Consider the following 288358-nt stretch of genomic DNA (forward strand, 5'->3'; position numbering starts at 1 on the left):
ATGGTCCACCTATAACAAGTGTTTATTTTCTGACTATTTTAGTCCAAAGGACCTGGGTGACTCGTCCATAGAGAGAAGTAGTGCCGGTTACAATGTTCTTCCGCAAGACACATGCAGTTGTTTATTAACTGCTAGAGCGTGAAACAAAAACAGCAGGGCGACAAATAAACTGTGTACCTGTGTAGTGTGTACGTGTGTCTCTGTTGTTAAAGTTTATCGTTAATATGATACTCATTTAACAATCGGGAGTCATGTAAACATGACGTCACGTGCGTCTTTTCTGGTCAGTCGTCATGGAAACATGAAGCCCTGTGCCAGGTTGCATAAAGCACCTTAAGTTTTTCTCTTAAGTATGATACTTAAGGGGCGATTTCCCCGTACCTAAGAGAATAACTTAAGGGTGTTGCATATACTCGTGTTGCATATAATCGCTTAAACGGTTCTCTTAGGTAAGTGTTACGTTCACCTAAATCAAGGTGAAGCAACATAAAACTGGGGAGACCACACATGGAACTCAATTTAACAATTAACATTTAATTGACAAAACATACACAAGACAGTAACCATAAATCAAAAATAAAGAAAAATAATTCAATCTGGAACTTAAGAGGAAAGAGCCAATGTCCCAGTCCAACTCCGTCAGTCCTTTTGTAATCGCCATCTCCTGACAAAACGCAATCAGCCAGTAATCCAGCACACCTGATCACCGGAGATTCACCACACCTGTTCCTGACGCTCCTCCAGAACATAGAACACCACCTGGTGGAGAAAATACTAAAGACCATAACAGTAAGGGAAACATTTAAGTGTTTCACGACAGCGATCCTGGATTCACCTTATAAAAGTCTGTTGTTGCCATAGATACGCAAAACACTAACACTAGCAATTTCGCAGTTTCATCAAATAAAGTAGGCTAGGATATCGGAATGGATAAAGAAAACAAAAAAAGAAAGCCTAATTGGACAGAGGAGGAGAAATGCATTATTCTTGACGAATATGATGAAAGAAAAACAATTTTCAAAAGTAAACTAAATCCCAATGTAACTGCTGCTGCAAAAAAAACAGAAACAGTGGGAAGAAATAACGGAAAAACAATGCAAGGAATCTTGATGTGAAGAGGACGGTTCAGGAAGTCCTTTAAAAATACGAAAACATCTCTGTGGTCGCAAAAGTGAGCTGAGCGCTTAAAAGAAAGAAGCCAACAAAACTGGTAAGATTAAGCAAGACTACGCTTTTAAGATTCACTTTATTGCTGTACATTGCGTGTCGATCAAATCGGTATTCTTGCAGCAATTTTTCATCGCTAAGATGGTCCAAAGGGTTCTCCCTATCCCTAAAAATTCTTCTTTGCACATAATGATCTTCAGTTGGTTCCATAAATTCAGCAATGTCGTCTTATTTTTGTCCGCGTTACTCTTAAGGTTACGATTTCCAAACCTTAAGTTATACTTAGGGAAATGACTGTTAAGGGGTTTTATGCAGCACTTAATGCTTTTTAAGGGATTACTTCAGTGAAAAAACAGCATTTAAGGGAAATTCTAAGTGTTTATGGCGTTTCACTTAAAGAAACCCTTAAGTAACACTTAAGTTTTGTTTTTTTCTGCAAAACCCTTAGGTTTAAGGGAAACATAAGGGCGAACTTAAGAGAGAATTACACTTAAGGTGCTTTATGCAACCGGGCACTGGCGTTTGGACCAGAGTGAAAACAAACGACATATCTGTAACTTTATACCACCAGTATGTGTGAAAACACTCACTGTGGCTTTTTAAATGAATTGTTATTCATTCCTAGATTTATATCTGTTATTTTTCAGTTGTGGCTGACTAAAAAATTGAACACCAAAGGGTCATTGACAGGTTTGCCACCCTCAAAGTGCGGCGACATAGATTAACTCTTCCAAAGTTGAGCCAAATGGGGATTCAGGGGAAGTACTTCAAAGATTTCCCTCTCTTTCTTTTTTTATATCTTTACTTTCTAAGTATTTTCAAGACCTCTGTAAATAATCTGGATATTTTGGACTTTTTGGTTTTACCTTCTTTTTTTTCTTTTTTTCTTTATTTGCTTGTTTTATTATTATTTATTGATGACTTATATTGGTTTATGAAAGGTCAGACAGGCGTGCAACCAGATATGTTAGAGATGGCCATTTGTAAATAATTTACAGAAGATGAATTACATTTTGTTGTCAAAGTACCTGTTACTTTGTTCAATGACAATAAAGTTGAATCTAATCTAACCAATCGGATGACTGTTGATACAAAAGGAGGCACATGGAGTTAATGGTCAGGAAAACCAGCTGAGTGAAGAAGGTTTTGTGTTTGTTACAGGGGGCTGTCTGTGTGAACTCTCACAATTAAGCTGGTGTTCTGAAAAGGTCAAAAAAAAAAGAAAGAAAAATATCTGTATTTTGGAGTTAGTTGAACCAATGTTAAAATGATAAAGGTATTTTTCAATAGCCATATTTTTTGATTTTGTGTGAAAAGAGGGTGGGTGGTGGCAGTCGGGCTCATTGGATGCTCAGCACCCCTAAAGCTCTGACCCTAGAATCGCCCCTGTTGGACCTGCACCTTGACCCATCCACAACGCATCCCTGAAGTGCCAGCCTCATCAGCCCTGTGAAGGCCTCATGGACACCTCAACAAACTCGTATCCATACCAGCGTGATGACTCCGACTTCCAACCAGATGGAACTGGATAAATATTTTGAATGTTCTGATCCAATCTGTCTTCTGACCTGTAATGCTGCCTGAATCATGATCATACACTGTTCGTTCGTTGGCTAGACGAGAACTGGCCCCCGACTGAGCCTGGGTTCTCCCAAGTTTTTTTTTCCTCCATTCTGTCACCCTGATGGAGTTTTGGTTCCTTGCCACTGTTGCCTTGGCTTTTGGCTTGCTTAGGGACATTTAATATTCAACAATATTATTGATCTGCCTTAAGGTGTCACGGTTCATGGATTCATTGACTCTCTCTCGCTATGTGTATGTGTGTTGAGTGAATGGGCGCGGCTCATCAGCTGGCTCGTTTTCCACTGATGAGCCGATCAGCGCCAGCTGTTCTGAATGAGGATGTCCTATATATTGTTTGCTCACTCGTCTTGTCTCTGTCAGATGGTTGTGGAGGTTCTCCTGGGTCTGTGCCTTGTTCCCGGTTCCAGTCCTGCTTCTTCGACATTTTCCCGAGGTTCTTCTTCTCTACACTGATCGGCATTCCGTCCACTGAGTCCCTGCGTTGCCAAGCCTGCCTGAGGATTATCTGCCACTTCTACACTGAGTACTGTGAACTGTCTACTATTATTCATTGAGCGATCCCTGTGGATGCTGCCGGTCTATTGAGTTTCTGTCCTTCTCTTCATCTAATAAATACCTTTTCACTCGCATCTGAATCCTTGACTATTTTCCAGCGCCGCGTGACATAAGGTGGACGATGATGCAATTTTCTTCTAGAAACAAACTTTGTTGTATTATTTTCATGTTATCACTGTGAAGCTGCTTTGATACAATCTGTATTGTAAAAAGCGCTTTATAAATAAAGGTGACTTGGCTTGACTAATGGATTATGAGCATGCACGATGAAAAAGCAAATGCATGACTTATAAGTAATTGTAAATAATAATATAAATATAATTATAACTTTTCTTATAATGCAGTATAGGTCTTAATGAGTCTATAAATATATTTATAGAATAGTAATACTTATAAATGAGTATAAATGGGGCTATAATTCATTATAAGCATGGGCTTCATAGAAAGTGTTACCCCAACCCATCCCCCCCACCCCTCACCCCTGTGCTATACCTTTAATACAAATAGCCCTTGATCACTGGAGCAAAGAACATACTCTATGAAGCTGACCATTTTACTATTGTGGCATTTATCAGAAATTCCGGCTCAAATCTTCAGGGAAAAACTAGTATTTATGAAGAATATTGTTCATTGATTTAGAAATCAATGCTTGTATGATTGACCTACTGTAGACACAAGAACCCACATGAAGTATGAAACAGCCCTTTAACGTGCATCTGTAGCAGACGGTCTGTTCTGTGCTTCCTGCTTCTGTTCTGGCTGCTCGTTGATCAGACTTTCGGAGCCTTAGACCATTCATCTTTGTGTTCTGGGCTATTGTTCAGTGTCCCAACACCCCAGCAAATTATTAATACCTGTCAACCTGATTATTACAGCATGCACAAACCATCTTATTTGCAAAATACCCTGCTGAAACCCTAAGAAATAAGTTTTTTTTTTTTCGCTGTGCTGCATTTTTGAGAGTGGTAACAGACTTATGTAATCTAATTTTCCCTCTGTCGATCAATTCAAATAGCAAGCTCAGTAACTTATAAGCAAATTTAGCTATTGATTTGTCTTTAAAAAAATCTTTAAATTAAAAACTTACACTAGCTTTTGACACATATTAAATCTTATGTACTGTATATATGGAGAGAGAGTGTCTACTGCAGCTACTCCCAAAATTAGGTAACCAACTGGTCCTTATTTACACGCTACTGCTCCACTGATCATACGCTGGTTACTCGACTGCACACCTCAGATCACTTCTTCTTCACTCTTAACCACAACCTGGCTCCTGACACAACACACACTCCACTCCACAGGTCACCTTTCGGGTGTAACATGCTCATGCTCACCCTCCCTCCTATCCTCTATGGATTCATCCACACTTCCTCCCCCTAATCAGTTCTCATCACTAGATACTAACAATGCTACTGATGATCTTTGCTTCAGTCTAAAATATTCATTAGACAACTTCTGCCCCCTTTCATCCAGGCCATCCCGCACAACCTCCTCTGCCCCCTGGCTATCTGATGTTCTCCACAAGCATCATTCTAAATTCAGGGTGGCAGATTGGAAGTGGTGCAAATTGAAAGATCCAACTGACCTTAGTTTGTATCAGTCACTCTTCTTTTCCTTCTCTGCAAATGTCTCCACTGCTCAAATGACATACTACCACAACAAAATTAACAATTATTCTGTCTCTCACATGCTTTTCCTCCATTCTTTGTCCTCCCCCTGAAGACTTTAACACATTCTTTATAAATAAAACAACAACCTTCACACCATAAACTGACAAACGCATCTTAACAGCAAACACACACACACTCCCCTCTTTATCTCAGCTCTGAGGCAGAATTCTCCAAACTCATCCTTTTCAATCACTCTGCTATCTGTCTCCATCCTTTCCCCACTCATCTCCTTCAAGCCATTTCTTCTTCAGTTATACTTGCACTCACTTACATCGTCAACACCACTCTTCACTCTTTTACCTTTCCCACAGCATTTAAAGAAGGCTTGCATAACCCCATAGAAACCCACTCTAAATCCAGCACTTTTAGAAAACTACAGACCAGTATCCCTTCTTTTATTCATTGCTAAGACACTTGAGCGAGTCAACAATTCTCTACCTTTCTCACACAGAACAACCAACTGGACAACAACCAGTCTGGCTTCAAAAGTGGCCACGAGACTGGCAAGTCTCATCAATCTCATTTTGCTGGATCTTTCTGCTGCTTTTGACATGGTTAACCACCAGATTCTCCTGTCAAACCTCATGACAATGGGCATCTCAAGAACTGCACTCCAGTGGTTCAAGTCTTACCTCTCAGGTAGGTCCTTCAGGGTGTTGTAGAGGGGTGAGGTGTCTAAGTCGCAACATCTAACTGCTGGAAGGACTCAGGGCTCAGTGCTTGGACCACTTCTCTTCTCCATCTACATGACATAACTAGGATATTTCATTCAGAAACATGGATTTTCCTATTACAAATTAACCTCTAACCCAGATGATCCAATAATAGCTGCTTGCATCTCAGCCTGCCTGACAGACATTTTGGACTGAATAAAGGACCAGCACCTTTAACTCAATATTGCGAAGACAGAACAGCTTGTGATCTCTGCCAATACAACAATTCACCACAATTTCTCTATTCAGCTAGGTTCATCATTCATAACTCCTTCCAGGACAGCCAGGAACCTCAGATACCCCTTTTCCACCAAAGCGTTTTGAGAGCCGGTTCGGAGCCGGTGCCTGCGCGCGAACCAGTTCTTTGTGTTTCGACAGCCAAAGAACCGGTTCTCGGCCAGGAAAACTGGTTCCAAAGCGGCACCAACTCTTTGCTGGACTAGAACCAGAGAACCGTTCTTTTACCACGTCAGGCTTACGTCGGGGGCTGGGGGCGGGTTTAGATGTGTCCTAAACATCTTTTCTGACCGCAAAGCCAGGAGAAACATTTGCAGAAACACGATGTAGTCCGCCATTGTAATTGTTATGCTTGAAGTTGGCGCAAGCGTTTCTAGCTTTTTAAAAAAAAAATTATTGAAAACATTATGTAAGCAAAGAAGAAAACAGTCACAAAATAGAACAAATAAACGGAGAGAAAAAAAAGACAAGACAGCTAGGTGTACATAACTAATCAGAAAAGATTACATATCAAAGGAAAAGATTAAAAGACTTACATATTTCAATTGTTTTTAAAGCCTTCTTGGTTCACGAGTTAGAGATAATCCCAAAGTAATGTTGTACTTGCAAGCGTTTCTAGCTGAGACGTAAAGCGACGTACACAGTGACGTAACGACGTCGTTCGCTGGGCGCTCTAGAAGTGGAAAAACAAACAGGTTCTGAGGAGGTTCGCAAGTTGAACCAACTCCGAACCAACTTTGAACCAGCACCAGTTCCGAACCCGTTCTTTTTTGGTGGAAAAGGGGTAAGAGTTGGGATTTGATGAGCAGTTAAACTTCACAGACCACATTGCTAGAATGGCAGATTTGCCATGCACAGCATTAGGAAAATCAGGCCCTTCCTACATGAGCATGCTACACAACTCCTTGTCCAAGCTCTTGTTCTATCCAAACCGGACTATTTTAATGCTCTCCTGGCAGGCCTTCCAGCAAGTACTGCAAAACCACTGCAACTGATCCAGAATGCTTCAGCGAGATTGGTCTTTAATGACCTGAAGTGAGTGCATATCACACCTTTCTTCACCAATTTACACTGGCTGCCAATAGCCACTCGCACCAAATTCAAGTCACTGATGTTTGCCTACGTAATGACCACTGGTTCTGCTCCCTTATTCCTAAACTCACTACTTATGAAGCTTGCGTTCTGCAAGTGAACAGCGCCTTGTGGTGCCCGGGGGCAGAATTTGCTTGGCCACACCTTTGGCCACTCTGCTCACAATTGCTGTTTCTGTGTTGTTTTCGGGTTTTTTTCTTGACAAGAATTGTGTTTATTTAGTCAGCGTCAATAGTGCGCCTACATATATTGCTGTTGTGCTTCGGGCGACCCGAGTTTTGAGTCTCTCTCCCCCACCTATCCTATCATTATAAAGGCAAAAATAGCAAAAATAAATACATCTTTAAGAATTGCGTTTATTTTGAGTAGAACTGTCTCTTTACGACCAAAACACACAGTAATATGATATGTTTCAGGTATGTACAGCAATTTCTCCCTAGTACCAGGTGCATGTCAAACGGGCACAGAAAAGATACAGGTACTGAGTGAACTTCAGCAGTTCAACAGTGACCGGCGAATAGTAGATATACGAGACAGTGGAACAGTTAATGCAACATGATTAAATGTGGAAAATAAATCTCATTTAAATGTCCATAAAATAATTAATTTTACATTCTGGCATTGATTGCCTTGCTTCCACCTAATTTATTTTGACAACTAATAGAATATCAAACATTCAATTGTAAGGTTTTGAAACAGATCATACAATCAAACTGAGAATTATTGAAGAATTCATTGATTATATCAAATTCAATTAATGTTGACTAATCTTTTAACTATATAGTAATCCATCAAAAGGAATTGTATGCGCTCAAATAAGAAAAGCTAATCAGTTCGTAGAACAAAATAAGACCAAAAAAAAAGCAATCAGACCAAAAAAGGTCTATCAAAAATGTATCTTTAATTGTACTTGCATGTGAAAAAAAATGCAAAGTGTATTAAAAACAGATGTTTCAGCCCATAGCTTTCTAAAGTGCTCATAGAACAAACAGCAACATTACTCTTTTGTAAGCACAATTACAAATTGTCACCAGCTGAGGTTAAACAATGAAGGGGAATTACCAAAACCAATTCCAAAAATTAAAAGAATATGTGTAACTAAACAAAACAAACATAGCACACACACACACACACACACACACACACACACACACACACACACACACACACACACACACACACACACACACACACACACACACACACACACACACAAAAGATAATTTTATCCCCTAAAACTCATCTTTGATCACCAAAATTACATATTTAAAACTTTTTTTTATTGTTTTTTTTTAAAACAATTATTCATGCCTTAAAATAGCTTGAATGTAACTCTGCAGCCTTGCCTCATTTAGTACAGGTCCTTCTCCAAAAATTTGCATATTGTGATAAAGTTCATTATTTTCCATAATGTAATGATAAAAATTAAACTTTCATATATTTTAGATTCATTGCACATCAACTGAAATATTTCAGGTCTTTTATTGTTTTAATACTGATGATTTTGGCATACAGCTCATGAAAACCCAAAATTCTGAGTCCGGAGTAGAAACATCCAGAGCCACCGTGCACAGGCGTGTGCAGGAAATGGGCTACAGGTGCCGCATTCCCCAGGTCAAGCCACTTTTGAACCAGAAACAGCGGCAGAAGCGCCTGACCTGGGCTACAGAGAAGCAGCACTGGACTGTTGCTCAGTGGTCCAAAGTACTTTTTTCGGATGGAAGCAAATTTTGCATGTCATTCGGAAATCAAGGTGCCAGAGTCTGGAGGAAGACTGGGGAGAAGGAAATGCCAAAATGCCTGAAGTCCAGTGTCAAGTACCCACAGTCAGTGATGGTCTGGGGTGCCATATCAGCTGCTGGTGTTGGTCCACCGTGTTTTATCAAGGGCAGGGTCAATGCAGCTAGCTATCAGGAGATTTTGGAGCACTTCATGCTTCCATCTGCTGAAAAGCTTTATGGAGATGAAGATTTCATTTTTCAGCACGACCTGGCACCTGCTCACAGTGCCAAAACCACTGGTTAATGGTTTACTGACCAAGGTATTACTGTGCTCAATTGGCCTGCAAACTCTCCTGACCTGAACCCCATAGAGAATCTGTGGGATATTGTGAAGAGAAAGTTGAGAGACGCAAGACCCAACACTCTGGATGAGCTTAAGGCCGCTATCGAAGCATCCTGGGCCTCCATAACACCTCAGCAGTGCCACAGGCTGATTGCCTCCATGCCACGCCGCATTGAAGCAGTCATTTCTGCAAAAGAATTCCCGACCAAGTATTGAGTGCATAACTGAACATAATCATTTGAAGGTTGACTTTTTTTGTATTAAAAACACTTCTTTTATTGGTCGGATGAAATATGCTAATTTTTTGAGATAGGAATTTTGGGTTTTCATGTATGCCAAAATCATCAGTATTAAAACAATAAAAGACCTGACATATTTCAGTTGGTGTGCAATGAATCTAAAAAATATGAAAGTTAAATTTTTATCATAACATTATGGAAAATAATGAACTTTATCACAATATGCTAATTTTTTGAGAAGGACCTGTGTATGTGATTCTATGAATATGCAAATTAGCCCCGCCTCTACTTATTCACACCAGCTCAGAGATCCACTCGTTGATGATCACGTTGACGTGATTGGTAACAAGGTAGTTTCTGACTTCAGAAACACCAGCAATGTGTTTTTGAGACTGTCTTTGGTATACTGCAGTTTTAAGGAGAAAATACTCAGCCATTGTGTTGACTTATGTATTTGTACATGGTTTGTCTTAAACCATATTAACAACACCACATAGTCATATAAACAACAATAAAAGCTGGATTTTCTCCACAGGGGGACTTTAAAGAAAACATGCAAGACTCATCTTTTCATTTATTCCAATGACTTTATTATAAAGAGAGGCTTTTTGGATTTTTGAGATGTTTCTATATGACGGTTAACCTCTCCTATGGGACAGAACCCACTCAATGCCCAGGAACTTAAAATCAGAAAGATAATGTTTTGCAAACTTAAAAATGGCGAGAAACTGGAGAAGTGTAATATTGTCTCCTAATGGTACTCATGTGTGTTTGGATTCCTGTAGTACTAAAGTAGACACAGAGAGGTGGATCAATAAACAAACCTGACAATTCACAGTCTCTTTGTAAGATATGCCAGTTGTTGTTGATCACCTTTTGAATTTCTGAACTCAAAGGACTGAACAAGGCCTCTTTAGATCTCATTTTCTTAGTTGTTGAATATACACAGAAATAATTAAAGAAGAAAAAAAAAGAAATTACTGAAACCAGAGCTTCAATTGTTTCCTCTTACAGTGGAGCGGACTTAAAACAACAATTAAACCTTCTTAATTCACCTATGTTCTGGTAAGAGGAGGAACATCACAAGTCAGAAGAGGGGTGTTGGCCAAAGGACAACTTGATTTTTAATCTCACTGGCTTAGTACTCCACCCCCATGAAGTAAGTCTCTTGAACAAAGGGTTGAGTTCCTACAGATCCATTTGTTATAAAGATGTCACCTTTTATTTATATAGTACTTTTTACAATACAGATTGTATTTTAAAGCACCTTTACAGAGATAATAGGAAAATAATGTTGTAATAATATTGTTAAATATAAAATTAAATGTCCCCAACTAAGCAAGCCAAAAGCCAATGGCGAAGAAAGGCGAAAAAGACGACAGTGGCAAGGAATCAAAACTCCATCAGTGACAGAATGGAGAAAAAAACCTTGGGAGAACCCAGGCTCAGTCGGGGGCCAGTTCTCCTCTGGCCAACGAACAAACAGTGTATGATCATGATTCAGGTAGCATTACAGGTCAGAAGTCAGACTGGATTAGAACTTTCACAATATTTATCCAGTTCCATCTGGTTGGGAGTCGGAGTCATCACGCCGGTATGGAGATGAGTTTGTTGAGGTGTCCATGAGGCCTTCACAGGGCTGATGAGGCTGGCACTTCAGGGATGCGTTGTCGTCGTGTCCATGCGATGGTCCTTCATCAGATCTGGATATGGCCTTGATCTGGCGGACTGCGGTAAACCTCGGGATAAACAAAGACACTAAAATTAGCGTAGATGCCATCCTTCTTATGATTTACCAAGTACATCATGATTATGGGAAGTGTTCTTGGTTCCGGCTGATCTAAACTATGCAGCCGAACATTGAATTATAGAAGTCTATACTGTGTTGTGTATGCTAAGTCTAGATTTGAACTGACAGACTGTGTCTGCTTCCCGGACAATGTTAGGAAGATTGTTCCAAAGTTTTGGTGCTAAATAGGAAAAGGATCTACCGCCAGCGGTCGATTTTGATATTCTAGGTATTATCAACTGGCCGGAATTTTGAGATCGCAATAGACGGGATGGACTATAATGCGTTAAGAGCTCGCTCAAGTACTGGGGAGCTAAACCATTTAGTGTTTTGTAAGTAATCAGCAATATTTTAAAATTTATACGATGTTTAATAGGGAGCCAATGCAGTGTTGACAGAACCGGGCTAATATTGTCATATTTCCTGGTTCTAGAAAGAACTCGAGCTGCTGCATTTTGAACTAGCTGTAGTTTGTTTATTAAGCGTGCAGGGCAACCACCCAGTAGAGCATTACAATTATCTAGCCTTGATGTCATGAACGCATGAACTAGTTGTTCTGCATTTGTCAATGAGAGCATATGACGTAATTTAGATATATTTTTAAGATGGAAAAATGCGGTTTTACAGACACTAGACACGTGACTTTCAAATGAAAGATTGGTATCAAAGAGCACACCCAGGTTCCTTACTGACGACGAAGACTTAACAGAGCAGCCATCAAGTGTTAGACAGTATTCTAGGTTATTACGTGTGGAAGTTTTTTGTCCAATAATTAAAATCTCTGTTTTTTCAGAATTTAGTAGTAGGAAATTACTATTCATCAATTTTTTTTATATCAACAATGCATTCCGATAATTTTGTGAATTGATAAGTTTTGTTCGATTTTGAAAAAATATAGAGCTGAGTATCATCAGCATAACAGTGAAAGCTAATTTCATGTTTGCTAATGATATCTCCTAAAGGTAGCATGTACAGAGTGAACAGCAGCGGTCCTAGAACTGAGCCTTGTGGTACGCCATACTGAACTTGTGATAGATAAGACATCTCTTCATTTACTGCTACAAACTGGGCGGTCAGATAAATATGATTTAAACCATTCTAATGCAATTCCACTAATGCCAACATTGTTTTCTAGTCTATGTAAGAGAATGTTGTGGTCAATGGTGTCAAATGCAGCACTAAGATCAAGTAACACTAATAGAGAGATACAACCACGATCGGATGATATGAGCATATCATTTGTGACTCTAATGAGAGCTGTCTCAGTGCTATGGTGCGCTCTAAATCCTGATTGAAAATCCTCGCAGATATAATTTCTTTCAAGAAAGGAACACAGTTGTGAGGATACTGCTTTTTCTAATATCTTTTATATTAGGCTTCTTATATTGATATTAGTAGCGATAACGATGGATGGCTGGACGTCATGCTCAAATCAAGGGTATGTGACAATTACCTCTCATCACATTGATCTGCAGTGGAAAATGGAGACCTTTGTTCTGCAAACCAGAGTTTTAAATGAAGCCCATACTGGTAAAAAATATTGGTGCGTTAATGCGTGAAGCCTGCATGGAGTGGAAAATCTCTGACAAGAATCCTGCCATCGTCACAGATAACGCCAGGAACATGATTGTGGCCGGTGCAGAAGCCCAGTTCAGTCCACACATTACCTGCTTCGCACATACACTCAACCTTGCATCACAGAAGGGTTTGGGGGTGGACCGTGCTACCAGGTTGTTGGGGAAAGTGCGAAAAATTGTTGGATATTTTCAACGCAGCCCGATCGCATGTCACGCCCTAAAGGAAAAACAAACTCTGATGGATTTACCAAAACATAAACTGATCCAAGACATAATCACCAGATGGAACAGTTGAACTTTTTTCGGAACAACAGCCAGCTATAATGGCAACTCTGATGTCCAAGGATCTACGAAAATGGGTCACAGTTGTAGGCACACTGAGTGAGAGTGATATTGCCAACATGGATGACATTGTTCAGTTGATGGGTCCTGTCAAAATGGCAACCACTGTGATGTGTGAAGAAGACCAGCCAACTCTCTCTGTAATTGCTCCTCTTCAAGCAAAACTGCTGAAACACCTACAACCATGCGAAGACGACTCAACCCTGGTTGCAGAGATTAAGAGGGTGATGGCCAATGACCTATCCACACGCTACAGAGACACCTAAGATGCTCTCAACATAGGTAATTAATTTGGAGTCTTAATTAAAATCAACTTGGTTAATATTTTAGGCTATTAGACTGTATTAATTTGTAAAATGCCACACCTTTGCGTTTTCAGGTTTGAATTTCAGTTGAGTTTGTTTCATATGGAAAAGTAAACAAGATATCTGCAATACAATTCTTAGTTCATGGTGGCATCACTGTGCTACATTTCTTTTAAACATACTAAAGTTTAATCTTCTGATTATTTTTTGTATGAGGAGGTGGTTATCACTTGCAATGTCAGGTCAACTTAATTTAATAATGCAATGAATCCAATATTCTTGTTCTTTAAACAGCATCAGCGTTGGACCTGCGATTTAAAGAACTGCCCTACCTGGAAAAAGAGGACAGAGAACAGGTCTACACAAAACTGGTTTTTGAGGCAAAGTGTCACACCAGGTAACTCTTCTCTCCTCTTTCCCCTCTCCTCCCCTCCTCTTTCCTCTGCTCTTTTCTCTTCTCCCTTTCATTTGTCCTCTCTCAAATCTCATCTGTTCTTTATCTTCCTCTAAATTTCTGGGTGCAGTCTTACAGAGCAGAACAGTTCACACATTTTTACATCAATGGATGCAAGCAATGGGAAATCAGGAGGAAGACGAGGGAAGCTCAAGCACACAGCTGTCAGGATTCAATGAAGAGACCACAGGTGTGTTTCATGTGATACCAACAAAAGATTGTTGTTGTCGTTTTGTATTAAACATGACTATATTTTGAAATACATTTCTTATATTGTAGCTCCAAATGAGTCCCCTCCTTGTAAAAAGAAAGCCTTAGATGCCCCTTTTGGCGATTCCTTCACCCAAAGAGAAAGAAAATCCACAAGCGAGACAGCCAGAGCAGAGGTGATGAGGTGTATACATGTTACATGAAGTGCAAGTGACAATAAGAGGAGAAGATGACATGACTCACCGTGTTTGTTTGACTGACTGATACTCACCACAGTTGTTTGATGGATTTATAAAGGCACAAGCAAAATAAATAAATAAATAGGTAAAGAGCGCACTGATGGCACGTTAACAGGCTAGCGAATTACTAGCGTGTTGTGCTAGCAACGATTTAGATTGAAGCTAGCGATGTAAGGTTAATGTGATGTTGAGTAAGATATATTTAGCAGTATAAACAACAGGAAGTGATAGTAAATAATGATTCAAAACAGAAAGATATACGAAGCTTACAGACGCGAACCAACTCAGCAGCAGCAGCAGGCAGACAGGAGCAATCGAGCCAGGAGTAATGCAATCGAGCGATGCAGCAGAGCCTGAGATTTAAACTACTCTAACATACACATACATACATGCATACAGTTTACCAAGGGAAAGAGAGCTGAAACAGAATACAGGAAAGCAAGAAGTTATAGCATTGTTTGAAATTCAGCAGATCAACAGCCTTGAGCAAACCATCAGTTTCATTTGAATTAAACTGTCCTGAGGCAATTTGTTGAGGCTCCAGTTGATCTTTGCTGACGTGGTCTTGATGAGAGAGAACCAGTGGAAGTCAGAGGATCTTTGGTGAATGGAAAGACAAGGCCGCAGCCTGGCACAAGTTTGGGCTCCTTAGAAAACTTCCAGTTCAGCATCATCTTCACATCAGGACTTCTCAGGAAGGACTAAGAGGCTAAGAGGTGAGATCTTGTGATCAGTGATTTTTAAAGCATGAAGATGTCACACCCTCTGGAGGTGTGTGAGCCAATAAAATGTTTCATTCCTAAGAGTGGGCTTTAAAGCTTATTTGTTAAATGTAACAAATAGTTATGTGTCTGATTGTCTCAGTCGTTACAACCAATACATCTGTAATTCTAATCCTTTTATTGAAATTTTGGTTTTGTTTAAAAGATACATTTATGCTTGTTTTGTGACTTATAAAGGCTCTGTTAGTGATTTTGAAAATTTTGCCTGATACTGTATATGAATTTCCTTAGATTATCCATCAAGTTGACTTATCATGTGGGTACAACAGATATACATTTTTAGATACAAACATTTCTGCCATTAATGGTCAGCTTGTGTCTTCTTTGTATGGAAAAGAAACGGCGAAAAATAGTATTTTACATGCCAAGAGTGTATCCTATGTCTTTGAAACGTCGCTTACCTTACAGTCAGTTCATGAGCCTTTATCGTATCTGCTCTAATTAGGACGATTTTAAAGTTAAAGCCCAGACCTTTTACAGTGACTTTAGATCATGGGGAAATTCAACCAAGTGGTTAGACACTGCACTAGATAAAGTTTGTTCTTTGCCAGGTAACACCAATTTGATCTCCAAAAATAAGTTGTTCTCTTGTGTTTTTAAATCTACATTCAGTCCTTTGAGTTAAAAGGTGATCAATAACCACTGGCATATCATTCAAATTGACTGAATTGTCAGGTTTGTTTACTGATCCACCTCTCTGTTTCTAGTTTAGTACTCCAGGAATCCAAACTAAAGGTATATATTGGTGCAGGCAGATACCTTCATCCCCACTTCCAGGACCCTCACAGATGCCCAGGGAAATTTTCTGTGCAAAGATTGTACTTCCTGTTTTTATTATCTAAAATGTTAATGTAAATCTTTTTCACATCCACTTTCTGGCAAAACCTTCAAAATTAAACAATTGATTACTTGTAAAACTACACATGTGCTATACATAATTATGCATAAATGTGTTTATGCAAAACACTGATTGCATTTTTTCAGTGTGCGGGCAACTTCAGCTACAACTATGTAGTTAACTGCATGCCTCAACCATGAGGATGCAATGATGGAGAACAAGCTTTTGGGGGTTTTAAGAACCAGAATCAAGCTGTCTGAGCAAATCAAACTTTAACTGCAGTGTGAGCTTGCTTATTTTCTCTTATTATGCCTGGAGAACAGTTTTATTTTATTTAGTTGTGTTGTAGGCACTAAAACAGCCCAGCACTTTTTAGTCAAACAAATTTTTACATAGAAAAAAATGAAACACATCAATGCCACCCTAGACTGGTTGCTGCCCCTTGCCTGGCCACCCCTATGAAAATATCCTGCCTCCACCACTGTATGGTGCCATCCCAAAGAAGCACAAATTCACTTGACTGACCTTTACCCACTGTTCCGTACGGCTTTCAAGAAACTCCTAAAGACCCATTTTTTAAATATTATGTTCTCATGGCTATTGTCATAATATCTTAGTAGCATCCCATCAAATGACCACATCTTATATCTTTTCAGATTCCAAAAAAATCAGATAAGCTTAGCCTTCATAGTCATTCTAGCTCACTTATTTGAAGGTACGCTTTTCTCATCCTACTTACACACTTTCAGTTTGCTACTTTCATTTTATTTCTTAATCATTTCTTCAAGCTATTTGGCCTATCAATAGTGAGTGATTACCGGGTAGTGGCAAGTTTGAACGCAGAGTATGTTACTTTGGAAAGGTCATTTAAAAACAACTGGTTTCTCATTACACCTGACAGAAAGATGGCTAGATTAATAGCTGCCACAACAACAGCAGTCAGTTCACCCCAATGTCAATTCTGTTTATTTTTCTTTATTTCCATTTACACGTACTCCTTAATTCAGTTATCTGTATATATGGTTTGACGTTACTTTTTCTTTTGCTCTTTATTATCTTCTCAGTATCAGTATGTAAAGGTAACCAGGTTTTTAAGTTATGGTTTGATATTCAAGAAAATGAGCCTTGTTACCTTGAAGATGTCCTCTCAGAGTCTCGTCCATGAATAATTCTGTTGTATTTACTGCTCCTGTTGTGCAATGCTCGAAGCTCATCAATTGTTGGTGTTGGTAATGCAGTATTCCTGAGAGCTCAGGTGCAGTGCTTGCTGTGTTTGCTGTCTTAAGGGGGAATGTTTCGTGCCTCATCTCCAACTGTGCATCAGCTCATCAGCTCTGTTCAGTGTGTGTGTGTGTGTGTGTGTGTGTGTGTGTGTGTGTGTGTGTGTGTGTGTGTGTGTGTGTGTGTGTGTGTGTATGTGTATGCTTGGGAACCTTTTGCTTTCTCTTCTTTTGCTTTGCTTTTTATTTTTTTATTTTATTTTTTTACTTAAAGTGAACCCTTTCAGGAGCAGCCACACGAGACACTTAATGGGTTGCAAACCATCAAACTTAAATATGAGTGGATTTCAATTCATTAGGCTTGGATTCAAAGGTTATTTTTGAGGCCTCGACTCATTCCGAGGATTCGGCTCAATTGTATGTCATCGGTTCAGTCTTTCAATTTTGATTTTAATTTTGTGATTTTTGCAATGAGTGATATAAAAACTTCACTAGTACCTTTCTAGAGCAGCATATAGATTATCGTGAAATGTCATGTGCTATATCTTATGTCGTAAATATATCTTCATAAAATACTGTATTGTTACGAATATAAAAAGTTTTTTTTTTTTTCTTGGAAATTCATCTGATAAAAAGGGGTGATCTTATATTCAGGGTCTAGACTTTTACATGTCAATAATACACCCGCAACAACAGGGAGTGACAAATACGTGTAAAACTAGTGTTTATATCAGGACTGATGCCACCCAGGGCCACTGCTGGACAAATCACTGTAAATGAGCTGCAGCATAGAGTTTGTGTGCTGGAAGTGTGGTGTGCATTTTATCTCCTCAGTTCTTACTAACTGCTCAAATACTACCCCTTTGTTCAGTGCATCAATAACCTAACCTTATTGACCTTATTTTGCACTGCGGGAGTAATCTATTTTCTGTGAATGTGAGAGACTTCCATTACATTAACTACTGTAGGTAAATAACTAGAACAATAACAAACTGCAAAATGTCAAAAAGCAATAGAGAACTATTAGAATTATCAATGCCTCATTCCTAATATATCAAAACTTTGTATTATACATATTACTTTTATCTGCAATAAGCCTGTATTAAAGTATGTATTGATTTTTCACAAGTGCATTCCCTGAGAGAGAATGGATATCACTATAGTCTCATAAAGAATGGGCAACATTGTTTTTGCAAGACACCACACACACATCTTCTATGCTGTAAGTGCACACTGATCCTGAAAGATGTGAGACCAACAGTCTGCATACATAACTTTCATAAAGAAATTCAGAGCATGTTTCCTTGTGCACCAGATGTTTTTTGTCACATAGACAAGCTGATTGATTGCTGCTTAATCAAATCTACCGTCAGCTACCGTTTCCTGTTTTCGGTCTTTCAACCCTAAATTCAAAAGGTAAACATGTTTTACATATTACACAACAGACATGGGACACTTTGATGCAAAAATAATGTTATTCTGAATCTTATTATCAAATATTAAAGATAAGAAGTGTTGATGTCCTCCCAAACCACCTCTTCCAACACTTCCCTTTTTTTTCTGAAGCTCCCAAGTGAACCGTGTTCAGTGTTAGCTGTCTTTTTTTTCACTGGAAATGTGACTTCCTATTATTAAAAACATCAGAAGTCCAGTCTGCATTACACAACTGATCCTGTATAGCCACAGGCTCTGTCTACATGCGCACATCTATCCCCAAAGCCTCACACCGCGTCGGGTGCCAATCCCCTTAGCACAGCTTTTCTCTTGTTGTGTCGACGTATGAATATTATCTGCCAAAGAGAATGTGCTTTTTAATCAGAGTTTACTCAACAAGCCTGTTCATCTGGCTGGAGGTACAAAATGAAATGTATTGATCGCAGGATAAATCAGATTAAAACGCATACATGTTTAGGGTAATTTTATTGCTTGGCAGGATAAAAGCTGAAAGCATTTAAACCATAATTCAGTTTGCCAGATTTATCACCTGTTCACACATTCAGGTTTGTACATCTGTGTGTCAGACCCTCCCAGCACTACCAGAGTGGATTACCATGGATCTTCTCTTAAGGGGCTATGGGTACATCAGCTTGAATCAGCCTGTTTTCTGATTCATGGCCTTTGCATTTAGATAATTCTGAAATGTCACACAAAGCCTCAATATGGCACATATGCATGATAAGTAATTCACTCGCCACACATGGACTGTATCTTTAAGCACATTTTCTTTGCCACTGCTTCCCCTTTCCCAAGCTATGTAATTGAATCCAAACTTGAATAATTTTCTGTGCATTTGCATTTGCTGTTAAACTGAAAACCTTTCGAAAGCCTTTCTTTAAGAAAAATATGCTTAGTTAGTAGTAAGTGCATTACTTTACATATGTAACCCTGATCACAAAACCAGTCACAAGTCACACGGGTATATTTGTGGCAAAAGCCAACAATACATTGTATGGGTCAAAATTATAGATTTTTCTTTTGTGCGAAAAATCATTAGGATATTAAGTATAGATCAATCTTCCATAAAGATATTTTGTAAATTTCCTACCATAAATATATAAAACATTTATTTTTGTCAGTGAATGCAGCACAATCGCAAACATAAATGGACAACTTTAAAGGCGATTTTTCTCAATGTTACGATTTTTTGTACCCTCAGATTCCAGATTTTCAAATAGTTGTATCTTGGCCAAATATTTTCCTATCATAACAAACAATACATCAATTGAAAGCTTATTCATTCAGCTTCATGATGTATAAATCTCAATTTCAAATAATTGACCCATGTGACTGTCACGTATACACCTAACGACACACCCCACCAGCATCAACTCAGCACACCTGGTCACGCTCATCATCCCCTGAATACTGATTACTCACCACCTGCACTGCATCACGAACTTACCACGCTGCACACAGGATTTAAGCTTCAGTCTCTCCATTGTTCTCTGTCCAGTCTCGTCTAGTGACGCGTGTGGCTCACCCGGTGTCACGGTGTGGGTTTTGTGTTTTGTTCCTTGTTCTTGTCGGACATGTGTTTCCCTGTCTTTTCATGTTCAGCTGTTCCCCGTTTTGTTGATTAGTCTCCCCATGTGGTTCTGATTAGCCACGCCCCCTTATTATCTTGTTTAACTTGTTTGCCTGTGTATTTATACCCATGTTCTTCAGTTGATGTTGGTCGGTCGTTGTTTGCTGTTGCGTTGTTTCCGGTTCCTTGTTCCGTGTTGTTCTGAGTTTACCCTGGATTACCTGTTTGTTGGATTATTAAAGCGCTTGCGATTGGATTCACTCTCTGCTTCGTCCTTGCTGCCCTGTAACACCTGGTTCCTCATGCTTCTCTGGTTCCAGGATTCCCTTGTGCTCGCAGCAAGTATACTCAAGTTTATCACTAACCACTCTCCTGTGTGTATTTCCAAGCAGCCATTGTGTGCTGTGGAGCTTCAGGATTCTCCAGTCTGATTCTCCGAGTTCTTCTGTGCATCAATGGACCTCGTATCTCTTCTCTGCATTCAAGTTGGAAGTTTATTCTAGTCCGCTCTCAGTTCATGTGTCTTCGGATCGGTATTTCCATTCAAGTGTCTACGTATCTGCATTCAAGTTCTAAGTACTTTCGTGTCTGCCTTCAAGCCCTGATTTACCACCAAGTCTACTTCTGAGTTAGAGTATTCAAGAGACTATTTCTGTTCCAGTTATTCCCTGTTTCCTGTTTTCAATTCTGTGGGGATCTTGAAGCCTTCTATGAGATCGGATATTGCAACAGGTGTATAAATCAAGTCTGTTAACCGTATTCCTTGTGTCCTCATCCTTCTAGTAGTGTACTTATTCTTCTAGTACCAATAATCATTGGTAGACGGCAGTCCATAATGTCAGTGTGAGTATAAAAGGATGCCCGAGTTACACATCAGCTTTTTTGTTTTCAGAAGCCGTTTGTTTCTATTCGTGTGTAAGATAAGAGTCTGTTTGAGTGCATTTGACTCTCAAGGAAGCTGGATCCCTGACTTTCTCCGGAGGGATAAAAATGTAGCGTTTGCACATAGCGTGTTCGGCTCTTGAGGGAATTTAAGACAATCATGTCGATGGATTTGCAGTAAAAGGCTATCCTATTGCTTGATTCTCTATAGAGGGATATGAATCTAGCGTTTGTACAGAGCATGTTCGGTTCTTGAGACAGCTGAATGCATTCATTGTGTTGTGTTTGGTGTGGGAAGCTCCACCCATGCTTGACCCTCTCTTGAGGGATGAGAATTGAGGGAGTTTTTCCATTTTTGGGCTCCTGTTCTCTCTGTTGCTTTCATGAAAGTTCAGTAAGCCGCTCTGTGGCCGCTTCCGACTTGACATTGATGTGACGAGTCTAATTCTGAGGAATTAGGTGCAGAGAGAGTTGAAACAGGTGTTATTAAAAATCAACCTCCTCCCGCTGTCCCACATATAAGTTTGTAAGCCCTTTATTCCTTCTATATCTCCACATAATGGAGGGATTTGTATTCGGCTCATAGTCTCTCCCATGTAGTCAAACTATTCATATGTAAAGAGACTGTGAGAGCAGCAATATGTGACAATGCCCCAGTTGAAAAGCAACTTGCGAGCTATCTCTCACCTGGGGCTGCATCCCTCTTTAATGCTCCTGCGTTGCTAATGGAGCGAGCTAATGGAGGGTTGAAAGTCTGGTGTTTGCACCTTACGGTTTGGGCCCCATGTCTGTTGGATGATTTCACATTCTGACCTCTTCTTTCTGCCGACGAGGCAATCATAGAGAAGTTTACAGAGCTGGGGTCTCAGTCAGCAGGATTCAGGAGGTATATCCAAGGCAAGTTTATTTATATAGCACATTTCATACACCGTGGTAATTCAAAGTGTTTTACATAGAAGAAATTAAAATAAGCTAAATAAATCAGAGAAATTAAAACAGATTTGAATAAAAAATAAAATACAGTACAAACAGTCGGACGAACAGTTGCACAGTGCTCATTCAGTAAATGCACAGCTAAACAGAAGTGTTTTGAGTCTGGATTTTAATGTGACTACTGTAGGAGCACATCTGATCTCTTTTGGAAGCTGGTTCCAGCTGCGGCTGGCATTGAGCTAAAAGCGGACTTGCCATGCTTAGAGTGAACCCTTGGTATTTCAAGCTGATGTGATCCTTATGATCAGAGTGATCTGTTGGATTTATATTCAGTGAGCATCTCTGCAATGTACTGAGGTCATTTAGTGATTTATATACCAGTAATAATACTTTAAAATCAATCCTAAATGTAACTGGCAGCCAGTGTAAAGACCTGAGGACTGGTGTGATGTGTTAATATTTTCTGGTTCTGCTCAGAATCCTAGCAGCAGTGTTCTGTATGAGCTGCAACTGTCTTTTTGGGAAGGCCAGGGAGGAGCCCATTACAATAATCCACCCTGCTGGTGATGAAAGAATGCAAAAGTTTCTCTTAGTCTTGACTGGAAACAAAGCATCTAATTCTTGCAATATTTTTTTTAGGTGATAGTATTCTGATTTAGTTATTGCTTTGACATGACTACTGAAACAAAGGTCTGACTCTAGAGACACACCAAGATTCCTGACTTGATTTTTAGTTGTTTGACCCGTAGAGTGAAGGTATCCATTCACCTTGAGAGCTTCATCTTTGTTTCCAAATGCAACGACTTCAGTTTTGTCTTTGTTTAACTGAAGAAAGTTTTGACACATCCTACTGTTTACTTCATCAATGCATTAGCTCATGGAGTCAATGGGGCTGTAATCTTTAGGCGATAGGGCTAAGTAGAGCTGTGTGTCGTCTGCATAGGTATGGTATGCGATTTGGTTCTGTCTCATTATTTGGCTCATTGGGATCATGTACAGGTTGAATAGGAGTGGCGCAAAAATTGAGCCTTGAGGGACTACGCATGTCATGGATGTCCATTCAGACTTATGGTCTCCTATACTCACATAATAACCTCTCCCTTCTAAGTATGACCTGAACCATTTTAGGACTATCTCGGAAAGCCCGACCCAGTTTTCCAGCCTGTTAAGAAGTATGTTGTGATTGACAGTGTCAAATGCAGCACTGAGGTCGAGTAGTACCAGTACTGATAATTTGCCTGTATCAGTATTTAAGCGAATATCGTTTATTATCTTTATGAGCACTGACTCTGTGCTGTGATGCGATCGGAAACCAGATTGAAAATTGTCAAAGTATCCATTTAGCTTAAGAATTTGTTCAGCTGATTGAAGACAACTTTTTCAATGATCTTGCCTATGAAAGAAAGATTCACGATCGGTCTATAGTTGTTTAATATGGTTTTAACCAGGTTGCTCTTTTTTAGGAGGGCTTGACAACTGCAGTTTTCAGGGAGTTTGGAAAACTCCCAGAGAGAACTGAGGCATTTATCACTTCTAGAAGATCTGCTTCTAAACAGTTTAACACACTTTTGAAGCAAGATGTGGGAATTGCGTCAAGAGCGCAGGTTGATGTTTTAAGGTGCTGTACAGTATCTTCCAAAATTTTGCCATCAATTTCTTCAAAATCAGACATAGTAACTACTTTCTCAGGTTGTGGGTCTGTCTGACCCCAGTGCAACTCAAGGATGTGCTGATCACCTTTCTGATATTATTGATTTTCTCAGAGAAGGAAGCAAACTCACTGCACTTGCTCTCTGAGAGCATTTCACTGGGAATCTGGCTTGGGGGGTTTGTCAGTCTCTCTACAGTATCAAAAAGAATGCGTGTGTTGTTTAAGTTGCTGTTTATAATATTTGAGAAGAAAATCTGTCTAGCTTTGCCTAGTTCCATATTGAAAGCATGGATGCTGTCTTTGTTGATGTTATAATGGACTACAAGTTTTGTCTTCCGCCACATGCGCTCTGCTTTTCTGCTTTGTCTTTTCATATTTTGCACTGCTGTTGAGTTTCTCCAAGGTGCTTTTTGTCTGCCACTCTTCTTCCTGACTTTCACAGGAGCAATATCATCAATTACACTTTTAAGTTTTGAGTTAAAAGAATCAAGGAGAAAATCAACAGAGTCAGCAGATATGCTTGGTGTTAAAGATATAGCCTTCATAAATAGTGCACTAGTGTTCTCATTTAAGCATCTCTTCTTGACAGACACATATCTAGCTTCAATGGGAGGAGAGATCAATATCAAAGAAAATGCAGAAATAATCAGACAGTGCTACATCCTTAATAACAATCGATTAAATGTTTAGACCCTTACTGACAAGTAAATCTAGAGTGTGTCCACGATTATGTGTGGGTCCATGTACATGCTGAGTCAGATCAAAGGTTTTTAAAACCGTTTTGATTTCTTTTGCCCTATTGGTTTCTGCATTATCTATGTGAATGTTAAAATCTCCAGCAATGGCAAAACAGTCAAACTCAGAGGAAATTGTTGATAACAGTTCTGTAAAGTCCTAAGCAAAGGCTGGAGAGTATTTTGGAAGCCTGTAAATAATGATACGTAAAATTCGTGGAGCACCTTTAAGCAACATAAAATCCATGTTGTATGTGGTTAAGTCATTGACTAGAAGTGATTTATTTTTAAGTGAGTGGATGTTTAAAAGTGCTAACTTAACAGTCTTACTTTTTGTCCCCACAGCAATCTTTGTTTGGCGTGTAATAGGCACCAGATTAGATGGGTTTGCTGTATGGCCTTAGACTTTCTATCATGTAATCGAGCAGCAATAGAGAAAAATACAGGCACACTGGGTTCCCGCTTGTTCAGTAAACATTTGAGAAAGTTACTGTTATCATAGCGGGGACCCGACACATATCACTGAGAGCTGGTATCAGTTGTTTGTGGTTCACCTCGAGCCGCTGGAGGAGGGTGTGTGCCCTGACATTGTGGCAGAGGCCGAAGAGCTCTCACATGAGGAGGGGGAGGCCGAGCTGGCCCCCGCAGGCTTTGGTGGTTGCGGGGCCTGCTGTTTTTTGGTTGATATCTGGGGGCTTGCAAAAGAGTGGGATAGTTTGGTTCCAGCATACACCAGTTGTTCCATTTTCTCTGAGAAGCACAGAAGTGGAGATGTTGGAGAGAGGGATAACGTGTCTGGTGAGAGGCGCTGTTGCTCTGGTGTTATCGGAGGCTGTAATCTGCTGTACTGGTTTCCCTGGCTGTTTTCCAGAAAGTCGTCCTTGGGTGCTGAATCTTGGAGCAGTTCTAGTAAGTCATAGTCTGTCTGTGGTGAGCTCTGTGGGCAGGGCTCAGCTGAGATTGTGTCCGTGAGCAGAAGTTGTTGTGGCTGAGTGGTGTTATAATTGTCCTTGTGTGGTGTCAACCGCATGTCGATTCACGTGCTGAAGTGAAGTCCTGTGGTCATTCATACTGTGTCCAGGAAGTGTGTGCCATTCAGGTAGAGTGGATTGGCACACACTGCAGAAGGATGATGGATGGAGAAGTAGATATTGTCCTTTAGCACTCTTGGACCAAGTTTGTTTGGGTGGTGGCCATCCTGTTGAAACAGTTGCCTCTGACTCCAGAAAAGATTGAAGTTGTCAATGCAGTTCACTCCTTTTATATTGCAACCGTGAAAACAGTGTTTGTTCCTCTTGCTGGGCGTGGTCCACTGATGAATGTTTGGACTTTCAGTCTTTTAAGTGTTTCAAAAAGTTCATTGAAATGCTTCTTAAAGAGTTCTGACTGCTCTTTATGTATATCATTCTTCCCAATATGAATGATGAGTCGATTTACAGTCTGATGTTTCATCAGAATGTTCTGAAGTTCCCTGTTTACATCAGACGTTGCTGCTTGTGGAAGGCAGCACGTAGTTGTATCCCTGCTACTAATGTTTCTGATTATGGAGTCACCCACTATCAGAGTCCTGGGCCCGGCTGCACTCTCAGCTCAGTGCCGCTGTCTGCTCGCCCTTGAGCGTCAGTTAGCATCAGTGTTAGCTATTGGCTTATTCAGTCTGTGTTCAATCACATTCGTCAAATTTGGGGATTCCTCATTCATTAATACTTCAAATCTGTTCTCAAGATGTATAGGCGGTGGTAGGAGACCAGTGTTTGCAATCCTTGTCAGAGCCGTATCTGGGGTAGAGGATGCTACTGCGGCAATATGTGATGCTCCTGACAATCTGATGTCCCGAGTGCCTTTGGGTCTCGCTCCCTGTTTGTGCCATCGATTTGTAAGCCGATCAGCTTGTTTCTCTACACTTAGTATATCCTGTCGAGGAGCACTAGATTCGTGCGACTCACCGGCTGTATGCTGAGGGCGTCCATGACGAAGCTCTGTCGTCTGGTTTGGTGGTCCCATAATTAACTTTGTTTCAAGAACTGCAATCCTTTGTAAAAGTCTGTGGCAGTTAGAGCAACACGTAGATTCCAGAAGAGACATTTTCTTATCCTTATGAATGTAGGCAGTTGTGTTTTCTCTTCCCCGGAATGTAAGCTTTCAGTGGGAGGCAGGTCGAAATATTTGTGTAGTAAATATTTACAGCTCTTTTGTTCTAGTCTGGTTATCTAAGGCAGAAGAGTCATGGTGATCCTAACCAGAAAACCCCTGCACAGTGCTGTGTCAATGACTGTGTATTTCTCTCCTTTCAGGTGTGCATCTCTCACTCTAAGATTCATCATTGAGCAATTTATGTTATGTTATTTATCATTTCTGGATTGGCTTTTAAATGTGAAATTAGCATGATACATTTTTACCTGTGAATACAATGTCATATTGGATTTATTCTGTATTCTTCTGAGATCATTATGACAGTACATTGAGTGGAGTCTGGTGTTTCTGCAAATCTGCATCCAGGATAGGTCAAACTAAAGGTACAATGAAAGGATCATCATGTGGGGCCTTTTGAGTTCTGTCTATCTCTGACTTAGCAAGTTTCAAGTTACGTGACTAAAGCCCCTTTCACACAGAGATTCCGGAAAATACACGGATAATGTGTCCTGTCACTAACATCCCATAAAGATCCCGTAAAGACACGTACATCAGGATGTGACGTGTAATGTACGCGTCGAACGATCTCCGCTTCAGCGCGGATAGTAAGGAGCTCCCTGGTCTCTGCTTCATTCCAGTTTGCAGACATTTTTTCGTTTCTTTCTTTGTTGATGACGAACACAAACTGTCTTCTAAGAGCAACAGAGTTGCACGATAACTACGTAATTGCGATGGCACATGCGTCATCACTACGACACACCCCTTACGCCATTGGTTCTGGCTTTTGTTCACACAGGGCGCTTTCCGGGACTGATCCCGGCAATATTACTAGGTCCCCATCCCAGTATTGATCCCAGCATCAATCCCGAGACGTGTTTGCGTTAACACAGAAGGCACTCTAGCAATTTTACTGCTATTTCCAGGATCAATGTGCAACAGGATCAACGTGTGAAAGGGGCTTAAGAAAACTACTCTTTTTGTAAGAGCAAGCATGTAGCCGCCAACTAAAAGGTTTTAGTTAACCCTGTACACTCTGACTAAGATCAGAGCTGAGGAGTTGAGAGTGTCCCGGCTGATGTAAGACTCTATGCGACATAGGGTCCCTAATGAACAAATAACTTAAAGTATGGGATAGCCAGAATAATCAAATATCCAAATGAATTGCAAAACTAACATAACAATAATAACAATAATAATAATAATAATAATAATAATAATAATAATAATCTCAATCTAAATCTTAGAGTCATTTGAAATTGGAGTCAGATTAAACACTGAGGTGATTTTACTGGACTGCTTTAGATCTGCCCTCTACAGTTTTGCAATGCAGTCTGAGTTCTTTAATGGATTCCTGTGAGTCCATGTATGTCTTTTACACATCTGATTGGCACGGAGTAGACGAACACTGCAGGGAAAGCACACAATGACAAATCTCTACTCATTCCAGTCTGAAGTTCCTCTCTTATCTATTTGGTTGTATAAACTATCAACCCACCCTAGAGAGGGTGAACTGGTTTTCCAGTTTTTTGAGCCTAATTTTTCATGCTGGTCTGACACATCTAATCCATGGCCGTGAAGTTGGGATTAGGTGTCAGCATGTCCACGGAGAGACTGAATTAATCATTGTGGCCTATATGAGAGAGATCATCTGGGATGCCACTTTTCTTTAAAGCCCCCTCTGTATGTGACTGAGAGTGGTTATGGCACCTTATCGACAAACCCATCTTCCTCTCGATCCGGTGAAAATTAGGTTGGAGCTCCACAGGACCTCCTGTAATAGAGACAGTGATAATAATTACTTGTAATATTACCTTGATAGCCTAGTCATCATCTTATGTCTGGAAAGGGATATTGTGGAAAGTATTTCAAGGATGTTGTAGCAGATAATCGTTATATACATGCCTTTAATGTGAGCGAACGTATGGTCTAAAATAAATTATGATTGTGAAATCATGCTGGAAAACAAGGATATTTTGCATTTTGATGTCTTTAAAGAAAAACAAAAATGTTTCACTCAAATTTATTAATGATAATGAAAATTAGACAAGAATGCAAATACGCATTTTTTTTATTAAAAATAAATAACACTGTATTAATCCTCTTTTTATTTTCACATTTATTTTGTAAATAACTATTCCTTATGAGTAAACTAAGAAATCTGTCAACGGAAAATCAGAAGAATGTGTAGAAGCTGGAAGTATTCAATATAATAATAATAAAAAATAAATAAAAAACAGTGAGGTCACTCATCATTGATTGTTGGTAGAATATGTACGGTACACAACATGTTTAACGTTGCATGCTGGGCTGGTATTAAAAGGATCCATTTACTCTTTTACATTGGAAATCGCTTCTCTAGCATTGGGACATACATTTGATTATTGGATCACACAACAATCAAGAAGAAGAGGATAAACCAATACTAAATCACTCTTGAATAAATCAATTCTACAAATAAAGTTCCCTGAGTCTTTCTATCGTGGAAGACATAAAAAACATGCTTTCTTCCACTCCATCGGATGTCAACGGGCTGTTGAAATCAATAGTGTTAGTTACTTCACCTAAAGCCACTTTGTTTAGCTGTCTCTCTGCACACCTACAGTATGTGTGAGCCTTCAGTATATTATGCACTTAAAATGGAGTGTTAAATCCTTTAAGTCTCTTTCTCTCTCACTTGCACACTTTTTTTTACTTTCTCCTCTGCACTCCAGGTCTCCTCTATTCAGATAAACAGATCAATTCACCACTTAATAATGCACTGACTGATGATGGTCAACAGAGGTACAGGATAATACCAGGAGGAAAGTCCCACAGCCACAAAATCTTTCTAAATTACCACTTGAGCTTTGCAAAGACATAAATCTAATTATTTTTTTTAATTATTGGAAAAAGGAAGGGGTAGAGGAGCGCTTCCTGGACTCAAAAGTTTGGTTAAGATAGAGGTGCTCTTTGGATGGGAAACTAAATACCAAAAATCAAAATAAGAACTCCAAGGCACTCTCAATTCAAAAAGTGCATTTGACCTAGCCATAATAAAGGCTTTTTAATTTTTTCAATTGAGAGTACCTTGGATTTCTTCTTTTTTTTGATTTTTGGTATTTTTTATTATTATTGGAAATAGAGTAGAACAAATCAAATAAATTGTTAAAATTATTTATATACGTTTTAAATAAACATTTTACTGTTACCTTCTATTTTTTAATATTCATTTACATTTATTCATTTAGCTGACCCTTTTATCCGAAGCGACTTACAATTGCTATATTTCAGAGGTCGCACGCCTCTGGAGCAACTAGGGGTTAAGTGTCTTACTCAGTGACACATTGGTGTCTCGCAGTGGATTCGAACCTCAGTCTCTCACACCAAAGGCATGTGTCTTATCCTTTGCTTTACTAGTATTACATGGCAGTTAAAAAGTCATAGTGTATTCAAGATAAATCATCCTTTTTATTGTCATTTTTTCTAGAAATATCTTGCAATGATTTCTTATTTCACTTTCCCATGTAGAAGCACATAGGTAATAATAAAAAAAATACAATATTTTTTCTTGCTTTGACATACTAAAATGGTCTTCATTTTATTTTTATATTTTGCCAATATTTGTCAATATTTTTCCTAAATTGCTGAAATGGTGAATAAAATAATTAATATAATAACTTAGTGTTGTTTGTCATAATATTACAAATTTGAATAATTTAAATATGTCTCTGGTCAGGCCTAGTTAATATGCCAATAGAAGGTTTATTGTTTGTTTATTTCACAGGTTTATTGTTAGACATATAAACACACAGTTCAAATGACATAGTACTAGTATGTTACTGTCACATTCTGTTAGTGCACCTATGTTCCAGGACACTTATTTGGAAGTTTATTACGTTCTGTTATTTCTGTTTTCATATTTCCCAAGTTAAGTTCCCGTTTTTCTGAGTTTCTTTAGTGATTCTATAGTGATTGTTTGAATGGTATTTGATTATGTTCTTCACCTATGCCATGTTTGATTACTCATCATCTTTTCCTGGTATATTTAGCCCTTTGTTTCTATCTTTAGTTTGTCCAGTATTGTCTTGGCATTGTGTTAAACTGTTGTGTTTATACTTAACTGTCAGATTATCTTAGTTTGATGATCTTCTTTGTTTTTGTTAAAAAATTTTACTGCTGCAATTAGATCCTCTGCTACTCTTCCCTTGCCTGCACCGTGAAAGAATACTGGACCATTTGATGGATCTACCAGCCGAATGAATTCTCCTCCTTGAGCAGGGGAGCCACACCCTCGAGGACAATATCCCAATTGGTGCCTTTTCACCTTTTACTATGTAGGGCAAAGACACGTGTGCCTGAGGATGGTCCTCTAGGGACATTCTGCGAGTTTGTAGAGTGGGAACTCTACCATTGTGGTTCCCCTTTCACAGTAGGTGAGGAAGAGGATTCAACTTCTGAGCACTCTATGTAAATTCTAGAGCAGGCGCTCAATGACCAGCGCTCATTCCCACCCCTGAACCCACCCCACAATGACTTTCTTGTTCTACGCTGTTCTCATCCGGCCTGCTAGATTCCTTGGTTCCATCCACCTCCTTGGCCATTCCCTACCACTTGTTCCATCCAGTTTCCTGGTTTTTTCTCCTGCACTGGCTCTGCCCAATCCCCTAGCCTTGCCTCCTTCATTGCCTCCATCCAGTTCCTTGGCTCCACCTCCTCCAATTGCCTCACCTAGTTTCCTAGCTCCGCCACATCCTCCTAATCTATTGGCTCTCCTCAGCCCTCCAGCCCCACTCATGGCCAGCCCATTCCACTGTGGTCGAAGGACTCTTGGCCACAGCCCAAGGCTTACATTCCTCTGGCTCCATTAGTCTTCAGAGCCCATGGCTCCATCTCAGCTCTTCAACCCCTCAGCTCCACTGTGGTTCATTATCCCACTGGTTGCAATCCCTTCAGCTCCACCTTAGTCTGTTGACCCCCCTGGCTCCACCATGGACTTCAGGAATTTTGGCTGCGCCTGGGCCTTTGGCTTCACCAGGGTCCCTCCTTCCATATGGCTCCTCATTGGTCCTCGCTCCCACTGCTCCGCCGCAGTCTTCTGAGCCCTCAGCTCTGCCTTAGTAATCCTCTGGCTCCACCTTGGTCCACTGAGCCTGCAACAGCCCTGGTTCTCCATCCCTCCCATCGCCTTGGTCTCCAGCATCCTTGATTCAACCTCAGTATTCACCCTCCCAGCTCTGCTCTGATCTACACTGCCTAAGGCTCCGCTGTAGGTCTCCATCGTTCTGGCTCAATCAGGGCATTTCACGCCGGCAGCTATGTCTTGGTTTTCTTCTCTGTGTGCTCTTACTTGCCGGCTTGGTGGTAGACTTTGAGTAGGGATACATGATGAAAGGTGGGGTGAATGCGGAGGAGGTAGTTGCAGCTTATATGTCACTGAATTGTCCTGTTCCAGAATGGTGAAGGGACCAATGTATCTGGGACTGAGTTTTTTTTACAGGGCAGGTGCATCCTGACGTCCTGGGTTGGAAGACTGGGGTTGTGTAACTCATTGTAGGCCTTCTGATGGCGTACTGCCTGCTGCAGAGGGTGATGAGCAGCATTCCCAGATCCTCTCCCTCTAACGGAACCAATATTTGACAGACGAAACTTCTGAAGAATCCCCAGTCCAGTGGAACAGAGTTTTCTGGAAGCCTAGTATGCCCTGGAATGGAGTTAACCCTGTGTTCGGCTGGCAGAGAGTTCTAGTTCTAGGAGGTCTAGTGACGGTGGTGGCAGAAGGTTTGTAGGAACCAGCCAAGTTCCCGGATCTTCTTCTCCATCTGCCCATTTGTCTGAGGATGGTAACCCAATGAGAGGCTGATGGTCACACCTAGGAGAGAGAAGAATGCTTTCCACACTCTAGAGATGAAATGGGGCCCTCTATACAATACTATATCCTCTGGAATGCCAAGGTTTCTGAAAACATGTTTGAACAGGAGCTCAGCGGTGCCCTGGCCATGGCTAGGCCCTTGAAGAGGGATCAGTCGGCAGGCTTTGGAAAATCTAAATCATAAAATCTACCCCTAGGTGTGATCATACACGTCTGGGAACGGGCAGCGGGAGGAGCTTTCTGGCCGGAAGGTGATGAGGTGACTTGGTCATTCTGCATTACTTACATCATTGAATAAACCTTCTGATGCCCTCAGCACAGATTATATAGCCTAGGAATTGGGTGCAGGCTTGGTTGAATGAGCACTTTTCAGCTTTGAAATAAAGATGGTATTCTCTCAGCTTGGCCAGTACGAACTTGACGTGGTGGCGATGTTCAACAGGAAAATAGCAATGTTAAAGGCCCCCTGAAATCAAAAGTAAGTTTTTTTAGCTTTTAGTATGAATATTTTAGCCTTAGATTATGAAAAAGCTGGTGTGATCCAAAACAATTACAAAATTCGCATTTAGGAGATACAAGCATTCAAAACTTACAGTTCCCCACTTCCGCAAAAATGGATCATTGATTTTTATGACATCACCACGGACTACAGCTTTTCATCACATCTTCAGTCCAATCAAATGCTCTCTAGAATCTAAAGTGTCCTGCCCCCTATGCTATAAATACCACTTGGCGAAAACGACCGTTGACGTATCATGGAGCAATATGGGTTTTTGCCAGGGTCGATATTGTCCCGACCACTTTTTGAAACAGCGCGGGCGCAACATGGATGTACCTAATACAAATAAATAAAACATCTCCAGTTAACTAGCAGGGCATTTATTTCATTCGTTTGTTAAATAAGAGGTGTTCTAGCGCTGACATTTGTTTTGTTTTCTAAATCAAGCTGTTGAGTGCTCATTGCCGCTGCTATCAGTTGCATGAATACAGTGTTCTCTTGTGGCTCGCGCACAGTCTTCACTCGGATGCAGGTGCGGAAACTCTTTATTCATTCCGGTGAAATCACAATACAAAAAAGAAGAAAAAAAAACGATACGAGTGCAGATTAGAACCCAGAACCTTCTACCACAAGACCATTAAAGTAGACATTTCAAAATTGCAGATCTATTTATTTATTCACGTGAAATTCTTGGCACTCACAATATATATATATATATATATATATATATTAGTAGATCTGATTAAATGATAAGTTAAACCCAATGTACTATTGAAATTGATTTCTGGACATCGTAATGTTATTTTTCCGAAAATTGTTATTGTACATATATCTGATTTAGCATTGTCAGACACACCCCATACACCACACACCACACACCTGTCACACCCACTTTTTAAAACAAAATTACGCCACTGGTTGGAGATGTGTGTTGCTAGAGTTGTATTCCATTTTCCAACTGTACCTTGGTTAAGAAAGAAATGGCTAGAATTTATTCACACCTCTATTATTGAATCCAACATATCAACAGCACTCGGATTTGCTTCCATGATGCTGTCAAGTACGACTTGCAGTCTGGGAGGTAAACTAAATGCTTTTATTGGCTATTTGAAAAGAGGGAGGAGGCATTCAATATATCCTGCCTTAGCTTCCTGTTTCAGTGGAAATTACGTCAACACATCATACAAAGCTGTGTGTTCCAAGGTACTTCAGTGGGCCTTTACTGCCAATTTTAGCCTTACAACAAGGGTTAGGGTCTTCTAAGGGTCATCCTCCCTCCCCCGCCCCAATTAATATAACTGAAGAACAGTGGTGTTGAAAAGGCTCTCCAATCTGTATTAGATGTATAAAAGAGACACTAATGCCCCCTTGTGGCTAAATGAATTTTAGGTTAAGAGATTGAAGACGTGCATTAACGGAGCAGTTTAGTCATTGGGGCGTGGTCTATAGCGCATACAACGAGAAAGTTTGATGGAGTTATGCTGCTTGTTTTGATCGGTTTGACAGAGTGCGTTCATATACCAGTGAGTAATCTTTGTTGAGTTATTGATTACCTCTTGCGAGTTGTATTTCAAGTATTACTATTTTGATGTTAAACCGGTAATTTGATATCTTTTGATGTTACGACGCATGCATTTGTTTATTGCATCGCGGAGATTATCTGAGGTAAATGTTATGTTTTCCACTGACATAACATCTATAAAACACTTGTGGCAAACCACGTTCAAATAACACAGCCAACATTCAGGGATACTTTACTTCTTCTGAATTTATTATATAGGAACACAACTAATACAAGTGGCAGTGTCACCTACAGGCACAATGGGGGAATAGCAGTATTACATACATAACATTTCCTCCCCTCTTAATCAAGAACAAAGAAAACAATGCATTCTCAGTTACACAAAAATTATGCATTTATTTATTTTTTTCTAGAGGTAGAGGGTAGACTGCCTCTTGCCTCGAGCCAGTTCGGGGATTATTCTGTCCCATGTCAGAAAAGGCCCACTAACATAACTAATTACAGTTCAGCCCAGCAGGGGTGTCTCATGGCTCTATAATGTCAGACGGTTGGGCGGTTTAATCACTCTGGCTGGATAACGTCTGACCTGCACTGATGGAATGTTGAGTTTGCCATGGTTTATCTGAGGCTCTACTGATGTGTCACTGTTAACATCTTGTTCCCTTGTTGGTGGTACTGAAGAAGTGTCATCAACAGAGGTCTGTACAGGAACAGACACATCACTGATGTCAGGTTGTTGTGTCACCTGAGTTTCAGCTGTTTGCTTCGGAATGGACAAGAGTTGATCAGCATGGCGTCGCCATTCCTCAGAAGCTCCTACATCCACAGTATAAGATACTGGCCCACTTTGAGCCGTCACCACACCTGATGTCCATCTCTCTCTCCCTCTGTAATCACGAGCCAGCACATCATCACCGACTCCAAACTGTCTGGGCTTCGAACGGCCAACTCTGCGGAGGACCTGGGAGGTCTGTGAGAGTTGCACGGCAGCTGTCACACTGGGTTTCAAGGCATCCAAACGTGTGCGCAGTTGTCGTCCCAAAAACAACAAGGAAGGGGACTCTCTTGTCGTCGGGTGTGGTGTGTTGCGGTACGTCAGCAAGAATGTTTCCAGCCGTCTCTGAAGAGTAGAAGAGCCCTTAGACGTCTTCAGTACTTGTTTTAGTGACTGAACAAACCTTTCAGCCTGCCCATTGGTTGCTGGATGATATGGGGCGGAACGGATATGTTTCACATGGTTGGCCTTCATGAAAGTCACAAACTCCTGAGAGACAAATTGTGGTCCATTATCACTCACCAGGACTTCAGGCAGAGCATAATGGCTGAAGAGATCCCGCAAAACTTCAATTGTTCTTTCTGCAGTTGTTGATGTCATCAACTGCACCTCAGGCCACTTCGAATGTGTGTCAACCACGACTAGGTACATGTGACCTTCACATGGCCCAGCAAAATCTACATGTATGCGCTCCCATGGTTTGCTTGGCCACTCCCATGGGTGGAGGGGTGCTTGGGATGGCATTTTCTGTATTTGTTGACATGACTGACACATTTTTACACACTGTTCAATGTCAACATCAATCCCAGGCCACCACACATAACTGCGAGCAATGGCTTTCATCCGGACAATTCCTGGATGACCAGTGTGCAGTTCCTCCAGTACTCTTTTCCGCAGCTTAAGGGGAACAACAACTCTCATGCCTCGCATTAAGCACCCGTGTTGGACGGACAGCTCATTGCGTCTGGAGATAAAAGGTGAGACTTCATTATAACCAGTCAGGTTGACAGCTTGAGTCCCTTTTATGACCATTTCGACGACTGTAGACAAGGCCGGATCACTCATAATCTCACGTCGGATATCAGTGGCACTGACAGGGAGTTTCTCCATCTGTCCGAGGTAAAACAGCTCTACGGCATCCTTTTTCTCACTGTGCTCTACTTGTAATGGCAGACGGGAAAGACCATCAGCATTTGCATGATGCTCAGCTCTTTTGTACTCAATTGTATAGTTGTGCGCAGACAAAAGTAATGCCCACCTTTGCATCCGCGCTGCCGCCATAGACGGAATTCCTTTTTGCAGCCCAAAGATCGTAGTAAGGGGGCGGTGATCTGTGAAAAGCGTGAATTTCCGTCCGTAGAGATACTGGTGGAATTTTCTGACCCCAAACACTATGGCCAGAGCCTTGCGCTCAATCTGTGCATAATTCTGTTCTGCCTTGCTAAGTGTGCGCGATGCGAAGGCTATTGGTTTTTCTTCACCGCTGGGTAGCATGTGGGAAATGACGGCACCAATGCCATAAGGTGATGCGTCGCATGCAAGCCGAATGGCGTTCTGAGGGTCATAGTGTGTCAAGACATTTTGTGACACCAGTTGTTCTTTTGCCTTTTTGAATGCAGCATCACACTCTGCAGACCACTGCCAACGTTTCCCTTTAAACAGCAGGGCATTCAGAGGATTCGCTATGTTTGCCAGATTGGGTATGAATCTCCCGTAATAGTTTAACAGGCCGAGAAATGATCTCAGCTGTGTGATGTTAGATGGAATTGGCGCATTGACAATTGCACTTACTTTTTTAGGTGACTTGTGCAAACCTTCCGCATCAATTATGTGACCCAGGTATTCCAGTGAGTCCTTGAAGAAGTCACATTTCCCTTTTTCAGCATGCAAGCCAAACTGCTCCAGTCGTCCAAGGACTGCATCCAGGTTTTCCAGGTGCTCAGCTTCAGTCCGCCCGGTAACCAGAATGTCATCCAGGTAACAATGGACATTAGGCAGACCTTGTAATATTTGGTCCATAGCTCTCTGGAATATGTCTGGCGCCGAAGCGATCCCGAACGGAAGGCGATTGTACTGGAATAGCCCTTTCTGTGTGGAAATTGTGAGGAACTTCCTGGACTCCTCCTCGACCCACATTTGAAGGTAAGCATGTGACAAGTCCAATTTGCTGAAACATTGTCCTCCCGCTAATGAAGCAAACAGGTCCTCAATGCGCGGTAATGGATAGTGTTCAATGTGTAAGACAGGGTTTACCGTCACCTTAAAGTCACCACAGATGCGCACATCTCCGTTTCTCTTTACAACAGGGACTATTGGAGTGGCCCATTCGCTGTACTGTACCGGTGTCAATACTCCAATTTCAGTGAGACGGTTCAGCTCCGCTTCGACTTTCGGACGAAGAGCATACGGAACGACTCTGGGCTGGCAAAACTTGGGTTTGTATCCAGGTTTCAATGTTATTTTAGCTTTGATGTTCTTCATTTCTCCCAACTGTTTAGAGAAAATAGCTGCATGTTTCTGCAGCACAGCTTCTAGTGTCTTCAATTTGACTGTTTTTATTTCTTTCCAGTTCAGTTTGATCTGACGCAACCACTCTCTGCCATAGAGTGCTGGATAGTCCCCCTGCACGACATACAATGGAAGAACAGCTGTCTGCTTGCCCATTTTCACATGCACATCAATTACACCTTCAGGACGCAAAGCTTGCCCAGTGTATGTCCAAAGAACAATGTCCGTTGAGCATAGGGGCAGGTGTTTCAATATTCGATCATAAGTCTCTGTTGAAATCAATGACACTGCTGCGCCCGTGTCCAGTTCCATTTCCAGTGGCATACCTTCAATTTCTGGTTTCACAGTGATACTGGACTTTTCTCCTGGCTGTGACAGTTTATACAGAGCTAAATCAGAGTCTGTGTCATCATCATTGGACACTGCATCAGCATCAAGGGGATGTACATTTCCTTTTTTTATAAAGCCTTTCTGCTTAAATGCTTTCATTGGCCGTGCAGCTTTTGCTGTGTTTCCACTCTTTGTTTTTCTTTCATCATTAACGTTACTTGTCCTGCAAACGCGACTGATATGGCCCTTTTTTCCACAAGCATTACAGTTTTTGTCTTTAAACCAACAGTCATCTTCACTATGGTTAGTCTTTCCACATCGTTTGCATTTGTTTGCAGTCTTACTCTTTGATAAAGACAGTGCATTTACCGTCAGTGATCCGCTGAGTTGGTGTGCTTCACGTGACGCCGTTTCCATGGAGACCGCCAACTCTACCGCTCTCTGAAACGTCAGCGCAGACTCAGTCAACAAGCGCTTTTGAGTAGCCTCACTCTTCAAGCCACACACAAATCTATCGCGAAGTGCATCATCCAAATGTCCCCCAAATTCACAGTGTTCTGACAACCCTCTAAGCACTGCAACATACTGTGTCACCGACTCGCTCTCCTGATTCCGCCGGTGGAAACGAAAACGCTCCGCGATGACCAGGGGCTTCGGAGAGAAGTGCTGTTGTAGCGTGTCTGTGATGCGCTTGAAGCTTTTCTCTCCCGGTTTGTCCGGCGCGATAAGACTTCGGAGTAGTCCATATATTTTTCCTCCGATCACACTGAGTAGCACAGGCACTTTCTTGTCTGCCTCAATACTGTTGGCTTCTATGAAGTGTTCAAATCTTTCAATGTAAGTGGTCCACGGTTCGACGCTTTCATCAAAACCTTCCATGTGACCAATGGTAGCAGCCATCCTAGCTAACCTAGATCACTTTAGCTACGCAGAGAAAACAATATAAAAGTTGTAGTAACGTTACGCCTAACTACTCACGATTCACTGAAGTAGCTTCGTGGTAATTTTAATCCACCTCGTCGCCAAATATGTTATGTTTTCCACTGACATAACATCTATAAAACACTTGTGGCAAACCACGTTCAAATAACACAGCCAACATTCAGGGATACTTTACTTCTTCTGAATTTATTATATAGGAACACAACTAATACAAGTGGCAGTGCCACCTACAGGCACAATGGGGGAATAGCAGTATTACATACATAACAGTAAATACATGTAAAAGAGAGTTAAATATCTAATTGTGAGCATATAATCTCAAGTTCTAAGTAAAGTTGAGTATGTAGCCTATATAGGATTATTTATGATAGAATAGGGATATATGATGATTATATCATCTCTGTACGATTGCTTCTATTGAGATCACGTTTCAGAGAACGTGACACCATTTATCTGTGTTATTTGACTCGGTCCTGTGCATACCTGTGAGATATTAAGTCATTGCATACATAATATCACTAATATCACTCTAGATGCTACAATGTATGGATAACTTAGTACTGCAATGCTTACTTATGTTCTTCTGTGCATATAACCATATGAACAATTTTATCTTGAATATGTTATCATTTGAATATTGTTATTTCTATTTCATTTAGAACCACTACTGTTTAACTGAGGCTGCAAATTACCACCCATTAAAGAGATATACGTCTCTGACCGGACGTCTTGCGACTGCTCATTTTCCACCAGAATATTAGATAGTCTTCATTATAAGTGGTCCTTCGAGCCGGATTAGGAGCTGTCACAAGTAATATGCATCAGAGTGATCCTGATACCAGACCTAGATCTACTGAGCCCACTGTCAGACCCCAGAGATCAGTGCGTCTACCTAGTTACCTATCAGACTTTGAGGTCACCAGATATCACCCAAGGCTACAATCATGGGACAGAGCAGACACTTCTTCTCCTGAACTGAGTGAAGATTATGAGCCACCAGGAGCAGCCTCACTCAACATAGCTGCCACCTGCCATGAACACAGACCGAGTCCTCAGCCTTGGCAGCCAATAGAATGGAGCTCTATCTGGGAAGATGAACAGCAGCATAACATCTCCTCTCCTGAGTTGTCATCAGTAGTTTTAGCAGAGTTCCAGCAGCTTAAAAAAGAGAATGAGGAACTGCGGCATTATACAAATGCACAAATGAGACCGTTAGAAAAAAGGAATGAGGCTCTAGAATCACAGATGAAACGGCTAGTGGGAAGCAACCAGCCCAGTCATCATTTAACAGGTATGTCCTCACCAATCCCACAGCCTCGTCTTCATCCTCCACAAAGTGCCAAAGAAGCTAAGCCTGTACCCTTACCCCGATCAAAGCTGCCTAAAAAAGTGAATGATGCTGCAGATGATCGGGTCAGACATGACTTCATGACTTGGGCAAGAAGGGTTATGTTGAATTGGAGTGCGGATCCCACGTGTCAAGGTTATTGTGTAAGCTACCACATGATCTGCAGACAAGCTTCAGAATGTTTATCTATCCCCACCGAGTATCTATCCCTACATTACTGGATTTCTCAGCCTGGCTAGAGTTCGAGCTGCAGGTTCAAGAAGATCATTCCAGGTTCTCTCTTTCCACGAGTAAGCCAGTAGCCATGAGCAGAAAGGGACAAATTAAGGATTCAAAACGTCCAACCAACCCAACAAGTATATTCCTTGGTACTGAGAAATGCACTGTCTTAAGATCCATGCCAGTGAAGGATACTGAGTCTAAGTCCAGAGAGAAAAATATCTTATGTCCATATTGTGATGGACATGATCACTACTTGAATGGCTGTACTAGTTTCAGTCAGTTGAACAGAGATAAGAAAGTGAAATGGATTCAAACAAACAATCGCTGTTGGCGTTGTGGGCGAGGGCACCAAGCTGCAAAATGTAATCTCAGAACTCTTTGCAAGATCTGTAACTGCAGACACTTGTTGGTCCTCCATGAGGTTAATATTCGACCCACCACAAAGACAAATGATTCCCCTGATCATGGACCCTCTGAGAGCTGCCCAGTGAACACCACCACAGAGAACATGCCCATACTGCAAGCCCCAAAGGATAGTACCCTGCCTTGTCTCCGAGGAATAGAAAGGAGGTTAGCCAAAGATCCAACTCAAGCAGCATCTTACAGGGCAGAGATGAAGAGGTTGGAGGAGGAAGGATATGCTTCAGTGATAGGTAGAACAGGTAGAACAGACAACTGAATCATGGTATATCCCCCACCATATGACTCAGCACAACGGAAAGAACAGAGTCGTTTTCAAGTGTTCCTTTCAGCACGGAGGGAAGAACCTGAACCAACTCTTACTTTCCGGTCCTACATTAGGCCCTACCCTGATGTCTGTTCTGCTGAGGTTCCGTGAGCAAAACGTGGCTTTAAGCAGTGACATCAGGGGAATGTTTCATCAGGTGCGTCTACTGCCAGAGGATCGCCCTCTGTTACGCTTCCTGTGGAGAGATCTCAAGAGAGAAGAGCTTCCCCAAGTCTATGAGTGGCAAGTCCTTCCCTTTGGGACGACATGCAGTCCATGTTGTGCAATATTTGCATTACAGAAACACATCATGGATCATAGTCAACCAGGAGAAGATGTCCTTGAAAGCATTGAGAAATCCTTCTATGTGGACAACTTCCTCCAAAGTTTCAGTTCTGAGGAAGAAGCAGAGTCACTGGTGATACAGTTGCGAAACCTCTTTGCTACAGGTGGGTTTGATTTAAGACAATAGGCTAGTAACTTCCCTAATGTTCTGAGCCATGTCCCATCTCATGCAAGGTCCACCAGTATTGAATTGTGGCTGACACAAGGTCAACCAGATGCTCAAGAATCCACACTTGGACTACACTGGCACTGCATATCGGACACACTGTCGTACAAGTACCGTCCCATTGACTACTCAGTCCCCACAATCTGCAACATTTATAAGGTCTTGGCTAGCCAATATGACCCATTGGGTTACATTGTCCCTTACACTACCAGAGCTAAAATATTAGTACAGCGACTGTGGGACAAGAAGAGGGAATGGGATGATCCCCAACTACCAAGTGAGTTACTCCACGCCTGGCAGGCATGGGAATTGGAGTTGCCAGACCTCCAACTCATCTCTCTCCCCAGGTGTTATATTACTGCAGAGTTAGACAACACCCAATGTCTAAGAGAGATAAATATCTTTTGCGATGCCTCAGAGCAAGCCTACGGCTCCGTAGCCTATCTACGGACACAGAGTTCCCAGGGAGACATAGAAGTAGCTTTCCTGACTGCCCGTTCAAGAGTTTCCCCAAAAAAGCAGCAGTCAATCCCTCGTTTGGAGCTGTGTGCTGCCTTAACTGGAGCTCAGCTGTCTAAACTTCTGAGGTCAGAGCTCAGCATTCCAATCCAGCATGTCACACTCTGGTCTGATTCAACTACTGTGCTAACCTGGATCCAAGCTGACTTATGTAGATTTAAGGTTTTTGTTGCAACGAGAGTTGCAGAGATACAGGAATTAACTGACCCAGGGGCTTGGCATTATGTAGATTCCAAAACAAATCTAGCCGATGACATCACACGTGGCAAAACTTTGGCTGAGTTGTCCAATCCAAGCCGGTGGAACCAGGGTCCACCTTTTCTCCTTCTGCAATCAGATCAGTGGCCTCAGAGTCCACTTCTCAATCTACAGAGGGAGGATGGGGAGGTGAAACGAGCTACTTTTTGCGGGCTTACTGTTCCAGCCATAAATCCAGCGTTGCCTGATTGTGCTCAGTTCCAGTCCTATGACAATTTGCTCAAAACTACTGCCCGGGTATTGCATGGGGCGGCTGAGGATAATGATGTTCTGACTGCAGATGAATATCAAGAAGCAGAACTAGCTCTCCTCCGCCTGGCACAGAGCCAAAGTTTCCCTGTTGAAGTCAGACATCTTAAGTCAGGTAAACCTTTACCCACGAGTAGCCGTCTCCGGTGCCTTGCTCCGGAATATGATAGTGATATGCAGCTCCTTAGGGTTGGTGGTCGCCTCAGAAGGACAGAACAATTAGAGGAATGTGCAATTCACCCTATCGTTCTTTCCTCTAGACATCCCCTGAGCAAGTTGATCATTCAAGATTTTGATGCAAAATTGCACCATCCAGGAGCAGAACGTGTATTCGCAGAAGTGTGACGTAAATACTGGATCTTAAAGGGCAGGGAAGTTATTCGGCAACATCAAAGATCTTGTTTAGGCTGTAAAACGTTGAGAGGTAAGCCAAGCACTCAGGAGATGGCTGACCTTCCCCCATCACGACTGCGCTTATTGCAACCTGCCTTCTACTCAACGGGAGTAGATTGCTTTGGACCCTAACTCGTTAAAATTGGACGGAGGAATGAGAAACGATGGGGGCTTATATTTAAGTGTCTAACAACACAAGCTGTGTATTTAGACATCCTCAGCAACATAGACACTGACTCATTCTTAATGGCCTTCAGATGATTAATCTCCCGTAGGGGGAAGCCATTTGAGATCATCTCAGATCATGGGACGAATTTTCGGGGTGGTGATCGAGAGTTACAAGAAGCTTTCTCTGCACTTCACCCAACATTAAAAGAGCAGTTAGCTAGCCAACAGATTCGATTCAAGTTCAACCCCCCTGGTGCTCCACACTTTGGAGGCTGTTGGGAAAGGGAAATTCGATCCCTTAAAACTGCCCTCTGTGCTACTATAGGAGATCAGATTGTAACCGAGGAAGTCCTACGAACTGTACTTGTTGAGATTGAGGGCATTCTCAATTCTAAACCTCTCGGTTATACCTCGTCTGATGTAGCTGACTTGGACCCAATCACTCCTAATATGTTGCTTATGGGGCGGCTGGACTCATCCTTACCCCAAGTGGTGTATCCACAATCAGAGATTTTGAGTAGAAGACGGTGGAGGCATAGTCAGATTATGGCAGACCACTTCTGGAAACATTTCATCCGCAATTACCTACCAGGACTTCAGTCACGCCAAAAATGGCACAGAGAGTCAGGAAACTTAACACCTGGAACTATTGTCATGATAGTTGACCAGCAGCTCCCTCGGGCTCTGTGGCCAGTTGGACAAGTTACTAAAGTTTTCCCTGGAGAAGATGGTAGAGTCAGGGTGGCCGAGGTTGACGTAAAGAACAAAATCTACCTTCGCCCAATTTCCCGTTTTATCAGCCTCCCTAATCTGCCAGACTGATTACCCTTACTATTGTTCCCAAATTGTGCCTTTTTTAAGGTACACACTTACAGAGCAAATGTGGGGGCGGCTGTTGAAAAGGCTCTCCAATCTGTACTAGATGTATAAAAGAGACACTAATGCCCCCTTGTGGCTAAATTAATATTAGGTTAAGAGATTGAAGACGTGCATTAACGGAGCAGTTTAGTCATTGGGGCGTGGTCTATAGCGCATACAACGAGAAAGTTTGATGGAGTTATGCTGCTTGTTTAGATCGGTTTGACAGAGTGCGTTCATATACCAGTGAGTAATCTTTGTTCAGTTATTGATTAACTCTTGCGAGTTGTATTTCAAGTATTACTATTTTGATGTTAAACCCGTAATTTGATATCTTTTGATGTTACGACGCATGCATTTGTTTATTGCATCGCAGAGATTATCTGAGGTAAATACATGTAAAAGAGAGTTAAATATCTATCTGTGAGCATATAATCTCAAGTTCTTAGTAAAGTTGAGTATGTAGCCTATATAGGATTATTTATGATAGAATAGGGATATATGATGATTATATCATCTCTGTACAATTGCTTCTATTGAGATCACGTGTCAGAGAACGTGACACCATTTATCTGTGTTATTTGACTCGGTCCTTATGTTAAGTGATTTATATTTGCATACCTGTGAGATATTAAGTCATTGCATACATAATATCACTAATAGTAGTATTTAGTGGGTACTATTAGTCAAATTTGTTGACTCTAGATGTTACAATGTATGGATAACTTAGTACTGCAATGCTAACTTATGTTCTTCTGTGCATATAACCATATGAACAATGTTATCTTGAATATGTTATCATTTGAATATTGTTATTTCTATTTCATTTAGAACCACTACTGTTTAACTGAGGCTGCAAATTACCACCCATTAAAGAGATATACGTCTCTGACCGGACGTCTTGCGACTGCTCATTTTCCACCAGAATATTAGATAGTCTTCATTATAAGTGGAGATATGTCACATATACACCATATTAAGCATCCCAAAACCATGTATTTACAATACTATACTTGGAGTGATGTGATTGCAAAGTGAATCTTGTTGCCAAAATCGAACTGTATGCCATTCAGATAAATTTAGCAGACTGTGCTCAGTGTCAGTGTCTGCCTTCGACTGATGTCTGGAACACTGATTGCACACGTTCTCTTCACATGAGTGCCTGAGCACTAATGCATCCTAATCGAGCATTTGTGGACTTGATTACTAGAAATTATGCAAAAAATATGCTAAATATGTTTCATACATATAACGAAGTAGTTCTGTTATATATAGAACATGACAACTGGTTATTAAGTTATCATGCGAAACATAATAACAGTTAAAATGTTTGACTGCGTGTGTATAAATAAAAAACTACAGTAGGCCTATATGCTAAACAATTCAGCATAAACAAAAAGAATAAACTACATTTTAATACCATCATGTGGCTTGGGAAACATGTACAGTAGCTAAAAATAAATGAATAAATAAAGATAGAAAGAAAGAAATAATAAACCGATGAATTACAGTAATTTTACTGCATTGTGCGCATACCAGTAAATCAGGGTTTACTTACCCTCATGCCATTCTAAACTTCTTTCTTTCTTCTGCTGAACACAAATTAAGATATTTGAAGAATGTCTCAGGTGTTTTTGTACATACAATGAAATGCAATGGAGTGTGATACTTTACCGTTATGCCCTTTTTGGAGCTTGAAAGATATGGACCCCATTGACTTTCCCTGAAATACATATATTATTTTATGCTCTATTGGAGAAAGAAAATTATACAAGTGAAGGCGAGTAAATGACAGAATTTCACTATTCCTTTAATACACACCTTTGTAATCCATGTCTCTTTAAGAGAATGTTGACATTTTGATGAATGTATATCACGAACCATTCAGGTTCACTGCTGCAAGTTCAAAAAAGGCAGGCCAATGTTGAGTGTTCATGTTTTATGGGGACTTTCCTGACATAATGATTTTTATGCTGTATATTCTACCCCCTAACCCCCTAGCCTTAAACCTACCAAACACAGAAAGCTCTCTGCATTTTTACATTTTCAAAAAACATAATCTCCTATAATTTATTAGCTGTTTTCCTCATAGTAAAAAAAAAAAAAAAGGCCCCACAAGGTAAAAGATTTCTGGTATGCGCGCACGCGCGCGCGCACGCACGCACACACACACCTTTTTGCTGACATTCCCTGAACTGTTGGTTTCTGCTGTATGAGAGTTTTGTTTTGCCATTGCTATAGGCCTGCTTGTGTGTACATTTAAAATGGTCTCATAATTCATTGTCTTGCACCCAAATCATCACTGGTATCATGAGGAAAAAATATGTCTTGTGAATACTGATAGACAAATTAAGCCAAGGTCAACTATAAAAAAAGAACAGCTTGAATTATGTGCCTTCAATTTCCTTCAATTTAAATCACATTGCACTGCTGCTTGGATAATGTGCACAGGTGTCTTTGGAGGGTTGTGTATTATTAATGGGATTGGGATTGAAATCACAGGCTTCATGCATCCATGAGCCTATATCCCTTTTCCCCTTCACTTGAAATACAGCATCCTACCAATGTCACGGCTGGTAGAATCTATAGTTGATGGGCAACACTATTCCTATGAGAATTTAATGTCAACATGATCTGTATGCCTTTAATGCTCAGATTGCATGCTTCCATCATCCACAGTAACCTCAATGTAAAGGGGAGTGAAAACAACCTAATGTATAAATAACCAAATTAACATTTTTTTTTTTTATTCCTAGAGAGTTGAAAATTGTCTCCAGGAAAAGTTCAGAGAGGCACATTGTAATTATGTGACCAGATGTTGCCGTGATTGAAGAACAAGTACCTCTCACCCATGAAATACAGGGAATTGTGAAATCACTCATTACCTCCTCAGCGATTCAGAGTCTGCTCAGCTTCTGCGTCGCTGAGCAGGCAAGGACAAAATGTATTTAATCGGGACGCTGATGTCATTTTTTCAGTGTTAGCGAGCAATGTCTCTATCTGGACTTGTTGTTAATTTACATGACTAAGCAGAATTGTAAGTTGAATTGTTACATTTTGATTTAAGGGGGAAGAATTCAAATGAAAAGAAATTAATTGAACTGCTGTTGATTTTTAATAAAACATTTCATTTCCAGTATTTATTACTAATAAACATATTGTTATATGCTCTATATAGGGGTACTTCCAGAAATAGTAGATTGTCAATGTTTGAAATGCCACCTATAGAAATGTGTATTTGAACATGGATGGTTAGAACACTTGTGTGGTTATTGCTCATTATACAGTTTTATACAATCAAATTGATATAAATTTTGTTGCAGTATTTTCTTTTTATAAAGTTTTATAATCTGAAATCATTGTGGTGGACACTTTGTGGTGGTGTTTCACAAATCTTTTGATGGATGTTAATTGTTTTCATAGTAGCCTGCTAAACAAAGATTAGAGAAATATGTCTGATAATGTAAATAATGAAACAAATGGGGAATAAATAGGCATGATTAGTCAATCTACTGTAAAGGAATTATTGATGTTTTGTCACAAAAGTCAGCCATGGAAGATGGCATTACTACTAACCAAGTCTCTGTTTAATTATTATTATTAATAATAATAATAAGGATAACCGTAATACTCAAGAAGAATACCCAAATGGTAAAAGGAAAAAAGAATATGTCAAACATAATGGGGTTGTTCAAGGTGATGTGTCTGGGTGATGAGGGCAGTCAGTTTGCATAGGAAAAGCTCTTCTCTCAGAAGGTGGTGAATGTCATCACCCCTCTCAGGAATATGTCACTCTCTAACGTAGATGCCACCTTACATTTGAGAGAGGAAGGTCATCTATAAATATTTCAGTCCCCCCTTTGTCATTATGTCTCTTTTGACATCCCTGATTTTTTTTTTTTTTTACATTCTGAACCCAATTAAATTACTTGGTGTATATATTTTCATGCAGCTGTTACAAAAATTATGTCTATATACAATTTTAATTGTCTTATTTGAATCCTAACAAAAAGTGTACAAATGTCACAAACACAGGAGGAGACAGACAGGTTTAGGTGCACACAGTGTTTATTAAAAGCAGAGTGGCGGTGGAACAACGGGAACCAGATGATGGTGAGAGGATGGTGACCAGTAGAATAATGATGGTGACTTAGCTGGCAATGAGTGGATTCTCTGTGCAGGTGACGAGTGAACACGAAGACAGGTGATCTGGATCAGGATGATGGACAGGAGACTGAATACAGAACGATATGCTCTCAGGTGAGTAGATTAGCCAGGAGTTTCACACAAAGCAGTATATACTGCAACGGGAACAGACAAGGAGTGAAAGTTGAACGGGGCATATAAAGGGTGTGTTGATGAGGGAGTGCAGGTGCAGAGAGTCAGTACTCTGGTGATTGTGAACGAGTGGGCGGGTCCTGGTGATTTAGTGACGACTGGGGCTGTTATGTGTGCCTGACTCTGTGACAAGTGGCATATTGAAAACATTTTATTTCAGTTTGTGAATGAATTGAATAGCTTGATCTAACTTGATCTAAAATTGAAACAATTATGGAAAAAGCTGATAAAATATCCATATGTATCTGTGTAAAAAAAATTATATGTACCTTTAAGAACTCCCCATCCTTTGGTTTTGACTCAAGTTGATATAAGCCTTAATTAGACAAAATTCCCACCCATGTCAATATAACATAATTGAGGCTCTCAACTCCAGGTAATTTGAGATAAATAACAAAATGCATTGAAAAAGAAAAACAGCATTAAACAATTGCACGCGGCAACATAAGCTTCCAACGACATTGAATGCACTCAAAACAAGAGGCATTTGAACTGTTTGAGGTTATGTGAGGAAAGATGAAATAGAAATTTCAGGTAATTCATTGCTCTCCCTGTCCTTAGCCCTTTGTGGCAGTCAATTTGATTCAATTCTCGCTTACCACAGTGGCGGAGAGCATGAAACAATGAGGAGCCCTGTGCAGGGGAGAAAATGGCCTCTTAGGGAGATGATATGGATCTCATTTTGTATTTACAGTGTGGCTGTTTCAATGTGGAACACATCCAAATAAGCATGGCAGTGTTGTCAGCATCTTTGCCCAGGGACAGCGATTCAGCTATGTCAGTCCAAATGTAGCACTTCTATATGTATGAAACTTGAAGATAAAAAAGCATATAACAACACAGAACTTTCTATGTGTGGCCATGTTGCTGTAATAGCTAGCCTGATCTGTTTCTATTTCCTTTGTAAATGACTTTTATTTTGTTAGTTCCATTTCCCTGTATCTTAGTTCCGGTTTCCTTAGTTTTTGTTTCGAGTTTGTTTCTATGGTCTTGTTTAGTTTATCAGTATCATGTGTGTATTTAAGTCCTTAGTTTGTTTAGGTTCATAATCCTGTGTTTTTTTTTCACCTATGTGTGTAAGCTGTTGCGTTTGTTTCTTCTGTGGAAAATCTTCTTAGTTTTATTTGTTGTTAATAAAGTGTAAAGAGCTGCATTTAGATCCCCCTCTCGTCCTTTGCATCGCCATGCCTGACCAGCCATGACAGAACACAGGACCAAGACGGGACTTATGTCATTGGTTGCCCTGGAAAGAGAACACTCTGATGGATTGTTTTTGGAGCGGGCTCGAGGACCACCTCCTTTAGTTGATGCCAATGGGGAACTCCAACTGGTGGCGTTGTGGCTGGTTGGTTCCCCCTGACAGTGGGGATGGTCGGGGAGGACATTGCCCCCTCCACTCTCCGTGTTCATGGGCTAGAGGATGTCACAAACCAAGCCCCCATGCCTGCCACGGAGCCAGATCCTGAGCCAAAGCCCACCACAGACCCAGTGCCAGAGCCCACACCCACCTCGCTCGTCGACCCATCAGCTCCACCATGGCCAATTGCTCCCTTGACTCCTCCATGGTCTTTCGGGCTTTAGGCTCTGCCAGGGTACTTCATCCCTCCGGCTCCATCTTGGTCAGACATCACTCTGGTTTCGTCTCAGCCCTTCACCCATAAGATGAGCAATCTCTCCATCTTCGCTCTAGTCTTTGATCCACCTGACTATTACTCGGTCTGCAGTTCCCCTGGCTCAGCCCTGATCAACACCATGGAGGGCTCCGCCATGGACCTTCAGCCCTCAAGTGTTGTCAGGACAGGGTGAATTTTCCGATTCTCTGTGGCCTCCTCTGCCAGCCCCTCAGTGGTTCCTTCCTCTGTTTGCACCTCTTTAGTGTTTCCCTTTGGTGTTACCGGTGCCTTCCTGGATTCTTTCTCCCAGTATTTTGTTTACAAGAGGTAAAGTTTAAGCTCAATATTGCCTAAATCTCATTATAATTGCATTAAGAGGGTGCATGTAAATGTATACGTTATCAAAATGAACCAGCTCTAAAGAGTGATTTGATTGGGAATAAGACATCTCTAACTCTGATTCTACACAACAGAGAAAATGCTACACACACCTTTTGTTGACACTACTTCACTACTTATTTTTTATATTTTTTAGGCTTTTTTGTCACCCAGGTTCATTAGAAAAGCATGCTTGTGGCTACATATCTGCAAAATTATATTATGTTGCTTTTTGTTTTGGGACACTTTGAAAGTGAAATTTCAAGTGAGTTTGCGCTAAAAGCATGTTCAGCTTGATCGAAAACAGATAAACGTCACTCTGGCCATGTTTTGTGATGTTGGTTGTTGTATGCATCGTGGCAGTTTCAAAATGAAATGTCCAGTGTGACACTAAAATGATGTATGTGAGATGATAATACATTTGCTGATGCAAACATGCCAGTTTTGCTTGCATCTAAGTGTTTTGCTGAATTTGGAACTGCATACTAGCATACCACTGTTAGTATTTCTTCCATAATATGTTATGGTACAACAGTAAAAGTAGTACTGTATACTATGGTTCCAATTTAAGCATTTGAGCTCTTTCATTGTGACTTGTGTTTCATGGGACTCACGCCATATTGTAAGTGCAATGCTGTACCAGGTGAGATACTGAACAAGTTTACTAAGTCGGAAAAGTCATACAGTACTCACAGAGCTGGTTGTGTGATGCAAATGGGAAAATGTATTAGTTTACAAATCATGCACATTGGTAAAAATAAAACAAAATCATTGGCAAGAAATTGACAAGAAATCTGCCATTGTAATCATAATTGGTATGAACAGGAACAAGGTTGGTGTTTTTTTGCCACTAGTGGCCATTTCAGCTTAAAACTGCAGTAAATGGTATGCACATGTTTTCTAATGATCCTAGGTTGGTTTTATGCCTTTATTAGTTTAGATCAATAAAATAGCTTCACTACCTAGAGTAGGGGTGTAACCCCGGCATCCTGGCCAAATTTGTCCATTGGCCTCTGTCCATCATGGCCTCCTAATCATCACCATATATATATATATATATATATATATATATATATATATATATATATAAAATATTCTTTTGACTATAAAGCCCCTTTCACAGAGCCCGTGTGTGTGATTTCACACAGCCCGTGTGATCCCGGGAAATTGCCATAACATTCCTAGAGTGCCTTCTGTTTGAATGCAAACACGTCCCGGGATTGATGCCGGGATCAATGCTGGGATGGGGACCTAGTAACATTGTCGGGATCAGTCCAGGGAGCTCCTTACTATATGCGTGCTGAAGCTGAGATCGTTCGCCAGCTTTGCAGAACGTTACGCGATGCGTTAGTGTACATGTTTTCGACGTGTATGTTACACGTCACATCCTGACGTCACGTTGCTTAACGGGATCTTTACGGGATGTGTGTAAATGCACTCACAGATTACGGAAAATCACTGGCAGTGTGAATTAACCAAAATCAATATTTACAGTGTGTAATATCTCCTAACTCTTTATTTTGATGGTCCTCCACCAGACACTACTGACTGTAAGTAACTTTGCTAGTACATGCCAACTTATTCTAACCCACCAGTCTACTCTACTAACACTCTAATGAGAGTTAGTAGACATGTAGGTGCAACGTTACTTATAGTCAACAGAATGCGTTAAAGGGACCTTCAAAATAAAGTGAAACCATGTGTAGCAGGGTATGTATAACCCTTGCTGTTATTGGTTGGTGTCATGCTAACCCTGTGAGCCTATCAGTGCCGAATGTAGCAGGGTGATGTATAGCCCTTGCTGTGATTGGTTGGTGTCATGCCAACTCTGTGAGCCTATCAGTGCCCAATTTGGGGAGTATAAAAATGGGAGTGGTTTGTTGGCCAGGTATGCGTCACTATGGGTCCTGCCCATTGTAAACTTCATGTTGTGAGTAATGGTAGGTGTAGTAGCATTGGGTTTGAACCTCAAACTTTGAACTTGATTGAGATGTTTACATCAGTATATTTGTGGCTTGCAGGAGAGTTTGATGCATCCTCTGGTTTTGCTCTCTGGTGTGCACTGGCTCTTGCAATAGCTGCTAGGTAAGTTTATGTATGTTAAAAAGTGTTCTTTGTTAATGGGAGACTGAATTGCTTGCATGTTTTTAGTGTGTTGTCTCGTAAGCGGCGGCATTCTCATAAGGCGAGTGACGATGTGTAGTACAGTGCTGCAAACCTCCTGTGGTATGTATAATTTTAAGTTAATTTAGGTTGTTTTTAAATCTAAGTAATTGTTTCTTATCTTTGGCAGGTGCGACAATGTCCAAGGGTTCCTGTGATTTATTTGAGGGGGGATTTAAACCTTCTAATGTGACTGCACTGCTGCTTTGCCTGGGTCTCAATTGAATGCTCTTGTTGGCGAAGCTTGCTTTATTTTTATTGTTTTGAGTTTTGTCTAAACTTGAGTTAATTTTGTTTCTGAGTAAATATATTTGTTATCTTGGTTTATGAATGTGTACTTTTGTTTTAGAATTATAGAATCTTTTGTACGTCAGTAGTTTGTGTATTTTCTTTCCATTGTTTCATTGGATCGCTGACTGGGAGGGGTTGGCTGTGGTTATAATTTGATTTTGTGTATTTGCACATAGTGCGTTTAATACTTTATCACTGTGTGTGTTGGATATTGAGTGTGGGGTGGAAATCCAAAGTGTCTCCTCTGGCTATCTTCCTCTTTGTGTCTTTAGTAAATGTTATTAGGTACGGTTTACTAGTGAGACTGTGGCATTAGGTATTGTATGTCTTCATTCTTGTTCTTTTGTATTTTAATAAAGTGACTTGTTGTTTGTGTATTTTAGTCCACCCATCCTTGCTCACCCCTGCATTTGGCAATGAACCTGTTTGCCCTAGTATAGGGCTTATTTTCCTGGTGTATTCCAGGTGGTGTAGTCTAGCATTGATTATAGGATCTTTGGTCCCCTTGCGGGTATTATATATTTATTTTCGAATGTCCTCCGCTTCGCCACACATGCATTCTTTTGTGAAGTAAGTAGACAGGACTACGGGTACTGTAGGAGACCACAATGAATGAGGATTTATGACAGCATAATGTGAACATGATTGTTGTCTCTCTATTCAGGGCAATTTAACATTTAAATCAAACCCACAGTACTTAAACCTGACGTTCTGGCACTCTGACAGTTTGACAATCTGTATTTCTCAGTTTAACCATCACCTGCTATGTCTTTGACTGACTGAACTCAGGGAGGAGGTCTTTAATCTCTGACGTTCCATAGGGACCTCTTGTCTTGTGATTAACAGCCTTGGTTGTGACTGCAAAAAAGCCATCCATCTGTCCTCATACACTCCATCCCGCTTTGCAAGCCCAGCCCAGTGCCAGTGTGAATCATCACTCAGTGGCTTTGATGAGTTGCTGTCTCTTGCACTGAGGGCAGAGGCAAATGTGATGTTTAGCTGATCGATATATTTCCACCCAGTTATCAGTGAAGTGCATTTGAAAATGTTTGAAGTGTTTGCAGCTAACCTGCTGGCAGTGGTTGCTCTTGGAAGTATTGTAGAAAATAAATTACATCGCAGAATCTTGATTTTTTTTTTGAGGCTGCATTAAAGGTGCAATAGGTGATTTCTGAGAAAAACTGTTGATATTTGAAATCAACCCCAAACAAACACGCCCCCCCCCCCCCCCCCTTCATTGCTCCGCCCCCAAAATGCACAAAACACGCTGTGCAAGAGTGGATGTCTCTTTATTATAGCAAAATAATGCTTCATGTAAAATAAAGCAAAGATAACAAGCAAGGAAGAACATTAAATTTGCATACAGTACACAAAAGTATATTCAAGCAAGAGTTGGTTGTTACTATCACTATAGCTAACTTTTTAACATTATAGCATATGTTGGTTCTGTGAAACAGTAAACTTAATGTTACACACATCCTCTGTGTCTGTGCTTACTGCACCTTTAAGGACTGCAACTGTCAAAACCAATTTTGTATGCTAAACATTAAATATCTGCAATTTTTTTAAACATAGTTAGATAGCAACAGCCTTTATATAAATAAACTATTCATTATTGTGTTCAGAAAAAAAGGTTAATGTTACCCATTTGATGAATGACTGTTCATAGAATTGAAAATACATATATTATTTCATCAGGATATACTATTGGATCTATGAATGGTGAATGCTGTCCCTCTCCCTTCAATATAGGTATGGATGAATTCCTAACCCAGCTGATTCATAAGTAATGCCATTTAAATTTAATTGTACACTATTGAAAAGCAGTGATTCAAGCAGTGTCTTCTTGTTTAGATTTTCTGGAGTAAATTAAAAGGGTATAAATACAGTATAATACTAATACAGCTTCTGTATAAACGCATTTTGTTTCAATTTCAACAACACTTTTTGGATTATATATCTATAAACCATAAGTAAAGCTTCTTCAAATTATTTATTTTTTCAACCCAGTAGCTCATTTTAACCCAACTAAACTTCATCTCCCCTATTCTGTATTACTAATTCACCTTTCCAAGTACATTTAACAAAAAGTTCAAAAGGGAACGGGCTAATGTTATTATCATCCGTCTGTGTAATTCGAACAAAAAACAAACATATCATAATGCAGAACATTTGACATATTTCATTTCTGAAACATGAATTTCTGAATTGCAATAAACAATACTGCATTTTGTTTATGAATCCCATTTACCTGTCCATGAAATAGAAAACTATAGTTTATGGTTCTAGATTCATGGAATGATTTTATGGATCTGCAGTGGCTTGATTTAAGAGAATTCTTTTAAATCCCCTCGAGACAAAAACAACCAGGTCCAGATGAACAAGATATATAGAACCAGAGGGTTAATCATCATGCCGCACTCCCTGGATGATTGCTTTCGCACGCAGCATAAAAACTTCCATCAACATCCAATCGCAATTGATTGCGGAAATGCAATATGAAAACACAACTTTGCGTATTGATTCGCTAAAAAGTGTCAGACACAATGATTAGCTCTGTGTGCCTAGAGGCTAATGGATTATGATGTATACGTTGCTTGCCCTGACACACTATCAGAGTTTACCTTCAATTTATCATGAGGATGTGTGCAGGGATGACAGTGGGCAGATAATTTTTTCTCAATTTTTTGTAAAGCATCAGACTTTTTCAGCATGAACAATTTGGCACTCAGAATACAGATACCATGCTGTTCCCTGCTGCGCTTTTGCATTTACATAAGCAGAGGTTTGATGAATGACTGTGCGGTGGCCTGATGACCCAGTCGCATATGCTTCCCTATTATATTTAAAGGAGAGTACTACATGTCTAGCTTTACATTCCCAGGAGATGAGGTACCCACAGTGCTGGGAAATGACTGAAAATCAAAACTTAACCAATGAGATAATGTAGAAAGTGCCCTATTTTCTTTCATCCTTTTAAGCTCCCCCTCTTCATTATGTTGTCCTATTCAGGTTATCTGGATAAGTGGCCGCATTCATAAGTGGTTCCATTTCTTAGAATCATCTTTCTCGTTTTTAGTTAAGCTGCATGCCTTTGCATATAGTGGCACATGGTGTGTGTGCATCTCTGGCACTCAGCTTGTGTTCGACTTGTGGCATTACCTCCAGATCATGAAGGTTATAGTGAAAAAAGGTTACCGGTAGCTGACAGAAACTGTACTTAACATGCTGGAGCCATACAGTAAAAGCACCCTAAGCCTCCCTGACAAGCAAAAGACAAGCTAACCATATCCTTCCTATCTCCTCCACACCTGCCCACAACCCCGAGCTTCAACACATTCTTATTCATATTCCACACACTTGTGAACACTCATGGGCACACACTCACAATAGTTGTCTAGGGCTGCATTTTCCCATGAAAATTCATGCAGTGGCTCTAGTGGGCCTGTGATCATTCCGGTCGGTCTGGGAGATGTCATCCGACAGATGCCTTTTTTATCATATGAGAGGAACCACCTGTTAAACATTTATAGCTGGAGCTCCGTGCCTGGAATTCTGGCCCATTAGAAGGGACAAAAAAATGCATGGCTGAATCTCCATTCAGTGAAAATTAGAAAATAAAATTGACATGCCTGCTACCCATGAGTGACAACAATGTACAATTTGACATTAAATTCAGTTATGTGGAGCATTTTAGACTGGTTATGCTTAAAGATGAAGTCATTAATCATTTAGGTGGTCCAGACAGTTTACTGGTTGATGCCAATTAGCTTGTCTTTTTAATCTGTCCTTTGCAAAACATGGGTTCTTTTGTAGGGATAATTGTGTGAGAAAGACCACTGTCTGTTTTGTTTTCTATCTGTCACAAGCATGTGAAGTTTAACAATGAGTAATGAATTGGATGGAGGAGCATTGGGAGGACTGTCAAGTCAAGTCATCTTTATTTATATAGAGCTTTTTACAATACAGATATTTTCAAAGCAGCTTTACAGTGATAACAGGAAAATAATGCAAAAAGTTTGTTTTTTTGCTGTAAAGCAGCTCTAGAAGAAAATAGAGTCATAGTAAAGCTAAATTAAGTTAAGTGATGGTTAATTTTTGCTGTAAAGTAAGTTATTAATTTAGATTATATATATATATATATATATATATATATATATATATATATATATATATATATATATATATATATATATAAAAAATTTATAGCCGCTCTGGAGAAAACCGGGATATCATCGTCCAGCTCAGTTCAGTTCTCATATAATGGTGTCAAAGCAGGCAAGATCATTAATATTGTTGAATATTAAGTGTTCCCAACTAATTAAGTCAAAAGCCAAAGATGACAAAGGTGACAGTGGCAAGGAGCCAAAACTCCATCAGGTGACAGAATGGAGAACAAAAACCTTGGGAGAAACCAGGCTTAGTCGGGGGCCAGATCTCCTCTGGCCAACGAACAAACAGTCAAGTAAAGTCAAGTCACTTTCATTTATATAGCGCTATTAACAATATGGACTGTTTCAAAGCAGCTTTACAGTGATAATAGGCAATCAAAGTAACAGAGATGGTTTTGGCTTTACAGCAGCTCTAGAATAAAGTTATTGTCCAGCTAAAGTTGGTTTTGATTGATTCACTTCCGTCGCAACGATCATTAGTCAGTATGTCGGCTGTGTCCGAAAGAAACAGTTCTCGGTTCTGTACTGGTGATTGAGAACGGCTGTACCTGTACGTTCGGTAGTATGCGTATGCTCAGTATCAGCTGCTCGTGCTCATTACTTCTCTCAGCACATGTCTCAGTTCAGTGAACTGTTGGGAGTTACTGGAGTAAAATATACTCCAGGATATTGGTTTATTTCGAGTCAGAGGTGTCTGAAAGTGAGTAGCCTAGTTGTGGATGCGCTGACGCAAGACGCAAACTGTTTCGCACGATTCAGTCCGATTTGGTGTACTGGTTCACTAAAAATAACTGGTTCAAAATAACGATTCGTTCCAGAACCGGACATCACTAGTATATAATGAAGTTGTGTGCTCAGTAGATTTCTAATTGTGCTCAGCTTAACAGTTTTTCTTTTTAAATTAAAACTGTTTTAATAAAGTTTTAATGTTTTAACTGTACTGTATTACTTCTTTTTTGCTAACTGCACCGTTTTACATTTAAGTGTGTACATTTAAGTACACGTCCATGACCTATATTTAAAACTATGTAAGAAATTTATGAAAGCATGTTTTTCACATTTGTTTAGTTTACACCATACATTAATGCAAAACATTTTGCAATTAATATACATAATATAAGAACATAACATATTCAAAATATGTGAACACAATGTTTATATATATATATATATATATATATATATATATATATAGTTTTAAATATATAATATATATTAAGACAATATAAAAACATATTAGGGACATATATATGTTACATGTATGTAAGCAATATGCTATGCATATATGTGTAGTTTGTATATTGAACATTTATACAAATAAATATATGTCATGTATATTGATAATTATATGGATGGAGAAGCATAGGTTACTGTAAAGCTACGTCTTAGTTGGTGCTTATCTTGGCGAAAGCCGGGTACAAATCAGCATGAAGTTTTAACATCTACTCTCGTGTAATGGAAATCATGAAGATCTGGACACGTCCAGTGACTGTGGTGAATAGTGCTGCTGGCAACAAGGGAAAGACCTTGCGACAGCCTGGAGAGACAGCTGACAGGAGGAAAGAGACCACAATGGGCCTGGTAAGGGTTAGTTACCCTTGTCGGCAGTATCCAGCTCTGTGTTTAAAGGATGCTGGAGACACCTGCCCAAGGCTTCTGAGAAATTAAAGAGGAAAATACCCCTAGAGTCTATAGAGCGGAAGATGACTCAATGTTGGACAACATGGTTAACGACTTTGGAATGGAAACGGATATGAGTATGGAGAGTAATTCACAAAAGACTAGTTCAGGTTCTGCAGTTAGCATAGTTATTGAACTCCAAGCTTGTGTCTGTGGCTGGAGCAAGGCAACAACGGTCAGGGGTTTGAAGATACATCAAGGGAAAATTAAATGCTTTAGAGAGAAGGGACAAGGGCCTTGCATTGATCAGTACTTCTTACGAAGTCAGTCAAGTCAGTCGAATGAAATCCAGCGACAGGAAGCAAACCACAGTTCGCAGGATATCATCACCCCTGTCATAGAGGAGAGGAGGGTTTGCACAGTTAGTGATGAACACATTGATACTTGTGAACCCGGTCAGATTAACCAGCAAAAGAGAGAAAATAACCTCAACGGGCATAGGCCTCGAGTTAGATGGCCAAGAGCTTGTGAGAAAACAGCATGGGACATGGTAAACACAGATCTATGCTTTGCATTGGAAAGAATAACTGGTACATTTGAAAAGAAGCTGGATAAATTTGGGGACATCATTTATGCATATGGAAGTGAGAGGTTTGGTGTGGAAAGAAGGAAGGAAAAAGTACAAACTACTCCTGGAATGTCTAGACGGCAGCAGAAAACTGAAGGGTTAGTTAGAGAAAGGAGGCAGCTGAGGAAGCAATGGAAAAGAGCAGAACAAGGTCAGAAGGCATGTGTCTTATCCACTGCGCCATCACCACCCCAAAGACCCATTCAAATTCGTAATGAAGTTATTCACCAGTGAGAAGAATTGCACTTTAAAAGCATCTAGGGTTGAGCTAGAGAGATATTTGGAGGAAACACATACAGATGCCAAAAGGCATGAGCCTATGTCAATTCCGTCAGACATCCCACCTATCAATCCACCAGAATACCAAATGGAGGTCTGTGCACCTAAGTGGAAAGAGATAGAGCAGGCTGAGAGAAAGGCAAGGGCTTCATCATCTCCAGGGCCTAATGGAGTTCCGTACAGAGTGTACAAGAGTGCTTCAGGAGTTCTAAGAATTCTGTGGAAATTGATAAAAGTGGCATGGGAAAAGCAGGTTGTACCTAGAGCATGGTGCCGAGCAGGTGGAGTCTTTATACCTAAGGAAAAGATGCTACAGCATCAGTCAGTTTCGTCCTATTTCACTATTAAACGTTGAAGGTAAGATTTTCTTCAGCATTATTGCTCAGAGATTGTCAACCTACCTATTAAAGAATGGCTTCATTGACACTTCAGTTCAAAAAGCGGGCATTCCAGGATTCTCAGGATGCTTAGAACACATCAATGTTATTTGGCAACGAATTCAATCAGCTAAAAAGGAGAGGAAGGAGCTCCATGTGACATTCCTGGATTTGGCTAATGCATATGGTTCAGTGCCACATGAGCTTCTTTGGGCAGCATTTGATTTTTTCAGGGTACCGATGTCGATAACAAATTTAGTGATAGCCTATTTTGGAGATTTGCAATTTAGTTTCTCAACTCCAGAATTCAGCACTACATGGCAATGCTTAGAGGTTGGAATAATGGCAGGATGGACAATTTCTCCACTGGCTTTTACCATGGAAATGGAAGTAATCATTAGGGCATCAAAATGGGTAGTAGGAGGAGAGCGCTTGGCTTCTGGGATGCGACTACCACCAATCAGAGCATACATGGATGACATGACAACCATGACTACAACAGTAGCCTGCACTAATCGGTTATTGGGTAAGTTAACCGATAACATTGAATGGGCACGAATGCAATTTAAGCCCTCTAAATCAACGAGCATCTCGATAATTAAAGGCAAGGTGGTAGATAAAACATTCTTCATTAATGGTGAGGCAATACCAACAGTTTCTGAGAAGCCAGTGAAGAGTCCTGGGAGATGGTACGATTGGAAGGGTTGAAGAGCATAAACAGCTGCCCTCTACCAGGGAAACTAAAACTCTGGTGCTTTCAGTTTGGTCTACTGCCGAGGTTGCTGTGGCCACTGACTGTGTACGAGGTTTCTTTGACAACAGTGGATAAGATGGAAGCTTTAATAAGTTCATATTTCAGGAAATGGTTGGGAGTTCCACGCTGCCTCAGCAGAGTGGGACTTTATAATAAAGGAATATTGCAGCTGCCAGTCTCTGCTTTAACCGAGGAGTTTAAGTGCGCCAAGGTCAGACTGGAAATTACCTTAGTAGAGTAACGCGACAAATATGTAAGGGAGGCCCATGAGTTCGCTCTAGAACCCGCTGCTGTCCCAGAGCTCAGTCCTGTGTTGGTTCCAGTCCGTGAGCTCCCTGTCTGCCCTGATACGACCACGAAGGTCGTCCTTGAACTTCCTGTCTTCCCAGATACGACCATGGAGGTCATCCCTCAACAGCCTGTCTGTCTTGTGGTGACCACGGAGGCTATATTAAATTACCTTCCTGTTTCATTCCAGCCAGAGAGGCCGTTCCTGTGTTTCAGCCGAGCAGACCGTGATGAAAGGTTCTGCCTGCCTTGCCAGACCTGTTATGGCCACGGAGGCTATAATGGACTATTTTGACACAGCTTCTGAGGGCAACCCTAACCTCTCTGTGCTCTGTGTTCCAGTTTCGCCTGATCAGCCGTTGTGGTCACCAGCTCCTCATGCTCTGCCGTGGCCATTTCCCAGGCAGGGAGAGTGGATGAGATGTGAGAGTGTGGAACAACGCAAGATGGGCTGGAAAGACCTTTGGTCAATGGAAGAGAGTAGGATTAGTTTCCTTATCAGGTCAACTTATGATGTTCTCCCATCACCACAGAACCTAAACCTCTGGGTAGGAGCGGATCCCTCTTGTCCTTTGTGTTCATCACCTGCCACATTAAGGCACATTTTGACAGGATGTAAGGTGGCTCTTAGCCAAGGTCGGTTTACTTGGCGCCACGACCAAGTACTCCGATGTTTGGCTTTAGCTTTGGAAGACAAGTGTAACATGACCAATAAGTTGCCACCTGTTCTAGCAAAAAATTACACACAGAAGACAATATTCCTCCGCCCAGGAGAGCAACCACCAAGAAAAGGTGTTAAAACCAATTCTCGCTCAGGACAACTGGAAGCTGCTAGGGACTGGAAAATGCTGGCTGATCTTAATCAACGGCTTATTTTTCCACCTGAGATTGCCACCACTAACCTCCGACCAGATATTATTTTGTGGTCTGGATCAGCACGCATTGTTCAACTGATAGAGTTAACAGTGCCATGGGAGGATGCTGTAGATGAGGCATATGAGAGGAAGAAACTACGGTATGCTCAGCTGGCCATTGAAGCAGAACAGCGAGGATGGAGAGTCCGGGTTTATCCAGTGGAAGGGGGTTGTCGAGGATTTGTGGCACACTCCACAACCCGGTTCCTCAGAGACGTCGGATTCAGTGGCCAAGAGTTGCGTCGCACAGTAAAGAACTTATCTGAAGCAGCAGAGAGGAGCAGCAACTGGCTGTGGTTGAGACGGATAGAGTCTGGCTGGCTGTGTACAGGCCGCCATTCTACGGTTTTGAAAAATTCTTGAAAATTGATGAGTCTGTTGGTTAATTTGTATAGTTTGCATAGTAATTACAGTTATTACGTTCCTGTGTATTTTGCGTGAATGAGGATTGGTGTTTGGACAGATATTGTGTTTTGCGGTAGTATGCCATACGGAACAGTTGCCACTGACCGCTTTAACGTCCGCAGTGGGGCTTGACAGCCTTAGTTAAACGGGTTGGACCGTATGGTCGGGTTGTGGAGAGGTTGTGAGAGATTGTGGTTAGGTCAAAGGAGCAGCCTCAGCAGCAGGAGGGATGTAAAGGTCAGTAAGCTGGGCTGAGTTGAGTGGGGGACGGAGGGGGGTGACTCTGGGACGCCAGAGTCACTGTCGAGCCCTATTGAGGTGTCGTGGGCTAGTCGACGAAACACTGAGGACGGAAGGTGCCCACTTAAAGACCCTAGAGATGTCCCCTACTATTAATAATAATAATGTTTTATTTATGTAGCGCCTTTCCAGAGCTCAAGGATGCTTTACAATAGACAAGCAACAGTAAAGTCAGTGGATAAAGACAGCAGACAAAACAACAGGGTAGGTAGATGACAGTGGTACAAAAAAAAATACCTACAACTTAGGAGTTATGATATTCAGAAAATAAGTGAGTTTTGAGCATGGATTTGAATTCAGAAATAGTGTTAATAGAACAGAGTGATCGTGGGAGAGAGTTCCACATTTTGGGCGCTACAACACTGAATGATCTGCCCCCCATCGAAACAAGGCGATGCCGAGGGACGACGAGAAGGCTAGAGTCAGAGGATCGTAGAGAGCGGGTCGGGGTGTAGGGGTGAAGCAGATTACAGAGATAGGGGGGAGCCAAGCCGTGCAGAGATTTAAAAGTGAGAAGGAGAATTTTGAATTTAATACGGTAAGCCACAGGAAGCCAGTGAAGATCATGCAAAATTGGAGTGATATGTGCAGAACGCTTGGTGTGGGTGAGTATTCTGGCAGCAGAGTTCAATCTACTCTGCTCAATCCAGACGGTTGTCATGAGGGGACCGCACTGTGGTTCGAGCCGTTGTGTGTGCAAATACACTGCAGCTATTAACACTAGACAGAAGGAGATTCACATCACCATTTGGAAAGAAGCGTAAATGGATGGAGAAGCATAGGTTACTGTAAAGCTACGTCTTAGTTGGTGCTTATCTTGGCGAAAGCCGAGTACAAATCAAGTTCTAATAGGTTTTATATATGGGCAGATATATATGTACATATATGTTTTCACTTTCTATGTGGATATATTTAATACAATATATTTCATATGTGTACATATATTACATTTCCGTATGTTTGTGCCTTGGCTTCAAAATAAGAGGTTGGCTCAACACCACTGTGTATTGACTTCCCATTCACTCTTCCTGATCTGCTTTCACAAGCAATACCTTTGATTATCAAGGCCTTAATGATTTGTTACCTTGACACTAATTCCCTTGATGACAAGTATGCACAACATAGCATATTTCTCCAGATCAGGTGGTCAGGGTTTTTTTTTTAAGCAAAGGATGGACTCAAATTCTGGCATTGATCCTCCCATGCTATGATTCTTTTCTATTAACAACGTGCCACGCCTAGGATTTTATTATCACTGAATTTCTGATGTGGCTTACTAATTTGCATAAAAAAAGTTCTGGCCATCTGTTATGTAGACAAACATAAACTATAAATAAAAAACGGACACATCTGAGTTACGTTTAATGCACAGATGGGTTGTCCATTGGTAGAGAAACTCAAAATATATGCAGCTGGAGGCAGTTGGTTTGTGTACTCTACTAGTAGCATATTAAATTCAGTCAGAAGGGTGAACAACTCAAGGTCGTTGTCTGAAAGTAAGGCAAATGCTGGTTCCCTGTGGTGAGAGAGGTTAGTGAGACACAGCATGAGAGTGTTAATGTTGTGTGCTCCACGTCCATTTATGAAGTATATACTGCCAGTTTTGTCTTGAAAATTTTCCAAAGCATCCTGCGACACCAGGTCCAGGATCAGATCTCATAGGCTACCTGGAGCCATTTATAAAAGTGACAAATCTGTCTCAAATTAGAATTTTGGTTTTAACTACACTGTGAAAAGTGACCAGTTAACTTGAGGTAAGTGAGGAAACCCGTTGCCTAAAAGGAGTAGTTCACTTCAGAATTAAAATGTCCTGATAATTTACTCGAAATATATACTTGAAATATAAATTCTCAGAAAATGCATTTAATACCAATATATTGAAACGTCTGTTTATCCATAGGATACCCCCCTTAAAAGAGTCCAGACATTAGAAAAATATCAGTCTACACATGCGTTTTATATTTAATATGAGGGAATACACACGCATTCATAAGTGACAAAAAAATATTTAACTTTTAGGAGGCAAAATATTTTTTTTATAAAATTCTGTGAATTACACTGCGCAAATCAAAAGTAATACTACCCACCGGATGAAGAAGGGTTGGCTCTCCACAGAACACAAAATATTCATTTTATTTTATTTTTCGTGTTCGCATTTATGAGGAAAAAACAATGTACGTGACAATTCTCCGTTACGGACGCGACCGCTCTGAAACGGCACTAAAAGACTTTTAAAACTTTCACAGAGACCTCAAACAGAAGACACAAAGCCTTTCTTTAAAGTGAATTTCGATTTGTACTAATTGTATCTTAATTTTAATCAGTGTTTCATCAACCAATTTCCTGGATTTAATAAATAAGAAGTAAATATAGCAGACAATAGATAATCACGACACGGAGGCGCCTGCGCGTGAACTGTAGCGAGTCTCATAAATTAACCGAAACTCAGCGTAGGCTATAAGGTAGCCTAGCCTACTTCACAGACCTGAAAAAAAAAAAAACTATATATATATATATATATTGAAATGTCTACCGTTAAACAGAACAATTCAAAACGAAAGAAAACGGACTGCTCTCTGCTTATCTGTATGAAATGTGCATTTCTCTCTGGCGCATTCACTACTGCGAAGATCGCGAGTCAGCAATATCAACTTCATCTTTATTAATAAACAATTAAAATGTCTCCTTGCTATATTTGACATATTCATAATCATTTTTGCCGGTTCTCTATGACAGCTTTTAGTTGCTTTCCTTACATCATGTTACGTGAACGCGTCACCAACGCATCAAAAACATGACTGTGTGATGAAAACAAGAAAAATACCACCTAAACATAGCCTAACTGTTTAGAAAGAAAACACAGAACAAATGGAGTAGCCTAATGTGTATATGTCCATCTCGCGAATGTACAGTCTTCTTCTTCACCCATTATCCGCTTTTCCACTGGCTCGAAATCATGCCTCGGCACTCCTGTAAAAAATAAATCGCTATAAAAAATATATCAGACACTGCCATTTAGTCTTTATTTACAAACTTGGATACCACACGCGGCTATTGACTGACCACGAACAGGTAACTTAGCCTACTTGCATTTTTCATTTGTTAATGTCTCGCGGTCTTGGCGTTTTTTTGTTGTTGTTTTTTTACAATTAAAACTAAAAGTGTGTTGTAACGCAAGCGTAACTGAACATGTAATATAGTAAAATATTACTGAAAATTGATTAGTAATGCCTTACACTACTGCGTTACAGCAAAAAGTAATATGTTACTGTAATGCATTACTTTTGTTACGCGTTACTCCCAACACTATACATAATCACGTTGGAAAGGTCAAGCGGTAAACTGACGTAGGCGGAAAATGTAGGGCCGGGTGAAAAACTAATTTTCTCCGCCAACTTGAAAATCATCCGACATCGTTGTTTTACCTTTTATTATTATTATTTTTAAAGGGCATTTGACTTAGTTTTGCACGTTCACTTTGTAAACACTAGGTCAGTACTTCCGCCTACGTCACGCGTGACCTTCATCACAGCTATAGTGCAAGATGACCATTTGTGGTTAAAAAAGTATATAAATGTTTATTTATTTTAGAAAATGACTGATCGTTTTGCTAGATAAGACACTTATTCCTTGGCTGGGATAGCGTAGCCGTAGAGCCCTTTGAAGCTGCACTGAAACTGCAAATTGGACCTTCAACACGTTGGTTCCTGTTGAAGTCCACTATATGGAGAAAAATCCTGGAATGCTTTCCTCAAAAACCTTAATTTCTTTTCGACTGAAGAAAGAAATACATGAATGTGGTTAGCAGGAGACTGCCGAGGGCTGTGAGAGAATGGCGTAAGGCCAGTGGCGTGATTACTAATGAGCGGCACCTGAACGCACTGGTCTCGTGTCTCTCACGGAGGAGCGGAAGCATAAAAGGAGACGACAGTGGAGATCGAGAGAGGCCAGGCCTAGATTTTATTTGATGTTTTGTTTTATGTGTGGCGACCGTTTTATCGACCGTGAGGGACTGCTGTCTTTAAGTTCGTTTTTGTTTTTGTTTTATTTTGTTATTAAATTCTTTGATTGTTCGCCGGTTCATGCCGCCTTCTTCCCATAACTTCTAACCTTTTTACAATGAATATCTTGGATCACGTGGGGGTGAGTAAATTATCAGGAAATTTTAATTCTGAAGTGAACTAATCCTTTAAGATTAAGTATAAATAAACGTCATGCGTAATTGAAAAAATTAAGTTATGTGGAATTGGCAAGTTTATGCGTTGGAATTTATACCTTTATAATTTTAAGGCAATGGGTTTGTCAACTGATCATATTTTACAGTGTAAAATGGTTCTTATGGAAGCAATGGCCCTATCCCTAATGACGTCATAAACACTTGTGGTATTCCTAGTCTGCACTTTCATGATGTAACACCATTTAGACTGTCGGGAAATAGTCTGCTGCGAAGCTTGCTTCAGTGCGAGCTCTGCAAAAGTGCACATCGAGGGCACATATCACCACAAAGGGGGTGCTCGTGAATGACAAAAATGACAAATGGGACACCTTACGTTCAGGCAGTTCAGCACCAACCGGATACGTTCCTCTGTGAGTCCAGCTCCAAAACCGAGAAAGAGATCCTCTGCACGGGGGCAAGTTTGCTATTCTCCCAGTTGACCTGAAGGCCCAACTGGCTGACATGCCGAAGCAGTAAATCCCTGTGTTCGCACAACTGCTGACTCTACTAGTATCAGCCAGTTGTCGAGATAGTTGAGGATACGAACCCCACGCTCTCTCATGGGAGCGATGGCTGCCTCCGCGACCTTCGTAAAGATGCAGGGCAATGACCTGTCTCCTAGCAGGATGGAGACATGAAAGTACGCGTCCTTCAGGTCGATCGCTGCAAACCAAAATCTTGGAGACGGATGCATTGGAGAATGCGTCTCTGTGTTAGCATCCTGCACGGAAGATTGTGAAGGGCACCGTTCAGGGTACGCACGCAGGTCCAAGATTGGCCGTAACCCACCACCTTTCTTGGGCACAATGAAGTATGGGCTGTAAAAGCCGGTCTTCATATCGGCTACTGTCACTGGCTCTACGACCTACGTGCAAAACTCTCACCAGTGCCGGAGCACACAGGGGAATAACCTCGGCAATACTGATACAGGGCTGGTGCAGCCTGTATCAATGAAGCACTCATTTTCTCCGCCCTCAACCCACCGTCAGACAAACAACACAAACAGAAATTTGGGTGCTGTGAAAACAGCAGTTGATAGCTCGAAAACTCCAAAACAAGACTGAAACGCCAAACATGACTGTATTTGGTGCGGCACTCGGATGGATTGTTAATTTAGAGATAGATTCGGAGAGCAGTATAAACCCTGGCAGTACGGTGTCAACAGTGTGGGCTAATTCTAGCCACTGGCTGCTGCGAGAATGCAAAACGTCATATTATTAAGGCATATTATTAAAGATTTTATTCCTTGTTGTAGATGATGAGGCTGTTCCCTGGCCTGGGTGTCACCTGTCGGACCAGCAAATTCCTCGCAAAAATAGGAAACAAATGCTGTGGCGGAGTGTGTGATGGGACCATCCCGCTCCCATATGTGATATCCCATTGAAGTATTTAAATGGTATTTAAATACTGTGTCTAAAAACGCTGAGGCTGCGTCTTGACTGTAAGGGAGCATTGTAATAGATAAGCATCAGTAGATCAGGGGTGTGCAGAGGTGTTCTGAAAAAAATAAATAATTATAAAATCTAATGTAAATGCTTGTTCCAGTTACCCTTAATGTTGTCAAATATTTCTGGTTTAATAAACATTTACATTACAATAAAAAGGAGACCAGATACAATTCAATTATTGAAAACATTAACACTTAAATAAAACATATGGGAGCGTGGGATAAAACACTTTTTATTAAAAACAGTATAACCAAGTATAAATCGGCTGTAGTAGACAATGAGGCTAGAGTTAGGTGTTAAGGTTTGGGTAGGTAGAATAAGTTGACATGTACTTGAAAAGTTACTTATAGTCTGTAGAATGTCTTTTGGGAGCATCAAAATAAAGTCTTAGCAGATATTAAGCATACAGTCTACTAATACTCTATTGAGAGTTAGTTGACATGTAGTTGCAAAATTGCTTATAGTTAAAACAAAGTCTTTAGATGTATTTCAGTTTCCAACACTTGCCAATATAGCAAAGAGATTTTTTGATGCAATATGATTTTTCAGACTGCCTTACTGCCTATACCAGAAATCCTGAATGTGCTCAGAATGGCAGTGTAAGGTCTCAAGTTGATGAATGAACTTCTTGCTAGCCTTCTTGCAACAGGGTACTTCCACTGTTAGGCATTTTGCTTACTGTATGTGTAACTCTTGTATTGTTCATTTGCTAACATCAAGTAAAACATCTTCTAAGTTTATTGCTTGGCACATTGCTCCCCACAGCAAGCTCTTTGCATGACTGTCCACTTTCCATGCAGCTCACTCAATGTGATTCGCTCTATATCCGTCTCATTCTCCAGACATGATTCTTGTAAGTGGAGAGATATATTGCTTACTTCAAGGTAAACAAATTGCCTTAAGTAGAGACTAGAATGCAAGATTGAAAGCAATATTTCTTTCATGATGATCAGTGAGGACCCTCATGCTTCTTCTGATAAGCAAAAAAGCACACAAATTTGATCTCAGATCAACTCAAAATGTTGAGCATGCAAAAGCCTTTGAAATTCTAGATATATTTTACGATCAGTGCATTTATTCTGTATGTTCAATAAATGGATTAATTCATTGACTCATGCAGGGTATCAGCCTTGTAATAAAAACACATTTTATTTATAATATTAATTACAATATTGAAAATTATGTAATTTCAAAGTTGGTGGCGTCACTCCAATGGACCCCCCTCCAGGGACTTTAATTCCTCCACTATCATACTATCCGGCTTTGATTTATCACTTTGTAAAAATGTGGTCATTTATCTTTTTACTGGTCTGAAAAAGTATATTTGCCATACTTTACTTGTATGTAATATACTTAGCAATTTGCATTTTGCATGCTCTGCAAGTTATACACTAGATTAATGCTCTCAGATGCAGCTCCTGCAATCGCCTGAGACATAATCCGTAAAAACTTCCTTGTTCATTTTTGGCTACAGCATTATTCATTCAGTGACCATATCCACACTTTTAGAGTAGAAATTGAACTTCACCCTGAGTAAAACAGAACATTGGTCCAATTTAGCTATAGTATAGAACATTGTGCTGTTGTTTTCTGTCATGTGCTTCTTATTTTCTATCCAATTGAACCAGAAGAAAATTACAGTAGGAAAAGGTTTTAACAAGCTGTACAACAAACCACTTTTGCCTCATGATGTGCAAGGCAGCAAAAAAACATCTTTATAGCACTACAACATTTTCAATTGCCCTGCGTATTGACTGGAAATCTCTTTAACTAGCATTTTATGAGGTGTGTATTGAGACTTGATTATTCTCTAAGGGACTATAACAGCAGGTGTTGGTGTTTTTCTCTTTGCTTTGGGTAGCAGACAGTGCAGAAGAACTAATTGGATCTCACAAAAAAGAAAAACTATATTCACTGCCAAAGAAATACGAAGCACTTCTAGACCTTACTAAAAGGTTTATGCAGTGATCGGTGTGATTTACATTCAGAATCCCATTCTTTGAAAAACTTTGACTAGCCCAGTAAGTGTTCTCCTAAGTAGCTGGTGAGGATCATTAATTCAATTAATGAAAAATAAAACATATATTATGTTTCACTCAATAAATACCTTATTCTCCCTGTTCCTCTGTGATACTTTCACCACCACAAATAACATTTACAGCCCATGTCTACTTACTGATGAATGTTCCTTTGTAAAACACTCAACTTTTAAAATCAGAAATGGCAGTGTCCTCAAGCTTTTTTACAAGCTTTCTTTGCTTTCTCCTGCATCCGTCTGAAAACAAACAAAGCCCTCAGCAGCCTACAAGGGTGTATTAAAACTATCTCTTCTCCCAAGGTCAATACAGAGGGTTGGTTGTTTATTCCCCTTAGTCTGTGTTGTGGACATGCATCTGTTTTAGTCAGGCTAGATTTACAGCAATTCATAAATTTCCCTGAGATCCAAATTGAGGAACAATCAGAATCACAAGCAACCAAGAAAATCAGAGGGGCTGGACAAAGGTGTTGAGATGGAAAGTGATGGGGTTATGTGAACTTTGCCTTATACACAATAAGTTCAACACGTATAATGAATATTCAACACCAACTAGCACTTTTCATGAGCTATTCAAGTTGACCACTCAATTGAATTATTTTGGCTGCAAGCTTCTTTATCATTTCATAAATTTACATAATTATTTAATATTGTCCTGGACAATAAGGGACTGGGAAAGATCCTATGTTTCTATGCCCTGATTCAGGGGGTTTCAGGCCCAAACCCTCTTAATCAGGGCATATTATTAGGAATTATGTGTGGTTTAAGGTCTGATCGACCAAAGGAAGAAAAAATGAATTATTTTGGAGGTATATATATTTCAACAGGGCTTACATCAACATTTCAGTAACTGCAGCATTTTGTTTGCCTCTAACAATACGCTGGCGAACAAAAATCGCGTTTGACTGACCAGGGCAACAGTTCAGTGTCCGTTATAGGATCGGTATCGGCACACAAGTACTGTCATGATCAGTTTATTAAATGTAGGCTACACATTACAAATACATCACTTTTGTTTCATTCAATGCTATGATCGGGAAGCCAATAATTCACACATTGCCTAGAATAAACATTTAGCACCATGGACAGCGGTCAAACAGTGGTTTTGGAAATTCAAATAAAGAAAGGGAACTTTCCCCAGTCTTACTCTGAGCATTCCTCACGAGATAAACGTTTCGCCAATATGTCGTGTGACAAAGAAGATACAGAACAGCTGAGCTGCAGATGTTTTTGTCCTTGTGACCTGGATGTGGCGTCCAGTAAACCTCAGAGCAGACTCAGACGTCATCTGAGAAGGAGGTACTAACATCAACACAGTACAGTTCCAACCGCATATGAGGATTGTAATCATCACCACACGGTGGAGCAAAGGGACGCCAAACTTTATTCCCACTTCTGAACCGAGTAACAAAGTTCAGCAATAGCAAAAAAAAAAAAAAAAAAAAAAAAAAAAAAACGTCGTGCATCTCTTCTAACACTTAAACTCTTCAGTAAATAATTATCCTCTCTCTATGGATTGTATTCTGTTGTCAAAACGCAAGAGCACTATAAATGTTGCGCTTTCCCCCAGGAAACAAGGCAGTGACTTTTTGTACAATGTGCACCCAGAACGGATTGCGATGATTGTGTCCAATTTAAGTGTGATCAGCTGCAGGAGGGCGAACAGCGCGCTGTGCCTCAGTGCAGTGGAGGGACATTTGGAGGCGTCCTCCCCCTATAGCACTCTCAGTCCCACCGGCCACCTGCTCGTGGCGATGAGCTTGGGCTTCATCGGCACTTTCGGATTCCTCAACAACCTCCTGGTTCTCGTGCTCTTCTGTCGCTACAAGGTGCTGCGGTCCCCCATAAACTTTCTGCTGGTGAATATTTGCTTGAGTGATCTCCTGGTGTGCGTGTTGGGCACGCCGTTCAGCTTCGCGGCGAGCACTCAGGGGCGATGGCTCATCGGCCACAGTGGATGTGTGTGGTACGGCTTTGCCAACTCGTTGTTAGGTGAGTGTTTTTGTGGAATCTATCTACACGTAGTCTATTGTATCATAACATTCTGTTATGGTTTTGCATGCATGGAAGTTTGATTTATCTGGATTTGATTTAATCTGGCATAAATCATTAAAATTATAAAAAAACTGTTAATCATAAATACCCAAAGTGTCAAGCTGTCTCCGTTTGAAAGTTTAGTTTTATGAATAGGGATAACAAAACTTATATGACTCTTCGTGTTGCTGACATCTAAGTTCTTAGAAATGTTATCTTTGTATTCATGTTTCGTACATTTTCGCACTACATTTTTACTATTTAAAAACATAGTCTACCATTTTCTACAAATATCTTGATTGAATGACTTTAAAATACAAATGGTGTAAGCATAAGTGATGAATAAATACTTTGCGAATACGTACTTGGAAAACACGCGAATGTGCAGTAACTTAATCGCCGTTTCTAAGGCTATACAGCCTTATCAGACAGCTACCCCAATTAAGCTAGTAAAAACGTGCCTTTTATACAAATGTCAAAATATGCGATTTTTTTTCATTGGTTTTCATGACGTGACAACCAAATGAATATCTGCATGTTTGCTAGATCACGCTGAATCTTAATTTGTGGATATTTTAATATTTTAAATCAAAACTGTGTAACAGCTTTTTTTAAAAAAACAAATAATTAAAGAGTAGCCTACGCCAGCGCCTATAAACATTACATTTTCCAAGTTGGGTTTCTAATGTTTTATGGGGACATTCAATAGACAATGATTTTTTTATACTGTACAAACTGTATATTCTATCCCTTTACACCAACCCGACCCCTAAACCCTTCACAGAAAACTTTCGGTGTATTTACATTTCAAAACAAAACCAAAAAAAAACCCCACTTAGTATGATTTATGGGGACCAAAAAATGTCTCCACAAGGACACACACACACACACACACACACACACACACACACACGCGCGCGCGCGCGCGCACACACACACACACACACACACACACACACACACACACACACACACACACACACACACACACACACACACACACACACACACCAGTTTCAACACAGGCAGAGGTGTAGTTTATAGCTGCAAATGCATCTGAAGGTGATGACATTGGTTCTTTCTCAAGGCAGTAAACTGTATGTCAGAGTAAATGCAGTATTTCAGACTGATAAATGACCGGTTAAACATTTTTCAAGAATATTTGTGTCCACCTTTATCACAAATTAACTTAAATTAGGCATAAAGTGTTTAATGTTTATCATTTTGAAGATTGCATGTTATTGCTTTCACCATGTTTAACTGGCGTAATTTGACTAGCATGCTTACATTAGTTGTATTGTCTGAAAACTTGTAGAAGAGTGAAGGGACATGTGATAAAGTTAGAGAAGGATCCATGGAATAAAGAGTCTCAGAAGAGAGAAAGAGAGATGCCAGTGAAAGACAGAGCTTGGCAGGTAAAGAAAAAGGCTAGAGTCCAAGAGCAGAGACCAGGGAAAGGACAGCATGAGCACACACCACAGCATCTTTGAGTTTAATCACTTTCTGCACCTCTGTGAGCTTTGGAATGCAAAATTATATTTTTTGGTGGTCAGAAAGTGGGGTTGTAATAAAGAAATATATTTCTTTGTTAATTTTCAAAACTGCGTGACAAAATCACGGCATTCATCACTGTGTTCTCAGGACTCGGATGGCTGTGAAGATAATAACATTGATGCTGATATTAATACAGATATTGTCATCTGTCGTTCCATCAGGAACACTATATGGTCTGAGCTGTCGACACGACAGATCTCGTCACAGTTGTTGTTGTTGGTGCGTCCGATGTGAATAGAGGCCGATCCTTGACGCACATGGCCGGCCACAGGCGTTGCACACAAACTGGCCAGATGTTGTTATAGACGTTGTTAAGGCATTGTACTTTCTGCATCTTCGTTTGTCTACTGCTGTAGTGATGTGGCTGAACTCAAAGCAGTATATGGCAGTAGGTCTATGGTCATTTGGGTCCATGTCGCATAGTTTCAAATTGGTTTGAGGCCGTCCTTGTAGCGTTTTAGTTGCTCTTGAGAGCGCATGCTGCTCTGGAGCTGGCCATAAAAAAACTGCTTTGGCAGGCGTGAATCTGCCATGCGTAGATGTTCTACGCGTGTTCAGACCAGCCAAACTGCACAGCAAGCAGGAAGGCCTCAATACCAGTGATGCCACAGGTCTGAAGTACCTCAGTATTTGGTGCTTTATCCTGCCATTTGACTTGTGCAATACGACAGAGACAGCACATATGGAACTGCCCAAGTTTGGTAATCTGCCGGCGATAAATGGTCCAGGACTCAGATCCATACAACAGCACTGTGAGGATGACTGCCTTATATACTGCCACCTTTGTGTCCAGCCGAATGCTGTGCTCATCCCATATTCTCTTGGACAGTCGACCGAAGCCAAAACTAGCTTTTGCGATGCAGGCACTGATGTCGGAGTCCGCTATCGTATCAGCTGCGAGAATGCTACCGTGGAAGCAGAATTTGTCAACGGCCGTCAGCACTGTCTCACCTGCAGTAATTACCGGTGGATTGGAGTTGAAATTGTTCACCCCTTGAAGCATGACTTCTGTCTTCTTTAGACTGACAGTGAGCCCAAATTTAGAATCTGCAGTTCGAAAAAAATCTAATAGTGACTGTGCTTCGGTGAGGGTGTGCGCCATCAGTGCGCAATCATCAGCATTTAGGAGGTCACGCAGAATTGAGGAATGTGTCTTTGTATGAGCCTGAAGCCTGCGTAGATTGAACACACAGCCATCTGTATGGAATTGGATTGGAATGCCTATGTCGCAGTCCTTAAAAGCCACGGACAGCATCATCGAAAAGAAGATGCTGAATAACAGTGGGGCGAGCACACAGCCCTGTTTGGTACCATTGGAGATGCCAAATGGGCCAGACAGCTCGCCATCATCCAGCACCTGACCAAGCATGCCATCATGCAATGACCGGACGATGTTAATGAATTTCTCTGGGCATCCAATCGTATGCAGAATGAGCCAGAGCCTGGTGCGGGAAACTGTGTCAAAGGCTTTCGTGAGGTCAATAAAGATCACATAAAGATCAAGGTGTTGTTCTCGGCACTTCTCCTGAATCTGTCTAGCAGTAAACACCATGTCCATTGTACCGCGGCCTGCAGGAAATCCACACTGACTTTCCGGGATAATGTCACTGTCATAAATGTGACCGGTCACGGAAACTAGGGACACAAGTCGGTTCTGGGGCATTTTGAGTTATTCATAGATTTTGAAAGTGTAGTCTCCAAGCTTTCCAACGATGTGTAACATGTGGAAATCTGATAATATTTGGAGAAGTTGTGGCCATTTGAAAATAGGCACTTAAAAAAGCTCAAAGATGAGAAAACGACCTCTAAAGATTGTGCAGTTCTCACCTGTCTCTGCTGCTGGGAGTGACAATGGGGCTCATTTACATCTCATTTAGATAAGCCATACCCCCTGTAAAGCTCCCCCCTGTGCTTTACAGCTTTTTTGCACTTCGAATGAGTGCACTTCTGCCGCACTAGGCGAAAAACAATTGTGCTGCCCCTCTATTTGCAACGTACCAGCAACAACACACAAAGACCAATATGCCATATAGCCTGCATATAACGCAAAACCAGCAACAACACACAAAGACCAATATGCCATATACATATAACGCAAAACCAGCAACAACAAACAAAGACCAATAAGCCATAGGCCTACATACTGTATAACGCAAATAGCGCGTGTGCCCAAAATGTCAACAATATTAAAGTTTATGCAGGAGGCAAATGCCTGCTGGCATTTTTCTTTAAGCAGTCATGACAGGAATTTTCCAAATAATCACATTTCACCTCCTGAAATTATTGTTGCAAATCACTTTACACCACTTTCTTATGTGCGTATACACACACAAATGAAATGTCCGCAAGCACATTATATCATCAGCAAGTTCAGCATCTTAAATAATGACTAAAGAGCAAATGAAGCTTAACTTACATTTCAGAAACGCGCACGGCAGGCCTTCATCGCAGCAAAGGTCTTAACTGCATCCTCTATTTCGATTCTCTGTGCCAGTTCATGTTCTATGGAGATTGTTGCCAGTCCATTAACTCTGTTCCCTGTTCACAAAACGTTCCCCATTCAATGCAATCGGGACGTCACATATGAAACAGCCAGCCACCGCTGTCAGCGAGCCGAGCCGCCGTATTCAAGCACTGAATATAATAAATACTAAGTGCCGCGCCAATACCTCCGGTTCAGTTTCCCGAGCCCACGAAGTGCGGCGAAAACATTTTCGGTGTAACTGCCACGGTTCAGCTCGTCTGCGACAATCTTTGCGGCATCCATCTTCATTGAATTTTGATATCAGATAGAGCCGGCCAGAGCACAGCATAATAAGTAGCCATGCGGTTCACTTGGAGGCAGGGGGCAAAAGCGCCGGGTTATTCAGTATGGAAATACACACAGACAATGACACGCCACGCCCCTACTGCATGCTAGAATCTCCGAAAACAAGCCGATTTCAACCTCAAAATGTAAGCTTTTAAATATACCAATACTGCTATCTCAAACATGGAGAGGCTTCTTCGTGATTTCAATTAACAGATTCTGCAAAAAATTGAAATTCACCAATTTTGAAAAAAAACTCTTCTTTCTCATTTTCCTCGAAAGTTGTGCTGTCGACTTGTGTCCCTGGTTTCTGTGACGGGTCACAAATGTGTTTTTGGAGGTTCAGCAGGAATTTGTGCCAAAACTTTGTCTGCAATGGAAAGATGCCACGATGATTGTCACAGCAGGCTCTGTCTCCTTTGCGCTTATAAATGTGAACAATCAATGCGTCTTTAAAATCTTGAGGCACAGCACCACATTTTACTGAATAATGCATTGAGTGCGGCGAGAAGAGATAGTCCACCTTCCTTTAGCACCTCACTTGGAATGCCATCAGAACCCGGGGCTTTAGCAGAGGGCATCTGCTTAATGGAAAATGCGACTTCTTTCCGGGATGGGATATCGTCCAGGTCTGAGGCCGTTGGCCACTGCATTATGTCGCCATGCACTGAGTCATCAAAAGCAGCTGTCTGGTTCAATACAAATTGAAAATGGTTGACATTGAAAATGTCAGAAAGTAGGGTTCAATCAATGGCACATACAGGTGTAGAACCAGCTCTCAAGGGCCTATAGACTGCCTTAAGACCATGATAGAATGCCTTTATATAATATCGGTCTGCAGCAGACTGAAGTTCCTCAGCTTTTGACTGCCACCATCTGTTTCATGCAGGCGGGTCTGTGCTGCATTTCTTGCTCGAGTATATGCTGACTTCTTCACAGTGCTTTATTTATAACTGACCCACGCCAAGTGAGCTGTGTGCATGGTGTTTAACAGGGTTTGTGCTTCAACATCCTGATTGCCAAACCAGTCCTTATGTTTGGATGTGGTGAAGCCGAGGACTTCAGCAGCTGTGTTGTATGTGATATCCCTGATTTTGGACCATGTCTCCTCAACGTTAATGAAAGTTTGATTGTCAAAGGTGTTGAGCCTGTCTGAAATAGTCTGACAGAAGTTAATATGGCAAGAGTCAAGAGCTTAGAAACATCCAGTCGCTTCTGCCTTTTGGCTTTATGTCGACAAGATGGAGCTAGGTCCAGAGACATCACACTACGCAGCAGTTGGTGGGCAGACCAACAGATTGTGCCTCGCATGGCTCGAGTTATATGGACCTCCCTGAGATGTTCCTGCCGGATGATGATGTAATCCAACATGTGCCAGTGCTTTGATTGAGGATGTTGCCACGTGGCCTTGTACTTGTTCGCCTGCTGATAGGAGTTTGTGATCGCCAGCTCATGTTCCAAACATATCTTCAGCAGCAGCGTGCCGTTTGTGTTCTCGTTTCCCACTAAGTGTTGCCCCGAGACTTTCGTCCATGCAATAACATCATGTCCCACACGCGCATTAAAGTCTCCGATAAGGAAGAGCCAGAGTTTATGAGGCACTGAACTTAAGGCAGTTTTAAGGTGTTCATAGAAAGACTCCTTCTGGTCATCATTGGCAGTCATGGTGGGTACATAGGCACTGATCAAGACAGCACTGTTGCCATTCTTGAGCATCAGCTGCAGGGTCATCAGCCTTGGCGACAAGCTGCGAGGTTGCCCTTCTCTGAGTGGTAGCAATGATGTCTTCACTGCACACCCAACTCTAGCCTGCCTTGGCTGACCTTTGGGCTGCCCAATGCAGAAGAATGTATAGCCGGCGTTGACTTCTGTGAGTTTGGTTTCTCCAGAAATTCTTGTTTCACTGACAGCAGCAGTGTCTAGTTCTCCGTTCGTGACGATCAGCAGAATCCAAAAGTGTGCGCACATTCCAAAAGGTTAGACGCAGTTTAGTCTTTATCATTTGTACTTTTTGTTGACCGCAGAATTGGATACTCAGCTGGTCGCGGTGAACCAGCAGAGTGAGTGGAACGAGCGATGTTTAAGGAACCTTTTCTATCCCATTCTTCCGTGGAAGAGAGCAGCGCTGCCCCTAAAAAGGGCCGCTCTGTCACCTGGGCAGGATACGGATGGTACTGTCTTTCCAGGTCAGCATCAAACGACCATCACACCCAGGCCGCTTATGTGCAGGTTCATGACTAAGTGCTCCCAGTGGTATCCTCCACCTGCACCCTTCGCCACTTGCCCATCACCGCAGGACTTGGCGTCTGTGACATACCATCACGATTAATTGGTTATAGTGGGAAAAGCTTGTGTGAATGATCTCACTCTCTCTTCCAACAGTGACTGTTCCCAGCCAGCTCAGAACCTGAGAAGTGCAGGCTGGTGACTGCTGGCGCAGCAAGCTGGCCGGAAGTGATCCCAAGATGGGAACCCTACCGCCCTCCAGAGTGGCTTGTGACTGCTCCGCTGCGGTGCTGTCTTCACCAATGTTGTGACGTGTCGAATTGTAGCTAGAAGACACCGTGGCAGTCTTTGCCGGAGCTCACTTGGCCAGTCATTTTCAGGGTTCCTGCAAGGCCTTTCCACCTCGCGTAATGCCCTAGGTGATACTTCGGTGCGAGCACCTTCATCACTGATGGCATAGCCCGAGTAGGCAGTCCCCTACTTAACTGTTCAACCACCTTACCACGTTGAGGTGTGGGTCGGACTCAGACAGGGGAATTGAAAAAGTTTGTTATACTATTTAAGATTTTTCTTTTGCAGCCTTTGCACATCATATGGTAAAGTGGTTTATTGTACAGCTTGTTAAAACCCTTTCATACTGTAATTTTCTTCTGGTTCAATTGGATGGAAAATAAGAAGCACATGACAGAAAACAACAGCACAATGTTCTATACTATAGCTAAATTGGACCAATGTTATATAGTAGTAATAGTAGTGTCATCATGCAGTTGTGCAGGAAGGTAATATAGGATATAGCTTATGATAGATATTAATGCTAAACACCAGATAAACTAAAGCATTACAATGTTGGAGGGACATTCTTTGCTTCGCATCCTCTGGGATGTATAAATCATATTTGTTCTTCTTTTTTTTTACCATGTTAGAACCTCAGACTACACTTTACCTTGTTTTACAGTATCTGATGTCTAGTCAACTCAAGTCACATTTATTTATATAGTGCTTTATGCAATACACATAGTTTATAAGCATCTTCACAGAAATAAACAATAAAATAACAGTATTAATGTTCTTCAGTTATGAAATGAATACATCTATGTAAGCACTATGTAATTATTCAGCTCAGTTTTAATTCAGTGTTGATTCAGTTTAGTTTAGTAACAGTATGAATGTAAAGTAGTTAGGACACAAACTCTGTTCAACCATGAAGCAGTTAATAGCATGATTATTCAGCTATGAGAAGTCAGTCAGTGTTAATTCAGTTTAGATCAATAATAGTGTATCAAATTATGAAACAAGCGTACAGTAATTCAATTATAATCAGCTCTACAGAAGTTTAATAGTGTCATTATTCAGCACAAGTCAGTTCAGTGTTGATTAAATTCAGTTCAATAACAGTGTCGATGTTGCGGAGCTAATCAATTATGAAACAAATTCAAAATTGACATCCAACTATTTTCAGATCAAGTTTTGTTCTCATCCAATAGTGTCAGTGCAGTAACATTTACAGTATTGCTGAATATTAAAGGTCTTTTTAACCCCCAACTGAGAAAGCTAAAGTCAAGGAAACAATACTCCATAAGGTGAAAGTAGTGGAGAAAAAAAAAAAAAACCTTGGGAGACACCAGGTTCAGTCAGTGGGCCTGTTCTCCTCTGGCCAAATGAAAGAACACAGTGTGATTCAGCTTCTGCTTGAGGATCAGGATACGCCACAGCAGAATTAGGTAAAAAAATGAAAAAGTCTAAAGAAGAAACCATTGTTATAAATCTCTTTTGAGCAGAGCATGTTTTTTGGCATCAGAAAGCTGCCAGTGAATGCAACAAAGCAAGACAAATCACATTTGATTGCTTTGTTTGTGGGAAAATCATCTCTTGGCAGCTTACAATAGCCAGAATATTAGATTTTGAATCCAGTTCTCTATTGCTTGAGATCTTATGCAATTTTTCAAAAGAGACTTCATCAGATTCATCTCCTCTGAGATGTTATGTGGACAAATTATCATTAAAATAAGCTATAAAAAAAAAGAAAAAGAAGAGGCCTCATGTCTCATAAAATGTTTATGACTCAAAGGTTTTATTTGGATTAAATTCTGTTAGGAATATTATTGTCAAAGATGTTTGACAAGTTGCATACAGTTTGAATTGTCGGTATGGTTTTGTTCTGGGCTAGAACTCCCTGCCCATCCATGCAGCCTAGCATGGTTAAGAGCACGGAGTGCAGCGATAACCCCCTTAGGGTAAACAGAACAGAACCAACATAAATGTATTGCAGATATCATTAATGTTCTTAATGGCAATAATTTAATGTAATAACAACATAAATAAAGATAAATGACAGTCTGATCGAAGAGTAATATCAGAAGGCCACGTCCTGACTGGACGAGAGGAGGAGCTGGGGATGGAGGAGGGTAATTGGCTCCTGAGCAACACGATACATCTGCTGATAATACTGAATGGACCTTATATAGGGATGCTGTGATAGGTAGAGTCAGCTGATCCAAACTTGATGTGACCGGCCAGAACTTAAGCACTAGTCCTAGAGGAACACATTAAACATCTTAACTGTTCAAGGTAACTGTGGAGAAATTAAATACACAATTTTTTTTTCACACAGCTATTAGGTAGCACTGTTGTTACTGATCATGATGAATAATATAATAATAACAAGATTTTTGTTTGTTTGTTTTAAATGGGTCTAAATCTTATATGATTGGAATTAAGGGTTATTTGACAACATTAATGAACAGAATTTTCTAATTAACCCATTTTAAACTAGAATGTCATATCTGTCAATTTCTGTGACATACTGTATGTGCAATGGTGGAAAGAGTAATAAAATATTCTACTCAAGTAAAAGTACCACTACTTCAATGAAATTTTACTTAAGTACAAGTAAAATTACCGGTCTAAAAATCTACTCAAGTAAAAGTAAAAAAGTAGCTAATTTAAAATTTACTCAAGTACAAGTTACTGAGTTACTTTTTAACAGTGGGGGTGGGTGAAAAGTGTGTGGGGTGGGGTGGGGGGACTCTACCGTGTAGGGTTGTAATGGTATGATAATAATCATTGTAAAAATCCAGTATGATAACGTCTCAGAAAATATCACGGTTTACAGTATTAATCAATTATTAAATAAATGGTATTATTAAATTATGGTTATTATTATTATCATCAGTTAAAATGACAGTTCAATTAAAGAAAACTGTTTTTTGGGGGTTGAACAAATGCTTTTATTATAACAAACTTGAAACCATTTGTTTGTTTTGTTTATTAAAATTTCAATAGAACATGTCTAATCAATTAAATTCAATGATTGATAATGAATTAGATTAACAACTCATTTTTAACATTAATAATTTATTAATTTTTTTAAGAATAATATAGTCCTATGAAATGTATTTTATTCATAAAATTAATGTTTCTTTTTATGATGTACTCCAAATATATTATCAAAGACGGTGGCAATCAAATGAAAATTTAAACTTGTGTCCTTTTATTTTTTGGGGAAGAGCTGCAAAAACAGATTTACTGAATTAAACCATGGACAAAAAACATATGCCTTAATTAAAGTTTAAATAAATTGTATTATTATTGTTATTATTATTTTGAGAAGTACATTCTATTGTATACCTACAATAGTAATATATTTCTGTCATAATTTCTCCTAGTTAAACCAAACTTTTATTTTGACGGGTTGTAGTGAAGACCTGTTTCAAAGTGTAAGCCTATTTGACAATGGTTTTTCTCAAAATGAAAATGCTCATTAGGCGTTCTCTCAGAGCAGCTCTGGAAATGTTCATGTATTAATTATGTATTCAAATTGTTTGTGAGACGCTGAAAACCCCACGCGTACTTGAGTATGTAGTAGACAAAGTGGAGCAGCTGATTCACACCGATTCACAGAAACGCAGAACACGCAGGTTATATATTTACATAGCTATATTTTTGCGCTTAAATATTCACAGACCATGTCGCGATTGGATTTATTGCACAGTTCTACTTTCCATGTATTCATCCAACCATCATTTTGCGTGTTTAACGTACCATCTTCTGCGTTATGTAAATTCCATTTTCATGACTGGATTCCGGGATTCCCTCTGCATCACGTAAATCATTCGGCCTTAAGTTATAATCGGGACATACCTTTATCTGCTGGAGGGATGGTGTCCTATGTATCCTCCTTTTGCAGCCACTTTGTGTCCACGTTTTTTGCAAATTGTTTATCTATCCTCGAGGACAACCACACTTTTTTTCTACATCCAAAGTGTTTCCATACTGGCCATAATTCGCTTCATAAAAAAATTCAAGGGCGCTTCGCTTTCAGCTTCAGCTGGGTCTGCGTCACCTTTTTTGCGCCTTTGTTCTCCCGCCCTTCAATCAATGCCGGAGTGTGATTTTTTTTTTCTCCCTTGTATTATTTTTACTCAGTAACGGATATGATTTCAAATGTAGCGGACCAATACTTAAAACAAAACGTACTTAAGTAAAAGTAAAATTACAGATTTTAAAAACTACTTAAAAAAGTAGAAGTACAAAAAAAAACCCGACTCAATTACGTAACTCGAGTAAATGTAATTCGTTACTTTTCACCTCTGCATATGTGAAGTTGAGTTTATATATGTAAATTATGGAAGAATAAATACAAATTCCCAGTTCAATTTATTCTTCCATAATTTTGTGACTTCTATGACAATTTCCAGTATTTGCTCCTTTCATCCTTTGATTTCTGCTCCAAGAAACTGGCAGCATCCAATAATTTGCATTTGAATGGCATTCTGCCCTTTTCTTCTAGTGACGATTCTTCTAAAGGCACACTTCCACTTTATGAATGCTGAAATCTCACTATATTATTGGTCTAGATAGCTTTGTTTTTCTGTTAGGTAGTATCACTTGTCTTGTGCGACATTATATATTGCTTCTGAAACAAATATCAAATAGTATCAAGTTGAGTTGTTTGCTCACAAAGCTCCCTCTCGCTCTGTCCCTCTCTCCAATATATATGTACAGTATACAAAGATTTGGATTGTTCTAGAAAAACAGTTCTAAAATTTTTTAGAAAGTTCTAAACAGTTCTACAAAGTGCTAAGGAAGTGCTACTTATAAGCAATAACATTTGTTATATGGTTTTCCAATTTTTTCTCTCGGGTGACCTTGTTTTTTTTAATACTTTTTCATTGCTTTTAATCAAAAGTTCATTGATTTATGATACAGGAAATCTTTAACAAGAAAGTCATACAAGTTTGAAAAGGCTAAGTAAATTAGGACACAATTGTTTTTGTTTTTTGGGTGAACTTATTTTAAGGTGTCACATAACCATAGTAGTCAGACCAATGCATCTTGAGACACCAAGATGTTTTCCCTATAGATTCTCAGAGATGGACTATTTGGTATATGGCATGATCTAGTGGTTTAGTTAATGGATCAGCAATCCGGATGTAGAAGGATTAGATTTCGGGTGAGCTCCACTGAGGTCATGACCTTGAGTTTATGTATTGTGCCGTATCACACCATCACACAGTGAGGTGAGCTCAATATCTACAGCAGGTCTTCACCCTCCCTTAACACTCACATTAAGTGATAGTGGTATTGTGAGGGACTTACATAAAAATAATAATAATTAAAAGAAAAATAATGAACAAACCTTTCAAAACCCTCAAAAATTGAATTGTTTTACAGATTCTCTGGTCTGCATTTAATGACCTGGAAATCAAAGTGTTTCACTTTAACAGTTGCACTAGGGTATTTGATTACTTTATTAATTATAGCGTCTTTAAAAAATGAAACACATACGTGACTGTGCATTGCTCCAAATCAGATTAAACTAACTTTAACTACCTTAACCTGACCAACGTAATCAGGTTCATCCAATTACATGTTTTTAAAAATTTGAATAAAGAATTAATTTAATCATTTAATCACCTCATGTCTCTCCAAACCCATAAGACATTCATTCCTCTCAGACCACAAACAAATTATATTTCTAATATATTTTTAATCTCTCTTTATTTTGTCCCATCCTGTTACACTTATTCAGATGCGTTCGTTCTTATTTCGTTTTCATGGACTTTTAATTTGTTTCCATTAGTCTCATGTGATCCTTTGTTTGAGTTTCCCACCACTCATCAGTTGACACTAATCATCATCACAGCTGTTCGTCATTTAGGTTATTACCATGTGTATTTCAGTTCCTTACCTTCACTAAGGCCCAGTCCCAATTCGCCTACTTATACTACGACCTAAAAGTATGTTCTCTTTTTGTGAAGAAAAAGTACATACTTTTGAGTGTGTAGCAACAGAGTAGGCAAGCTTTGGGGCATACTATCATGTCATCTTTAACCATCATATAGATTAGACATCATATAGATAGACACCCTATCGACCGCTACTGCCTATTGGCGCGGACGAGCCGTGGGGCCACCATCTTAAACCGGTCACCCGCTCCGCTCAGTTTTGGCCTGTTTAGCAGTTGCAATGAGCTGCCAGCACATTTAATTTATCATATCTCACTGAATACCGAACTGATTTTCACGCGGGGTTTTTTTGCTGCAAAGGTCATACACGTAGCTACGATACAGGACACATTGAATATTTTGTTCACAAAATACAAACAATAGTACGGTAATGTTAAATGTTAAATCTTACTTGTGAAAAGTAATGCCCGAGTGATGGCGATTTGAGCAGGAAATTCTGCACAGTGCTCTGGCATCTACTGCTGCTATGCAACGCAAATAGGAGTATGACCGGTTTAAGATGGCGGCCGCATTTCTTGCTCCACAGCGGCCAATAGGGCATCTAGTCTCTATATGATATCTATGTCTTTAACGGCCAGATCTGTTGCGTGCATCCTGTCACCGTAAACTGCCCTGTCAATCATCTTGTCACAGTTAAAATCGTCCATTCAATCTAATTTGATTTCCTACCGTTTCGAAGAGCACGTTCATCTGCCAGTCATGGGTTTTTCATGCGGAGACTCTCCTCATGAGTTTGCAATTTGAATATAATGATGCATTTAAAAGGTAATGGCTAAACATATCTACAATATAATGTAGACAACGTTGAGTAAATACATTTTCGTCAGGTTAGATACTGATAATTAATCACTCAAATTACCCTTTATCTAAACCTCTCTACATAACCGCCGGACTCGCGCGTCCTCCATGTCTGTAGTTTTTTCTTAACACTCTCCACCCGTGTTTGTAGTTCTAATGCCGCCTTCACACTGGCAGTTGTAATCAGCTCTCTGGTAATACGCAATACGCCCCCAGCGGACGTCATACTACACCGTTGAAAAGCGCCGTAAGCGAGTAGAACAAAAATGGCGGAGAGATTAGAAAGGTTGATTCTGTCAGTGTCAGAATGTACAATTCTGTATGATCTCTCTGATGAGGGTTATAGAGACATAAATAGAATTATACATAAAAGAATTATACAATTATATTATTACTTACATTTAATTATAGCCTACATTTTAATTGTATTACCTGCCCTAATAACGTTAGAAAATCATGAAAATAAAAAAAACTGACATGACAACTTACTGTTATAAAATCCTTAATTATTTTATTAAAAGTTAAGAATTCAGGTTTGTTGATCATCACCATAGCACCGCTAACTTCCGCGGGAATTGTCGGATAGGAACCGTCCGTAGCCTTTCGCAAGAGTTACATTTTTTGAACGCATCCGGATGACCAACTGACACAATTATCTTCGCACTCGTTCGGACCCGATCGCATACAGTCTGAGAATCTCTATAGTAAATTAATGACTTCCGGTCGTTTCGGAGCCGTATCGGAGCTGATTTCAACTGCCAGTGTGAAGGCAGTGTAACAAAATCCTTGTCCAACACATGTTTGTGGGCAATATTAGCCGTTAGAGTTTGCATCGATCTGCACTTCGGATTCTGACCGGAAATAGTAGGCCATCCGGGTATCTTTGGAACACTAATTTCAACATAATACGATTTGGGACGTACTAATTCTATTTTCGAATACTATTTAGGACGGATAGTATGCGAATTGGGACTGGGTCTAAGTGTTTGTCTGGTCTCATTTGCATATGTATTACCTGTTGGACTATTATTAACCGCTGCATTTGAACTTTATTCCTGATCACCATCTGTCTGTCTGCACCTGGCTAACACATCCATTGAAAGTCCACTCAAACAACATTTTCAAGCTTAAAAAAATACATAAAGACACTGTAAAAACAATTTAATCCGAGTCTTCTGAAGAGATATGAAGAAATAAGGTAAGCAAAAGCTCAAACATCTAATGAACAATAGCTTGAATCTTTAAATAATAATAATCTGATTTCAGAACAAAACGCATTAGTTACGTGCATTTTCATTAATCTGGTTAATGGGGGAAAATGGTCAAATTGGTGCAGTTAATCCCAAGACTTTTGTCAGGCCAGTTACAGGCGTCATAGTTAAAATCAGCATGGTTAAAACTGTCATACAGTTTTGTATTTCATAAAGTGGCACAAAAATTCCACACTTCAGCTTTAACGGGCTTGTGGATCGCTGTCACCAAAAATTGTACAACAAACTATAAAGAACCAAAGCCTTACTTGTCAGGCAACTCAACTGAACTCTGCCAAAATACTTTTTGAGCTGCTGTTTATCAGTCAGCGCCGGTCTTGAATTAATAGTAAGACATGAGTTCTGCTCTTCTGAATGTCTTATATGCCTGCTGAAAAATACTCAAAATTGAACTTAATGTGCAGCAGTCTGTTGGTAATGGAATGTCACATTTGACTATTTAAACCTAAATCAGATTATAACATTATTGAAATATCTTTATATTTTTTTCTGCAGGCATTGTGTCGCTTATCTCCCTGGCCGTGCTATCATATGAACGCTACTGCACAATGATGGGCTCCACAGAAGCTGATGCCACCAACTACAGGAAGGTGGCCTGTGGGGTGGTGATGTCCTGGGTTTACTCTTTAATCTGGACTCTGCCCCCTCTATTTGGTTGGAGCCGCTATGGCCCAGAAGGCCCTGGAACCACCTGCTCTGTAGACTGGACAACCAAGACCGCCAATAACATTTCTTACATCATCTGCCTCTTTATTTTTTGCCTGATAATCCCCTTCCTGGTCATTATTTTCTGCTATGGTAAGCTGCTGCATGCCATCAAACAGGTGAGTGAGACTTTCCACTGTCATTTGGTTTTTTAAAAATCTGTTTTTCTGCTAAACCTTTTTTCATTTGTCCTTAGCATTTCAGTATTTGATTAAGGTTAGATTGTTTGTCATTTAGCAGCTGCTTATAGTCCACCTGGGGTTATGTTCCTTGTGCAAGGGCACAATGCTGGTAGGGGATCTCTATAACTTTCAAGTTCTGGATGCCAGCCAAGGTCCCTAAAGGAAAAGTTCATCCCAAAATCGTATTTTTCAACATTTGCATCATCGAAGCTATCAAAAACACACCACCATAACGATAACACCATACAAGCACCATAAAAGTGGTCCATATGACATATCTCAGTGGCTGAATAGCTTTGGATTCTTTCTTGCATCAGTACTCAACAATGTCTCCAAGATAGATTAAAAAAATGGTGCAAATGGCTTTAGTTGTTGAATGTCTCTTAACCAGTTTTGTAAAAGTTGGCCAGTTTGAAATGCCAAATGAAAACATTTTGAGAGATGCAGCAGATGGGACTGTTATATATCTTTCTGTTCTTCATACAAAGTTTTTTCATGGTTTCAGTTTACTTGGAATATTGTTGCCCAATCTAAATTTATACTATACTATACTAACCTATAACTACTTTCTGCCATATACAAACATATGCGTATATATTACGCATATATGCATCATCTCATTTGGTTGCATTTATTTATGATTTCACTGGAATGAAAACCGCTCATAAGAGAAATGAGAAATGATATGCAAATTGTGTGCGTACCGACCACTGGCCCACAGAGGGAAGGATAATAATGTGACAGATGGATTTTAACTGCTTGTAAAAGTAGTAAAACAACTTATTATAAATTAATGCAGTCACCTACTTCAGCAAACATGAAGCGTGGATTTAGAGTGCATTAAGGGAACTGAGCTATGGCATTTTTCAGACCTGGGACAGTCTTGCGCATTGCGCATGATGCTTGAATGCGCTCTCAAGTGGCCAAGACGACAAGTGTGGGTATTGAGACAGGACCTATTAGAAGCTTCTAGACAGGTGTGTTGGAGAAGGTGGAAGTTGAACTCTACAGGAAGCTTGTCTTCCAACAGCAGGAATGGACCCTGATTTAGATGATCATAAAACGAATGTCACAGTGAAATCATAGACACCCAAGTGGAAATCCCAGATCAGAATGCTTCACTTTACAATAAACCAGTAGTTCTCAACTCCACTCTTAATATTTTGCATGTCTTTATTTAACACATCTGATTTGGACCATCAGCTCGTTAGAAATTAGCAGAATGGTGGAATTAGCAGAGTTGAGAACCTCTGCAATAAACCAATAAGTGCAGAAACATTTGATTGTGTTTGTCTTATAAGTTTAAAAGTAAAAAGACTTTTTTACTTAAACTGTACTGTTTTTCAACAACATTACAGCCATCACAATTTCGACATCTTGAAGATAAGACGACTGTATGGGAGGAAAGTATGAGAAGATATTTGGAATAAGTTGCCTGCTAGGAAAAAATTCATTTTCAATGAGACGGTTGGGTGGAGTTTAGAGCAAGATAACTTATGAATGTGAACTTGTGAAAAAAAAGTTGAGTGTGTGTCCAAGAACATTGGGTCAGCCTGAACGTGACAGAATTGTTGTATCTTTTATGTTCTGGTGTATTTATTTACTTTGGATATAAATTTGTTTTCAAGCCATCCCACAAGTTTACTTATCCAACTGGAAAAATTGAAGGAAAACTCACAATATCTTTTGTTCAGTCTCTCTGTCCTTCTCTGGCTCTTTTTCTGCACTCAATAGTTTTTAGTCACTTTGTAGAATCTTTTAAGTGGCCTGTCCAGTTTAGTGAACGCTTCTCTTTCTACTGTATTAGCATTCACTTTACCATTGCATCATAATCGCTAGTGTCGTTCTTTCACAGACGAAGACAGTTTGACTTCACAAAGCGCATGTATGAATAACAACTCAAGATTCCTGCAGCTACAGGCAAAAATAGCACTCCTAGGGTATTTTATCTATTTATTTTGGTAATTTACATACATCTGGACTCTCTAGACAAATACTGCAGTGTCCTCCCTTGTTGCAGAGAGCACATTAATAAATCAAACTAGCTAATGGTGTTGAATTCCCGATTTAATAAAGCAAACTTCTTTTGACTGTATGATGCAGTGAGAGTAAAATCAATTAATCTGCTTTAAATTAGATGACTAGTCCTGTCTATGGCTTTTCACAGATACATAATTCATTATGGAAGAAGTTGGAAGTGGAAGTCCTGAAGATATGTTATAAGCTCAGGACTGCTTTTACCTTTGGGAATAAGATGCTCTGAATGACATAGTTCATAGTCACAAAATTAGACTATTTGCCAAACCCAGGGAATATCTTGTCATTAGTTATTTGGAGTTGGTTGACTATTATATCTAAGTTTGCATGCAACTTGTTTTGCTTGTATGTGCTAGCTGTTTATGTTAAGTTCACAGGAATTGTTGAATGCACTCAGAACGCTGTGTTAGATGTTTGAGAGATATGTGAAAATAAATTACGTACTTTGATTAGAGAGAAAACACAGGGGTTTCACAAAGAGTGTGAGAAAACACAGGGCTTATATACATAGACATCATATAGAGACTAGATGCCCTATTGGCCGCTGTGGCGCAAGAAATGCGGCCGCCATCTTAAACCAATCATACTCCTATTTGCGTTGCATAGTAGCAGTAGATGCCAGAGCACTGTGCAGCATATTCCTGCTCAAATCGGCGGACCATCACTCGGGCATTACTTTTCTCAGGTAAGATTTAACATTTAACATTACCGTACTATTGGTTGTATTTTGTGAACAAAATTTTCAATGTTTCCTGTATCGTAGCTACATGTATGACCTTTGCAGCAAAAAAACCTGCATGAAAATCAGTTCGGTATTCAGTGAGATATGATTAATTAAATGCGCTGACAGCTCATTGCACCTGCCAAACAGATTACACTGAGCGGAGCGGGTGACCGGTTAAAGATGGTAGCCCCACGGCTTGTCCACGCCAATAGGCAGTAGCGGTCGAAAGGGCGTCTATCTATATGATGTCTATGCTTATATACACAGACATTAACAAGCTAATGACACACAGGTGGATGTAATTACATGATAATGAGTCCAGGCAAAGGTTTATGGCAAATGTAGTTCATGATGGAATGGCAAAAGACCAGGGAGGAATGCCCTCTGGTTGCTATCATTGTTCCCTTTCCTCTGTACAGATAAAACGTTGTCAAAATAGTTACGGCTCACATGCCTACTCGGAAGCGATGAATACTTCTGTATTAATTTTTTTTATGGCCAGATAAGTAATTTGTTTAGGTCAATATGTAAAGAAAGACTACACGCCTGTATGTGTGACTATATATATATATATATATATATATATATGCATTGAGAGATGATCCTATGGAAAGTGCATCATGCCAATCTCTAGGTATGGTGAAGGGAATGTGATGATGTGGGGATATTTTAATTCCAAATAACTGGCCTTTAAAAATAAAAGTCTGCCTGCCTATATGGGAATTTAACATAGTGGTGTCCTGACTTATGCAACCTGTATTTTAAGGAAGAACATTTATTTATTTACGATACATTATTCATTCACAAAGAAAATTTGGTGTCCTTAAAGGTTGGATTTTTCCTCATTTATTAAATTAAGGCATTAAGATCAATTTCCAAAAGATGTTTTTTTTATTACTCTTTTTAGTCAACTTTAGCATGTGTGTGTTCACTTATGCTAGGCACTGTATATATAGTAGTATATATATAGTATATATATATATATAGTATATATATATATATATATATATATATATATATATATATATATATATATAGTATATATATATATATATATATATATATATATATATATATATATAATTATTCTTTTTTTCTTTCTTTTTTTCTTTTTTTTCTTCAAGACTTGCACCTTGGAACCTATTTCAAGGTTTGCGTTCTCGTGTTAAGGGTTTTCTGTTGGAACGGTGTCGTGTTAGCGGCCCTAAGTTTATAACTAATGATCTTTACAACGGAAGTGAATCGATCAAAACTAACTTTGGCTGGACAATAACTTTATTCTTGAGCTGCTGTAAAGCCAAAACAATATCTGTTACTTTAATCTCCTATTATCACTGTAAAGCTGCTTTGAAACAATCTATATTGTTAAAAGCGCTATTTAAATGAAGGTGACTTCAAATAATATTTTTAGACTATTTAAACTACAAAATATATCTGTCCAGTCCTGATTTTTATTTCTGTTAAGACTTCTGTTAAGACTGCAGTTGCTTTTGCTTGTATGTACCCATTGATTGTCATGATTATATGACAAGCTTACAGTACTTATGTTCACCATGCTTGAAACATTTGCAGTGGATATTTCGCCATTGAATATATTTCTCATACATTAAAAAACTGGAAAAAACAACTGGAAAGAGTGGCGTATACACTTCTTAAAGTCCCCATGAAATCAAAATGTATCGTCCTTTTTATGGAATATTGCAGTATTTACTATGAATTATTATTATTTATTTTACATATACCCTTGTAATTGTCAGGTTGTGTGCAGGTAGCTGAAGACGAGGATGCAGGAACTTCAAAGTAGTTGATTTATTTACAAAATTAACCCTAGGAACATACAGGAACAAAATAACAAACTCCAGGAATTCAGTAACACAACCATACAAGGACGACGACCAACAAACACTGAGGGAAAACACAGGGCTTAAAAGAACTGGGACTAATGGGATAATTAACTGAACACAGGTGAAGAAACAAGACAGGGGGAAACAAGATCACAGAACATAACTAAACACATAGAAAACGTGACAGAACCTCCCCCTCCCCGAAGGCGCGTCCTCGCGCCGTATAACATCCAAAGGGGTGGGAGGTTGGGCGCCCTGGAGGCTGACGAGGGCATGGTGGTGCAGGGACGGGAAGCCTCCAGGGCGGAGCTGGTAGCTCGGGGAACCGGGGTGGAACAGGCTGTGGACATGGCCATGGCGGAGCAGGCTGTGGGCGTGGTCACGGCGGAGCAGGCTGTGGGCGTGACCAGGGCGGAGCAGGCTGTGGGCGTGGCCAGGGCGGAGCTGTCGGACCCTCGGGCGTCCAGGGCGGAGCTGTCGGACCCTCGGGCGTCCAGGGCGGTGAGGACCCTTCGGGTGGCCATGGCTTTTTCTGATTAGAATCCAAAGTGCAGATCTGTGCACACTCTAACGGCTAATATTGCCCACAAGCCAGTGCACATTGGATGAGGGTTTGATTAGAACTGCAAACATGTTTAAAAACACTCCAAAAAGGGTTTAAAAACTACGAACATGGCAGGCGTGGAAGTCCGAGTTTTAGATAAAGGGGTTTAAGTGAATAATTATTAGTCTCTAACCTGACAAAATATATTTATTCAATGTTATCCACATTATATTTAATGCCCCTTTTTTTTGCATCTAATCTCGTCCGACCTTAATATGTGGCCTTGTTAGGAGGTGGTAATCAATGGTATTTGCTTCACCTGACTGCTTATAATGTTTTGGCTCATCAGTATATGTTAAGTTTGGCCTAAATGTAATTTTCTCATCAAATCTACATTTTTTTAATGGTAAAGAGACTCAAGAAAAATCTTTTCATTCGTAACTTTTCTGGAGAAGTTGGATGACTATGAATATACATTTTGCATGCTACTTGTACTGTTAATATTTACAGTTTATATATTTATATTGAATATTTATTCAGTTCTGTTTTACATTCTCGGTGTTCACTCTTGCTTTGACATCTCAATCACTGTTTTCGTGCATATTTTACACTGATCATAACCATAGAGTTATGATCTAGCAGCTGTTTAAGCATGCTTTTTAAACCATCAGCTTGACATTTTTGACAGCATTTTAGTAATCTCCAGTGCTGTATGTTTGTGTTCTAGCGGCTAACGTTCTGATTCATATACAACATCAACAAATGTCTTCAAACAACAATTTAGTTTTGAATTTGACTATATAACTTAAAATAATTTGTTTGATGTCCTGGAAAAATCCCACATATCTCTGCTCTGTGACAACACATTCCCATGTAAAGAGCAAAATAGAGTCAGGATGTGTTTGGATGTGTTTGGATTTGCTGTTTGGAATCTTTGGACAGCGAAGTAAAGGTGTATGGTTGAAATCAACAAAATGGCTGAAATCACCTAAAGCACTTTTAATATGAGCAGGAACTCTGATAGATGATTGATCTCATGCCAACATGAAAAGTTCAGTCATGTGTGTAATGGTGTGACATCTGTCAAAGTGATTTCGACGATCATTGTTTGATTCATAAGGGTCACTTGTTGTACAAGTTGTAAGTTTTTATTACAAGAGAATGAAAGAATGTCCTATATCCATTAGGCTGCTCACCATAATGTGACAGTAAAATGCTCAGAAAACACGGGCCGCTGCCAATATCACTATCCTTAATCACTTACGTGTACCACAACGTCTACACGTGTCAGAACACGGTGGTCTGGAGACAGTTGCTGCTTGTCAGAAGAAGCTGGGGATGTGTAGATATAATTTCTAATTAAAAAAGCTATTGCACTGCTGCATGGTTCCTCACTAGTCTGGGCTGCATCATCAACAGGGCCTGCATTGGTGTGATTCAGCAGTACTTTGAGACAGCCCAGTGTAGGACATGACAGAACTAAGAGTTTGGCCTCGGGTGCTGGATGTGTTTGTGGGCCTACAGAGACGTTGGACGGACCGGTTTGGACATTATCAGTCCTGCTGCAGCTGTGTGGAGGTTACATTCTGGCCAGCTCATTGCCTTGGGCGCAGGCTCCTCGCACACAGATACAAATCCACACGTGTTCTTACAGCCTGAGGACTAACACTCCAACCAACAAGGGAGAAAAAGAGAGAGAAAAAGTGTAGTGTGCAAAGAGAAAAGGAAACAAGCACTTCTGCTGGTAATACTCTACTGACAAACTCTACAAGGATTTTCATGATGTGATTTTTGATTGAGTTTCATCAGCTATGAGCTAAAGCTAATGTTACTGGAGTTCTAAGTATGACCATGTAATAGATGTTTGTAAGCTCAGGAAGTGGCTCTCTCAGGCTTCCCTTACATAAGGTTACGTTCACTCTGATTGGCAAAAGCAGCTTGTAGCCTCCAAGCTGCTTTTTTTTTTCTTGCAGCGAAGTGCAGTATGTGTGCGTGTATATTATTCCGGCCTGGGGAACATATTATCCTTGCATTAGTATAAATTGTACCTGCCAGATTACCCGCCATCGTAAAACACATTTTTTCCAAGGCTTGATTGTGTTTGCACTGTAACATGTGGTCATGCCTCGTTTTTAAAAAATTGCATTATTTTTCAATATTTTACCTTTATTCTACACTGCTCTGTCCCTCCTTGTAAAAACGGTCTGATGGTTTCCGGGTTCTATGAAGCCAATCGCTCAAAACTACGAAATGGGCTCAGATTGGTTAGCTGGCCCAGTGATTTGCTAACCGCCTAGTGCACGTTTTTCAGTAACGTCACAGCCTTTACCGGTAGTTTGAGCTTTGGTGTATTATAAACGATGGCGTCAATAAAACCATACCGATTTGAGCCCGAATCGGACCCAGAGAATGTTAGTGAAGATGATCGAGCAGAACCTGTTCAAGAACGGCTGTTAAACGACGTTTCAGAAAGGTTTGTTTTTTGTTGATGTTTCTGTCTCATTTCTTTTTAGATACGCTGTAATTAAATTGTACTAATTATTATAGTATTACAAAAAATAAGCTTCATATTCATAAACAAGTATTTCATATAATTGTTCTAACAAATTATACTAACGTTACAGTCCTCAAAGGGATTTTTTTTGAGTAAAGACTGCAGATCTATAGTGATCGTTACTGACTGTATGGCACAGTTACTTTTGTATTTTTAGAAAGATTGTAGCCAAATATCTGTCGCCAGAACTATTAACCCAAAACTAACACTAAACATTGGCTTTAACGTTACTACTGTAAGTTAGCCAAATCAAACACAGAACCATGTTTAGCATGCCTGTAGATAAACAAGGGATAAACAATACATAAAAGCTCTAATCAAAGAATAATTAACACTAATTCCAAGTTCGCTGTTGAAATTTAAAAAAGTTTGTAACGTTAGGTGTTTGTCGGATAACGTTAAGTATGAATGAGCATTTAACAAACTGGTTTGCAGAGCCAAACAGCATTGTCATTTGTTTACTTCCTTGCTGCAACTTACAATTAACAATACGAACTATCACAGGAAAACAAATAGACGAAAAATAAATCATACTTACAGGTTGTGGCTCGTAAACAAAAGCTTCTGTTTTTAAAGTTGGAACTGCTTCATCTTTCAGGACAAGCCGTTGTGCGAATCCTCCATTGAACTACCGAAGATTGTGGAAGTTTTCCTCCGTAACATGTGCAGCACAGAGAGTGAGATTTGGGTAATAATTATGAGGGACAGAGTTAAAAATAAATTTTAACCATTGATCCCTAACTCCCCCGACCCTAGGAAGGCTGAACAAAGTGAACCTGCAATCTGGATAAAAATAACAGCGGTTCGACGGCATTGCGGCAACAACAGCCTACTAACGTTATACCACAACAACTCTTCTCCAAAGCAAAAATGGCCTTGCCCTTATTTAGTATTCTCGGAGGAGGGGTTTATATAAATATTGGGGTTACTGACGTCAGCAACCCTGGAGGAATGTCGTGTAGTCCCTACCGGCCGTTTGCTGTTTTAGCTTAACTTTTAACGCTGTAACTTTCCAGATGTTGTTTATGCTCAAACAGCAACATTAAACACTAGCTAAAGTTAGAAAAGTGAAATTGTGTTTTACCACCCCTTTAATAGGACGAAGTTAATGAATAGTTTGATCGGACCTAATTATTTTATGAGGTTGATTGTGCTGTCGTAAGTATTTAGTTGTTAATCTTGTCACATTGGTTATGTTAAAACATTCAAATATCTTCTTTTATGTTCACCAGGGGAAAGACTCGTTTCCGTCGCTCTTGATATGTCGCCCCGGGTATTGTTGTGATTGGTCGTGTTATCCAATTGTGTGCTGTGAGATTTTCAAATGTATGCTTGGTGCCGTCCCTCAAGTTGGGCGATTTTCATTACTCAATGCCAATGGGTCTGGATTTCCAGGCAAGCTGTGAGTAGCATATACAATCATATTGTCATAGGGGTTCTAAGGTATATTTTGTCATAGTTTGTTAAAAAGTATTTTTGTTAGGTATCACTTTATTTTAAGGTGATGTAGTTACACGTTGCTACATGTACTTTCTATAATAACAGTAAACTATGCATAATTACAAGTAACTAACCCTTAACCAAATCCGGTAACACTTTATTTTACAGTTTCCTTGTTATAAATGTTATATGTAAATTATGCACAATTACAAGCAACTAACCCTCAACCAAATCCTAGCTCCATCAGCGGCCTCTGGCGCAGGATCAGCGGCCTCTGGCGCAGGATCAGCGGCCTCTGGCGCAGGATCAGCGGCCTCTGGCGCAGGATCAGCGGCCTCTGGCGCAGGATCAGCGGCCTCTGGCGCAGGATCAGCGGCCTCTGGCGCAGGATCAGCGGCCTCTGGCGCAGGATCAGCGGCCTCTGGCGCAGGATCAGCGGCCTCTGGCGCAGGATCAGCGGCCTCTGGCGCAGGATCAGCGGCCTCTGGCGCAGGATCAGCCGCCTCTGGCGCAGGATCAGCCGCCTCTGGCGCAGGATCAGCCGCCTCTGGCGCAGGATCAGCCGCCTCTGGCGCAGGATCAGCCGCCTCTGGCGCAGGATCAGCCGCCTCTGGCGCAGGATCAGCCGCCTCTGGCGCAGGATCAGCCGCCTCTGGCGCAGGATCAGCCGCCTCTGGCGCAGGATCAGCCGCCTCTGGCGCAGGATCAGCCGCCTCTGCCGCAGGATCAGCCGCCTCTGCCGCAGGATCAGCCGCCTCTGCCGCAGGATCAGCCGCCTCTGGCGCAGGATCAGCCGCCTCTGGCGCAGGATCAGCGGCCTCTGGAGCAGGATCAGCGGCCTCTGGAGCAGGATCAGCGGCCTCTGGCGCTTGCTCGAAGACTAACTCTGGTTCGAAGACTGGCTCTGGCGCGAAGACTGGCTTTGCAGGCGCGACGTGAAGATCTGGGCTGGACGGGACCAGCGGCAAAGGAAGCACTGGGCTGAACGGGACCAGCGGCGAAGGAATCTCTGGGCTGGACGGGACCAGTGGCGAAGGAAGCTCTGGGCTGGACGGGAACAGCGGCGAAGGATCTGTGCTGAAGGTGGAAGTAAGACTGAGGACCGGAGAAGGGAAGCTGATTTTAGTGCTGATCGCACAGATTTGAGTGCCGGATCCGCCATTTTTGCCCCCAGGTCCCTACTGTTAGAAAGTAGCTTCCGGGCTCGGGGCCACACGGGAGTCTCAGGTTGAACAGCGGGGAAGCGAGGAACCCCTGGGGCTGGCTCTGGCGGGCCGGCGACTGAATTCCGTATGACGGGCGGCGGGGTGAATGTGAGCTGGGTTGATGGTTGCCGTGACGTGACGTGCAGGCTTGTGAAGACTGACGTGGATTTCGGGCTGGATGTCTCCCACAGTGAGTGAGGAACCACACACCCACAGCGTGCGGTCAATGAATTTGATGAGAGGTAGATTGATATCATCCCAGTATCTGGGCAAGTGGATCGTCTATCCCGCTCCAGAACTGCTGCTGAAGGAAGTCCTCATCCCAGCTCCCATCCTGGTAAAGGTAAAGGTAAACTTTAGCAAATTCCTCCAGAGTACTACCGTTCTGGTCGAAAATAGTGGATTCCGTCGGGTTTGAGGAAGCGCGGTCTTCGGGCTGTGCAGGATTCGTTGCGGTGCGGGGTCAAGCCTTCTGTCAGGATACAGGCAAGGAGACAGAGTTAAGTAAATCCAAACACAGTTTTATTTAAAGTGACACAAGTGCAGAGGTGAGTATACAAAGTTCAGGTGCAGATTCGGTGAAGAGCACAACGTGCGGGGCAGATTACAGGTGAGCAGGTCCTCTTCAGGTTAGTTGATGTCAAGCAATCACAGTTCATTAATACTCTTCTTTTCTCTTTCAGATGCAGCCACGAGCAAGTAGAACTCAGCGAACTCAGGTGAATACCGGAACTCTGGAAACATGGATTCAGGCTGGAGACAGCGGAACAAGGATACAGAGGTTAGTAATTCACAGGTGAGTATATGTTACTTGGTGTGTACAGGTTGCATCGGAGACTTCGGGAGACAATGGGTTATGGTCTGTTCCTGTTGGAGGCTTCACCAAGACTGAGGCTGTGGTGAGTGTTTTAGTGGAGCTTGCTAATGAGGCTGCTGATTGTGAGCAGTTGCAGGTGATAATACTCAGGGGAGAGTAATTGCAGGTGCGCCAAAGAGGATTCTGTGGAATGTAGTGCAAAGATAGACGGTGAGCCCGTGACATATTGTTGGTCTTGTTTTAAAGAATACATTTGCCAGATTATTGCAGAAGTGAAAAATTGTAGAAGTGATTAATTATGAAAGTGAAACAGAAAAAAAAGTTATTTAAGTTTGAGTTTATGAAAATGTACAATGTAAAAATATAATTGTTTATATTTTATGTATAATAAATATATTACAAAATATAGGATGCCTCCATTTTCATAATGTTTTGAGTGATCTGAACCATGTATTTCCATAATCGTCATACAATTTATGAAGTAGACATCCTATTTAGAAGTAGTATGTGTGGTTTGGCAGTATATGATTTGAATTCAACCTCTAATAAATGCATAAAAAGAGCACATGTGCGTTATAGCTTGCAGCCGCATCACAAATCGAGAATCCATAATATTTTTCTTTATATTTAAAACATTTTCAGAACTTTTTTTTGCTCATAAAATTTAATTGGTGTTATCTTTTGAACTCTTGGCATGAAAACAAAACGTCTCAGGTTACGTATGTAACCCTGGTTCCCTGAGAGGGAACGAGACGCTGCGTTGAGACGCGGTGGGAACGCTCTGCGTGATTGCGTCGTGAAGCACGTGTATAATCAGTCCAATGGAAGAGCGAGACGTCATAGGCGGTGACGTCATAGACCAGGAAGCTATAAAGCACACCAGAAAACAGACCGCGACAGCTTCTGAAAAAGCCTGAAGCAAGTCGATCAGGGCATGCAGGAAGTATGGCGGGAGAACGCAGCGTCTCGTTCCCTCTCAGGGAACCAGGGTTACATACGAAACCTGAGACGTTCCCTTTCAAGGGAACTCGAGCTGCGTTGAGACGCGGTGGGAACCCCATATCCACTACGCCATAAGACAAATGCCCGTTCTGTGTGAAGTCCTTGCGCACACTAGAAGCAAGCAACCTAGCCCCGGGAGTGGAGAGGTGTAGGTCATAAAATCTGACAAATGTATGAGGTGAGGACCAGCCTGCCGCATTACAAATATCCTGAAGGGAAACACCCGAAATTAAAGCCTAGAGGCAGCCATACTCCTAGTAGAATGGGCCTGAACAGCCACAGGTGAACGCTGTCCGGCCGCTTCATAAGCAAGTGAGATAGCCTCAACTACCCACTTGCTCATACTCTGTTTAGATGCAGGGCAACCTATCTTAGGTTACCCGAACCAGACAAATAATTGTTCTGATAAACGCCACTGAGCAGCTCTGTGGACCTAAGCATCCAAAGCCCGGACAGGGCATAACAGATTTAAGATTTTCCTGATCTGGGGTATTAAAGGTGGAGGACAGAAGGCCTGGAGCACAAATGACCGCACATTTAGTAGGGACCTAGAAATACAACCCGATCTGGGGTGAAGAAATACTACCACCAACCAGGTGCAAATCCAAGTACGGCAGGCCTAGCCTCATGTACCACGGAGAAGACGAAATTAGGGATCTCTCCTCAGAGATAGCCCAGCAAAGGAACATTCATTACAGAAATCAAGTACTGTACCAAAAAGGGCAGAAACGAGATTCAGAAGGCGTTCTCTGCACCAGGCAGAGAACAGCATATTAGTCTTCTCGTGGAGGGAGCTCTAGACTGGAGTATGGTCTCCATGACCTCGGTCGAGAAACCTGAGTCTATGAGCTGGGCCCCCTCAGAGGCCGAGCCCACAGTATCCACAACTCCAGAGCTCCCAGGAGCAAAGATATCGGGAAAAGCGTATAGGTGTAGTGGCAACCACACCTATTACATTACATCCAGTCCAAGCGGAGCTGGATGCGTGAGGGAGAAACACAAGGGCAATGCATTGTACAAGCGATGCGAAAGGTCGACTTGTAGTTTGACCGAAGTTCTCCCTAAGAAGCTCCACCACCTCGGGGTGAAGTCTCCATTCCCCGGGCCACAGCCCCTGCCTCAACAGGATATCTGCTCTGATATACGAGACCATCAGTGTGTTGTCCGGACCCTTTGCCGACCAACCACTCATGATTGCCCCCGACTTGTGAGGGAAACATCCGTCGATAGCAATATGCGTCGACAAGAAGCCCCCAACACTGGGCCTGGGCGTGGAACCAAGGTTCTTCCACATGACCGAGGCACGAAGGCATAGCCGCGTGACCTTGATCATGCGAAAACGGATTTCCCCTCGGAGAAAACCCCTTGGTCCCGAGCCACCACTGCCGGGGTCTCATGTACAGAAGGCCAAAAGTAACTACGTTGGACGCAACTGCCATGAGCCCCAGCCAAAGACCGTTCACCGAGCGGCCACTCATGACCGCCCCCCATCCTGTGAGGGAAGCATCCGTCGATAGCGTGACGCGTCGACAAGAAGCACCCAGCACTGGGCCCTGGGCGAGGAACCAAGGTTTCTTCCACATGACCGAGGCACGAAGGCATAGCCGCGTGACCTTGATCATGCGAAAAACGGATTTCCCCTCGGAGAAAACCCCTTGGTCCCGAGCCACCACTGCAGGGGTCTCATGTACAGAAGGCCAAAAGTAACTACGTTAGACGCAACTACCATGAGCCCCAACAGTCTCAGAGACTGTTTGCTGTGAGTGACTGACCTAGTTTTACATTCTTTACGGCTGTGAGAATCGCAGAAATACGTGCAGGAGACAGACGTGCTTGCATTGTTGTCGAATCCCATAATACACCTAGAAAGTGGTCCTCAAGCTGGGAGGAGTACACTCTTTTTGGTGTTGAGCCGCAACCCCAACCTCCTTATGTGGGACAGAACGACATCTCGATGTTGAACTGCCAAAAGCTCGGACTGAGCTAAAAATCAACCAATCGTCGATATAATTTAATACGCGAATGCCCTGGAATCTCAGAGGAGCCAGAGCTGCATCCACGCATATTGTAAAAGGTGTGGGGTGATAACCTAGGCCGAATGGAAGAACCCGATACTTGTATGCTTCGCCCCTGAAAGCAAACCTCAGGAACCTCCTGTGATGAGGATGGATAGATAAGTAAGCGTCCTTTAACTCTATTGTGACAAACCAGTCCTCGGACTGAATCTGTGACACAATCATATTTAGCGTAAGCATAATATGCTGTTTAATTGACGCAGGTCTAGAGTAGGACGCAACCCCTCATCCTCTTTCGGAACAATGAAGTAATGGCAGTAAAACCCTGACTGTCTGCCGGGAGGAGGAACCCCTTCTACAGCTCCTTTTGCAGAAGTATCAGTACTTCCTGCTCCATAACCAAAGCCTGCTCGGGGTCCACCACAGTGGGGAGGACCCCTAGAAATCTGGGCGGACAAGAACCGAATTCTGAACCCTTTTCTATAGTGTGCAGGACCCACCGAGAAATATGTGGCAGTAGTTTCCACGCTGCCAGAAATTCTATTAGGGGAACCAGTCTCTCAAGACTGGCCTCTGGATTTGGTTGAACAGTCAGTACGGTGCCCTGAAGCGGCGAACCGGCAGGGAACAACCGAACTGACCGTTCTACGACCCTCCTCGGAGGATCGTATGGGGACGCTGACACCTCGGTGCCCTGAACAGCGAACCGGCAGGGAACAACCGAACTGGCAGCGCTGCGACCCTCCTCAGAGAGTCGCACCCCAGAGGGCGCCGAGGAGAAACGATTCCTCAAAACCGTCCCTGCCCCGGAGGAGCCCTCAGAAGCTTTATTAGAGATGACAGTCCTCAGATCTTGCCTCCCTTTAAATAACTTAGTTCCAATGACCCTCCTCGGAGGATCATTGGAAAAAGCAGGCACCTCGGCACCCTGAAACGGCGAACCGGCAGGGAAACCGAACTGACTGCTCTACGACCCCCCTCGGAGGATCGTTTGGGGACACTGACACCTTGGTGTCCTGAACGGCGAACCGGCAGGAAAACCGAACTGGCAGCGCTGCGACCCTCCTCAGAGAGTCGCACCCCAGAGGGCGCCGAGGAGAAACGATTTTCTCAAAAACCATCCCTACCCCGGAGGGGACCACCCTTTAGAAGCCTGATAGCCTCGGCATCAGGGCTTCCTATTGTCTTTTTTAGACTATAGTCTTTTTCCTCTAAATCTTTTTTTAGAGATAAAATAGTCCTCAGATCTTGCATATCTCTAACTGGCTAGACTGCTACCGCCACCCAAGTCCCCTTTGATTGTGGAGGAGCCCAAATGGCGATGCTCGCTGTGCTGCGAGGAGCTTAGTAGACTGAGACTGCTCCGCCCAGCAGTCTCAGGAACATAGATTGGTGAGGAAGAAACCTCTGGAACGCCGCTGAACGGTTTATTCTTAGTTTCTTGAAAGCGGAGCATCCAGAAGAACAGACATAATTTTATCTTATTTTTCTTTACTTTTAAATCAGAAAAACGTATATATATATATATATATATATATATCAGTCCGTGGCCACCAGCAGGAAAACAACCGAACTGGCCGTGTGCGACCCTCCTCAGAGAGTCACCACCCAGAGGACGCAGAGGAGAAACGATTTCTCGAAACCGTCCCTCCCCAGTATAGTTTATCTGTTTTTGCACGACGCAATTCTCGAATAGCGTCAGTGCTGACAACCTCACATTCATCCATGCCTTTATAATTTACCCACCAGGGTTGCCTAAAAAATGTTTTTTTTTTATTTAGATGGCTGGTGGGTAACGTCGGGGTTAAAAATTATGACGCCGACTCGGGAGAGAGAAAGCTAGCAAGCGTCTCTTTAACCCGAGGCACTGTCATACCATGATACTTAATACCCATAGCATTACTATAGTTAGACGTAGGGCATTAAACACATAAAATAGAAACCGACTTATTCCACGATCTTGACACCTCAGTGTGGTGTGGAGATAGGGAAAAACGGCAGTCCCCGACGAGGAGGCTGAGATACAGAGTTTTTCTGTTTTTAGATTTATTTCATCTAATAAACTCCTTATTTTCACTCTCATAAAGTTCAGCTGGCCAGAAAATATTTAACTAGCAACAACACTAGATAAACCTCCTTTTAAAGCTCCTCTTTATTCAACAGAGTTATGAGCTGACTTATTTATTCATTTATTGAAAACTCAAACATCTGCCTTTTCTTAATATCTTTATTTGTTTTGTTCTCTTTTTCTAAACAAAACACTAACGATACCAATTCCTCGGAACTGGAAATCGCCAGCACTGGATCTGGCAGGTGAAAGCTGAGATAGGGCAGAGCCCGTCCCAACCCCCGCTGTCAGATCCGTTTGCGAACCCCAAAATGCGAGTCGCCGCCGTGCATCGGCAACAGCGGGACCCGCGCGGGGAGCGCGAACCGAACCGTCCTCCTCGAAGAACGCCCGGCGGGAGCGGAGCGTCCTCACGGACAGTTTCTCGCAATGCTCACAGTCAGCCCCCTCGAGAACTGACTGTGGCATGCTCCACTCCCAAATAGTAACAAAAAGCTGATGTGTGTGTCCCCACCCGTGATATAACGTGGGCAGGGAACAACACAAAAGCTGCTTGCTCTCTTTTGCCATAATATATATATATTGCAACTTGACAGACAACAATAAATATGACAAGGACAGAATACACAGATCGCTTGCTGAAGGCAACAGAAGCTGTCGCGGTCTGTTTTCTGGTGTGCTTTATAGCTTCCTGGTCTATGACGTCACCGCCTATGACGTCTCGCTCTTCCATTGGACTGATTATACACGTGCTTCACGACGCAATCACGCAGAGCGTTCCCACCGCGTCTCAACGCAGCTCGAGTTCCCTTGAAAGGGAACTGAGGTTTCTACCAATCTTTCATGATTTTTCATGTTTATTGCTATTTCAAAATAAAGGCCTATACAAGCATAATGAATGTGCAATATTCTTGTTGCAAATTGATAAATTACTGCTCCTCTGTAATCAATTTTAAAAACAGCCACCAAAGATGGTGAGATTGTAAAAACTAGTGATTGTAAGCTTTCAAAACCTAAAAATGAATTTTATAACAAAAACCTACTACAGTAGTAAAACTACTGAAATACATTTGTAAAAATATTTTACAAACGTATTTCTGAGACTAATCTACAACCCCAAATCAGAAAAAGTTGGGACATTTTGTAAAATGCAATAAAATCAAGAATCTGTGATTTGTTCATTCTATTTAACCTTTTATTAGCTGACAAACATACAAAGAAACATTTTCCAATGTTTTCACTGACCAACACAATTGTATTTTGTAAATATGAACAAATTTTGATTTTGATGGCTGCAACACACCCCAAAAAAGTTGGGACAGAGACCAAATAAAAGTGAAAAGATTATCCAAATTAGATTATCCAACTATTTTGAAACGGTCCACAATGAGCAGGTGAATTGGAAATAGTTGAGGCTATCATGTTTGGGTGTAAAATTGCTTCTCAGTCTTTTTAAGCAAAGATGGGTCATGGCTCATCACTTTGTGCCAAATATCTTGAGAGAATTGTCAAACAATTAAAAAATCACATTTCTCAATGCAAGATTGCAAAACATTTATGCCTTTCATCATCTTACATACATAATATTGTCACAAGATTCAGGGAATCCAGAGAAATCTCAGTCTGTGTAGGGTAAGGCAGTAGACCTCTGTTGAATGTGCGTGACCTTTGAGCCCTCAGATGGTATTGCACAAGATACCATCATACTCTGTTAAATACAGCCACATGTGCTCAGGAGTAATTTGGAAAACCATTTTCACTGAACACAGTCTGACGCTGCATCAAGAAAAGCCAATTGAATCTCTGTTACGCAAGGAGAAAGCTTTACATCAGTTCTATGTGGAGATACCGGCGACTTCTCTGGGCCTGAGCTCATCTAAGATGGTCTAGAAGACAGTGGGAATGTGTGCTGTGGTTAGATGAGTCCATGTTTCAGCTTGTTTTTGGTAGAAAATGGACATCGAGTTCTCAGTCCCTAAGACGAAAGGGACCAACCAGTCTTTCACCAGCGACAGATGCAAAAGCAAACATCGTTGCTGGTATTAAGGTGCATCATTGCAAACAGTATGGGTAACTTGCATTATTGTGAAGGTACCATTGACATGGAGACATATATTTGGATTGTACAGAGACATAAACTGCCATCAAGATGACTTCTTTCCTGGGAAGCAAGACAATGCCTGGCCTCATTCTGCACGTGCTAAAACTGAGTGGTTTCTAGACACTGCACCATAGAAGGGATGTGCCTGCCTGTTTACTGCAGTACAGATATGTCTCTTAAGGAAAATCTATGACCCATCATGAAAAGGAGAATCAGGCAATGATGACCACAGAATGTTGAGCGACTGTCTTGTATCAGACAAGATTGGGCAAATATTTCACTAGCAAAACTCCAACAATTAGTATCCTCAACTCCCAAATCATTAAAAAGTGTAATTAAAAGGAAAGGTGATGTGACACAGTGGTAAACATGTCTCTGTCCCAACTTTTTTGGGGTGTGTTGCAGCCATCAAAATCAAAATTTATTCATATTTACAAAATACAATTATGTTGGTCAGTGAAAACATTGGAAAACTTTTCTTTGTACTTTTGTCATTTAAAAAAAGGTTAAAAAGAAAGAACAAATAACAGATTCTTGATTTGATTGCATTTTACAAAATGTCCCAACTTTTTTCTGATTTGGGGTTGTAACTCATTGATAAATAAGTTGACATTGTACATAATAAGTAAAGGGTTAAAATGTTAATTTATTTATTTTTATAGATTTGCTCATGTTGAATACAAGCCTCTCTAACCTAGGTGTGTGAGCAGTGATACATGTAATGGTAATAACACCCAAAGCCCATTATTGCTACTTACAGGCATTATCAACTTCAGCAATTTGCATTTCATTATATGCAATGGATTAATCATAACTAAAGTTCATGGGAAATAACATCATGCAATCTTTCAGCACGTAGAAAAAAAATCCTTGAAAGCAGGGGTCCTTATTGATTCACTGTCATTTTATTTAATTAAAATCTCATGTGTTCCTGTGGTGTGAGCTTTGACTGACACACTGAGGCAAAGAAAATTATTCACCTGTGAGAAATCCTTTTGTACATGGCTTCTTTTGAGAGTCAATGACAGTGGTTGTGACAGGAACTTGAGTTTGAGGAACGTTTTCAATTGCTGACTGGGTGCATATTGCCTTTCATCCATATCTCATCAATAAAGCTAGTGTCCCATGCCTGTAATTTACATTCAATTATATTGCCTCTTACATCTCAGTTCGTTCTGCAGAAATTGCTGGAATAAGGGTTGACAGCTTCATTTCTCAGATAATTCCCTGTGATTTGTTCAATCCAAATGTCTTTGTGTGCAAATTGTGAGGTATCCAAAATATTTGTTCAGATGACAGTTGACTGTTTCTTGGAAAGGAAAATAGCTTAAATTTACTGGCCTGTGACAATAAAACAACTGCAAAATATGATGTATAGTGTGTGAGAAAATAAGATCTTTGAGTAAATCTTTTTTTTTTGTTACAGCAAATATTTTTATGGCGTTCATATGGCACCAAGAAAAAGTAAATTTTTATAAAATAAATATTTTCCTATCTATCTATCTATCTATCTATCTATCTATCTATCTATCTATCTATCTATCTATCTATCTTTCTATCTATCTATCTATCTATCTATCTATCTATCTATCTATCTATCTATCTATCTATCTATCTATCTATCTATCTATCTATCTATCTATCTATCTATCTATCTATTTTAATTTGACAGTTTTAAAGTGGGCCGTGAGTGTGTGTGTGTTATATATAAACGTTTTTTTTTTCTCAAATTGAGCCAGCTGTCGAAAGTAAATTTATTCAATGTAAATGTACCAACTTACACAAAAATCACCATCATTGGGCCAGCCTAATTAAGTTGCGGATTCTGGAGAGACCATATCTGTATGCAGGATTGGAGCTCTCAGACGCACACTCCACTTATCTATCACACATTCACAGCATTTTTATGGGATTGTCCCTGCTATAAATTCCACCGACCGCTCTCATTGAAAATGATTTGTGTCAGAGTGCCTCATCTTACTTCTGTATGCAAATGAGTCTCTCCTCACCTGTGAGGGGCTGAGCATAGTGGGTGATGGATGTTACAGTAAAAATCAAGTTAATGTCAGTAAAATAATTAAGCAAACACAACAAATCTACACTTCTTAGTTTATTGTCAAATAAAATGAGATTTGAACAAGCATGATTTAATTGTGAGATTTTTACCATTCAAGAATCAATTTTTTTTTTTACGTTATTGTAAATACGATTAACTGCTGAGGTTTGTGATGGGCTGGTATACAATAGTTCATGGAATACATCCATGCACATAGACAATACGTTTCTAAGTTTGACTGATGAATTGAAATATTTTTAATGATCTTGTATAGGTGCATGTACAGCTGAGTTTCACTATGAATTAACTATCTATTTATGCCTAGCGCTTATTCCATTACTCAGCAGAAGTCAGATGTAGTATTTTACAGTCCTTCGACCAGGCTGAAAACAAGTTGTCACAAACATGAGTTTAGTGAGTGCTTTTTCTAATTAGCCTTCACAATGCCTTTTTTAGGTTTTATGTGATCATTTATTGGTTTATTGGCTCCCTATTTGAGAGTGATACATGTAAAGTTTGTATTAGAGAGGTTCAAGCACAAGTTTCTCTCCTTTAATTACACAAATAAAAATGGAATTGAGGTGGAGGAGGAATGCCCTAAGATTTGACACCCATATAAAGCACCCATCTAACAGTACATACAGTATCTTTAGCATTATTATTAGGATTGGGCAAATTCTGAATTTAAGAGATACTACCTTTCAACTCAATATTTGGAATTTGAATGAAAAAGATGAGGAGGAATTAAACACAAATATTTTATTAGTTTAATTATTAGTTTGTACTTATATTTTATTACCACAAAACTATTTGCTACAAAACATTAATTGTTAATTATGTTATTATGTTGGGCTACATAAAGCCCTATTAATTCCATGATAAGAAGACCTTTATACCAATTGATTAAACATCTCTGTAAAATGTTCATTATTGTCAAAACAATTACCAGCCATCGAGACATGAATGTCACGGGTTGGTTGTGTATGTGCAAAGGGACGAGGAGCAGCAAGAATCTAATTGCAGAAAAGTTTTTTTGCAAACACAAAGAAAGATAAACCACACTGAAATTCCAGACCAGAAACAGGAACAACATCCAAATACTAGGACCACAACAGCTTCACAGAAACATACAACAGAAATGACTGACAAAATGAACAACAGGTGTGAACTGAACAGGGTAACTATGGAAACAAACAAGGGTTATCATGGGAGCAAACCATGGAGCTATTGCAAACAAGGGGACACAGAAACAATGAGAACAGAGAGTGCATTTCAGTTTTGTGCATCCATACAAATCAGACGACTCGGAACTGGGATCATGACCCCCCAGATGCTCCAAGGACGGTCCAGGAGGAAGGTGAAGTGGAGGCGGAACAGGGTGAGGGATGGAGGGCCAGGCTGGAGGCAAATTGAGGTGCCAGGGTGGAGCCAGCAGAGCAGTTGAGCAAGGCTGAGTTGGCTGGGTAAGTGACCAAGATGAAGCTGATGTCAACCTCAGTGGAGCAGATGACCACCACATCAGAGCAGACGAGTCTGAAAATCCCCATGGCGAAGCCGAAGACCTCCACGGCAGAGCATGAGGAGCTGGTGACCACAACGGCTGATCAGGCGAAACTGGAACACAGAGCACAGAGAGGTTAGGGTTGCCCTCAGAAGCTGTGTCAAAATAGTCCATTATAGCCTCCGTGGCCATAACAGGTCTGGAAAGGCAGGCAGAGCCTTTCATCACGGTCTGCTCGGCTGAAACACAGGAACGGCCTCTCTGGCTGGAATGAAACAGGAAGGTAATTTAATATAGCCTCCGTGGTCACCACAAGACAGATGTTGAGGGATGACCTCCATGGTCGTATCTGGGCAGACAGGAAGTTCAAGGACGACCTTCGTGGTCGTATCAGGGCAGACAGGGAGCTCACTGACTGGAACCAACACAGGACTGAGCTCTGGGACAGCAGCGGGTTCTAGAGCGAACTCATGGGCTGGAGAGCAGTGTGCGGCCCAAACACACAAAATGCTGAGGATAGAGAGGTTAGGAAAGGCTAATGTTAGTATTTCTGTTTATTCCGAGGTTTACTGTAGTCAGCCGAATCCGGGCCGTATCTAGATCAGATGGTTGGCCTGCGCCTAGACACGACCACAATGCATGATGTAGTCAGCGGGATCTGGGCCGTATTCAGATCAGATGATGGACCTGCGCCTAGACACGGCCACAGCGCATGATGTAGTCAGCGGGATCTGGGCCGTATTCAGATCAGATGATGGACCTGCGCCTAGACACGGCCACAGCGCATGATGTAGTCAGCGGGATCTGGGCCGTATTCAGATCAGATGATGGACCTGCGCCTAGACACGGCCACAGCGCATGATGTAGTTAGCCGGATCTGGGCTGGATCCAGATCAGATGATGGGCCTGCGCCTAGACACGACCACAATGCATGATGTAGTCAGTCGGATCCGGGCCGGATCCAGATCAGATGATGGACCTGCGCCTAGACACGACCACAACGCATGATGTAGTCAGCCGGATTCAGATCAGATGATGGACCTGCGCCTAGACACGACCACAACGCATGATGTAGTCAGCCGGATTCAGATCAGATGATGGACCTGCGCCTAGACATGACCATAACACATGATGTTGTCAGACGGATCCGGGCCGTATCTAGATCACATGGTGGACCTGCGCCTAGACACGACCACAACGCATGGTGTAGTCAGGCGGATCTGGGCCGTACCCAGATCAGATGATGGACCTGTGCCTAGACACGATCACATATAATAATAATTAACTACGTGTACTTACCATAGGGTTAGGATTAATGTGTTGTTTGTGGTTAGTTGCATGTAATTATGCACAATTTATAGTAATTCCTATAGTATCTACATGTAACGTGTGACATGGACACTTTAAAATAAAGTATAACCGGGTTTGGTTTAGTTGCTTTTAATTATGCAAACTTTACTGTTGCTACTATAGTAAGCACATGCAATGTGTAACAAGGACACTGTAAAATAAAGTGTAACATTATTCATAAAAGTGTTATTGAAGACTAAAATTTCATCTTTTAATACAATTTCATTATTTAGTATTATGTATCTGTATTATTATACTTTATTAATATTCATAATCAGTTGTAATGCATGTGTTTGAATGCATGAGTTAGACTATAGATAGCATGGATCCATGTGAGGATCACATGTCAGACACAAGATAACTGGTGTCCGGTCCTGTGAATTAAATAATAACGGGGTAAAGGCTTAATTCCAAGTCTACAGTTATGTAATTGTAATTTATAGAGTTGACTGAAAACAGTCTGGTGGATTTGTTTTTCCATGCATTTGGTATAAGTTGCCACAGTTCTATTGTGGATTTAGGCCTTCTGTCTCTTCATATAATTTCAGCCTGACTCAATAATGGTGAGATCAGATCTTTGTGTGGGCCTAACCATCTGTTGTAGGACACTTTATTAAAAAAAATGGATTATTGCAATGCTTGCAAAATAAATGTTTGGACATATACAATGTATATATCCTTTTGGCGCTCGTATACAAAGGATATAAATATCTTAAATATGTTCAAATTCAGAAGCCTGGCATTGGATGGACATGCATTCAAAAACCCATTCCCTGTATGATTTTATAAAATTAATGATGAAAACGTTTTTACTTAATGTTCTCAGATGCAAGATGAGTCAATTAATCTATCTCTACATTCATCAAAAGCAGCTTATATGAGAGGTAATTGGTTAAGTCAGTTTTCTAATAAAAACCTTCACCTGGAGAGGACTGCAGTAATGGCCAAGAGTGAAATTATTATGCTGTGTTTTGATCTGTAAACACTTTTTCACATGCGAACAGAGAGCCAGATGATTATGTCAAGCACCGCACACCATCTGCGTTTCTATCTTCCATCCAACCCCCAAATGAAGATGTGACACATTTGGAAGTTCCAACACTGTGACAAACCACCAATGGTTTTGAACATGACTGCTGTAGTGACAAACTAATCAATCAATGCTGTCGGTTTATTTATTGGAATGATGGGGATTGAATTCTGAAGTTATTGGTCTCAAGGGTTTAAGCTGAAACATGCAGTACATCTGTCCATCCCTTTAGTCTTTCTCAAGACTAAAGGACCGTTCACACTAAGAACAATAACTATAAAGATAACTACAGTATAACGATAACTATATTAGCATACACAGAAATGATATTGTTTTTCAGTGTCACTATTGTTGAAGTTGTGATGTGGACTCAGTGTTATGTTTTTGGACGAGTTTTGGTCACTAGAGCCCTCATTGTGTTTCATTTCAGTTTCCCGTCATTTTAGCATGTGCTATTGTTATTAGTGCTACTGTGCCTCATTTCCTGTGAGTGTATTTAATTGCTCTGTTCCTCTTTTTTTTGCTCCGTGTTTGGTATGTTGATACCAACCTCTGCAGTCTTTTGGTAAAGTCCTCTTGTGATTTTCTCTGGATTTATTAATTCTGTTTGATTATCGGATTGTCCTTATTTTTTTCCCCATGTACAGTTTTTATTTATTTATTTTTTTACCTTTTTTGGCAACATCATTTACCCTTTGATGTTTCTAGACCCTCTTTTGAATTTTTTTGGATTGATTCCTTGGGAAAATTTGGAGTTTCTGTTTGGATTTACTTTCTGGACTAATTAAATATAACATTACGTGTATTCCCTGACTGAGCTCTCATTTCTGCAACTGGCTTTTCACCTTACATTCAGCTTTTGTACTTTGTTCTAACCTTGGTTCTGACACTGCTATTTTACATCTAGAACCTTTTTTAAAACTGTATCTTAAGTCATTACTGAAAGTCTTTTGTGTCGAATGGTATGGGTATTTGAGGCAATTCTCATTCCTTTGGATAAGTCAAATCTAACACTCTGCACATTACATAAAGTCCAGTCAGCTTCCAGGTCCTATAATTCTCTTAATTTGCAGCAATCAAAAGAAATGGCACATCGCAAGATCCTTCGTGCAAAGGAGTTGAATTGAGCATCTGATTGTAATTTAATGTTAATCTCGCATCTGATCATCATGTGGGTCCCTCGCCTTCTGCCAAAAATTTGTGAAATTAGTCACTGAGGCCTTGCTAATTTCATTTAGGTTGTCGGCCCCACTGTGGTTTTGATGATTAAAGAAGTACTACAGCCCTTTCTCTCACAGCCACAGTCCAAAATCAAATGAGTAGAGAAAGTGCTGAACAGCCGGTGTCCTCACTCCCTGGCATTTGTAAGAGGACATGGCTAATGCCATGTGGTCCTCGTAAATGAGTGAGACTGGGATTCAGCATATACTCTGTCACTATTAATTTCTCCTGCTGGGAGTATCAATCCCAAATCATTTGGGAGTTGCACGAAAGAATCAGGGCAGGGACTCAAGCTGATTATCAAATGTTCCATTCGACCTACTTTCACATATGCAGTTGTAATGCTTGTATAAATAGGTAGGTATTAATTCCAGGGTCTATACTGTTGAGTTCTCGTTGATCTTTTTATGGACTCACTGACCACATTTACATGCACATTTTTTCCCAATTAAAGTGGTTCAACAAAAAAACAAAAAAAAATTTGACATGCTTAACACCTATTGGAATATTCCTATACAGTAAATATGTGATCTGAATAAACTAAGACAGGTGTTATTCTTATCTGGCAATACTCTTTCATTCTTTATTAGGAATATGTCAGCTGTCTTATTCAGATTTTTCTAGAAATCAGATTATTGGCTTAAAACCGAAAATTGGCATGATCGGGTCAATGTGTTAACATGATGCTTACTGTAAGAAAGTTCAAGGCTCAGGGAAGAAAGAGGTGGAAACCGGCAAATGTTAAAAGTAAATTTTAATAAAAAAAGGAAACACAATAAAACGAAGTTAAGCGGCAGCTGCATCACTGTCACGGATCACAGAGGAATCAGACAAGATGGTAAGTTATCAGTGTTTATTTTGCAGAAGGATTGCGGTCGGAGATAACAGGTGAGAAGAAGTAACATAGAAAGTTCAATGAAGCTTAGCTGTGGTTTTAAGTCTCTCTCTTTCTTTCCCTCTCTTGCAGGTGGCGTGGCGATGGCTGGTACGGATGGGTTGATCCAAGATGAGTGAAGCGACGGTAAGTAGAAGGTAAGTGATCGGGAAGTCTGTGAGCCATGGAATGACGAGACCAGACAAGTGACTGCAGTGAAGGTGAGTGTTTCATAGTCCATATGGTTGATGGGACACAGGTGACGGTGATTAGTACTCAGGGGATAATGAACGGGGAAAAGTCTGGTTGGGTGAAAGGGAACGAGTGGGCGGAGATGGTGATCTGGATGATGTAACCCTGACAGTACCCCCCCCTCCCGAGGCGGCTCTTGACGCCTGAGACGGGCGCTGCCGGCGGCGAGGTCGACCACGACCCCTGGGAGCCGGACGATCCGGATGATCACTGTGGAACTGGGTGAGTAGCGTTGGATCCAAGATGTCATCTCGCAGGACCCAGGAACGTTCCTCTGGTCCGTAGTCCTCCCAGTCCACCAGGTACTCCAGCCGAGGACCTCGCCGCCGAGAATCCATGATAGAGCGGACTCGATAAATGGGCTCCTCTTCAACGGGAACGGGAGGAGGTACGTCAGTGGGAAGGTTATCTGAGGGAACAGGGGTGACAGGGTCAGTGAAGGGTTTAAGTAAGGAAACATGGAATTAAGGAGCAATCCTGAAATGAGGGGGAAGATTGAGCCTGTAGGTCACTTCGTTCAACTGCCTCTGGATGGTGAATGGTCCGATGAATCGAGGACTCAGCTTACGGCAAGGTAGACGGAGACGGATGTCTCGAGTCGACAACCACACCTTTTGACCTGGCTGATACTGAGGGGTGTCGAGTCGGTGACGGTCCGCTTGTTCCTTGTGTCTCCGTACTAGGGGTGTAACAATACATCGATATGGATCGATGCATCGATCAAAAGTTTAACGATACGATGCATCGATGCCACACACAAAATATCGATTATACGGTACCTTTATTTTGACACTCTCCACATCCTCACACGGAACTTTTCTCAGCTGAAATAGACACCTGACAAGATTGACAGAACCCTTTGTCACAAAAGCGGGTATTTTCCACTGTCAAGGCATCGCGAGTTAATCTTTTACAGCAGAAACGACAAGCACCCTTGTTTGTGAAATCAACCCGAAAAGTCTGTGTTAGCGAATCAGTGCGCACTGCGCAGTATTCAGGTCGGGTGACAAGCCTGCTAGTCACTTTGAAAAGACGCGCTAGCTGCGAGGAGTTTCGTCAAAGCTGATTAAAAGTGATCGAGGATGGATTTCAACGAACTTGATGAACTTCATGGCGTAAAAGGAAAATAAGATCTGAAACTTTTTCACGGAATCTTGCTAAAACAGCAGGTTAGTGGTGAGGGAAAAGCTCTCTGTATCGCGTGTACGTTATTCACAACAACAAAGTTTGACAGGCGTCTAACGTTAGATGTCAACTGAGGAGATTAACGTTACAACGATTAAGTGTTTTATTAAGTATCATAGCAATTACTAGGCTTTGTTTAACTCTGAAACATGAAATGTGGAGTTATCTGCTTTTGCCAGACACACACACAAAAAAAAAAAAAAAAATTTTATATATATATATATATAAAATACTTTCAATGCACTTTTATTTGATCATTTACCTGTATTTTTTTGTTATTATTACTTAATCAAAACAACCTCTTCTGTTATAGTTCATTTGCAAAAACAGATAACTCCGTTCTTGTTCATTTTCATATAGGCTATCATGTTTTTTTTTTACTTGTAACTTGTAACAAACAACTTGTAAATGTCCCAATTGGGAGAGGGTGTGCCATTTTCAAAGAGTTTAATTAAACTTTCATATATTTTTGGATGCATTTGTGAGTTAATAAACGTAACTGGTTGTGTAAACTTGGCACATAATATCTAAATATCGATAAATCGATTGATAACCCTGAATCGAATCGAATCGTATCGCAGAATTTTTTGAGGTATCGGCAATAATCGTATCGCTGGCTGAGAGAATCGATATCGTATCGTATCGTGATGAACTGTCCGATTTACACCCCTACTCCGTACTGCCTGCTGTAGATTCACATGAGCTGAGTCCCATACCCCCTCGCTCTGATGGAACCAGAAGTCGACAGCTGGAACCTCCGAGGGCTCACCCGAACAAGGAAAGAGTGGAGGCTGGTAACCAAGGATACACTGGAAGGGGGTGAGCCCGGTGGTGTTCTGCCGCAGAGAGTTTTGGGCATACTCAGCCCATGGGAGGTAACGGTTCCAGCTGTCCTGGTACTGATGGCAGTACGACCGCAGGTAACGTCCAATCTCCTGAATCTTCCGCTCAGTCTGGCCGTTAGTCTGCGGATGGTAGCCTGAGGAAAGGCTGATGGTGACCCCGAGGAGTTTGAAGAAGGCTTGCCATACTCTTGAGATGAACTGAGGTCCCCGATCCGAGACGATATCCTCTGGGAGGCCGAAGTTCCTAAAGACGTTGTGGAATAGAGCTTCAGCTGCTTGTAACGCAGTGGGAAGACCAGGTAAGGGAATCAGCTTACAACCTTTAGAGAACCTGTCCACAACAACGAATACGCAGGTAAAGCCTTCTGAATTGGGTAGATCAGTCATGAAATCGACACCAATGTGTGACCATGGTCGCCTGGGAAGAGGTAACGGCACGAGCTTGCCTTCTGGGACTCTCCTCGGGGTGTTGGTGATGGCACAGACTGAACAACAGCGGATGAACCTGGAGACATCTCTGGAGATGGACGGCCACCAGTACCGTTGACTGAGGAGCGAGAGGGTACGCTTGCTACCCGGATGTCCAGAGCCCGGAAGGGAGTGAGCGGAGTCCAGAAGGGGAGTACGTAGATGTGGAGGTACGAAAATACGCCCTTCTGGACCTCCCGGCGGAGCGGGTTGACGTGTCAGTTCCTGGGCGATCTGTTGGTCAACCTCCCAGACGATTGGACTGAGGATTACGGCTGGAGGGAGGATAGGTTTGGGATGAAGATCTTCAACAGAGGTGTGATGGAGTCGTGAAAGTGCATCAGCCTTGCAATTCTTACTCCCGGGACGATATGACACCACAAAGTTGAAGCGTGTGAAGAATAGAGCCCAGCGGGCTTGTCTAGGGTTCAGTCTTTTAGCCTCCCTTAAGTACTCCAAGTTGCGATGATTACCAGCAGCTCTCGGTTACCGACGTCATAGTTCCGCTCCGCCGGGGCTAATTTCTTGGAGAAGAAGGCGCATGGAAGGAGTTTGGGTGGCTCACCCTGCCGCTGAGAGAGAACTGCTCCTACTCCAGTAGATGAGGCATCTACCTCTACCACAAACGGAAGGTCCGGGTTTGGATGAATGAGGATGGGAGCAGTGATGAAAGTTTCCTTTAAACGCTGGAAGGCCTGTACTGCGGAGGGAGATAGGGACAGAGACTTGGGCCGTCCCTTGAGGGAAGAAGTGAGGGGAGCACTGATATGACTGTAGTTCCGGATGAATCGTCTATAGAAGTTCGCGAACCCCAGGAATCGTTGCAGTTCCTTTACGGAGGAGGGTTGTGGCCAGTTCTGGATAGTTTCCACCTTCCTCTGGTCCATTTGGATGCCCTGTTGGTTGATGACATAACCCAGGAAGTGAACGGTAGAGGTGTGAAATTCGCACTTCTCCAGCTTCAGATATAACCTGTGTGCTCTCAGCTTCTCGAGGACCTGGATGACATGTTGATGGTGCTCAGACATAGAAGAAGAGTATATGAGTATATCATCAATGTAGACGATTACAAAACGGTTGAGGAACTCTCGAAGGACTTCATTCATATGACCTTGGAAGACGGCAGGAGCGTTGGACAGTCCGAAAGGCATGACCTGATACTCGTAGTGGCCCGAGGGGGTCACAAAGGCAGTTTTCCACTCATCTCCATGCCGGATTCGGATCAGATTATACGCACTTCTAAGGTCCAGTTTGGAGAAAATGCGTGCACCACGCAGCTGTTCCAGGGCGGCAGGTACCAGAGGAAGGGGATAGCTGAATTTGACAGTCTGAGAGTTAAGATGACGGTAATCGATACAGGGCCGCAAGCCTCCGTCCTTTTTGGCCACAAAGAAGAAGCTCGAAGCGGCAGGGGAGGTAGATGGTCGAATAAACTGCTGATGTAAAGCTTCCTTCACATACTCCTCCATGGCCTTCTGTTCCGGGATGGACAGAGGATATATACGACCTTTGCGAAGGGTGGCTCCGGGTAGCAAGTCGATGGCGCAGTCCCATGGCCGGTGTGGAGGTAGTTTGGTTGCCAGTTCCTTACTGAATACGTCCTGGAACGCCTGGTACTCCACTGGGATTTCGCCTTGAACTTGGACTTCAGGGCTTTCCACCGAAGTAGAACAGACAGGAACTCTAGTTTCCCCCGCGGGTGACTTGGAACGGGACGAAGAATGAACCTTCTGGATGGAACTGAGGCAGGATCTATGGCAATCTTCACCCCAACGGAGTACCTCTCCAGTTCCCCAGTGGAGTACCGGCTGATGTTGTACTAACCAGGGACGTCCCAGGATGATATCCGCGGTGGACTCCTCCAGCACCATAAGAGAAATTTCCTCAGAGTGTAAACAGCCGATACGAAGAGTTAGAGTGGGTGTATAATGGCGAATTCGACCACGACCTAATGGCTTGCCTTGTATGGTTTGGACGGGAAGATCTCGGCACAGACGGCGTCGCCGAATATTCAACTTTTGGAGAAACTGGGTGGATATGAAGTTCCCCGCAGACCCGGAGTCAATGAGGGCTTGCGCTGGGAGACAAACACAGGAGGTTAATACATGTACTCTGGTACGTGTGAGAGGCTCAATCTTCGGGGAGAGTTGAATGGCACTTACCGCCTGTCGCGGAGGTCGTACAGGGCAAGAACTGAGGAGATGCTTGTCGGAAGCACAGTATAGACAGAGGGAATGTTGAAATCTGCGCTGGCGTTCAGCTGTAGAAAGGTGGGTGGAGTCTACTTCCATTGGAACTGGTGCTGGAGGAGTGACTGAAGCCGCCGGAGGCGGAGAACTTACAGTGGGTACAAACCTATCACAAGCGGTGAGACGCTGGGCTGTACGGATTGTCTGCTGGATCAGATTCTCTAACCCCATGCTGTCCTCATACACCACCAACAGCTGGCGGACGTTGGAATTCAAACCATGACGAAAGGCGGTGATCAGGGCGGTTTCATTCCAGCCGCTAGCTGCGGCTAGTGTGCGGAACTGAAGCGTATACGAACTCACTGAAGAATTTCCTTGACGGAGGTTATAGAGTTGGTCGTGAATGGACAGTTCTGATATTGTTTGCCCAAAAACCTCTTTAAAGTGCTGTTTAAAACTTGAGAAGGATTTGACCACCGGGGCATCTGAATCCCACAATGACTGTGCCCATCGAAGTGCTTGACCAGATAACAGTGAGATAATGAAAGCCACCCGGGCGGTATCACTACGGAACTGATGCTCATTCATGGAGATATACAAGGATACCTGGAGAAGAAACCCACTGCAGTTCTCCGCCTCACCAGAGTAGGGCGCTGGCCAGGCCATGGGACTCGCAGAGGCAGTGAACGAAGCAGCGGGAGGTTGCGGAAGTGGAGGTGGTGGAAAGAGTGCCGCGGCGACCGGAGGATTAGCCGCTGAGGAATCCTCTTCTAAATCCGACTGATTCTGCATAATTACTCCTTTCTGTGGTCTGGTCTTCTGTCACGGATCACAGAGGAATCAGACAAGATGGTAAGTTATCAGTGTTTATTTTGCAGAAGGATTGCGGTCAGAGATAACAGGTGAGAAGAAGTAACATAGAAAGTTCAATGAAGCTTAGCTGTGGTTTTAAGTCTCTCTCTTTCTTTCCCTCTCTTGCAGGTGGCGTGGCGATGGCTGGTACGGATGGGTTGATCCAAGATGAGTGAAGCGACGGTATGTAGAAGGTAAGTGATCGGGAAGTCTGTGAGCCATGGAATGACGAGACCAGACAAGTGACTGCAGTGAAGGTGAGTGTTTTATAGTCCATATGGTTGATGGGACAAAGGTGACGGTGATTAGTACTCAGGGGATAATGAACGGGGAAAAGTCTGGTTGGGTGAAAGGGAACGAGTGGGCGGAGATGGTGATCTGGATGATGTAACCCTGACAATCACGGCCTGACTGACAAATAAATGAAAACAAAACAACCACTCAAATGTCCGAGACCTGGGGCTTGTACCATAATGGTAGTTGAACAATCTCAAGGTCACAGGATTAGTTTAGAGTTGACAAAACCAAACCAATCCAACCTTGCTTTGTCGGTACCATAATGCTGATCATCAACTTTCTCTGTCAACTCAGGCTTTGATCCTGAGTTTAGGAGTTTAGGTGTGACATCAGTAGCGAACAACCAATCACATGCTGAGAAAGAGTGAAACTGCGATTAATTTTTTGCGAGAGAAGCAGCGCGATTCACTTCTCTCTTCTGCAGAATATTACGAGATTGAAAAATATTAAGAATTTAAACAAATTTACACAGCAAGAAGAAAATCGCGGTCTATGAAAGAGGACACCTAAAAGAAAAAGTATTGCTATATCAGTGCAAGTAAAAGTTGTGAAGTTAGTTTATACAGTTGATAAAGGTATAGAGAGAATTGAACATTTATGCTCACATGTAGTCATTATATAGCTGTATCTATTGATTCTAAAGTGTATTTATATTATATATTATATGTATTTATTCATTTAAATGATAATAATAATTGATTAACTAAAATTGTCCATGTGTGATTGATTTAATATCGAAATCATACAAAATTATTATTCTAAATAAGCATTAGTAAAAGCCAGACTATTTTGTCCTAAAAAATCATGTACTATGTAGTGACCTTAATTTGGAGTAGAAATGGGTGGAGTGACTTTATCGCATCAGAAATGTGTCACTTTGCTCGCAGCTGATTGGTCTAAGTTCAGTTTGCAACCTCTTACCTTGAACATAACCTGCCTCGGACCAGGTTAGCCGTGGAGTGTTAGTTACTATGGCGATGAACACTGCTAAAAGCCAAACCACTTTCATGGTGCCTAAAACCCAGGGTTGGCGCAAACTAAACTGAAACATACCTGGCTAGCCATCTAAACCGGCTTCATGGTATAGGCCCCTGGTCCGCTCTCGTCTACCACTGTCGTCACACCTCCTAATATCATTCCAGAGCTCCTCCATTGGACTCGAGACCTGTGTGTCACGCAGTTGTCGTTCATTAACATTCGCTCCACCGGCCTCGCTCCGCTCCCACGGCTCGCGGCCTCGCTCTGTTAGCCACATGTACATAAACAGACTATGACCAAATTCTGATTGTATTTTGAATATTTTTCTGCAAGCACTTTGCAAACTCTCTATGAGAAGCCAAAATTGCAGGTGTTTAAACTAGTTAAAAACACATTAAATAGACATTCTAAACAGCATTGAGGAGGGAAACAGTGCATATTATTTCAGCTATGGTAGTTGTTTTTATTGTTTCTAAATATATTTATTGTACTGTCACAAATACCATATATTTATATTGACTGATGACTGATACTTTGAACATTAAGATTAAGGTGTCCCAACTCAGCCCCACTGTAAGAATACTTGAACTTATTTGCTCTATATAAATTATAGGTCTATTATGTTAAAATCAATAAATGTATCTGCATCTCAACTCAAAATCAGAGCTTTACTAGCTTTACTTTATCTATATGGGCTATATCATTGGCAATTGGAATTATAGGTCAATACAATAACAATATCATTCTTGTTACTGGCTTTCAAGTTTACATTTTAAAGGTTATAAAAAAAGGTTATACAGAATCATTGAAATGTTTTTTGTTCTGTTTGTCTGTTCAGTCTAATCTCGTTTCTTCAGCTTTATTAATCACCCATATCCCATTATTTGCATAACATTATTCATCATTTCTAGTTTTCTACTAATATTTGAGTGTTCTAACAAGATATTATGATGGAGTGAATAATAATCCAATGAATAATAATCAGCTGTTTGAATATGATTATAGCCGGTTTAATGTCAGCATAAGTGCATTTGTATTTTTACAATCGTAGGAATGAGATTTAATGTCGCACCAGCTAACACTATATTAAATTTAGTAGGATGCAGTCTCTGTTAAATATTGTTGACATCACAAGGCTTTTTGCAGATACCTGAATTCACTGATTAACAAGAGAGCAGAAATAAGTATGTGAGTGAATCAGAAAGTATAATATGCATATGGCAAGCCAAGTTAGCATTTAATCCTTAAAACCTACTAGTATCTATTTTCATGCTACTAGTACATATAGTTTTTTAGATACTAGTATCTATTCCATTAAGTACTAGTGCTTATTATTTAGGTACTAGTGCCTATTCTTTAGATACTAGTAATTTTTAAAATATAGTAGTTATTCATTATATAGTTCTTATTTGTTTAGAAACTGGTACTCATTCTTAAATAAATAGACGCTAGTACTTATTAATTCGATTCTAGTGCATATTAAATTGGTACTAGTACTTATTTATTAGATACTAATACTTATTCATTAGTTACTAGTCCTTATTAGTAGATACTAGTACTTATTCATTAGATACTAGTACTTATTTCGATAGTGACTAGTAACTATTCTTTTGTTACTAGTAACACATTTTACATTTTTGCCATTGACTTCTATGGGGATCTGTCATTCAGATATCAACTATTCAGTTCTGACTAGTATGTATTCCAATTGTGACTAGTACATATTTATTAGATACTAGGCCTTATTCATTAGCTACTAGTACTAATTCAATAGATACTAGTATTCATTAGATACTAGTACCTATTAAATAGATAGTTCCTATTAAATAGATACTAGTACTTATTAATTAGCTACTAGTACTTATTCAATTCGTTCGGTTCATCTGATGTCACTGTAGCTTTGTGCCGCCATCTTGACGACCGACGGTCTCAGTAATGCCTGCAATATGTTGTGCAGTTGGCTGCAACAACAGCCGAAAGAGGAATCCCGAACTGGTATTTTATTCTATACCAAAAGAAAAGGATAGAAGAAATGTCTCCTATTGTATGAATGTCTAATATTGTATCTTTCTGTGGACACACACCCGACCTGAAGCGTGCAGCCATAGACCCTATAACGTTACAGGGCGCAAGTAATGAATTGAGCTCTGTTTCGTGTCTGAATGGACATATACAAATAACATTATGTTTAAATGTCCGTTCTGGAGAGTATTCACGTAAAATATGTCGGTTATGTCTTAAACAGAGTTGTCATCCAGTCTCTTTAGGGATGAGTCGCGATCTTCGAATAGTCGAATAGTCGAACTGCATTCGAAATTCGATCATAAAATTACTTTTTCGAATATCGTTATATTTTTGCGCAATTCCAATGTGTCATAATTGACGGCGCGCCAACTGTCACAGATCGCGCAGCAGGGTATTTTCCTGTCGGGGACACAAGGTGTCACTAACATGGATAAAACCCCCTACTGCGCGATAGGATGCCAGTGTTTTATACATAGTGCAACCAAACAACAGAAGAAGAGCACCGTGACCGTTAACTCTGCGCCCAACAGAGCTGGGTAGTAACCTTTACTGTCTATGGTAGTAATCGTCTACAAAGTAGGCTACATTTACTTCCTTGCGTTGGGGCGACGTTCCTCTCGTTACTTTATTTATGCAATACATGCTGTTAAATGCATAGTTTATTCCAAGCGCGCTGCATCTTTTTTATGGGCATGAGCAATTGCTCAATTCACAAATGAATCACTCTTTTGAGTCGATTCTGTTCAAAGACTTCATCAAACAAGTTGGCAGATCTGTCTTAATCGGTTCACAAATCAGTTTGAATGGTCTGTTCAGTTTCCTGCACGCACTGAATCCTCTGAAGCGCTTTCAATTCACACTCGGAGTCATAACAGGAAGATTTAAGAACATCAAGAGTGTTGGATGAAGTGGCCGTGGGCCTAACAGTTACAGTTTAGTCTAGTGAAAGCAAATCTGCAAATGCATAATATTTTTGCCAGCGATTAAGATATGTATTAGTTGAACATCTTCGTATGCTGTCTGTGAATGAATGATTCCACAGGACGATACATTCGAGTTCATTTCATTCAGGTAATACATTTTACAACCAAACAGATTATTACGCGACGATAGCACTACTACAAGTATGATGACATTATCCGTTTTTTGAACATGTTAATTTATAGGCTACATTAAATAAGCTACCATTGTCCACAGTTTATGAAATTAACACCCGCCATCCCGCGGTAATGTGTGTGTATTGCGCAGTGGCATCACACGAATAGTTCTCTTACGAGAGGTTCTCTCGTATTGCGTAAGTTTAGCTTACGCTACGGGAAAGATTCATCTTCTCGAGATACTGAAGCCAAAAAATTATCCTTAATTTTGTATTCCTTGTCAACGCAGTGCAGCAGCTAGCAGACCTAGAGCAGGCCATCTCGCGTGCTCATTGGCTGCCCTGCGGGCAACTGCTGCAGCCTACCAGTGAGCCCGGCGTGACGTCACGCCCAATGAAGGGCGCCCGCGGCTTCATAGCGTCACAGCCCGCCAGAATGGGCGTGGCTTAGCGTATAACACTAGGGGCTGCAGGCTGACTTCCCTGATTTTCGTCTCTTCAGCGAGTTCTTCACATCGCTGGATCTGAGAGAAGCCACCGCCGCCGTCGAACAGCGGACAGCCAGCTTAGGAGAGCGCTGAGGAAGCCGGCCGTCTTTGCCACCTTCAGCCATCCGTGCGAGCGACGCTATCCGGCGACGTATCCTTTACCTTGCAAAAACCTATTCTAAAAGAGCAGCGAGTGTCTTTTTTAAGACGCCTCGCACTTCCGGCTGTGAAGCGCTTCCGCTGTCGACCCTGCGGGCTCGACTCGAAGCCTTCAACACTCCCCGCCTCTCCTCACCGACGCGCAGCTGCCGCTGCAGTGGTTCAATTAGCAGCCAACGAGCCGGTTTGTTGACCCTCTCACCTGCACACAAACGCCGTTTTCACGGCGACCCAGAAAAATCTCAAAATGAGTAAAATGTCTGGTCCGGCTCATGCCGTCGGTGTTGTAAGTGTAATGAAAGTGCCCACGCCCCAGTGTTCACCACTACACATAAGCACTCCGAACCTCGCAGAGCACACTCTCATGAAGCGCAGAAAAGCCGCTCGAGTGTTGAATGTAAGAAATGTGTCCACAAGTCTGTGCCCACTATCTGCCCGCTCTGTTACACGATCAAGAAAGCAGGTTATGAATGTAAGTCTCGTGCCCGCCAGAGTGCGTTCACGCTTGCTAACACAAACCTCCCCCCGGGCTCCGCCCGCGCGTTTAAGCGTTATCACAAAACGCAAGGCATTCAAAAACGCTCCCCATCCATTATGATCGGGGCGTCAAATACACTTGTAAGTCTAGTGCCCGCGCTCACGCTTACAGGAAGCTTTTCCACCCGGAGCGCTGCTCGCGCGTCAAAGAGTGAAAAAAGAATGTTCCCCATCCCTTATGATTGGGACATCTCACATAAATCAGCCGGTCTCGGCTTTCATCGATCAGCCATTGCCCAGAACCGAGAGCGTGCGCGCCGCGCTTTCGGCTCCGGGTCAGTTTCACAAAAGAAAGCAGGTTATGGATGTAAGTCTCGTGCCCGCCAGAGTGTGTTCACACTTGCTAACACAAACCTCCCCCCGGGCTCCGCCCGCGCGTTTTAAGTGTTATCACAAAACGCAGGGCATTAATAAAACGCTCCCCATCCATTATGATCGGGGCGTCAAATACACTTGTAAGTCTCGTGCCCGCGCACACGCGCTCACGCTTACAGGCAGCTTTTCAGCCCGGAGCGCTGCTCGCGCGTCAAAAGTGAAAAAAAAAGAAAAAAATGAAAAAAAAAAAAAAGAAAAAGAAAAAAAAAAGAAAAAGAAAAAAAAAGAATGTTCCCCATCCCTTATGATTAGGACATCTCATATAAATCAGCCGGTCTCGGCTTTCAGCGAGCAGCCATTGCCCAGAACCGAGAGCGCCTGCGCCGCGCTTTCGGCTCCGGGTCAGTTTCACAAAAGAAAGCAGGTTATGAATGTAAGTCTCGTGCCCGCCTGAGTGCGTTCACGCTTGCTAACACTAACCTCCCCCCGGGCTCCGCCTGCGCGTTTAAGTGTTATCACAAAACGCAGGGCATTAATAAAACGCTCCCCATCCATTATGATCGGGGCATCAAATACACTTGTAAGTCTCGTGCCCGCGCACACGCGCTCACGCTTACAGGAAGCTTTCCCGCCCGGAGCGCTGCTCGCGCGTCAAAAAATGACAAAAGACTGTTCCCCATCCCTTATGATTGGGACATCTCACATAAATCAGCCGGTTTCGGCTTTTCAGCGAGCAGCCATTGCCCAGAACCGAGAGTGCGCGCACCGCGCTTTCGGCTCCGGTTCAGTTTCACAAGCCCGCAAATGGCGGCGGTCTGAACCCGGAGGCCATTCGCCCCCTAGCGGCTCACATAGCTGCGTGGGAAACTATCCCAGGGATTTCAGAATGGGTGTTTAGCACAATAAAGCAGGGCTATACACTTCAATTCATTCGCCGTCCCCCGCGCTTTCAAGCCCGGACCGCGACGATTGTGAATGCGTAAGTAGCACACCTACTTCACGCAGAAATAGCAAAGCTGCTGTGCAAAGGGGCTATAGAAAAGGTACCGCCTTCTCTGAGCGAGTCAGGCTTTTACAGCCGATATTTTCTCGTACCCAAGAAGGACGGAGCCTTCAGACCTATCCTAGATCTGAGACATTTGAACTAAGTGCTTGCGAAAAGACCGTTCAGAATGCTTACGACCAGGAAAATCCTCGCGCACGTTCGCCCGAGGGACTGGTTTATTTCTCTAGATCTGAAGGATGCCTATTTTCAGATTCAGATAGTACCCCGTCACAGGCAATTTTTGAGATTCGCCTTTGACGGTCAGGTATATCATTACACCGTCCTGCCGTTCGGCCTGTCCCTGGCACCCTGTACATTTACAAAGTGCATGGACGCGGCGCTCGCCCCCCTGAGAAGTCAGGGGTTGCGAATAATGAACTATCTGGACGATTGGCTGATATTGGCACAGTCAGAGACAGAACTGCTATCTCATAGAACAGTGCTTCTCAGTCATCTGAAAAGCTTGGGTCTCACGGTCAACTGGACCAAGAGCTCATTACTGCCCAGCCAGTCAATTTCCTTTTTAGGAATAGCACTGGACTCGGTGACCATGACGGCTCGTTTATCGACACAGCGCGCGCGCCGTGTTCGCCACCTAGCCGCATCTTTCCAGAAGGGCAGCTTTCTCCCTTTGAAAACATTTCAAAGGATGTTGGGCTGTATGGCATCAGCTGCAGCGGTGTTCCAGCTGGGCCTACTGCGCATGCGCCCGCTCCAACGCTGGTTGAATGCTCGCGTGTCCCGCCAGGTGTCTGGCGGCCAGAAAATCAGAGTGACTCAGGCCTGCATAGCAGCTCTGCAGCCCTGGTTAGTGGCCGACTGGTACCAGCAGGGAGTAATGATGGGAACCATCTCTTATCGTAAAGTCATCTCGACAGACGCGTCCAACTCGGGTTGGGGCGCACTGTTCGAGGGCAGACCGGCCTTTGGCCAGTGGTCAGACCAGGAGAAGGGTTTTCACATAAACTGTCTGGAAATGATAGCGGTCGAGAACGCGCTGAAGTGCTTCCTCCCGTTCATACAGGACCAGCATGTTCTTGTCCGCTCGGACAACATGTCTGTGGTATCCTATGTAAACCGTCAGGGCGGTGTCAGATCCAGAGATCTCTGCAATCTGACGGAACGCCTCCTTATTTGGTCTCCGATGCACCTGCGCTCGCTGAGGGCGGCGCATGTGCCTGGCCATTTGAACGACGGCCCAGACAAACTGTCTAGGGACAATGTTCCCCCAGGGGAATGGTCCCTGCACCCCAAACGGTCTAGAAACTGTGGCGCAGAGCGGAAGTCGACCTATTTGCGTCAAAAGACAACGCTCAATGCCCGACGGTCTGTTCGAAGGACGAGGACGCGCTGGCCCAGGTTTGGCCCAGCCTCCCACTATATGCTTTCCCTCCGGTCTCTCTGTTGCCACAGGTGATCAAGAGAATCAGGGAAACGCGCCACTCGGTGCTCCTCATAGCCCCGCGTTGGGAGAATCAGATTTGGTTCCCGGAACTAGCAGGGCTGTCACATACAGCTCCGTGGCCGAATCCGGTGAGGGCAGATCTCCTCTCTCAGGCTCGCGGCACGATCTGGCATCCCAATCCAGAGCGCTGGTCTCTGCATTTATGGTTGATCAACGGGTACTCGTTGCCCTGCCAGAAGGAGTGATGAACACGATCACGCAGTCTAGAGCCCCTTCCACGAGAAGGCTCTACGTGTCTAAATGGTCGGTGTTCTCTGGATGGTGCACCGACAGAGATATGGAACCGCGGACATGCGGGGTGGCGCATCTGCTCACCTTCCTACAAGAGCTGTTGAATAAGGGAAGGTCCCCATCCACGCTCAATGTATACGTGGCGGCCGTGGCAGCGTTCGCAGAATCGACGCACGGCCAGTCATTGGGAAGACACGAGTTGGCCATCTGCTTCCTTAGAGGAGCTAGAAGGATGAATCCGCCGCGCCCCCCGTCGGTTCCCATGTGGGATCTTTCATTGGTCCTCGAGGCCTTGAAAGCTTTTCCATTTGAACCAATAGACACCGTGGGGTTGAAATATCTATCACTGAAAACCGTCTTTCTGACTGCACTGTCGTCAGTAAAACGTGTAGGGGACCTGCATGTGCTGTCTGTCAGCGCGTCGTGTCTTGAGTTCGGACCGAATTACTCTAAAGTCATCCTCAGACCTAGAGATGGCTATGTCCCTAAAGGGATGGGCACTCCATTCAGAGCGCAAGTTATTTCGTTGTCAGCTCTCCCAGCATCTGACAGCGAAGGTGATGTGAATCTCCTTTGCCCTGTCAGAGCGCTGAGGTTTTACATTATGTGCTCTGCCTCCTTCAGGCGTTCGGAACAGCTTTTTGTTTCGTTTGGTGGGTGCACCAAGGGTCTCGCCTCCTCGAAACAGAGCCTGTCCAGATGGATAGTAGACGCTATAGCGGCCGCTTACGCGTCAAAAGGTCTGCAATGCTCTCTGGGCATCAGGGCTCATTCCACGAGAGGCGTGGCCTCTTCGTGGGCATGGTCCAGTGGAATTTCTATCCATGACATATGTGTAGCGGCGGGCTGGAGCTCCCCGTCTACCTTTGTCAGGTTTTATAACCTAGAAGTTCCTGCCTTGCAGGCTAAACTGTTGTCAGTCTGAAGGAGAGGTGTATTCTGCCCAGATCTCCTGCTCAGATCACTCTCACATGACTCAGCTCTCCTGGTTGAGCTGCACTAAGTAGGGTATGTGCCATGTGCCTATACAGACCGGCGCGCTGCTCTGTATTCCCTATGTGTGCTTATGTATAAGTGATTGCCCGCGTGGCTGGCCACCTTATTTTTTCCACTTATGGGGTTCCCCTGAAAGCTCGGGATCTCATGTGGATGCTTGGCGCGCACGGCGTTGACAAAGTGTTCCCGTAGCGTAAGCTAAACTTAGTGACTCAGGCAATACTCGTTCCCTCTCTAGAGAGAACGATACTCGGTTACTAACGTAACCTCGGTTCTCTCTAGAGAGGGAACGAGTATTGCGTAACCGGCCGTGCTCGCGCCACGAGCGACTTCGCTTCAGTCGACGAAAACCAGGCAAGTCAGCCTACAGCCCCTAGTGTTATACGCTAAGCCACGCCCATTCTGGCGGGCTGTGACGCTAAGAAGGCGCAGGCGCCCTTCATTGGGCGTGACGTCACGCCGGGCTCACTGGTAGGCTGCAGCAGTTGCCCGCAGGGCAGCCAATGAGCACGCGAGATGGCCTGCTCTAGGTCTGCTAGCTGCTGCACTGCGTTGACAAGGAATACAAAATTAAGGATAATTTTTTGGCTTCAGTATCTCGAGAAGATGAATCTTTCCCGTAGCGTAAGCTAAACTTACGCAATACTCGTTCCCTCTCTAGAGAGAACCGAGGTTACGTTAGTAACCGAGTATCGTTTTCATTGAAACTAATTTGTTTAAAAAGTAGGCTATTGCAGTAACAAGGCAGGTTCGCATAAAATTATTATGACATATGACATTATTTTTTTATCTAACGAGCATCTGGTTTGGCGATGCAAAAACGGACTGTCGTGCTTATTGTTTTTTTCTTCTATGTTAACTGTTTAAAAACCGACGAAAACATGTTACTTGTTCAATTAATAAACAGTTTGTTTGATGCCAAATCGCTAAAGATGAAATTGGCCTCCCTTTCTGTCATTGTGAGTGTATGTTTTTTTTTTTCGATTGTTTTTTGATTTTCGAACGATAATCGACTTTTGCTCCTCGATTTTCGAATGGCATTTTTGGCAGAAATTCACATCCCTAAGAGAGAGAGAAGAGAGAGAGAGAGAGAGAGAGAGAGAGAGAGAGAGAGAGAGACGAGGAAGACTAAGCATGCAAATTGAAATTATCGTGGCCGGTAAAACTATTGAGCTAATTTTTTTTATCGTGCGATTAATTGATTTATTGACTATCGCGACAGGCCTAATCCAGATTAATGACAGCTAGCCGTGGCTAACAGCTGGCAAGCTCCCAGCTGAGCCACTTAGCTAGCTAACAACTCGCTACCTAGTCAGATCAAACTACCACCAAAATCATACATTTGAATTTCTTCTTTAATACCAACATTTCCCATGATTAAATATAAATCCTTGGTGGCCAGGTGCCGCTCTTTTACGTCTTTTACCCATCCAGCAACTCTCAACAGCATATTAATACGCGTCTGTACTCTTGAAAGCCTTCAAGCGATCCCCACTGTATGGGGAGGGGTTATGTACAAGATAAATATATATTTCATGGAAGGCAAATTGGGGCAAGTCTGGGGCAGATAATAAATTACAAAAGAAAACGTACTCGGTTCTCTCTAGAGAGGGAACGAGTACTGCGTAATATCTTACGCTATGGGGAAAACCTGTTTTCCACGAGATATTGAAGCCAAAAATTATCCTTAATTTTGAATAAATGTAAAACGCTGTGCAGCAGCATGCAGACATAGGCAAGACGGCTTGCGCGCCTATTGGCTGCCCTGCAGCAACAGCAGCAGCCTATCGAGAGAGGCTCTGCGTGACACATATCCAATGGGGGCATTAGTTAGTAACCGAGTACGTTCTCCTACGAGAGTATCTCTCGTTCTGCGTAATATCTTACGCTATGGGGAACAGAATGCAAAACGCCGTGCGTACTGGGATCCGACACCAAAGTCCCAAGGGCAGTAGCCCGGGGCTCATATAGTGCATAATCACCATAGACTCACAGAGAGTCGGAGAAGAGAGGCTGCAAGCATCATTCCCCATGAAATAGCATCCTACAGGAGCAAGTTATGTTAACAGTGTTTCACGCAGACAGGGTGAACGTGTTCAGCCTGAACTGGGTAATAGTACGGGTTATTCGACACCCAAGGAGCTGTTTTATCGCTCATTGAGCGATGCACAAGCAAAACTCAGCATCTGGGCCAGCACAGCGGGCCAGATAGCACTGAATTCTATACCGACAGAAGCTTGGCTTGTAAAGCGAACCTCTAGGTTATAAAACCTTATAAATGTAGACGGTGAGGTCCAGCCCGCGGCCGTACAGATATCGGTAACCCCAATATACCACGCCCACGACGAGGCCCCGCCTCTCGTGGAGCGCACTCTGACACCAAAGGACACTGCAGGCCCTTAGAAGTGTAAGCCAGTGCTATGGCGTCGACTATCCATCTGGATAGGCTCTGTTTTGATGCGGCCAGTCCCTTGGAGCATCCGCCAAACAAAACGAAGAGCTGCTCAGTCTGTCTGAAGACCGACAAGCGAGACACACAAGCTCTCAGTGCCCTGACAGGGCAGAGGAGACTCGCATCCTTCTCCTCATCACGAACCGGGAGGGCGCAGAGGGAAATAACCTGGGCCCTGAACCAGGGATGTGGGCACGTACCCATGCCTTGGTTTGAGTTTGACTTTTGAGTCATTAGGCCCAAACTCCATGCATGACGCGCTTACCAAAAGTGCTTGCAAGTTCCCTACGCGCTTCACTGAAGCGAGAGCCAAAAGGAATACCGTTTTGAGAGACAGATGTTTCATGTCTGACAAATGGATTGGCTCGAATGGGGCACCTTTCATGGCTTCCAAAACCGTAGAAAGGTCCCACACAGGGACTGAGTGGGGTCTGGGAGGATTCAGCCTCCGAGCTCCCCTGAGGAATCACACGACCAGGTCGTTTTTCCCCAGTGACTGGCCAAACGTCGGTTTTGCAAACCCCGCTATGGCAGCCACATATACTTTGAGCGTGGATGGGATTCTGCCCTTCTCCAGCAGCTCTTGAAGGAAGGAGAGCACTTCCGTAACCCCGCAGTCTGCGGGTGAAAAGCCCTGAGCTTGACATGAGGCAGAGAACACTGACCACTTTGAGGAATAGAGCCGTCTAGTAGACGGGCTGTAGCTTGCGTGATTGTATTTAACACTCCCTCTGGGAGGTTAGCGGGTACCCGTTGATGGCCCATGCATGTAAGGACCATAATTCCGGGCGAGGATGCCAAATCGAGCCCTTTGCCTGAGAAAGGAGGTCTCTCCTCACCAGTATCGGCCAGTGCGGCAGTGCTGGTCCGCCGCATTAGGACTGGGAACCAATTCGGGTTTGTCCAGAGCGGAGCCACGAGTAGCACTGGGCATCCGTTTTCCCTGATTCGTTCCAGCACTTGAGGCTGGAGCAAGACGGGGGGGAAAAGCATAGAAGGGGCAGCGGAGCCATACGTGGGCCAGCGCATCCCTGCTCTTGGAGAAAAAGTTCGGGACAATGAGCGTTTTCTTGGGACGCGAGCAGGTCCACCTCCACTCTGCCGAATGTCTCCCACAGCAGTTGGATCGTCTGCAGGTGCAGCGACCATTCCCCTGCTGGGACATTGTTTCTGGACGGACAGTTTGGTCCCAGATTCAGGCGACCAGGCACATGCGCTGCTTTCAGTGTAAACAGGTTGTGCTGAGCCCAGACCAGGAGGCGTTCCGTCAGCCTGTAAAGGTTTCGGGACCTGACGCCACCCTGGTGATTTATGTATGCCACCACTGACATGTTGTCCGACCGGACTAAGACGTGGCAGCCTTTTATCTGGGGACAAAAGCGCCATAGCGCGTTGTCGACTGCCAGCATTTCTAGACAGTTTATGCGTAGGAGCTTTTCCCGTTCTGACCACTGGCCGAAGAACGGCGTAAGGCGTCTTTCAGATCTATTGACAGAAACCAGTCTCCCTGGCGCACTTGCGCGAGGATTTTCCTGGTTGTCAGTATTCTGAACTGGTGCTTCATAAGCACTCTGTTCAGCTGTCACAGATCTAGAATGGGTCTGAGACCCCCGTCTTTTTTCGGTACCAGAAAATATCTGATGTATAGCCCCCCTTCGCTCTGAGCCTGAGATAAAGGCTCTATGGCCCCTTTGCTCAGCAGTTTCGCTATTTCGGCTCGAAGCAGATGAGATACTTTGTTGTTTACCGTGGTTTCGACTCGCGCCGTGTAACGGCAGGGACGTCGAGCGAACTGTAGCGAATAGCTTCTTTTTATAGTGTTCAACACCCATTCTGATACCCCGGGAAGCTTTGCCCACGCATCTGCCTGAATAGCTAGGGGTAGAATGAAATCCGGGCTCTGGCCGCGGCATAGCGGCGGCTGCAGAGCTTCTGTGTGCTGAGACATAAACACTGTGTTTATAGTGTGCGAGGCGGGAGGCGCGCCGATCACGGCGGGCATCCTGGTCGCGCCCGAATTCTCTATGACAGGTTGTGGAGAGAGAGCGAGCAGGACAAACCCTGCGGGGTTGAGCGTGTCTGTGAAGGAATGTGGGCGCGGGACGGCGGGCACATTCACTGCACTGAGAACACCGTCGGCTTGTGCTGACTGAATGTGTGTCGGTTTCGTTTTTTCAGAAAACGAGGGACACGCATCGTGTATTGTTTTTGGGCACTGTGTCGTGGGAACATTCACTATATTTTTCACAATCGACATGAGTAGATTTTATTTGTGCTAGCCCTGAACTTTGGCGGGCTGTGTCTGTGTGTGGGAATGGGCACTGAGACGTGGGCATTATTACAACACTCATAACACCATCGGCCGTGGCCGGAATACCAGAAAATACACTCTTTTGGGATTTATCTGGGTCGCCGTAAAAATGGCATTTGTGTGCAGGCTAGCGGGCTGTGGTGCCGGCCTTCTCTACAGATGCAGCTATCTCGTCGTCATTAATGGCGGAAGCGGCGGCGCGCGGCAGCCGTTGTCCGTCAGCGAGCGACTCGAGTGAAGCTGGTGAAGCTGGCGGGCGAACCGGCGAGCTATCACGGGCTGGAGAAGGCTCGGGGCTGTTTTGTCGACCTCAATGGCAGCGGCGGCGGCAGACTCGAACGATACCGGCGAAGCTGGCGGGCGAACCGGCGAGTTTTGGTGGGCAGGAGAAGGCTCGGGGCCGCGCTGGGCACGATGCTTTTTACGGCGCGGCGCTACAGCGGGCTGAAGTGCAGGCTCTGAGAATGATGCCAGGTGAGTCCTCATAGTCACCATCGGCAGTAGCTCACAGTGAGGGCATCAGCTGTCGACGAGAGCGAGAGCCGCATGATCCTCACCCAGGCAGGAAACACAGATGACAAGGCAATCCTCTTCACTGAGTGTGGCTCGGCACGAGCCGCAGGATCTATGCATCTTGAAAAAGACGTAGCTCTTTTAGGAGAGGGAGAGAGACAGTGAAAAAATGTGTGTCGCAGCGGCGAACACACACACACACTTGCAGAAAAGGATATAACGCCGGAAAGCGTAGCAGGTACGGCGGCTAAAGGCGGCGATGCCAGCGACTTCAGACTCAAGGCTCGTCCCGCTGTGTGCTTTTCTCAGACGGCGTGGCTTCTCACTCCGGATCCAGCGATGCGGTGATGCTTCGCTGAAGAGATCAAAATCAGTTGTACCAGCCTAATCGAACTATATTTATAGGGCGAGACCATGCCCTTTCTGGCGGGACGTGTCGAAATGGGCGCGAAATGCCCCCATTGAATATGTGTCACGCAGAGCCTCTCTTGATAGGCTGCTGCTGTTGCCGCAGGGCAGCCAATAGGCGTGCAAGCCGTCTTGCCTATGTCTGCATGCTGCTGCACAGCGTTTTACATTAATTCAAAATTAAGGATAATTTTTGGCTTCAATATCTCGTGGAAAAGAGGTTTTCCCCATAGCGTAAGATATTACGCAGTACGAGAGATACTCTCGTAAGAGAACTGGGGGTAACAAATAAGGATTGGAGCCTAAAATTAAAATTTTATCCATGTATCTCTGTCTTTTTCTGTCATTCAAATGGGCAGTTTGGGCGGCCATACCGGGCGAGATCGGTCGTCAATATGGCGGCGTTCTATTTCTAGTGACGTAGGTGGCATCTATGAATAGATCCTTGTACCTATTTATTAGATACTAGTATTTATTCCAAACGTTACTAGTTAGATTTTTAATTGAACTCTACAGTAGTCGTTCTGACTGGTCATAACATAAGAAAAAACATTTGTGACTGGTAAGACAAGACATGTTACTAGTTACAATTAAAAAAGATACTAGTGTCTAATAAATAAGTACTAGTACTTAACGAATAATTACTAGTATCTTGTATCGAATCAAAAGTTATTGTATAAATAAGTACTAGGACTTAATGAATACTTATTAGTAATATTCAAAAAGATACTAGTCAATATTGGAATAATTACTAGTCATAAATTATTAGATGATATCAAAACAGAATAGCTACTAGTATCTATTAATTTGCAGATATCTTCAACCTTATAAGAAACTAGTAAGAAAATATTAAGAGAGATCTTCTTTTAACAGATCATTGCATAAACATGAGTATACTCTCAATCATCCAATCAGAGTTCATATGGTAATGCAGGCTAATCTAAGGCTATAGAAGATTGATTTTTCATAAGTAACTGGCTTTGTTGGTATATCTAGCTAATTGGTTAGCATGAACACAAGGAAAGATATTTGTTTAATATGACATTTATTGTTTTGAATGTACAGTAGGCTATAACTAAGACTTATCTTCCAAAAACAAAATTCAAACAACAGTTAAGTAGATCCAAAAACCCGTTCATACCCACCAGCCAAACAACCACAATACCCAGAGATTGTGATTTTTGGTGAGCATTCAGAATTCCTTACAATCAAAAATTCTGAATATTAATCTGCGTCTGAGAAGGAAAATCATGTCAAAATAAGAGTATATGCACTATATTACATATGCCTATTCATTATATATTTTTTACCATTAAAAAGGGCCTTCTGCAATTCAGTCTGTTTCCTATGTCATCTCTCTTTGATATGTTGTTGGTTCATTAATATTCAACATATTATTTGCATACTGATTATCTAAATAGCACTAGTATCTATCAAGGTAAGGATATCTTTGATCTAAAATGCTTCTAGTAACTAAAAAATAAGCACTCGTTCTATTTTTTCTTAACAAATTAGGTATAATTAAATACTAGACACTATTGGAATAAGTACTAGTAATAAATAAGAACTAGTATCTAATGAATAAGGTCTATCTTTAAAAAGGTACTAGTACCTAAAAAATAAGCACTAGTATCTAACGAATAGGCACTAGTACCTAAAAAATAAGCACTAGTAGCTAATGAATATAGATACTGGTAGGTTTTAAGGATTAAATGTTAAAACGGTTTGCCATAATATGCAATCTATCTGTTTTCATTGGGAGGCAGCGCGTTTTTTTTTCACATCTTAGTTGCATTCAAAGGCTCAAAACCTCTTTGCTGATTTCTTTAGATTGGGAGCTGCAAACAAACAATGCATCATACGAAGCATTTACTCCTGTCAGTACTGCAATTTTCCCTGAAAAAATAAGGGTGCATTTGCTCAGCTTTCAGACTTCTTCGTAAGTGGACATCACAATTACAGGATTGAAATAAGTGTTGTTAGATGCATTTGGCGCATGCTTCGGTTATATACCACAGGCCTTTAAAACATAGAAAAGGAGTCACTATAACTGTTTCGATACCACTTTCAGCCTCTTCAAGGCATCGTAGATTGCAGTGTTTTTCAACAGAATGCCTTAAAAGCTTAATTTTTGTTGACTTTATTTTTCTTTTTAAAGGTTTATAATGTTTCCCATCCGTTGATAGGGCAACACCACTACGTACTGAGATTTTAAGAGGCATGACAGACATTGGTAGGGGGATGGAGTATCGAGCATGTCTACACAGAGCAAAGGCTTCTTTCCGAAGAGAAGCCTGAAGCTGTCTTTGCTACAGACATGAAGTCCTGACAGGGTGAAGAAGCCCCGTGTCAGCTAACACACAAGACCTGGACATTCAGTCCGTCAGATTAAGGCCAAAAGAGACAAGACTGACAGATACTCCATATGGAGTGTGGACACATAGTTAAGGCTGAGACGAATTTCTCTTTATTCTGTTTCTCTTGTTCTCGCTGAGTGAATCTGGCTTTGACAATGCGCATAAATAATATATATAATTTTATTTATTTTTCATAATTGTACAACAGAGCACAACCCTTCCCACAACATGGCTCCAGAACTATTTTTTCATGGGGATTTTTAATAATAATAATAATAATAATAATAATAACAATAATAATTCTTTATTAAAGTGTTCTAAAACATGAATCAAACCAGCCAACCAATTCTATAGTGAAAAGATCAAAATAAATGATTTGAAGCAAAAAACTATTTGTAAATTGGGCAAAAAGACAAAGGATAGGATGTGGGGTTTGCATGTTTTCCCTGTGTTGGCGTGGGTTCTCCCGATAATTCATAGACATGCAGGATAGATGAATTGGAGATGATTAACACTTTCCCTGCCATTGACAGAATTTTTCATGTCGCTTCCCTGCTATTGCCGGCATTTTCCGACAATCTATGTTTTCACTGTTATTAGGTAGGTAGGGGGGGGGGGGGGGGGGGTGGTGCTGCTATTACACATCTTCTGAAAGAGTACAGAGTTTCCGAGTCAAAAAATCCGGAGGCACATATAAAAAAAGAAGCAGAAAACAAGCGATAAAAAGCATTGCTTATGCACATTGTAGTCTTTGACCAAAAAAAATTAAGCTTTTTGTTCAAAATGTTGCTTTTTTATTAAACTTAACCGCATTCAAGAGTTGATCAAAAATAATGAAAATGTAAATGGTTTGAGAGGTTAAGAAGACCAACTCTGATTTGTCATTCACAGTACGTAATGGTAGTGGGTTGTCTCTGCAGAACTCTTTTGTCTCTTTCCTTTATTTGACTCTTTTTTTAAAATTTCTTTTATTGGTTGTTGTTGTTTCTCAGAGGGTGCATTTACATCTAGTGCTGCACCAGAAACAATTGATATTTACCTAGACCTGTCTTAATGACTGAGGAGAAGAGCTTCCTTGGATTGCAAATAGGCCTAATGTGCTCGATGAAAAAGAGATTTAAGTAAGAAATGCAGTGAATATTGGGTAAAAGGACAATGAGTTTATAAAAATCGGAAACTGACTACAAAATCACTCATTGTAGTAAGGGAGTTTGCAGATAATTAGTAAGGCTGGTTTGATGGTTGTTGACCATTTCTTTGTGTTTCTTTCTTTTTCTCGTTTAGAAGTGGCACTATTTCTCTATATGTTTGTCAGACGGTCTTATGGATTGATTTAGTCTGTACTATTTTGGGGAGTTTGGTGAGTCTTTGGGCTAAGTCTTCCTGTAGATCAAACAGCATGTTGCTGACTGTTTTTCTCATGACAGTGTAAACAGCACAATCCACATGGAATCTGATAGTTTCAGTTCCGATTTGCTGTACTTTCATATGTGGTAGTAAATCCAATACATGTCAGATGTTTTGCAATGCGACTGCAGTATGAACAGTCAAATTCATGCGACTTTTAAGTCACTCTAGATCAACATTTATCACAATTCTGTGGTCATGGGAGTCACTTCAAAGATTTTACATACGTTATCAAGACATTTGTTAAAGGTAGTCAGTAAAGGACAGAGCTGTTTCAGAGCTCATAAGTATTACATTGAAAGCTCATAAAAGCAAAACACGAGGGCTCGTATCATTAATGTTTAAAATTCTACTCCCTTTTTTCGCATAATTGTCTTTGTTTATTTTTATATTGCCTATGCATAAATTAGCTGGCAGATCACACTATAAATAAACTCATAATCACTTACTTTAATTTTCTCCATGTTTACTTCCAGGTTTTTTTTTATCATTCGATTTGATTTGATTTATTAGACAAAAAAATATTGAAAAACACTCATTTCTCAAGGATAACACAATAAAATTAAACACTTGTTTTCATTGCGGTCCTTGATGTAAAGCACAAACTTCACTCATAGTGACATGTTACTTTGGCATTGCATACTATTATAAATACAAAGCAACAATAGGTTTCCACATTTGTAAAGTGTACAATCCCAATTAAACGTTCACACAATACACTAATACAAATTCATCACTAAAACAATCTAATACCTAACTTTTAACAGTTGCTCTAAAACCAACCATATAAGAAATACTTTTGATATCCAGAGGCAACGAATTCCACAATTGAGCCCCTTACTCAAAAGACCTACGACCATAGTCACCATACATAGTTTTAAAACAATATAATGTAATATCCATGAGACTTTGCCTAGTATTATAAAGATGTCTCTCACTTACCCTAGGTAAATATGTGTTATAACATGTATGAGCTCTTTTATTAATTATCTCGTGTAGTTTAAAATGTGCTACTCTGCTTTCTATAGGTAACCAATACAAATATCTAAAATTAGATACATCAACATGTGCAAAACTATTAAAACCTAAAACTAACTGTATCAATTTATTTTGCTATTTCTGTAACTTATCCAACCATACACGAGACAGATCAGACATCCAAAAAATGCATGCATACTCAAAATGAGATTGCACTAAACATGATGCAAGTAGTTTTACATTTTGTTTATCCATACAACTAACATATCTAGCAAGAAATGTTGTTCTAGCATTGACCTTACCTAAGGTTTTCATAGACATACTTGTACCACTCAAATCATTGTCAAGGACACAGCCAAGATAATTAACACTATTTCTGTTTGATATGACACTATCCCCTACCTTGATAGATATTTTAGGAACCTTGATCAGATTACTTTTTTTTATAATTTTTTTATTAATTTTACCTAAATTAAATAAAAGTTTGTTTTCAAAGAGCCAGTCTTTTACTTCAATTAACTCCTCACTTAATATCACTTGCATTTTACCGACATCCTTATCTGAAACCAGTAAAGCAGAGTCAGCATATAAGAACAAATTACAGTCACAAACTGCTTGCATATCATTTATGTATAGGAGGAATAAAAGGGGACCTAAGACACTTCCCTGAGGAACGTTCTTTTGCGCATGCGGGTCAGTTCAGGATCATGATATGTCTGCACTAGAATCTGATATTGGCCACATTTAAAATTACGATGTGAACAGCTATACAAAATAATCAGATCTGATTAATAAATCAGAATTGAGCACTAAGGCTCCCAGTGTGAACGTAGTCTGTGTTGCTTTTGTAATTCAAACGGGCCATTCCCATATGATGGTAGCAATCTCGTATTCTCGTTTATGTCGTATTCTCTTTGCTCAGTTTGTTTTTGTGAGTCCAACAAAGCCACAATACTAATGACCAGAATTTGAAACTCAAACTCAGCTGTCTGACTGAGGGTGAGAGATCAGATTATTTGTTGGTAAGGTTGTTTTTGAGGAATTCTAGGTTCAACGACAGAAAACTGTACAGATGCCTGCCGCCAAACTCATGAAAGATGTGTATAGGCCCCATGCCAAGTTGTTTTTCTCAGTGTATTCAGCAGGTAAACCTATACATGGCTGGCTCCCTTCAGTCCAGTATAACTACCACCTTGGTTCGTATCTCTCTGATGATAAGAGGTGACAGCTCGGGCTGCTTGCACACACTACACAACGCTATTTCCCCCCTGTGTGAGTTCATTTGTTTTCCTCTCATCTACTTCTACAGTCCAGAACCCTAATTTTGACTTCCAGTCAGCTGTTGGTTGCCGTCTGCATAGCAGGATATGTTGTATAGCTTAGGGCTAATGAGCACCTTGAGGACGACTGTGTGCCTGTCCTTTGCTGAAGAATTTCTCTTGCTCTCTCAGAAACCATGACTTCATATTGAGAGACAGACTTACTGGATTCTTTTGATACAACCTGGCTCAGTTTGAGAATGGGATCGGCTTCACTTTTACTATTGCTTTTATTGCAGTTTGTTTTATGGAGATTATGTGAATGGGCAAGAAAATGGTCCCATGAGAACTTTAACTGGAATTGCTGGCAGAGATCCATATGCACCGGTCCAAACTGGCTTTAATGTTAGCAGCGTCAATTTGTAAAAACAATCAAAAAATCAATTAAAATTAAGCTCACAGCTTAATTTTAAGCCTTACAGCCAGGCTTGCTAAAGATGTCACAACATGCCTCGCCTAAATAGGAAAACTACCATTGTGCCTAAAATGCACAATATGCTCTAAAATTTCAGGTCCTCTAGATTTTGCAATGGCAAGAATATCCGACTTTGCTTGCCATTAAGAATGCAAATTAAACTAAATTCTGCATAATTCATCATATTTTTCACATTTCTGATCAATCCCAATTGTGCCCATAAGTAAGACTGACAATTCTGTCATCATTTACTCACCTTCATGTCGATGTAAACCCTTAAGACTTTCGTTCATCTTCGGAATGCAAATTAAGATATTAGTAATGCAATCTGAGATATTTCTGTCCCTCCATTGACAGCTACGCAACTACAACTTTCATGCTCCAAAAAGTGTAAAAAAAGATTGTAAAACGAATCCATATGAATCGAAAAGTTTAGTCCAATTTTTCTGAAGAAACACGATCACTTTATAAGATGCACAGATTGAATTTAGGCTTTTATTCAAATATAAACATTGTTCAGCAAACACAAACAGAGCTCAACCATACTTTCTTGACGTATGAGAACAAACCTCATTGGTTTTTGCAGAAGCTGAAATGTGCTGGGTAACACAAGAATGAACCTTATTGGTTCTTGCATGTCAAGCAAGCATGCTTGAGCTTCTGTTTACCAAAACGGAGGTGTGCATTGACATGTTTAAATGTGAATAAAACACATTTAATCTATTCATCATATGAAACGATCGGGTCTCTTCAGATAATTTGGACTAAACCGCTCAATTCATATGGATTAGTTTAAGAGTTCATCTCTTTTTGAACTTTTTGAACCGTCAAAATGGTAGTTGGGTAGCTGTCTATGAAAGAACAGAAATCGGTCAGACTTCATTAAGAATATCTTCATTTGTGTTTAGAAGATGAACGAAAGTCTTAGCGATTTGGAACAACATGAGGGTGAGTAAATGATAGTTCACCCAAAAATGAAAATTATCCCATGATTTCCTATGTAAATCTATATATTATGAAGAGTATTATTGAATATAAAATTACATACAGTACATTATGATATACAGTGTAAGTAAATATATTGTCACATATTTTTAAATATATGAAAAACTGCTATGTATTGTATAATGTAATAGCCTATATTGTAATATATTAACAATGTTTATTACTTTGTTTATTATAATATAATAATATATTTATCCTACATACAACAAGGGAATATATATTTTTTTTGCATAAGGGCAGGTGGGGGGAAAAAAATTCGAGTAGCGTTCATGTCGTTGGGATACCTTGCATTATCCCACTTCGCTGGACAGCTTTGAACACAGGGGTTAATGTTTGATTTTCCAGCATGTTCCAAATAACCTCAAACAAGCCACTTTTGTGTTTTGCACATAAATCAACTACTGTCCAGCACACCTAGTGCATGCTTAATATTTGCTCATTACCTTTTATTGCATCTCTTTTTCTTCTGACCACTGACGGCTATGGCAGGATAAAATGTGTAGGACAAATTTATTCTCTTCACCATATGTCATTACACTGATCCCTAATAGCACACAAACTAATACCACTATGAATGTGTCAACCACTAGCCTACATTGATTCTTACAAATGTGATTTGTGTTATATTCATGAGCTGAGAGAGACAAGTTGTCAATCATAATTTAATCAACAATATGGTGATTTGTTTTAACTATGTAGCTATAGCATTACACTATTTCTTTAAATACAGAGGCTTTTTAAGTGCGAATGAAAGGAAATGATAGATGCTTTTTATACAAAAGAGTATATAGTGATGTATAAATCTTACAAGCTTGGATCAGAAGTTGCCTGTGTAAAAATATTGATACTCTCTACCATTTATTTATTTTTTTGGTAGTTTTTATGTGGTTCAACACCATTGTTGTAGATGACACATAGTTTTCTTCAGTAGTGAACAGATAATGATGACTTTGTCCAGATTAGGTTCTCACTCCAATAGAGAATAATTCACTGGGGGGAAAAAAATATCTGGTAACACTTTATAAAACTGCACGCTATTAATCATTAGTTAAGCATTTGTAAACAGTTCATTCATAATTTACAAAGCATTAATAGACATTAATAAGCAGTTTATAAATACAGCTATAGATGCTTTATTCTTGATTTAGGAGCATATTTATAATGTGTTTAGTAATTGTATTTTAATACATTATTAATTATCAATTAATCTTCTTAAATGAAGAATATAATTATTTACAAACCAATTATTAGTGGCAATCACTTCTGCATCCTGCATGCTTCAATTCTTTACACTCTGAGCTTGTTTTAAGACATTTGACCATGTTTACTACGTATTCAATTCCAAAAAAATAAAATAAAAAAATAAATCCGTGCAGAAACCATCTGTGAATTCCGCCTGGGCCTGCTGATAGGGCACTAATCTTTCCTAAACACCAAACCCAATACTCTTCCCAAAGCTAAGAACAAAACAAAAATTACATTAGTGTATGGTTGGTGGGTGATGCAGGAAGCAGGTTGTATATATACTGTATATATATATATATATATATATATATATATATATATATATATATGTGTGTGTGTGTGTGTTCAACCCTGCTGTTTCCATACGTTATGTCAGTTTAGTAACCGTGATGCACAAAGCTGTGAATTAAGCTGACACCTCAGCATGCTGACTGACTGACTAAGACCTCTGGCTCTAAAGGTTGCATACTGTAGTATGTCAGGGAGTGAATATACAGTGGGTTCAGTGCAGACATGCCTCAAGGCCAGTTTATATCAACTCTTAAGTTCAACATTAAAATTCTAACCGATTTTGTTCTGGCAAACTAAGGCGGCGGGTTTGACTGAAAATGCAATTTGTATACGTTTGGAGAATATGTTGGGAGAGAAGTTTGGAGAGAATATTAAATTCAATTTCAATTCAAATTTATTTGTATAGCGCTTTTCACAATACACATTGTCTCAAAGCAGCTTTACAGAAAATGCACAATCGGAAAATGCAATAATTATCAGTCAGAATAAATGTCAGACATTTTAATTTCACATTAACAACGTATTGACAAGTTTTGCATGGATAATTTTAATTTTAGAAGATGTTACATCTAGTTGTTGTATGAAAAAAACACATCAAAATGGAATCCATTGTCAATGGGGGACCTGAACAGAAAGGGATGTGGTTTCTTTTTGGTGAAAAAGAGGAGTTGGTCTGCATCAAACTTTCATTTATTTCATGGCAGCGATGAGAACGTACTGTAGGTGCATCTTATCACATGCTGCCTGGGAAACTGTGAAGGCACACCCCTTCATTAAATCACCCATTCTCTTTGTACATCTGGATCTGGAACAGCAATAGGAGAGTCGAAACGAGAGGGGGTGGATCACCATCACAATCCTTAATCATAAGTGGCTCTTCTTTGTGTAAACTGACAATGGGGGTGACATGATGAGGGAAGATCAGCTGGCATGGTGACATGCACATTTGAAATCTCATTTACTGTCTCTCCCTTAGCATATGTGGGTAGATAATTGTCAATTATCAACACATGACATAATCTATGGTCCACACAATTACTAAATGTCTTTTTTGCTGTGCTGAACCACAGAAAAATGGTTTTCAAGTGGCTAATTAACCTTTTTCCATCCATTCACACATCCATCCTTCCACCCTCCCTCCTCCTTTCCTTTTGTTCTCAATCACAAAAAAGGATTATTAATGTGAGAACTCTAAATAAAAAGGTTGTAAAAGTCAATAGAGTGCTGCAGTGATGACATTTTCGTAGGTCAAGCCAGAAGTTAGAATCACCCTGGTTCCCTCGACAAACCCCCAACAGATATTTGCTGAAATATTTCCTATTTTAGGAAAATTATTTATATTTCCTCTGGCAACAAAGTGGGCATTCATTCATACATGCACATCACGTATCTAAAATAACACAAATAAATAAAAGAGATTCACCTGCATAAGAGGCAAAAATATGTAATCTGCCATGGTGAGCAAATTACATCTAAACTACACAAAGTTGGTCATAAAAAATCGCAATCAACTAATGTTTGCAACTATTGTTGCAAAACATCACTAAACGTTCAATTTAACATTAATTGTGAGACAATTAATTAACAACACAGTTTTTAGTAAAAGGCATAATATTTACAGTAACACTTTTAACCACAACATCACTTTCAACATCACAGTTAAGCTTCCAACAAGCTTGTTAAAAAAATAAAATAAATAAAAAAAAAATCCTGAAATGTTGCATTAGAATAGTTGCCTAGTTGAATAGTTGAGACAACTAGAATAGTTGTCAAGTTATAAACATGATGAGGCTGTAGAAGTGGAATAGTGAGCAGATGAGTTTACCTGTTTGGCTTAAGTCTTATTTAGGCACTTGTTAGTGTTACAACCGGCTCACAATTGCAATATGAACGAGAGGCAACATGGAGGGGCAAGGAGTGAAACAATTAATTTATTCAAATAAATAATCCAAATTAACTAAAGGTGTTCAAGCAATCAGTAAAGAGTATTAGTGGAAGTCATTATTGAAAGTGTGTCCCTCTTTTCTGACGCTCCAACAATCCGGATCCTAGATGTATACTTTTAAGGAGAAGGAAGAAAACGGCAAAAGAACAATACCACACAGGAGACTCTCACTCACCCCCCACTCCCCTGTATCATTCAGAGCAATGAGTACGAGAAAGTGTCAGCAAACACGTTGTCTGCTCCTCGAATATGCTTCATTTGCAAAGTATAAAGTTGCAAAAACAAAACCCACCTCATCAACCACTGATGGGCTTTGCAAAGAATGTAGAAATGTCAGTGGATTGTGATCTGAATAAGTGACAATTTGAGCTCCTCCCCCTACATACACACCGAAATATTGAAGGGCCCATATCAATGCAAGTGCTTCTTTTTCAATGACAGAGTAGTTTGCTTGAAACCTGAAGAAGACTGAAGAAGGGATGCATCTGCCCCGTTCTGGCTCGCATCCACGTGAATCTTAAAAGGTTTGTCAAACTGTGGCGCCGCTAATACTGGAGAAGAGGACAGCAAAAGCTTTACATTGTCAAAAACCTTTTGACAACCTGGAGACCAAACAAACTTAACAGAACCGTTCAGCAGATTAGTTAATGGGCAAACAACAGACAAAAAGTTTGGGCAAAACCCCCAATAATATCCAGCCATACCCAAAAAGCGCAATACATTTTTTTTCGTTGAAGGAACAGGGAATCGTTCAATCGCACACACTTTTTCTTGCAACGGATGCACGCTACCGTGTCCCACCTCCCTTCCCAAGTAGACCACAGTTGCTTTCGCAAATTCATATTTGGCCGGATCGACAATAAGCTGAGCTTCAGTTAAATGGAGAAAAAAGAGCAAACATGCTCCAAATGCTGTTCCTAGGTATCGCTGTAAACAGTTACATAATCTAAATAAACTGCACAGCCCGCAAGTCCCGACACATCACGGTTCATCAGTTTTTGAAGCGTTGCTGGTGTGTTTCTTAATCTGAAAATCATAACGGAGTAAACATATAACCCAGTGGATGTAATGAAGGAAGTGATTCCTTGCACCCAAGATGTTAATGGTACCTGCCAATATCCTTTTAACAGGTCGAACTTACTGACGAACTTAGCTGTTCATACTTGATCTACGCAGTCCTCAATCCGGTGAAGGGGAAAAGCATCAGGCTTTGTAACCGCATTTACCTTTTGGTAATCCGTGCAAAGTCTGTAAGAATTATCAGATTTTTAAACAAGTAAACACGTTAAAGCCCAGCTAGAACAAGATGGTTTCGCTAAACCATTATCCAGTAAATACTGAACCACAGCCTCTATTGCTTGTTGCTTCACAATTGGCCCACGGTAAAAACGTTGACGAATTGGTAACGCATCACATCCACATCATGTTCAATTAAATGTGTATGCAATGGGGTATCTCCAAACCAAGCTGGAAATTCATGTATCCTTTATTAACTCTCTCTGTTGAAAACCAAGTTTTAACAGATTAACAGATGGTTTTACCAGATTAACATAACAGAGCTGAACAGATTTATTTCAATCGGATGTAGAAATAAGATAATTTAACTCCAATACTCGCCGAGTGACAGTATATGGTCCAGAGAATTTTGCACAAAATGGTGAAGCAGGCAAAGTCAACAATACCAGAACCTGATCGCCTGGAGAAGACTCTCGCAGTTCAGAGTCATGATCAAATAATCGTTTCATTTTTTTTTCTGTGTTCTCTCCAAGTTCTCTTGCGCAACTTGACCGGCCAAAAACAATCTCCTCCTAAACCCATTCACACCACAGGCCCACGCAGTTAATCTAAAGATGCTCAAACCCTTAGCTGGTATGGGACATAACGGAGCCGGTTTTAGAGACTGATTTGGAAAGCTGCTTTGAAACAATCTGTATTGTAAAAAGCGCTATAAAAATAAAGAGGACTTGACTTGACCCGTCATTTGACATACAGTATATGACACGTCTTATTTAGAAACTTATATTTTTTAATAGGGGCCAAAAAACATGCCTCAAAATTCAGTCAGAAGTTTTCTTAACACCTAAATGCCCTATAATGGGACCATGCACTATGTTGAGTACTTCATCTCACAATTTTATGGGCACTACAATCTGCATCAGTGACTCACCCCCACTGTTTTTGCTCTGGGACATCCATTTCTGTAACAGTGTCCCATCTTGCACGAAATACCAGCTTGCTGCACTCTGCACATCATCCGGGGACAACATACATAGCATCAAATAAACTAAACAGCATTGAGCCCTCCCGCTGGGCAGCTACCAACTCTGCACGAGAAAAAGAACCTGGAAGAAAAGAAAGGCCAGGAACAGCATAATTACAGGACTTTTGCACAGGAGCTTGATCAAACTCTCCCTAAATAGATTTTTTAGCCGGTTTTGTTTTAGAAAAAGTCACAGCACATGATGAAAACAGATCTGGAAATTCCTCAGTAGCAACATCAAGTGAATTGACAGTAGGTAGTGGAGCGACAATAGGTGACGGAGAAGCATTTGGCCACACACCCTCTTCGGCCAGATTATTACCCAAAATCACATCCACTCCTCTCACTGGCAATGATGGTTGAACACCCATAATCACCAAACCTTTACCAATTCAGATTGCAAAACAACTTTGTGCAATGAAACGGACATACTTGTAAGTGATATTCCCTGAACCAGTACAGTTTTTCCCAAACTCGAGGCTGATGAAAACGGCAAGGTAGATTCTAAAATAAATGATTCCGAGGCACCATATCGCACAGAATCTTAACAGGTACATTGCAACCCAACCCCCCCAACCCCCACAAGCAACGAATCGAAACAAACCCATTTGTCACAAATGGAGCGTAACTTGGATTTAACCCAGTTAGACATTCATCCTGCGGGACAAACTGAAACGGCTTCTCAGCGGTACAAAGCCCGGGGTGAACACAATAGGTCAGTAATACCAGGGAAAAAAATAATTGCGATCTTATAGATCCCTTACCACAAATTTGTTTACTTTTTAGGACAGGACATTAGTTTTTCCAATGCCATTTTTCAAAGCGGTTGCAGCAAATGGAGTCAGGAATAACTTTTGGAGGACTATATTAGGCACTTTGTCTGTATTTTATGAAAAATCAGGTTTCCAAAAATTTGGCCTCACATAATTTTCACTGTAATTCCTATCCCTATTCACTCGATAATCACGACCCGGGACACAAAATCATCAGTTAACACTGCAGCCTTCCGAGCAGTCTTAGACTTGTTCTAATTAATATAGGTAGAGATTCTCAGGAGTAATACATTTAAGCTGCTCAGTGAGAATCAATTCTTGCATGCTCTAAAATGTACGCACATTAAAAGTAGCGCACCAACAATCAAAATGAGTTAATTCACAAAGAATTTCAACATGGGTTTGTTGCTATTTTTTTCCAAGTGCGAAAACGCAATCGATATGCCTCCGGGACTAATTCAAAAGCTTTATGAACTTGGGCTTTTACCTTCATGTAATATTTACGATCCTCTACTGAAAGTGCTGTATATGCTTCTTGAGCTCTACCAACTAATTTCTGACTGAAGCATAATTGTTTGATCAGTACTAGCCAATCTGTTTCATTGGCCACACTCTAAACTTAGGGGGAAAAAAAACTTCTGGGTCTTTTTCGTTACATTTTGGTAGCAACTTCAAATTACTTTCTTTAACAACGTCCGCTAATAGTCTTTCATCCGCCATGAGTTTCAATCGTCCTATTTGTAACTGATCATATTGAGCTTTGACGATCTGATACTAATCTTTGTTCATGTTTAAGTTTTTCATACTCAATTTCACACTGCTTTACCAAATCATGAGCCTTAAGTTTTGCTAATTCAATTTCCTTTTCTTTTAGTAAGTTATCACGCTCCGTAGCCTGCTTAAACATTTTCTTTTAGTAAGTTATCACGCTCCGTAGCCTGCTTAAACATTTTTTTTTATCATGAGCCTGCTGTAATGCCAATATTTACTTTCCCTGTTCAAATGATACATTACTCATCGAAATATCAGGTTTCTGTGATCCTGCATCAGAATCAGTTATTGCCGTCTCTGACACGCCAGTCATCACACCACAATCAATCAATTTATTTTTAATCAATGCTCTCAACTCATCTTTTCATTAAGGTTTATCGACGATTTAACAACCAGTTTATAGCTCTCTACAATCCCCCATAATTTCTAATTAACAAATTATTTTTAAAATGGCATAGATAACCAATCAAATAATTTTCAAACTAACACAGTGACTGACAAATAAAATCACGTCGTTTACAGGCCGGCTCACAATCAAATATCCCCCTAACTATCCCACATCCCCAACCAACCAACCAACTAACTAACTAACTAACTAACTAACTCAAACCCAGTTCTTCCTGGCAGTAAAGCTCTTTCTGATTCTGATTCTGATTCCTGGTCTTCCTTTTGGTCGAGCCTCTTTAAGCATCTAATACAGCTTCTGCAGAGCTGAACTATCGGTCCAGACCTGCAACCTCAGCAGTGTACTAAACCCAGGAATACACCAAAAAACAAATAAAATAAAATTACAGCCTACCCGGGGAGCATAACAAATAAATTATGAGCCACCTGTCAGAAGCCAAACACGAACAAACTGCTCCACTTACTACGAGCACACCTGATTCTCTTCACTAATTACCCGTCCATGTGCCTCTAGGGAAAGAAAAAAAAGTGGATGAGCCCCCATATGTAGCAATAGCCTTTTTCAAGACAAGTAACAGCTTTTAAAAAAATCACAAGGGGTATTAATGATGTATTTTATGTTGTAGAATAAAATGTGATCATATCTTGAGCTTATGTTAACCACAGACCTTACATCAGGCTTTTAACCAAGATCCCATCCAAAAACACCTATAACTGGTTTCTAGCTTTTGGCCTAAAAAAAAAAAAAGTCAACACTGCAGCAATCTATTATAAATGGTGAAGCTGACAACTGTACCAATGAGAGAACTTGAGAGAAATCTTTAATTACCTTTTTGAAAAGTAAAATTACGTTTTGTTCCCTTGGCATATGAGATTCCTAAACTTTTAGTATTCCATCTACAGTTGTTGAGCACTTTCAGGGGAGGATACTGATTTGCTCTTGATTAATACTTTATTGATCCTCCAGCGGCAATTCAGTAGAAAGGACGATTTCTTAGTCAGCAGTGTTCTAAGCCATTACAGAGAAACTCTAATGGACTTAATATCCATCACCTAACCACTTGACCATGGCTAATTAGCTTAACAGATTCTTTTTCAGCCAAAATGTGTTGGTGCTATACCAGATTTGTATGATTTATTTTGATATTCACTGTTATATTATCAACCTATAATAAACAGTTAAACCTACTATATTGTGGATATTTTTTTAGATATTTTACAGATATTATTATTCATTAACAATGTTACTGATGATCAATCTCTTTATCTCCATGAAGGTTAGCAGTGTGAACACGACTATGAGCCGCAAAAGAGAGCACCGGGTTCTTCTCATGGTGATCACCATGGTGATCTTCTATCTATTCTGCTGGCTGCCCTATGGGATCATGGCTCTGCTGGCCACTTTTGGAGCCCCTGGACTGGTGACTGTGGAGGCAAGCATAGTGCCCTCCGTCTTAGCGAAGTCCAGCACTGTCATAAATCCCGTCATATACATCTTCATGAATAAACAGGTGAGCATAAAGAGAGCAGGAGCCCCAAGGTTGGGCAAAAATCAGAAGTTCAGAACTTAAGGATTGGATTTATAAGTGAATTTGAATTTAAATGACTGGTGTAATAATTTCTGTACATAGAAATTCAACAGTCACCCAGTAGAATCAGGTGTTTTGTATGATGTTTTATAAGCTTATTTTATGTTGTGCTCCATGTTGAGACTGAGGTAAATTATTCTGTGGTAAATATGTTTCCTTCTACAATGGTCCATAAAATGGAAGTACACTAAATTGATTATTCATCAGATGTTTTTTCATTTAAAATGTGATCTTTTTAATTTCAACTTAGATGTTAATTTCAACATACATTTTAACACTTCAAGTTGTATTAAGTTTACATCAGCGAACAATCATGTACTTATAACCCATTTTTTACAATCACTTTTGCACTACTATCAAAACCTTGATGACATTTTTCAAAACTTTCGACATAAAACTCACAACCGATGATCAAAATGCAATTTTTTTTTCAAACCTCTTAACATTTTTATCCAGTTGCTTAGATAAAATATACATAAACATAATATAATTTGTTCATTAAACTAAAAGCACCTGTTTAAAATGACCAGTGGTGGAGGAAGTACTGAATCTCAGTACTTAAGTAAAAGTACAAATAACCAGTGACACATTTACTTTAGTGAAAGTAAAAGTACCACAATGACAACCCTACTTAAGTAAAAAGTAAAAAATACCTGATTTTAAATGTACTTTAAGTATTATAAGTAAAAGTACTTGCATAACATGCTCAGCTCATCAGCTCATCTGGTTCTATGTCGAGCACGTCCGAAATAAACAGTTCCCTTTCAGTCGATAACGTCGGACGTAGTCGACGCGACTGAAATGGGATCACGCTAGGGAGCCTATCATCTTCGAGTACTATTGAACGAGCCAATGTAATTGGCGTGCGTGATTCGCATCACACACTCCGCCCCCGCGGCGCGGGTATAAATACGGAAGTGGATGCACGCACTAGTTGCCTTTCGCTTCGGAGCCGATCGTTTGATGTCTCTGAGAGTGCTGTTGTCTACAACGAGCGAGTGTGTCGGTGTTCTTCAGGAAGACTCTCCCAGTGCTGGTGTTCTACAGCGCGAGTGCAGCGGTGATCGCGAGCTTTGAGCTCTCAACTGCTGTTTTAACAGCAACAAATTTCTAAATGTTTGTGTGTGTTGATGGCTGGTTAGAGGGCGGAAAAGTGAGTGCTTCACTGTTTCAGTTCTCTGTTCAGTGTTGCCGCGGTCATTTCCCTGTGTGCTCCGGCACTGGTGACGGTCCTATTTTCTGAAAGAGCAACACGGGTGCGTTTGCGTCTTTTTCAAGATGTCATTCCGCCCGTGCGTTTCTGGGTGCGGTCGTTCCCTGTCTCTCTCTGATGGTCACAACTGTTGTGTCACGTGTTTGGCTTACAGCACGCTGAGACAGCTTTTGTGGACAGCTCATGTTTTCACTGTGGGAACATGACTGTCGCAGTGTTGAGGGCGAGACTCGCCTTCGTTCGCGGAGAGCGAGTCCCCATTACCATGCCCCACCCTCGGGTGCTGTGTGGGATGGGTGACCGGAGGATAGTGTTGGATGTCCCGCCCGGTAACCATTCCCTGTGGGCTCCTCACTCCTCCCTTCCACTGCAACCACTGGAGCCTCCTGTGTTGTCTGCTGGTCCATCTGTAATGGGTGGGCCAGCGGTTTCACTCGGGGCTCCCCTGGAGGACAGGACGCCGATTGCAGCATCAGAGGGTGAGCTGACTTCTGGAGATGATGACTCGGCTGCATTGTCTCCCTCCGGGAGTTCAATGTTGCCCGAGCCGGATCCAGAATTATCAGCTATGCTGAAACGGGCCGCCGAGGCTGCCGGGCTCGAGTGGAACCTCCACCGTGTCCCGTTCAGTCTCGGTTGGAATCTGGAGTTTGGTATCTTGGGGCGGGCCGCGCTGGTTCTCAGCTCGCCGCCCCAGTGCCTTTCTTTCCCGAAATGCATGGAGAGCTTATCAGGTGGTGAACAGCATCTTTCTCTGCCAGAAACTGCCTGAATAGCTTTTCCCCCTCATTACCCTTGATGGAGGAACGGTGAAGGGTTGCGAGATGTCCCTCCATTGGAGCGGTCTGTCGACACAGGTGCACCTGTGTCCGGCGGCCGCTGCCTTTTGGGGGGATCCTCGTCTCCCCCCTAAGGCCTGTGAGTTTCGTCCGTTCCGACGGGCAGAGCTTACAAAGCCTGTGGGCAAGCCCCTTCCTCTTGCGTGCCATGGCGTTGCTGCAGGCTAGGGCACCCATGGCATGCACGAGGGTAATCCAGACCGTGCGCTCATAGGTGAGCACCGCACTGCATCCGACCTCACCCTCCGGGGTACGGGTGTCGTAGCGTGCGTGATCGGTCTGGCGATGTCCACCTTGGTGGTCCAGTAGCGCCTTCGTTGGCTCAGCCTGGTTGGTATGGCGGATGCGGACAAGGTTCGGTTCCTGGTCTCCCCAATTTCCCAGGTTGGACTGGTCGGCGACGCAAACAGATGCATCAAACAGTTCTCTGCCGCTCAAGCGCAGACGGAGGTCATCCGGCACATCCTGCCCCGGTGGCCAGCTGCTGCCTCCACCCGCCGCCGGTGGCAGCTCCTCCGCCTGCTCGTCGCCGTGGGCGTTCTCCGGCCGCCGCTCCTGCTGGGCCTCCGCAGCAGCCTCCACCCAGGCCTCAGCAGGGAGCCGGCCGCAGTAGAGACGCCCAGCCCGCTCCAGGCGCTGCCAAGCCAGGTGGCAAGCGACAGCGAAAGCATTCCGGAGCGGGCCGCCCAGGAATGGATGAGATGCTCTTGGAGTGGCACGATCACTCCCTCCCCCCGGGTGAGGGCCGGGTGGAGCCTTTGTTTGTGTGTGTGTCTGTTCCGCCGCTGGCTCCCTAAAAAAAAAAAAAAAAAAAAAGCGGAGCAAGCGGTACCCACACTTCAAAGAGAGAGCAATTTCATCTGTTCCTGGGTCCCAAGAGGGCCAGTCTGGCGGGTGTGACCCTGTATAGCCTTACACCCCTCAGCTCCCCCTTGGTCGCCAGCAGGCAGCTTGGTGCGTTCGAGGACCCGGTCATCCGCCTTCTCACGCGCCCCCTGCCGCTTGTGGAGACAGGTAAGTGTTGCACAGCACACTAACACCACTCTCTCTACTTTGCTGCCCCACCTCAGGCTCGGCTACCCCGCTCAAGTCAGTGATAGTCATCACATTAGGTGTTGAGCAGACGTGCTCCTGAAAATTCAGTGATATTCATCACACCGAGTGTTGAGCAGTGCTCCTGACTTGTGCGTGCTTATCTTATCCTGCTGGCGAAGGATTTGATATAGCCGCTCCTCCAGCCGGTACGAGGGCCAGTTGTAAACTCGTTCTTCGTGCTACTAGGTGGTGGGTCGTGACCATCTTGGCCCAAGATTGGTCTGCAGCTTTGACCTGAAAGACATGTGCTTCAGATCTCTACCTCCCGCACCGCAGGCCATCCTGTGTGTTGCGTCTAAGGGTGGAGTATCAGTACAGTGTCCTTCCCCTCGAGTGCTCCAGAGCCCGTTGGGTCTTCAGGTCAACTGGAAGAGAGTAATCTCGCCCACGGGCTGAGTATCTCTTTTCTAGTTTTGGAGAGGTACTCGGTCCAACATGTCTCTCCAATGAGAATGTGTTCAGCTGGTGTTGAAGTGAGAAAGGGTCCCACTGAAAGAACTTTCAGAGGCTCCTGGGGTATATGGTAGTCGCAGCCTTTGGCTCCCTCCATATGTGACCACTTCAGCGCTAGCTTCACGATCGAGTCCCGAGGTGACCGTGGCAGAGCAGCTCACCCTGTGTGACTATAGTTCATCCCGGTCTGCTGCCAAACCCTCTTCAACAGAGCGGCCATGTACAAAGGGCGTGTTTTAACGGGGGCCTGGGCGACCCCCGACTACACGGGCATTCGTGCCTCGAGTTGTTAGACATTGCGACCGTTGCGCAAGCTTCCCCTGCATGTCACAAACTCACCCGTCACCTCCTCCTTGGAGTCAGACGCTTCTGAGGGCGCCTTATTCCACTCCTCCTGCTTACTCAATCGTGCCGCCATCGAGCCTCACGACAGTTATAGCCAGGGCAAGTGGAGACTCCATCCCCTGGGTCCGGCTGGGTCATGACCATTCCGGGGCCGCTCAGTTGCCCCCCCGGTTTTATTTTTCCGCCAGTGTTTGGGTAAACCGAGCGGACTACCCTTGGACAAACACTGGGACTCAGCGGCCCCAGGGGCCCGCAGAAATGCGTTTAACCCCAGTGAGCCTTCTAAAAGTGACTGCGACTCATGGTCGCCTTGCGCCTGCAAGTCAGTGAAATCATCACTCTTCATGTTGAGCAGATTTGCTCCTGAAACTCAGTGAAGTTCATCGCACTCTGGTGTTGAGCAGCAATGCTCCTGTAGCTCAGTGAGTCCATCACAGGTAGCTCAGTGAATTCATCACACGCAGTGCTGAGCAGAAATGCTCCTGGTGCTCAGTGAAGTTCCTCGCACTCAAGTGTTGAGCAGAAATGCTCCTGAAGCTCAGTGAGTTTATCACACTCAGGTGTTGAGCAGTAATGCTCCTGAAGCTCAGTGAACTTGTCACACTCAAGTGCTGAGCAGAAATGCTCCTGTCGCTCAGTGAGGTTCTTCGTACTCAAGTGTTGAGCAGAAATGCTCCTGAAGCTCGGTGAGTTTATCACACTCAGGTGTTGAGCAGGAATGCTCCTGAAGCTCAGTGAACTTGTCACACCCAAGTGCTGAGCAGAAAATGCTCCTGAAGCCCAGTGATCTTCACATGTTGTGTTGAGCAATGCTCCTGTCTTTTGCGCCCGTCACTTGCACCTACGTGCCATGTCAGGAGAGGAACAGGTCTTCATAGTTGCCCCTTATTGGCCCAACTAGACCTGGTTCCCTTCAACAGCCTTCCTGACTTCCCCTGGAAACTCTTTCGGGGACGGGGCACGATGGCACACGCGTTCTTCCCCCGGAGATTCCGGGCGGTCTTACATCTGAACGCGGAGGTTCAGGTGGCTATCACAAGAACATGTGATAGTTACCATCACTTCTGCGAGCACCCCCTAGAATTGGGTAGCGTGCTTACGCCTTTAGAAGTGGAACCTAGTCGTTGAGTGCGTCTTCTCCCCTGAGGAGATCCTGAAAGCTTTCGATCACTTCAGTGCTCTCTTTCCTGCAAAATGGGTTGCAGTAGGCTGTTTTCCTAAATCACCCTCAAAATGATGTTGCCTCGGTGTTTAAACGACGCTCATCGTGTTGCAGAAGTATGCAGAAGCACGTTCTGATCGTCAGGTTCCTGAGGAGCAAGGTCTTGTAAATCCTTGTGTCCCTCTTTATCCTCTTGGGCCTTGTCCCTGGTGCGACTGCACTGCAGAGACCGCCCCTGAGCCACTGCAGGTAGTGAGTTAAAAATTCTGTTATATCAGTTCTCCTGCTCGCGTGGTCTCTACTAGAGGGTAGGGACTTGCTCGCTTTCGGTCAACGTATTGTGCCTGGAGTCTGGGCCGGCTAACTCTCACAAGCTGAGACCCCGGCTCGGATTGTGCCCAAGGTTCCTACCTCTCCCGTAGTAGGAGCAGGTGGTGAGCCTGCAAGCGCTGCCCTGGAGGAGGCAGGTCCAGCCCTGGCTTCTCTGTCCGTTCGCTTGGACGTGTACAGAATGCAAGTCATAGACCTCAGACCAGCTCTTCAAATATCTGTTGGAATTCAGCAGAGAGGGAAGGCTGTTTCCATGCAAAGTTGCACTTAGTGCTTGCCTTCATTTCGGCAAAGATCCGAGATGCAACATGTCCACTTAGGTGTTGAGCTCCTCTATGATGAGTGTAAAGTGCTCCGCCTGGGCGTTGACGATATACTTTGCTAAACAGATTCTAGAGTTGGGGGCTGGACGACACCTAGTTGAACCGCTGCTTCCCATGGGCTCCCTTCTCATGAAGCCAGTTTCACTGTGAGCCCGGTTCAAGTGTCGGCTTGCTGCGCCATTCCCCTCCTATGGACTGGATACGTGCGCCTTTCTACTCCAGTTGAGTTCCCTTAAAATTGAACCCTGTTGAGTTCCTCCACACCCCTCCGACGTCGGACGTGCGGAACGTCTGGTGTTAGGCCTACCACTCGTAAGCAGTGTGGAACCTGTGTTAGGCTGGGTCCATATGTTGCGGTCCCTTCGGTGACCCCATGTGTGTATTCTTCCACGATACGGCTCCCTGCGGTGAGCCCGTGTCTTCCCTCGGCAGAGTCTCTCTGCCGTCACTGTCCGGTGTGTCTCCCCCCGTCTTAGGCTGGAGCCACCCCAGTGACATTCCATATGTTAGACTGCCCGGTTTCCGCCCAGTTCATATGTGTATTCTCCACATTTCCTCCCTCGGGTTGGATGTGGCTTCCGCAGCGTCCCTTCCTTCCAATGTACGGGGAACGCTTTCCCAGTGGTCCTGTAGGAACAGCAGTGACTTCCCTGGCCTAAGCCCTGTCCTTCCCCGCGTTAAGTTTACGGGGGCATCAGGAGGCTTTGGTTTAGGCACTGGAAGGTGGCAGCGTTAGTGGCGTGTTCAATGGTTGATCCCATTTCAGTCGCGTCGACTACGTCCGACGTTATCGACTGAAAGGGAACGTCCTGGTTGCGTATGCAACCCACCGTTCCCTGAAGGAGGGAACGGAGGACGTAGTCCCCTTGCCACTACCGCTGGACCACCGCTGACCCCGGGTTACTCTCGGCTCCTCAGCGAAAAGCAACTAGTGCGTGCATCCACTTCCGTATTTATACCCGCGCCGCGGGGGTGGAGTGTGTGATGCGAATCACGCACGCCAATTACATTGGCTCGTTCAATAGTACTCGAAGATGATAGGCTCCCTAGCGTGATCCCATTTCAGTCGCGTCGACTACGTCCTCCGTTCCCTCCTTCAGGGAACGGTGGGTTGCATACGCAACCAGGACGTTCTTGGTTCTGTACTGGTGATCCGAGAACTGCTGTACCTGTGCGCGCATGCTCAGTATCAGCTGCTCATCACTTCTCTCAGCACAACAAGTCTCAGCTCAGTGAACTTTTGGATTTACTAGGTATATACTCCAGGATATTGGTTTATTTTGAGTCAGAGGGACTGTCAATCATGTCTGAAAGTGAGTAACTTTAGTAACTTGTGGATCAGCGCTGACGCAAGAAGCGAACTGTTTCGAACGATTCAGTCCGATTTAGTGTACTGGTTCGACCGGTTGACTAAAAAGAACCAGTTCAAAAGAACGATTCGTTTACGAACCAGACATCACTAATATCTATGGCAACCAAACTTTGTGAGACAAACATGCAACGGACGGACGGTCAGGAAAACGTCTTGGCAGGGGGAAAATTGATCAGAAATTATAATAATTATACTAATTGATTTAAAATGTAACAAAGTAAAAGTCAAAAGTATGCACTATTGATTCTACTTAAGTACAGATACGTGAAAAATGTACTGAAATAAAGTTCCATTCCACCACTGAAAATGACAAACTTAAAAGTATTACCATACCATGCCCCTGTCTTGAAAAACCTGTATACAAAATAAAGGGTTAATGGACATATATAAGTACATTTAGTGATCAATCCTCTGTTTTGCATTTTATGCTAAACCAGGCAAGAAGTACTGCAAATTAATTTTCCTTTTGAAGTGGAACTTTAACGCTGCATCTGATAATGACGCTATGGGGGAACGCCCTCATCGTGACCAGTATCTGAATGTGTATGTGAATGTGTAACAAAGCACCCGTGGGTATAACAGGGTGACTGAAAGACACATGCTTTCTTTGTATGCACATGCATTAACTAGAATCTGTGGGAGCTGTATGTGCTCATTGTGATGCATTTGCGTTAAAAGCTTTTATTCTGGCTTGATTCTCTTTCAAGGGATAGAATCCAGGATTTGCACGGAGCACGTTCGGCTCTCAAGGGAGAGCCTTGCAATGCACTCATAGTGATGCATTTCCTGTCAGAAATTCTGTTCTTACTTGATTCTCTGAGGGTGATGAGAATCAAGCTTTTGCACGGAGCACATGCTCTGCATTCACTGTGATGTGTGTACTGTATCCACTCTCTTTGACAGTAGTGCATCTGCACCTCGCAGTTCAGGTCCCATGGCTTCCAAGGCAGCAGAGCACAATCGATCGTGAGCATTGTAGGAGGAGTTTGGAGAGAAGTTCTTTTTGGGCGTGCTCCATTGCTCTTAAATCCCATTTTGTGGATTTGGAAGCTTGCTCTAAAAATAGTTTTTAAAAAAAATCTTCCATTCCGAATGGAGATTTATTAAAAACCATTGGTCTCATGTCAGTTCAGGAAGCCTCACTACGGCTGCTTCTGATCTGGCTGAGAGAATATTAAGATGGCGTCCCATGTAGCCAATAAAATGCATGTGGAGGGGCTGTGTGAAGAAATATATGCGAGAATGTCCCGGTTGATGAGTTGTTTTTTTTGCGAGCTATCTCTCCCTTGGTGCTGCATCCTCTTGAAAGGCTCCTGTGAGAGTGAGTGCATTCAGCATTAAAGCGGACTGGTGAATAAAGATGGAACGCAATCCCCTCTATTGGTTTCTAGTATTGTTGAAGGATTGGTAGCTTTGAGTTGATGCAACCCCTTTACTTTCTGCTGACCACTTTTTAGCAGAAGTGTTTAGCATTAGAAATCACTGGCTGGTAATTACTGAGGGACAACTGTTTTTAGGAGAAGTTGCAGGGAAATGATGCGTTCTTTTGAGATGAGGCGATCCCTTCCCTTTTAGGATGTGCTTCCTCCAGCTAGCTGGTGAAACTACTTTGAGACATATGTTTTTAGAAGGGCTGGTTGCAGTGATATAATACGACCCCCTCACTTCCGGTTGCTCTCCCTCCATATTCTGGAAGGTGTTATCAGTAAACTGCTGAGTTTGTCTGTGAGCGTGCCTCCTTGTTATCTGTCATGTAATTTTGTAAAAAGCAATAGCTTTAACGGGTCTTAGGTTGAGTGCTTTTATTCAAAGCATGGTTCAGCTGTTCTCCTCTAGTTATATTGGGGTCTTGATTTAGAACCTAAGCTCCCTTGTCGTTTCCTGGGGGTTCAGAGTCTGGGTGATAAGAGTGGTGGGCACACTGCATTATGCCCTGCTCTCATTAGAGGGGCAGCAATAATGAATGTTGTAGCCTGAAGGACTAATTACTAAGATTTTTAGCACTTTGCATGCTCCCTTTCTTAAACTGCTCTTAAGATTCTACTTATACTATATTCTATATACTAAGATCTACTCCTTATAGCAGGATGAACCGAATTGTGTTAGGTATTCACAAAATGTCCTCAGTTTCGTTTGTCCCTACTATGGTTTGGTCTTGAACTAGGAACTTATGCTCCCCTATGGCTGGGTATCATGTAATGTATCTAGTCGATCCATCCTTGGAAAACCTGCCAAGAGGCAGTTTATGGTGTTATGGTAGCACTCTATAATCAGATGAGTGCATGAAGTCTCTTTGTGGTTCTTGTAAAATAACTTTTCTCAAGTAGTGTTGAGCGCTCTCCCCTATGACTCTAGTAATTGAATAAAGCTTGAGCTCTGCTGCGGTTTCCCTTAGGGGTTGAGTTGCAATGTCAAGAGTTTTTAGATTTTATTCTGTGATCCTCTTGTATTTGCATCCCTTGTGATGAAGTGAAGGTTATATTCTCCACCTTGAAATTAGTGTTAGATTGAAGGTCATAGTTGAATCACTCCCTTTGATAAGCTACTCCCTAAAGGGCTTTGTCAAAGTGTTGACATGGCCAGCACTTTATTAGAGCTTTTGCTCTTGGGGGCTATAAGGCTTTTTGCCTGCCCTGCAAGGGAGGGAGGAAGGTTATAAAGTCAAGTCAAGTCATCCTCATTTATATATAATGCTTTTAACAATGTAGATTGTTTCAAAGCAGCTTTACAGAGATAAACATATAATTTAAGGTAACAGAGATTGGTTTAGTTTTATAGTGGTTCTTGAAAAATCTTTTTGATTGATTCACTTCCGTCTAAATGATAGTTTGTTATTAAAATAGGGGCCGCTGAGACGACACCGTTCTCTCTGAACAGACTTTAAACGCGAACCTGTAATAGACGCTGATGGCGTTCACATGGGCATTAAGAATTGATTCTATAGTTATGTGCGTTTGAATATATGTGCGCAGGTTTGTAATTCCTTACAAACCATGCCTAAACAAACTACTTGTCTTGTCTATAAATTTTGATGCAGAATTTTATTTTATCTTATCACTTCGGATGGAAGTGGTAGGTAGGAAGTGGTAGGTACCACCGAAGTGGTAGGTACGCGAACCAAAAAAATCAGCAACGCTTTATCTGTAGAGTGGTATAGGGATCCTCCACAGGGAGAGGCTAGTTGGCACTTCAGCACTGCATTGTCATCGGGTCCAGGCGAAAGTCCTTCGTCAGATCTGGAAACGGCCTGGATCCGGCAGGCTGCGGGAAAACCTCGGGATAAACAAAGACACTAAAATTAGCGTAGATGCCATTCTACTTATGATGTAACGAGTACATCAGGATTTAAGGGAAGTGTTCCCAGTTCCGGCTGACCTAATCTAAGCAGCCTAATATTGAATTATAGAAGTCTATAGAGTGTTATGTGAATGCTAGGTCAAAGAGATGTGTTTTTAGTCTAGCTTTGAACTGACAGACTGTGTCTGCTTCCCGGACAATGTTAGGAAGATTGTTCCAAAGTTTTGGTGCTAAATAGGAAAAGGATCTACCGCCAGCAGTCGATTTAGATATTCTAGGTATTATCAACTGGCCAGAACTTTGAGATCGCAATAGACGTGAAGGACTATAATGCGTTAAGAGCTCGTTCAAGTACTTGGGGAGCTAAACCATTTAGTGCTTTGTAAGTAATCAGCAATATTTTAAAATTTATACGATGTTTAATAGGGATCCAATGCAGTGCTGACAGAACCGGGCTAATATGGTCGTACTTCCTGGTTCTGGTAAGAACTCTAGCGGCTGCGTTTTGAACTAGCTGTAGTTTGTTTATTAAGCGTGCAGGGCAACCACCCAGTAGAGCATTACAATAATCTAGCCTTGATGTCATGAACGCATGAACTAGTTGTTCCACATTTTTCAATGAGAGCGTATGACGTAATTTAGATATATTTTGCAATATAACATAGAAGCTAGGTAACCTTCTCTTGGTATTAGAGAAAAACATTGGGCTTAGGGAGTTGCTCCAGTAAGCAGTCAATGAGTCACAATTTGCACCATGGGTTGAGCCCCGACGCTCCGACTCCACGTTAAGGACGTTTCCCCATAGCGTCATTATCAGGCGCAGCGTCTCATTCCCCTTCTCAGGCTAATTACCACTTAACAAGCATTGATGCTTTTCATCAATACTGTATTTAAAAATAAATGTATTTGATTTATTTTACTTCAACACAATAAGAACACAATTACTTAACTCCATAATAAGATTGAATCAATAATTCAATCTTATTGAATCTTATTTTCTAGCTCAATTCAGGAAAAGGGCATTCTCATTTGAATTATGATTGCTGTACAACCATGTGCACCACACTGACGATTAAAATCCTTGTGGAATCTGGGTTCCACAGTTGTTGTTTTTTTGTTGTTTTTTGTCAAACCTGTCTTGTGTACGCATTCTGTGTGAGCTTGCTCAAAACTGACTGATTCTCCAGACTTTTGCTTACCAGCATGAACAGAAAGTATCTCCATCAAAGCTGAGTGTGCTGAGCCATTTATTGAGTCTCCAGAAACTGGGTGCCAGGGATGTTGTGGTCCAATCTATCTACACTGTCAGCTTGATAAAAGTGATGCGACTGGTTTACTGGCCTACTCTCATGTGAAACAATCCAATTCATTGTGCTTGTTGCACCATCCGTCAAAGTGTCAGCTGTGCCATGTGGCACTGATGAAGAGGGTAAATAGCAGCCCTACACTTTCACTTGTGGTTAGGGACCTACTATTTATGTAGTCAGTTCAAGCTTTTGCCGACTGAGGAGAAGGTATTACACGTTAACACTCCCCTAACTCAATAAAGTCGACTCTGTTTGGCTCTGAGAGATGATTTTAGGGCAAGTATGCCCCCCCCCCCCCCCCCCCCCTCTTGTTGAGTGTACCACTGAGTTGTCTCAATGCAGGAAAGTAGGTCTCACTGGAGTAAGATGGAATGCCATGCAAAGGTCATAAACGGTCTGTCAGCTCTGCAGTCTGAAAATCCACATCAGAGAGATGCTTAACTTCCACTAAATCCCAGATATGTTTCACTCTAGGTACCAAAACTCTGGTTTGATTGATGGAGCTTGTCATTTGTCCTGTCTAGTGTTGTGTGTGAACCAAAGAGCACAACATGCATTTACACATTCCATGTTGCTACAGAATGGAAAGCTAGTACACCATCCCTCTAAATATAAACCTTTTTTTTGGAATCCACTCTTTTGTGTAGCCATGAAAACTAACCTTGCTTGTAAATTATTATCATTGGTGTTGCTGGCTAAGTTATTTTCATTGTTTTTATACTTTTACATGCACTGTACTTTTGCATTTAACATCTGCTATAAAATATATAGATTGAAATGTACTGTATATTAAAATGTAGTTAAGGATATAGAATGAACTGCTTGTTAGCTTTCTTAATTGTTCCTAAGCACATGCTCTATTTAATTAACCTACGTTTTTACACGCTTTCATGCCTACAGTGGTCACTTTTCAAGAATTTAAATCTCCCAATCAGAGCTTTTCTGTTAAAATAACACGTTTGCTATCCGGTTATTTACTTGATCTTTGCAATCTGGCAACCATGTGCACGCGCTCTCTCAATATCATTGAGATATTCTGCTTAAATTAAAGTGTCATTCAGTCGGTCTTTGTTCCGTCACAAACCGCTTGCGCTGACTAAATCTGCAACACACAAAGGTGCAGCCTGATATCCAAATAGGAATAAGTAAAATTGCACAAGTGCATGTCAATGCAGGCTGTTACCTTGATTCAAATTTCTCATAAGTTTAACTGAATTGGTCTAAAGAGAGAAAATTATAATAACTATTTTTTTCTAAAGACTACATATAAAATAGCTACCAAAATTAATATTGACAACTGCAGTTTGACTAAAAGAAATTACTAAAATTTGACAAAAATGCAATGACTTTTCATCGACTAAAACTAGAATAAATCTATGAAAGACAAAAATGTGACTAAGACTAATAAGCATTTTCGTCTGAAGATGAAGACTAAGGTTAAAAAATGGCTGTCAAAGGCTGTAGTTTGGTTTGCTTGTTTTTTGGTCCGGACCAAATAAGACCAAACCTAAAGATAAAAATAAAATAAAAGGCTTTTATGATGTATATTTTGTTACAGACCTTACTTTATTTAATTCAGATTTAAATTTTTAGGCACTTTTATTGTGAGACTATAGCTGATTTAACCTAGAATTGTTTAACCTAGCTGATTGAATTTAGGATGGAGAGCATTCAGATGAAAGATGGGGAATGAAAAATTTGCTTACTTTGTCTATGTTAACCACTGACCCACAGAGGGAAGGACAAATGTAACAAACTTGTTATTAAATTTTCAACTGCTGCTAAGAGTGCTACTAAAAACTGCTGGATTTAGAGTCAAATGGCCTGTTATAATTTACTGCAGTTGCTGTTTTCACAGATTTTTAAAGGGGTTAATGGAGTCTGAGGCAGATTTTAAATCGAGCTGAGATAAACGACAGGGGTGCTACATTTTCCTAAAAAAAAGTTTCTAGCTATGCTGATGTCTTGGCACTTTTGACTTGAAGTCACCAACCTATTTACTAGAATACCCTAGCAACTTCCTAGCAATGACTTAGCAACCATCCAAAACACCCTATAACACCCTTCAAAACATACTGTTATCGCTCTCCTGGATGTAACAGTTAGAATATGCTGACTGTAATTTGTTGTTTGCTCCAGTCTCTTTTGCCCAGTGTTATTGTGATTCTGAATCAGCGAGATCCCAAAACTGTCCTTTATGCTTGATCCAGCAGAAATGCAGATATTGCTGTCTCGACTTATGTTTAGACACTATATCAGTGCATTTTGTTCAGCTGAGGTTAATTAATTTTGTTTCCAGCTCTAAGCATCCTACTCTTACTTCTTTATAGTCTTTTAATGACTAAGGGAAAGAGGAATACAGCATTCCTCCTGCTTGATTAATTACCTCATTGTTTTGATGTGCTTTGTCCAATAACTGATTGTGCTGTTTTAACATTAACACTGTCAGCACGGATCTTCCGGTGTGGACACATTGCTCAGGCTTTGGCTGTGTGTATCAATGTAGAAGGGATAGATCTACTGCAAGTTGCTTTAATCGAAGTTGAGCAAACTTCAGAATAGTTCAGAAAAATGTCGTGCCAGTTGCATACAGATGGACCAAAAGCACAGACAACAAAGAAACGGCAGAGAATCATGTAGAGTCATGTCTGTCATTGAGACAGATCTCTCAAGACTGTTCAGTCACCCTTGTCAGATGCAATGTCATATCAAAACTTCTGTCCTGCTTTGTTGCACAACTTTTGTCTGCTGTCTGAAGAATTGCATATTTTAGCCTCAATGAGCAGTGTGCTTGTAGTAGGTTTCAAACTGTGTAGGTCAGTGTGCATTTAAGCAATTTCACACAAGCAAGAATATCTCAATATTTCACAAGTTTACACTTACATAAAATTAGAGGGGGTAAAGTATAATGTGTGTTTGCCGTGCTGTCCGGAGGGAGGGCTCCGAGCTCGGAGTTCGGCCCGAACCCAGAGTACCCCCCCCCCCCCTCCCCATATGTATGTAAGGTGGTTAGGACTAGAAGAGTGGAGAAGGGGTGGTGGAAAGACATTGCTAAACTGTCAATGAAATGAGGTGAGACTGTTGAGTCTATATACACATTTTAATCATTGATTGTGGAGTGCTCTCCACTCGTGGTAATTATCTGAATATGCTCCTCCTGAACTTTGTTTATGTTTAAAACATCATATGCTGAACATCAGAAGTGAAAGCTTCAGCGTAAGTTCTGTCAGGAAGACTCAATCAGCGCATCACGCATTATCTCACTTCTAGCCAATCAGGTGCTGACACTCATAGTATAAAAAACTGGTACTTACGTTTGTCTGAATTCGCAGATGCTGACGCGCCAATTACCTCCATCCTCCCCAACCACCACCAAGATGGTACTTCCCCTTCATCCTCCCCATCACCACCAGGATGGTCCCTTCCTTTACCGCCAGGGGGTGTCGGCTGCACCCCTGCCTTCATCTTCAGGCAGGACATGCAGATTCGGCTACCCTCGCATTGCTCCCTAAGGACGGGGCCTACGCCATAGAACTTATAAATTTATGCTTGCTGGGCTGTTAATAAATATACGCTTGTTATTCAATATATCTCTCGAGTCTTTCTGGTAGAACAGCTGTGATTCGGCCATAGACATGTCTATATCGAATAGAGTTGTCAAAAGTACTGACTTCGGTACCAAGTCGGTACTGAAATTTAAAAAATGTGATGATACCAGCATTTCCCTCTAGCATTTTGAGCGCTGTTGGACGCATTCTTAAACACCTCTGATTGGCTATTGTGTTGACGTGCTCAACATACATGCCTGATTGCCATTGCATTCACGCGCTCAACATATATGTTTGTGGTTGGCCATTGTGTTGATGTGCTCAACTTATGTGTCTCTGATTGGCCATTGTGTTCATGCGCTCAATAGGGCTGGGTATCGTAACAAAATTTTCGATACCGATACCTTGACTTCGATACCAATTTTATGAAACCAGTTTTAACAATATAACATTACCTAAAAAAACTTTTATTTTTTCAGTTTGTTGACTTTTTTACACATATTTTGAGTCTGTAAAAAAGCACCAATGCTAAAGTTTTCTATGTTTCCTAATCATTTAACAACATGTATTCTTTACTTCAATGAGCTCATTGTTTCTACCTTAACTTAATGCATTGTTTAACAATGAAACTGAATGAAAATTAATTGAAATGCATTACACACAGTCACCTCTGATAACAGATCACTCTAAATTGTAATTTACACACATGCATTTTCTGTAAGCTGCTTTGAAATGATATGTATTGTGAAAAATGCTATACAAATAAATGTGAATTGAATTAAACATAGGCTACTGGGGTGCGGGATATATGCCTCGTGCTCAGCACACATGAAGCTTGCTGCAAAACACTGGCAAAAGTAGCCTAATGATTATGGATGTGTCGGGAAACAATAGCAAGGAGATATTTTAATTTGTGTTTTTTAAGTGTTTACTGAATGTGTTGGCTGCAAAGATGATTATTGCGATTATTGCGTATTAAAAGTAGACATATTTTGACCATATATAGGAATATTTCTCATGTCTGTGAGGCAAGTATCCTATACGCTCAGTTTCGGTTAATTTGTGATGCGCTCCAGTTCTTGTAGTCGAAGACAGATAAACTGTCTACTCTCAAGTGTATTCTGTGTGCTTTTAAGTGCCTTATCAGATTTGCTGTGTTGCCGGTCTTGGCAGCAATTATCTTATCAAAAATATTGCATCGCGTGCTTCTGGCATCGAGTCTGCTACATAGGTACACTTTTGATCATTTCCACATATTTTCTATCTATCTGGGTTGGGACGCACACACACACACACACACACACACACACACACACACACACACACACACACACACACACACACACACACACACACACACACACACACACACGCACACACGTAGTGTTACCATGTTTTATAGGTACTTTCCATAGACATAATGATTTTTATACTGTACAAACTGTATATTCTATTCCCTTACACTAACCCTACCCCTAAACCTACCCATCACCGAAAACTTTCTGCATTTTTACATTTTCAAAAAACAGCATTTAGTATGATTTATAAGCTGTTTTCCTCATGGGGACCAAAAAATGTCCCCACACGAACAAGGATTTCAGATATTGCCATCCTTATGGGGACATTTTGTCCCCATGAGGTAGGGTTTACCAGGCCACATACACACACACACACACAGACACACACACACACACACACACACACACACACACACACACACACACACACACACTACAGCCTCACGTGCGACGAGCCACGTCTCTGGGCAGCTGCATAACCACTTAGGTACAAGACATGTTTCGATACTCGGTAGTATCGAGGGAATTTCTGTCGGTACCTAAAAAGTACCAAACTCGGTACCCAGCCCTAGCGCTCAACATATATGTCTCTGATTAGCCATTGTGTTCACGCACTCAACATGTCTTTGATTGGCCACTGTGGTCACACAACTAAACATATATGTCTCTGATTGGCCATTGTGATGACACACTCAACATATTTGTCTGTGATTGACTACAATGATCAACGCTTCAAAAACACGTTGTCTTCACAGCCCGCTTATACAGATACACATGGGAGCGTTTGAAAGCATGCGTCTATCAGCAGATCCATCTATCAGCAGATATATTATGAATCCGCTGATAATAGCCTGCTTTTAAAAACTCCTGTGTAATTGTTTGGCGAAGACCATCAAAGATGTCATTGTTAATCATTGTAGTCAATCAAAGACATATATGTTTAGCGCGTCAACACAGTGGTCAATCAGATACATATATGTTGAGCACGTCAACACAATGGCCAATCAGAGACATAAATGTGTAACACATCAACAAAATGGCCAATCAGAGACATATATGTTGAGCGCATCAACACAATGGCCAATCACAGACATATATGTTGAGCGTGTCAACACAATGGCCAATCAGAGACATATATGTTAAGCGCATCAACACAATGGCCAATCAAAGGTGTTTAAGAATCCGTTCAACAGCGCTCAAAATGCTAGAGGTAAATGCTGTCACATTTTTAAAATTTCAGTACTGTAGCAAATTAGCTCTATGAAATATTAATAACCAATCATAACTTGTTATAATTGATTTTGAATATTTGGGTCAGTTAATCGGATTAACTTGATGTAGCTACATTAACATTACCACCAATTACTCATTTCATCCTGTGTACCCTCAATATTGGTTATTAATGAATTAATAGAAATGTACATTTCCGGGTCATGGGAAATGTCTTTCTTACTTTTTAAAGTACTACTTAGAGCAAATAGTCAAGATCTATGATTAGTGACTCCAGATATGAGCTTGAGACACGGACAACTTTACGTGTGACATGAACAAGATTGTATTAACTATACTAAATACTACTCTAACATACACATACATACATGCATACAGTTTACCAAGGGAAAGAGAGCTGAAGCAGAATACAGGAATGGAAGTTATAGCATTGTTTGAAATTCAGCAGATCAACAGCCTTGAGCAAACCATCAGTTTAGTTCTAACACGCCCTCCTTTAAAAAGGGTAAGGATACTTAATGTTTCAAATAATGAGACTAAGTTTGATTCTTAATTTTTTTTCCCATTTGAATTAAACTGTCCTGATGCAATTTGTTGAGGCTCCAGTTGATCTTTGATGATGTTGTCTTGATGAGAGAGAACCAGTGGAAGTCAGAGGATCTTTGGTGAATGGAAAGGCAAGGCCGCAGCCTGGCACAAGTTTGGGGTCCTTAGAACACTTCTATTTCAGCATCATCTTCACATCAGGACTTCTCAGGAAGGACCAAGAAAGCGTTAAGAGAGCACTAAGAGAGGGGCTGATCTTGAGATCAGTGATTTTTAAAGCGTGAAGATGTCACACCCTCTGGAGTTGTGTGAGCCAATAAGAAGATGTCCCTTTGGAGGGAGATTTTACGACCCATTGTGTTCGAGCAGGACATTTGAATCTGTAATTTCATTGGGTGTTTAAGAAAAAGAATCTTCAAGATGTTTAATATAGTACCCATGCTTCACAAAGTTAGCAAAATGTAATGTAAATTAACAAATGGGGAACGAAGATTGGAGTTCATAGAGACCAAACATGCCACACATATGATTTTGCTTAACCATAGTATGCAAGGTCTGAAACATTAAACCATTAGAGTTTACAAGAAAACATAGGCCAAACAACATAAAAGGAAAATCATGAGATGGGAAAATTAGATACATTTCTCAAGTGGTTATACAGTAGGATTAACGGGGTTTACAACTTGGTACAGAAGTTGGTACTTTTTGACAACTCTAATGTTGAATATCCATCAGTTCTGTAAACGACTTAATACTGAGAAATGGTGGACAGTAACAAATGAGTAACCTAACCCTAAACTTTCAAGTATTTATTTTGGAAAACTTCCAAATTCCAAATGTAGTGTAATTCACTACATTCCAAAACATTGTATCTTACATTCCTCTACATTTCAGAAAAACATGCCATTCCTCTTTATTTTGATGTGAAGAAAATCAATATCTCCCATAGCGGTCTGATAGAATCCTTTTGAGCTGTTTTTTTAAATAACATTGAATGGTTCAATGTTGTGAATTTGACATCTGATAGCATCCGTTAACTCATATAATTTAATGATATGGTCAGAGCGAGTCTCAAGTCTCAAATGACAGATGTGTTCTTGTCCAACAGAACATGAGCAGAGAACAGGGAGTAAAATGAGAGAGCTTGTGTGCTGCCTCCTAATAATTCATAATAAATACAATTAAACATGTCTGCAGGCCATGGTCAGATTTTTTGTCAGCTCAGGGATTCCAAGCTTTTATGTCTGAACCCATTTGACCTAAAATATTTATGAATTTAATATTTCAATATCTCTGTTATTTCAGGATTTCAGTTATCGGTTAATGGCCAATGGTCACATGCAGGTAAAGAAATACAATATTTTGATAAATTGCCTTTATTTTAAAATTATTTATTGAATTTTAAATAATGATTTAAATAATGACTACTCACAAACCCCTTGTAGTTCCCTCAACTCAGTGTGGGAAACTGGGTTTAGCCTGTCAGGAGGCTATTGAGAAGCTTTCTGCCTGTCAATGATTTTGCGAGTTCACAGTGGGCAGTCCACATATATGAGGAAGCTGATTGTGTTATACAGGTCCTTCTAAAAAAATTAGCATATTGTGATAAAGTTCATTATTTTCCATAATGTAATGATAAAAATTAAACTTTCATATATATATCATATATATATATATATATATATATATACCCATGATTGCGGTTTTGAGTAATGAAACAGGCTGGGAGTTTCTAAAAGCCTCAGGAATCTTTTGCAGGTGTTTAGAGTTAATTAGTTGATTCAGATGATTAGGTTAATAGCTCGTTTAGAGACCCTTTTCATAATATGCTAATTTTTTGAAATAGGAATTTGGGGTTTTCATGAGCTGTATGCCAAAATCATCAATATTAAAACAATTAAAGACCTGAAATATTTCAGTTGGTGTGCAATGAATCTAAAATATATGAAAGTTTAATTTTTATCATTTCATTATGGAAAATAATGAACTTTATCACAATATGCTAATTATTTTAGAAGGACCTGTACATGAACATTAATACAGTGGCTAAGTCTGGTGGAAGTTCTAGGCCAAAAATAACTATTGCCTAAAATTCAATGAATTGCAGATAATTATTCAGAAATATTTTTTTTCAGAAACAAGCTTCTACAGTAGAATTGTTTTTTAGAAGGTCACTGAAGATGCATAAATCCATTTTTAAATAATCTGCATTTAAAATAAACCACAAAGATGGATATAAACCTTTTATTTTTTTATTTTTTTTAAATGAATGAATGAATGGTAAGTCATGCACAGTGTTACATGTCATACAAATGCTGTTTGGTACAAATCCATATGAAGGATTGAGTGATGTTTCCGGATATACATCACACTCCAGTCGATGAGGAAAGATTCTCCTGTATGTCATTTTCAGTCTTCAATTCCTCCCAGCCCGTAACTATGGAAACTGTGAGTTGAGGCGAGTTGAAGACTAAAAATGCTGTACAGATACAAGTAACATTTTTTGGCCAGCAACGTCCATCAGAGAATGCGGGAACAGAACATCTTCGGTGAGTCTGTCCCTGCGTTTTCTCCCATAGTATTTGATGATTGTGACTCGAACATCTGTTAGATATGAAACTTGAGCGATGGATTTTCACATAATTTGAACTAACTGTTGAATTACTGTAATCTTCAGTATAAAACCAATGAATAGGATAATTGATTTGAATACTGGGATATATACAGTATGCATATTACAAATGTTAATGTCTGATGTTCCAAAACTGTGCTCCTGACATAACATTTACATTCCATTCATGACTTTATGTGGTGAGCCCAGTTGTGGAAGTCTCAACATCTGAGATTTTATTAGACCCAATTAAGTAGTATTGCTGTCATATGAAATGCTGGAGAGGAAATCTATATTATGTCCTCTTTACCCATTTTATTAAGTAAAGTAAGCTATATTAAATTGCAAATTGAAGATTTCATAACTCATCTAAGCACGCAGAGAAAACTGCATGTGTTAATTCAAATTTTGTTTTGCTCAATTGTTTTCTTGCTATACTATTCTGATAAATAAATAAATTAGTAATGTTATGTCTTCAATAGTCTTTTCTTACTCTTTATCTGTGTACTAAATATGAAATTTCCACAAAAAAAAAAAAAAAAAAAATTTATATATATATATATATATATATATATATATATATATATATATATATATATATATTACCCTACGTTCTTTTGTGGTTTTGCCTCAATAGTCACTGTCAAGAAAGTAAAAGCAATGTCTCTTTAACACCGCATATGTAAGCAGCACATATTTATTTCACTGACCATAATAATAACCTACATCATTTTTACTGCTTGCATAAGCAGAGTGATGCTAGCAGTAGTTTTAGCACTGAGTTTAGGAAAAATGCTCCACAAAACCTGTTTGTCAATAATGCACTGAAATTATGAATAAAATAATAATCATATTCATATGCCCAAATAATCCATAAAGTCCCCCTGTTGTCATAAATTGTATCCCTTTAAACTCATTTATGATCACCAAAATGACATATTTAAACATTATTTCCTTGAAAAAAAAAAAATCATGCCTCAAAATTGCTGGAATGTAACTCTACACCATTGCCTCATTTAGTATTCTATGAATATGCAAATTAGCCCCGCCTCCACTCACTCACACCAGTTCAGAGATTAGGCTTGTTCGACTCGATACAGCGCAGCGCAGACCAATCAGCGGCTGGCTTCAAGAAGTGCATGCCGGTTAAAAATTCTGTCCAACTTGAGACAGTGCCGACATCATGTCACCATGACGTATGGCATCAAAGTACAGCGAGAGCGATTCGAGAGCAGCCGGAGGACTCTCAAGAGTGATGACGACACAGCTGTTCAACGATTGGCCGGATTCACCGCATGACAACAATCACGTGTTTTTCGTGTTTATTCTCACACCTTCAGTTCCACTAATTCCACTACAAATCTTTTTTTTTATAACAGTAAAATCTCTTTTCATGTATTTGCGATGTTACATTGTATCATGTTTATCGAAATAAAACTGATAAAAAAAACGTAGACCCCACTACATTGATAGTATAGGCTTATGTCAAACTTTACTCTTGTACAAACAGACGCTGTATTAAGCAGTACTTATAAAGTATTGAAAAAAGTGTCCGACTTCACGTCTCCGTTTTCAGCTCCTCCCCGGCAACTCTCACTGCTCGGTTACATCCAGCGCAGCTGATGTCCAACACACCTTTCCACTCGTTGACGATCACACATTGACCTAATTGGTTACAAGTTTGTGACGTCAGAAACGTTTCAAACTGCGTTTTTGATACTGCAGTTTTGATGAGAAAATACTCAGCAATGGTGTTGACTTATGTATTTGCACATGGTTTGTCTTAAAGCACATTAAAAACACCACACTTATCTAAACAACATTAAAAACTTGATTTTCACCACAGGGGGACTTTAAATTTAAATCTTTCAACGTCATCTCTTCTCGAACGATGTGTACACCTGCAACCTGTCACTAATGTGAGATTGCAACAATCCAACGAAATCAATCAATCCCCGATGGATAAAATCAAGTCCTGGTTTCACTCAGGTATACGTAAGAGTACGGAAGATGATTGCAATTTTCGTTTCATGTTGACTCTGACTTTCTGTATGAAAGCCCATTTCTGCCTCAGAGTAAAATAAAAATAAAAATGTGAGATGAAGTATAAAGTATAAAATAAGAAATAAATGTACATTACACAGTTGCACACAAGCAATCTGTCAGTCTTATTCTCAGCAAAGAGAAAACAAGAGAGGTTGATCATTAAATGATTACAAGCACAGAAAGGCGATAGAAGCTCTCTTAGTTTTTTTTTTTTTTTTTTTGCAGGGGCATTTTTCCCAAAACATTTTAAATTGCTTTATCTTTTATACATAAAATGAAGTGCATGCCCTTCTTACTAATGAAGTGGAATAGTAGATAAATATTTTCATACCCTTTTCTGGTAGAGCAGGATTGTCCTTAATCACGTTGTCACAGTTATGCTTATAGTTTTGGTTTCCCGCCACTAGTTTGTCTCATTGGTTTCTCATTAATTAGATCCCACTGTTACTTTGACTCATCTGTTGTTGTATTAAATGACTTATCTATTTTAAACTACTGCTACTCTCTTCGTCTTCTTCTTGGACTACCTGTGACACACGTATACAGTAAATGATCATCATGTGTAAACATTGCACCTTTCTATTTCTTGAGGAAATGTAGTTGACTATAAGTATACTTAACAGAAAGCGTATACTAAGTACACTACGTTTTCTTAAGGGAAGTGACATCACAAACCTGGCAGTGTCTTTCATTTAAAAGAGCACTATTGTAGTCAAGACCACTAATAACTTCTCACTTGTCTAAAGAAGAATCTTATTTAGAAGGTTTCATTTAAACGTAAGTTTTTTTTTTTTTTACGGTAACACTTTACAAGGAGGTTTCATTTGTTAACATTAGTTAATGGATTAACTAACACAAACTAACAATGAGGAAGTTACAGTATTTATTCAACTTTGTTAATGTTAGTTAATAAAAATACAGTCGTTACTTTTTTGTTCATGTTAGTTCACAGTGCATTTACTATCGTTAACAAATACAACTTTTGATTTTCATAATATATTAGTAAATGTTGAAATAAACATTAACTAAGATTAATAAATGCTGTTGAAGTATTGTTCATTTTTAGTTCATTCTTAGTTCATCAACTAAATGAGTTAACTAATGACACCTTATTGTAAAGTGTTGCCATTTTTCCTTTTTGTACAACACTTCAATGTCTGAAACTTTGGTCCTTCAAAGTTTACAAATCTCATCTTTTATTTAATTTAAATTTTATATGTATGTTCTCCAGTCTTCAAAAATAATTGTATATATTATTTATGTTACATAAAAACTGAATCATTCATTGATACAGCACCATTGAAAAGTCTGGCTTTGTGCTTTCTTTATGCCTGACCAGTTATTATTATGATTTCACTCCCTATTAATGTATTGTACCTTTGTTGCATTCCCAATGAACCCTTTTCCTTCTTTTTTTCTTCTTCTCCACTCTAAATGGAACGGACACAATGACTTCATATTACTCGCAGACATTTAATTACGGCCATGGAAATGATAGAGCCAGTGTACATTATCAGCAATTATTCTGTTGCAAATTGCATAATTGTTCTGTTTAGAGGTAAAAGTTAAATGTGATTAAGGGAGAATTCGATATCATTTAGAAATGGTGATGATGAAATGAGAAAAGGATATCAGTCTCTTTGAAAAGGCAGCTGTGATAATGGGGATGTTTGGATAAGAGAAGAGCCCTTTTCTAATCAGAATTCCTAAATGAACTGTAATTGTTGTCTAAGCCCAGCCATGGCTGATGGGCTTATTCTTCGTTGTTAGCAGGGGGAACAACTCATTAGCGGTATGTGGCTCTTATAAAGTGCAGGTACTGAAATGAATGTGGATGTTTTCATTTGCAAGGTCATATGAAATCAAAGCATTTACAGAATCAGAAAAAATCATAAAACACAAACTTACTGTAGTGTTTGATACAATGTTTCAAAGTTATGAGAACGATGCTCTCTGAAGTATTGCTTTATTACAAAGCACAAATGAAAAATATTAGTATTACATTTAAAAAATAACATCAACGTTTAAAGTTTTAATAGCTCATGCTGCCTTCGTGTGCTATCGGGATTATCGTAATATTACTGTGAAACTTTGGATTTCCGAGTTGGGCGTGCCTTAAACCTAAACACGATTTTACATATCTGCTGCGACTGCTATTTTTTAGTAGTTTTTTCCACAACAGCTACATCGCCTTGTCGTTAGTGCATATTTACGCAAATGAATAAACATTTGAAGCATATTGTTTTTTTTTAGGTGTGTAATGTAGGGCTGGGACGGTTACCGCATTACCGCAATACCGCGGTCACGTGATTCCAACCGCGGGTCTGAGCTCATCACCGTCATCCCCGCAAAAAAACAACAACAAAAAAAACCTTGGCCTGCACATGTGTGCACGTTGTGTCTAATGACATGGATTCATTGATTCTAATGACATGGATTATGTCTAATGATATAGTGGCTTACATTGATTCAAGGTTTTCTAAACAAAACTTATCATCAAAAGATGGAGCAAATCCGATCTTTCGCGAGTTGAGGAGCGCAATGTTCCATGACACATAATAACATTCCATTCGTATTAGAGATGCGCGGATGGGCTATTATTATTTCATCCGCAAACGCATTACAAAACTCATCATCTGTCCGCCATCCACCCGCACCAACGTTTTTTTATCAATTTTCGAAACCGCATCGCTGACTGTTTTAAGGTCTATGAGCAATGCGAGGTGCTGCTGCCGCGAGGCTAGAAAGCTCTTGGCTGTTCTAGAATGAACACTGATCCAATGCAGCAAAGATATTTAAAGGCTAAAGTCCCTAATATATTGGCTATGTTGTATCCCCAGAATATCAGCAGTGAACTCTGTCTCCGATCGGCGCACAGGGATAAATATAAATACGTAAATAGCCTATAACGCACATCGGCAAACCTGTCCTTACCTGACTAGGCTACTGTAGACTAAAATTTTATCATTTCGTTTTGAATTTTGTTTAAAAGTAGACATTTAGGCCTAGCCTACGCCAAGTTTTGGTTCATTTGAGACGAGCTCCAGTTCATATACCATGGGGGTTTACCGCCATACCGCGGGAAAATCTTGCTTTTCAACCGCGGTTAGAAAAAATCCATACCGCCCCAGCTCTAGTGTAATGATACCCTCATGTCACGATTCGATACATGTCACAATACCGAACTCACGATATAATATTATTGCGGTACTCCAAGACATATGATAAAAGATTAATAAAAAATGTACTGTTGATTAATATGCTAAATTTGATATTAGATTGTGGGTGTATTTAATAGGTTTGGACTTGGTGCTGGTAACCCAATGCACAGGACAATGTATCATTAGTAGTTTAATGTAGAACTGACACTAAAACTCGTTTTCAAACTTGTTATTGAAATCTAATTTTTTTTTTCTCACACAGTCATTTTTATTTTAGGTGAACTAATATACAGTATATTGTCACTATCCACGATACATATTGATGCATTTTTGTATTGATGTTTATACACACCGAAATTAACATGTATTTGACCGAAATTCCAGAATCGTCAGCAAGTCCGAAATGTTTTATTAACATTTATGTCAGGATCCGTAGACTTGCATATATTTTGACTTTTTGTAAATGTTCTTTACGACAACATAGTAATTACGACTTGTGAATTACATTCGACGTGCATGGGAACGTTTAAATGAAAGCATAAAGAACCAGGTGTACAGTATGTTTCCTGTAAACTGAAAAGTGCATGAATGAATTTCAGCATTGTTGTTCTCTAATGCCCTTAACTTGTTTGTCTGGGTGTATCTGTGTTAGTTCTACAGGTGTTTCAGAGCACTTCTCAACTGTGACAAACCCCAGCGAGGTTCCAGTATGAAAAGTTCTTCAAAGGCAACCAAACCTTTTCGGCCTGGACGGCGCACAGACAACTTTACTTTTGTGGTGGCTTCAGTGGAACCCACAGCAGTCCCCAATAAGACAAACCCAGTGGAGGACGGCCCTCTATCAACAGATAATGCCAGACCTGCAGTGGTCTCCCTTGTGGCCCATTATAATGGTTGAGAGTTATTCGGTTTCAAAAATGGCAACACTTGAATAAACTTTTCACACAAAATGAGGGAAATGCAGTGTAGGATTTGGAGGATTTTACAGGCATATGGCGTATAAATACTATGAAAAACGAGAAAAGGAAAGAATCCTGAGGGAAGCTGATTTTGTGGAGATTATTTTTGTGTTCAATATGTGTCTGCTATCCAAACAACAGGGTGTTATATTCTTGTAGTAATATGTAGATAGCAGTTCCTAATTGTCTCTCAGATTCTGCAGATGTTGATGTTACTATTTTTGTAAACCTGTCCAAAAGATCTGCTGAGGAAAAAAAAGACTATTCTCAGTACAGTAAACAACAGCCCTTAAATGTCTCTTTGAAAAGACTTTTTTTTTTTGTAATAGTCCTGAAGAAAAAAAACGTGGAAAAAACGATATTTGTAACAATATACAACTTGATCATTTTTTGAATGGTATTAAAACGAAAGGGTTTTCTACATATATTGTTTTTTTGTTAGTATTTTCAGAAAAGTACAAAAAACAAAAAAAGAGGGAAGTTGTGTATGACGACTTCCCCCCGAAATGGCTTTTAAACCTGTGTGGCCTGTATATAGTGAATGTAATCATTTTTTGTGTGTTTTTTTTATGATCATTGTTCGAGGCTTATTATAATTATATTATATTTAAGAATAAGTATAAAAATATGTGGACAGCTGGAAAGCTTATAAATATTTGATAATTTATGTTTATGTATGTAAAAAAAAAATGTTGAAATGTGTACAAATTGCATGATATAGACTATGTGCTCTTTAGACCAAACAGAGAGGAAAAAGGAAAGAAAATCAACACTATTGTGTTAGGACATTTAACTTTACTGTTGCAAACCCGTACATTAGTGTGTGTGTGTGTGTGTGTGTGTGTGTGTGTGTGTGTGTGTGTGTGTGTGTGTGTGTGTGTGTGTGTGTGTGTGTGTGTGTGTGTGTGCGTGCGTGCGTGCGTGCGTGCGTGCGTGCGTGCGTGCGTGCGTGCGTGCGTGTGGTAAAGAACTCCAGCTTTATCATTCAATTAACATTAAATTAGTCACGCTCTCCAAACACATCCCATTTAGAAACAGGTATCTGAAATTTAAGATGTTCTGGATGAGCAGAACATAAGTTCAAGGCTCTGTAATATTTTACGAGAAAGATGTTTTTAAAAGCTCCTTGAAGCATTTTACAGTTTTTTACAATCGCTATGACAATTTTTTCAATACTTTTAACAAATTTCCTAAACTGTTAACGCACCAACACAACATACAATTGGCAAAACAGTTAATTTCATGCTCAAAATCACACATTGTAAACTAAACTCCAACACTAATTTAAAAATACAATAATACACTATCAACAATACACTATGTCTACCAAAACACTGCAAACATGTCTCAAAATCAAATAATTTTTCAAAACACTAACATATGTTCTCGTCCAACAGGAAGATTTAGTCAATCACAGCACAATGTCATAAAAACACTAACATCAGATGGAATTACAGAAACGTCATTGTTTTATATGTGTCAGGTCTGCCCTTATACAACAGACAGTATATTGTATTGATCATAGATTGTGTTTTGCACTGCGGTTTCTTTTGAAGCCTCCTACATTTTTGTTTTGTTGGGTTTAGGTCTTTTGCTGCAGAAATTCAATAAAAAAAGACCCGTCTCAGAGTGCTTTATAGAATGTACGGTTACTGTAATGAAAAAAAAAAAACGAAGACAGAGACAAAATTGCAGCAATAAATAAAATACATAAAAATAAATGTATATATTTGCATAATTCAATCAGCTGTTTCTCAGTAACAATAGAATAAAATACAGGGGATATACAGGTGCTGGTCATATAATTAGAATATCATCAAAAGGTTGATTCATTTCAGTAATTCCATTCAAAAAGTGACATTTGGATATTATATTCATTCATTACACACAGACTGATATATTTCAAATGTTTATTTCATTTAATTGTGATGATTAACTGTGAACGGACAACTAATGAAAATCCCAAATTCAGTATCTCCGACAATTAGAATATTACTTAAGACCAATACAAAAAAAGGATTTTTAGAAATGTTAGACAACTGAAAAGTATGAACATGAAAAGTATGAGCATGTACAGCACTCAATACTTAGTTGGGGCTCCTTTTGCCTGAATTACTGCAGCAATGCGGCGTGGCATGGAGTCGATCAGTCTGTGGCACTGCTCAGGTGTTATGAGAGCCCAGATTGCTCTGATAGTGGCCTTCAGCTCTTCTGCATTGTTGGGTCTGGCGTATCGCATCTTCCTCTTCACAATACACCATAGATTTTCTATAGGGTTAAGGTCAGGCGAGTTTGCTGGCCAATTAAGAACAGGGATACCATGGTCCTTAAACCAGGTACTGGTAGCTTTGGCACTGTGTGCAGGTGCCAAGTCCTGTTGGAAAATGAAATCTGCATCTCCATAAAGTTGGTTACAGCAGGAAGCATGAAGTGCTCTAAAACTACCTGGTAGACGGCTGCATTGACCTTGGACCTCAGAAAACACAGTGGACCAACACCAGCAGATGACACGGCACCTCAAACCATCACTGACTGTGGAAACTTTACACTGGACTTCAAGCAACGTGGATTCTGTGCCTCTCCTCTCTTCCTCCAGTCTCTGGGACCTTGATTTCCAAAGGAAATGCAAAATTTACTTTCATCAGAGAACATAACTTTGGACAACTCAGCAGCAGTCCAGTCCTTTTTGTCTTTAGCCCGATCGAGACGCTTCTGACGCTGTGTCTTGTTCAAGAGTGGCTTGACAAAAGAAATGCGACAGCTGAAACCCATGTCTTGCATACGTCTGTGCGTGGTGTTTTTTGAAACACTGACTCCAGCTGCAGTCCACTCTTTGTGAATCTCCCCCACATTTTTGAAAGAGTTTTGTTTCACAATCTTCTCCAGAGTGGTCAATGGTCGTCTTTTGGACAGCTGTCAGTCAGCAGTCTTCCCCATGATTGTGTGGCCTACAGTACTAGACTGAGAGACCATTTAAAGGTCTTACAGGTGTTTTGAGTTAATTAGCTGATTAGAGTGTGGCACCAGGTGTCTTCAATATTGAATCTTTTCACAATATTCTAATTTTCTGAGATACTGATTTGGGGGTTTTCATTAGTTGTCAGTTATAATCATCAAAATTACAGCAAAAGGAATGAAAACTTGAAATATATCCGTCTGTGTGTAATGAATGAATATAATACCCAAATTTCACTTTTTGAATGTAATTACTGAAATAAATCAACTTTTTGATGATATTCTAATTATATGACCAGCACCTGTATTTGTGTTTCAATTCACAATATAAACAGCTGTTTACCTTGACTTTAGCTATACGGTTAGGTTTAGAACATGGTATTTTCTGTTCTGACATACAGTGTTAAAGCATTGGTAAATTTGCCAGTAAAAATCCATTGTTTTGGTCTTGTTTGAGCTTGTGTGTAAAAGAAGTTCAAGCATTTTAAATTTGTGTTAATTGTATGCATTTTGTGTTAAAGCAACAAGAAATGTGTTGTATAGCTTACACAGACGGATGTAGTGCTAACTGTGTTAAGAGTTTAGGAAATTTGTTAAAAGTATTGAAAAAATTGTCATAGCGATTGTAAAAAAACTGTAATCAGCTTTGCTTATTTGTGCTCAGTGTATGGTTTATATAAATTAACTTAATTAGTTGTGCATGACCTGTGTTTCTGTGCATTCACCTAGAGATGCTGGAGTTGCATTTGCTTTATGTTCGATACAATAATGCAGTAATAACAAATATCAGAATAATGCAGAGAACTCCACAGTTACAATAATATTTTTTATTTTTTGCCATAACAGTAGCATCTCAATAAGCATATAAAGGACTACAGGCAGGTAAAAATGTGGAGGACCTGTGAATTCTGTAATTCACAGTGAAAGTGCAAATTCTGTGAATCATCTACTGTAGCTTAAGACTGTTGAAGTGTTTTTTTTTTTAAATTATAATTCTACTTTGTGCAATTAATGACAATATGAAAGGAATATGTTAAACAATTGTCATTTGTCCACAATGCCATATTGAGGTTGAAAACAGACTTCTATGACCTTTGTGAAGTGAATCATTTGATTGTTTAGTCTTATATGATTTGAAATGTATTAATTTACGATATTTATCTTTGTAAAGTGTGAAAATCTCAATCCAAAATTGTTACATTTGAGATTGCAAACAAAGTTTGAACAATTAAAGATCTGTTGAAAGCAGTGTGGCACATTTCACTTTAGAATTATTATTATTATTATTATTATTATTATTTTTGTTTTTTTGGCCTTCCAGAACATTTGAAGATGATGGCAGTGTGTAACTGTTTTTATGGACCTAAGAATTGAACTTATACTTAATTACTTAGGTCCATAAAAACAGAAAGTCTGCAAGAAACTTACTTCAAACTGATCCAAAGCAGAAGATGATTCAAATAATAATAATAATAATAATAATAATAATAATAAATACTCAAAACAAACAGTCAGCAGGCAAATGAGGAATTTATGGTTTACCAAATGATGTCATCTCTCTAGAAGCCTTGTTTTTCCTCCTGATATGCATGACGGTTCCTGTTTAGGTCTAAACACTTCAAAGCATGCCTTCATCAAATGTCTTTTTTATGAAGGACAAAAGACTACAAATATCATCAGAGCTGTTTAGAGTCCATGTGCCCAGACGAGCAATGGCGAAGTCACAAACATTCTGGCTGCATCCCACTGGCACATACTCTCTTGAGTAGCTACTTATTTTGAATAAGTAATTACTTAACGACTGCGAAAAAGTGGAGTATGAATGTAACCCAGACGTACTACATTCGCCATTTTGTCATTATCATGTAAACTTCCAGTTTTAGTTACGTCGCTTCACTGTCATTCATAAATCTTGTCCTGTGGCCTCATGGGATAGTAAAGTGTCCACCGTATGCACACTTCAGAATCTCACCGGGTGAAGTAAGTCATTTGGGTACTATTGGCCTACTTTTTTATGAGTACTGTGAATTCGTACATACTTCTTTAGACACATACTGCCATTCACCTACTATATGGTTGGGAAGTATGCGATTTCAGATGCATCCACTATCTCTAGGATTTCTATTTCCCATATAGGAGCACTTACAAGTCTGGACTAATCAATTCCCAAATTCATTACTGTAATGGGATCACCAGGCTCTCTCCCCACCACACAACGATCCCTGTCGCTGGAGTACTAATCACCAGTGCCTGTCAATTGTTACTCACCTCATCAGTCACCACTTATAAGCAAACACCTCAGTTCAGTCTTTGTCTGGCCTTGAATAAGGACACGGACCCAACTCTACGCGATTCCAAGTTCCCTACGACAACTCCAAGAAGTATATCCTTGTGTTTATTCCCTTGGGCCCCTATTACACACCCGGTGCAATGCAGTACCAGACGCAACGCAAGTGTTTTTTGCTAGTTCCAGCCTGAGGCAGTTAGCATTTTCACATCCTGCGCAACGTTGTTTAAATAGCAAATGCATTTGCTCCCATTTGTGTGCCCATGGGTGTGCTGGTCTGAAAATGAGGTGTGTTAAGGCGCATTGTTGGTGCATCACTATTTTGGGGCAACTGAAATAGACTATGTCTTTGACTAACAAAAACCTATTCAATGCTGCAATATTTGTTTTGTTATTTAAAGAGCTTTGTTATTGTTATGTGCGCTTATATGGTGATGGTGGTGGTGATGGCGTAGTGGATGAGACACATGCCTGTGGTGTGAGAGACCCGGGTTCGAATCCACTGTGAGACACCAATGTGTCCCTGAGCAAGACACTTAACCCCTGGCTGCTCCAGAGGCGTGCGACCTCTGAAATATAGCAATTGTAAGTCGCTTTGGATAAAAGTGTCAGCTAAATGAATAAATGTAAATGTTATAGGCGGGTCCACAACGCGTGTACACTTTGTCCCTTAGATGGTCTGCGCATTTTAACCTCACGCACGAGCAGATCCGTTTCTTCTCCAGAGACGCGTTTAATTTTTCCGCTTGCAAATTCCGCCATGTAAATAGTGAGTCCGCCATGGCGTGAGCACAACTGGCTTTTAAAGAGAATGGGAAATGACACTCTGATTGGTTTATTGCACGCTACACACAAAACACACCCATTACTCCTTAAGAGTATAGGGACAACCCTTTTAGACCGTGCGCCGGGCGGGTCGACCATTTTTCCAATCGTTAAACTAGCAAAAGTGGATTCGGACACGCCCTAAGTGCACTTCGTAGTGCGCTTTAGATCGTTAAAATAGGGCCTCTTGTGTTTCCAAATCAGCTTGCTATACTTACCTGTTCATTGCTCCAACGCCAGTAGACTGAGGTGTGTGCTTCACCTGCCAGTTCTCCATCAGCCATCAGTAAGAAAAATTACTTTATTTTTCATTATCATCATATCATCACTCACAAACTATTTCAGTTATGTATTACTCAACCCGCTCCTCCTGTGCCCGCTGTGTGTCGAATAAAGTTTTTATCTGGATTCACTTCTCGTGTTCAGTTTCCTGTCAATTGCAGGCATTCATTGTCCATTCCTTATAATAAGGATAAGCTAATTAACATTCAGTAAAATGATAAGAAGAGGGAGGTGCATGAAAATAAGACATAAGCATGTTTTTAATTGGTTGTATTCACCACTGACAAATATTTAGTACAGTCTGTCTTAGTGATAAATGGACTCCAGGATGAAACTGTGAAATCTAAAGATGTAAATTTAATTAGATTATTGATTATCATTTTCAATTAAATGTTGTATTTAAAAGTAATGCCTGGGAAATAGTTTTTTAGGGTTTGAGGAAACAGTTTAGGAGGAAGCATTTTAGGTGTTTGGATTTAATATTCCGGCTATACTCTATTTCAAAGATTGTTGGTTTGCACCCAACAAACACACTTTGTCACTCATAAAACAACAAACCTAAAAACACTAAAAACGGATACCATTATTGTCATGAAACACCAGGCTCAGAGGGATCCAAATGCAGCGTGAGTTTATTTACAGGGTAGTCAGACAGGCAATGGTCACAGACAGCAGACACAGTATAGGAGACAAGGCAAAACACATAGTCCGGTAACCAGGCGGGAAGTCAGAGGCAGGCGGCTGACGAGACGAAATCCAGGAAACAGGCGATGGGTCAAATACACTGACTGGAACAGACTAGACAGGGAAACCACTCGGTAATGCTCACAATAGTAATACAAGACTTCACAACTGGGTGATAGTGAGAGTGGAGTATAAATGTGTGTGGAGCTGCGTGTGAAACTAGATGCAGGTGTGAGAGTGATCAATGGAAACAGGTGTGTGCGTAATCAGTTCAGGGTGTGTGCGTGAAAAGGAAGGCAGGTCAGGGGTGGAGCGCCCTATAGAGACACTCGAGGGCAATCCAGCCAAACATCATCACAATTATACAATGTTTTCTTTGGTAAAATTTCTGTACAAAACAAAAATGACAATTCTCTATTGTTTATAATTCACTGCAGTATGTTACATGGTGCCTGTTTACATTAGTGTACAACATTATTCCTCGTTTCCTCTTTTTTATAGGTAATGGAATTGAAAGACTCACAGCAACATCTAATTGTTTCAAGAATTGTTTTGTTTATTTCACTATGGTTTTATGTAGAAATGTAGCAAATTGCTGTCTTATTCATTTTTGTGTTGTGTTTTGAACAATTTGGCTTTGAACACGATTAAAATTTTTTGTAAAAAGTATGTAAACATGCATATTGTAGGTCTGTAGCCTGTAGGTACATGGAGTTTTGGTGGTATTTGTAGAAATGGTCTAAGTAAGAAAATAATTAATGTAAATTGAAATATGTGATCATTGAATGCATGTTGTGCCAAAGCACAGAAGTTTGTGCTCAAGAGTTTTGAAAAGTGAAGTATCAAAAAAAAAAAAAAAAAAAAACGTATACAGAGAGTCTACTAATACTGACTGGAATAATGACTGCCAGTTGACGTGTAGTTGCAAAGTTACTTAAAATTAGAATGTCTAAAGTGGACCACCAAAATAAAGTGTCACCAATATTACTTATTTTTTAATCTGTACCAGAGATCTTTAGATTTTTTTAAATTACATTGTGGGCACCTAAAACACTTGGAACATAATTTAACTTTTTTTCATAATTACCTGCATCCACATATATCACAATTATCACACGCATATACAATATATATATATGTGTGTGTGTGTGTGTGTGTGTGTGTGTGTGTGTGTGTGTGTGTGTGTGTGTGTGTGTGTGTTTTATTTCTAGAGAATTAATTATAGGCTACTAATGGTAAACAGTCTACAGGAATCCATTTTACTTTCCTTTTTGTCAATACTGTACACTTGTGGCCTTCCATCTGCACTATTTCTTAATTATTGGTCTATGTACAAATGTCAGACAACCATTTTGAGTGATAAAAAACCGACTCCTGCATTCAGTTCCATTATTTTGTGCTGCAGCTTTCTGTTTTATGAATGTGTCACATATGAATGGCTCCTTATTCTGTGCTGTCTGCTCTCAGTTCTTACTGCCCTCAGTAAGGTTTTGGAGAGGCATGTTGCCTGAATAGCAAATGAGGCTGCACTGACTGTGGACTCACAAAACATGAAGGTAGTAAGACTTAATTCCTTAATAATCAAATTGCATACATTCCAACCCCCGCCCCCCTCCTCCCTCCCTCCCTCCCTCCCTCTCAATTTACATGAATTATTTGCTTACATAAAAACCACCAAAACTCTATGTATCCACAGGCCAATTTGCACATTTATATAGGCCTACTATTTTCAAAACTTAAGTTAAACAGTAATACTATTATCACAGTCTTCGTCTGCACCATTCTGTCTTCGTCTTCACTACACTTCCCAGAATCCTCCTTGTCTCCACACCTGAACTCACTCCCTCAATTACCCACCTGTTCCTCGACTTCATCATCTGTGCATAGCTGTCAACCCTCCCGTTTTTTCCGGGTTTCTCACGTATTTTAGCTCTTTTCCCGCTGTCTTCCCGTTTTAGTATTTTCCCGTAAAATATCCCGTATTTTTACGCTCTGATTGTGTGAGACGTACAAGCTCGGGCAGATTCGGCTTGAAGTTGTTCATCCTCGGATGCGGCGCCGCAATCGCTGTTACAAAAAAAGCCGTGCACACAGCAAAGCGAAATGTGGTCTTGCGCACCCAACTGGTCATTTTTGCCGCGCGCACCTTCGCGCTCATGCGGACGCGTCGAGTATAAACCATGGTATAAACAAAGCTTAACCCTAACTCCGTGTCAGCGTGCGCTCTGATCTGTAAAGGGGCACAGACATCTACCAAATCATCTCCTGCAGCAGCCTCCGAACTTCCGAAGCACCACTAACTCCGCCTCCGTTTCCCTCGTAAGCTGATATTAGTAGGCCTATTTAAACATTCTCTATGATAAAAAATGTAACAAATATTTTAATAACACGATTTTGGCGGTTATAGAGTTCTAATGACGGTGTTCAACTATAACCGTCGGTCTCACGGTTACGGTCACACCCCTAACACACACACACACACACACACACACACACACACACACACACACACACACACTGTCTCTCTCTACCTCTCTCTCTCTCTCTCTCTCTCTCTCTCTCTCTCTCACACACACCCACTGTCTCTTTCTCTCTCTCTCTCATACACACACACACACACACTGTCTCTTTCTCTCTCTCACATATGTAGGCCTATATGTAGTTATAAACTCTTTAGATTGTTAATGATTAGTGCTTTTTTTTTTTTAAAGTTTGTGGGTAAGAATCGTGTAAAAAAATCCCTTATTTTGGGGATGGATTCCGGGAAATCTCCCTTATTTTCAATGTTCAATGTTGACAGCTATGCATCTGTGTCACCTGTCTTCACCTTGTTATGTTTGATTTGTGCTTGTATTTAGTTTGCTTCTGTTCAGTCTGTCCTTGTTGGTTCTTGTCTGTTACCAGTGTGTAAATGTTACGCTTCTGTATATGTCATGTCAATGTTATGCGTCTGTAAACGTTACCTTTGTTAATGTTTCGGTGTTTTGTGAGGGAAACCTTCTGCCCGTCTACCTGCCTGTACCAGTTTGAGTTATTTTGTTAAATTTAAATGTTTAAATTGGAGCCTTTTGACTCTGCCTTCTTCTTCAACCCGCACTATAACTGTGACAACTATATTGAAATATATTCTGAATCTAATTGTAATTATAAAAAACAAAATTGATAGAGACATACAATTCTGCTTTACATAGTTTTTCATAAACATCTTATAGATACAGACAGATTTGTTCTGTCAGGCTAAAAATAAAAGCCAGCTCTATTTAAAAAATAGATATTTTAAAAATAAAAAATCAACAGGTAAAGGAGCTGAAGTGTAAATTAATGTCCCTTTCTGTTCTCATTTTGAAACTTAATAGCATGTGGTCACAGCTAAGCAGATTCAGAAATAAGTGAAGGTGATAGACATGCAATATGGTTCTTAATATATGACTGATATTATGCATTCCAGAACCACTACAGGGGGAATTCAGCCAGACTCCTGTATTTATGTGACACTTGTTATTTTGATTCTGTCGTACAGCAGAATAATAATTTGTGCTACTGATGATGACACGCTCATCTGAAAGGTGTAATTACTGTCTGTGGTGTAGAAATCCTTAACCGAGACAAGGTGAAAGAATGATTTTAACAAACAGCTCAGTGTAATGTCTCTCTTTCTTTTCTTTTCCTTTTTATCTTCTTTTTATAGAGAGAAAGTAAGTTTAATAAGATGTTGCAACTTTCAGATTTTCAAATCACAGAAAGAATTCTAACGCTGAATCTTTACAGAATGCCAAAACTCTCATACATTAGTAATCGCCTTTCCCTGAGAATTGATACCTATGGCATCTCGGAAACAAGTTGACCTGATAGAACAAAGAAGAAAGCAAGAAACACAGAACTGATGCAGAACACGTAGACAACGGTACAGTGTACTGTTCTGCGATTGGTCTACAGCCACACTTTTCTCTTAGACACTTGGCTACATTCCCAGAATAGACCAAGAACCAACAGTAGAAAGATCAATATCAGACAGATATGCATTAATTGTACCAGATGTCCAGTATAAGTTGTTAAATTATAAAGCCAATGAACTCATTTTGTTCAATCTGTATTGCAATTCAATGAAAGCTGTTCCCTCACCTTTTGCCTTCACCTCACATTTAAAAATATGTATATACATATCATTTCAAGTTCCCTTTCAGTCGCTGACGTTCAACTTGACGTCGACGTGACAACGTAATTGGGATCACTTCAGGGAGCCCTATCAACTTCGAGTGTCTGCAGAACGAGCCAATGAACGTTGGTGTGCGTGAGAAGCGTCATGCGCCCCCGCCACGCAGCGGGGGTATAAACAGGAAGCGGGCGCACGCACCCATTGTCTTTCGCTTCGGAGCCGAGCTTTCGTTTTGACTCTGAGTTTCTGCAGACTGCTGCAACGTTGAAGACTGCTTCAAAAGGAAAATACTCTGTTCCAGTGCTGGTGTGAAGGCGCGATCAGTGGTGGCCTGCTGTTTTCACAGCATTGTTTTATGTGTGTCTGTGTATGTGTCGGTCTCGGTGGGCGTTCCTCTTTGAGTGTGCACCCTGATTACACCGCGGCTATCCCTGGGTGCTTCAGCACTGAGAGAGTTATTTTTTTCTTTTCAATATTTTTTGTTTTCAACTAAAAGAGCAACACAAGCGTGACCCTGCGTCCTACTTTCAGAATAAACCTACTTTAAGCGCATGGTCAGGGTGTTCTGAGGATTACGGCGTGGGCTTCCCCGCCGAGGCAATCTCCGCAAGCCCCTCACGCCTCTCAAGCACTGCCACCGTTGGGGCTTCCAAAGGAACGTGCTGGTCCTTCTCATGAATGACCAGCCGTGTCTTTTGGGGCCCCACCTGACGATCAGATGTCGATCGCAGCATCGGAGGGGGAGCTTCAGTCCTCTGGAGATGAAGATTCGGCTGCATTACCCCCTTCCGAGAGTGTGGCGTTGCCTGAGTCAGATCCAGAATGGGCGGATATGCTTTCCCGGGCCGCCGAGAAGGTCGGGCTTGCGTGGAACCCTCCACCACGTCCCGAACCTTCTCGGTTGGATTATTGGTATCTCGGGGCGGGCCGTGCTGGTTCTCAGCGCGCCGCCCCGGTACCATTCTTTCTGTAAGTGCATGAGGAGCTTACTAGGACGTGGACGGCGCCGTATAGTGCCAGAAGCCGTCCTAGTGGCTCCTCCTCTCTCAACACCCTCGATGGCGGGGCGGCTAAGGGGTATGTGGATGTCCCTGCGGTGGGGCAATCCACTCCTCCCGTCCAGGGCATGTAAGTTTTCGTCCGGTCTCACGGCGAAGGCTTACAGAGCCTGTGGACAGGCTTCTTCCGCTCTCCATGCCATGGCGCTTCTGCAGGTCCACCAGGCCCAGGCACTCATGGACATGAACGAGGGTGGTTCTGACCCAGAGCTCCTCAGGGAGCTCCGTGTGGCAACCGACCTCGCTCTCCGAGCGACAAAGGAAACCACACATTCAGACGGTCAGGGGATGTCCACCTTGGTGGTCCAGGAGCGCCACCTCTGGCTCAACCTGGCGGATATGAGGGACACAGATAAATATCGGTTCCTGGATGCCCCTCCTTCCCAGGTTGGGTTATTCGGCGGTGCGGTTGAGAGCTTCGCCCAACAGTTCTCGGCCGCCCAGAAGCAGATGGAGGCCATCCGACACATCCTACCCCGGCGGACCGCTGCTGCTCCCACCTGTCCGCCGGCCGCAGACCCTCATCGCTCATCGCCGAGGCTGACCTCCTGCGACGTCCTCCGCTACCGCTAAGCCTCAGCAGCAGCAGCCACCATCCAGGCCTCAGCGTGGAGCAGGCCGCAGAAAGTCGACCACGGCCGTCCAGGCTGCTGCCAAACCAGGAGGCAAGCGCAGGTGCAAACGACCCTGAGACGAGCGACCCAGAGGTGGATCAAGTTGCTCTTCAGGAGGTGGTGAAGGCACCGCTCCTTCCCCCGGTGGAGGGCCGGGCAGAGAATCCTTTGTTTCCTTTTCTTTTTGTTCCGCCACTGACCCACAGGCCAATGGTACCCACATTTTTAACAAAAGAGCAATTTCTGAAACCTCTGGGTCCCAAGAGGAAAAGCTTGGCCCTCTTTCATCGCCAGCGAGCAGCAGTGGCTGTGTTCCGGACGCATTGACGCCTCCGCACACTCACTCTGCCCTTCGACGGAAGCAGGTACGTGTTGCACCACACACTCAGACTCCACTCCGGGCCGCTATGCTGTCCGAGTCGGGTCCCTGCATTCCCTCGCGCTGCCCCACCCCGGGTACGTCTGTGGTGCCATTTGTCCCGCTTGCGCGGTGTCTGGGAGCCTGGCTAGCGCTTCCCAGCCCGTCCCGGTGGCTCATCCGTACTGTCACGCTCGGCTATGCGATTCAGAAGCATCTGAGGTCGCTTCGTGCCGTTTATATTCCGGGCCTGCTCAACCGTGCAGCCGAGGAGCTCTCACGGCAGCGGGGGCTACCGGGAGAATAGCGACTCCATCCCCAGGTGGTCCAGCTGATTTTCAGGTGCTACGGGACCGCACAGGTAGATCTGTTTGCCGCCCCGGACACATCTCACTGCCAGTTGTTCTATTCCCTGACCAAGGGGATCCTCGGCACGGATGCTCTGGCACACAGCTGGCCCCCGGGCCTACGCAAGTATGCGTTTCCCCCAGTGAGCCTTCTTCTACAGACCTTGTGCAAGGTCAAGGAGGACGAGGAGCAGGTCTTGTTAGTTGAGCCGTATTGGCCCAACCGGACCTGGTTCCCGGAACTAGAGCTCCTCGCGACAGCCCCTCCCTGGCCCATTTCTTTGAGAGAGGAGGTTGTAGGTGACCTATCTCGGCGGTAGTTGACACATCACTTCCGCTAGAGCTCCCTCTATGAGGCTCCTCTATGCGTTGAAGTGGAACCTTTTCGTTGACTAGTGTTCTTCTGACGAGGAGGACCCCCGAACTTGCTCGATCAGAGCTGTGCTTTCCTTGCTGCAAGATGGGCTGGAGCGAAGGCTGTCTCCCTCCACCCTTAAAGTGTATGTTGCCGGGATTGCCGCACATCACGATGCTGTTGAAGGTAAGTCGTTGGGAAAGCACGACCTGCTCGTCAGGTTCCTGAGGGGGGAAAGGAGACTAAATCCTCCTCGCCCACTCTCTATACCCTCTTGGGATTTTTCTCTGGTCCTTTCGGCACTTCAGAGAACACCCTTTGAGCCTTTGCAGCCAGCAGAGTTAAAAATTCTGTCCTGTAAAACAGTTCTCCTGGTTGCATTGGCCTCTATCAAGAGGGTAGGGGACCTGCATGTATTTTCGGTCGACAAACCGTGCCTAGAATTCGGCCTGGCTAACTCTCACGTAATCCTGAGACCCCGGCCAGGATACGTGCCCAAGGTTCCCACCACTCCCTTCCGGGACCAGGTGGTGAACCTGCAAGCGCTACCTTCGGAGGAGGCAGACCCAGCCCTGGCTTTTCTCTGACCCGTCCGCGCTCTGGGCCTGTACGTGGACAGAATGCAAAGCCTCAGGACCTCAGATCAGCTCTTCGTCTGTTACGAAGCCCAAGGCGTGCCTTGCCCGCCCGGGTTGAGAGCCCACTTCACTAGGGGTGTCGCTTCTTCTTGGGCGCTGGCACACGGCGCCTCGCTGACAGACATCTGTAGAGCTGCGGGCTGGGCAACACCTAACACGTACGCTAGGTTTTATAGCTTACGTGTTGAGCCGGTTTCTTCCTGTGTGCTCGCTTCATCCAGCCGGTAACACCGAAGTTCCCGCTCTAATGTCGGTTTGCTGCGCCACTCCCCTCCACATGGAGCGGATACGTGCACTTCTTGCTCCAGTCGAGTTCCCCACACAGGCTAACCTTGTAGAGTTCCTCCAAACCCCTTCGGCAGTCAGACGTTGCGAGGGTCTGACACAAGGCCTTGTGCTCGTATGCTTGTGTAACTTGTGCTAGGCTGGGTTCCATATGTGGTGATCCCTGCCGAAATCCCATATGCGTATTCTTCCACGATCAGCTCCCTGCGGTGAGCCCGTGTCTTTCCCTTGGCAGAGTCCACTCTGCCGTCACTCCCTGGTGTTGCCTCCCCCTTCTCACGCTGGAGCCACCCCAGTGACATTCCATATGTTGCACTGCCCTCCGGCCAGTCCATATGTGTATTCTCCACATGTTACCTCCCTTCGGGCAGGATGTGGCTTCCGCAGCGTCCCTTCCTTCCATGTTCAGGGTACGCTTTCCCAGTGTTATCCAAGAGTTCCACTGTGTAGGGTATAACGGAACAGCAGCCTCTAAGCAGGTCTCTCCCTCTAAGCAGGTCTTCCGCACCAGCCAGATGGGGGTCTGAGAGTCTTCCGTAGGGCGCTGGATGTGGCAGCAACCGCAGCGTTTTCCATGTGATCCCAATTATGACGTCCCGCCGCCACGGTTGCTGACCATCGCTGTTTGGCCGCCACAATCTCGGCTCCTCAGCGAAAAACAATGAGTGTGTGCACCCGCTTCCTGTTTATACCCGCGCTGCGGGGCGGGGGCACGTGGCGCTTCTGTCATGCATGGCAACGTTCATTGGCTCGTTCTGTAGACACTCGAAGTTGATAGGGCTCCCTGAAGTGATCCATATTACGTCGTCACATCGACGTCACGTCTCCCGTTCCCTCCTTCAGGGAACGAGGGTTACATTAGTAACCAAGACGTTCATTTTTATTCAGCTGTGACTGAAAGCTGTGATGTATGTGTTGTAATTTGCGCATGCCCCATCAAACTGACTCATTCAAAACAATTTGTGGACTGATTGCACGTATTTGGGGAAGATATTGTTAATGAACCGATCATAGTGTGACCAACTACTGTATTTTACGAAGTGGTGATTTCAAATGAATTTGTACAATATGAATCGTAGACTGGGGCATAAGCAGACCTTTTGAAGTGTACATTCTAACGTTTTCATATGAATTAGCGATTTTAAATAAAAAAGATTATTCCTCCGTCTGAAACTTTCTTTAGCTGATGTTGCTTTCAGACAGTGTGTCTTTAGAACAATTTAGCTCTACACGATTCCAATTTATATTGTACAATATGGTTGAATTTTCTCTGAATTCTGAAGAGGCACTTTTCTCCACTGAGAAAACCACCATGAAATACCATCACTAATGTCTTTTTGCTTCAGTAGGCTATATATTTCACTCTGTCTCTTACTCCGTCACTGTTTTTACCAAAAAAAAACATTATACATAGTTCTACTTTTTCTCCCTGACGTCTTCTAGATATAGTTGTAGCCATTATTAGACTGCAGTATTGTTATATTGCTTCCACACTCCGGTGATTGTAGTAGAGCACTATCAAACATCCTACAGCAATTGTCTGAAAAGCCACAATAATAATACAAATGCCCACTCAGCTGTTCTCTGCTACCAACTGACTAGTCATTTTTTAAACATTTGACCACTGCATCATACTTGCAACATTTTCATGCTGCATTAAACTTTTGCTCATATCAGAATGCACAAATCTAGTCAGGTTTATTTGTATAGTGCTCTTCACAACACAGTTTTTAAGTAGCTTTACAGATTGGATTATTACCATGGTAAGTATAAATTGTGTGGCAGATATAGGTTTAGCAACAGTCTGGGAGCAGCAAGATTGGGCTGACGTGGACATTTTCTTGGATCTAGAAAGCACTTGCTGTAGCATTTTAAACCAACATTTATAGAGCCTGTGAGACAACCACATTAAATGTTCTTGAATGAGTTGCTCGCAGGCCTGCCACTCTGTGCAGGTGAAGAGTGAACACAAAGAAAGGCAATCTGGATCCATAAGACGGACAGTAGATTGGTAAGGAGTCTGACATAAAGCAGTGTATACTGCAACAAGACCAAACAAGGAGTGAAAGGTGAACAGGGCATATAAAGGGTCTGTTGATGAGGGAGTGCAGCGAGTCAGTACTCTGGTGATTGTGAATGAGTGGGAAGGTCCTGGTGATTGAGTGATGATTGGGGCTGTGACGTGTGGCTGACTCTGTGACAGTTGTAATAGACTTGTTTGAGATGCGCCTTGCCTCGCCTGTAATGTAGTCGAGAGTAGGCGGCTGCTGTGAGAGGAGGAGTGAAAAAAGCGCAGCCAAGCCGGACAGTACTCACTTCTCGCAGGGGATCTGACACCTGCGAGATCAATTATGGATATTGCGGGATTCACGGGATACACGCTTGTGCACAGTGTTGCTAATAAACTGGATGTAATTTAAGTTCTGTTGCCTTTATATGAAAATAAATATAATGAACAAGACAATAACAAGTAATTTTTATTTAATTCCATTCCAAATAAGTGTTAATCAATCATTTTTTCTTTAATACAGACATAGGCTGTGTTTTTGTGTGTGTGTGTGTGTGTGTGTTTTTTTTATAATAAAATGACATTGCATAACTCATAGAGATCGCACTGTCCGAGAGAACATATACACATAAAAGATGATATCCGAGTTTTAAAACCAAACATTTTAAAAGAGAACAATACATCACGGTTGTTTAAACCAATCAACATTAAGCTGTGTCGTCAGCAAGTCGTTTCCCAACATGCTTTTGATCAGCGCAGTCGGTGGAGAGCCATCTGCAGAATCCGACACGTGCGTCTTGCGCTCGCGAGAACTTTTTGACACACGTCAGCATGACATCAGAGCAAGGCGGACACATTTCTAACCGGCATGCATTACGCGCTGATCACCGGTAATCGGTTCTGCGCAGATTTTGCTCATCTCAAACAAGCCTATTAGTTGCTATTACAAAAGACATTAGGCTTGTTTGAGATGCACCTTGCCTCGCCTAAAATGTAGTCGAGAGTAGGCGGCTGCAGTGAGAGGAGGAGTGAAAAAAGCGCAGGCAAGCCGGACAGTTCTCGCTTCTCGCAGTGGATCTGACACCTGCGAGATCAATGATGGATATCGCGGGATTCACGGGATTCACGCTCGTGCACAGTGTTGCTAATAAACTGGATGTAATTTAAGTTCTGTTGCTTTCATATGAAAATAAATATAATGAACAAGACACCCAAAGTACTTGTTATTTAATTCCATTCCAAATAAGTGTTTATCAATCATTTTTTCTTTAATACAGACATAGGCTATGTGGTTTTTATTTAGTTTTTTTTTATGATAAAATGACATTGCATAACCCATAGAGATCGCACTGTCCGAGAGTTTGGGAATATTCACACATAACATATACACATAAAACATGATATCCGAGTTTTAAAATCAAACATTTTGAAAGAGAACAATCACGGTTGTTTAAACCAATCAACATTAAGGAAGTTGTTTCCCATCATGCTTCTGATCAGCGCAGTCGGTGGAGAGCAACTGTGCGCAAATGCAGAATCTGACACTTGCGCCTTGCGCTCACGATAGTTTTTTGACACACGTCAGCATGACATCAGAGCAAGGCGGACCGAACTCGGACACATTTCTAACCGGCATGCATTACGCGCTGATCACCGGTGATCGGTTCTGCGCAGATTTTGCTCATCTCAAACAAGCCTATTATCATCTTATCAGAGACAGCTCCAGCTTTTTCTGATGAATACAAAGATGAGTGATTATTTAAATTCCCAGCCATTTACTGTATGATTAACTAGGTCTAAAAGTGAAAATTTAATCATTACTAGCCTGCTTTACATAAGGGAGGAAGCTCAAACGATTAAAATTGGTAGAAGCAACACTGAAGTCACGGGTTCAATTCCCAGGGAACACTCAAATTGATAAAACCTCATATGAATATTAAATTGCTTTTGAGATCTGGAAAAATGCATCTGAGACACTCTTTTTTTTCATTTTTGATTTTTTTTTTATCAACACTTGAATGAGGGTATGTTTAATAAGAAAAACGACATTTTGAACAGTAAGCTGTGAAAATTTGCGTTTTTGTCAAAGACTTTGTACGGATTATATTCAGAACGATGATAAAAAACACACAGATGGAGTAGATCGCGTCCATCAACACCCCCAAAGCTTGCTCAGTCCTATACATCATCTCGGGTCGACATTTCATTCAGTTCAGTTTTGATTAATATGCTGTTTAATGTTTGATGATTCCATTATATTAAATGTGTAGAAGCAATACTTCTATCGCATGTTCCTGCAGCTTCGCTTGTTTTTGGATCTGAAGATTCTGGACTCTGTCAGAAATGCATAATAGCACCCTCTAAATCTTGCCGGAAAATCTTGTTAATGGCGGGGAAGCATTGTGTGATAAGGAAAATTTCCATCCATGTTAGGAAATGACAGTTCTGTGCAACCAAATACAAAAACGTGCTGCAAATACTCACAACGCACATATGATTAGGATGTTAAAATAAACAGAACTCCCCTTTCAGGTCATCGTCAACACCAACCGTACTTTTTCCCTCAAAATAAAATAATCGGTAACACTTTATTTTGATAGTCCACTTTAGACATTCTACTAACTATAAGTAACTTTGCAGCTACATGTCAACTAACTATAATTAGAGTATTAGTAGACTGTCTGCTTAATATCTGCTAACACTTTATTTTGTTGGTCCCCCAACAGATATTCTACTGACTATATAAGTACCTTGGCAACTACAAGTCAATGTATTTTCGTAACCCAAACCCTAACACCTAACCATAACCTTAACAGTCTACTGACAGTCTACTACAGCCTACTAATACTCTAATGACAGGTAGTTGACATGTAGTTGAAAAGTTACTTATAGTTAGTAGAATGTCTAAAGTGACTATCGAAATAAAGTGTAACCAAATAATCTGACCCAGTGTAAGCTTCTCAAAAAGTGGCTATGAGGCTCCACATAAAGTTCCTAATGGTTCCTGAAATATTCCCTATACTGTGGCATACAGTATCTAGGGAGCTCCTCTTCACAGGGTGAAAGTTTCTTAAAGAGTTCTAGTTGCTATTTGCAGATAACCTCATTGGTCCGAAGTTTAAAGCTGACCTGATACTGGCTTCTTAGCCTTGTTTTGATGGGCTGTTTGGCAGAAAGTTCATAATTTAAGTATGTCACTCTCTATAACTCACTTTCCATATTCTCAAAACACTGCATGCATACATCCTCTGTAAAGTCACTGAGTTTCTTTAATTTAACATCATTACTGTGTAATGTGGACTATGTTGAATTATCCGGTGCTGAGAGGGAAGGATGGGAATTAAAACATGCTCCACTGTTAGATCAAACAAGTGTTGCATAGAACATACTGCTGTTCTCCCAGTGTCTTCTTCAATCGGGGAGCCATAATCTTCCTCATCAGCATAGCTCAGATAACTGGCTCTGACTGAGTATCGCAGTTCTAGTCAACATCTGGAAGGGATTTCCACACACTATGAAAAGCCCTGCATTATTAATCACTTTTCACTTTTATACCCAGCCATGAGTCTCATGTTGATGTATTACTGCACATCCCTCTGTGATCATCCTAACCTTCATGCCACTTTTTCCAAACATTCATAATACTTGTTCTTGTTGTCTATAAATATAACATGTATCTAAAATGAAATGCTTTTCCTTTATAAGTGAACTCTTTTGGTCTATGACAACACTCATCAAATTGAATTCAGTTGAAACCTGCACTAATATATCATAATTGTAGCTTGTGAATAAACATAATACAATACATCATTGAACAGGACATGGTCTTAGACTTATATTCTTACACATCCTTTGCTCAATTACATACAAAAGAATGTATGATATGAAGACAAAAAACGTACTGTTTAATGTTATTTTTTAGTATTCTTCTTCTTCTTCTTCTTCTTCTTCTTCATAATAATTTCATAATGTATTTTGTGAAGTCAGAGGACGTTGTACATGTGCTTAGCAGAAACACAGGGAGGGGAGCTGGGAGTTATATATTTTGCATAAATAAGTATGTGTGTAATGTAACGTTCACTGAGCAGAGATGTTCCAATGATGATGATACATTAAATGTGTACAGTGGGTGGTTCTTTAAAATGAAAGGAATGTTTCAACTGATGCAAATGTAACACCAATGTATACACAGAGGGATAGTGGATTACCATGTTTAAGCATGAGGTATACGTTCCATTTTAAACATAAGCAACATGTTTTGCTACCTTACAAGGAAGTTGTAAGGAAGTTCCAGAGTGGTGTATATAAGCTCAATCCTTACTGTACTGACCCAGAGAAACATGAAGGCATGATGGGGCGAGAGGAAGGAGAAATAGAGCCATGAGGGGGTGAGGGAGGAGAACCCCAGAGAAACCATTTACAGCTGGCATGATGGGAATAGAGAAATAGAGAAATGAAGAGCAGAGAAATCTGGAATGAAGACCTCTTCACCTATAGCCTTATTCTGTTATACCTGTTTCTCTCTGTCTGATACATGTATAAAATAATAAATAGAGATCTCTTGGCAAAATATCTGGTGTAGCTTCCATGATTCAACAATGATGGGGAAAATCATGATTTTCAAAACTACAAGACAACTTTTGAAGACTTGGTATTTATTCATGGTTTGTGTTGCAATCAGGTTGGTTGCCCTTTTCCAGATAAATGAATAAGTCAAGTCAAGTCAAGTCACCCTCGTTTATATAGTGCTTTTACTGTAACAATATAGATTGTTTCAAAGCTGTTTTACAGTGATAATTGGAAACTACAGTAACATAGATTGTTTTGGCTTTACAGCAGCCTCGGGATAAACAGAGAGACTAATATTAGCTTAAACGCTATTCTTCTTATGATGTAACGAAAACATCAGGATTTATGGGAAGTGTTCCCGGTTCTGGCTGACCTAATCTATGCAGCCTAACATTGAATTATAGAAGTGTACAATATGTTATGTGTATGCTAATTCAAAGAGATGTGTTTTTAGTCTAGATTTGAACTGACAGACTGTGTCTGATTCACGGACAATGTTAGGAAGACTGTTCCAAAGTTTTGGTGCTAAATAGGAAAAGGATCTACCGCCAGCAGTTGATTTTTATATTCTAGGTATGATCAACTGGCCAGAATTTTGGGATCGCAATAGACGTGAAGGGCTTTAATGCGTTAAGAGTTCGCTCAAGTACAGGGGAACTAAACCATTTAGTGTTTTGTAAGTATACAATATTGTAAAATGTATACAATGTTTAATAGGGAGCCAATGCGGTGTTGACAGAACCTGGCTAATATGGTCATACTTCCTGGTTCTGGTTTTGGACCAGCTGTATTTTGTTTATTAAGTGTGCAGGGCAACCACCCAAACGAGCATTACAATAATCTAGCCTTGATGTCATGAACGCATGAACTAATTGTTCTGCATTTGTCATTGAGTACATATTACATAATTTAGATATATTTTTAAGATGGAAAAATGTGGTTTTACAGAAACTAGACACATGACTTTCAAATGAAATATTGCTATCAAAGAGCACACCCAGGTTCCTAAACGACGACGAAGACTTGACAGAGCAGCCATCAAGTGTTAGACAGTATTTTAGGTTATTACATGAGGAAGATTTTTGCCCAATAATTAGAATCTCTGTTTTGTTTTCAGAATTAAGTAGTAGGAAATTACTAGTCATCCAGTTTTTTATATCAGCTATGTATTCCATTAATTTTGTGAATTGGTAAGTTGCGTCAGGGCGTGAAGAAATATAGAGCTGAGTATCATCAGCATAACAGTTAAAACTAATGCCATGTTTCCTAATGATATCTCCTAAAGGTAGCATGTACAGAGTGAACAGCAGCGGTCCTAGTACTGAGCCTTGTGGTACTCCAATACTGAACTTGTGATCTATAAGACATCTCTTCATTTACTGCTACAAACTGATAACTGTCAGATAAGTATGATTTACATAAACTATGCTAATGCAATTCCACTAATGCCAACATAATTTTCGAGTCTATTTAAAGCTCCAGTAGGTAGCTTTTGTAAACAATTATTTGTTAAAACTGTCATTATGTCCTGAAAGTAGAACATGAGACAGATAATCTGTGAAAAAAATCAAGCTCCTCTGGCTCCTCCCTGTGGTCCTACTGCCATTTGCAGAAATACACCGCTCCCGGTCAGAAACAACCAATCAGAGCCAGGAGGAATGTCTTAGCAGTGTCAATCACGCTCGTGTACGCGCTGATCACCCCTCTCTTGCACAGCGCGAGCGCGTACCGTCGTTCGCGACTCTCCTGTTCAAACTCGTTCATCCAAATGAACGAATCTTTTTTCGAGTCATTTCGTTCATTCAACGAACGAAATGACTCGAAAAAACATTTGTTCATTTTGAACGACTCTTTTTCGGAGTCATTTCGTTCATTCAACGAACGAATGACTCGAAAAAAGATTTGTTCATTTGGATGAACGAGTTCGAACAGGATCACGAACGTGCATCACAGAAAAGAGCAAGGCGAGCATTTGTGCTTATAAAACTTAAAGCTTTTTATTTATATTTGAAATGACCGATTGTTTCACTAGATAAGACCCTTATTCATCGACTGGTATCGTTTAAAACCCTTTGAAGCTGCGCTGAAACTGTCATTTGTTCCTCTAAACGTTTGTGTCCTATTGAAGTCCATTATATGGAGAAAAAGCCTGGAATGTTTTCATCAAAAAACTTAATTTCTTTTCGACTGAAGAAAGAAAGACATGGACATCTTGGATGACATGGGGGTGAGTAAATTATCAGCAAAAGTTTTTTTTTTAAGTGAACTAATCCTTTAACGTTATCTTAGTAGCTATAACTGAAGAAAGAGTGCAACCTTACAAAGTTACATGTATTGCAAAATACATAATAATTTGAGGACCAAGTTTGTAGTCAAAGTATGGGCAGGCCATAGTCAATGTAAAGCATATTGTTGATGTTTCGTCCCTATTAGTGAATGTTCCATAACTGTTTATAATCCGCCGTCATCGGTGGTCCTGCTTACTAGCCTGCGCGTTCACGGCAGGCTCCGCTGTGGGGGAGGAGCTGTGGAGGGAGGGCTATAGCGTAGCAGAGAGCAAGGGGGTTGGACCTGTAAGTTGTGCTTGTTCAGATTTTCAGGCTAAGTCAACATTTTCTCAAAACTCCCAACTGCAGCTTTAAAAGAATGTTGTGGTCAATAGTATCAAATGCAGCACTAAGATCGAGTAACACTAATAGAGAGATACAACCACGATCGGATGATAAGAGCAAATCATTTATGACTCTAATGAGAGCTGTCTCAGTACTATGATTCGGTCAAAATCCTGCCTGGAAATCTTTCATTCAAAACCTTAACAAGTGGTTTAATCATAGCCAGCTTAAAAGTTTTACGTACATATCTTAATGACAAAGATAAATTAATGATATTAAGAAGAAGATATATGACCTCTGGAAGGATCTCTTTCAATAGCTTAGTTGGTATATAGTCTAATTATATTATTTAACGAGTTTAGAAAATTCTTCCTCTCCTATAGCAATGAATGAATTGAATTTTTCCTCAGGAAGACTACAATGCATTGCCTGATGCGATACTGTAGTCGATGATTGCATAGTTATAATTTTCTCCCTGAAGTTCATAAAGTCATTACTGCTGTGCTGCTTGGAAACTTCTGGGGTTGAAGCTTTATTTTTCGTTAATTTAGCCACTGTTTCAAATTAATACCTAGGGTTTTGTTTATTTTCTTCTAATAGGGTTGAAAAATAAGCAGATCTAGCTATTTGTAAGGCCTCTCTGTATGCAATCGTGCTCTCTTTCCATGAAATGTGACAAAACTCTAGTTTTTTTTTCTTCCATTTGCGCTCCATTTTTCTGGCTGCTCTCTTACAGGCCTGAGTGTGCTCGTTGTACCACGGCGTTGGATTATTTTCTTTAAAGGAAAAGTTCAGTATTTTACACTTAAAGCCCTGTTTTAAGATCGTTTCTGATGAAATAGAACGGTTAAGATTGAAATTTGGACAAATGCTGCTGTCCCGAGAATTTTCGGTTTCTGTATTAGCACCAAATTATTTTGATTCATTCTGCCCTTTGATCATTTTAATCTGGAAATGTAATTTGCCGGGTTTTTTTTATATTATTTTGTATTGTTATTTCACTTTTTCTTAGATTCAACTGTATTGTCATTCTGCAGAGTACAATTTCTTAAAAAAAATTTCGATTGCTAAACGACAGTGAGCACAACTGGAGCGACATGTGCAAAACTCTAACTACAGTCTGCACAGCAGCAGTTCATGTGGACCAAACTCTAGTTCGTTTTTCATTGCTTGAACACAGTTTTCAAAACTCTACACACTTATCCCATGACTTTAACAACAATCTGCACAACACTGTAGATTTACAGCACTTTGTTCAAATGCAAACACACTGCTGTCAAAACTGTGAACCACACATTCAAAACAGAATAGATTTTAGCCTTGTGCCTGTCAAACACTGCTGAGTGCAATTTCAGCTGAAAGGCTAAGCAGTTGTCTTGTTTGTTATTTGTTCGAATTACAGTATGTACTTTTAGTTTCTAGCTTTTATTTCTCATTACTGTTATTCCGTAAATTTACTACACACTATTGAAGCAAATTGCTAATTTTCATTTACCTTAAAGAATTGTTATGTACTAAAAATTCAAATAAATCATGTGAAAGAATGTCACTCTTTTCTTTGAAGAAAATATTACTTTGTATGAAGTCACTGAAATTGTTCAAACTGTAAAGATGAAAGGTTTGTATTTTCTGTATTGGTGTTTGAAGCAAATTTTTTTACTCTCAGTGTGTTCTGAGTGACAGTGTGTGTTATCTCAGTTAGGGTTGTGCATAGTGTTTGGCTGCACTGAGCCTTTTTTGAGACATGTGTTAAGAGTTGTGTTGCTTGAAATGAGTTTTGGAGGTGATGTGAACTGTTTAGCTCAGGTGACTGTTGGTAGAGCAGACTGTAGTTAGAGTTTTGCACATGTAGCTCCAGGTGTGCTCACTGTCATTTAGCAATCGAAAAAATCTGTAATTTACTATTCTTATATTTAAGGGCATTTACTGTAAGAAGCAGATGGTAGTGACAGTGTATATATATACATATATATACAGATGATGCTCTGGTTTTGAAGGAGGTAAAAATGGAAGTTGAAAAATAATATTATTATAATTAATAAAAAAAAAAAAAAACTTCTTTGCATGCTTTCAGGTCAAGTTAGTCTTTACAGCTTTCACTCCTCGGCCCTCCATCTCTTTTCTTCTTTAGTGTCCCAGTATTACGGTACTAACTGCTACTGTAATAGTTTAACGGAATGGCAAGAGAACTGGAGAGCAGACATCAGCTTTGGATCATGATGGTGCTGTGATCGGCCAGAAAACAGATGGTGCACCTCACATCCTTTGCTCCATAAATCATCCCACCTCTGACATTTACTCCAAATTGCAGTGGTGGGATCAACGATTCATTCTAGCCCTTCTCCCCAACCTTAATCTGCTGCTCTGCCAATAAGAAATCATCATTCAGGCAGATATGCAAGGGGTTTGGGTCTTTCTCCATTCCCATTACTTCCATCATCAACTCCTCTGTGTCCACAATTAATGATAATGCTTTTACTCCTGACCGGAGCAAAATTAACCTGATAATGTATTTATCCTATTTTTATTGTTTTACATATTAACAGAACAACATCTAACATCAATTTAGAAAGAAAAGATTTACACAGCACTCTTGAACAAAATTATCATTTACTTGATTATGAAATAAGAAATGTCTTCAGTTTCAAAACATTAAATACTGACGTTATGAATAAAACTGAAGAGGCAGTATTTCAATTTAAGTGCACTTTTATACAGTTCCCTTTCAGTCGCTTACGTTTGACGATACGTCGACGTAACAACGTAATTGGGATCGCCTTGAGAGACCAATCTACTTCGAGTGTATTAAAATGAGCCAATGCACATTGGCATGCGATAATTGCATCAGCTGCTCTGCTTGCAGCGCGTGCGTCGCATACTTGTCTTTCGCTTCGGAGCCGAGCGGTTCTACTGTTCCTGCTCTACAATCAGTGTTAAACTTCAAAAGAAGGAAACGAGTTTGCTTCTTCAGGAGAATTCCTCTTCAAAGCTGGTGTTGGCGTTACAGCCCAGACAGCGCTGGCCGCGATCTCACAGAGACCCGGCTAAACAGCTGTTTTCACAGCTCAGAATATTGCGCCTTTAATGAGATTGTGAGTGCTCACATCAGGCTTGCACTATCGTCCAGTTTGTGTAGCCGGGGTCATCCCTGGGTGCTTCAGCACCAGAGAGAGCTGTTTTTCCTGAAAGAGCATACACGGTTTGACACTACGCCTTTTTCAAGATGTCATTCAAACAGTGTGTTTCTGGATGTGGTCGTTTCCTATCCACATATGACGGCCACGATCACTGTTTCACATGCCTGGGCTTAAGTGTGCTGAAACTGCCCTTGTGGGTGGTTTATGTTCTCTTTTCAGAGCATGACCACGTCGGCACGTTGTTCGTCTTGCCTTTTTCATTAAGGTTTAAGCGATCAGCGTGCTGTGAGCCATCGAGTTGATGACTCGATCAGAGAGAGGGCTGTTACGCTTTGGAAATGAAGATGATGCTGAGCTCTCACTATATGGTGTGCTCATCCTGAATCAGATTCAGACTTGACACCCATGCTTTCCCGGGCTACTCTGGGTGTGTGCAGTGTGAGACGTAATCGCCCTGCCCTGCCCCCATGCCTTCCCGGATGTGTGTAAAGAACTTATGGTATGGAAGCATTTTGCTGCCAATATTGCAAGCCAAACATGCCAAAAGCTGTAGAAAAAGTTTTTCCTCTCTCACCACCCTCAATGGAGGGGCGGCAGTGCTACTGCAGACCGCCTCATCCCTGCATGTAAATATTGCATGCAATAATAATGTGCATGCAATAATAATGTGGAAGGCCAAACAGTCATAATCCATGAGGGTAGTTCTGAGTCGGGGTTGAGCTGCGTGTGGTGACTGACCGTGTTTAAAGTCACAGCGCTGGCCCTCAGCCAGATGATGTCGACCCTAGTAATCCAGAAGCACCCCCTGGCTAAACCTTGCAGAGGTGTAAGACATCGCCAAAGTTCGCTTTCTCGATGCTCCCATCTCACGAGGTAGCCTTCGGCGACACTGTTGGAGACTGTGCCCAACGGTTCTCTGCAGTTCAGAAGCAGAGTGAGGTAACCAGAAGCTTGCCCCAATGTGCATCCCTGAGTCACTGGTGGGCTGCCCCTCAGTCTGCTCGTCACCAAGGGTGTCAGTCCCCTGTGAAAAAAAACCACTCCGCCACAGTCATCTCTACTGTGACGTTGAGCTTTCGCAGGAAGAAGGCACCACCCATCTCAGCAGCTCTGAGACCCAGATTAGTATAGCTGCTCTTCCCCAGAGGAGGGCCGGTCGGAGAACTTTCGTTGAATTGCAACTGGCGTCACAGCCAGAGGTACCAAATTCTCAGCAAAAGCAGCTTCTCAATCTCTGGGTCCCAAGAGCGAGGTTGTCGGTGTGGGTCTATGTCATCTCACTCATCCCCTGCCGGTCGGTGGAGTCAGATTAGTGTTGCACAGCACACTCAGACCCCACTTTGGGCCGCTATGCCGTCCGAGTCGGGTCCCTGCCTTCTGCCGCGCTGCTTTACTGCAGGTACGTCTGTGGTGCCGTTGGTCCTGCTTGCACGGTTCCTGGGAGCCTGGCTAGCGCTTCCCAGCCCGTCTCGCTGGCTCATCCGTACCATCAGACTCGGCTATGCGATTCAGTTCGCCCGGTGTCCCCCAGCCTTCACCGGGCAGAGATCGCAGTCCTACTGGTGAAAGATGCGATCGGGCTGTCCCTCCCCTCCAGCCGATATGAAAACCGGCTTCTACAGCCTTGGAACAGGGGTGGGGGGGTGGGCGCCCTGAAGGCTGAACAGAGTCTGGCCTCACAGGATCGGGGAAGCCTCCAGGGCGGAGCAGCAGGCAGACAGGGCGGAGCAGGACGAGCAGGCAGCCAGGGCGGAGCAGGACAAGCAGGCGGCCAGGGCGGAGCAGGACGCGCAGGCGGCCAGGGCGGAGCAGGACGTGCAGGCGGCCAGGGCGGAGCAGGACGTGCAGGCGGCCAGGGCGGTGAAGACCCTTCGGGTGGTCGTGGCAGTGAAGACCATTCGGGTGGCCGTGGCAGTGAAGACCCTTCGGGTGGCCGTGGCAGTGAAGACCCTTCGGGCGGCCTTGGCAGTGAAGCCCCTTTGGGTGACCATGGCGGAGAGGATTCTTCGGGTGACCATGGGCCCTTGGGCGCCCATCGCGAGGGCCTACTGCCCCCCCCCCCCTCCAAAAAAAAATACTTGGGGTGAGTGACAGTCTCTGGACAGGATGGACCCAGCGGTGAATAAGTCAAGTCAAGTCAAGTCATCCTCATTTATATAGCGCTTTTAACAATGTAGATTGTTTCAAAGCAGCTTTACAGAGATAAAGATATAATTTAAGGTAACAGAGATTGGTTTGGTTTTATAGTGGCTCTTGAAAAATGTTTTTTCCAGCTAAAGTTAGTTTTGATTGATTCACTTCCGTCTAAATGATAGTTTGTTATTAAATTAGGGGCCGCTAAGACGACACCGTTCTCTCTAAACAGACTTTAAACGTGAACCTGTGATAGACGCTGATGGCGTTCACATGCGCATTAAGAATTGATTCTATAGTTATGTGCGTTTGAATATATGTGCGCAGGTTTATAATTCCTTACAAACCATGCCTAAACAAACTACTTGTCTATAAATTTTGATGCAGAATTTTTATTTTATCTTATCACTTTGGGTAGGTACGCAAACCGAAAAATTCCACAACACTTTATCTGTAGAGTGGTATAGGGATCCTCCATAGGGAGAGGCTAGTTGGCACTTCAGCACTGCATTGTCATCGGGTCCAGGCGAAAGTCCTTCGTCAGATCTGGAAACGGCCTGGATCCGGCAGGCTGCGGGAAAACCTCGGGATAAACAAAGATACTAAAATTAGCGTAGATGCCATTCTTCTTATGATGTAACGAGTACATCAGGATTTGAGGGAAGTGTTCCCAGTTCCGGCTGACCTAATCTAAGCAGCCTAATATTAAATTATAGAAGTCTATAGAGTGTTATGTGAATGAAGTCTCTGGACTGGTCGGAACCAGCGGTGAAGAAGTCTCTGGACTGGTCGGAACCAGCGGTGAAAGAGTCTCTGGACTGGACGGAACCAGCGGTGAAAGAGTCTCTGGACTGGACGGAACCAGCAGTGAAGAAGTCTCTGGACTGGACGGAACCAGCGGTGAAGAAGTCTCTGGACTGGACGGAACCAGCGGTGAAGAACTCTCTGGACTGGACGGAACCAGCGGTGAAGAAGTCTCTGGACTGGACGGAACCAGCGGTGAAGAAGTCTCTGGACTGGACGGAGCTAGCGGCGAGGGCTCTGGGCTGGACGGCGCCAGCGGCGAAGGCTCTGTGCTGGACGGGACCAGCGGTGAAGGTGGCTCTGGGCTGGAAGGGACCAGCGGTGAAGAAGGCTCTGGATTGGACGAGACCAGCGGTGAAGAAGGCTCTGGGCTGGACGAGACCAGCGGTGAAGAAGGCTCTGGGCTGGACGGGACCAGCGGTGAAGAAGGCTCTGTAAAAAAGTCAATTGAGTCGAACTCCATTGGATCCCGGTAGAGGACCAGCGGTGAAGACCCTGGACTGGACAGCACCAGCGGTGAAGGATCTGTGCTGGACGGAACCAGCGGTGAAGGCTTGGGGCTGGGAGGTAGTGTTCCAGATCGGGGATCGACACTCTCCAGACACCAGATAACGGTTTCCCTCCAGTTCAGACCGGTGGTGTCTGGGAGGTCGAATCGGTGGCGAAAGGTAGCCCCGATCTGGAACAGGGTACACAACCTCTCGTCGTCAAGGGTGCTGTGGATGGCAATGCGGAGAAAACCCTGGATGAACGAGAGGAAGTGGTGGCTTCTCTCAGCCAAGTTGATGATTAGAACCCCGTCATCCATCTTAGGGTAGGTCCGTTCTTCTGTCAGGGTTGTGCAGGTGGAAGATGACGAGAAGGCAGAAGATTGTAATATAAACACTTTTAATAAACAATAACTCACAGAGAACTTAGCAGGCAGGGAGCACTAGTGATGTGATGTTCGGCACCGAGGCTTCGATGCTTGTATCAAAAAAACGAAACATCTCACATGAACCACTGTACCGGAGCTTGATTCGTTTTGACATAACCATGTGACCAGTGACGTCCGAAGCTTCGTTTTGACACAAAGCCACATGACTGCTTCATATTCTGATTCATAAATAGCACGAACCTTGCACAGGTTTCGAGTGTCATGCGCTTGGGTAGTGAACTGAGACCGACTGAGATTGAAACAGAGAGTGAGCTCTTTTGAATTTTCAGAATGGAACCAGCCAAGCGTTTTCAGGTCGTATCCACAAATACAGTAAGCTAATTATTATTATTATTATTATTTTGTAATAAGAATATGATTTTAAAATGAATTATGATTTACGAATTTATATAAAATAAATATAATAATTAATTATGTAAATTGATATTTACATGTAATTTTATGCATATTCATTGTATAATAAACAGTATATTATGTTAAATAATAGGCCTACATTATGTATATGAAAAAAAAGGACTCAAGTTAACACATGTGACCTCCTTCTGTAGGTTGAGTGCCTAATATGTTCTCAACAGCTTTCTTATAATAACAACACATCGTCACCGTTGAGACATTATAGAGCTAAACATGAAAACACATCTTCTGGAAGTGGACCAACAACTTTAAGACTTCGGATCAGTCATTAATTTATTTATTTGTCAATTTCTGTATTTATAATGAGATATCTTAAATAGTGCATAGATATAATACTTATTCAGTTATATTTTAAATACTTGACTGTATTGCAGGGATCAGAAAACAAATGATTGATGGGGATACTCAAAAGTGTGTCTATCCGCATCTTCATCGTCTTGCCCTGGGATATTTATGCACTCCTGCCTCCTCAGTCCCGTGAGAGAATATTCATAAAAGGCAGGGGAAGTAGTAAATAAAAAAAAAGCGTGAGGGCTTGTTCAACAGCCCTCACACTGTTGAACAAGTCCTGTTCCTTAATAAAAATCTTTAATTTCTTCAATTACCCAACTCCCCAGTTCACAAGCACTTTCACAGCACTTCACCATTCCACATTAGTTTTCTTTTATTCTGATTATATATGCCTATATGAGCCTTGCCTATGAACTCATAGGTTTAGGACTACGGCTAAGGTTTTAAGGCTCTATTTGTTGAACAAAGCAGAGTTTATTTGCCCTATGTATTAATTCTTTCATAAATTAATTCATAGACTCATTTGTTCATACATTGTGCAAACATCAACACTAACACTAATGATTTTTATTGCTTTGTGGTTTTCATAGCACAAAGTGATTTATTACATAAAACAATAAAATAAAATAAAATTGGGAAAAGGTAGCTTTTCCACTTTTTGACCACAAGATGTCATAGTGTGCACCGTGTTGAAAAGCTTCTAGTAATGAACAAATTTACGATACACTTGAGGGGAAAGCCTCAGTGCTTCACAAAGCTTCATTTCACCATCACTAGGTAGCATAACAACGTAACATCAATGGATAGACGAATCACTGGTAACATAGACGCTATACTGACGAGAACGGACAAAGACAGACTGAACAGAGGGAACTAAATACAGGCATTGGTACAGGCAAATGAACATAAACCAGGTGACACAGATGAAGGTGATTAACAATACAGGTGATTATGATGGACTAATGACGGATGGCATGCAAACAGATGAGTGGCGGGAAAACAAAAGACATGTGACTGAGGGGGCTTTCACACTGACAGTTTAGTTCGGAACGGGGCACGGTTTGCATGAAAAATCGCTAATCAGAATCAGAATCAGAATCAGAATCAGAAAGAGCTTTATTGCCAAGTGTGCTTGCACACACAAGGAATTTGTTTTGGTACTGAGGCTTCCAGTGGACATATACAAATACAACATGAAACATAATACTACAAATTATAAGAATAAAAAATAAAAATATAAATATATGAGAGTAAAACTATCACAGTTGGGTTTAGTCAGAATAGACATTTTCAGATTTACAGATTATGAACCTATTTACAGTGTTTTGAATATTATAAATAAATAAATCTACATATAAGTATCACCTGAGTTGTGGGATATTGCACTAAACAGTGGGAGTATTGCACTTACAGGCATATGCCTTGGGAGGAGTGTTAACTGTTCAGGAGGGAAATGGCCTGTGGGAAGAAACTGTTCCTGTGCCGAGATGTTCTTGTGGCCAGTGATCTGAGTCTCCGTCTTGACGGTAACAGTTCAAACAGGTGGTGTCCAGGGTGAGTGGAGTCTGTGATGATTTTACCTGCTCTCTTCCTCACTCTGGAAGAGTACAGGTCCTGGAGGTTTGGCAGGGGGGCACCAATAATCCTCTCCGCAGTCCGGACTGTTCGTTGTAGTCTCCTGATGTCTGATTTGGTAGCTGAACCAAACCAGACAGTGATGGAAGCGCACAAGACAGACTCAATGACGGCTGAGTAGAACTGAATCAGCAGATCCTGTGGCAGGTTGAACTTCCTCAGCTGGCGAAGGAAGTACAGTCTCTGCTGGGCCTTTTTCACAGTGGAGTCAATGTGATTGTCCCACTTCAGGTCCTGAGAGATGATAGTGCCCAGGAACCTGAATGACTCCACTGCTTCCACAGTGCTGTTCATGATGGTGAGTGGGAGGAGTGCTGAGCTGTTCCTCCTGAAGTCCACGATCATCTCCACTGTTTTGAGCGTGTTCAGCTCAAGGTTGTTATAACTGCACCAGGCAGCCAGCTGTTCAACCTCCAGTCTGTAAGCAGACTCGTCACCGTTTCGGATGAGACCGATGACAGTGGTGTCGTCTGCAAATTTCAGGAGCTTGACAGTGGGGTCTTTAGAAGTGCAGTCATTAGTGTACAGGGAGAAGAGCAGTGTGGAGAGAACGCACCCTTGGGGAGCACCAGTGCTGATTGTGAGTGTCTTGGTGTGTGTTTCCCCAGTCTCACTCGCTGCTGCCGGTCCGTCAGGAAGCTGGTGATCCACTGACAGATCGAGGATGGTATGGAGAGCTGGGTCAGTTTGGCTGTGAGAAGACCAGGCATGATGGTATTGAAGGCCGAACTGAAGTCCACAAAGAGGATCCTTGCATAAGTCCCTGGTCTGTCGAGATGTTGCAGGATATAATGCAGTCCCATGTTGACTGCATCATCCACAGACCTGTTGTGAACGCTGAACGCTGAACCCTAATGTGAACGCTGTCATGTGGACCCGGGTGCGCACTGGGTCCCGAACCCGAGACTACCTGGAGGAGGTGGTCTGAGTTCGGTTGCTCCCGAACCGTGATGCGGTTCGCGTGTATGTGGAAGCAACACGAACTCGGGTGCGCACTTCTTCAGGAAGTAAAGTATCCTACGCATGCGTTTTAGCCGATTATGATGTATTTAGTTAAATAAAACACACGTAAGGGATGAAGATTTACCTTTGATACGAGCAAGAGTGAGTCTGCAGTGTTTTCGCGCATAGTGCGTGCAATCTCAGCAGGGCAACAAATTAATGGAAATCCACTGTCTCCTCAAAAGAGTCCATTTGCAAGCAGCGGAAAGACAGCTTATGCGGCACACACACACACAGTTAACCTGCGTTGTACAGCTTGAGCTATGTATAATAGCACCAAATTCATAAAAAACACAATATATTTACCTGCGTCGTGTTTTCTATCATGCGCCGTGCACGTTTGCAATGACGTAAGATGCACGCAAACGCACCAGAGTTCGATAGAATCAAGTGGAGTGTGAAACCAGACCAACCCTGCGGGGGGCGCCGGGAACAAACGCGCCCGGGCTCGGACCGCAGCAAACGAGCTCTAATACTGAAGACAAACAGAAGAACTAAACAGAACAGAATCAAACAGACACCAACATGACAGACACTTGTTTGCTGTACCAATTAGTTATCAATTATGTCTTTAATAGCTAATGTTTGAATTAGAGTTCATGAATGGTAATTTTGATTTGTTAAAATCTATATCTCAGCCATGTGCATGGTACTGCTTAACAGTTTTAAATTATACTTTAAAAAATACTGTTGCCGTGTTGGTGCTATGATTCAATATAAGCATGGACTTCATAGAAAGCGTTACCGAGGGTTAGGCCTGTTATTTGAGTTTTTTAAGTCAAGTCATCTTTATTTATATAGCGCTTTTTACAATACAGATTGTTTTAAAGCACCTTTACAGAGATAATATGAAAAAATAAAATAATAATATTGTTAAATTAAAAAATAAATGTCCCAAACTATGCAAGCCAAAATCCAATAGCGACAAAGGCGAAGAAAGGCGAAAAAAGCGACAGTGAAAAAGGCGACACCAAAACTCCATCAGGTGACAGAATGGAGAAAAAAACCTTGGGACAAACCAGGCTCAGGCGGGGGGGCCAGTTCTACTCTGGCCAACGAACAAACAGTGTATGATTATGATTCAGGCAGAATTACAGGTCAGAGGTCAGATTGGATCGGAAACATGATATTATGCAGTTTATCTCGTTGAAGACCGGAGTCATCACGCGCGTATGGAGACGAGTTTGTTGAAAATCAGTGCCGATGGCTGTCGTGTCGATGAGGCCTTCACAGGGGAGAGTCTAGTTGACACAATCTCTGCTGACACTTCAGGAATGCGTTGTGGTCGTGTCCAGGCGCAAGTCCACCATCTGATCTGGATACAGCCCGGCTCCGGCTGGTTACAATTAATCTCGGAATAAACAGAAAGACTAAAATTAGCGTAGATGCCATTCTTTTTATGATGTAGCGAGTACATCAGGTGTTACAGGAAGTGTTCCGGTTCCGGCTGACCAAATTTATGCAGCCTAATAATCATTTAACTGATTTGAATAGTAGGAATGTATAGTGTTCTATGTGTATGCCAGGTTGAAGAGATGTGTTTTTAATCTAGATTTAAATGGACAGAGTGTGTCTGCTTCCCGGACAATGATAGGAAAACTGCTCCAAAGTTTAGGTGCTAAATAGGAAAAGGAAAAGGATCTTCTGGCCAGCAGTCGATTTTGATATTCTAGGTATGATCAACTGGTTGGAATTTTGAGATTGCAATAGACGTCAAGGAGTATAATGTGTTAGGAGCTCGCTCAAATACTGGGGAGCTAAACCATTTAGTGCTTTGTAAGTAATCAGCAAAATATTTTAAAAATGTATACGATGTTTAATAGGGAGCCAATGCAGTGTTGACAGAACCGGGCTAATATGGTCAAACTTCCTGGTTCTAGTAAGACATCTAGCGGCTGCATTTTGGACCAGCTGTAGTTTGTTTATTAAGCATGCAGGGCAACCACCCATAATAGCATTACAATAATATAGCCTTGATGTCATGAACGCATGAACTAATTGTTCTGCATTTGTCATTGAGTACATATGACATAATTTAGATATATTTTTAAAATGGAAAAATACGGTTTTACAGAAACTGGACATGTGACTTTCAAATGAAACACTGCTATCAAAGAGCACACCCAGGTTCCTAACCAATGACGAAGACTTGACAGAGCAGCCATCAAGAATGTTGTGGTCTATAGTATCAAATACAACACTAAGATCAAGTAGCACTAATAGAGAGATACAACCACGATCGGTTGATAAGAGCAAATCAATTGTGACTAATGAGAGCTGTCTCAGTAATATGGTACGGTCTAAATCCTGACTGAAAATACTTGCAGATACCATTTCTTTCTAGGAAGGATCATAGTTGTGAGTATACTGCCTTTTCTAGTATCTTTGACAGAAAAGGTAGCTTCGAGATCGGCCTGTAATTGACTAATTCTGCAGGATCAAGTTGCGTTTTTTAACAAGCGGTGTAATCATAGCCAGCTTAAAAGTTTTTGGTACGTATCCTAATGACAAAGATGCATTATCTTTAACACAATTTCAAAGACAATTGTTCTTTATTATTTTGCCATTTAGTAAAGTCCTTACCACAAAGGGCCTGAATATGCCACCCACTCATGCTGGTCAGTTTAAGAATTTATACAGTTTATGCTGAACTGCCATTTGGGAAATTCACCCCAACTCCACCTAACCAATATCAGCTGTCAACTCATAAAATGTTACAGAGAATGGGGGAACGCTAGCAATTTCAAAGATGACTCAAAACAGCTACTGCATGACTGCTACTATAAGTAAGATAATGCACATTCAGTTGTGTTCATTACAGCATACAGTATGAGGTGTAATGTATTGTGTAATATTGCCATAATACAAAGGACTGAACCATGTACATATTAATTAACTCTGAAAAAATCTATTTACCCGGAATATTGAGAGACAGTATACAAAGGGTTTTTAAGGGAAGGGAGTAAAGTTCGATTATAGCATTACAACACTCATTAATGGGCCACAAGTAATGCATAGAAGTGCTAAGTTGATATAGGCCTACACTACCGTTCAAAACTTTTAATCAGCAAGGGTACATTAAATTGATCCATAATGACGGTACATTTAAAATTATACAAAATAGTGTATCATTTAAAATAACAGACATTTGTGAAACGATACAAAATATTAAAAATATTTAATAAATAGTAAAAATATTTCACACTATTGCTGTTATATTTGCCTGTATTTTTTTATTAAATAAGTGCAGCCTTAATTGGCGTGTATAATAATCTTCTTTCAAAAATATAAAATATCCAACTGATCTCCTACGGAATCTCCTACTGAAATGGTAGTGTACATTTCGCATCATAAAAAAAGCTCATTTGTTGTTTCACCATAAAACATAGTACATGCAAGGACATCTTTCTCAATTTTTGGACACCTGTGATATGATATTTTTCAGGACCACCATTGACCAGTTATCATGCCTATTTCCTTTACATACTACTTTTCCTATAATCCTCCTTGGTCATCACCTGCTCACCCTTCTTAATCACCACACCTGTCAGCCATCATACTCATCAACTCTCCATAAAAAGTCAGCACCACAAACACATGTGTTTTCTGGTCTCGTCTTTGCTAACTTGGACTGCTTATTTCTACTTACCGGCATCTACTTGCCTGTATCGTCTTCCTGTGCTCCATTCATCTTTGTTCAGCTCATACAAAGATAAGAGTTATCATCATCATCATCAGCGATCATTAAGGGGTGTGTGTGGTGCATATTTTTCGATTTTTCATTATTCATTCACTCTGGTTGTGATTTGCCATCTCAATTCACCCTGTTGGTTAATAAACGGTTTCATCATTATACTCCGCATTCTCCTGAGTCTGTGTTCTGTGATGGTTACTTCTCTTAAGTACCCTTGGAATATCACGTAAATACCATCGTATATGAATATAATCATCCAGTTCTATGGTACATATAAAATAATCATGTTATGCTTTTTGTGCTGTGACCCTTACAAAAAAAGTTCCTACTTTGAAATCAGAAGAGAAATTTAATCACATTTTAAAAAGCTTGAGAAAAGGAATAAATGAGAGCATTCTGAGGGTTAACTGAAAGTCATCACAGTCTGTGCTAGATCTTCTGCCATGCTGTCATTTTATGCTGTCACAGAGGATTGACATGCAGCTCACTGCTAAGAGATGGAGTCGCTGGGGGTTTTGCCTTACTTGGGGAAAAGGTGCATGCCAAATGAAATAAATGCTGAGCATCATTTCTCCTTTTTCTCCATGTGAGAAATTTCTAGAAAGTTGCTACACCTTAAGAAAAGCTCTTTTGTCAAGGTGGTATTTCCAGATTACTGAACAGTGATATATTAAAGATGCACTGTTGAATAAAAAATGATTAATGTGATTTTGCTTGAAGACACTCAGGGTATTCTCACAATCGGTATTTTTGTATATATAAAACCAAGGAATTCAATCAACCATAAGACCAGAAGTACATTCCACAATCACTTTATACTGACAACCATTAAATTTAGATTTCCAATTCAACCCCCAACATCAGAAAGGGCTTATTTAACTGATGTCTAGACTATAAAATATGTAAAAAACCCATTCAACTAATAAATGGAATAATAAACTGCTTTTTTTATTGCCTCATTTCACATTATCATTTGCTGCTTAAGAGCGGAGACTGAAATAACTGTCAATCAAGCTTATTTTGATCTTACCTATAGAGAATGGCATTTAGGTTATTTAATTCAGTGGCCCTTTTAAACTTAACATTAATGGCAGTTCAATAAGATGTATAATGCATCTGGGGTGAGATTCATTACGATTAATGTTAGAAGCATCTTTAGAAGATTTATTGTTTTAATCGGGGGAGTCAGTTTGCAGACAGGAGAAGGCAATAGGGACAACCAATCTTAAAAACTATTTTCTAGGTGTAGCAAATTTGCTCAAAAGGGTAAAAATAATTAAAAATATTTTGATCAGTTAATATAATTTCTGTCATGACAACTTGTGGGATATTTTTAGCATGGTGATGGATAAGACAATGTTAATGTATTTGGTCTTGGAGGAATAGATCCGCTACGCTTGCTACTGCTGTTGATTATTGCTATTGTTGTAGATTATTGATGCTGCTGCTGCTGCTGCAGAGCAAGTACAGGAACTTGCTACTGCCTATAGTACACCGATAAACTGCTGTGAGTATGTAGACATGCTGCTGCTGCACCAATAGCATATATCAATTACCCCCCAACAAAGCTGGAACAAGAAGATGAACAATACAGCCTAAATGTGTATGCTGCTGTGAGCACAAAAACATACTGCTGCTCTCCAATAATATGCTTGCCAAGCCAGGTCACTGGCTTACCACTGGTTTAAGTGGTATACCTGTTTAAGCGCTTTGGGAAAACATCTTTGTTTGACCAGTTGTGAACACGTGTGGCAAACATGACACGAATTTGGCTTAAATAACCTCTGATGATGACGTCATTGGAATCGCATGTCAGAGGCTATAAATAGACGTGTGACAGGTGCACTCATCAGGTCAATTTTTCTGAAGAACATCCTGGACACGCCCCCAGTGCGGCAATGAAGCACAGAATCTCATTCCCACTTATTCAGGGAACAAAGTTACAGTCAAGTAACACGTTGTCTCAGCATCAGATGTTATGCCTAAGGACCATTGGCTGAACATCTGATGCATATGGCACACTTTTCTGGAAACACTTCAGGAGTTTCGAAGTCGCTATCTGATTGGTTGAATTCTACAGGATGCCCGAGAGATGTGTGTGTGTGTCGCTTTCTTTATCAGTCCACCTGGAAACAAATGGCGTGACACCCAAACCCCTCATGGAAGAAGAAAGCCGTTGTGTTTACAACTGTGACAATGTGTGCTTACCAGGATCAACTAAACGCTGGATTTTCAAAAATATGTGAAGTTCGAGGCTCCATTGTGCAGTAAACTTGCCCAACGTTCTTGAATATATAATTGATTAGATGCACACCGGTCTGTTATTGTATGGACATCGACGCCCCTAAACATGACAGGGAATAAAACAAACTGTGATTGGTTACGTGAGACGTCAGTAAAACGTCCTCTTGGCAGTCCTTGGCCAAGAAAGTCCAGACCTTCTGCCATCAGTCTGAATGCTCCGCGAGACTAAGTAACCTGAGAGGTTCCCTTTCAAAAGCTACTCTCACTGCTGCGCTTGATTTAAGCTGTATAATAACGAGAATACCAACGCTGCCACACTGGAAGTGTCTGGACCCCTCAAGGTTGTGTACAAACACAAGAAGGGCCTCAGACATGAGCTTGGGATGTCAACTCAAGGACATGTGTGCCCGGAGTAACATGAACATCCAAACTATAAAATCTAATGTGTGTGTAGATAGGACCAGCCTGCCACATCACATTCTTGTTAGTATCCTGCAAAGACAAAATGCTCCTAGAGTGGGACCCAAGGTGAAGAATTAGGGTCTGAGCCACATAGAAAGGGTACGAAGCCCGTAGCGCGTAACCCTTACCATATACATGGATTTTAGAAAGGGCACAAAGCATTTGGCGAATAATATAAGGTTTCCCCTATGAATTAGTTAAGTCGGCATGAAGATCCTTGAAGAAGGAGAGAGACCGTCTCTGAGGCCGCCCTGGAAATTTATATAAGCGATTATCGCGGTGTTGTCCCTTTCCCATGGCCATCGGACAGAAATCTGCTCTAACTTAGAGCGCTTGCTCTTTCTGCTGTGGCCAGTAAAGCTTTGATCTGGCCACTGCATGAGTGACCACCTTGAGTAACTCCTCATGTGCTTCATCATAGCGGGAGGAGTGCTCAGAGGTGGCGTTCTCAAAGTCCATCTCCAGATGGCTATTTCACCATTTAATTCCTCTGAATTAAATGTAGCCAAAGAACAGCCAGACAAGATATTCATAAAAGCATCTTACTTTTCAAATCAGATGAGTAGTAAACAATTTCTCAGAATTAAATGCAGCCAAATATCAACCAGAAAAATAAAAATGGTCTGGATGAAAGGAGGAATATAGTTATTTTCATATTAGAGCAGTTTCAACAGAGTAATAAAAATCTGCACGTTGCCTTGGCAGACGCGGGATTCTAGCTACTAGATTCTTTACTGAGAAGAAAACCCATGTCCTCAGCCTGCTCTGAAGAAGCACTGTCTTCAGCAGCAAACAAGAGCACGTCGCGATCCGGAGAGCGAACAAGAGCTCCAGCTCCGCTCCTCAGCCAGATCAACACGCGAGCCCCAGGATTTCATCATCCAGGACATCACTCTCCCCTTAGTGTCTTGAGTAGAACACTTTGATGGGGAATGACTCGCAGTGCTCACACTCTGCGTCCTCTGGGACTACTACAGTGCGTTTTTCCCCCAATACAAAAGTCAAACGGATCATCATACAAAATGAGCCATGAGCAGCACGCATCTCTTTGATGATTCTCTCGACATGATTCTCTTTTCTTTTTAACTCCTTTCTTTTTAACTCTTTTCTTTTCAACTCTTTTTTTTCATTTTCAGAGAAAGAGGAAATAATGATAAAAGGCTTTTACCTGCTTGACAAAACTAACTCCTAGCAAAATGGATAGTTTAAGAAGAGTTCTGAAGACAAACAAACCTAATGAGTGCACCTGTCACACGTTTATTTACAGCCTCTGACATGCACATTCCGATGATGTCATCATCAGAGGTTATTTAAGCCAAATTCTTGTCATGTTTGCCACACATGTTCACAGCCGGTCAAACAAAGATGTTTTCCCATAGTGCTTAAAGTGCAGCATTGAGAGAAGCTTTGGTTACACTTTATTTTGATAGTCACTTTAGACATTCTACTATCTAGAAGTAACTTTTCAACTACATGTCAAATAACTGTCATTAGAGTATTAGTAGGCTGTAGTAGACTGTCAGTAGACTGTTAGGTTATGGTTAGGGTTCAGGTTAGGAGAACAAGTTGACTTGTAGTAGCTAAGTTACTCATAGTCAGTATAATATCTGTTGGGGGACCAACAAAATAAAGTGTTAGCAGATATGAAGCAGACAGTCTATTAATACTCTAATGATAGTTAGTTGACATCAAGCTGCAAAGTTACTTATAGTTAGTTGAATGTCTAAAGTGGACTATCGAAATAAAGTGTTACCGAAGCTTTTGAAAGGGAACAGTCATTATTCTTGAAAAGCCTTATTTATCAAAGATTGTATTTCCTTGGAAGTTGCCTCCAACATTTACTTGGCTCAAAAATAATAATGGGCTTTCTGTTTGTAGAAGAAGGACAGGAAGGACGTTAGTCTTTTACATGGTTTTATATAGCATTATAGTTTTAAAGATAAAAAAAATCAAAACCACCAATGTGTGTAAAAGTAAAGAGAGTATGAAAATGAAAATGTAAATGTGAGCACGGAATGAGAAGAAAGCAATAAACTGCAAAGCTGGGCACACAACAAGGCATTGGTGTCAGGAGGAGGTAACCAACCTCCAACCTTTGCATTATCCATCTGAAGGAGCATTTGCTAATTTTTCATTCCTGGGAAATATGAACTGATAAAAAGGGGGATTAAACCTTTCTTTCTGCTATTATAAGTCGTCAATAACATGGACAGCTTAGGGCTCAGTAGGCTGAGGTGTTGCTAAGGGTTGTGGTAAATGGCAGGTAATGAAAGCACCTCACAGACTAAAAGCAGAGGGGAAGGTGAGATACACTGTGTTATGGAGCATTAGGGTGAATGAAATAAAACAAAATTAGCTCCCATTCAGAGGGTAATTCTACCCCTTATCAGTAATATATTGTGATAATGTGATGCTGAGGTAATGAGGCAATCATAGGTAATCCAAGCCATGCGGATATTCCCACCAACACCACAAATGTGTGATTGGACAAAAGTATCTACTAAATGTACATGCAGACACAAAAAACATATATTTGCGTATTTTGCTATACCAAAATAAATCATATACTACAAGAGTCAAAGCTGAAGTGTTGCGCATCTTCACGCAACATTGTAGTGTCACGGGTTGGGGAAGGGTTAAAGTGAGGACTCAAGGATGCAGAGGAATATGGGCTTTATTAATATAAAAGTAAAACAAAACAAACAGAAACTATCCCGTGGGGGAAAAACTATACAGGCAAGGCTAGACTTGACTGACTAGGCAGGAAACATACACGACAGGAATCATCAGACAGGCAGAGTAAAAACAGCATGCGACAATGATCTGGCACAGGACAGCAAGGGGAATAAATAGGACACCAAACAAGGCAGGTAACGAGATAGGACAGGTGGGGAAACTGAACCAATAATGAGATAACAAGATGGGCAGGGTCAAACAATATACAGGAGACCACATGGCAGCACAAGACAAGCCATGTGCTCACACCAAACATGAAAGGCTTGTTCGACTTGAACCGGCGACGCACAGACCGATCAGTTTATGACATCAAAGTACAGCGAGAGCGAATTAAAAGCATACGAGTCGTCTGCTCTCTAATCGCTCTCGCGGTACTTTGATGTCATTCACCAATCGGTGTGTGCAATGCCGGTTTAAGTCGAACAAGCCTTAATTCACACACAAGCACATGACCAACCATAACCAACTGACCCTTCGCTAAGCCGCGCCCGAAAACCGCCACTGGCCAATAGTGTCTTAGCAACCGTAACTAGGCACGGGAGGTCTGGCAAGCTTTCGAGCGAGGGAAACATGCCGAAGCGTTGTGCTTATGGATTGTGCTAATCTGATACCCGGTATCCTAAAAGTTTGGACGGGGGAGTGTAATTTTTTCCTTCCCGAAAATCTAAAAGCCAAAGTGAGAAATGATGTGCATGGATCAAGCAGTGTGCGAGACCCCATTCACAACTAAGTGTCGACAGGATTAATAAAAACACATATTGCTTGGAAGTAGGAAATAATTACGGTTCTTTTTTCATAATGCGCATGTTTTAACATAAAATAAGACGTTTAAAGACAAGAGGGAGGCTCACTGACATACTTTAAAATATATTTCAGCATTTTGTTAATCGACGGCCTACTACCCCTGACTAAGCAACTTTAACCCAATCCGATCGCGGCTCTCCCGGTGTTAGTGTTATTCCACAAGATTTATGGATAAACTGTTTGATTTCTAATTATTAGATTAGTTTCACATTTCACTTACCCTCCTGTGCACGAACATAGCTGTTCCTCAATTTGTGTGTTTCCCATGTGAATGGTCAGCGTATGAGGCGCTGCTGCTGCGACTATAGGCTTTAGCTTCAATTTTTATTAAATTATTCTCTAATCGGTTGGATATTATGTCGTGGATATATCCCACGAATGCACACTGCAGTCCCTTTTGTCTTGCTCTCTCAGATATTTCACATGTTCGCCAAAAATTACTAATTATCTCATTGGGAATGTCTGAAACCGGTGCATACACACTGTAATAGATGTGGTAGACACGAAAGCTTGACAGGCGTAGCAACAGTAACTAAGGAGGGCGGGGCTTAGCGAAGGGTCAATCGCTATACATGAGCTTACACAGAACAAGACATGAACATGCAGCTTATGAGGGACACTCATAAGACACGTGTTCACAAAGAACAAGATAACATGAACGCATGCAGCCAGTGAAAAACACTAGCTGCGTGTGCCAGCACAAGACAGAAAAACAACAAGACACACAGACAAAGACAGGAGAATACGGGAGTGTCAGGGCTCTGTCACAAATCGAAGAAACACACTAGACCGAGGTGACAGAACCCTGACATGTAGTTGTGGTTAGGTCCTGAATGAATCAGTGTATTTGAATAAATTGGTTGAGTGAATGTTTCCAAGACTCACTCAAAAAGACACTAACTTTTTTTAATAAACCTGCAGCAAAATATACACGACTTCCCTTGGCTGCACATTGACGTTACAATATTCTGGTCCCTCTTTTCCACATAATGAAAGTTCTTAAAGCGAGTCCAAATCTTTGTTTTGCAAGTCTTGTAAAGAAAAGCTTGATTCCACAACATCCTGCAATGATAAACATCTACTAAAGCCTCAAAGACTGACAGCTGTTGTGCTGGCATGATCAAATGTCAACATCTACACTTCTTCTAAGACTTCTAACAGTCTTTTATTCTTGTGTTTAAAAAAAAAAAAGTCCTTGTAAAGCTTCTAACTAAGGCCCTAGTTGCAATCCATGATGGTAACTCAAGTGACTTATTTGCACAATAAGTCAATCAGAAGAGTGAGAAGAAGTCTTTTCCTCCTTTATTTCTACTTTCTAAAAATGGACTGCCCTTGAGCAGAGTCCATATATCATTCAGACTCGAATGAATCAATAACTTAGGTGTCTGTTCAGGAGGGACTTCTGTGCCACACAACTAATTTCAGCTTCTATGAGGGGAACTGTGCACAATAACAAAGATGTCCAACATAGTTCAACATCATCCATATGCTTTACAGTGTGCTGAGTTTATTCGCTTCAAGAAACAAACTCCCACTTGGAAAATTTTAGCAAGCATACGTTACTACCAACGCAATTTACAGAGCTTATCAGTTTGTTCCCAAAAATGTAGCGAAGTGTGGCAGAGCGGAAAAGTGCTGTTATGATATTTTTAAGCTGTCTCAGCTTTCTGTCTCATTCATTACTCTCTGAGGAGACCTTTAGTTTGTTATTACAGGAACCTCTGTTGTCTTTAGGTGAAATTGGGGTCATTAAAGCCTTCTCTTGGATCAATACTCTTTTGGCATGCTTCTACACCTTCATACCTGATCTTTGAGTGAAAGCTAACCTCTGATTGTGCTAAATATTTAAAGGTTTGTCGCAGTGTTTAAACTTTTATTAGCAACTGACTGAAGAATACTTGCACAAACCTGGTGGAAAAATAGGACATAATGTGTAAAGAAAATAGTATAAAATGAGTATAATTATTTTACAAGCACATTGAATGTAATAAATGTGGACAGTTCTATACTACATTTGACAGTGGGTACATTGGAATTTCTTAGTATCTTGATGAGAAAGCCCAGAGCTAAAAAGCTCTTTCCTCAGGACTGTCAACAGCAGAAGATGATTTATGATCCACACTAACAGAGGTTCTCTAATAAAACCTCTTCGATATCTGGAGTTGTTGCTCGTACAGTGAAGTGAGTCAACACTGACCATATAAAAGATATCAAGGAGAATAAAGGACCTGAACTGCTGTGAACTTGGAGATTTACGCAAGGCACTAGGTAATAGAAAAAAATGCAAATAAATAAAATCTTTCACAGCTTATGGAAAAATGTTCTGACCTGGTCTCAAAGAATGACGTTTTGAAGAATGTCCTGGCCTCCCTGTATTCGACTAGAAAAGTGGTGCCAAGTGTCAGTGACCCCAAACGTCACTGACGTCAAACTTGACACAATCTAATCCCGTCTATACAATAAGGGTTAATTTGTTAACAATTTGTTAAAAATAGTATCATGAACTAAAAATTATAAGTTAATGATCAGTCAATTAAATTGAACCTTATTGTAGTGTATACATTTCATTAAATGTGTGAGTAAACTACACCTTGAAATTGTATAGTAAAACAAACCCAAAAAAACTCAAATAGCATGAAATGGCATTGGTAATGCTCAGCTGGACTGTTTGTAATAATCTGTATTTATGAGGCTTATTGTTGTTGATGTCTACTCGCTGCACACAGCTGCAGGAAAACCATAAGTCTGTTGCAGTGGGAGAATGTGCGAGGACGACTCAGATGTTTGCTCTGTGTACACTGTCCCAATGCAACACAGTGGAGTATCCAAGTGAGATGTTCTGCTTTTCCTCCTGAACTCAGCTCATTGCAGGCAGCTGAATACAGATGATTAGCCTTTGATTAGTCCTTGAAAGGACAGAGTCTTTGATCATCCATATTTTGCCATGCAGTTCAATTATAGAATTAGGTGGACGCAGCGGAAGCCCCAGCCTGACTGAGGAAGGCCAGGAATACACATATGTACTAGCCCAACGGGATAGTGAGTGCAGGGGCGTAGCCATCATTTCAAAAGTGAGGGGGACAGAATGTCAAGTGTAATACCAGTTTTATTTTTCTTCAGACTTTTGTTGACAGATTTTTGCTTAATTGGCTTAATATGCTATTTATTTTAAAGCAATAAAGCAGAAAAAAAGAAAGAAAGTTGTCCAGTACTTTATATTGCACATGCAGGGTTTTATCCTGGCTTAAAACTAGGCGAAGGTGGTAAAATCCTGATCATGTATTTTAATAAGATAATAAAATGTGTATTTTTCATAGACCATCATATAGTCTACTGTTTTACCACAGTATTTTCGTAGGTGGATCTCTGTACCTCTAGGGGGGTCCGGGGGCATGCCCCCCTGAAAGAAGATTTTGTACATTTTTAAGATAAATTCACTAATCTGGTGCACTTTGAGTGCCCCGAATCCGCTGTTAAAAATAAATAATCCAACTGCCTAAACATATGATATTCTCTGATTTAGATATCTGATCATCGCATTACAATTATTCAAATTATCAGTGTTAAGCATGATAATATGGTTAAATATCACACTGAAGCTGATTTAAAAATAACATTTACTTAAAATAAAAGTTCTTCTTTTGGCAAAATTACATTTTCTTACTAGCCTAAACAAAGTCTGTCTTACTAAACTAAAACTTTCCAATTGAAAACCTTCAAACTTCAAGCTTTTAAAACTACTACAAACTTTCTAGTTAGGCTTTTTCAAGAGAACTTAAAGTTTGTCTACAAACTTTTTTTTAATCTAATTGTAAAGTGTTACCAAATTATGATAGACTTCATGTACACATGTTACAACGCTGCCTGATTCAAGCAGATTGTGGCTGTTAATGCATGAAAATACAAGTTCAGCATTAACATTCACCATGTTTATTCTAAATTGAAGGGCTTTGATAACATATCTGTGAAAATAAAATGCATTACGAGTAAAAAAAGATTGAAAATATGGCATGTTTGTTCGGGTAGTGAATTTACAACAAAACCTGTTAATTATTCAACAAGAGAAATAGGCAGAGTTATTCATCATTGTGCAACACAATTCGGATACTACATGACAACTTACAGTGCTTGACTTTTTCGTGAAAAAGGAGTGAAGAGTTTTTTGCCATTTTGAACTCTATGAAACTGATGGATTCGACGCGGATGCGGGCGTGTCGTAAGCTAATGCACGAGTGACTGATTACCATGGAAACGTGAAGTCATGTATAGACTATCCTTGACTCTTTTGATTTTAAATATCGATGTATACACACCCGTGAAAACCTCAGCTTGTCGTTGAAACACTTTCCCTATGAAAAAGTGCGGGGGATGAATTTACATTGTATAAAAAGTGGGGGGGACACGTCCCCCCCGTCCCCCGCGTAATCTACGGCCATGGAGTGAGCGCGCAACCTGGGAGGACAAGGCTCACCCAGAGACTCATACGCTCGGGTGATAGCATCCACTAACCAGTGGGCTAACCTCTGCTTGGTGACGGCCTTCCCCTTCTGCTGGTCTCCGTAACAGACAAAGAGCTGATCTGAGGTTCTGAAGCTTTGCGTTCTGTCAATATAAACCCGCAGAGCGTGGACGGGACAGAGAAAAGCTAGGGCTGGGTCTGCCTTCTCCTGGGGCAGCATTTGCAGGTTCACCACCTGGTCCACGATCCTCTTGAAAGAGGCAAATGCTAACAGGAGCGCTGTCTTAATGGACAGGATTTTAAGCTCTACTGTCAGCAAAGGCTCAAAGGGAGGACTTTAAAGAGCTCTAAGTACCAGAGCTAGGTCCCAAGAGGGTACAGAGTGCAAAATTGCATGCCCGTACAACTGCCTGGCAGAGGCATTCGTGAAAACCACGACATGCCTGGAAACCTGTACTAAGGGTACTCCGGCCCGAAGAAGCGCAGGATCCGACCACGGGGAGAAGGTTTGGCGACAGTGCGGGGTCACTTTGATCCGGAACGTGCCGCTGTGCCACGCCCATCTCGGGACTCGATCGTGAAGCCAGCGCTGAAGCGGTCTCATATGTAACAGTCCGAGCGGCGTTACTGTGGCTGCGGCTGCCATATGCCCCAGGAGCCTCTGAAATTGTTTCAGTGGAACCGCTATCCTGCCTCGAAAGGATCTGAGGCAGGTGAGCACTGACTGGACGCATTCCTCCGGGAGGCGCGCAGTCTGGGCGACCGAGTCCAGCTCCATACCGAGATAAGAGATCCTCTGTACGGGGCAGAGTTTGCTCTTGTCCCAGTTGACCTGAAGCCCCAACTGGCTGAGGTGCCGAAGCACCATGTCCCTGTGATTGCACAACACATCTCGCGAGTGAGCTAAAATAAGCCAGTCGTCGAGATAGTTGAGAATGTGAACGCCCTGTTCTCTCATAGGAACAATGGCCACCTCCGCGAATTTTGTGAAGACAGGAGGCGACAGGGCCAGCCCGAAGGGTAGGACTTTGTACTGATACGCTCGACCCTCAAAAGCAAACCGTAGAAACGGTCTGTGTCGAGGAAGAATCGAGACTTGAAAGTATGCGTGCTTCAGGTCGATCGCTGCAAACCAATCCTGGGGACGGATGCATTCGAAAATGCGCTTCTGCGTGAGCATTTTGAATGGGAGTTTGTGCAGGACCCGATTCAAAACTCGCAGGTCCAGGATTGGCCGTAACCCACGCCGTTCTTGGGTACAATGAAGTAGGGGCTGTAAAACCCAGACCTCATCTCGGCAGGAGGGACCAGCTCGATCGCGTCCTTCGCCAGCAGGACATCGATCTCTTTCCTCAAGACAGGGGCGTCCACTGACCACACACGGGTGAAGTGGACGCCCCTGAACTTGGGAGGCCGGCATGCAAACTGAATTGCATAGCCGAACCGAATGGTGCGGATGAGCCATCGGGACGGACCCAGACGCGCTAGCCAGACTTCTAGATAACGTTCCAACAAGCCTACCCAAACCACCGGCGTACCCGCGGAGGGGCAGCGAGGTGGAAGACAGGGACCCGGCTCTGGTGGTGTTGTAGCGACCGGGAGAGGGGTCTGGGCGTGGAACTTGACACCAACCTGCTTCCACCTGTGGGCACACGGTAGAGAAAGCCCGTGGGCATTCTGCTGCGTGCTGCCCAGTGGCGACGGGAGGGGGAGAGACTAGGAACGAGGTCCTGACTCCTCGTGGGCTGGTCTCTGCGCCTCCGGGCCGAGCTGCCGCGCAATGAGAACATGACTCATTCACAAACGCTGCCTCAGCGTGGTTTAAGCCCAAACACGAGAGATAGTATTTATGACCATCTTCCTGAGGGAGAAGTCGACCGCATCCAGAAACGCACGGGTGAAACGACATCCTGAAAAGGACGTGAAACGCCCGTGAAGCTCTTTTAGAAAAAGAAAAATACTCTTTTACGTGCCGAGGCACAGAGGGACCACTGGGGCAGACAGAACGGGGAAACTGCAAGCCCGTGTGCTGCACTCACCAATTACCAGCCGTTAAAACAACTCTTTTTTTAAAGAGGGAAACGGCCAGCAGCAGAGGATCTTCTCCTTCCAAAGAGGACTCGTTGTTAAATATATTTCTCTTCGGTAAACCCAGCAGCTTACACAGAGACACACTGGATGGCTCCAAAGCAAAAAGCATTGCGCAATGTTTACTTCCGCCTTTTATACCCACGGCGGGCTGCCGAATGCAAATCTTGCATGCCAATGTCCATTCGCTCGTTTTAAATTCTCTCGAAGGCAATTGGCTCCCTAGCATGATCCCAATTCGTCAGGGATCTCCCCCAACGACACGTCCAAGTTTCCAGGACGAAAGGAAACAATAGATTCCAAGCATAACTATGCAATATGCTTACAAAATCTTTAAAACATTTTGAATAATATTTGGATAAAGGGTAAAGATATTAATTTTCCTAGACCGAACATAACTTTTTGGCCACACACACACACATACTTCATAATAGAAACAAGATCGACGTGATGGGAGATGGTGCAAATCTATTCTTATTTGTTTGTTCATGCATTCTATACCTGCACCGATAAACCCTACAAAAATAAGCAATGGACATTAATATAAATGCAACAATAACAATACAGCGGGTCAGCTGTCACTAGCAGTAACCGTAATATGATTGCACATCATCTTGTGGTAATGTTTGTAGTAATAGCCAGTTTATCCTTCAGTTGCAGAAATGAATTGCAGCTCCAGCTATCTTTTTCAAGTACATGAGTGGAGTGAAAGCTGAAAGCATTATATTTCTGCAGTGACAAGATTATTTTTAAAGGTGACATCAAATAAAAGCCTTTGGAATTGATCCATTTGCACAAAGATGTACACCTCGCAACCTGATGGATCGATGCCAATTTCACAGTAGGCCTATTTGTTATATTATTTTCCTGCCGATACATCATCACAGCACTGAAAGTATATTAGGTAGACTTGTTTTTATTTTATTTGTTTTTTATGTTTAGACATTTAAATGTGAGTGTGTATTTTTTGCTTTATTGTCTCTTTTAGAGGTCTGTGCGGGCTTTATACACCGTCTCAAGATGTATGTATTCTCAGTATCTATTCTTACAATTGTTTTGTGTATGCCTGTTGTGTATGGCCTCCTGAAGTTAATTGCTTACATATAAAAGTCTTTAGTTTTCTTGGTTACTGTTTTCCTTTGTTCCCTAAATAAATATTTTTGTCTTGATTTGCAAACTAACGTTGGTTTAATAAGTGTCAGGAAGGGAGGAAGGGAGACAGGGGCTCTGAAGACGTTAATGCGTTCAGTTCAAAATCTTTTTTTAAAATGTATGTTTCTTTAAGAGCTCTTAACGCATTATAGTCCTTTACATCAATTGCGATCTCAAAATTCTAGCCAGTTGATAATACCTAGAATATCAAATTCATCTGCTGGCGAATTATAAACTTCTATAATTCAATGTTAGGCTGCATAGATTAGGTCAGCCGGACAGGGAACACTTCCCATAAATCCTGATGTACTCGTTACATCATAAGAAGAATGGCGTCTACGCTAATATTAGTCTCTCTGTTTATCCTGAGGTTTACCGTAGTCCGCCGGATCCAAGCCGTATCCAGATCTGATGAAGGACATGCACCTGGACACGACAACAACGCAGTCCTGAGGTGTCAACTAGTCTCTCCCCTGTAAAGGCCTCCTTCCCTTTACCTCTGTACAGATTAAACCTTGTCAAAATAATTTGAGTTCACATGGCTACGCTATTTGTATTATAAATGTTTAAGGCCAGACAAGTGATTTGATGAGGTCAATTTGTAAAGAAAGACTACACACCTGCGCACGTATATATTCAAATGCACATACCTAGACTAAACACGTAATACGCATGTGCACACCGTCAGCGTTTTCACCGGTTTGCGTTTTTGAAGTCTGCGCAGAGATAACCTTTTTTCAAAAAATTTCAAGGTTTGCTTTCTCGAGCCACCAGGCACTTTTGTTGTGCGGATGAGTGGGCCGGAGCGCGTTAAGGGTTTTCTTTTAGAACGGTGTCGTGTTAGCGTCCCCTAAGTTAATAACTAATGATCTTTACAACTGAAGTGAATGAATCAAAACTAACTTTAGCTCGACAATAACTTTATTCTAGAGCTGCTGTAAAGCTGCTCTGTTACTTTCATTTCCTATTATCACTGTAAAGCTGCTTTGAAAGAATCTATATTGTTAAAAGTGCTATATAAATGAAGGAAATTAATCAACACTGAACTTACTTAAGCTGGACAATGACAATATTTTCTTCTAGAGCTGCTGTACAGCCAAAACAAACTTTGTTGCATTATTTTCCTGTTATCACTGTAAAGCTGCTTTGAAAGAATCTGTATTGTAAGCACTATACAAATAAAGACTTGATTTGAATTGAATTGATTTGAAACTTGACTGACTTTATAGTCACATTGTGCTTCATGAAGAGGCTAACAGCTGGTTTTTCCAGACTGGTTTCTAAATAGCATATCATCTGTAATGCGTCTTTGTACATTTTTAATCTGGCCAGATACAGGAAAGGTTTTATAATCCTCACCAGCCCTTTTGTGTCTAGTAGTATTTGTTTAACACAGGTGAGATGCACAGTTGTCACTGTGTAGGTACATTTTGGATTTCTATTGATTGAGATGCTCGCCCTCAGTCCTCCTTTTTTGTGAACTACACGAGAAGAATGGGATGCCATCAGGGAGATATCAAGATAAATATTATAGTAGTTCAAGGCTGACAGGAAAATAAGAGTCATCCATCAAGCACAAAGCTACTTACATGCCTTGTCAGAGGAATGCGGAGCCTGGCACTGTGTAATACAAGCCAGCAAACTGTAGTCAGGACTCATGAAAGCCAACAAATACAGAAAGGGCACTTTTATTTAGTGATGATGCTTGCTTGTCCACAGATTTCACAGCTCAGACTTACCTGTCTTTATAAAGCATTGGAGTGATTGTGAGGTACTCTCGATCTATAGCTCAGACTGACTTCCAAAGACCACCCTCATCCATTCAGCATATCACACACAGCCTCTGTCTGAAATACTTGAATTAACCTTGATGCTCAGCAATTTATGCTCTACAAGGCCATGTTTATCTAGTTTTGTCCTCCAACTTACTAATATGTATTAGATGCAGCTGGTTCTGCTCGGCTCGCTGGGTTTGCCTCTTGAGACCAGTGGAGTGAGGTTTATCTGCACTGCTCTTACTACCGGGCATCCGTTATACACTGAACAAATTTATAAACGCAACACTTTTGTTTTTGCCCCCATTTCTCATGAGCTGAACTCAATGATCTAAGACTTTTTCTATGAACACAAAAGGCCCATTTCTCTCAAATATTGTTCACAAATCTGTCTAAATCTGTGTTAGGGAGCACATTTCCTTTGCCGAGATAATCCATCCACCTCACAGGTGTGGCATATCAAGATGCTGATTAGACAGCATGATTATTGCACAGGTGTGCCAGGTATTGAACAGATCACAATAAAAGGCTTGGTTACGTATGCAACCCTCTTTCCCTGAAGGAGGGAATGGAGACATAGTCCCATAGCCAGTATTGCTGGACCACCGCTGACTCAAGGCTTCGCTCGGCTACTCAGCGTAAAAAAAAGGGTGCGTGAATCTACTTCCGTATTTATACCCCCGCTGTGGGGCAGAGTGTGAGATGCAGATCTTGCACGCCAATGTGCATTGGCTCGTTTTAACAGTACTTGAAGATGACAGGCTCCCTAAGCGTGATCCCAATCAGTCGACTACGTCTCCGTTCCCTCTTTCAGGAGACGTTCTTTTAGATCTGAGTGCTGCTTTTGACACAGTTGATCATGAGATTCTACTCGACCGACTTCAGACCTGGGTCGCTCTATCAGGTGCTATCTTAGACTGGTTCAGATCCTACTTAAGCAACAGGGAATACTATGTTATACTGGGTAACGGGCGTAATGTAATTTCTTGTGGTGTTCCTCAAGGCTCATTTTTGGGTCCTCTATTATTTAAACTATAAATGTTTCCTTTAGCTGGTGTAATTAATCAGCACAATATTTCATTTCATCAGTATGCGGATGACACTCAACTCACTTACACCAGATGGCCACAATTAAACTTCCACCCTACCGGACTGCATCACTAAAAGCCAGTAATCAAGCTAAGAGCTTAGGAATCATTTTTGACCTCAGTAAAAACAACAACAAAAAAAAAACATATTAGCATCGTTACTAAAACAGCATTTTATCACCTCAGAAACATCTTCAAAGTATGTTACATTCTCTTCCCTCCTGACAGTGAAAAACATATTCATGCATTTTTTTTACATCTAGACTTGAATACCGCAATAGCGTTTTGCTGGGTTACCAAAAAAGCTCTATTATACACTTATGAAAAGTTCAGAATGTAGCTGCACTGATGCTAACTCGCTCTCAAATTAGAAATCACATTATTCCAAAACTCAGATCCCTTCACTGGCTGCCTGTATCATTCAGAATTAATCAAAATTATTATTTATTACATTTATATAGCGCTTTTCTGGGTACTCAAAGCGATTTACATGGAAGGTGAATCTCCTCAACCACCACCAATGTGCAGCATCCACCTGGATGATGCGACAGCAGCCATATTGCGCCAGAACGTCCACCACACACCAGCTTACTGGTGGAGAGGAGACAGTGATGAAGCCAAACAGTACAGGTCCTTCTAAAAAAATTAGCATATTGTGATAAAGTTCATTATTTTCCATAATGTAATGATAAAAATTAAACTTTCATATATTTTAGATTCATTGCACACCAACTGAAATATTTCGGTCTTTTGAAAGCTGCTGTGTTTACCGAAGAGAAACATATTTAACAACGAGTCCTCTTTGGAAGGAGAAGATCCTCTGCTGCTGGTGTGACGGTTTTAATACTGATGATTTTGGCATACAGCTCATGAAAACCCAAAATTTCTATTTCAAAAACTTAGCATATCATGAAAAGGGTCTCTAAACGAGCTATTAACCTAATCATCTGAATCAACTAATTAACTCTAAACACCTGCAAAAGATTCCTGAGGCTTTTAAAAACTCCCAGCCTGTTTCATTACTCAAAACCGCAATCATGGGTAAGACTGCCGACCTGACTCCTGTCCAGAAGGCCATCATTGACACCCTCAAGCAAGAGGGTAAGACACAGAAAGAAATTTCTGAACAAATAGGCTGTTCCCAGAGTGCTGTATCAAGGCACCTCAGTGGGAAGTCTGTGGGAAGGAAAAAGTGTGGCAAAAAACGCTGCACAACGAGAAGAGGTGACCGGACCCTGAGGAAGATTGTGGAGAAGGACCGACTCCAGACCTTGGGGGACCTGCGGAAGCAGTGGACTGAGTCTGGAGTAGAAACATCCAGAGCCAACGTGCACAGGCGTGTGCAGGCAATGGGCTACAGGTGCCGCATTCCCCAGGTCAAGCCACTTTTGAACCAGAAACAGCGGCAGAAGCGCCTGACCTGGGCTACAGAGAAGCAGCACTGGACTGTTGCTCAGTGGTCCAAAGTACTTTTTTCGGATGAAAGCAAATTTTGCATGTCATTCTGAAATCAAGGTGCCAGAGACTGGGGAGAAGGAAATGCCAAAATGCCTGAAGTCCAGTGTCAAGTACCCACAGTCAGTGATGGTCTGGGGTGACATGTCAGCTGCTGGTGTTGGTCCACTGTGTTTTATCAAGGGCAGGGTCAATGCAGCTAGCTATCAGGAGATTTTGGAGCACTTCATGCTTCCATCTGCTGAAAAGCTTTATGGAGATGAAGATTTCATTTTTCAGCACGACCTGGCACCTGCTCACAGTGCCAAAACCACTGGTAAATGGTTTACTGACCATGGTATTACTGTGCTCAATTGGCCTGCCATAGAGAATCTGTGGGATATTGTGAAGAGAAAGTTGAGAGACGCAAGACCCAACACTCTGGATGAGCTTAAGGCCGCTATCGAAGCATCCTGGGCATCCATAACACCTCAGCAGTGCCACAGGCTGATTGCCTCCATGCCACGCCGCATTGAAGCAGTCATTTCTGCAAAAGAATTCCCGACCAAGTATTGAGTGCATAACTGAACATAATTATTTGAAGGTTTACTTTTTTGTATTAAAAACACTTATTTTATTGGTCGGATGAAATATGCAAATTTTTGGAGATAGGAATTTTGGGTTTTCATGAGCTGTATGCCAAAATCATCAGTATTAAAACAATAAAAGACCTGAAATCACCTATCTTGCCTATCTTGCCTATCTTGAGAGGCTCTGGAAGGGTGGTCTCGGCGGGATGAGACTCTGGAAGGGTGGTCTCCGTTGGACGAGACTCTGGAGCGGCATCCTCTATCACATAAGGCGATCCACATAACCGTAGAACCTCTTCGATGTACCTCTTCAAGGAACCTGTTGTTGCAGCTGCAGGAACTTGCTGAAACAGGTGATCGTCCAACCCACACCAAAAGACGGTCTTTAATGTGTCCTCGTTCCAGGGTACTTCATGCACGTGATCAAGGAACTCTTCATAGTCCTCGATCGGCCGACCATCTTGAAAGGGTGAGAAGAAAGTTAACTGGGTTCGCCGGGGTGAAGAGGATGCTCTTCCTGTGCTTCTTTGTGTTCTTGTCTTCTGTCACACTCACAGAAGGGAACAGACAGATGGTAAGGTGAAATGGTTTATTCAAAAGCAGAGTAAAAGCAGAGTCTGTCTACGTAGCAGTAACGTTGACGAGACCAGACACTGATGTGAGGTTGATGCATGGCTGACTGAGTGCAGGTGGGAACTAGAAGGGATGCTGGGAAGTGTAGTGCATACAGGTTACAGAGTTGGTGACTGAGCTGGTGACTGTGATGGTGACTTGTCTTGACATTTTTCTTAAGAGTGATTGCAAGGTGGAAGGAATGCATGCTGAAGATCAGATGATCTTAACAAATTTGAAAAGCAGAATGATCAAGGCACATGTGATCAGGCCTTTGTGGAATAATTGTTTATTGAGCACATGTTTATTCAGCTGCAATTAAAACCCTTGAAACAATTAAGAATGGAACCAACTGAATTTATCGACTGTACTATAATCAATTCCCCCATTGTGCTTTTAACCTCATTCAGCAAGCCAGGCAAAAGTGAAAAATTCCACAGTCAGCTGGTTCCCCCATTGTCTGACAAACACATAGAAAAACTGCAATATGGCTTTTATTAGGGGTGTGATAAGAACCAGTAGACTTACATTAACCCATACCAAGTCAAATAAATCACTATCATGTCATTCCAGAATAGTCTCTTGACTAAGAAATTACTTCGCGACCGCTAAAAAAGTATGTTCTCTATAGTATAAATGTATGTAGTATGAATGTAATCCGGACGTACTACATTCGCCATGTTGCCCTAATCACGTAACCTGATTATGGTCTGTTATGTCACATCACTGCCATTTTCAAATTCTCACCCATGGCCTCATGGGATTGTAAAGTATCTTCAGTATCTGTCTACTTTTTGTCTACACTTTTATGAGTTCTGTCAATTCGGACATACTTCTTCTATGACATACTGTTATTCACCTACCATATAGTTGGGACGGATGCAATTTTGAATGAAGCCATGGAGCAATCTTGAATCTTCAGGGAATCACTCATTTAAAAAAAAAAATTGAGAGTCTGCTGGCAAAAAGAGAACACAACACAGCTGTTAATAAAATGGGAGTCAACACTGGCTTGGCTTTTCAGAGATGGCGAGAACTGAGGGATTTGAAATGTAAAAGCAGAAGATGGCGTTTTTTATTACTTAACAGGTGAGTAATATATAATATTGAACAGATAAATTGCCATATCTAACAGATTTCATAGTAATATAATTATATTTATCAGCTTGAGATCCTTTCAATTTAAACTGGTTATATCTCTTAAGCCTAAAGTGAATGTTTTATGAGCAGTATAATAACCTTATTCATCCGCACATTCATGCAGAGCTGAAGCAAAAACAATGATCTTCCTCAAAATGCATGCTTTTTTTTGTTTGTTTTGCTTTTACCAATAAGGGGCCAAACGTTACATAACATTACATTGTTTCTCAACTGGTGAGTCGGGCAAGACCGTTCTCAGTGGGTTTTATTATCAATTTTGACTTTTGTCATGCTTTAAATAAGTTCACATATTTTGATCCGTTGATTAACACTAAATCACATGAAAAGTACTTGATTATAATTTAAATGTAATATGTTATAAAAGTCATCATTACAAATTTGTAATTACAAATATATTTAAATATATTACATGCAAGTTTCAATAGAAATTACAGTAAAGTATATTTTAGTTTACCATAAACGCTTGTCAGTACATTCAGCAGTACAATTTAACCATATTACATAACCGAAAACAATAGAAGTAATTATGAAATTATATACTTATATAAGTCCTACTTAACTGGGTCAACTAATTGCATTTAACATAAATGTAAACTATAACACATTTTCATTTAATTGCAAATATAATGCAATTAAGTGTCCAAAAATTACATTCACATGTATTATTTTCATTATAAGTACTCTCTTTGAAAGTATGCTAACGTTATTTTCCACAATAGACATTTAATTATTTTGAATAAGTAAAATTGTACATTTGCTTCAATCAAACAGTCGCTAGAACAGAAGTCTTGTGAACCTCTCTAGAAAAATATTGGTGAACCTTAGACACTTCAGGAGGCGTCTTACACTTTAAATTTAATTGATATCTCTCTTTTGTGATGCATACGTCTCTTTTATTTGAAACTTACATCCTGAGACAGGGATTTGGAGAATAATGAGAAGGGCAGTGAATTTTGTCAACAAAAAAGCTAATAGAGACCAATTAAGATGATGGATATCTAAAATGAAAACAGCAGGGATCTTCCTTTTCTTGGAGTTGAGCCTTAATTGGCCAGGTTCACATAAACCTTTTAAAATGAATAACATCAGACTTGTATCCGTACAACGGTTCAAAACAAATACATATGTCAGTGATGGGGTTGGAAATTGTGTGATAACAACATAAAGTGCTTCTACTTGTCATTGCATATCTTCTCTAATGAGAGCCAAGAATGTGAATGAGGACATTTGCAATGGCTTCATTGTAAAATTGAACATATGGCCGGTGCACTGCAGATGTAAAAAAAAACAACAAAGTTTATTCTTGAAACAAGTAACTTCTAATGCGTCAAAATCTTCTATGAACTGAGAATAAGTAAATGGATTACATCTAAAGAAGCCCATCAGGGAGTGCCATGAAATTCTTACAAAATAGCTTGATGTGGACAGAAGTTTCCCCAGGCAAGTCTTATTCGTCTAAAGAGACAAGGAGTACCTGATTTTCCTCAATTTTTAGTCAATTGTGTGTGTATTATTGAAGCAGGATACATATAAAATATTTGTGTTGGGATGTGAATAAGCAATCATATTGTGAGGACAATTTGGAGAAGAAATGCTCAGCATGACATTGTGAATTGCATCAGCATAAGCTAAGCTTTACCTTGAGCACCTGCCGTAATCCTTTCTCTCACTGCAAATATTATAGTAATTCTATTTCTCCTTTTGTAGCCTTAGGTACAATTCTTCAATCTTCTCTGATTTTTTGGTTCAACCACTGGTTATTATTGCAATACATTAAACTGAGATATCTGATATTGTTATTCTACTTACATGGTATTATTCTAACTTATTCTTAATTTACTTTAGTTAGTTTTATTCATTTCATTCAAAGTTTTATTCATTCAATAAAATAACTATCGTATTTAATAAAATATTTAGTATTATAATAATGTTTTTTTGTGTGTGTAACATTCACTCTTACCTTTACTGGATCTGTTGCTCTGACCGGAGAGACCAGAGGTTTCACAATCCTAGTAATTTCTAATAATGTCTTGGGGTAAATAATCTGATCGGAATGACTGTGCTGTGTTTGTCTGTTTGTTTGTTTGTAGAAAAAACGCTATTAAAAACACTTTTAAAGCTATTAAGAAGACAAAAGCAGTGAGTGCATGCATTTTATTGCTTTCATTATTTCATATTTAGACAAATAACTTTTATAAAATTTAAAAAAAGGATTTACATTTGGTGCCATAAGTGAGTTATAATGCAGATTAGATGCTTTATTAATACCTTCATTAGATTTAAAGGTCTGCATGCTCTGGTGCACACTTACAAGCTGGTCTGGAACTTTTGCTTCTTCCAGGCGATCAAAGCTATAATTTACATCTGTAAAATTAAATGTAAATCACTAGTTTTCTATAATGCTTTTCAAGGGATAGAGAAGGTAATGGTTGATAATGTACTGGAGATTGTGTATGTAAGTACACCAGATGAACAAGGACTGCCCCCATCTGGTTGGTTTTTACCAATCAAACTTTATGAATATGACAGAACATTCTGTTCTGAGGAAACTACATTAAGCTATTCGTTTTCGTCTAATATGATGAAACCGAGATCTCACATGAATAATATGTATTTTAATGCTGACAGTTATAAATTACAGGCAATTACAGAAATTACAATCTACTGAAACAATACAATTCAATAAAGTCATAAAATGCACAACTTTGGATTTAACACTTCTGTAATTATAAACAATTTATTACTTATTATTTCATTTAGACTAGTATTCTCTGTATTTCTGTTCATGAAAATACAATGGTTTTGAGCAGTGTTGAATGCAAATTCAGTGCGGTGTCATAAAATGTCGATAAACTTGACATGACACTCGATAATTCTGTTTCTCTCACTCATATAGAATTTAAATGGTAACACAATAAGGTTAATTAGTTAACATTATTTAACTAATACCTTTGTTAACATGAAATAAGAACGAAGAATACTTCAACAGCATTTATTAATCTTAGTTAATATTAATTTCAACTTTTACTAATACATTATTAAAATCAAAGGTTGTATTTATTACATTAGTAATTAACTGTGAACTAACATGAACAAACAATGAACAGTTGGATATTTATTAACTAACATTAACAAAGATGAATAAATACTGTAACAAATGTATTGCTCATTGTTATTTCATGTTAGTTAATACACTAACTCATGTTAACTAATGAACCTTATTGTAAAGTGTTGCCAGGGTTAATAACTATAGCAGAGATGAAGCCCTTCTTTAGAATCAGATTGAATTAAGTGGCCTGCTGTTCAACAAGCCATAAATACATTTAGACTTGGATAAATATAGTTCAGAAAGCCCTCAGTGATGTCAGTACATTTCCAACACAGGCAGTTGCGTCGCTCAGTGGCTGTTCTTGCTGTTCTGTGCTTTTGGGACAAACACAAACATACAAACCAGGTAAGAAAGACAGTTTTTCATAACATTGCTTTAATAAAGTGCCTCTATATGAGTAAAGAAAAGGTCAAACATGTTTGTTTTGACATGGCACTAAAATGTTTTGACATTTCCAAAGCCAATTGCTTCAAGCATTTAGGTATTAGGGATTAGGTTATAATATTGTGTTGTACAATCTTCAACAAGTCAAACAATTTACAAGTTGTGAAGTGTGACAACTCAAGTGTCATGTAAGACGTATAATACATAGTTTTTGTAGCAGGATAACATGTTTTTTTAAATTCTTGAATATATTTTTGACATCAGTATGACTCTACTCTGGAAGATATTATTGGGAATCCTTCTCATTGGACGACTTGGTCAAGGTCAAGACCTATTAGAGGAAGATTTGGAGCAAATAGCAATGGATGAAGGGGCCGAGGAGGGAGGAGAGGAGGTGGATGAGCCTGAGGGTCCAGGGACAGATGTCAGTCAACCTGATGACAGACAGCCATGTGCCATGTGGATGGGAGGCGTTCCTGGCACACCTGGACACAGTGGAAAACCTGGGAGAGACGGCAGAGATGGACACGATGGACCGAGGGGCGAGAAAGGAGATAAAGGTTAGAGTAAACTCTCTTTACACAGTTTGGAACTTTGCTAACTTTGGAACTTCACCTCTAAAATCCCATTCAGTCTATGATGACCTCACAAATAGCTTGTTACACAAAGCTAGTAGAACAAACTCTGAGTTTCAAAGTTGGTTTAGAGTTTACAAAACCAAACAAATCCAACCTGGTTTAGAGCAGGTTCAGCGGTTTCACAACACTCACTTTAAACATTCTCTGTCAACTCCAGAGTTTCTGATACAACGAACAGCCAATCACACCAAACATGTTTGATTTACTCCTCGCAAGAGAGATTAAGAGATTTTTATGAAAATTTACAAGTCAAGAAAAACACTGCTGCTGCCATGAAAGTCTGCGAAAGCAGCTGAAAAAAAATATCAGACTGCATTAATGAGAGTGAATCAACTGAATTTATTTAATTAATAATTTATTTTGTTTATTTTGTTATCTTAAAAGAAAACGTGTAAATTATTCAATGTAAGCTTTATTTGCCATGTACAGAGTGTCTATTTACTGTAAGCTAAGTGCAAATAGCCCACTTTGTTGCCAAAGACTGTTTACACTAACTTTGTCTGGTTGGACCAGACAAAATTACATAAGAAACCTGTCTATTAACAGAAGCAGCAACGTGGAGAGTGAGGTGCGGTAACTTTTCCCAGTGCATAACAGAACAGAAAGGCATTTATTTTAAATAAAAATAAAGAAAATATTTGAAAAGTGAAAATAAAGTGCCTTATTGGTATGTAATAGAAGTGTTTATCGGGTAGGGTAGGGTATAGGTTTTGGCCCACAGTACATATGAATCTTCTGCTGTCACAATCAAGTTGGTCCAGTTATACACCAGCAACAGTACATAATGTCTCTGTTTTTTGTAGGTGAAGCAGGTGAGAAAGGTGATCCTGGACAGAAAGGGGATGTCGGTCCAGCTGGACCAAGAGGCTTTCCTGGGAACCCAGGTCTGAAAGGAGCCCGTGGGGACAGTGCCTTGTCTTACCATTCAGCCTTTAGCGTTGGTCTCAAAGAACTTGTTCCCGCCACCAACGTGCCAATCCGCTTCAACAAGTTCTTCTACAACGACCAGCACCACTATGATGATGTTTCCGGAAAGTTCCGCTGCGTTCTGCCAGGGGTGTACTTCTTCACTTATCATCTGACCGTCTACACTAAAGATGCTAAAGTCGGTCTCTACAAGAATGACAAGGCTATCATGTTTACCTATGATCAGTACCAGGAAAGCAATGTGGACCAAGCATCAGGTTCTGTTATCTTGCGTTTAGAGGCAGAAGATGAGGTATGGCTGCAGGTCTATGGAGACGAGGGCTTTGGGGGAGTGTATGCAGATAATACTAACGACTCCACCTTTTCTGGTTTTCTCCTGTATCCTGCTATTCCTACTCCTGCACAGAGACGTTGACAAGATCCTAAATCAGGAGTGTCAGACTCAGTTCCTGGAGGGTCACATCCCTGCAGAGTTTAGCTTCAACCCTAAGGAAACCCACCTGATCTACATAATCAAGTCCTTCAAGCTTATTTGAAAACTACCGATATGTGTGTTGAAGCAGAGTTGGGACTAAACTCTGCAGGACTGTGGCCCTCCTGGAACTGAGTTTGACACTCCTGTAAAATTAATTTGTTTGGCAATTTTAGTAAGTGCTTTTTTACTCCCCCGATGTAGCGAGTGCAAGTGGGAGATGTGCTGCAGTTTGCGTGACATTTGAAATAATTTGTATTGATAAGTCTACAGAGCTTTGGACATAATGAATCTGCTTTTTTTTCTGGAATGCTTGTGTGATGATGTGAATGTTAAAGTGTCTCTGCTTTTCCATAATAACTGAGTGCCAAATGACTCGAATTTGCTGACAAGTTGCAGAAAAAGTCAAGTAAAAAAAAATAAACCCTCGTAAAGTAAAAAATATATATATATATCTGTTACCAGACCAAGTGAAAATGTTTTGAAATGTTTCATAAACTTCCATGCTTGTAATTTAGCACTAGGCAGTCAGCTATACCTTGGACAGTGATTTTAGTTATTATATTGGGGAACATTTTATTTAGATGGTTCTCTTTAGACATTCTGTTGACTAAAAGGAACATTGCACATGCCAACTATGTCTCATGATTAGAGGACTAGTTGTTTACTACTAGACTGTCTGCTTAATATCTACTAAAACTTTATTTTGATGATCCCCCAACAGATATTCTACTTAGTAGCCTATTAGTAACTTTGCAAGTACCTGTCAACTTACTCTACTAAACTTAACCCCTTATTCTACTAACCCTACTCCTAACAGTCTTCTAATACTGAACTAATACTCTAATGAGAGATAAGGTCCTTTCACACTGAGCGTGATTAAACAGCGTGAATATACGTCGGAATGACGCACTTGAATCGAAACAATAGATCCTTAGAGCTATTCACACCAGGTGGATCAATCGCAGCGCGACAAAGCAAGATCTTTTTTTGCCTAGTGTGTCGAACATACTTATTCTCTCATATTCTTTATACAGATTATCATTTTCTATTAATTTTCCACTGAATTATGCGATCTAAAGAGCTTAAAACAGCGTAGAGAGCGCTGTTTTCTTCCGTCCGTGTCAGTTATGACTCAAAGTCAAGAGCTCATTTGGTCTAGATCATAATCATAACTCTTGCCCTTCTGACGACATTGTGCGGAACTCAGAACGAGGAAATGAACACAGTTACGTACATAAACAACCAAGAGAAACATTTTTACTGATAAAACATGAAGGCAGATAAATATTACGACGATATATGCTCTGTATGTTTTCATGCAGCTCGGGGTATTTTTATAACAGTAAGGAATGAGAAATGCTTATATGAAAAATGCCAAAAAATCCACTTTAGATTGCAGTCTGAAGTTATTACAAACACTCCATGATGGTTTCGGTGTATTATCAAACTTTATTTTTCTTAATTTACTGTTGTATGTTGTGCCCGCTATGTTAGCCAAATGGGAAAACATGAGAAAACATACATGAGGAAAAATGTATTCTCGGTAAGCGCCACCTATCGTGCAGGTGTTTTGCGTTCAGTGTAAAAGCTCAGTTCGTCAGCGATTCGCTTAACTTTGTCGCGCTCAGTGTGTATGTATTCATGTATGAATATGCTCTAAGTTTATTTATTTATTCATTCAGTAGGTCAGCATTGCTATTTTTTACACACACTAAACTGTTAAGCTTTTGGAATTGAGTGCACTCAAAAATGTTCACTATATGGTTTCTGACACAGCTACAAATGGCTGTCCCCTCAAATAACAAATTGCCTCAAAACCATTTCACCTGTACTGAAAATCAAACAATGCTTTCAGATACACAGCCAGTCAATATATAAACACTGCAGATCATTCATTAGACATCCACTAGAGCATGGTTACGGGGGGAAATCATTTTGTATATTGTAAATAAATTTTGCAGCTACATAAAAAAAGTATAGTTGGCCTACAGTGAAAATATTCTAAACTGTATGTAGGCTACTGCAAGTATGATATTGTATGAAATATTGTATAGCATTGAATGTCTGTATATTCAGAACTTGCATACTGTAAAAATGCAATAGTCCAAAATTCAAAAGCCCAAAAGGACAAAGAATTTTTTTCAAATGAAAAGCATCTTACAATACACTCTTCCTCCTTGTCCACCACCTCTTACACTTCCTCCTCTCCTTCCTCCTAGAGCAAAATGTGTGTTAGTGAGCGAGAATGTTTAGAGTTTTGCAAAAAGGGTGCATGATATATGATATTTGCAAATGGTGTTTAACTGCCTGAACTTGTTTAAGGTTTTGCAGGAGTGATTTGTTCAACAAATTGGTTTGGGCCATTGAGAATTTGATTCAGAGAATAGGGTTTAGTGTTTTAGCAGTTGTGAAAAACGGTAATGCACATCCAGTGTTGAAGTTGAATCTGTATTGGTCTGCATGCAGTGAATGGAGTCTTCCATTGGCCACAGTCCAGCCCTAGCAGTTGTTGCATGGCATGTTCTAATTTTAAGAGTGTATTTTTAGTCTAATTGATGGGAACACTGGGGAGAAAAAATATCTCTTTCTAAGACCTGGCTCTAATTCGCAAGATGAATTTAACTTTGCTTAAACACTTTACCTATAAATTATTTTCTGTCATTATTTACTCTCGTTCTCTTATATTGTTCCAAACTTGTATGTCTTTATTTCTTCTGTGGGACATAAAAAGAGACATTCAGAATTTACTTGTCAGTCTCTTCCAAGCAATTACAATAATGATTTTTTTTTTTTTATATAAGTTTGAAAGCTCCACTCTTTGTTCTTAAATCGTATCAAAAACAATTAGTTCGTACTTCAAAATCCCTCTGAGAAAATGAAGTCATGTATAGTTTGGAAGAACATGAGGGTAATTAAATGATGATGACTTTCATTTTTGACTTATTCTCTTTACTTGCTGTACTATTTCAATATGATTTAGTGAATAGCTGGAATGTCTGTTTATTTGGATTTATGTTTCTTGATTGCATTAACTGGGATTAACTAGGCTATATAAATAAATGATTGAACATTGAAATATTAATATGCGGGATGTTTCTGGAATGATATACTGGTGTAATATGAGTAGTGCAGATTAGAAATCGCCCTCATGTCTGGACCAGTCTGTGACCTTCCAACACACACACACACACACACACACACACACACACGCACGCACGCACGCACGCACGCACGCACGCACGCACATACACACACACACACACACACACACACACACACACACACACACACACACACACACACACACACACACACACACACACACACACACACACACACACACACACACACACACACACACACACACACACACACACACAGGTTTGTTTTGCTATCCTTGTGAGGACATTCCATTGGCGTAATGGATTTTATACTGGACAAACTGGACTATCCCCTTACACTGCCCCTATCCCTAAACCTACCCGTCACAGGAGACATTCTGCATTTTTACATTTTCAAAAAACATTACTTAGTATGATTTATAAGCTGTTTTCCTCATGGGGACCGCTGGCTGGTCCCCACAACGTAGGTGATCTCAGGTTTTACTATCCTTGAGGGGACATTTGGTCCTTGCAATGTAATATAAACAAGAACACACACACACACACACACACACACACACACACACACACACACACACACACACACACACACACACAAACACATTGGGTTTCAATGTTTTATGGCAACTTTCCATAGACATAATGGTCCCTTCCAAGGGAAATCATGCTGCGTCGTATAACAACTCTTTGGGGAACACCTCCAGTGTGACAGCATCTGAAACATGTGTAAAACCAGTCCAATTCTGATTGGCATTGCATTGTGAAGTAGCTTGTGACCACGGAGGCTACAATTGTAAGCCGGCACAAAACAGCGTCAGCTTCTGTTCTTCAGCAAGCACTCTGTGTGTGTGGGAAACTGTCATTAAACGTTGTTCATCCTATTTGACGTCGCTTTGTTTGACGAGGCGGGCCAGGTTCGCGTTCCTCTCAGTTTGGGACCGGGGTCTTCTGAGCCGCCGCGGAATCTTAAATCTTGGATGTGGAGACGGCTTTGGCCCTTTATCTGCAGGTTCCAGGTTTCATGTTCGGGATACGGAAGCCTCCGCTTTGAGCTCTCCAGTTCTGAGGAATGCTACGAATGAGGAGCCGGTTGAGGTTGTGACTCGTGCGGTAGCAAAACTTAACATCAAGTGTCCACCGGAAAAGCAGGAAATGAAGAGAAAAGCAAGCTAGGTGAACGCTTTCTGTTGACCCGAGCACAACCTCAGCATCAGACAACAATATGCTTAAAACAGAGAAGTTTTTCCTTTGAGTTTTGCGCGAACAGATGACACCATTGTCAAAACAATTCCCACTTACACAAATCTGTGAAAACGACTAAAAACGCTGTATTCTGCTGCCAGGCCATTAGATGGCGATGAAACACCATAGACTGAACATGTAAGACGCATAATTGTCTTCAGAGATTTGCGTTTTTGCTGTTTACACAGAGACCGTTTTCAAAACAATCTGTTACGGTAATTTCTATTATCACTGTAAAGTTGAAACACTCCATACTGTTAAAAGCGCTTTATAAATGAAGGTGACTTGACTTGACAAAAACTTTCACTTTGATACCCGTTTTCAATAGTTTGCATTTTCAGGCACCCAAAACGCCGTTGTCGTGTAAACGAACGGCCAAAACGCATAAAAAGTTTTATGTTTTTAGTTAAACTAGTTTTTAGTTAAAACTAAAGTTTAAAGTTTTTAGTTAAACATATATGCAAGGCATATATGACAACGAGTTGTGCTGGTGCGTCCATATTAATTGGGATGCTAATGAGTAATCGGCAATAAATTAATTGTCGATAATAACACAGATTAAGCAAGGTCAAGCACGTGTGCATGCTACTCAACTGCGAAACACGTAAAGCAGACACGTGGAAAAAGGAAGGAGTGTGCCGGAGTTATGTTTGGGGTCCTTTTATGTTTAAAGGCTAGAGTTACACCTTCATGACTATAAGTTTACGTGTGCATTCGCAGCATTTTTTTTGTGTGTGTAAATATAAGTTAATAATGTGTTTATTTAGTGTAGGGCTATATATATGATTCATCTCAGATATGCATTTGGTTAAGAATTAACGCGGGTTAAAGAACACCGCTGATCATCTTCAGCTTCAGCGCATGCTACAGCAATGCATGACTAATAATAACTGTGATTAGGACTGTCATATTACATAACATTATAAAGAGAACACTATTGTAATAAAACGTTGTGAATTCATTGAGTTTAGTTGCTGTGTTGTTCCAGTAAGAGCTCATCATGATTCATGTTCATGATCTGTGTTCTCGAGCCACCAGGCACTGTTTTGTTCAAATGACCCTGCTGAAAAATCTAGCTAAAACCAGCCTAGGCTGGTTGGCTGGTCTTAGCTGGTTTAAGCTGGAAGTAGCTGGTTTTAGTTGGTCTCCCAGCCTGGCTTAGCTGGTCAAGCTGGTCTCCCAGCCTGGCTTAGCTGGTCAAGCTGGTCTCCCAGCCTGGTCAAGTTGTTTGTCAGCTGGTCTCCCAGCCTGGCTTAGCTGGACAAGCTGGTCTCCCAGCCTGGCTTAGCTGGTCAAGCTGGTCTCCCAGCCTGGTCAAGTTGGTGGTCAGCTGATCTCCCAGCCTGACTTAGTTGGTCAAGCTGGTCTCCCAGCCTGGTCAAGTTGGTGGTCAGCTGGTCAAGCTGGTCTCCCAGCCTGGCTTAGATGGTCTCCCAGCCTGGTCAAGTTGGTGGTCAGCTCAAAATGTTAATAAAAAATAATAATATAATAAATCATTTATCAGTGTCAAAAATACATTAGTACTAACTTTCAAACATTAGAGAACAGCAGTGCAGATCGTGGATGACTTTTGGTTCTCTATTACTCTGTGTTGTGTGTGTGTGTGTTTTTTTTAAAACTGAAAACAGAAATCCTTTAATCTGTTCTGGCCGTTCATTTGCACAACAGTGTTTAGTAGCTCGAGAACGCAAACTTTGAAATAGGTTCCAAGGTGCAAGTTTTGAAAAAAAAAACAACAACAAAAAAACGTTATTATCTCCGTGTAAATTGCAAAACCGTGAATCTGTGAAAACGGTGACAACATGCACATGCATATTATGGGTTTTGTCTATAGGAATCCGCGTTTGAATATATATGTGCAGAGGTCTTTCTTTAAAAATTGACCTCACCAAAAGAAGATAACTGAGACTTTAAAATCTCCTTTGTAAAAACTTAAAATATATAAAGTATAAATAGTCCTCACTTTAGATGAGCTCACAAAAATAGTTAACTGAAAACTTGTAATTAATATATTATATATATATATATATATATATATATATATATATATATATATATATATATATATATATATATATATATATATATATATATATATATATATATATATATATATATATATATATATATAGGTATTTATTTATATATTATTTTATTTGTTGGTCTTTGACAGGAAATAATTTAAAGGAGAGACAAAACGTAGTTCAGTGATAGCTACACATACAAAAAAATGGTGTTGAACAAAATTTTGACTCAAATTGCTAATAAATTTCATAAACAATTACAAAGAAACGGCAAGAAACACAAATTAAACTAGATTTTAAATAAAAAGATTTTGAAGTAGAGAAACTGATAACAACTTTGAAAAATCAAATGAACAGTCACAATGAGTAAATGAAGTAAATATATCCATTACAGTAATGTTCATGTCAGTGTAAGTACACATACCCTGCTGAAGATGGCAGCACAATTCTGCTTTGGATGCTAATCTACAGACCTCACAATTCATATAAGGTTTGTTTGGTTTGTCATGGGAAAAGCATACCTGCTGGTATTTGCCCTAACTACACAATTTTGTTTGCAAAACCATATTACTCAAATGATAGCTATTCAAAAGTAGCAATGAATAATGATTAAAAGTTTTTTATTTTTATTTAGTTTTATTTTATTTTTTGTAAGCAACAACAATATTATACAATAGCAAATGTTTGGCTTGTGAAGGTTGTTTGGGAGACTGTAAAATGCATCAAATGGACATTTTTCCCTGTCTGCAGTTGTTACAGTTTTTTTTTTTCTTGTCCTGTTTTTACAATCAGACCCATTTCTGAATACTTGGGTCACATTTTCACACATTTCTCCTCTCCAACTTTCAGCTTCGCACAGTTGTAAATTACAAATCCAAAATGCACTAAAACTACCAAAACACGTCTCAAATCAAGTCATTCTTCCATCAGACTAGCAAGGGTTTCACCCGACAAACTAACTGACCTAAAAACATGTAACAACTAACACATTAATCCTTTCTGTTTCACTTTATTTTGATGGTCCCTTTAACTTCATGCCTATTAACTCTCATTAGAGTGTTAGTAGAGTATTAGTAGACTGGTAGGGTTTGGGTTAGAGTTAGATGAGATGTACTTGCAAAGTTACTTATAGTCAGTAGAGTGTGTGTTGGAGGACCATCACAATAAAGAGTTTGCAGATATGAAGCAGACAGTCCACTAATACTCTACTGAGAGTTAGTTGACATGTAGTTGCAAAGTTACTTATAGTTAACAGAATGTTCAAAAGGGATCATCAAAATAAAATGTTACCATGCTTTCTTTTGTAAACATTTCTTTACAAACCAAGAATAATACCTCTCTATTACTTATAATTCACTGCAGTAAATGTTACATGGTCCTGGTTAACATTACAGTAGGAAGTATATATATATATATATATATATATATATATATATATATATATATATATATATATATATATATATATATATATATATATATATATATATATATATATATATATATATATATATATATATATATATATATATATATATATATGTGTGTGTATATGTGGTGGTGGTGGCACAGTGGATAAGACACATGCCTTTGGTGTGAGAGACCCGTGTTCGAATCCACTGTGAGACACCAATGTGTCCCTGAGCAAGACACTTAACCCCTAATTGCTCCAGAGGCGTGCGACCTCTGACATACATAGCAATTGTAAGTCGCTTTGGATAAAAGCATCAGCTAAATGAAAAAATGTAAATGTATATATATATATAAAGTATATATATACTCTATATAACTTATGATTAAGTTATAGATGGTAATGAAATTGAAAGACTAACACCAGAAATGTTATTAAAGACATCGTTAAAATAGTCCAAGTGACTACAGTGTGGCTTTAGCAGTCCAAGTGAATACTTTTTGTGCGCAAAAATAAAAAAAATAAAAAAACTATTTCAACTACTCATTTCCTTCTCTGTGGGCCTCGAGTCAGTTCACTAGTGTAATAGCGTAAGCTTCTGTTGTACGTCACACACATCACACATGACCAGCGTCGGCCAATAGTTAGCCTACGTGTGACGTAGCTCTACGCAATCACACTACATTAACTGACTCGAGGCCCACAGAGAAGGAAATGAATAGTTGAAATAAAGTCGTTATTTTTGTTTGTTTTTGCGCACAAAAAGTATTCTCGTCGTTTGATAAACTTAAGATTGAGCCACTGTAGTCACTTGGACTGTTTTAACGATGTCTTTGATAACTTTTCGGGGCTGGCAAGTTTCAATCCCTTAGAAGCCTATGGAGGATTGATCCAGCTCTCAGATTTAATCAAAAATATCTTAATTTGTGTTCCGAAGATGAACGAAGGTCTTACGGGATTGGAACAACATGAGGGTGAGTAAATACTGACAGAATTTTCATTCTTGGGTGAACTATCCCTTTAATGTAATTTGAAAGATATAGTCTTCATGAATGTTGTGCCAAATCAATGGGAAAATGGTCCACAGTTTAGCCCACATAGATGGCTGTTGTGCTCACGGTGTTTTGAAAAAGTGACACTTTTTAAAAGTGAAAGTAAAAAGTACTGAGAAATGTCAAAGAGATTGTAAAAAATTGCTTATGCATTAGAATAGTTGATCTGGTAACTGTGGAGGCCTATTGAGTATAGTGAACTCATTTTCATGTTAAAGAAACCAGTTTGAGATGATTTGAGCTTTGGGACATGGTGTGTTTATCAAGTCGAAAATAACCATCAGAAGATGATACACTGTGGTCATAAAGGGATGGAGATGGTCAGCAACAATACTCAGGTTGACTGTGGGGTTTAAACAATGCTCAAATGGTACTAAGTGACCCAAAGTGTGCCGAGAAAATATCCTCCACATCATTACACCACCGGATACAAGGATGGATGGATCCATACTTTCATGTTGTTTAGGCCAGATTCTGACCCGGCCATCTGAATGTCCCAGCAGAAATCAAGACTCATCAGTTTCCTGTTCTCAGCTGACAGGAGTGACACCCAAGCTGGAGCACGGAGGATCGAGGAAATGAGACAGCATCAATTTGACTATTGAGAAGTGCCTCTAGTAAACCTTTAAGTATACTTTATGTAGTAAGTGTTCTAATATCAATGTACAAGAAGTGTTACATACCACTCTGCGAAACAAATGCTGAGGATCCAAAACGCAGAAGTTTATTAAAGGGTAATCCAAAGACGCAATCCAAAAGAGGGAAAAGGTCAAAATACAGACAAACAATCCAGACAGATGAGTCAATGTTGATATGGCAATGGACTAGGGTTGATCTGTTGATCGCGAAGTATACTTACTGTTTCAGCACTACTACTAAATTGGCTAAATTGAATGATGATCAAAACACAGATGGAGTAGATCGAGTCCATCAACAACCCCATCGCTTCACAGTCGTTTCCTGTTCACAGGTTCAACATTTCATTAGGCGGTTTTGAACTTATATGCTGTTTAATGGTTGATAATCATGTTATTTTACATTAGTGTAAGCAATGCTTCTATCACTTGTTTCTGTTTCTGCTTCAAATAGAACTTCTTTACAAGTTCAGTCAATGGCGGGGAAATAGTGAAATAAAGTAAATTACTATACTACACGTGGACTAGCCTACACAAACACATCAGATCAGAACTAGGAATATATCCGTTTTCTGTTACAGATCTGCAAGGCTCTCTCGCCAGCCAATCACAGCGCTCTCCCTCACCTAAGTTCTATTCACACACACCTGCACCTCATCATCACTCTCATCACTACTACTACATAAACACACACTTCACCACAATTCACTGTCTGGTCTCGTTTGTATGAAGAGGACCACTTACCTTCTGTGCAGCGACCTACCTGACTTCTCCAGTGATCTCTCTCCAATCCTGTGTCATTCTCCAGCATCTTGTCTCCAGTCTTCTCCGTGTGAATCTTCCAGTGTCTCCTCCTTCCTCCGTGTCTCCAAAGTCTCCAACCATCCTGTATTCCAACCTTCCACGCCTTCATGACTTTGTAGGCAGCGTTTGCGCGCAGAGGTACATCATGAAACGGACTTCTTAAGGCAGTGTAATCGTTCAAGGATCAACAGCAGAATAGAGTAAGCTTTGGTGAAAACTAAGCAAATGTTTAAATTACTAGAATAATATTTTATCTCTAACAATGACATCAGAAGTGTACAACATTGGTCACAAATTTACATTTGTACACTAACCACCAACCGCAACTTTTAGACATCATCTTTATTGTTTTAGCTCAACTGTCACAGAATGGAAAGCAGAATTGTGTAATATCAAAAGGAAGCGAAGTACACATCTATGCTGCCTTCAAAAATGTATCAGATGATAAATGGAGACAAGGGAAGCTAACATTGAAAAGCAGCATTTTTAGCTTTCAGACGCACCCTATATGTCATTTACGGCTCATGTGATTGGCTTCAAAAGCATGCACAGGAACAAAAAATTTCCTTGAGCAAAGATGCACTTCCAGGGGAGACCTGTGCCAGCTGAGCTATTGCCACTGAGATGAATGATAATTCATAGATGAAAGATAGCTCTCTCTAGGTACTTTAGACCTCCTTGGTCCTAGGGAGTCTATCTAAAGAAAGCCTTCACAGATGCTTTATATACTAGATGAATTGCCATGGACACCATGCACCTCAATGTCTCTAGATTGTGTGCACCTTTACCATGTGTATGTGCATTTAGACATGTGCAAGGCCACCCTTTTTCCACAGGTGTCTTCACCCATGTTAGCTGGACAGAGGCCAGATACAAGCCTGTTTGCTGTCGTGTGAAGCTGTTCCAGAGCTGAGCACTCACTCATCAGGCCCCTCTCTCCGGCCCCAGGCTCTCACTCCTGAACTTATCACTGCGGCCCCTGTCATGACACACTCTCCCCTCATCTCATAATGACCACCACTCTTATCCCAGTCGCAGAGCAGCCACAGGACAGCGGTGCAAAGAACTGCAATTACAAAAAAATAACGTAAATATTAAAGCCCATCAACATAACAATAATAATGAACGGAAACAACTTAAAGAACACTGACCTGTACACCTGACTGCTGCAGATTAATTTCAGCGTTGATCGTGTTGTGATTGAAACGGATACATTTGAGTCATGAACCGCTCCGAGAACAAACGTTGTACGTTTTACGTTTTTAGTTGAAAACAGTGTCATGTAAACAGCCTGTGTCTGTTTTGTTACCGTGGGTTTTCATTGATTGTTTGAGTTGTTGCACCTGATGCTCATATCTTGTTTATTAGTTTGTCTTGGTATTTAAGCCCTGTGTTTTGTTCAGTTAATTTGTCTGTTCTCAGTGAGTGTTATTGGATCTGTTTATTTTTATAGTCAATGTTTCTTGAGTGTTTTGTTTTGTGCCTATTGTTAATAAATGTATAACTACCAGTGATTAGACCCAGATCTTTTTCCTTCATTACCTCAACTCTGTGTAACAGTTATAGTCGGTAGAATGTCTAAAGTGGAACATCAAAATAAAGTGTTACCAAATATTATTGCATTTTTTTTTATTCTATAGAATGTAATTTATTCATATCAGGCAAAACTGATTTTTTCTGCATCAGTACTCCAGTATTCTGTTACATGATCCTTCAGAAAACATTTTTAATATTTTGGTGTTACTTTTTTCAGGATTCTTTGAATAGTATTTATTTAAAAATCTAAATATTTTGTAATGTTTTAAATGTCTTTTGCTTCTGTCTTTTGGTCAATATAATGTCCTTCCTAGATAAAAAAAAATCTTAGCCTTTATTTATTATCCAATTCTCATTTCATAATGATAGGCTGTAAACAGTTGCCAAGCAAAGTAACATGCAGTATATATATACTCTTCTCTGAATGTGACTCATGCAATCTTATCAGTTTTTAAATGGGCTTTACTGGAATAATAATAATATGAACATTACCAAAGACTAAATCAAGATAAACTGCCACCTTTGACATGTAAAATACAAAAACAAGCACAACCCTGATTCAAGCACGCATACCTTAAACACACAGACAGATATATCTACATTATCTCTTCAACAGCAGCCATCACATAGTTTGTGATAGCATCTAAAACATGTGCAATACATTTAGACTACAGATACAATTAGAGTGTGGGATTGTTTGCGGAGTCAGTCATGTTCTTCAAATGGATTTAAGAATGATGGGGATATGCAGTACACAGCACACATGAATGCAATAGATGTTAAATTGTGGGGTGGGGAGTATCAGTGTGTCAAGAGGTTGTCTATCTTGTCCTATTATCTTGGAGTATATTTTGGGAGGATTTGTGAGGTCATGGAGAGGTGAGGTCTTTTTACTGCAGTTCATTTGCTTTATCCTAAACATCCAACATGTGTAACCTCTCTCAGACTGCTCAAATTATTCCATGGAATCCATAACAATGACAGACCCCGACCACTAGTACAGCATTAAACTGTTGCTGAAAGACCTTTCTAAGCGATTTTTAAAAAGTCTTTAAGTAATGCTGGCCTTCTTTAAAGCAAATTTTTGAAAGTATGTCAATCCACAATCTTCCAGGGTCTAAACAATGACTTTGCATCAGGTCAGCTGCCTAATGCTCAATCTTTCCACACGTGTGCCTGTCACTGAGTAGGATAAACACCAGCCTCTGTTTACTGAATCAGCCTTTTTTGGTCGCTCCCCACAGGCAAAAATAGATGGCTTGTATTAGTTTTTTTTTTTTTTTTTTTTGTGCCTCCAGAGCCTCATTGGCAGGAAAATAAAATATAAAAAGGACATCATGCCTTTCTTACCACAGTTATCCCAGAACCTTCATACTGACTTACTGCATCCTCTATTTATAGGGTTAGTGGCCACAGTCCTCTGTGCATTTTGTTATTAGTTATTTCAATAGAACGTTTAAAGGTAAATTGAGCACAATGGATCTGTTTAGAACAGAGCTCCAAATGGTAAGTATTTAAAACATTTAAGAATACTGCCTAGGTTAAAGAGTTCACAAGGGCATAATATTCAGAAAAGAGGTGTATTTCTGGCTTATTATTATTATTATTTTTTGGTTTGGTTTGGTTTGGCCCAACATATACAGTCTATGCACACAGCTAAAATAAACGTGACCAATACCCACCATTCTTTTTCCTTTTACTGGACAGTGTTGGGGAAGGAATTTTATGAAACCAACAACCGGTCAGTTGTGCTATGGTATGTTATAACTTTTTGCTATGATACTTAGCCTGCATGTTGACTATATGCTTAAAATCTTAAGTAAAAAAAAAAAAAAATGCATTAACAATGAGACTTTGATGTGAATAAGGAAGTCCAATGTACAACATAAACTGTACAACGGGATTGTGATTCATTTTGATTCTGCAGAATATCTGGATATCTTTATTTCGATGGTTCCTATTAGACATTACTACTAACTATATTTGGTAACTTTGGAAGACAGTAAACATGTCAACTAACTCTCATTAATGTATTAGTAGACTGTTTGCTTAATATCTGCTAACACTTTATTTTGATTGTCTGCCAAAATACATTCTACTGACTTAAATAACTTTGCAACTACATTTCAACTTATTCTACTAACCATAACCCTAACGCTAACAGTCTACTACAGTCTACTTATATTTTAATGAGAGTTAGTTGACATGTAGTTGCAAAATTACTCATAATTATTCGAATGTCTAAAGTGGCCATTAGAATAAAGTGTAACCAATATCTTAGTGTGTGTTCTGCAGAATAAATAAATGCCTACACATGGAATGACATGAGGGTGAGTAACATAATTTTCATATTTAGGTAAACTATTGATTTCAGGCTTGAATTAGCAACTTGAATGTTGAGTTTTTATGCCATATAATATTTCTTGGCCTTTTAAAAGTGTAATTGAGGGCAGGAGAGAGGACAGGGAATGATGGAGAGAAAGAGAAAGAATGAGATCATGAGATGCTGCAAGCCAGATTCAAACTCACAGCAACTACTGTATATGAGCACCACAGAGAAATATATGCCACAAATCTGATGATAAAGTATGGCATACTTTAACAATAAATTGGTATGTAAATACTGTGTTTGGGATTTTGTTTCGGTCCCAATAAAGTAAGATTTGTACATTTTTCACTCTTCCTTGTAAAATGGCTTTTTTTTAACCAAACATTATTTTACCAAACAAATCTTGATTGTATTATACCATCAAAACAAGCTAACATTTCATCAGTGAAAAATGCAATCACTCTATGCGGACTGTACCCCATTTGGCACCTGTCTGCCCATGTTCCTCTGTTTCTCTTCTTCACCTGGTGGTCTCCACCTGAGCCCGGGAGCGAGGTCAGAAATCACTCTGTAAAACGAGTTAGTATCAGGATCTTCTGTTGGTTGCTGAGTGAAGGAAGAGGCCCAGCACACTATGTGTGGCCCGAAGCACAGAGGAGTTATAGACCTGTGGACAGCGAATATGCAGTGGGTGGTTCTACACTTCCCCTTCATTGCTCAGATGGAGAGATATGAGCAGATTCAGTGGAATGAGAAGATATCGAGAGAGAGAGAGAGAGAGAGAGAGAGAGAGAGAGAGAGAGAGAGAGAGAGAGAGAGAGAGAGAGAGAGAGAGCTATTTGCAAGCTCTGTGTTTTTTGCCTGGACCTGTCCTGAGAGATCTCTGCCCTGAAAGAAACTTTGATTATTTATTAATTGAAAATATATGCCTGCTAACAGCATTAACTCAACAATTGCGGGCTTCAATTATTTTCAAGCTCATTGGAAAACCATGCCTCGACCTACATTTTTGCAAATCTCCAAAAAGTACCAATACATACAACTCACTGCTGTTTCCAGATGAAATGGCCAGTAGTGGCAGTGAAACACCAGCAACATGTATTCCCTTTTAGACAAATTATGATTAAAAATAATAATTATTATTTTTATGTGTGGTTGCTTACATTTAGTCATTTGCATTAAATAACCAGATCCAAATTAGATCCGAATTATTATTATATATAATCATAGGGCAAAATATAGGTAAACAGGTTTCACAGTAATTTCCTGTTCACGGGTTCAACATTTCATTTAGTAACATTAGGCAGTTTTTAACTTATATGCTGTTTAATTGTTGATAATCATGTTATTGTACATTAGTGTAAGCAATGCTTCTATCACGTTTTTCTGCTTCTTCTTCAAATGTAAATGGTGGGGAAATAGTGAAGTAGAAGTAAATTCCAAACAAAATAATGGTTAGTTCTTAAATCTAGATTGAGCATTTACAGGAGTGATGTTATCGGAAGAAGGTAACCCTAACCCTATGAACATGATTGACATCATGAACTTAATATGTATCGCTTTTCTAATGTAGTAAACTTGCTAGGTAGCTAACCTAGTACAGCAGTGCACTTATGATGCAGAGTGCTTGGGCAGGGTCACGGTAACAGGGGCCTTAAAGCGATTTCCAGGGCCATTTCCGATTCCTTACATTTGCTCTTCTTAACAATATCTCCATTTGCTTTTGTTTACACTATCGGTTAGGTTTGTGGTAATTTTTAGCTTAGCTTGCATTCACATTCATCTGTTTTGGATACAGCTGAAAACACAGCTCCACTCACTAGAAATTTCTTGAAAGTGTTGCGAAGAGCACTGCATCAAAAGTGCTGCATCATAATATAATTTTGCAGAAATGTCACAAACAGCTAGTTTTTACTTTGAACTACACTTGACCCAAGAATAAGTTGTTAAAAATGAAATGAAGGGGTTGTATGTCATCTTGCTATTATTAGCTCCTCGTTAACTTAACAGAATAATAATAAGAATTCCATGTGTGTGTTTTTTATAAAGATATTTTGAAGAATACTTGTAGCTTGCCTACACAAGAGTCCACGATTGTATCTCACGAAACACAAACACATCTACTGTATTTATCAGATAATTTACCAAGCCCACATTCCAGTCCAATCAGGCCCCATGGGGCCCAGCGTAGGCTTACAAACTACAGTGGCAGGGCCTTGTCTCTCAAAAAACAAACTGTGACAGACAAAGACATGGGTCTTATCTATATATATAAATCATACTGACATGTTTGCTATCCCACAGACGGCTTGTAGATGTTGCCTTGTGCTGTGCAAAGATACATGCTGATATCTTTGAGGAGAGCTCTCGGGAGCTGGAAAAAGATTGTAAATTACATTTATTTTCACGCAAGGCCAGTGAAGTGTAAATGACTTCCTTTGTTTGGTTATCGGTTGTTATAGAGCCTTTTATGAAGATAAAAATGTAATAAGTAAAAATTCTGTTTCTGATTTTTTTTCTGAATTTGATATACTATTTCCATTCAAAAGATTTCTGTAACTCATACTTGGTTCTCTCACTATGAAAATTCAGTCTCAACTGTTGCAAGTTTAGTAGATCATATCTCCCTTCAAAGATGCCTGACATACTGAGCCCAAGTTAATCTATCTTAAAGCTCCTCATAAGCATCAGACCTCAGTAGTGGTCAACTCCAGAGGGGATCTGCAGCACCAGCGACCGAATAAGCAAAATAAGAAGGAAGAATGAAGGGGACTATGAAGCAGTCTTTCAATATGAGAGACCCCTACCAATGCTGTACATTACTCCTACTTCATTGCTATACTTCTCACCAGGGGTAGTTTCTTGGATTGGGAGGGGATTCATTCTTGGATATTTTTCTGTTTGTCAAGGTAATGAGGTTACGATAATAGTATGAGTATCAGCCATAATTTTTCCCTCCTTGTGAAAGAATTTGATGTTTGTAGACATGCTTAACTGGGGCTTGAGATGGTAATGCAAATATGGGCTTTGATAAGCATCGTATCAGTGTTCAGCAGTTCCTCAATGAGATCTGGCTGAGTCACATTTCAGACAATGGCTTACAGTTCTTTTTTTTTTTTTATTCCACAGACATATTAAATGTGATCTTTTCCACATAGCATATATCATTTGATACGTTTCACCAGGACTGCTCAACAGTTAAATGGTGGGTGTCACATCTAGAAATGTTCCCATGCTTATATTGAAAGTGTTGGCGTGATGGCTTATTGCAAATTTGATTAAAATCGCCCAAAGTTGCACTAAAGTAATTTCTGTTTATGCTGTGCTGAACTGAATGGCAGTTGTCTTGTACTTAGACTGTCACCTAGTGGTGTGGATCATGCAAAAAATACGCAGATTGTGACAGAACTCCCCCTCCCGGAAAGGCGTGGCCTCGTGCTGTGATGGAGGGCTCGAGTGGAAGAATGGTGGAGGTTCAGGAGATTGACGAGGAACTAGCGAGGCGCTGGAAACCAATATGGTGGCAGATGGAACCGGGTTGAGCAGATGGCAGAAGAAGCCAAGTTGATGGTAGGAACCATGGAGGAGTTGAAAGTAGGAACCATTGAGGAGATGACAGTGGAAGGCCCATGGAGGAGTGGGTGGTGGTAGGATCCAGGGAACGGACGGCTGACGAAATCCCAGAACGACCTAAGAGCCTGCCATGATGGAGGTGTCCCACCACGGCAGTGATGGAGGGAGGAGCCATGGTGGTCCTTTGAGACCAACCAACCGACTGAGGTGAAGCAGGGACATGGTAAAAGGGGTTGAAGGTAGCCAGGTGAGGCGGAGACGAAAGAATGGCTGGCTTCAGTGGAGTGTGCAGGAGAGAAAGACTGGGTGAGGAAGCAGGCTTGGGGATGCACAGGACTGTTGGTGACGATGAACTAAAGCTGGGCAGGAACAGCGGAGATGATGAATACAGAGGTGAAAAAACGTCTCGGTTACGTATGTAACCCTCGTTCCCTGAAGGAGGGAACGGAGACGTTGTTGACGTGTCGACTGATTGTGATCACGCTTAGGGAGCCTGTCATCTTTGAGTACTGTTTGAACGAGCCAATGCACATTGGCGTGCGAGATCTGCATCTCACACTCCACCCCGCGGCACGGGTATGAATACGGAAGTAGATGCACGCACCAGTTGTTTTTCACTGTGGATCCGAGTGGAGCCCAGAGTCAGCGGTGGTCCAGCAATAGTGGCGATGGGACTACGTCTCCATTCCCTCCTTCAGGGAATTAGGGTTACATACGTAACCGAGACGTTCCTTTTCAATTGCTCACGTTCGACGTGGTCGACATGTCGACTGATTGGGATCCCAATTAAAACGCCACTACTGCTGCCACCTTCCAGTGCCTAGACAAAAGCCTTCGTATGCTATTTTTCTAGCGAACGTGATAGGTGTCGCCCAGCCCGCAGCTCTAAAGCATCTGTCAGCGAGGCACTCTGTGTCAACGCCTAGGCAGGAGCTATACTCTCTCTTTGGAGGAGCTCACTACCCAGGGGGGCACGTGCACCTTGGGATAACACACCAAGATGATGGCAATCACTATGCAGTGGGCCATCCTCTGCATGGAAACAGGCTTCCCATTCTGCTGGTCTCCGTAACAGAGAAGAGCTTGTCTGAGGTAATTAGGTCATATTTACCTCACATATTTACCTGACATAAATTAGGTCTGCCGGAACTGGGAACACTTCCTATAAGACCTGATGTACTCACTACATCTTAAAAAGAGTGACATCTATGCTAATTTTAGTCTTTCTGTTTATTCCGAGGTTTACTGTAATCAGCTGGATCCGGGCCGTATCCAGATCAGATGGTGGACCTGCGCCTAGACACATACACAACGCATGATATAATCAGCTGGATCCGGGCCGTATCCAGATCAAATGATGGACCTGCGCCTAGAAATGACCACAACCTATTCCTGAAGTGTCAGCAGAGATTGTGTGAACTAGACTCACCCCTGTGAAGGCCTCATCGACACGACAGCCATCGGCACTGATCCTCAACAAACTTGCGCATGTGATACGCACGTGATGACTCCGATCTTCAACCAGATGAACTGCATAATATAATGTTCCAATCTAATCTGACTTCTGACCTGTAATGCTGCCTGAATCACAATCATACACTGTTCGTTCATTGGCCAGAGGAGAATTGGCCCCCGGACAGAGCCTGGTTTCTCCCAAGGTTTTTTTCTCCATTATGTCACCTGATGGAGTTTTGGTTCCTTGACACTGTCACCTTTTTCACCTTTCTTCGCCTTTGTCGCCTTTGGCTTTTGGCTTGCTTATTTGGGGACATTTAATTTTATATTTAACAATATTATTACAACATTATTTTCCTGTTATCTCTGTAAAGCTGCTTTGAAACAATCTGTATTGTAAAAAGCGTTATATAAATAAAGGTGACTTGAGGTCCTGAGGCTTTGCATTCTGTCCAGTTATAACCGCAAGGAGTGGAAAGGACAGAAAAAAGTCAGGACTGGGTCAGTAATCTGTGGAGGATTCCAGTCGAGTAATCTGTGGAGGATTACACTCGAGTCCGACAGCCTAGGTGGCCCGTTTCAGCATAGCTGACATTTATACACTCCCAGAGGGAGATAACGCAGCCGAGTCATCATTTCCAGAGGTCAGCTCACCCTCCGATGCTGCAATCGGCATCCTGTCCTCTGGAGGGGCCCAGAATGAAAAGGCTGGTCGGTCCATTACAGAGAGCCCGTGCGCTCAACGGGGGCTCCACCGACTGCGGTGTGATAGAGGAGTGAGGGGCCCACAGGTATTGGTTACCGGGCGGGGAAGCCTCACTATGATCCTCTGATCACCCATCCCACACGGTGCCATAGTTGGGCGTGGTAATGGGGACTCCGCCTTCTCCGCCAACGTGATGCAACCGTTGTGACCATCAGAGGGGGACCGGGAACGACCGCATCCAGAAACGCACGGATGGAATGCAGTGGCGGCGCCAGGGAGGAGCTAGGTGGTGCTGTAGCTCCCCTATAATAGCCATAGTACCCGTCCAGCACCCCCAAGAAATGTCTGTAATTTTTTATATTTATATTTTAATGTCATGTTTGAATAGTCTTTTTCATGTTGTTAAAAATGGGTATTAAATAATAATTTAAAAATACATATTTAGTCTAAAATAACATGAGGCCCAAACAGGCGATCTTCTTTGGCCAATGGGCGCAGCGCCCGGTGAACGTTTACAGACATCCCAAATCTCCCGTATATTGATATATAGGTGAACATTGTTCTTCCTGATTCCCGCAAATTAGTTCAAATCTCCCGGAATGTAGCGCTCGGGAGCTCCAAACTGTGTAGTGCGCGCACGGCAGAGAGGGCGAGAGACCTTGTGCGTGTGTGCCTCATGAAGCGCATGTAAGACGTCCACAAAATCCCCCAAATCCAGCCCCCACCCCCGGTCAACAGAACTGAACAATCGCCCCAAAATTCAAAGCATCCTTGTATTAAGTGTTGAGCATCCCCGTAGCACCTGCAACAGAAAATCTCTGGAGCCGCCACTGATGGAATGACATCTTGAAAAAGACACAAACGCACCCGTGTTGCTCTGTCAGGAAATGGGACCAGTCATCAGTGCCGGAGCACACAGGGGACCCTGAACAGTGAACTGAAACAGTGTAGCACTCACTTCTTTGCCCTCTAATCAACCGTCAACAAACACACAGAAATGATGCTGTTACAACAGCAGTTGAGAGCTCAGAAGCTCGCGATCACCGCTGCACTCACGCTGCAGAACCACCAGCACTGGGAGTCTGAGTCTTCCAGAAGAACACCGACAATTTGGTGGGTGGAATTTGAGATGGAGATCTCGCACGCCAAAGTGCATTGGCTCATTTTAACAGTACTCGAAGATGACAGGCTCCCCGCGTGATCCCAATCAGTCGAAACGTCGACTGCACCAACGTGAGCGACTGAAAGGGGACATGTATTAGTGCAGGAGGGGACCAGTGACAGAAAACCTGATGCAATGTAATATTTAATGCACTTCATGTTGCTGATAACAAAGTATGGAATATATTTTCTTTCTCTTTGTATTTCTATATCCATATGGTACAAGATTATCCTATTCAAATCCATGTCTTGAACTAGTTAGGTCAAAAGTAATCTACAAGTAATCTAGACAGATTACATTACCTTAAATGTGTAATGTAATGGATTTTGTTACTAACTACAATCGTTGTCATGTAATTTGGAATCATTAACCGACTACAATTAGCAAGTAATCTACTCAGCAATGGATATTACAAATATTTATTTAATTTAGACATCTTTTAAAAATACATTATACTTGCAGTCAATCCTTTTCATTCCAGTCCAGTAGACTATGTTTCTGATGTACTGTATTTTCTTTAAAAGAAAAGAGCAAAGGACCTCTGTCATTTATCTATCTATTAAATAAGCTTGACTTCTAGACTAGAGAAAAACTGATGGCACAGGGCCAGGGGGCGACATGGAGTCAGGTTTAAAGATAAACAATAATAAGCCAGGGTTTCCTCTGGCTGGGCTTAATTGTATTTACCTCAGTCACATTAGCTTTGAGGATTGGACCAAGTCTGGTTTTAGTTTGCAGAGAGAGCCTGGAGGTGATTTTTACAAATGAAATTGGCAATACTGGAACTGCATGGTTTGCTGTACCTGATGATACTAACAAAACATTCTCAAGGTCTTAACTGGGGGATGTTTTCCATTTGCCTTTGTGTATAGAATCAAATTGAGGAGAAATAAATAATTTGGGAGTTATTTAGGTAGAGGCATTGATTCTAGAAGCTGTACAGTTGCTGTTAAAACATATCACAATGAATGAGCTAGTAATGTTTCCCAGATAACCAATGAAGAAACAAATAACAGAACAGAGTGTGGGCAAGCATCTTTTTTTGCTTGGTCAAACAATATGACAATATTTTCTTGCCCTAAAGCATTTATGTCCTGAAGCCTATGATTATCTCCACAAGCCTCAGGAATTGGGAACCACATTTACGTCACGATGGTCATGATTCAGTGTAACGAAACCAATCTAATCTGAAATAAATTCTTTACTGATCTAAGTTTAACCATGTCCTATGGTGGATGAAAATAAAATGTGTGCAATATTATAGATATTATTTCAACAACAACAAAATAAATGTATTCATTCATTTCCCTTTGCATACTGTTCCTTCCAGGGCTTATGCTAAACAATACATTGAAAAAAGTTATTTAGTCAGTTAAACTTTAGTTTGCAGAATTCCTTCTCTGAGTCGAGTCCATAAAGTCAGTATAGAGCCAAGTATACAAAATGGGGTATGAACTGACAAAAACCATGCACTGAAACCTGAGCCTGATTCTCTTTGTGCCCACCACTGCTCTGGGTATTCTTGATTCTTGAGGCTGCGTTGGTTTTATTTGCCCTTTCAAAGGACTGTTTGGAAAGGGAAGTCAGAGGGTCGTGTGGATCATGTAACAGCCTCACACTGATCCATATCTACAGCAATCCCGGAAATGACTCAAATATTTTGTGTTGAAGGCTCATAGTATAGCAAAAAATATAAGTCACAAAATTGCTTCCACTGATTAAGCTATTTCACAAACCTGTCTGTTTTGGTTTGAAAATGTATGGCAGCCATGGCTAGAAGGGAAACTTTGTTGACTATTCATGTAAGAGTGCTTTGGGAGTTCCTTTCATGTTTCCCAAAGGAGCGATTTCCTTGCTGAGTTCCTTTCTGTGTTGAACATGTGTCACTAGTTGATAGAGGAAAATGTACACAGGCCAAAGGTGAAGAGATAACATTTCCTCACAACTGCAGTCATAATAACTGTAATAAGGACTGTTGCTCTTAACCCGAGCGAGGAGACATGCTGTATCAAGAGTTCCTCTCCTTTGGAAAGTTCCAGCTGGCATTAGATCCAAGAATGTCTAAGGACTGGAGCCATGTTGTGTTTTAGGAAACAGCGAATGTGCTTTACTATTTACTTATTAATGGATTTCCATCTCTACCTCATCAGGACAGGTTCAGCACCAGTTCAGAGGAACTTCCAAATCTCAAAATAGGTGTTTTTTGACAAAACAGAGTGCCTAGGCAATGACGAAAGACCAGTTGCATGAGGGAATGACCATACTGTAGATGTTGGGGGAAGGGTGAGATCACACACTACATTGAGAGAATGGAGCATTTAATAAGTTGCTCTTTGAAAGCCACAAAGACTTTCATATATAAACATTTCTACAACCGAGTGACCCTTTTAAACATGGAAGAGTTCAATGTTCAACAAACATCCCGTTGGACAGGAAATAACACTGTGTGGGTGTGATATTATTTCAACTTAATGCTGACCTCAACAACTAATATATCATGTCAAGCTGTTGGCCCTATTTGAAAAGTGTTCTTAATTGTATTCATCGTGCACTTGTTGTGTATTTTATATCTCAAAAGTATGTTTTAAAAAACTGTACTTACAGATACAGTATATGTTGGTGAAATAAAAGGCCATTTAAGTGTACTTAAAGAAGGAATGCTTATATGAATGTTTCCTCACAGACATAAGTACACTTTTAAAAAAGTACAGTTTGTAATAATGTCAAATTAAAAGTTTTACTTTAAAGAGCATATTAAATCATTATATTTTAATCATCTTTTGTTGTGTTTTGAAGATGTACACTTATTTTGATGTGTTGATATTGACATACCAAAAACTTAATATTGATTATAATTTTACTGTAGTGTGTTTTTACATTTAAAGTCAATATATTTTAAATGAACTCATTTGGAACTTCATTATTACAATTGTGAATTATAAATATATTGAAATGCATGAAATTAAGCTACAGCATAAGTTCTGCCAAGAAGACTCAATTGTTACGTCACTCATTACCTTCTCATCTATCCAATCGTGTTCTTATACTTGTGATATATAAGATAGGTACTTTCATATGTCTGAGTTTGCAGATGTTGACACTTCAATTTACCTCCATCCTCCACATCACCACCGAGACGGTTCCTTCCCCTCCATCCCCCCCACCACCACCATGATGGTCCCTTCCCGTACCTCAAAGGGGGTCGGCTGCGCCCCTGCCTTCGTCTTCGGGCAGGAAATGCAGAGTCCGTATCAGATTGCGAGCTAGGGACGGGGCCTACGCCAAAGAACTTTATCATATATTACTTGCTGGGCTGTTAATTGTTAATTGTTACAGTATTATTCTCCCGAGTCTTTCAGGTAGAAATACAAGTTTCAACAGAAATTACATTAAAGTATAATTAATAATAATAAACTCAAAAAGTGGTATTGGCTGTACATTGTACAGTACACCATATTTCAAAGACAATAGAAGTAATTACAAATTATATATAAAAGTCTTAATTCATGTACTTAAGTCCTATATTAAGTTAAAAAAAAATCATTCTTCAAGTACAACTAATAGCATGCAATAAAGTGTCTGAAAACGTTCAATTTAGTAAGCACTTAAATATATTATTTATAAGTACTCTTTTAAAAAAGTATGTATGTGTACCTGACAAATGAGTTTGTATCTTTCCTAATGTTTTTACATGTTGCTACTTTGTAAATTCATCCAAACCAGCCTAATTAAGTTGTTTGTAGACAAGTAAATGTAAGGTAAATTACAATGAAACAATAATAATGTTGCAGTGAGCTCTGGGAGAGGAGGTTTATTAGCTTGGATCAGTCATCATCTTCCCTATATTTACTTGTGGGCAGCGGAAAAAAAGCACGGCGATACTCACAGAGCCAAACGTATGCAATGTGTGTGGGATGGAGTGTCACCTATTTAGTTCTCTCACAAGGGTGCCAGTTCACCAGAACTTTTCACAGCACTGTCTCCCCAGACCAATGAAAACAACATGCCTCCGCACTCTGCAAAGAGAAGCAGGAAAATAAATGTTAGACTTTTTCTCCATTACTGCAGCTCGGGCAAAAGGGCGTGCAGTGTTCCCAGGATCGCTCATGATGTGGAACGAAATAGGAAAAAACTTATTAGGGAACCAAGAAGAAAAAGTTGGACAGAAAAATAAAGCTAAAAATAACCATACAATATCTACAATGCTACACACAGTCACACAGCCATATATATAAGATAGTTATCTTATTAAAGAACCCTAAGCCCTGGTGAAAAAATACTTTAGCATTCTTATTCCAGAAATAATGTTTTTAAAGAGTATACTTCAGTGTGAACTGAATGTAATGTTTTCAGTCACTTTGAATGAATTGAATTGAATGAAGGCTTTACCATTAAATGAAAATGTATCATTTGAATTTATATTAAGAGCTGCTGTAGGAATCACATGATGAAGGGTATAAGAAATAACAGTCTTTATTTTAATCCACAAAACCATAGAAGTATAAAGTGTAAACAAACACGCAAGCTGAAACGAGAACTGACAATGGAGTCAGACAAAGTTTTGTTTGTCTGAAAAAAACAGGGAGTATAAATACAAGACAAACATAATGACTGACAGGTGATACGTAACCATAGAAACAAACAAGATAATCAGTAACCAAGATAATCAGAAACAGGAACTAAACAAAACAGAGTATAGAAGTCAATAACCGTGACAGTACCCCTGTCTCCCAGAAGGTGCATCCTCGCACCGTAACGAGTACACCTGAGGAGGGAGGGAGGAGGCTTTGGAGGATGGAGCGGAGCTGGGGATGGGTGGGGAAGAAGAGTCGTCGGTGGAGACAGACTCTATGGTAGACCTGACTGTGGGAGGAGCCAGGATGGAGCTTTGGCCCATGCGGAACACAGAGACCGGCTGACAGATCACCATCTGTGCCTGGAGGTAACGGATCCATAACCACCGGAGGAGTCAGGAAGACAGGCAGGCACATTGGAGGAGGAAGATTTCCAGATGGGACCGGAGAATCCAGACATCTGGACGGAACGAGCAGAGAAATTCTATGGTGGGGACTTGTGAGGGAATTTGGATCGCAGAACACAAATCTATTATGTTTCCTCCTGGCTCTTGGATCGCAAAATAAAATAAAACCAACGCATTCTCAAGAATAAAGAATACCCAGAGCAGTGGTGGGCATATAGAGAATCAGGCTTAGGTATAAGTGCATGGTTTTTGTCAGTTCATACCCCATTTTGTATACTTGGCTGTGTATTGACTTTATGGACTCGACTCAGAGAAGAAATTCTACAATCTAAAGTTTAACTGACTAAATAACTGGCTTGCGTCGACTCCGGGACGACCCAGGTTGCAAGCTCTGGCTCGGGCTCTTTCTTTGCCTTACAAATGGTGATCGAAGACCCCGCTGTGCAGCCACCCTACCAAAGTCCTCCATTCGAGGAGGAGGAGATGCAATGCTGTTAAGTCCATGTTTCTTATTTTTACTCGTTTAGAGGGTACGTTTTTCTGTCAAGCTTGTCTGCTGTAGGAATCGCACTATGAAGGGTATAAGAAATGGAAGCTTCAGCATAGGTTCTACAAGGAAGACTCTAATGCCATGTCATTCATTGTTTAAAAATTAGATCTAATGACATCTAGCCAATCACAGCTCGTCACTTAATGTATAAGCTCAATCTTACGATCCTCCCCACCACCACCAGGTTGGCCCTTGCCATTTGTCCAGGGGCTGGCTCCGCCCCTTCTAGACAGCAACATAGTGTTGGCCCAGGATTCCACATGTTCCAGATGTGGGCCAGATCAGGGCCGACACTATGTTCCTGTCTGGGCTGCCTTCATCTCCAAGAAGGACCTGCCAGCTTACCTCAATACCTTGACTAAGGACGAGGGTTACACCAAAGAGCTATGTGATATGATTATTGCTTGGATATATTTCTCAAATTTGGCTTCAATTATTTCATGAAATAATTGAAATAATAGCAAGCAATCCTAATGCTAGTCTGAGCAATGACATATTACATACTGTGCTTAAAATTAATAATGCTGATGCATTTGAACAACTATCAAATTGGTGGATTCTGCATAGGAATAAAGGTATGTTGGGCCAAAGATAGGCCCAGACATGTCCTGCACTCCCCATAGTAAGACACAACAGAAGTCTGTCATAGATTTGCTATATGATATCGAAAAGCATTGGTATTCTAACCATCCCAGCTGCAGCGATTAAATCTCTTGACGGTAATGCTTTTCCACAGTCCACATCCTTTTAATTTTAACAACTACTTTTTTAATTGCTAATATTATTTGCAATACAATTTTCATAACACAAATCTTTTTTTTATCAACAATAGGTTTTTTTTTTTTCTTTTTTTTTTACTATTTACTATTGAGACTGCTCAAAAGAATGTATTCTGCTTCTAACACTGGTGAAGGTTGCAAAAGAGTAAGTTAATCATTCTAATGATGACCACTGTGATTTTTTTCGTTCACAAGCCACCTTTGTTGTTCCTGCTGGAGAGACCACCGGGTTAGCAGGGAGCAGTCAGAGCACTGAGGGACAAGAGGGGTCTGATGGCAGGCTGTGATAAGCAGGTAAGCTTCTAACTCTCACTGTATTGTCAGCAGGTCCAGACAGATCTGTCAATAGGAAGAGAGAGAGCCACACATGCAAAAATGAATACAAAGCATTCATTTCCCAATGCTGAAAAAGCAAATATAGTGTGTTTCTAGCATTGCGCTGTGGACTTTTTTTTTTAAGAGTTCAACCAAAAGTGAAAGTTCTGTTATCATGACCTAATGTAGTCCCAAACTTGTGTAACTATATTTTCTCTGTGAAACACAAAGGGAGACATTTTTGAGAATTCTCTTGGTTACATTTTATTTTGATGGTTTTAGTAGAGACTGTAGTAGACTGTTATGTTAGGGTTATGGTTTGTAGATTAAGTTGACATGTAGTTGCAAAGTCATTTATAGTCAGTAGAATGTATTTTGGGGAGCATCAACTAAAGTGTTAGCCGATATTAAGCAGACAGTCTACTAATACACTCATGAGAGTTAGTGGACATGTAGTAGCAAACTTATAGATGTCTAAAGTGGTCCATCGAAATAAAGTGTTTCCATTCTCCTTTCCATGCGATTACATTGAATGGGGATGAGAGTTTCTTAGCTTCAAATGGTTGCAAAAGTTTACCCTTTATCATAACTCCAGAAGTACTCCATATACTAAGTTTCCTAAAGCCATATCAAGAAATAAATAAATCAATTTAACTTATCTTCCCTTCCATTACTATTTACCCCACTACTTTTTCCCCAAAAAAGTCTTCTTTTGTGTTCCATGAAATAAATAAAGTAATATGTGCGTAATGCAGGGCGGGGCCAAGAGCCATGGGAACGGAGCTAATGCTAGTGAGCTAATGCTACACGGCACACCGGTCTCGAGTCTCATGGCGGAACTACGGAAGAATAAAAGGAGGAGTGAAGAGGAGAGAGGACCAGGTTTGGATTTTATGTGTTTGTTGTGTTTTAATTTATGCAGCAATCACCCGTGAGGGGCTGCCGCTTTACTTTCGTTTTGTTGTCTGTTTATTTTTGGATTAAAGTTTGTTGAATGTTCCCTTGTTCCCGCCTCCTTCTTACCTGCACTTTAAACATTGCTACAATATGGCTTTGTAACAACATGATTATTACTATTATTATTATTATTATTATTATTGGAATAATTTTTCCTTATAACTATGACTTTCTTATAAATAGATCATATTGGGTTGCTTAAAAAAAGAATAATTTTGTTACTTCAGAAAATAGAAACAAAAGTCTTTTTCACTTATCATTCTATATTAAAACTTGCACAAGACATATCTGTTTCCCTGAGTAAACAAAAATTATTCTTCCAAAGACGAAGCAAACCATTCTCAAAGCACTTACAGTAACCACATCCTTTACCCAACAAGAATCTCTTTCAGGTTAGTGACAGAGCCCTAGGCCTCAGACTAACAGGCACATTTGTGGTGAACCATTCCTGGCCCTGGGGCCAGTCCTGTTAGTCTCTATGGCACCAGGCTTTCTTTTGTTTTCACAAGAGGGTCAAGAGTGCTTGTCCTTTACAACTTGAAAGCAGAGCGCAATGGGATCGGCATTCAAGCAAAAACCCTGCACAGGTCACATTGCTTTTCGATTCGCCATGATCATATATTCAACAAACAGATTAACATTATGGCTCTTTGTTAAGCTTGGATGTGGATTCAATTTACTCTATGTAAACAGAAAATAAAGTTTAAGAGCCTTCTAATGCATGACTCCCACAGTCTCAGCTGAGAGTATTTTGCTAGAACTTCCTCTTACAAGCACATGAATCAGTGTTTATAGACATTTGTCTAAATCTGGTTGAATTCAACATGCAGAAGGGAGATCATCCTGGGATATGTCTCATCTGGGCAAGGCTCGTCTGGGTGGCAGCTGAGAGCTGTCAAGGATGAAGAAATTGGTAAAAGGCACATTTAAGGGATATACAGCTGTTGGCATTGGTAGGAAATGAGCCAATGGTGTTTCCGCTCCTGATTCTCTTTTTCCCATTGCGGCTTCCAAGTCTTTTTTTATTGAGCCCATTAAAACAGGATAAACACACCAGCATCCTTTGCAAAATTGTTCCTAAACTCCTGTGTGTAAACACAATGAATGTGAACTATTTCTCCAGAAGACCTTGAGGTTCATGACTGATCACAAGGCTGGAGATTTGTAATTGTCCTCTCACACAATGCCTTTATACATATGCATTTTGCATTACCCCCTGGAGAAATCAACATCTTGACTGCATCTCAATAGAGATTTAGTCTCCAAAAGTGTTTAATAAGGTAACCAGTAACCACAGTAAGAAAACCTTCTCTGCTGAATTCAGCCTGCAGCCAAGAGCAGTGTTTCCTCTCATTTGGAGGGGTTAAAGCTTTGATTCTTTGCCATATATTGTGTATTTTCCAGTGTAGGCCTGCAATTATGATGAATTAACAGGAAGTTGAGTTTCCAGCGGTTTACTCTTGATTTGGACTCTGAAGAGTTTGGAACAACATCGGAACAAAAACCTTCTAAGGACCTTATCTTGATTGTTGCAGTATTTGAGGGCATATTATATCCATGTTTTCAAATCCAACACCTCACATATAGCATACACATTCTTGTGAATCTCAATGTCCAGGTCACATTTCACCACAACATCTGTTTTAGAACTCTTAAGACTTTTGGGATTATTTATTTATTTATAGATTTTATTTTGTTTATTATTTAACATTTCCGGGGTTCTCAGAAGCAGAAGTTGTCATGGGTAAACATCTATAGTAGTGAATGGGAGATGACAGCAAATGTAATTTTTGTATTCCCATTTGCTCCAATAGCAAAAGAAAAAAAATACATGTTGTGACTTTCCAAAAGAGAATGCCATTGTATTAGAAACACCCTTAAAGGGATACTTCAGCTCTGGGAAGGTGTATTTAATAGTGATCATTTACATAGTAGAAATGTGGAATTATTTTTGAAATTGAAGCATTCTAAACTGAGAAAAGGCAGAAAATGTATTTTTTACTCATGTGGCTGAAAGACAACAACTCCCAGAATGCACTTGTTTTGCTGCCCTTACGAGGCCAGGCCACTCCCAAACCAAAAAAAAATTCTCCACACATTCTCTAAGCTAATACTCTAGTAACAGTAAAGGTTTACAAAAAGAACCACAACCAATGTGAGTTATACAGTTTAATTAAAAAAATAATTAACATTAACACTTTTACACTCAAAGCTCTTCCAGAGCTTCAGCTGTTTCCTTATATTCACAGTATTGCCCGTCAGGAGCTGGATATCTCCGTCTGATATCCTGGACAACACAGGTGGGCAAAACGAGACGATAGTCTTTACCAAGTTGCTCGCATTGCAGGAACCATTCCATAAAGTGACAATAGACTGTTAGGCGATATTGTCAACAAAACAGTAAGCACGACGTTAGAAATGCGAACAATTTGCACATACAGTACGCTATCATGTAAATTTAACAACAATAGCTCAGCTGACTACGCGGGAAGAACACTGTGATAATGCCGGGTGTCCAAACTCTGTACATTACGTCTCGGTAAAAAAAGAAAAACAAACCAAATAACGTTACTCACTTTACACTAAGCCGGCCGTTTGTCCCTGCGGGCTTTGGCTGGCGTTTCCAATTGATCTTGTCCAGAAGAAAATGGGATCGCTGAAATTCGCGACAGCAATAGGACTCTCTATCTGTTTTCATAGGCGCACAGCGAGAGCACTGACACCACCAGTCCGCCCCAGCTGGAGTCTGGCCGGGCTCGAGTCAGGTTTTGCTCCCCTGCAGCAGCAGCTGCTCCGGCCGCCTCTTGTTCCTCCATCTCCTGCAACTGTTCGTCGCTGTATTGCGGCTCGTACAGGTAGCCGCGAGCATCAGATTCGCGCAACAGATCTTCGAAATCCCCTTCTGCCATTTCAACTTCAAAACTAACGTTACCTTCCGCCATCGTGATTAGCCTACTATACAAACGTTATACACAGAGCAAGAGCCTGTTAGCTTAGCTTCTAAAGAAAGATGGCTGACAATATCTTTACACTCTGTGAGTGAGATCCCGCCCGATATGGGCGTGGTGAAAAAATGCGGAACTAGCTACTAGTACTGGCTGTAGTTTTAAGCCTCTGGCCCAAAATCCTCTGATGACGCAAAATTGCGATTTTTGTGTCATCGGAGGATTTTTTCCAGGCTAAAAATACATAAATCTCTCATATCAGGGGGAAATGAGGGGGGAAGCACAGTAATTCGAAAATACTACTGGTTTTCTACTGATACAAAGCTTAATGCTAAATCCTGAAGTATCCCTTTAAGTGTTAATTATTTTATTAAATTGACTGATAAGGTAATACAACACAAAGTATAGTGTTATAAATATGCATTTCATTTAAAAAAAATATATATATATATGATAATAAGTGTGGAAATGTGTCACAGTCTGTAAAAAGAGTCTCTTGTCAAGAAAATCAAATGGTCAAAATACAATATGTAACTGTTATTGCCTGGTGATATATAAAAAGTTATCCAAATGCAGCAAAACATGTTGTTGTTGTTGTTGTTGTTGTTTATAATTAAAAAAGGAATCCAAAGTCAGAAAGAATGCAACAGCTTTAGACAATACACAACCAGGAACTGAGGAAAACTAAATGCTTAAATACACAGGTTAACAAAGCAGACTGGAAACAGGTGTGCAACTAAATCAGTAACTAACCATGGTAACAAATGAAGAGCGGGAAACAAAAGAAACAGGAACAGAACACAGGAAATTAAGGTGAAACAAACTAAAAGTTCATGAAAACAGAACATAAACCTGACAGTATACTCATGTAAGCAATATATACTATTGTAACACAGTTTGTTGTTATGGGAAGAAGGAGGCGGGAATCGGAGACCATTTAAAAACTTTAATAATACAAAATGAAAAGCCCCTCATGGACGGCTGCTGTCACATATAACAAAACACAACATAAATCCAGGCCTGGCCTCTCTCGATCTCCTCTGTCGTCGCTCCTCCTTTATGCTTGCGCTCCTCCGTGAGAGATACGACACGGCACCGGCCTCGTGCCGCTCTCTCACGGCCCTCGACCTCGCCCTGCTCGCCACAACTATATAGCAATTTTAACTCAATCTCACGGGAAAACATAACTAGCTATTTTATGAGGTGGTGATTTCGTATAAATTCGTACGATGTAAATTGTACAAAAATGTGTGATTGTTAGATAAAAAGTATGGTCCACCCCTAAAAACACATCCACCACAAGGGCGAAAACAGATCGTACGAAAATGTACAAATTAGATTCTTCGACTTCATACGAATTAACCACAAATTTGCCAAAAATTAAGTATAGCGTCAGTTCTGGCAGGTCACATACCGGCAATCTTAACTGTATGCTAAATTGCTAATCAATCGAATTTTACGATAGTGGTCCTGACAGAATGTAAAATATTTATGAATTGCCTCGAGATTGTGTAGCAAATCTCAGATACATGATTGTTTTTATCATAGCTAAAATGTAAACTGTATTATATCACAGTTCTCCATATGAAGTTGGATATATTATCTATTTTTATTCACATACTGTACATACAATACACTTACATAAAGGAATATATACTACAAAGAAAATTTCAACTGCCTCATTTTTTATTCCGTTGTAAAATGTAACTCATCAAAATCATGATTTTTTTTTGTAAAGCTGCTTTAAAAAAAAAAAGTGGATTGTGAAAAGTGTTATATAAATAAATTTAACTTGACTTGGTTAGCTATAATGGTCCTAAAATATGCTTGATAATATATAATGATTCTAAAATTGACTTAATTGTCTTTAAGCCAAATAAAATTATTATTTGGATTTTGGAGAGAAAGATGATTTGTTCTAGGCAGGCTTGTGAGATTCACCTTTTCAGGTGATTTTCTTGTTGTCTCCGTGCCAGCAAAGTATAAGAGAGTGCCTCGTGTTGATGTGGTCTTGAAAGAAAATGAAGTACTGATGGATTAGTCTGAGCAAGAGCTCGGTCCACGTGACTCATTAGACTTGTAGCTTGTGAATGCTTGGGTCTGTGATCTTCCTGACCACCGTCACAAAACACACATTCCTGCCGTCAGAGATCTAATCAGGCAGGGAAGTGGCACCTCAGGGTCCTTCAGGTCAGATAATGACCTCTCCCCCCGGGCTGTCATTCCCTGTGACCATCAGATTGACCTTATTTATTCAGTTCTAGCTCTCTCTCTCTCTCTCTCTCTCTCTCTCTCTCTCTCTCTCTCTCTCTCTCTCTCTCTCTCTCTCTCTCTCTCTCTCTCTCTCTCTCTCTCTCTCTCTCTCTCTCTCTCTCTCTCTCTCTCTCTCTCTCTCTCTCTCTCTCTCTCAGCTGGTATTTTGATTTAAACAGTGATATTTTTTTAAAGGGCTGCCAAGAAATTGGACATATGGATGAGAAGCTTTCAGAATAGGAGAGACGTTTCTCTGTGAACTTACTTCAGAGTGCAATTAATAACCCAGCAGAAATGGTTCTTTGAGGTTTATTGAATACAGAACACGAGTAGCCATTCAAGACAAACAACATTTTTATTATAGGGGAATATATATCAAAGGTTTAAAGGGAGAGTTCACCCAAAAGATGAAAATTCTGTCATCATTTACTCACCATCATGTTGTTCTGAACAAACACAAAAGGCAAAATTTTGAGGGATATGCCACTCTTTTCAATGAATTAGATATTGAATAACTTGGGCTGTTAATCTCCAAAATGCATGGAGAGCTTTGTTATATATATATATATATATATATATATATATATATATATATATATATATATATATATATATATATATATATATATATATATATATATACATAATTATATATATATATATATATATATATCTACCTTCATGGTGCTTTCTGTACTTGCGGTGCCATTTAAATGTGAAATAGGGGACTCAATATTCATTTTTAATAATGTCAAATAATAAAAAAAAAGTGCAATTACAAATATATATATATATATAAATACAAGTTTCAATGAAAATTACATATTTTACCATAAATGCATGTCGGTACATTCAGCAGTACACCTTAACCATATTTCAAAGACAATTGATGTAACTATGACATTACATATAAAGATGTACTTAAATCCTACTTAAGTGGGTCAAGAACTCTGAAGTTCAACTACCTGCATTTAACTAACTGCTAAATTAAAACTTGAATCAATTTTAATTTAATTCTAAATAACATACTATTACGTGTCATGTAACGTTACATTTAATTCACACTTCAGCATATTCTTTTAAATGATCCTATTTCCGTAATAGCTAGTCTTTTTAAAAGTTTGCTGAAGTGAACTTCCTTTTCACAAGTGCAAATACATAAATTGTGAAATTTTATTTCCTCATACTAGAAAATAAAAGTAACCAATCTTGCCATCTGTGCTTCTGTTTGGTTTTAAGAAAGGTCATGGAAGCATAGATAGATAGAGCGAGTGAGATTTATCTCTTATCAGTCCTTTGGTGTCACACAGAGAGTCGGGGGAGGAAGAAACATGTACTCTGATCATTGATTAAACATAGAACAGGATCCAGACTATTTGACTTTCTGTCTGTCTGGAGTGAGACTGTTGGTTATACTGATTAAAGAATAGTCTGGCACTGAGCATATAAACCACACTCTTAAAGACCACATCACTACATTGCCGCTTTAAATTCTCACAATACAATAATGTATGATTTGATAACGATTTTTAAAACAGTTAATTTTTTAAATGTTTTTAAACATTCTCTTGTGCTCATCAAGGCTGCATTATTTAATCAAAAATACTCTAAAAAGATTAATATTGGGAATTTTTTATAGAATTTAGAAATGTTGAAAATATTTTTTCTTTTTTTTCCTTCCTTTTTCTTCCTTTTTGTTGTTGTGGAAAGTATGATAAACTTTTATGAGAGTATGTTCAAAATGTTGGGCTAATTTTTTTTTAAAGGAAAGAAATGAATAGGCCTACTTTTATTTCGTAAGGACACATCACATTTATAATGTTAAAATATTTATATTCAAATAAATTCTGTTCTTTTGAAATTTCTATTTAAAGAATTCTAATAAAAATATCATGGGTTACACAAAAATAAACCAGGCAAGGCAGGGAAGAAGTGAGACCATGTCCATGTTGCACTCTTAAATTTTTAAACAAAACAAACACGGATTCCAAAACACGGAGAGGCTGAAACGTGACCGCTAAGCAAATAGCAAAGACAATACAGAACAATGAAATGACACAAACCGAGGCCTTAAATACACATGCTAAACAATGAACCGAACAAGACCCAGGGGATCGTTTTGACAACTTTGTCGTTTGTACGCGAAAAAGACTAAAGCCCTATTCCCACTGGATTAGTATTATCTGGGGACCTTGTGTGAATTAGAAATTACCCACCCACATCTGAATTTCATGTGGCGCATTCGCATGGGATAAGCAAAGCCTGTGATTTTACTCGAATTACTGACTTATTTCCCGGATATGATTACAATAGGCTATTGCTTGGAAATGTCTTGTCGTTATTATAGGTCTAGCTGTATGATATATCATAAACAAAAGAATGTTCCTTACCGCATGCTGCTATGCATGTCATTCATTTCCATCTAACCATTCTTTTTGCTTTTGCTCTTCTCATGGTTTTCAGCTTTCTCTTTCTGCAAATTGTATAGTTGTACGTGTATAGCGATATGACCCATCCAAAATACTATCAAAACACTCCCAAGCCTCCATTCTTCGCGAAAAATGGAAAAAAAAGCGCACAGGAAATAAAAACCTTGAAAAAATTATAAACGACCCTGCCAAATCACAGAGATGCCGATTCGCACGGGACTAATATTATCACAGGACCTCTATTTTCGGCGAAATGTGATAGGTCATTTGCGGGGGAATTTTTACTTTACAAATTAGCCTACAGACATGGCCGATTCGCACGATTCGGGATTAAGATCACAGACAACCTCCGTAATTATTACAAATGACTAGAGGTCACCAGGTAATACTTATCCAGTGCGAATAGGGCTAAAGCTCCCATTTTTAGTACATCGTTGTCGTGTTAATGTTCCCTAAAGCCCTATTAAAGTATTAAGTATATATAAGAATTACCCTATATAAGTATTACCTGGGATTATCTGTTTCTATGATGACAAGCAGAGTTAGTGTCCCAGTCACACCACTGAGAATGGCCGAAGTTACACATACGGCGTTTCACTCAATTGAGGCTAAAGCGAAGGTTTTTTGAGGGATTTCAATGTTAAGTCAATGTAAAGATGCTTTTACACGCGTCTAGAGGTCCTGCGGCACAAACGAGGCATTTAGCGCGGCGTGGTAGACTCGAATTCGCCTCATTCGCTCGTCCAGCTCACGCGAATGAGGGGAATTGACTAAAACCGATAATCCATCTGCCTTTTCTATCATTTCACTGTAGCTTAGCATCGCAATGTAACGTTAACTTTATTACTTTAACAGCAGCAATAAAACTTACTGGGCGGGGGATTTAATTCTTGCATGTTTTTTTTTTGTGCATTATCACAGTTCATATGTGTGGGGAAAGATAAGCTATTAGAGTAAAAATATTGCGTTAGGCTACTTCATGAGTTAATACGTAAAAAAGATTTTACAATTCCTGCAAATGCAGCGATGAATTTCATGTTCTCATGATTTATTTTTATGAATAAAAATGTTTGGTTTCACTTTATTTTGATGGTCCCTTTAACACATTCTGTTGACTATATCAAATAAGTCCACACCGCAAGATTACTGTTATAAACATGAACCTCGTCCGAAAGGCAAAGGGGAAGGTGTTGCTGTAATTTATAGTAACATTTTCAAAACCACTAAGAAATCTAGTTTTAAATATACTTCTTTTGAAGGGTTGGTGCTTAATGTAAAAATATATAGTGTAAACGATAAATCACGTTTGAGAATTCTGCTGGCTACTGTATACAGGCCACCAGGGCACCATAAAGACTTTATCAAATAATTTGCTGACTTTCTATTAGAATTAGTATTGGCTGCAGATAAAGTACTAATTGTTGGTGATTTTAATTTACATGTAGATAACAAAAAAGATGCATTGGGATTGACATTTAAAGACATTGTAAACTCAATTGGAGTTAGACAACACGTGTCAGGACCTACTCATTGTCGTAATAATACTCTAGATCTAATATTATCACATGGAATAGATGTTGATGCCGTTGAAATAATGCAGCAGAGCGACGACATCTCAGATCATTATCTAGTCTCATGTAAATTACATTTAGCCAAGGCTGCAAAGCCGACTCCATGTTATAAATATGTCAGACCTATCACTTCTGCTACTAAAGATTGCTTTATCAATAATCTTCCTGATCAGTTTCATCATCTCAGCATCCCAGATAGCTTAGAATAACTCGATATTGCAACAGAAACTTTTAACTCTCTCTTTTCCAGCACTTTAGACAAAGTTGCTCCGCTGCACTTAAAGAAGATTAAAGAAAATAGTCCAACGCCGTGGTACAACGAGCACACTCAGGCCCAAAAGAGAGCAGCCAGAAAAATGGAGCGCAACTGGAAGAAAACAAAACTAGAGGTATTTCGGATTGCATGGAAGGAGTGCTCGATTGCTTACAGAGAGGCTTTAAAAGCTGCTAGATCTGCTTATATTTCAACCCTATTGGAAGAAAATAAACATAATCCTAGGTATTTATTTGAAAAAGTGGCTAAACTAACGAAAAAGAAAGCTTCAAGCCCAGAAGTTTCCAAGAAACACAGCAGTAATGACTTTATGAACTTCTTCACTTATAAGATCGATAATATCAGGGACAAAATTATAACTATGCAACCGTCTACTACAGCATCGCATCAGGGAGTGCATTATAGTTTCCCTGAGGAAAAATTTTATTCGTTTGTTGCTATAGGAGAAGAAGAATTTTGCAAAATCGTTAACTCATCTAAATCGACAACTTATGTTAGACCCTATACCGACTAAACTATTGAAAGAGATGCTTCCAGAGGTCATAGATCCTCTTCTCAATATCATTAATTCGTCTTTGTCTCTAGGATACGAAACAAAACCCTTTAAGCTGGCTATGATTAAACCGCTTGTTAAAAAAACCCAACTTGATCCTACAGAATTAGTCAATTACAGGCCGATCTCGAATTTGCCTTTTCTGTCAAAGATATTAGAAAAGGCAGTATCCTCACAACTGTGTTCCATTCTTGAAGGAAATGCTATCTGCGAGGATTTTCAGTCCGGATTTAGACCGTACCATAGTACTGAGACTGCTCTCATTAAAGTCACAAATGATTTGCTCTTATCGTCCGATCGTGGTTGTATCTCTCTATTAGTGTTACTTGATCTTAGTGCTGCATTTGACACAATTGACCACAACATTCTATTAAATAGACTAGAAAACTATGTTGGCATTAGAGGAATTGCACTAGCATGGTTTAAATCATACTTATCTGACCGCTATCAGTTTGTAGCAGTAAATGAAGAGATGTCTTATCGGTCAAAAGTTCAGTATGGCGTACCACAAGGCTCAGTATTAGGACAGCTGCTGTTCACTCTATACATGCTACCGTTAGGAGATATCATTAGGAAACATGGAATTAGTTTTCACTGTTATGCTGATGATACTCAGCTCTATATTTCCTCAAAACCTAACGAAACTTACCAATTCACAAAATTAACGGAATGCATAGCTGATATAAAAAATTGGATGACTAGTAATTTCCTACTACTAAATTCTGAAAAAACAGAGATTCTAATTATTGGAAAAAAAACTTCCACACGCAATAACCTATGTAGCTAATAACTCTAGGAATCAAACCATTATCCAGAAAAAAGTAATCAACCGGGGGAAATGTATGATGAACTCTTGAAAATTCAACAGTTCCATAACAATTATATAAAGGCCATTCTGTTATGATATTATTTGTGACATCTACCCTTGCCTAGAAAGAAGAATAAAAGATTTGCACCTCCCAACAACGATTGAGAAGTAAATTATCAATGCTATGTAGAACCGCATTTTTTCATCTTAAAAATATATCTAAATTACGCCATATGTTCTCAATTAAAAATGCAGAACAATTAGTTAATGCGTTAATGACATCAAGGCTAGATTATTGTAATGCTCTACTGGGTGGTTGCCCTGCACGCTTAATAAACAAACTACAGCTGGTCCAAAACGCAGCCGCTAGAGTTCTTACCAGAACCAGGAAGTATGACCATATTAGCCCGGTTCTGTCAACACTGCAGTGGCTCCCTATTAAACATCGTATAAATTTTAAAATATTGCTGATTACTTACAAAACACTAAATGGTTTAGCTCCCCAGTACTTGAGCGAGCTCTTAACCCATTATAGTCCTTCACGTCTATTGCGATCTCAAAAACTTGACACCAAAACTTTGGAGAAATCTTCCTAGCATTGTCCGGGAAGCAGACACAGTCTGTCAGTTCAAATCTAGACTAAAAACACATCTCTTTGGCTTAGCATACACATAACACATTATAGATTGCTATAATTCAATGTTAGGCTGCATAGTTTAGATCAGCCGGAACCAGGAAAACTTCCCATAAATCCTGATGTACTTTGTACATCATAAGAAGGATGGCGTCTATGCTGATATTAGTTTCTCTGTTTATCCCGAGGTTTACTGCAAACCGCCGGATCCAGACCATATCCAGATCTGATGAAGGACCATCACATGGACACAACGACAACACATTCCTGAAGTGCCAGCCTCATCAACACTGTGAAGGCATCATGGACACCTCAACAAACTTATCTCCATACCGGCGTGATGACTCCGACTCCTAACCAGATGAACTGGATAAATATTGTGAAAGTTCTGATCCAATCTGACTTCTGACCTGTAATGTTCCTGAATCATAATCATACACTGTTCGTTCGTTGGCCAAAGGAGGACTGGCCGACTGAGCCTGGGTTCTCCCAAGGTTTGTTTCTCCATTCTGTCACCTGATGGAGTTTTGGTTCCTTGCCACTGTCGCCTTTTTTCGCCTTTATTCGCCATTGGCTTTTGCCTTGCTTAGTTGGGGACATTTAACATTTAATTTTGAATTTAACAAGACTATTACAACTTTACTTCGTGTTATCTCTGTAAAGCTGCTTTGAAACAATTTGTATTGTAAAAAGCGCTATATAAATAATGGTGACTTGACTTGACTTGACTTGACTATAAGTAACGTTGCACCTACATGTCTGCTAACTCTCATTAGAGTATTAGTAGAGTATTAGTAGACTGGGTTAGAATAAGTTGACATGTACTTGCAAAGTTACTTATAGTCAGTTTTCTTTTCTTTGTTTCATTGTGACCCATTTTCCAAGTGTGTTTGATTGTTGCATTCAGTTTAACTGTCTATTAATTAGCTCTCTAGTTCCTCATTTGGTTTTGTTTTTATTATGTCTTTAAACTTCAGTTTTGGGGGTTCTCCGTATACTTATATGGCTTGATGTAAATAGTTTAATTAAAAAAAAAAAGCATGCAATTAAGTGTCTGAAAACTGTCTGAGAACACTAAATTTGATGTTATCCTGTATGAAAAGCAGTTCATTAAAGCTAAAATAATAACAAACAGAGACCAACAGAGATAAATACTTTGAGCTAAAGTTTGGCAGCGATGAGTTAAATCTTTTATTGTAATATATATATATTTGTAAAAATAACAACATCGAGCAGCACACATAAACAATACTGCTAAAATGGACTGGAGTGGTAAATAAATCAACAATGAGCTTGTTTGTGTTCGATGAAATGCAGATTTGGTGGCCAAAGAACTTGGAAAAGAATCTAATGAATGGGGACTTCATCTACATCTACAAAACAAATGAATGAATGAATTAATTAATTAATTAATGAATACAGGAAGTACAGTATATGCAATTCCAATGGTCTGATGTGACCAAAAATGTAGCTTTTCGTTGTAAACCAAACAGTGCAGAAACACATCATTCACCACCTTCTAGAAGGCGTAAACTGCTGAATATACAGGAAATACAGGAATCCTGACGAAAAATTCTGATGAAGTGAAAACTGTCGTGAGAAATGTGTTTTTCAGTAAGACACCAAGCCCAATCATAAAACCAGATTCAGAACAATGGCTTAAAATCAACAACATAAACAGATACTCCAAACAATACGTGGTTCAGTATTGTAAAACAACATTTTTTATAGACATTGTATTATGTGCATTTACACTACTACTGTATGCCTATACACAATGTATAAGCCCTCACATTGTTCACTTCAATCCACCACATAACCGCATCTGACACGAATGACAGTAAGTGCTTGCTAATTACAGCTCAAATGTTGCAGGTCAAGGTTTTGTGTCACCAGCCTTCCGGAACAATCCACCGATTGTTGTGTGAGTTGATTAGGCAGACAAGGTCCCCCCCCCCCCCCCCCCCCCCACCCCCAATTATCTCCATTTGGGAAAGTATTTTCATGCCTCCATGCTCACGACAGAACAGTGTGGGAGTGGTTGGAGAAGTGGAAAGGGGGGTGGGAAAAAAAAGCTGAAAATGAAAGATCTGTTAGTTCATGGTGTTTATGAGGTCTGCTCGGAGGTCCTCTCCAGGGTATTTAGTTCACTTACAACTCCACTGTGGCTGAAGAACGTCAACATTGTGCCTAGAGAAATGCGAGGAAGAAACTGGTCACAAACCAGTAACAATCCAAACAAAAGATATCAGATTTTACCACTGACCATGAGACACTTTATGAAAGAATGCAGCTCATTTGTGAGGGGTCCAAGTTTACTTTGATTCTTGATGATAAAATGAGAAACTTTTTGGGAGATTGCAACAAAAAAAAAGGGGGGGGGGGGGGGGGGGGGGTGTGTACTTGTTCTGTCTTTCTTATGAACTTTTAAAGTCATTTAAAAGACATTTTCATAGTTTAATAAAAAGAAATTGAAGAAATACGCTATAATAATAATAATATATTTTATTTATATTGCACTTTTCTTGTACCCAAAGCGCTACAAGTACAGTACAAAAGTAAATACATAAAATAATAATAATAATAATAATAATAATAATTATCTTGATGTTCTCACTAGTTTAATTTGTAAAGTGACAATCTCCAACATACAAGCATCACAGGAGAATTATGTTCTTCTTCTTTTTCTTCTTAATTTCAAAGGCAGCATTTTATGAATCCTACATACACAGAGTTTTCATGTGTTTGCATGATTTTACAGACTTTCAGCTTGAAATTACACAATAAAACACAAAATAAAAATATTCAGCTATAAGTATACATGTAACTTGAATTTTCTTCACACATAATGTCTCATATTCTTCTATTCTTCTTATCAATCGCTTCACTGACACTGTTGTCACCCTACTAAACAGGTATGCTAAATGAAAAATAATAATAATTATTTTAATTATTATTATTTTTGTGGAAATAAAAGTGATGATATGAATATTTTTTATATTAAAAAAATATATTAAAATAGTTTATAATTATTTAACACTTTTTAGATCATCATAGTTTTTTTATGCCTTTATTTATACAGTACAGTATAGAGTTGACAGGAAGCAACGTTGGAGAGAGAGAGGGATTGTAAAGGCCCACAAGCCGGGACTCAAACTTTATGTTATCAGCATCTCTTGACTAAATCAAAATAAAGTTATAATAATTAATATATGCACGATTTCCATAGATGAAATTCTGGCTGCTTCTGCAGTCAAACAATAAAATCAAATGCCATATAAAAAAGAAGCAAGAATAAAAAATGGAGCTATGGTAAAATAAAATAAAAATTAAAAAAATAAATGAATGAATGAATGAATGAATAAATAAATACATAAATAAATAAATAAATAAATAAATAAATAAATAAATAAATAAATAAACAAACAAACACACAAACAAAGTTCCTATGACAATTTTCATGTGACATTCATATAACAAAATTAAGTTGAACTCTGTTCCGATTAGATTTAAAAGCGACTGAAGTCAAAATAAAGATCAACGACATTTAAAAAAAATAAAATAATTAGGCACTTAATTATGCTACATCAATTTTCATTTATCACACTAACACAGCAATAAATGTTTTGTGTGAGAGCAAGCACCTGTTTGTTATCTAATCCTATGAGTCTCACACTGCATCTGAAATCAAATACTTCCCTGCTACACTGTCTGTGAAAAACAGTATGTCAAAAGAGTAGTATATCCAATGCATAGTATTCAAAAAGTTCTGTAGTGGGCATTCCGTGGACACTTTACTAGCCCATGAGGCCATGTGACGGGAGAGGATTTATGAATGGCACAACGCGGGCAGGTCACGTTACAGTAACAACAACATGGCGGATGTAGTACATCCGAATTTCATTCATAGTACCTATGGTCATACTATATATAGAACTTTTTTTTTAATCGTTCAAAACTTACATTCAAATGTAGCAAATACGCGGACAGTATGTGATTTCGGACACAGCATCAGTTTCAGATCTGACTCCTGCCCGCTCACCCCAGGGCTGCCTGTGCGCAGTTATTGAAGTGGAAGTCCTGGTGGGAAGCAGGTTTCATTTAAAAAGCCTGTGTTCCTTGTTGGGGCCTGTAATTATGTGATTTACAGTCAGAGATCTTTTTCCTTAATTTTTTTTTTCTTGACAGTTTACCTACCTCAATTTTCAATGACATCCTTAAATCTGAGTCTGGCTAAATGAAAGAGCATTAAACAAGCTGACTAGAGAGGAGGGGACATTTTAGCTACCACTCGGGGGCTAAATGTTTCCATCTGTTTCTTTAATAATTTAGGCTTTCTGTTTTAAACTCAACCCTCCTTTTTACTCTCTCTCTCTCTCTCTCTCTCTCTCTCTCTCTCTCTCTCTCTCTCTCTCTCTCTCTCTCTCTCTCTCTCTCTCTCTCTCTATTTTATTCATTCCTTCTGTTTGAGTCCCCCCGTCAGACTTTAAAGTA

General features: G+C 40.8%; 2 protein-coding genes and 1 long non-coding RNA gene across 5 annotated transcripts; all 3 read left to right on the forward strand.

Moving 5' to 3' along the window:
- Window positions 1-52230: 52230 nt before the first annotated feature.
- Window positions 52231-52903, forward strand: LOC143714785 (uncharacterized). Of its 2 annotated transcripts, none has more exons than XR_013195709.1 (4): window positions 52231-52374; window positions 52466-52529; window positions 52596-52670; window positions 52738-52903. It is a non-coding gene; the product is annotated as an uncharacterized LOC143714785 (long non-coding RNA). The 2 variants fall into 2 exon arrangements; XR_013195661.1 differs by having other exon boundaries at window positions 52234-52384.
- Window positions 52904-71771: 18868 nt separating this feature from the next.
- tmtopsa (teleost multiple tissue opsin a) lies at window positions 71772-179606 on the forward strand. Its single transcript, XM_077198743.1, has 4 exons — window positions 71772-72326; window positions 87770-88098; window positions 152100-152333; window positions 179240-179606. Exons 1-4 carry the CDS (start codon window positions 71846-71848, stop codon window positions 179483-179485), a joined length of 1290 nt encoding a protein of 429 aa, XP_077054858.1. The 5' UTR covers window positions 71772-71845; the 3' UTR covers window positions 179486-179606.
- Window positions 179607-241575: 61969 nt separating this feature from the next.
- On the forward strand, window positions 241576-246846 carry adipoqb (adiponectin, C1Q and collagen domain containing, b). 2 transcript variants are annotated; one of them, XM_077194291.1, is made up of 4 exons: window positions 241576-241685; window positions 241989-242284; window positions 243166-243699; window positions 243898-246846. In XM_077194291.1, the coding sequence occupies exons 2-4, from the start codon at window positions 241990-241992 to the stop codon at window positions 243900-243902; spliced, it is 834 nt and encodes a 277-aa protein (XP_077050406.1). In that variant the 5' UTR covers window positions 241576-241685; window position 241989; the 3' UTR covers window positions 243903-246846. The 2 variants fall into 2 exon arrangements, with proteins under 2 accessions (XP_077050406.1, XP_077050395.1); XM_077194280.1 differs by lacking the exon at window positions 243898-246846 and having other exon boundaries at window positions 243166-243842.
- The last annotated feature ends 41512 nt before the right edge of the window (window positions 246847-288358 follow it).

Source organism: Siphateles boraxobius, unplaced genomic scaffold, assembly GCF_051911475.1.
Source record: "Siphateles boraxobius isolate OS27281-9 unplaced genomic scaffold, OSU_SipBor_1 1, whole genome shotgun sequence".
Classification (NCBI taxonomy): Eukaryota; Metazoa; Chordata; class Actinopteri; order Cypriniformes; family Leuciscidae; genus Siphateles; species Siphateles boraxobius.

Excerpts from the sequence above, each read along its gene's own strand:
- tmtopsa (XM_077198743.1), top strand. The coding sequence starts at position 71,846 with ATGGATTGTATTCTGTTGTCAAAACGCAAGAGCACTATAAATGTTGCG. Across the intron at positions 88,099-152,099 it reads TGCTGCATGCCATCAAACAG|GTTAGCAGTGTGAACACGAC; the intron begins GTGAGTGAGACT and ends ATCTCCATGAAG. Across the intron at positions 152,334-179,239 it reads ACATCTTCATGAATAAACAG|TTCTACAGGTGTTTCAGAGC; the intron begins GTGAGCATAAAG and ends TATCTGTGTTAG.
- adipoqb (XM_077194291.1), top strand. The coding sequence starts at position 241,990 with ATGACTCTACTCTGGAAGATATTATTGGGAATCCTTCTCATTGGACGA. Across the intron at positions 242,285-243,165 it reads GGGCGAGAAAGGAGATAAAG|GTGAAGCAGGTGAGAAAGGT; the intron begins GTTAGAGTAAAC and ends TGTTTTTTGTAG.